This window comes from Scyliorhinus torazame, chromosome 2 (genome assembly GCF_047496885.1).
Source record: "Scyliorhinus torazame isolate Kashiwa2021f chromosome 2, sScyTor2.1, whole genome shotgun sequence".
Taxonomy (NCBI): Eukaryota; Metazoa; Chordata; class Chondrichthyes; order Carcharhiniformes; family Scyliorhinidae; genus Scyliorhinus; species Scyliorhinus torazame.
The window spans coordinates 330,362,099-330,650,456 of record NC_092708.1 but is presented as its reverse complement, the minus strand read 5'-3'; the positions used below and the strand labels follow the sequence as shown (position 1 = coordinate 330,650,456).

The 288,358-nt window shown below is 49.3% G+C and overlaps 2 protein-coding genes and 1 long non-coding RNA gene across 7 annotated transcripts; 1 reads left to right on the top strand and 2 right to left on the bottom strand.

Annotated features, from left to right (window-relative positions):
• Window positions 1-64,116: 64,116 nt before the first annotated feature.
• Window positions 64,117-211,917, bottom strand: LOC140401751 (SERTA domain-containing protein 2-like). Of its 4 annotated transcripts, none has more exons than XM_072489818.1 (3): window positions 211,878-211,917; window positions 208,289-208,504; window positions 64,117-66,569 (listed from the first exon to the last, which is right to left on the bottom strand). In XM_072489818.1, exon 3 carries the CDS (start codon window positions 66,563-66,565, stop codon window positions 65,723-65,725), a length of 843 nt encoding a protein of 280 aa, XP_072345919.1. In that variant the 5' UTR covers window positions 66,566-66,569; window positions 208,289-208,504; window positions 211,878-211,917; the 3' UTR covers window positions 64,117-65,722. The 4 variants fall into 4 exon arrangements, with proteins under 4 accessions (XP_072345919.1, XP_072345918.1, XP_072345917.1 ...); XM_072489817.1 differs by lacking the exons at window positions 208,289-208,504; window positions 211,878-211,917 and adding exons at window positions 126,354-126,460; window positions 188,826-189,102; XM_072489816.1 differs by lacking the exons at window positions 208,289-208,504; window positions 211,878-211,917 and adding an exon at window positions 188,826-189,102.
• On the top strand, window positions 189,763-216,806 carry LOC140401797 (uncharacterized). Its single transcript, XR_011938104.1, has 3 exons — window positions 189,763-189,972; window positions 193,208-193,509; window positions 215,505-216,806. It is a non-coding gene; the product is annotated as an uncharacterized lncRNA (long non-coding RNA).
• A 24,759-nt stretch (window positions 216,807-241,565) lies between these two features.
• Window positions 241,566-248,593, bottom strand: cdca4 (cell division cycle associated 4). Of its 2 annotated transcripts, XR_011938103.1 has the most exons (3): window positions 248,439-248,593; window positions 242,415-243,741; window positions 241,566-242,305 (listed from the first exon to the last, which is right to left on the bottom strand). XR_011938103.1 is itself a non-coding variant. In XM_072489814.1 (2 exons), the coding sequence occupies exons 1-2, from the start codon at window positions 248,454-248,456 to the stop codon at window positions 242,902-242,904; spliced, it is 858 nt and encodes a 285-aa protein (XP_072345915.1). In that variant the 5' UTR covers window positions 248,457-248,593; the 3' UTR covers window positions 241,566-242,901. The 2 variants fall into 2 exon arrangements, 1 of the variants encoding a protein (XP_072345915.1); XM_072489814.1 differs by having other exon boundaries at window positions 241,566-243,741.
• Window positions 248,594-288,358: the final 39,765 nt, after the last annotated feature.

The window sequence follows — 288,358 nt, the reverse complement described above, 5'->3', positions numbered from 1 at the left end:
GCGGGATAAGGACCCGGAGCTATGCGGATCCTATAGACCGATTACCCTACTAAATGTAGATGCCAAACTGTTGGCCAAAATCTTGTCCTCAAGGATTGAAGACTGCGTTCCGGACGTGATTGGGGAGGACCAGACGGATTTATTAAGGGGAGGCAGTTGACAGCCAACACAAGGAGGCTGCTGAATGTAATTATGATGCCCCCAGAGGATAGGGACGTGGAGGTAGTGGTCGCAATGGACGCAGAGAAGGCATTTGATCGAGTGGAATGGGATTATCTGTGGGAGATACTGGGGTGGTTTGGATTTGGACGGGGCTTCGTCGACTGGGTTAAACTGCTGCATCAGGTGCCTGTGGCAAGTGTTCGGACGAACAGGTTGACATCGGGCTATTTTAGGCTGCACCGGGTGACGAGGCAGGGATGCCCCCTCTCCCCGCTGTTGTTCACACTGGCCATAGAGCCGCTGGCAATTGTGTTGAGAGCCTCTAGGGGCTGGAAGGGGCTTGTCCGGGAGGTGGTGGAACACAGAGTCTCGCTATACGCAGACGACCTGCTCTTATATGTTTCGGACCCACTAGAAGGGTTGGAGGAAATTATGAGGATTCTGGGGGATTTTGGCCGGTTTTCGGTTTATAAATTGAACATGGGGAAAAGCGAAATGTTCGTGATCCAGGCAAGGGGGCAGGAGGGGCGATTGGGGGAGCTGCCGTTTAGAGTGTTAGGGGGAAGCTTTTGGTACCTAGGCATCCGGGTGGCACGGGATTGGGAACGGCTACACAAGCACAATCTTGCCTGACTAGTAGACCAAATGAAGGAAGACTTCCGAAGGGGAGACACGCTCCCGCTATCACTGGCTGGGAGGGTACTGACAGTGAAAATGACGGTCCTCCCGAGATTCCTGTTTGTGTTTCAGTGTCTCCCCATCTTTACTCCACGGTCCTTCTTTAAACGGGTCAATAAGGTGACCTCTGGTTTTGTATGGACGGGTAAAGCCCCACGAGTCAAAAAAGGGATGCTGGAGCGCAGCCGGGGGGAGGGCAGGCTTGCGCTGCCAAACTTTAGTAATTATTATTGGGCGGCGAATATAGCCACGATTAGGAAATGGATAGTTGGGGCGGCGGGGGGGGTCGATGTGGGAGCGAGTAGAGGCGGCATCATGTAAGGGCACTAGTTTGGGGGCGTTGATAACAGCACCTCTGCCGTTCCCGTCGGCACAGTACTCCACCAGCCCCGTGGTGGTAGCAGCCCTGAGAGTTTGGGGGCAATGGAGGAGACATGTGGGAGCAGAGGGAGCATCGGTCTGGTCTCCAATTTGCAATAATCACCGGTTTGCCCCGGGGAGGCTGGATGGGGGGTTCCGGGGATGGCAAAGAGCAGGGATTGAGAGGATGGGAGATATGTTTATAGAGGGGAGCTTTCCCAGCCTGAGGGAGTTGGAGGAGAAATTTGAATTGACGGGAGGGAACGAGTTTAGGTACCTGCAGGCGCGGGACTTCCTACGCAGGCAGATCTCAACCTTCCCACTCCTACCACCAAGGGGGATACAGGACAGGGTAGTTTCCAGAATGTGGTTGGGAGAAGGGAGGGTTTCAAACATTTATAAAGAACTCATGGGGTCAGAGGAAACGCAGACCGAGGAGCTGAAACACAAATGGGAAAAGGTGTTAGGAGGAGAGATAGAGGATGGTCTCTGGGCTGACGCATTAAGCAGAGTCAACGCGTCCACAACGTGTGCCAGGCTCAGCCTGATACAATTTAAAGTTATTCACCGGGCCCACATGACAGTGGCCCGGATGAGCAGGTTCTTTGGGGTAGAAAATAGGTGCGCAAGGTGTGCGGGAAGATCAGCGAACCATGTCCATATGTTCTGGGCATGTCCGAAGCTTAGGGGAGTCTGGCAGGGGTTTGCGGATGTCATGTCCAAGGTGTTGAAAACAAGGGTGGCACCGAGTCCAGAGGTGGCGATTTCCGGAGCGTGGGAAGACCCGGGAATCCAGGAGGAGAAAGAGGCAGATGTTTTGGCCTTTGCCTCTCTGGTAACCCAGAGACGGATACTGCTAGCTTGGAGGGACTCAAAGCCCCCGAAGTCGGAGACCTAGCTAACTGACATGGCGAGCTTTCTCTGTCTGGAGAAAATCAAGTTCGCCTTGAGAGGGTCAATGTTAGGGTTCGTCCGGAGGCGGCAGCCATTCGTCGACTTCTTCGGGGAAAATTAACAGTCAGCAGAATGGGGGGGGTTTGGGGTTTAGTTCAGTTTCGAGTAGGGTGTTAGAAAAGGTGGGACCTGTGAGGGAGGAAGACGGCTTTTGCACTATGTTTATATTTGTATGTACACTGTTTCTTCTGTTGTTATAAAACCATAAGTACCTCAATAAAATGTTTATTTTAAAAAAAGGCTAATGGAATACTATCCTTTATTACAAGGTGAATTGAACATAAAAATAACGATGTTATGCTTCACGTACACAGAGCATTGCTGAGACTACATTTCAAATACTGTGTGCAGTTTTGGTCTCTCTTTAAGGAAGGATGTAAATGCATTGGAAGCAGTTCAGAGGAGTGTGGTAGGCTATATTAGGGGTATCGCGGTACCTTGGTGGGATGTACCTTATACTGTAGTATGAGTGGTAGAACCTGCCTGCTGGTTCCGCCCAGCAGGCGGAGCATAAGAGTCTGTGTTTCACCCACAGCAGTCATTCTGTACCAGAGCTGCTGGGGTAACTACTTGTTCATTAAAGCCTTCAATTGGACTACAATCTCGCTTCAGTAGTGATTGATCGTGCATCAATTTACTGAACAAGATTGAAGAATGGCAGCTCTCCATTAGGAAATGGATAGTTGGGGGAGGGGGTCGATGTGGGAGCGAGTAGAGGCGGCATCATGTAAGGGCACTAGTTTGGGGGCGTTGATAACGGCGCCTCTGCCGTTCCCGCCGGCATCAAGCCAGAGTGTCTACAAATCAACCCCCACGCGGCAAATGCAGCAGCAACGTTTAAACATTGGCTGGCATGTTTCAACGGGTACACCAGGACGGCCCCGACTACCCCCACAGAGGAACAGAAAATGCAAGTCCTCCACTCAAGGGTGAGCCCAGAAATCTACATGCTTATCGAAGACGCGGACGGTTTCGATGACGCAATGACTTTGTTAAAAAAGCACTACTGTGCACTACTACCAACGAAACACCTCATGAACATCTCCTTGCGTTCCCAAGGAAGTCCTCCTCGGGGACCTCGCTCCCAACATGGCTGGCAGTCCCTGGACCTGTCCTACTCCGCAAACACGTATGGGCCCACAAGTCAGACCCACTGGTCGAGAGGGTACATCTCCTCCATGCTAACCCCCAGTATGCCTATGTGGTGCACCCTGACGGCTGACAAGACACGGTCTCCCTCCGGGATCCGGCCCCCGCTGGATCCCCACCACCAACCCCAACCATCTTTTCACCGGCGCACACCACCGCAGCCCCCTTCCCAGGAGGATCCGTCCTCCCACTGGCCCCATCCGGATGCGATGAAGCTGAAGACGACACACTCCCAGAGCAACAGATGCCCGAGCCAACGCCAGCATCACCGCCGGGACTGCGACGATCGCAGAGGACGACCAGGGCCCGCGACCGGCTGATAGCTTCATTGTAAAATGAACTTGTAAATAATTGTCTGTAAATCTGTGTATTGCATGTAAAGGCACCAAAGGGTACCGCTATAACCTCTACCACTGCAAAAGCAAGGCCACCACCCCCGTCGGACTCTTTTTTAAACAAGGGGTGAATGTGGTAGGCTATATTAGGGGTATCACGGTACCTAGGTGGGATGTACCTTATACTGTAGTATGACTGGTAGAACATGTCTGCTGGTTCCGCCCAGTAAGCGGAGCATAAGAGTCTGTGTTTCACCCACAGCAGTCATTCTGTACCGGAGCTACTTGTTCATTAAAGCCTTCAATTGGACTACAATCTTGCTTCAGTAGTGATTGATCATGCATTAAGGAGGTTTACTGGATTGGTACCTGGAATGAGCAGGTTGTCTTAGGAGGAAAAGTTGTACCTGTTTCCACTAGAGTTTAAAAGAGTGAGAGATGACTTGATTGAAATATACAAGATCCTGGATGGTATTGGCATAATGAACATTGAAAGAATGTTTCCTCTAGTCCAGAACTAAAGAGCATGGTTTTAAAATTGGGAATCGGCCTAATAGGACACAGATGAGGGGAAATTCCTCCGAGGGGTGTACAACTCTGGAACTCTGCCTCAGAAGGCTGTGGAAGAGGGATCGCTGAATATTTTTAGGGCAGAGATAGATCGATTCCTGTTGGGCAACTGATTCAAAGATTATTGGGGTAGATGGGGAACGAGGAACTCAACGCAAACATATCAGCCATGATCTTATTGAATGGCGGAGCAGTGTCGAGGAACTGAATGACCTATTTCCTATTTTTATGATCGAAAGTATGTAAATGTTACTTGCCAACTATGAATCAAAACCTGAATATTGCCCAGTCTTGCTGCACATGTACATGGATTGCTTCAGTATCTGAAGTTGAAAATGGTACTGAACTCTGTGCAATCATCAGTGAACATCCCCAATTTTGACCCTATGATGGAAAAGAGGTCATTTAAAGTAATTGATGACGAAGCTGAAGATGGTTGGGTCTCGAACACTAGCCAGAGGAACTCCTGCAGTGGTCCTGGAACTGGGATGATTGACCTCCAACAACCAGAACCATCTTCCTTTGCATTAGGCATGACTCCAACCAGTGGCGGGTTCTCCCTCTGATTCCCATTGACTTCAATAGAACAGCGCCAGGGTCCCAGGTTTGATTCCCAGCTTCGGTCACTGTGCGGAATCTGCACGTTCTCCCCGTGTCTGAGTAGGTTTCCTCCGGGTGCTCCGGTTTCCTCCCACAAGTCCCGAAAGACGTGCTTGTCAGGTGAACTGGACATTCTGAATTCTCCCTCTGTGCACCCGAACAGGCGCTGGAGGGTGGCGACTAGGGGCTTTTCACAGTAACTTCATTGCAGTGTTAATGTAAGCCTACATGTGGCAATAATAAAGATTATTATCAATTTTGCTGGGCTCTTTGATTCCACAATCAGTCAAATGCAGCCTTGATGTCAAGGGCAGTCACTCTCACCTCCCCTCTTGCTTTCAACTCTTTTGTCTGTGTTTGGACCAAGGCAGTAATGAAGTCAGGAACCAGGTGGGCCTGGTGGAACCCAAACTGAGTAGTGAGTAGCTTATTGCTGTGACAATGCTGCTTGATGGCACCATCAACTGCTGACGATCGAGAGAAAGCTGATGGGGGCTGAAATTGGTCAGACTGGATTTGTCCTGCTCTTTCTGGACAGGACACAGCTGGACAATGTTCCAAATTGTTGGGTAGATGTCAGTGTTTCATTTGTACTGCAACAGCTTGGCTAAGGGCACGGCTAGCTCTGGAGCACAAGTCTTCAATACTACTGCCAGAATATTGTCAGGGTCCTTAGTCTTTGCAGTATCCAGTTCCTTCAGCTGTTTCTTAATATCACATGGAGTGAATCGAGTTGTCTGATGATTGGCATCTGTGATTCTGGGGATCTCAAGATGAGGTTGTGATCCACACTGCACTTCTGGCTGAAGATGTTTACCAATGCTTCAGCATTGTATTTTGAACGAACGTGCCGGGCTCCTCTATCATTGAGGATGGAGATAGTTGTGGAGCTTCCTCCTCCAGTTAGCTGTTTAATTGTCCAACAACATTCACAACTGAATGTGGCAGGACTGCAGTGCTTAGGTCCAATCATATCACATGATGCTTCCACAGGTTTGCAAATGACTAGGCGGCTTACACATCAAGAAAAACACAAGATCTTATCAAGTCACTGCATGATGATCTTGCGGAACTGTGCGAATGGCATGATCAATGTGAGATGGCGTTCAATGCCACATGATACACATCACCAACAAAAAAACCAACAGATAAGTTCTGTAATCAAATTCTCCAACAGGTAGATACACAACCAAACCTGGAGTTCATGTTAAAACGATCTTCCACATTCAGCAACTAACATTCAAAGCAAACTGGGTTCTTGGATTTCTGAGGAAGAATCTTTGGTATTGGAACAAACTATCAGAATTATCGTTTACCAAGGCATTTGTTCATCCAATCCGGAAGTATCCAGTTGCATGCTGGATCCTTATCTGCTGAGAAATATAAAAGAGATTGAAAAGATCCGTGGATGTGATCGATTTTGCTCGAATCAGTATGGGAAATACGCCATTGGCACATCCTTCATCAAAGATTTGGAATGGGAATCGCTATTGCAAAGGAGGGAGAAAAACAGACAGACCATGTTCTATAAAATATCAAACCGACTGGTGAGAATGAACAGAAATAGAAACCTTATCCCCTCAGGCAATGACAAAACACGAGGTGGTCATCCACACAAACCACAAAAGACCAATTATCCCCGAGAGAGTCTATCAACTATCTTCCTTCCCATTGACAATCCCACACTGGAACAAGCTGCCAAAGGAAACAGTCACAGGCCCATCACCAGAAATCTTCAGGACCCATCTTTCAATTATTTCCATTTATTGGCTTTCAGTATCAGGATGACCACCTCAGCAGGTCCTGCCTGGTTTAGTTAGCAGCACCCATATATATGCTGATGGATATGGATATTCGCCGGTGAAGACGACACAACTAAAACAGAAGAATATGGTGCTGTTAAAGCTTCACTAGGTCGATTCTTCATTTGTAGTTGTTCCTGGTGCTGCTCCTGGCATGCCCTCCTGCACTCTGCATTAACCAGGGTTAGTCCCTTAGCTTGATGTTGTGAGGGTGTTGAGCCATTATCATTTAGCAACTGTTGGCTAACTAGATGTTGTAACATTTAAGGTACAGAGTGTATCAAGTTTAGGGCAGAGGCTGAACCCTGCTGAAAGATTTAACAGGACACAGGTGAATCCAAGCTGAAGTTGTTGACAGCAGCTCAGCTGAGACCGTGTCTGTGTATAAAGGCTGCAGTGCAGCCTGGACATCGCATTGTCACGCAGTCTTGAAGAAGGTCAACTCAGATGGAAAAGACCAAGGGAGCTGTATCTGGTAGCAGAGCCGAGAGGGGTCTGGAATAGTGTGCCTTGTGGTGAGGATCGTACCTGTGGAACTCGTGTTAATTAGAGCCAGTGTCAGCTAGAGGTACAACTGCCTCTTTGAAGGAAAGAAGCTGAAATCCCTCACGAGGAAGAGTTTGAAGGGCTTTGTGACTCACTGATCCCTAAAATCTGAGTGGACTATGAAGTAACTTTGTAAAGTTGGTCGTAGTTTTATCTACCATTTATTGTGCAATCATGGTTCATATTCAACCAGTTGCCAGTTAATGTATGTTTATTCAAGATATTAGACTAGAAGATAGATCGAATTTAGTGTTGGCTTTGTTGACTCTTCTATAGTAAAAAAAAGAAAATCTGTTTGTTTAAAACCATGGAACCTTGTGGCTTTATTCTTTTAGTTAAGGAACTGAGATTTCAAATTTAGTCTATTTTAAACAACTGTCATTGGGCCCAGGCCGGATCTTAAGAGTGGTAATGTTGAGTGAGGGAAATGCCAGGCCATGAGGTCACAGATTGTGGTTGAATACAGCTCTGCTCTGACCCACATTGCCTCATGGTTGCCCAGTTTCGAGCTGCTGGAGCACAGTGGTGGTGCTACATAATACAATGGTGAAGTTCAGTGTGAAGTTGAGACTGTCTTCACAAAAACTGTGTGGCAATCACTCCTACTAATACCGTCAAGGACAGCTGCATCTGTGACAGATAGATTAGTCAGGAGATAAAGTCGGTTTTTCCCCACTGTTGGTTGCCTTACCACTTGCTATAGGCCCAATCAGGCAGATATGTCCTTTAAGGTTTGGTCTGCTTGGTCATAGTGGTGCTGCTCGGCCACTATTAGTGACGGACATCGCAGCCCCACAACCAGAGTACATTCAGTACCCTCGCACCCTCAGTACGTCCTCCCGCACCCAGAGTACATTCAGTACCCTCGCTACCCTCAGTACGTCCTCCCGCACCCAGAGTACATTCAGCACCCTCGCTACCCTCAGCACGTCCTCCCGCACCCAGAGTACATTCAGTACCCTCGCTACCCTCAGTACGTCCTCCCGCACCCAGAGTGCATTCAGTACCCTCGCTACCCTCAGTACGTCCTCCCGCACCCAGAGTACATTCAGTACCCTCGCTACCCTCAGTACGTCCTACCGCACCCAGAGTACATTCAGTACCCTCGCTACCCTCAGTACTTCCTCCCGCACCCAGAGTACATTCAGTACCCTCGCTACCCTCAGTACTTCCTCCCGCACCCAGAGTACATTCAGTACCCTCGCTACCCTCAGTACGTCCTCCCGCACCCAGAGTACATTCAGTACCCTCGCACCCACAGTGCGTCCTCCCGCACCCAGAGTACATTCAGTACCCTCGCTACCCTCAGTACGTCCTCCCGCACCCAGAGTACATTCAGTACCCTCGCTACCCTCAGCACGTCCTCCCGCACCCAGAGTACATTCAGTACCCTCGCTACCCTCAGTACGTCCTCCCGCACCCAGAGTACATTCAGTACCCTCGCTACCCTCAGTACGTCCTCCCGCACCCAGAGTACATTCAGTACCCTCGCTACCCTCAGTACGTCCTACCGCACCCAGAGTACATTCAGTACCCTCGCTACCCTCAGTACTTCCTCCCGCACCCAGAGTACATTCAGTACCCTCGCTACCCTCAGTACTTCCTCCCGCACCCAGAGTACATTCAGTACCCTCGCTACCCTCAGTACGTCCTCCCGCACCCAGAGTACATTCAGTACCCTCGCACCCACAGTGCGTCCTACCGCACCCAGAGTACATTCAGTACCCTCGCTACCCTCAGTACTTCCTACCGCACCCAGAGTACATTCAGTACCCTCGCTACCCTCAGTACTTCCTCCGGCACCCAGAGTACATTCAGTACCCTCGCTACCCTCAGTACGTCCTCCCGCACCCAGAATACATTCTGTACCCTCGCTACCCACAGTATGTCCTCCCGCACCCAGAGTACATTCAGTACCCTCGCACCCTCAGTACTTCCTACCGCACCCAGAGTACATTCAGTACCCTCGCTACCCTCAGTACGTCCTCCCGCACCCAGAGTACATTTAGTACCCTCGCTACCCTCAGTACGTCCTCCCGCACCCAGAGTACATTCAGTAACCTCGCCACCCTCAGTACGTCCTCCCGCACCCAGAGTACATTCTGTACCCTCGCCATCCTCAGTACTTCCTCCCGCACCCAGAGTACATTCAGTACCCTCGCCACCCTCAGTACGTCCTCCCACACCCAGAGTACATTCTGTACCCTCGCCACCCTCAGTACTTCCTACCGCACCCAGAGTACATTCAGTACCCTCGCTACCCTCAGTACGTCCTCCCGCACCCAGAGTACATTCAGTACCCTCGCACCCTCAGTACTTCCTACCACACCCAGAGTACATTCTGTACCCTCGCACCCTCAGTACTTCCTACCACACCCAGAGTACATTCAGTACCCTCGCTACCCTCAGTACTTCCTACCGCACCCACAGTACATTCAGTACCCTCGCTACCCTCAGTACTTCCTACCGCACCCAGAGTACATTCAGTACCCTCGCACCCTCAGTACGTCCTCCCGCACCCAGAGTACATTCAGTACCCTCGCACCCTCAGTACGTCCTCCCGCACCCAGAGTACATTCAGTACCCTCGCACCCTCAGTACTTCCTACCCCACCCAGAGTACATTCAGTACCCTCGCTACCCTCAGTACTTCCTACCCCACCCAGAGTACATTCAGTACCCTCGCTACCCTCAGTACGTCCCACCGCACCCAGAGTACATTCAGTACCCTCGCACCCTCAGTACTTCCTCCCGCACCCAGAGTACATTCTGTACCCTCGCACCCTCAGTACTTCCTCCCGCACCCAGTGTACATTCTGTACCCTCGCTACCCTCAGTACGTCCTCCCACACCCAGAGTACATTCTGTACCCTTGCCATCCTCAGTGCTTCCTCCCGCACCCAGAGTACATTCTGAACCCTCGCACCCTCAGTACTTCCTCCTGCACCCAGAGTACATTCTGTACCCTCGCCACCCTCAGTACTTCCTCCTGCACCCAGAGTACATTCTGTACCCTCGCCACCCTCAGTACTACCTCCTGCACCCAGAGTACATTCTGCACCCTCGCCATCCTCAGTGCTTCCTCCCGCACCGAGAGTACATTCTGCACCCTCGCCATCCTCAGTACTTCATCCTGCACCAAGAGTACATTCTGCACCCTCGCCATCCTCAGTACTTCCTCCCGCACCCAGAGTACATTCTGCACCCTCGCCATCCTCAGTACTTCCTCCCACACCCAGAGTACATTCTGTACCCTCGCCATCCTCAGTACTTCCTCCCGCACCCAGAGTACATTCTGCACCCTCGCCACCCTCAGTACTGCCTCCCGCACCCAGAGTACATTCTGTACCCTCGCACCCTCAGTACTTCCTACCGCACCCAGAGTACATTCTGCACCCTCGCCATCCTCAGTACTTCCTCCCGCACCCAGAGTACATTCTGTACCCTCGCCATCCTCATTACTTCCTCCCGCACCCAGAGTACATTCTGTACCTTCGCTACCCTCAGTACGTCCTACCGCACCCAGAGTACATTCTGTACCCTCGCCACCCTCAGTACTTCCGCCCGCACCCAGTGTACATTCTGCACCCTCGACATCCTCAGGACTTCCTCCCGCACCCAGAGTACATTCTGCACCCTCGCCATCCTCAGTACTTCCTCCTGCACCCAGTGTACATTCTGCACCCTCGCCATCCTTAGTACTTACTCCCGCACCCAGAGTACATTCTGCACCCTCGCTACCCTCAGTAGGTCCCACCGCACCCAGTGTACATTCTGCACCCTCACCATCCTCAGTACTTCCTCCTGCACCCAGAGTACATTCAGTACCCTCGTCATCCTCAGTACTTCCTCCTGCACCCAGAGTACATTCAGTACCCTCGCACCCTCAGTACTTCCTACCCCACCCAGAGTACATTCAGTACCCTCGCTACCCTCAGTACTTCCTACCCCACCCAGAGTACATTCAGTACCCTCGCTACCCTCAGTACGTCCCACCGCACCCAGAGTACATTCAGTACCCTCGCACCCTCAGTACTTCCTCCCGCACCCAGAGTACATTCTGTACCCTCGCACCCTCAGTACTTCCTCCCGCACCCAGTGTACATTCTGTACCCTCGCTACCCTCAGTACGTCCTCCCACACCCAGAGTACATTCTGTACCCTTGCCATCCTCAGTGCTTCCTCCCGCACCCAGAGTACATTCTGTACCCTCGCACCCTCAGTACTTCCTCCTGCACCCAGAGTACATTCTGTACCCTCGCCACCCTCAGTACTTCCTCCTGCACCCAGAGTACATTCTGTACCCTCGCCACCCTCAGTACTTCCTCCTGCACCCAGAGAACATTCTGCACCCTCGCCATCCTCAGTGCTTCCTCCCGCACCGAGAGTACATTCTGCACCCTTGCCATCCTCAGTACTTCATCCTGCACCAAGAGTACATTCTGCACCCTCGCCATCCTCAGTACTTCCTCCCGCACCCAGAGTACATTCTGCACCCTCGCCATCCTCAGTACTTCCTCCCACACCCAGAGTACATTCTGTACCCTCGCCATCCTCAGTACTTCCTCCCGCACCCAGAGTACATTCTGCACCCTCGCCACCCTCAGTACTGCCTCCCGCACCCAGAGTACATTCTGTACCCTCGCACCCTCAGTACTTCCTACCGCACCCAGAGTACATTCTGCACCCTCGCCATCCTCAGTACTTCCTCCCGCACCCAGAGTACATTCTGTACCCTCGCCATCCTCATTACTTCCTCCCGCACCCAGAGTACATTCTGTACCTTCGCTACCCTAAGTACGTCCTACCGCACCCAGAGTACATTCTGTACCCTCGCCACCCTCAGTACTTCCGCCCGCACCCAGTGTACATTCTGCACCCTCGACATCCTCAGGACTTCCTCCCGCACCCAGAGTACATTCTGCACCCTCGCCATCCTCAGTACTTCCTCCTGCACCCAGTGTACATTCTGCACCCTCGCCATCCTTAGTACTTACTCCCGCACCCAGAGTACATTCTGCACCCTCGCTACCCTCAGTAGGTCCCACCGCACCCAGTGTACATTCTGCACCCTCACCATCCTCAGTACTTCCTCCTGCACCCAGAGTACATTCAGGACCCTCGTCATCCTCAGTACTTCCTCCTGCACCCAGAGTACATTCAGTACCCTCGCACCCTCAGTACGTCCTCCCGCACCCAGAGTACATTCAGTACCCTCGCACCCTCAGTACGTCCTCCCGCACCCAGAGTACATTCAGTACCCTCGCACCCTCAGTACTTCCTCCCGCACCCAGAGTACATTCAGTACCCTCGCCACCCTCAGTACTTCCTACCACACCCAGAGTACATTCAGTACCCTCGCTACCCTCAGTACTTCCTACCCCACCCAGAGTACATTCAGTACCCTCGCTACCCTCAGTACTTCCTACCCCACCCAGAGTACATTCAGTACCCTCGCTACCCTCAGTACGTCCCACCGCACCCAGAGTACATTCAGTACCCTCGCACCCTCAGTACTTCCTCCCGCACCCAGAGTACATTCTGTACCCTCGCACCCTCAGTACTTCCTCCCGCACCCAGTGTACATTCTGTACCCTCGCTACCCTCAGTACGTCCTCCCACACCCAGAGTACATTCTGTACCCTTGCCATCCTCAGTGCTTCCTCCCGCACCCAGAGTACATTCTGTACCCTCGCCACCCTCAGTACTTCCTCCCGCACCCAGAGTACATTCTGCATCCTCGCCATCCTCAGTACTTCCTCCCACACCCAGAGTACATTCTGTACCCTCGCACCCTCAGTACTTCCTCCCACACCCAGAGTACATTCTGTACCCTCGCCACCCTCAGTACTTCCTCCCGCACCCAGAGTACATTCTGCACCCTCGCCATCCTCAGTACTTCCTCCCACACCCAGAGTACATTCTGTACCCTCGCCACCCTCAGTACTTCCTCCCGCACCCAGAGTACATTCTGCACCCTCGCCATCCTCAGTACTTCCTCCCGCACCCAGAGTACATTCTGCACCCTCGCCATCCTCAGTACTTCCTCCCGCACCCAGAGTATATTCTGCACCCTCGCCATCCTCAGTACTTCCTCCCACACCGAGAGTGCGTTCTGCACCCTCGCCATCCTCAGTACTTCCTCCCGCACCCAGAGTACATTCTGTACCCTCGCTACCCTCAGTACGTCCTACCGCACCCAGAGTACATTCTGTACCCTCGCCACCCTCAGTACTTCCGCCCGCACCCAGTGTACATTCTGCACCCTCGCCATCCTCAGTACTTCCTCCTGCACCCAGTGTACATTCTGCACCCTCGCCACCCTCAGTACTTCCTCCCGGTACCCAGAGTACATTCTGCACCCTCGCCACCCTCAGTACGTCCTCCCGCACCCAGAGTACATTCTGTACCCTCGCCATCCTCAGTACTTCCTCCTGCACCCAGAGTACATTCTGCACCCTCGCCACCCTCAGTACTTCCTCCCGGTACCCAGAGTACATTCTGCACCCTCGCCACCCTCAGTACTTCCTCCCGCACCTAGTGTACATTCTGAACCCTCGCCACCCTCAGTACTTCCTCCTGCACCCAGAGTACATTCTGTACCCTCGCCACCCTCAGTACTTCCTCCTGCACCCAGAGTACATGCTGCACCCTCGCCACCCTCAGTACTTCCTCCCGCACCCAGAGTACATTCTGCACCCTCGCCATCCTCAGTACTTCCTCCCGCACCCAGAGTACATTCTGCACCCTCGCCACCATCAGTACCTCCTCCCGCACCCAGAGTACATTCTGCACCCTCGCCATCCTCAGTAATTCCTCCCGCACCCAGAGTACATTCTTCCCCCTCGCCATCCTTAGTAACTCCTCCCGCACCTAGTGTACATTCTGAACCCTCGCCACTCGCAGTACTTCCTCCTGCACCCAGAGTACATTCTGTACCCTCGCCACCCTCAGTACTTCCTCCTGCACCCAGAGTACATTCTGTACACTCGCCACTCGCAGCACTTCCTCCTGCACCCAGAGTACATTCTGCACCCTCGCCATCCTTAGTAACTCCTCCCGCACCCAGAGTACATTCTGTACCCTCGCCATCCTCAGTACTTCCTCCCGCACCCAGAGTACATTCTGTACCCTCGCCATCCTCAGTACTTCCTCCCGCACCCAGAGTACATTCTGCACCCTCACCATCCTCAGTACTTCCTCCCGCACCCAGAGTACATTCTGCACCCTCGCCATCCTCAGTACTTCCTCCCGCACCCAGAGTACATTCTGCACCCTCATCATCCTCAGTACTCCCTCCCCATCCAGAGTACATTCTGTACCCTCGCCACCCTCAGTACTGCCTCCCGCACCCAGAGTACATTCTGCACCCTCGCCATCCTCAGTAATTCCTCACACACCCAGAGTACATTCTGCACCCTCGCCATCCTCAGTACTTCCTCCCGCACCCAGAGTACATTCAGTACCCTCGCTACCCTCAGTACGTCCTCCCGCACCCAGAGTACATTCAGTACCCTCGCCACCCTCAGTACGTCCTCCCGCACCCAGAGTACATTCAGTACCCTCGCACCCTCAGTACTTCCTACCGCACCCAGAGTACATTCAGTACCCTCGCACCCTCAGTACTTCCTCCCGCACCCAGAATACATTCTGTACCCTCGCACCCTCAGTACTTCCTCCCGCACCCAGAGTACATTCTGTACCCTCGCCACCCTCAGCACTTCCTCCCGCACCCAGAGATCATTCTGTACCCTCGCCATCCTCAGTACTTCCTCCCGCACCCAGAGTACATTCTGCACCCTCGCCACCCTCAGTACTTCCTCCTTGACCCAGAGTACATTCTGTACCCTCGCCATCCTAAGTACTTCCTCCCGCACCCAGAGTACATTCTGTATCCTCGCCACCCTCAGTACTTCCTCTTGCACCCAGAGTACATTCTGCACCCTCGCCACCCTCAGTACTTCCTCTTGCACCCAGAGTACATGCTGTACCCTCGCCATCCTCAGTACTTCCTCCCGCACCCAGAGTACATGCTGTACCCTCGCCATCCTCAGTACTTCCTCTTGCACCCAGAGTACATTCTGTACCCTCGCCATCCTCAGTACTTCCTCCCGCACCCAGAGTACATTCTGTACCCTCGCCATCCTCAGTATATCCTCCCGCACCCAGAGAACATTCTGTACCCTCGCCATCCTCAGTACATCCTCCCGCACCCAGAGTACATTCTGTACCCTCGCCATCCTCAGTACTTCCTCCCGCACCCAGAGTACATTCAGTACCCTCGCCACCCTCAGTACGTCCTCCCACACCCAGAGTACATTCTGTACCCTCGCCACCCTCAGTACTTCCTACCGCACCCAGAGTACATTCAGTACCCTCGCTACCCTCAGTACGTCCTCCCGCACCCAGAGTACATTCAGTACCCTCGCACCCTCAGTACTTCCTACCACACCCAGAGTACATTCTGTACCCTCGCACCCTCAGTACTTCCTACCACACCCAGAGTACATTCAGTACCCTCGCTACCCTCAGTACTTCCTACCGCACCCACAATACATTCAGTACCCTCGCTACCCTCAGTACTTCCTACCGCACCCAGAGTACATTCAGTACCCTCGCACCCTCAGTACGTCCTCCCGCACCCAGAGTACATTCAGTACCCTCGCACCCTCAGTACGTCCTCCCGCACCCAGAGTACATTCAGTACCCTCGCACCCTCAGTACTTCCTACCCCACCCAGAGTACATTCAGTACCCTCGCTACCCTCAGTACTTCCTACCCCACCCAGAGTACATTCAGTACCCTCGCTACCCTCAGTACGTCCCACCGCACCCAGAGTACATTCAGTACCCTCGCACCCTCAGTACTTCCTCCCGCACCCAGAGTACATTCTGTACCCTCGCACCCTCAGTACTTCCTCCCGCACCCAGTGTACATTCTGTACCCTCGCTACCCTCAGTACGTCCTCCCACACCCAGAGTACATTCTGTACCCTTGCCATCCTCAGTGCTTCCTCCCGCACCCAGAGTACATTCTGTACCCTCGCACCCTCAGTACTTCCTCCTGCACCCAGAGTACATTCTGTACCCTCGCCACCCTCAGTACTTCCTCCTGCACCCAGAGTACATTCTGTACCCTCGCCACCCTCAGTACTACCTCCTGCACCCAGAGTACATTCTGCACCCTCGCCATCCTCAGTGCTTCCTCCCGCACCGAGAGTACATTCTGCACCCTCGCCATCCTCAGTACTTCATCCTGCACCAAGAGTACATTCTGCACCCTCGCCATCCTCAGTACTTCCTCCCGCACCCAGAGTACATTCTGCACCCTCGCCATCCTCAGTACTTCCTCCCACACCCAGAGTACATTCTGTACCCTCGCCATCCTCAGTACTTCCTCCCGCACCCAGAGTACATTCTGCACCCTCGCCACCCTCAGTACTGCCTCCCGCACCCAGAGTACATTCTGTACCCTCGCACCCTCAGTACTTCCTACCGCACCCAGAGTACATTCTGCACCCTCGCCATCCTCAGTACTTCCTCCCGCACCCAGAGTACATTCTGTACCCTCGCCATCCTCATTACTTCCTCCCGCACCCAGAGTACATTCTGTACCTTCGCTACCCTCAGTACGTCCTACCGCACCCAGAGTACATTCTGTACCCTCGCCACCCTCAGTACTTCCGCCCGCACCCAGTGTACATTCTGCACCCTCGACATCCTCAGGACTTCCTCCCGCACCCAGAGTACATTCTGCACCCTCGCCATCCTCAGTACTTCCTCCTGCACCCAGTGTACATTCTGCACCCTCGCCATCCTTAGTACTTACTCCCGCACCCAGAGTACATTCTGCACCCTCGCTACCCTCAGTAGGTCCCACCGCACCCAGTGTACATTCTGCACCCTCACCATCCTCAGTACTTCCTCCTGCACCCAGAGTACATTCAGTACCCTCGTCATCCTCAGTACTTCCTCCTGCACCCAGAGTACATTCAGTACCCTCGCACCCTCAGTACTTCCTACCCCACCCAGAGTACATTCAGTACCCTCGCTACCCTCAGTACTTCCTACCCCACCCAGAGTACATTCAGTACCCTCGCTACCCTCAGTACGTCCCACCGCACCCAGAGTACATTCAGTACCCTCGCACCCTCAGTACTTCCTCCCGCACCCAGAGTACATTCTGTACCCTCGCACCCTCAGTACTTCCTCCCGCACCCAGTGTACATTCTGTACCCTCGCTACCCTCAGTACGTCCTCCCACACCCAGAGTACATTCTGTACCCTTGCCATCCTCAGTGCTTCCTCCCGCACCCAGAGTACATTCTGTACCCTCGCACCCTCAGTACTTCCTCCTGCACCCAGAGTACATTCTGTACCCTCGCCACCCTCAGTACTTCCTCCTGCACCCAGAGTACATTCTGCACCCTCGCCATCCTCAGTACTTCCTCCCGCACCCAGAGTACATTCTGCACCCTCGCCATCCTCAGTACTTCCTCCCACACCCAGAGTACATTCTGTACCCTCGCCATCCTCAGTACTTCCTCCCGCACCCAGAGTACATTCTGCACCCTCGCCACCCTCAGTACTGCCTCCCGCACCCAGAGTACATTCTGTACCCTCGCACCCTCAGTACTTCCTACCGCACCCAGAGTACATTCTGCACCCTCGCCATCCTCAGTACTTCCTCCCGCACCCAGAGTACATTCTGTACCCTCGCCATCCTCATTACTTCCTCCCGCACCCAGAGTACATTCTGTACCTTCGCTACCCTCAGTACGTCCTACCGCACCCAGAGTACATTCTGTACCCTCGCCACCCTCAGTACTTCCGCCCGCACCCAGTGTACATTCTGCACCCTCGACATCCTCAGGACTTCCTCCCGCACCCAGAGTACATTCTGCACCCTCGCCATCCTCAGTACTTCCTCCTGCACCCAGTGTACATTCTGCACCCTCGCCATCCTTAGTACTTACTCCCGCACCCAGAGTACATTCTGCACCCTCGCTACCCTCAGTAGGTCCCACCGCACCCAGTGTACATTCTGCACCCTCACCATCCTCAGTACTTCCTCCTGCACCCAGAGTACATTCAGTACCCTCGTCATCCTCAGTACTTCCTCCTGCACCCAGAGTACATTCAGTACCCTCGCACCCTCAGTACGTCCTCCCGCACCCAGAGTACATTCAGTACCCTCGCACCCTCAGTACGTCCTCCCGCACCCAGAGTACATTCAGTACCCTCGCACCCTCAGTACTTCCTCCCGCACCCAGAGTACATTCAGTACCCTCGCCACCCTCAGTACTTCCTACCACACCCAGAGTACATTCAGTACCCTCGCTACCCTCAGTACTTCCTACCCCACCCAGAGTACATTCAGTACCCTCGCTACCCTCAGTACTTCCTACCCCACCCAGAGTACATTCAGTACCCTCGCTACCCTCAGTACGTCCCACCGCACCCAGAGTACATTCAGTACCCTCGCACCCTCAGTACTTCCTCCCGCACCCAGAGTACATTCTGTACCCTCGCACCCTCAGTACTTCCTCCCGCACCCAGTGTACATTCTGTACCCTCGCTACCCTCAGTACGTCCTCCCACACCCAGAGTACATTCTGTACCCTTGCCATCCTCAGTGCTTCCTCCCGCACCCAGAGAACATTCTGTACCCTCGCCACCCTCAGTACTTCCTCCCGCACCCAGAGTACATTCTGCACCCTCGCCATCCTCAGTACTTCCTCCCACACCCAGAGTACATTCTGTACCCTCGCACCCTCAGTACTTCCTCCCACACCCAGAGTACATTCTGTACCCTCGCCACCCTCAGTACTTCCTCCCGCACCCAGAGTACATTCTGCACCCTCGCCATCCTCAGTACTTCCTCCCACACCCAGAGTACATTCTGTACCCTCGCCACCCTCAGTACTTCCTCCCGCACCCAGAGTACATTCTGCACCCTCGCCATCCTCAGTACTTCCTCCCGCACCCAGAGTACATTCTGCACCCTCGCCATCCTCAGTACTTCCTCCCGCACCCAGAGTATATTCTGCACCCTCGCCATCCTCAGTACTTCCTCCCACACCGAGAGTGCGTTCTGCACCCTCGCCATCCTCAGTACTTCCTCCCGCACCCAGAGTACATTCTGTACCCTCGCTACCCTCAGTACGTCCTACCGCACCCAGAGTACATTCTGTACCCTCGCCACCCTCAGTACTTCCGCCCGCACCCAGTGTACATTCTGCACCCTCGCCATCCTCAGTACTTCCTCCTGCACCCAGTGTACATTCTGCACCCTCGCCACCCTCAGTACTTCCTCCCGGTACCCAGAGTACATTCTGCACCCTCGCCACCCTCAGTACGTCCTCCCGCACCCAGAGTACATTCTGTACCCTCGCCATCCTCAGTACTTCCTCCTGCACCCAGAGTACATTCTGCACCCTCGCCACCCTCAGTACTTCCTCCCGGTACCCAGAGTACATTCTGCACCCTCGCCACCCTCAGTACTTCCTCCCGCACCTAGTGTACATTCTGAACCCTCGCCACCCTCAGTACTTCCTCCTGCACCCAGAGTACATTCTGTACCCTCGCCACCCTCAGTACTTCCTCCTGCACCCAGAGTACATGCTGCACCCTCGCCACCCTCAGTACTTCCTCCCGCACCCAGAGTACATTCTGCACCCTCGCCATCCTCAGTACTTCCTCCCGCACCCAGAGTACATTCTGCACCCTCGCCACCATCAGTACCTCCTCCCGCACCCAGAGTACATTCTGCACCCTCGCCATCCTCAGTAATTCCTCCCGCACCCAGAGTACATTCTTCCCCCTCGCCATCCTTAGTAACTCCTCCCGCACCTAGTGTACATTCTGAACCCTCGCCACTCGCAGTACTTCCTCCTGCACCCAGAGTACATTCTGTACCCTCGCCACCCTCAGTACTTCCTCCTGCACCCAGAGTACATTCTGTACACTCGCCACTCGCAGTACTTCCTCCTGCACCCAGAGTACATTCTGCACCCTCGCCATCCTTAGTAACTCCTCCCGCACCCAGAGTACATTCTGTACCCTCGCCATCCTCAGTACTTCCTCCCGCACCCAGAGTACATTCTGTACCCTCGCCATCCTCAGTACTTCCTCCCGCACCCAGAGTACATTCTGCACCCTCACCATCCTCAGTACTTCCTCCCGCACCCAGAGTACATTCTGCACCCTCGCCATCCTCAGTACTTCCTCCCTCACCCAGAGTACATTCTGCACCCTCATCATCCTCAGTACTCCCTCCCCATCCAGAGTACATTCTGTACCCTCGCCACCCTCAGTACTGCCTCCCGCACCCAGAGTACATTCTGCACCCTCGCCATCCTCAGTAATTCCTCCCACACCCAGAGTACATTCTGCACCCTCGCCATCCTCAGTACTTCCTCCCGCACCCAGAGTACATTCAGTACCCTCGCTACCCTCAGTACGTCCTCCCGCACCCAGAGTACATTCAGTACCCTCGCCACCCTCAGTACGTCCTCCCGCACCCAGAGTACATTCAGTACCCTCGCACCCTCAGTACTTCCTACCGCACCCAGAGTACATTCAGTACCCTCGCACCCTCAGTACTTCCTCCCGCACCCAGAATACATTCTGTACCCTCGCACCCTCAGTACTTCCTCCCGCACCCAGAGTACATTCTGTACCCTCGCCACCCTCAGCACTTCCTCCCGCACCCAGAGATCATTCTGTACCCTCGCCATCCTCAGTACTTCCTCCCGCACCCAGAGTACATTCTGCACCCTCGCCACCCTCAGTACTTCCTCCTTGACCCAGAGTACATTCTGTACCCTCGCCATCCTAAGTACTTCCTCCCGCACCCAGAGTACATTCTGTATCCTCGCCACCCTCAGTACTTCCTCTTGCACCCAGAGTACATTCTGCACCCTCGCCACCCTCAGTACTTCCTCTTGCACCCAGAGTACATGCTGTACCCTCGCCATCCTCAGTACTTCCTCCCGCACCCAGAGTACATGCTGTACCCTCGCCATCCTCAGTACTTCCTCTTGCACCCAGAGTACATTCTGTACCCTCGCCATCCTCAGTACTTCCTCCCGCACCCAGAGTACATTCTGTACCCTCGCCATCCTCAGTACATCCTCCCGCACCCAGAGAACATTCTGTACCCTCGCCATCCTCAGTACATCCTCCCGCACCCAGAGTACATTCTGTACCCTCGCCATCCTCAGTACATCCTCCCGCACCAGAGTACATTCTGTACCCTCGCCATCCTCAGTACTTCCTACTGCACCCAGAGTACATTCTGCACCCTCGCCATTCTCAGTACTTCCTCCCGGTACCCAGAGTACATTCTGCACCCTCGCCATCCTCAGTACATCCTCCCGCACCCAGAGAACATTCTGTACCCTCGCCATCCTCAGTACATCCTCCCGCACCAGAGTACATTCTGTACCCTCGCCATCCTCAGTACTTCCTCCTGCACCCAGAGTACATTCTGCACCCTCGCCATTCTCAGTACTTCCTCCCGGTACCCAGAGTACATTCTGCACCCTCGCCACCCTCAGTACTTCCTCCCGCACCTAGTGTACATTCTGAAGCCTCGCCACCCTCAGTACTTCCTCCTGCACCCAGAGTACATTCTGTACCCTCGCCACCCTCAGTACTTCCTCCTGCACCCAGAATACATTCTGCACCCTCGCCACCCTCAGTACTTCCTCCCGCACCCAGAGTACATTCTGCACCCTCGCCATCCTCAGTACTTCCTCCCGCACCCAGAGTACATTCTGCACCCTCGCCACCCTCAGTACTTCCTCCCGCACCCAGAGTACATTCTGCACCCTCGCCATCCTCAGTAATTCCTCCCGCACCCAGAGTACATTCTTCCCCCTCGCCACCCTCAGTACTGCCTCCCGCACCCAGAGTACATTCTGCACCCTCGCCATCCTCAGTAATTCCTCCCACACCCAGAGTACATTCTGCACCCTCGCCATCCTCAGTACTTCCTCCCGCACCCAGAGTACATTCAGTACCCTCGCTACCCTCAGTACGTCCTCCCGCACCCAGAGTACATTCAGTACCCTCGCCACCCTCAGTACGTCCTCCCGCACCCAGAGTACATTCAGTACCCTCGCACCCTCAGTACTTCCTACCGCACCCAGAGTACATTCAGTACCCTCGCACCCTCAGTACTTCCTCCCGCACCCAGAGTATATTCTGCACCCTCACCATCCTCAGTACTCCCTCCCCATCCAGAGTACATTCTGCACCCTCGCCATCCTCAGTACTTCCTCCCGCACCCAGAGTTCATTCTGCACCCTCGCCATCCTCAGTAATTCCTCCCGCACCCAGAGTACATTCTTCCCCCTCGCCATCCTTAGTAACTCCTCCCGCACCTAGTGTACATTCTGAACCCTCGCCACTCGCAGTACTTCCTCCTGCACCCAGAGTACATTCTGTACCCTCGCCACCCTCAGTACTTCCTCCTGCACCCAGAGTACATTCTGTACACTCGCCACTCGCAGTACTTCCTCCTGCACCCAGAGTACATTCTGCACCCTCGCCATCCTTAGTAACTCCACCCGCACCCAGAGTACATTCAGTACCCTCGCCACCCTCAGTACTTCCTCTTGCACCCAGAGTACATTCTGTACCCTCGCCATCCTCAGTACTTCCTCCCGCACCCAGAGTACATTCTGTACCCTCGCCATCCTCAGTACATCCTCCCGCACCCAGAGAACATTCTGTACCCTCGCCATCCTCAGTACATCCTCCCGCACCCAGAGTACATTCTGTACCCTCGCCATCCTCAGTACATCCTCCCGCACCAGAGTACATTCTGTACCCTCGCCATCCTCAGTACTTCCTACTGCACCCAGAGTACATTCTGCACCCTCGCCATTCTCAGTACTTCCTCCCGGTACCCAGAGTACATTCTGCACCCTCGCCATCCTCAGTACATCCTCCCGCACCCAGAGAACATTCTGTACCCTCGCCACCCTCAGTACTTCCTCCCGCACCCAGAGTACATTCTGCACCCTCGCCATCCTCAGTAATTCCTCCCGCACCCAGAGTACATTCTGCACCCTCGCCATCCTCAGTACTTCCTCCCAGTACCCAGAGTACATTCTGCACCCTCGCCACCCTCAGTACTTCCTCCCGCACTTAGTGTACATACTGAACCCTCGCTACCCTCAGTACTTCCTCCTGCACCCAGAGTACATTCTGTACCCTCGCCACCCTCAGTACTTCCTCCTGCACCCAGAATACATTCTGCACCCTCGCCACCCTCAGTACTTCCTCCCGCACCCAGAGTACATTCTGCACCCTCGCCATCCTCAGTACTTCCTCCCGCACCCAGAGTACATTCTGCACCCTCGCCACCCTCAGTACTTCCTCCCGCACCCAGAGTACATTCTGCACCCTCGCCATCCTCAGTAATTCCTCCCGCACCCAGAGTACATTCTTCCCCCTCGCCATCCTTAGTAACTCCTCCCGCACCTAGTGTACATTCTGAACCCTCGCCACTCGCAGTACTTCCTCCTGCACCCAGAGTACATTCTGTACCCTCGCCACCCTCAGTACTTCCTCCTGCACCCAGAGTACATTCTGTACACTCGCCACTCGCAGTACTTCCTCCTGCACCCAGAGTACATTCTGCACCCTCGCCATCCTTAGTAACTCCTCCCGCACCCAGAGTACATTCTGCACCCTCGCCATCCTCAGTACTTCCTCCCGCACCCAGAGTACATTCTGCAACCTCACCATCCTCAGTACTGCCTCCCGCACCCAGAGTTCATTCTGTACCCTCGCCATCCTCAATACTTCCTCCCGCACCCAGAGTACATTCTGCACCCTCGCCATCCTCAGTAATTCCTCCCACACCCAGAGTACATTCTGCACCCTCGCCACCCTCAGTACTTCCTCCCGCACCCAGAGTACATTCTGCACCCTCGCCATCCTCAGTAATTCCTCCCGCACCCAGAGTACATTCTGTACCCTCGCCATCCTCAGTACTTCCTCCCAGTACCCAGAGTACATTCTGAACCCTCGCCATCCTCAGTACTTCCTCCCGCACCTAGTGTACATTCTGAACCCTCGCCACCCTCAGTACTTCCTCCTGCACCCAGAGTACATTCTGTACCCTCGCCACCCTCAGTACTTCCTCCTGCACCCAGAGTACATTCTGCACCCTCGCCACCCTCAGTACTTCCTCCCGCACCCAGAGTACATTCTGCACACTCGCCATCCTCAGTACTTCCTCCCGCACCCAGAGTACATTCTGCACCCTCGCCACCCTCAGTACTTCCTCCCGCACCCAGAGTACATTCTGCACCCTCGCCATCTTCAGCAATTCCTCCCGCACCCAGAGTACATTCTTCCCCCTCGCCATCCTTAGTAACCCCTCCCGCACCTAGTGTACATTCTGAACCCTCGCCACTCGCAGTACTTCCTCCTGCACCCAGAGTACATTCTGTACCCTCGCCACTCGCAGTACTTCCTCCTGCACCCAGAGTACATTCTGCACCCTCGCCATCCTAAGTACTTCCTCCCGCACCCAGAGTACATTCTGCACCCTCGCCATCCTCAGTACTTCCTCCCGCACCCAGAGTATATTCTGCACCCTCACCATCCTCAGTACTCCCCCCCATCCAGAGTACATTCTGTACCCTCGCCACCCTCAGTACTGCCTCCCGCACCCAGAGTACATTCTGCACCCTCGCCATCCTCAGTAATTCCTCCCACACCCAGAGTACATTCTGCACCCTCGCCATCCTCAGTACTTCCTCCCGCACCCAGAGTACATTCTGTACCCTCGCCATCCTCAATATTTCCTCCCGCACCCAGAGTATATTCTGCACCCTCACCATCCTCAGTACTCCCTCCCCATCCAGAGTACATTCTGCACCCTCGCCATCCTCAGTACTTCCTCCCGCACCCAGAGTTCATTCTGCACCCTCGCCATCCTCAGTAATTCCTCCCGCACCCAGAGTACATTCTTCCCCCTCGCCATCCTTAGTAACTCCTCCCGCACCTAGTGTACATTCTGAACCCTCGCCACTCGCAGTACTTCCTCCTGCACCCAGAGTACATTCTGTACCCTCGCCACCCTCAGTACTTCCTCCTGCACCCAGAGTACATTCTGTACACTCGCCACTCGCAGTACTTCCTCCTGCACCCAGAGTACATTCTGCACCCTCGCCATCCTTAGTAACTCCACCCGCACCCAGAGTACATTCAGTACCCTCGCCACCCTCAGTACTTCCTCCCGCACCCAGAGTACATTCTGCACCCTCACCATCCTCAGTACTCCCTCCCCATCCAGAGTACATTCTGTACCCTCGCCACCCTCAGTACTGCCTCCCGCACCCAGAGTACATTCTGCACCCTCGCCATCCTCAGTAATTCCTCCCACACCCAGAGTACATTCTGCACCCTCGCCATCCTCAGTACTTCCTCCCGCACCCAGAGTACATTCTGCCCCCTTGCCACCCTCAGTACTGCCTCCCGCACCCAGGGTTCATTCTGTACCCTCGCCATCCTCAATACTTTCTCCCGCACCCAGAGTACATTCTGCACCCTCGCCATCCTCAGTAATTCCTCCCACACCCAGAGTACATTCTGCACCCTCGCCACCCTCAGTACTTCCTCCCGCACCCAGAGTACATTCTGCACCCTCGCCATCCTCAGTAATTCCTCCCGCACCCAGAGTACATTCTGCACCCTCGCCATCCTCAGTACTTCCTCCCAGTACCCAGAGTACATTCTGCACCCTCGCCACCCTCAGTACTTCCTCCCGCACTTAGTGTACATACTGAACCCTCGCTACCCTCAGTACTTCCTCCTGCACCCAGAGTACATTCTGTACCCTCGCCACCCTCAGTACTTCCTCCTGCACCCAGAGTACATTCTGCACCCTCGCCACCCTCAGTACTTCCTCCCGCACCCAGAGTATATTCAGTACCCTCGCCACCCTCAGTACTTCCTCCTGCACCCAGAGTACATTCTGCACACTCGCCATCCTCAGTACTTCCTCCCGCACCCAGAGTACATTCTGCACCCTCGCCACCCTCAGTACTTCCTCCCGCACCCAGAGTACATTCTGCACCCTCGCCATCTTCAGTCATTCCTCCCGCACCCAGAGTACATTCTTCCCCCTCGCCATCCTTAGTAACCCCTCCCGCACCCAGAGTACATTCTGCACCCTCGCCATCTTCAGTCATTCCTCCCGCACCCAGAGTACATTCTTCCCCCTCGCCATCCTTAGTAACTCCTCCCGCACCTAGTGTACATTCTGAACCCTCGCCACTCGCAGTACTTCCTCCTGCACCCAGAGTACATTCTGTATCCTCGCCACCCTCAGTACTTCCTCCTGCACCCAGAGTACATTCTGTACCCTCGCCACTCGCAGTACTTCCTCCTGCACCCAGAGTACATTCTGCACCCTCGCCATCCTTAGTAACTCCTCCCGCACCTAGTGTACATTCTGAACCCTCGCCACTCGCAGTACTTCCTCCTGCACCCAGAGTACATTCTGTACCCTCGCCACCCTCAGTACTTCCTCCTGCACCCAGAGTACATTCTGTACCCTCGCCACCCTCAGTACTTCCTCCCGCACCCAGAGTACATTCTGCACCCTCGCCATCCTCAGTACTTCCTCCCGCATCCAGAGTACATTCTGTACCCTCGCCACCCTCAGTACTGCCTCCCGCACCCAGAGTTCATTCTGTTCCCTCGCCATCCTCAATACTTCCTCCCGCACCCAGAGTACATTCTGCACCCTCGCCATCCTCAGTAATTCCTCCCACACCCAGAGTACATTCTGCACCCTCGCCACCCTCAGTACTTCCTCCCGCACCCAGAGTACATTCTGCACCCTCGCCATCCTCAGTAATTCCTCCCGCACCCAGAGTACATTCTGTACCCTCGCCATCCTCAGTACTTCCTCCCAGTACCCAGAGTACATTCTGAACCCTCGCCATCCTCAGTACTTCCTCCCGCACCTAGTGTACATTCTGAACCCTCGCCACCCTCAGTACTTCCTCCTGCACCCAGAGTACATTCTGTACCCTCGCCACCCTCAGTACTTCCTCCTGCACCCAGAGTACATTCTGCACCCTCGCCACCCTCAGTACTTCCTCCCGCACCCAGAGTACATTCTGCACACTCGCCATCCTCAGTACTTCCTCCTGCACCCAGAGTACATTCTGTACCCTCGCCACCCTCAGTACTTCCTCCTGCACCCAGAGTACATTCTGCACCCTCGCCATCTTCAGTAATTCCTCCCGCACCCAGAGTACATTCTTCCCCCTCGCCATCCTTAGTAACCCCTCCCGCACCTAGTGTACATTCTGAACCCTCGCCACTCGCAGTACTTCCTCCTGCACCCAGAGTACATTCTGTACCCTCGCCACTCGCAGTACTTCCTCCTGCACCCAGAGTACATTCTGCACCCTCGCCATCCTAAGTACTTCCTCCCGCACCCAGAGTACATTCTGCACCCTCGCCATCCTCAGTACTTCCTCCCGCACCCAGAGTATATTCTGCACCCTCACCATCCTCAGTACTCCCCCCCCCATCCAGAGTACATTCTGTACCCTCGCCACCCTCAGTACTGCCTCCCGCACCCAGAGTACATTCTGCACCCTCGCCATCCTCAGTAATTCCTCCCACACCCAGAGTACATTCTGCACCCTCGCCATCCTCAGTACTTCCTCCCGCACCCAGAGTACATTCTGCCCCCTTGCCTCCCTCAGTACTGCCTCCCGCACCCAGAGTTCATTCTGTACCCTCGCCATCCTCAATATTTCCTCCCGCACCCAGAGTATATTCTGCACCCTCACCATCCTCAGTACTCCCTCCCCATCCAGAGTACATTCTGCACCCTCGCCATCCTCAGTACTTCCTCCCGCACCCAGAGTTCATTCTGCACCCTCGCCATCCTCAGTAATTCCTCCCGCACCCAGAGTACATTCTTCCCCCTCGCCATCCTTAGTAACTCCTCCCGCACCTAGTGTACATTCTGAACCCTCGCCACTCGCAGTACTTCCTCCTGCACCCAGAGTACATTCTGTACCCTCGCCACCCTCAGTACTTCCTCCTGCACCCAGAGTACATTCTGTACACTCGCCACTCGCAGTACTTCCTCCTGCACCCAGAGTACATTCTGCACCCTCGCCATCCTTAGTAACTCCACCCGCACCCAGAGTACATTCAGTACCCTCGCCACTCTCAGTACTTCCTCCCGCACCCAGAGTACATTCTGCACCCTCACCATCCTCAGTACTCCCTCCCCATCCAGAGTACATTCTGTACCCTCGCCACCCTCAGTACTGCCTCCCGCACCCAGAGTACATTCTGCACCCTCGCCATCCTCAGTAATTCCTCCCACACCCAGAGTACATTCTGCACCCTCGCCATCCTCAGTACTTCCTCCCGCACCCAGAGTACATTCTGCCCCCTTGCCACCCTCAGTACTGCCTCCCGCACCCAGGGTTCATTCTGTACCCTCGCCATCCTCAATACTTTCTCCCGCACCCAGAGTACATTCTGCACCCTCGCCATCCTCAGTAATTCCTCCCACACCCAGAGTACATTCTGCACCCTCGCCACCCTCAGTACTTCCTCCCGCACCCAGAGTACATTCTGCACCCTCGCCATCCTCAGTAATTCCTCCCGCACCCAGAGTACATTCTGCACCCTCGCCATCCTCAGTACTTCCTCCCAGTACCCAGAGTACATTCTGCACCCTCGCCACCCTCAGTACTTCCTCCCGAACTTAGTGTACATTCTGAACCCTCGCTACCCTCAGTACTTCCTCCTGCACCCAGAGTACATTCTGTACCCTCGCCACCCTCAGTACTTCCTCCTGCACCCAGAGTACATTCTGCACCCTCGCCACCCTCAGTACTTCCTCCCGCACCCAGAGTATATTCAGTACCCTCGCCACCCTCAGTACTTCCTCCTGCACCCAGAGTACATTCTGCACACTCGCCATCCTCAGTACTTCCTCCCGCACCCAGAGTACATTCTGCACCCTCGCCACCCTCAGTACTTCCTCCCGCACCCAGAGTACATTCTGCACCCTCGCCATCTTCAGTCATTCCTCCCGCACCCAGAGTACATTCTTCCCCCTCGCCATCCTTAGTAACCCCTCCCGCACCCAGAGTACATTCTGCACCCTCGCCATCTTCAGTCATTCCTCCCGCACCCAGAGTACATTCTTCCCCCTCGCCATCCTTAGTAACTCCTCCCGCACCTAGTGTACATTCTGAACCCTCGCCACTCGCAGTACTTCCTCCTGCACCCAGAGTACATTCTGTACCCTCGCCACCCTCAGTACTTCCTCCTGCACCCAGAGTACATTCTGTACCCTCGCCACTCGCAGTACTTCCTCCTGCACCCAGAGTACATTCTGCACCCTCGCCATCCTTAGTAACTCCTCCCGCACCTAGTGTACATTCTGAACCCTCGCCACTCGCAGTACTTCCTCCTGCACCCAGAGTACATTCTGTACCCTCGCCACCCTCAGTACTTCCTCCTGCACCCAGAGTACATTCTGTACCCTCGCCACCCTCAGTACTTCCTCCCGCACCCAGAGTACATTCTGTACCCTCGCCATCCTCAGTACTTCCTCCCGCACCCAGAGTACATTCTGCACCCTCGCCATCCTCAGTACTTCCTCCCGCACCCAGAGTATATTCTGCACCCTCATCATCCGCAGTACTCCCTCCCCATCCAGAGTACATTCTGTACCCTCGCCACCCTCAGTACTGCCTCCCGCACCCAGAGTACATGCTGCACCCTCGCCATCCTCAGTAATTCCTCCCACACCCAGAGTACATTCTGCACCCTCGCCATCCTCAGTACTTCCTCCCGCACCGAGAGTACATTCTGCCCCCTTGCCTCCCTCAGTACTGCCTCCCGCACCCAGAGTTCATTCTGTACCCTCGCCATCCTCAATATTTCCTCCCGCACCCAGAGTTCATTCTGTACCCTCGCCATCCTCAATATTTCCTCCCACACCCAGAGTACATTCTGCACCCTCGCCATCCTCAGTACTTCCTTCTGCACCCAGAGTACATTCTGCACCCTCGCCACTCTCAGTACTTCCTTCAAGTGTTGCTCAATAGGGAGGAGCAGTGATTCATCAGCTGAGGGAGGGTAGTAGGTGGTAATTAGTAGGTTTGCTTTTCCTGCCAGTGGAACAAGACATTCACAGGGACAGAGAAGGTGGTGACTGGGACATTGTAAGGTACGATATGACGAGTATGACAATGTCACGTTGTTGCTTGATTAGTCTGCGAGGCAACTTTCCCAATTTTGGCACAAGCCCCTAAGTGTTAGTGGGGACTTTGCAGGGGCAACTGGGCAGGGTTGGCCATTGTAATTTCCACTGCTTAAGCCAATGCCAGATGGTCCGTCCTGTTTTCTTTTTACTTTTCTGTACAACTGAGGGGGCATTTAAGAGTCAATATCAGTACTGTGGGTGTAGAGTCACATCAAGACCAGACCAGGTTAGGACAGCAGATTTCCTTACCTACAGGACATTCATGAACCAGATTGTTCCAGCAATTGACAATGGCTTCATGGTCACCATTACGGAGACTAGCTTTTACTTCCAGATATTATTAATGGGATTTAAGATTCCACCAGTTGCCAATGTGGTATTTGAAGTTGTGTCCCCAGACCATTAGCCTGGGCCTCTGCATTGCTAATCAGTGTCATTATCATAATTCCAGCGTTGCTCCACTGCAGGCACTTCTCTGGCGATGATTGGATGGATAAAAATGGAAGAAGACGGGTGTACTCTCACTGAGCTGGACAATGGAGCGGAGGCAGTGTACTCGGGGAGGATGGTACCATCGAGCATGTCAAAAGCTGCAGGCGCAGTGAGAAGGATGAAGAGGAACAGCTTACTGTGGTAACTTGAGACCACAAAGCAAGCCATTGAAAGCATTCTTTAAAAGAACAAACTTCTTTATATAAATGAATAACAAAGTTTAACAATGACACTAAGTCAGCAGAACAGTAGGAACAGCAATAACGATGAAAACAGGAGCTATAGTAAAACAGATCTTGCTTACAGGTCACCCTCTTGCAGACAGAAAGCCTGCCTTGCCTGTACATGCAACAGACGCCAGCAAAATCACATTGGGGAAAGGCTCTGTACTCACAATGACACTCCATTAAACTTCTCCCCCCTTAAATCTCAATCCTCACATCAGGAAAGAAATACAACAAAAGTTATGTCTCCGTTATTACTAAAGTCTGTCAGGAGCTTTGCAATTGCATTGCAACCTACGCAATACCACTGGTGAATCGTGTAACGGTTGATCTCGAATCATAGGTGAGAATCATAGGTGAAGAGGTAGATTGAGAATCTGAACCTGAACATTCCTCTTCCACTCCTGCAGCAGAGTCAACTGGCAAATCTGGAAACACAGGAACCACCTCGTGGTGAACACCCACAGTAGCATTACCTTCTCCCATGTTATCTGTATTAGTTGCTGATTCTGAAAGTTTTCTTCACACAGAGTCATAACGTAAACGAATATGGTCTTGATGTCTGTGAACAACTTTCCGCTTTGCAGTCTCACGACCCAAGATACTGGGGTTTTTTTTTTGTTTTAAATTATTCCCGGTAACCACCTCCCATTACTACCAAAGTTCCCAACATAAACTTGATCTGCCCCTCTTTGGCATGGCAGTCGTGTCCCTCCTTCTGCTTCTCTTGTCTCCGGCTCCCTTTTGCTCGGAGATCTGGATTAACCAGATGCAGATGGGACTTTGGCCTTCGACTCAACGACAATTCCGCTGGAGGCAGATTGTGGATTGCTGCATGATGCGATACTGCAATAAAAATCTCGAAAGCTTTTCACTCAAAGAATCCCCTGCCATTCTCTTCATTCATAACCTTTATTGTGACAAGTAGGCTTACATTAACACTGCAGTGAAGTTACTGTGAAAAGCTGCTAGTCGCCACATTCCGGCGCCTGTTTGTTTAAGGGGCATCTTGACAAATACATGAATAAGATGGGAATAGAGGGATACGGAACCCGGAAGTGTAGAAGATTTTAGTTTAGTCGGGCAGCATGGTCGGTTCAGGCTTGGAGGGCCGAAGGGCCTGTTCCTGTGCTGTACATTTCTTTGTTCTTTGTACACAGAGGGAGAATTCAGAATGCCAAATTACCTAGCAGCACGTCTTTCGGGACTTGTGGGAGGAAACCGGAGCACCCGGAGGAAACCCATGTAGACACGGGGAGAACGTGCAGACTCCACACAGATAGTGACCCAGCCAGGAATCGAACCTGGGACCCTGGCGCTGTGAAGCAACAGTGCTAACCACTGTACTACCGTGCCGCCCCTTCAATCCCTCCTTCAGAGTTTGATCAAATCTCTCCACCAAATCATTCAAAGTCGGATGGAGCAGCGCAGTACGGGCATGGCGTATACCATTATTTTGCATGAGTTCTTGAAATAATTCACTTGTAAAGTGCTGTAATCCAATACGAACAAATCTGTTAGGCAATGAGTTGCCAAGGTTAGACGTAGCTTCTCAATTGTCACAGGAGCTGTATGCGCTTCGTACCATTTTGAATGAGTATTTACAACAACCAAAAACATGTGGTTTATGGAAGGTTCAGCAGTGTCCACATGCAATCTGGACCACGGCCTATCAGGCCACTCCCAAGGATGAAGCGATGCTAGTGGCACCATCTTCTGGTTTATCTGACATGCCGAACAAGAGATATTAGACCACCAAACATATGGGGCTGAATTGTCCGATTTTAAGACTATGTCCCCACGCTGGCGTGGGAACAGTGGCGTTATACGACAGAATAAATGGCGTAAAACGGCCACCGATTCTCCATTTGGCTGGGGGCTAGCATCAAGGCAGCGTAGAGCATCCGGCTCTAGCTGCCAATACAGCCCGGAGAATTGCCGGGTCCGTGGTCGCACATGTCCACAGCGGCGGCCTTCAGCTGCCGCACCGTGCAACTTGGCGCCGGCCACTCACGGACCCGGCCTGTGAAATAGTGGCCCCCCCCTTTGGCTGGCTAGTGCGCCCACTAACAGCCCCTGGCAAAGTCCCCCCTGCCCACAGATCGGCCCTCCCCCAACTGTAGCGGCGCCGGATTGAGTCTGCAGCCGCTACAGTCGGGTTCCCGACGGATGAGACCACACTCTGCCGACGCCGTGGGAAACTCGGCTGGTCGGGGGTGGAGAATCAGGGGGTGGGCCTCAGGCAATGTCCTGAGGCCGTCGATACGGCGCAGTCTCCGAGTGCGGCGCTTTGGGGAGGTGGAGCATCGCGAAAGCGGCGCCACCCCCAATTCGGTTTCGAACGGGGATTCTCCGGCCAATTGCCGAACACGATTTCACCGTCGGCGACCAGAGAATCCTGCCTATGACCTAATTAGACTCTTCATTCTAGAAAAACCTGGATGAGCCTGGATAAACCGGAATTTAATCCATGAGTTGCAAATGACTAGGAGGCGGAACAACCACTCTTAGCCCCCAGTATGCATCCCTATGCTTCACATAAGATTTCAGCTCATCATCTTCCATGATAGTTGGCCTTCCTTGCATCAGAAAACTTTTAATTTGTGACAGAATAAGATCTCTGTCCATCCACTACTTAATCTGGTTCGCACTTACTGGTGGCACGGTGGCACAGTGGTTAGCACTGCTGCCTCACAGCTCCAGGGTCCCGGGTTCAATTCCAGCCTTGGGTGACTGTGTGTGTGGAGTTTGCACGTTCTCCCAGTGTCTGCGTGGGTTTCCTCCGGGTGCTCTGGTTTCCTCCCACCATCCAAAGATGTGCTGGTTAGGTGGATTGGCTATGCTAAATTGTCCCTTCGTATCCAAAAAGTTAGGTCGGGCTATTGAGTTATGGGTGTAGGGTGGAGATGTGGCGTTAAGCAGGATGTTCTTTCGAAGGGCCAGTGCAGACTCGATGGGCTGAATGGCCTCCTGCTGCACTCTTAAGCTCTATGATTCTATGAAATCTCCCCAAGTAAGAAATTTGTCTCGGGAGGACACAATACCTTGCGATAGCAAATCCAGTAACAGGAGGTGACTCGACGCGTCTTCCTCTGCTCTGTACCCAATATTGCATTGATGAGGTGACAATATAAGCGCCCAACACTGTATTCTTGCTGAGGCCATGGGTTGGAATACATTTCGACTCATTGAAAAGATTAATCAACAGCTTGTGGTCGGTACAAATGTTGAACAACAACCATAGGAGGTACTGATGGAATCTTTTCACCACAGAAACAATAGCTGGACCCTCCTTGTCCAACTGTGAATATCCCTTTTCAGCCTTTGCCAGCATACTAGATTCAAAACCACATGTTTTTTCAGCCCCGTCCACCATTAACTGAGAAAGTACCGCCCCTACATCATAGGGTGAGACATCGCACAACAGAATGCGTTCCCTGTCTGGATCAAAATGGGTTAGTAGATTAGCTGATTGCAGCAACACTTTCACGTCTTTGAAGGCCTTCTTCGGTGCAGACTCCCACTTTCATTTGGTTTTGTTGGGCAGAAGTAGGTAGAGTGGAGACAACACTGTTGATAATAGTTTACCAAGCCCAAACTTTCCTTATTGGTTTACCAAGCCCCAAAAGTTTCTGAGCTCTGACACATTCTTTGGTTCTGGAGCTTCCTAAATAGCTCGATTTTTCCCTTCTACAACCTTGTGCAACAATTCTGTGGCCCAGATACTCCACACTTTGTGTCTGGAAAATGCACTTACTCCTCTTCAGATGCAGTTAGAAGATCCTCATAGGTACTCCGGGTACTCCTCACTTTCTAAGACCAGGACAGTGCCCTATGCCTTGATCCAGATGGCGAAGATGCTCTTCCTTAATCGTCCCTATAATCAGAATGTCCTCCAAGTAACTGTACCCTGAAGAATGTTTTGCAACAAGCTGACTATTGTCCTTAGAAAGATCCTTGACTGGAAACGATTGTTCTTGGACAACTCTTTATGTGTGTTGATGGTCACATACTCCTTCGAATCTTCCTCTAGCAAGAGTTGTTAATATGCCTGGATCATGTCCAGTTTTGAAAACGTCTCATCTCCCGCTGAATTGCAAACAAAACATCCACACTAGGTAATGGATAAGCATCTAACTCGGAAATCTAGTTAATGGTGAGTTTGTAGTTACCACATACATGCACTGTACCATTATGCACTGTATCATTATGTTTAAGGACAGGAACAACTGGAGCTGCCCACCGAGGAAAGTGAATAGGCTCAATGATTGCAGCCATTCCAACTCCTCCTACACTTTTCTTCTCATGTCAGAGGGCATTGTCCTGGTCTTGAAAAAGTGAGGAGTACCCTGAGGATCTATGTACAACTTCACAGCAGTACCAATGTATGTAGTTCATCCCTCAACACTTCCAGATACTTCTTAACAACATCCTCAGTCCCCCTCAGGTGCTTGATCTCACCCCATTTCAATGGAATTTTGCTGAGCCAGTCACAGCCTAGAAAACTCAGCCCCTTTCCTTTGCCCACAAGGAGGCATGCCCTTGCATCTTGACTATTATACACAATATGGACTTCCAACAACTCAAGCAAAGGTATGGACTCTCCGGTGTATGTCCGAAGATTAATCTCTGCCAGAGGAAGGGCTGGCGGTCAGTGAGATTCCCATGTCGGCTTGTAGGTCTTTTCACTAATTACAAACTCGAAGGCTTCTGTGTCCACCTCCATCTTGATTTGCTTGCCATCAACCGCCAATGTAATAAAAATAAATTCTGCTCGTGCCTCATTCACATTAAGCATGCTGTAATCTTGCTCCGCTGCCTGCTCGGAGCTGTATGAATGATGCATAGCCAATTGAAGATTCTTCAAATTTAAATTTTCTTTCTCAAGCTTCGCCTTGCTCTCTGCAGCCCTGCATTTCTTCGCTAAATTCTCCTTCTTGATGCACCGGTGACAAACATCATCCATAAATTTGCAATGATTCACATGGTGTGGTCCTTCACACCTAAAACACCTCACTGCTTTCACATTTTTGCTTGCAACTTCTTGCTTCATTTGCTGCAATGCCCTTGCCTGGGCATCAACATTAACCTTCTGAATATCTTTAGCATATCTGGCAGCCATTTCCATGCCGTGCAAAATGTCCAGAGCTTTCTTAAAAGTCAACGTGGCTTCAGCCAACAACCAACCCTGAATGCCCATCTCTGAGCATTTCTTCTAAAGCTGCTCCAGTGTTCAAAAAGGTAGTATAAAACTACCACAAAGTTAGCTAGCGATTGGCCTGCTTTTTGAAAATGGCTAGGAAATTTGAATCTTTGAACAATCATGAGGGCTTTGGGTTATGGCGATTCTGGACCAGAGCAACTAAATCTGAAAATGAAATCTCCCCTGGCTTCCATGGCATGGCCAGATTCCTCATCAACATACAAGTCTTCACCACACACACACACTCCGGAGAACCGAGCACAGTTTTGCTTCATCTTCTATTCCATTTGCCAAGAAGAAATGCAGCAATCTCTCCATATATTCAGCCCAGTCCTTGCTTCACTCAGCGAACTCACCACCTGCCCCGAACATAACCATAAGCCCACAATAAAAACTAGGTGGTCACTGAATGCAACCTTGTGTTGCCATGCAAAACATTAAAAACCTTTGTTGTATTTCCTTGCCGTTTTCTCCTCTTTGCTAAAAAGGTAACTTGAGACCACAAAGTAGGTAGTCGAATGCATTGCTTACGAGAAGGAACTTCTTTGTATAAATAAATAACAAAGTTTAATAATGACAGTAACTCAGTAGAACAATAGGGATAGTAATAACTATGAAAACAGGAGCTCCAGTAAAACTGGCCTACAGGTCAACTTCTTGCAGATGGAAAAGCCCCCCCCCTGCCTGCACATGCTCAGAACCTTCAACAAATGCCAGTAAAACAATTACATAGGAGAAAGGATTATAAGAACACTCTATAACATTTAGCATTGATGTATTTTGTGATTTTGATAAAGGCTATTTCAGTACTACGCACAGATGGTGAAGGAAGTGAATGTTCATTCTGGTAATATGGACATCAATCAAGCAAACCGCAATGCCTTGGATGGTTTTGAGTATTCTTGCAGCTGCACTTGTTCAGCCAAGTAGTAAATTTTCCACCACCACATTTCTGACGATCCTCACACATGGAGATATGAGTTTGGGAATTGAGCCAGTCAACACAGGGAATCCATTTTCTGCTCTGATTTTACGGCTTGGTGTTGATATTGCTGGGCCAGTTAAGTCATTGATCAATGGTGGCTGCCAGGATGCTAATTGCAGGCCCTTGGAAATGCTGATGCCTTTGGAATTTGGAAGAGTTGCTGGACCTCCCTTATTACCTGGTAGTTATGTATCATCAATATTACCAGCCACTTGTCAATCCAAGTCTGAATGGTGTCCGAACCAGCCAGAGGTAGAAATGTACAGTTGCAATACAAAAGGAGTTATGAATGGAGCTAAGCTACATGAACAGCCTTATTCGTGAAGCATGGTAGAGAGAAAATCTTTGATGACGGAGCAGAGATATCTGGACCAAAGATAATTCTCTGAAGAAATCCTACAATCTTCTAGGGCTGCATTGATTGAACCCCAACAACCTCAACTCTTTGTCTTAGGTGTAACTTCATTCACTGAAAAAATGTCCTATTGACTTATAGCACTACCTTTACCTCATCGCCCCCACTGCCCTCAGTTTTACTAGAGCCCCTTCATCGGTTGAATGCTACTTTAATTAAAGGGCATTCAGCTCTTGTGTCCACAACCTGGGATCAAGACTGGCGAGATCTGGAGCTGAGCAGCTCGCTGGTGAGTATGTGTTGCTTCATGGGGACCATCAGTAGGAGGAGGCTGTTAGTGGAGTCATTGACTGGGTTAGACATCTACTGTTTTTGTGGGTAAGATATATCTGTTGGATAATGCTAGTAGTATACTGGAACAGCTTAGCTAGGGGCTGGGGAGAAATTCAGCCCATTGTTCAAAAATAGGGCAGTGTTGGCATACTGCTTTCCCCAAAGAACATCAGTGAACCAATGGGCTATTATGACACTGCTACAATTACCACACTAGTGAAGACTATCATTGTTCAATTTATGATGCCAGCCTGAAAATTGCAAGATTAAATGTAATATTTCACAATTGTGGGGTTTGTGTGCAAGACTAAATTGGACAGCCATCACGCCAGATGGACTGCAGCAGTTCAAGAAGTCAGCACATTCCATGAAAGAATTAAAATAAACAAAATGGCCTCATGTATGTTGTAATTTATGATGGTAGGACTTGAACTCTTGTGTTGCTAGTCCAACATCATAACCGTTACATTATTGTGTCCTAGTCTGGTCCATCTACTTAACTGTATATGCAATAGCATAGAGTGTAAAGGTGAACTTAAAAGAACATTCCTTATGCTTCACTCAGTTAGTGGTTGTCCTGGAGGGATTAGGTAACATGAGACAAGCAGGACTAGGGGAATACTTCTATTTCACATGGGGAACAATATGGACTACTAACCTCGAGCTTGGATAAAATTAAGTCATCTGTCAATTGAACGATGCTCAGCCCAACAGGATCAATGTTCAACATCATATCCTCGCTTTGTGATAAGATACCTGCATCTTTCATGCTTCCTGATTAAGGGAATGGCAGGCAAAAGTAAGACCATAAGACATAGGAGCGGAAGTAAGGCCATTCGGCCCATCGAGTCCACTCCACCATTCAATCATGGCTGATTTCAACTCCATTTACCCGCTCTCTCTCCATAGCCCTTAATTCCTCGAGAAATCAAGAATTTATCAACTTCTGTCTTAAAGACGCTCAACGTCCCGGCCCCCACCGCCCTCTGTGGCAATGAATTCCACAGACCCACCACTCTCTGGCTGAAGACATTTCTCCTCATCTCTGTTCTAAAGTGACTCCCTTTTATTCTAAGGCTTTTATTCTAAGTAATGTTATTAATGGGGAACAGAGTTCATTTCTTGTGCAGCACAAGTTTATCATCTAGGCAATGGTCAAATAGGCAGAGACAACTGGCTACAGAATGGAGCTTCATCTGGCTTTCAACCACTGTTACTGAACACAGCCAGCCCGGCAAAGCATACAGTCTAAAGAATAAGCATCGATAAATCTAATTCCATGACTTGGTGCATGAGGCTGCAGCAAAAACGGAGCTGGAGGCAGTGTGTGCACGGGAATCATGTCATTTAGCAGGATTCCACATGTCCTGGACGAGGTGTCTCAAACAACTCAACTGAGCAAAACAGGCTGCAACTATAGCTCTTGATTGTACAGTGATTGGACAAATAAGTACTGAATTACAACTATGATAAAGTTAGGGGTGGGGGAGATGTATTAAATGTGCCAGTCAAGATGATACAGTGCTACCGGCATTATTTTCAGTGCACAGCTCGTTGTTCATCCTACCTCCTGCAATCCTGGTTTATATTGCACATAATGTTACATTTCATAGCAAGTGTAGACTTGTTTGTGGATGTTTATAATAAAAATTTTAAGTGGTGGCAAAAAATTTAAAGTGGTGGAAAAACTCAGCAGGTCTGGCAGCATCTGTGGAGAGAGAAACAAGAGGTAAGACTTCCAAGTTCAATAGGACTCTTCTTTGGAACTTCTCTTTGTGGATGTTTGCATTGGGCTGAAGGAAATGTATCTGAAATGACATCAATTTAATCACAAAGAGGCACTCATTTTGTATCTTTTTCAACAAAGTGCTTAAAATGTGGAAACCAATTATGTCAGATGTTAGTTGATAGAATTTACACAATTCTACTCATTTAGAAAATTACTTTCAATGAGTATATTATGAGTATGGCAGCCTTCTATCGCATAAGATTATGGTTACATGTTAAGAATCACTTAGTGTGGCTCAGGAGCCCCAATCTGGCATGGTTGTGTCGGCCACATTTCTCCGGTGCTTAGAAGGTACACGATTCATTGGCCTCTTTCGCTGGGCCCTTTTCTCAGCCAGTTAAGTTTTGGGATTCTGTTCACCATTTCCAATGCTCCTCCAAACAGTCAGCCTCCAAAGGTCATGGTTGTCAACGACTGTCTCCCAGTTGTCAGTGTCAATGTCCACCATCTTCATATCTCACTTGCAGGTGTCCTTATGGCAGAGATATGGGCATCCATTGGCCAAGTCGCTGTGCAGAAGGTCTTTGGTTATACAGCTGTCATCCATCTGACTAGCCTGGCCAAGCCATCACGGATATCGTTGATTTAGCAATCAGTGTAATCTGATGAAATTACCACACTCCAGGACCTCCGAATTGGTAACCCTGTTCTGCCAAGAGATCCCAAAGATACAGCTGAGACAAGGAAGGTGGAAATTGTTCGGACTTTTCTCCTGCCTGCAGATACTATCCAGGTGTCACCAACGTAGAGGATCGTGCTGAGGACTCAGGCTTGGTAGACTCACTGTATGGTGTTCTGCGTCAGGTAGCTGTTCCACACTCTCTTACTCAACTTGGACATAACAGCTGCAACTTTAACAATGCATACATTGGTTTCAGCATCTAGTGACAGATTGCTGGTGATTGTGGAGCCTATATATGTGAAGTTATCAACAACCTCCAGAATCACATTGTCGATCCTGATGGATGACGGTATGGCAACATTCTAAACCAGGAAATGGAAGGGAGGGAAGAACTCATTCCCAGGGAGGTGCTACTGAACAAATTCCTGGAGCTACTCGCTAACAATTCCCTGGGTCTTGATGCACTTCATCCATCTTAAAAGAAGTAGCTCGTGAGATAACTGATGTATTGGTTTTAATCTTCCAAAACTCCCTGGAGGCGGGTAAGATCCCATTAGATTGGAAAATTTTAATTGCAACATTTTTATTCAAAAAGGTAGACAGAAAGCAGGAAAATCAAGGCCAGTTAGCTTAACATCTGTATGAACGAAAATGTTAAACGCTATTAAGGACATTATAACAGGAGACTTGGAAAGATTCAAGGTAATCAGGCAGAGTCAACATGGTTTTGTGAAAAGGAAACTATGTTTAACTAATTTATTGGAGTTCTTTGAAGAAGTCACATGTGCTGTGGATAAAGGGGAACTGGTGGATGTACTGTACTTAGATTTCCAAAAGGCATTTAATAATGTGCTGCATGAAAGGTTATTGTGGAAAATAATAGCTCATGGTGTAGGGGATATGATATTGGCACGGATAGAAAATTGGCTACCTAACAGGAAACAGAGACTAGGCATAAATGGGTCATTTTCTGTTTGGCAAGATGCATTGCGTGGTGTACCACAGGGATCAGTGCTGAGGCCTCAACATTTTACTATTTATATAAGTTTCTCGGATGAAGAGTTTGAAAGTATGGTTGCAAAATTTGCTGATGACTCAAAGGTGGGAAATTAAGTTGTGAAGAGGACACAAGAAGACTACAAAGGTATGAGCAGACAAAGATCTGGCAAATGAAGTATAGTATGGGAAAATGGGAAATTGTCCATTTTGTCAGGAAGAATAACAAAGACAATTATCGGAATTATAGAAACCCTACAGTGCAGAAGAAAACCATTCACCCATTGAGTCTGCACTGACCCTTCAAAAGTACACCCTACCTAAGCCCAATCCCCCATGCTATCCCCATAACACCTTTGGACATTAACAGGCAATTTTTTTAAATTAAAAAAATATATATTTTGTTATTCACCTGCTTTTTCACATTTTCTCCCAAATTTACACCCAACAATAAACAATAATCAGTAACGAATGTAATGTCAATCCTCATATCAATAACAACGATCCCATCCTCTCACCAAACCCCCAAACATTAGCCTGCATGTTAACATAAAAAAATGACAAAGAGGAATCAGGAATCACCCATAGTCACCATTAACACACAGTCCCCCTCCTCCCAACCCTCATGTTTGATGTGATCCAATTATCAAAAGTGCATAATGAATGATACCCATTAATTGTAGAATCCCTCAATCCTCCCCCCAGTTCAAATTTGACCTTTTCAAGCGTCAAGAATTCCAGCAGGTCCCCCTGCCACGCCAGGGCACAGGGTGGAGAGGTTGATCTCCACCCTAACAGGATCCGCCTTTGGGCGATCAACAAGGCGAAGGCTACAACATCTGCCTCCGCGCCCGTTTCCAATCCCGGCTGGTCCGGCACCCCGAATATGGTCTCCCGAGGGCCCAGGTCCAGTTTCACGTGCACCACTTTAGAGATTACCCTAAACACCTCCTTCCAGTAATCCTCCAGCTTTGGACAGGACCAAAACATATGAACGTGGTTTGCCCCCCCCCCCCCCCCCCCGCAACGTTCACATACATCTTCTACCCCCTCAAAGAGCCGGCTCATCCTCACCCTTGTAAGGTGCACTCTATACACCACCTTCAACTGTATCAACCGCAACCCCACACACGAGGTGGAGGCGTTCATCCTCCAGAACACTTCACACCAGAATCCCTCCTCCATATCCTCTCCTAACTCTTCCTCCCACTTTGCTTTGATCCCTTCCAGTGGCGCCTTCTCCTCTTCCAAAATAGCCCCGTAAACCACCGATACTAGCCCCTTCTCCAGTCCCCCTGTCGTCAGCACCTCCTCCAGCAATGTGGAAGCCGACTCTACTGGGAAGCTCTGTATCTCCTTTCTGGCAAAGTCTCGAACCTGCATGTATCTAAATATTTCCCCCTGCTCCAGCTAATACTTCGCTCCCAGCTCCTTCAATCCAGCAAAACGACCCCCAAGAAACAAATCTTTTAGTGTCCTAATTCCTTTCTCCTCCCATCTCTGAAAATTTCCATCCCACTGCCCTGGCTCAAATCTATGGTTTCCCCAAATTGGCATTTCCCTTGACCCTGCCCCCAACCCGAAGTGTTGGCGAAACTGCCTCCAAATTCTCAACTAAGCTATTATTACCGGACTCCCTGAGTATCACCCCGGGGCCGTCGGGAGCGGCACTGTCACTACCGCCTTCAATCCCGACCCAGCTCCGTACCTTCTCCACATTCGCTGCCCAGCAATAATATATCAGGTTTGGAAGACCCAATCCCCCTGCCTGCCTTCCTCTCTGTATTAGCACATTTTTAATTCTGGCCATCTTCCCTCCCCATATGAACGAGGTAATCATCCCTTCAATCTCTCTAAAAAATGCCTTTGGCAGGAAAATCGGCAGGCATTGAAAAATAAACAGGAATCGCGGCAGCACATTCATTTTAACAGGCAATTTAACATGACCAATCCACCTAATCTGTGTGGTAATATGCCTGTGAATAATATTGCATACACTCAGTAATGTGACCTCCCACCAGCAAGTGGTGGCAGACGTCAGTCATGTGACATCCAGCTATCGGGAGAAGGTTGTAAGGTGTACAACAGGACAGTTGCACATAAGGGTGGTCCCAGGAGAGTCTATGTAACTAAATCAGTAACTTAGTCTGTATAGCATTCTATTTGTTACCTTATCTTGTGTATATCAATAAATCATCATTCTAGTTAAGTCACCAACAGTTCTGAATGAATCATTGCAAAGACAAGGCTACAGAACACAACATGGTACCAGGTGGATGAACATTTGAGGAAACAGCAGAAAAGACAAAGGAAAGTCGGCTGAAGAGCGAAACAGGAAAAAACTATATTCTTCAACCGACCTGGTAAACTACGGCCTGTGATGACTCAACGCAATAAAAGATGGTGAAGCTCGAGATGGAGAGTTTAAAGCACCCCACCAGCTTCAAGTATCGGGTAACATAGACAAAAAGTGACGCATTTTCAAACAACAGCTTAAGCTATATGTTTCAGCCCTTGGCCTGCAGGCACAGCCTGATGAGAGGCGCATTGAGCTGCTAACAGTGGCAGGTCCACAAGCTATCGAAATCTACAACACATTTGCTTTTGATAGCGAAGAGGAAAACAAGAGATGTGATCAAGTGATAAGAGTACTTTGATTGATTGGATTGGATTGGTTTGTCACATGTGCCAAGGTACAGTGAAAAGTATTTTTCTGCGAGCAGCTCAACAGATCATTAAGTACAGGAAAAGAAAAGGAAATAAAAGAAAATACATAATAGGGCAACACAGGTACACAATGTAACCATAACACCGGTGTCGAGTGAAGCATACTCTTACAATTGACATTGCTCTCCCAAAAAGAATGAGACATTTGAAAGATGCTCTCCCAAAAAGAATGAGACATTTGAAAGAAATATTTTTTGTATGCATACCCAGAAACCTGGTCAATCTTTTGACAGTTTGGTCACTGACTTGAGTCTGAAGGCCCAGTCCTGCAATTTCAGTATTCTGAAACCTTCAATGATCCGCGACAAAATAGTATTTGCATCTCAAATGAGAGATTGCTGCGGAAAGAAGATTTGATATTGGAAAAAGCAATTAAGATTTGTCATGTGAGTGAGTTAGCTGCACAGCAAATCAGTACACACAGCTCAAAACATTTTGGTGCCAACATGGATGAAGACACCAGTGCCATCAGCACTGTGACACAGGTCAATAAGAAACGTGGTCTCCGTGCGGGTGGCCATTTTAAGCAGCTGACAGGAGCCACCATTTTGTGCTAGAAATGCAGCAACTGACATTGCCCACGGCAATTTCCAGGCTTTGGAAAAGTATGTTCGTGTGTCCGGGTTAATCATTTTGCGAAACAATGTTTTTTGCATCCTACAGTGGACCAACTAGGGTCGATCAATGCAGTTGATGAGATAATCCTTGAGTTATTTTTGGTTGATCTAATCTCGACCAATGGTCCGAAGACAAAAGAGGGAGATGTTTTAATGACCAGTTGGAACAACAGTGCTAATCCAGCTGATACCGTCGAAAACAGATGGACCATTCCAGTGATACTAAACGACACACTGATAAAATGCAAACTCAACACAGGAGTGAAGGCAAACCTCCTCCGTTTGGGTGATCTGCACGATCAAGTGATAAGAGTACTTCGATTGATTGGATTGGATTTGTTTATTGTCACATGTGCCAAGGTTCAGTGAAAAGTATTTTTCTGCGAGTACCACTGAAAATTGTAACCCTACCAAGATTGCTGATCGACTACAGTGGGAATGAGTTTGAGACGTTGGAGGAATATGACCTAGAAGCATGGGTACACAACAGAAGACATATCGTACCATTCTCCATTGTGGACACAAAGTGAGAGTCCATCCTAGAGGCGGATGCGTGCGAGGCCGTGAACCTAGTGGAGTGTCTTCACGTCCCAGTCAGCAAACCAACAAAAAGTTAAAGCAATTCGCAACTCGATAGTGGTGCAATTATCCGATGAGATACAAGCGAGTGAAAGTGGAGGAAGATCAACCAGAGAGAGATGGAGAATCCGAAGGACACTGCAGAGTTCTGGTTAGCGATCTTTGAAAATGAAGATACGCTCAGCCACTTGATACAGCAACATGATGAGCCCATTTTACAGTATCGACAAGACATTGCCATAAATTTCTCCGATCCCGGACAGCCAATGAGCTTCACTCTGGAGTTCAAGTTTGAATCGATTGAGTACTTCACGAATGAGGTGCTCGTAAAAACATACCAGATGGAGTCGCTGCCTGATGGGGCAGGCCTCTTCATATTTATAATTACGGGGTGCGGTGCACAGGCTGCCATATCGACTGGAAGGAAGAAACAAATATCGCTATATAGCTCTACGACGACGGATGACATACATAATGGTGCAAGACCAGGATGACCCATCACCTGGATCATCAGGACCAGAGACCATCTGTATAGTGACCTTGAGTGATGAGGAGCCGTCAATAGGTGCTCCAACAATCGAGGAAGGGACGGCACTCGATGTTATAGATGTGGTTTCAACCCAGGCACCAGAGTGCGAGGCTCTGTACCACCCATTAAAGGCACGGGCTTGGTCGTGACCCAACAGTCACTCAGAAGCACGCTGGCACGAGAAATCCCAACCGATGATCTGCACACATCTGCTCCTGTGGTGCAGACCAGTAGCAAGACGGGGGTTGCCAAATCCAAACGCAAAAAGAGAAGCACTCACAAAATGATAATCAAAGCAGAAAAGAGGAAGAGTAGGAGAGTGAGAGAAGCAGTGAAAACCACTGATGACACCAAGAGAGAAGACGTCGATGTTCTGGCCGACAAGCCAGAGCCAGAGAATACTCAACGATGCAGCAGCAGCAAAGAGCGTTGTGTAAGGACACGAAAGAAGAAAATGTTGGTGACCGCAGGTGAGGCCAACAAGGATACATGCCTTCAAAAAGCATTGCGTGTGACTTCCGGGTGCGGCGATGACCAGCTAAGTCGCACGTTTCGGCAGCTCTCGGTGGAAAGGACTTTTGGGCTCTTAATAGGAGCCCCAACGGCAATTTTAACGGCTAAAAACACTGTGCGGTAAACCAGAAGGGATTCCCCCCTAGACACGGATGGAAAAAGGAGAGGAAAGTGGCCGGATTGCAGTGGATCCTCTAGAGCAGCGGCCAGGAAGGCAAGCACAAAGCAAGATGGCGTCGGAAGGAGGCAGTTTAATATGGGGCCCTGACCAACAAGAGTTCCTGCGGCGTTGCGTGGAAGAACTTAAAAAGGAGAAGAAGAAGGAGCTGTTGGCCCCGATATTACAGGCGATTGAAGGGCTAAAGGAGGAGCAAAAGACCCAGGAGCAGGAGCTTCGGGTCGTGAAGGCAAAGGCTGCTGAGAATGAGGACGACATACAGAGCCTGGTGGTGAAGACAGAGATGCACGAGGCACAACACAAAAGGTGTGTGGAAAGGCTGGAGGTGCTGGAGAATAACGCGAGGAGGAAGAATTTAAGGATTCTTGGTCTTCCCGAAGGTGCAGAAGGGGCGGACGTCGGGGCATGTGAGCACGATGCTGCACTCGTTAATGGGATCGGAGGCCCCGACGGGCCCGTTGGAGGTGGAGGGAGCCTATCGAGTTATGGCGTGAAGACCGAGGGCTGGAGAAATTCCTCGAGCCATAGTGGTGAGATTTCTCCAATATAAGGACAGAGAGATGGTCCTCAGATGGGCAAAGAAAACTCGGAGCAGTAGTTGGGAGAACGCGGTGATCCGCGTATATCAAGATTGGAGTGCGGAGGTGGCGAGAAGGAGGGCAAGCTTTAATCAGGCCAAGGCGGTGCTGCACAAAAGGAAGGTTAAATTTGGAATGCTGCAGCCGGCAAGACTGTGGGTCACACATCAAGGGTAACACCACTACTTTGAAACGGCAGAAGAGGTGTTGACATTTATTGTCGAGGAGAAACTGGAATAAGCGGGCTAGAAAAAGTACGTTTGGGACAAAGTGGTGGGGCGAATATGTGGGGTGAAGAGGGGGAAAAGGGGGAAGAGATGATTTCCCAAGTTGTTAATCCTGCGACCCTGTAACTTTTCTCTCTTCCCCATGTCGTGGGGAAGGGGGGGGAGGGAGGATGAGGAGCTGGGGGCGCCGGCCATTGGGGGCGGGGCCAAATGGGAAGAGCGGGCTTTGTTCCCGCGCTATGGTAACCATGGCGGGAACAGGGAAGCAGGAAGGAGGGGGCCTCGCACAGTGGGAGCCGAGGTCACGGGGGAAGCCGAGGTCGGCCAGAGTTTGCTGACTTCTGGGAGCAACATGGGGGGTGCAATTACGCTAGTGAGGGATCTAGCGGGGGGGGGGGGGTTAACTGGGTTGCTGCTGCTGGGGAGAAGGGGGAGCTGGTATGGGGTGGGGTGGTCGGGGCATGAGGGCGCCGTTGGGGGGAGATACGGGTACGTGGGAACCGGGTGAGGAGCTGGATTGAAAAAGGAGATGGCTAGTCGACAAGGTGGGGGGGGGGGGGGTAAAGAGCCCCCCAACCCGGCTGATCACGTGGAATGTGAGAGGGCTGAACGGGCCGATAAAGAGGGCACGGGTACTCGCACACCTAAAGAAACTTAAGGCAGATGTGGTTATGCTGCAGGAAACGCATCTGAAACTGATAGACCAGGTCAGACTACGCAAAGGATGGGTGGGGCAGGTGTTTCATTCGGGCTAGACGCAAAAAACAGGGGGGTGGCTATACTAGTGGGGAAGCGGGTAATGTTTGAGGCAAAGACGATAGTGGCGGATAGTGGGGGCAGATACGTGATGGTGAGTGGCAAATTGCAAGGGGAGGGGGTGGTCTTAGTGAACGTATATGCCCCGAACTGGGATGATGCCAACTTTATGAGGCGTATGTTAGGACGTATCCCGGACCTAGAGGTGGGGAAGTTGGTAATGGTGGAGATTTTAATACGGTGCTGGACCCAGGGCTGGACAGATCGAGGTCCAGGACCGGAAGGAGGCCGGCTGCAGCTAGGGTGCTTAAGGACTTTATGGAGCAGATGGGAGGAGTAGACCCCTGGAGATTTAGTAGACCTAGGTGTAAGGAGTTTTCGTTTTTCTCCTATGTCCACAAAGTTTATTCACGGATAGACTTTTTTGTTTTGGGAAGGGCACTGATCCCGAAGGTGACGGGGACGGAGTACACGGCTATAGCTATTTCAGATCACGCTCCACATTGGGTGGACCTGGAGATAGGGGAGGAAAAAGAACAGCGTCCACCCTGGAGAATGGACATGGGATTATTGGCAGATGAGGGTGTGTGTTTAAGGGTGAGGGGGTGTATTGAAAGGTACTTGGAACTCAATGATAATGGGGAGGTTCAGGTGGGAGTGGTCTGGGAGGCGCTGAAGGCAGTGGTTAGAGGGGAGCTGATATCTATTAGGGCACATAAAGGAAAGCAGGAGGGTAGGGAAAGGGAGCGGTTGTTGAAAGAACTTCTGAGGGTGGACAGACAATATGCGGAGGCACTGGAGGAGGGACTGTACAGGGAAAGGCAAAGGCTACATGTAGAATTTGACTTGTTGACTACGGGTAATGCAGAGGCACAATGGAGGAAGGCACAGGGTGTACAGTACGAATATGGGGAGAAGGCGAGCAGGTTGCTGGCCCACCAACTGAGGAAAAGGGGAGCAGCGAGGGAGATAGGGCGTGTGAGAGATGAGGAGGGGGAGATGGAGCGGGGAGCGGAGAGAGTGAATGGAGTGTTCAAGGCATTTTATGAAAGATTATATGAAGCTCAGCCCCCGGATGGGAAGGAGAGAATGATGTGCTTTCTGGATCAGCTGGAATTTCCTAAGGTGGAGGAGCAGGAGAGGGCGGGACTGGGAGCACAGATTGAGACGGAGGAAGTAGTGAAAGGGATTGGGAGCATGCAGGCGGGGAAGGCCCCGGGACCAGACGGGTTCCCAGTTGAATTCTATAGGAAATAGATGGACTTGTTGGCCCCGCTACTGATGAGAACCTTTAATGAGGCGAGGGAAAGGGGGCAGCTGCCCCCGACTATGTCAGAGGCAACGATATCGCTCCTCCTAAAGAAGGAAAAAGACCCGCTGCAATGCGGGTCCTATAGGCCCATTTCCCTCCTGAATGTGGACGCTAAGATTCTGGCCAAGGTAATGGCAACGAGGATAGAGGATTGTGTCCCGGGGGTTTGTGAAGGGGAGACAGCTGAATACAAATATACGGAGGCTGCTAGGGGTAATGATGATGCCCCCACCAGAGGGGGAAGCGGAGATAGTGGTGGCGATGGATGCCGAGAAAGCATTTGATAGAGTGGAGTGGGATTATTTGTGGGAGGTGTTGAGGAGATTTGGCTTTGGAGATGGGTATATCAGATGGGTACAGTTACTGTATAGGGCCCCGTGGCGAGCGTGGTCACGAATGGACGGGGGTCTGATTATTTTCAGCTCCATAGAGGGACGAGGCAGGGATGTCCTCTGTCCCCGTTATTGTTTGCACTGGCGATTGAGCCCCTGGCCATAGCATTGAGGGGTTCCAGGAAGTGGAGGGGTGTACTCAGGGGAGGAGAAGAACACCTGGTATCTCTGTATGCGGATGATTTGTTGCTATATGTGGCGGACCCGGCAGAGGGGATGCCAGAGATAATGCGGATACTTGGGGAGTTTGGGGATTTTTCAGGGTGTAAATTGAACATGGGGAAAAGTGAGTTGTTTGTGGTGCATCCAGGGGAGCAGAGCAGAGAAATAGAGGATTTACCGTTGAGGAAGGTAACAAGGGACTTTCGGTACTTGGGGATCCAGATAGCCAAGAATTGGGGTACATTACATAGGCTTAATTTCACGCGGTTGGTGGAACAGATGGAGGAGGACTTTAAGAGATGGGACATGGTGTCCCTGTCACTGGCAGGTAGGGTGCAGGCGGTTAAAATGGTGGTCCTCCCGAGATTCCTTTTTGTGTTTCAGTGCCTCCCGGTGGTGGTCACGAAGGTTTTTTTCAAAAGAATCGAGAAGAGTATTATGAGTTTTGTGTGGGCCGGGAAGACCCCGAGAGTGAGGAGGGGATTTTTTGCAGCGTAGTAGGGATAGGGGGGGCTGGCACTACTGAGCCTAAGTGAGTACTACTGGGCCGCCAATATTTCAATGGTGGTGTAAGTGGATGGGAGAAGAGGAGGGAGCAGCGTGGAAGAGATTGGAGAGGGCGTCCTGCAGGGGGACTAGCCTACAAGCAATGGTGACGGCACCGTTGCCGTTCTCACCGAAGAAATACACCACAAGCCCGGTGGTGGTGGCTACATTGAAAATTTGGGGGCAGTGGAGACGGCATAGGGGAAAGACGGGAGCCTCGGTGCGGTCCCCGATAAGAAATAACCATAGGTTTGTTCCGGGGAGAATGGATGGGGGATTTGGAGCATGGCAAAGAGCAGGGGTAGCACAATTGAGAGATCTGTTCGTAGATGGGACGTTCGCGAGTCTGGGAGCGCTGACGGAAAAATATGGGTTGCCCCAAGGGAATGCATTTCGGTATATGCAACTGAGGGCTTTTGCGAGGCAACAGGTGAGGGAATTCCCGCAGCTTCCGACGCAGGAGGTGCAGGATAGAGTGATCTCAGAGACATGGGTGGGGGATGGTAAGGTGTCGGACATATATAGGGAAATGAGGGACGAGGGGGCGATCATGGTAGATGAGCTGAAAGGGAAATGGGAAGAAGAGCTGGGGGAGGAGATTGAGGAGGGGCTGTGGGCTGCTGCCCTACGTAGGGTAAACTCATCGTCCTCGTTACACAGGGCGCATATGACTGGAGCAAGGCTCAGTAAATTTTGGGGGGTAGAGGATAGGTGTGCTAGGTGCTCGAGAAGCTCAGTGAATCAAACCCACATGTTCTGGTCATGTCCGGCACTACAGGGGTTTTGGGTGGGGGTGGCAAAGGTGCTTTCGAAGGTGGTGGGGGTCTGGGTCGAACCAAGCTGGGGGTTGGCTATATTTGGGGCTGCAGAAGAGCCGGGAGTGCAGGAGGCGAGAGAGGCTGATGTTTTGGCCTTTGCGCCCCTAGTAGCCCGACGCAGGATATTGTTAATGTGGAAAGAAGCCAAACCCCCGGGTGTGGAGATCTGGATAAACGACATGGTAGGGTTTATAAAGTTAGAACGGATTAAGTTCGTACAGAGGGGTTCGGCTCAAGGGTTCACCAGGCGGTGGCAACCGTTCGTCGACTACCTTACAGAAAGATAGAGGGAATGGAAAAGAAGAAGACAACAGCAGCAACCCAGGGGGGAGGGGGGGAGGAATCGGACGGACTCTCAGGGATGTTATTGTATATGTATAGGCACTTGTTTTAGGTAATGTATATTGGACTGTTGGATTGTATCTTTGGAGAGTATTTATTTTTGACAAGGCAGTTGCCATTTAGTTTTGTTTTTGCTTCTGTTCATATATTATTTATTTATTTGTTTAAAACTGGCCACTGTTATTTATATTGCTTTATTGTTGTTTAAAAGAAACACTACGTACGGTTATGTTTGGCCAAAAAATCTTGAATAAAATATATATTTTTTTAAAAAGCATTGCGTCAAAAGGATAAGGAGCAAGAGACTGGCAAGGAAACCAGTTTTCAAAAAAGCTGACAAGAGCCCAGACGACCAGCCGGGTGATCCAGTGAGGGAGGCACAATGAGCTGTGCACAAGGGACACACACACAGCAGGCATATCAGGTCTTTGGATGCATTAGTTAAATCTGTTTATACATAAACCACATGGGTAAAGTAAAGATATTAATCATGTTTGTGTATAAAGATCAACATCTCCAAAGGAAGGGGGATGTGGTGATATGCCGGAGAATAATATTTCATACACTCAGCAATGTGACCTCAAACCAACAGGCGGCATCAGATATCAGTCATGTGACATCCGGCTATCGGGAGAAGGTTGTAAGGTGTACACCAGGACAGTCACACACAAGGGTGATTCCAGGAGAGTGATTCCAGGAGAGTCTGTGTAATTCAATCAGTAACTTAGACTGTATAGCATTCTGATTGTTACCTTACCATTGTTACCTTTAATTCTTTGAGGAGGTGACCAAGCATGTGGATGAAGGTAAAGCAGTGGATGTAGTGTACATGGATTTTAGTAAGGCATTTGATAAGGTTCCCCATGGTAGGCTTCTGCAGAAAGCAAGGAGGCATGGGATAGTGGGAAATTTGGCCAGTTGGATAACGAACTGGATAACCGATAGAAGTCAGAGAGTGGTGGTGGATGGCAAATATTCAGCCTGGATCCCAGTTACCAGTGGCGTACCGCAGGGATCAGTTCTGGGTCCTCTGCTGTTTGTGATTTTCATTAATGACTTGGATGAGGGAGTTGAAGGGTGGGTCAGTAAATTTGCAGACGGTACGAACATTGATGGAGTTGTGGATAGTAAGGAGGGCTGTTGTCGGCTGCAAAGAGACATAGACAGGATGCAGAGCTGGGCTGAGAAGTGGCAGATGGAGTTTAACCCTGAAAAGTGTGAGGTTGTCCATTTTGGAAGGACAAATATGAATGCGGAATACAGGGTTAACGGTAGAGTTCTTGGCAATGTGGAGGAGCAGAGAGATCTTGGGGTCTATGTTCATACATCTTTGAAAGTTGCCACTCAGTGGATAGAGCTGTGAAGAAGGCCTATGGTGTGCTCGCGTTCATTAACAGAGGGATTAAATTTAAGAGCCGTGAGGTGATGATACAGCTGTACAAAACTTTGGTAAGGCCACATTTGGAGTACTGTGTACAGTTCTGGTCACCTCATTTTAGGAAGGATGTGGAAGCTTTGGAAAAGGTGCAAAGAAGATTTACCAGGATGTTACCTGGAATGGAGTAGGTCTTACGAGGAAAGGTTGAGGGTGCTAGGCCTTTTCTCATTAGAACGGAGAAGGATGAGGGGCGACTTGATAGAGGTTTATAAGATGATCAGGGGAATAGATAGAGTAGACAGTCAGAGACTTTTTCCCCGGGTGGAACAAACCATTACAAGGGGACATAAATTTAAGGTGGAAGATATAGGAGGGATATCAGAGGTAGGTTCTTTACCCAGAGAGTAGTGGGGGAATGGAATGCACTGCCTGTGGAAGTAGTTGAGTCGGAAACATTAGGGACCTTCAAGCAGCTATTGGATAGGTACATGGATTACGGTAAAATGATATAGTGTAGATTTATTTGTTCTTAAGAACAGCACGGTAGCATTGTGGATAGCACAATTGCTTCACAGCTCCAGGGTCCCAGGTTCGATTCCGGCTTGGGTCACTGTCTGTGCGGAGTCTGCACGTCCTCCCCGTGTCTGCGTGGGTTTCCTCCGGGTGCTCCGGTTTCCTCCCACAGTCCAAAGATGTGCAGGGTAGGTGGATTGGCCATGATAAATTGCCCTTAGTGTCCAAAATTGCCCTTAGTGTTCAGGGTGGAGGTGTTGAGTTTGGGTGGGGTGCTCTTTCCAAGAGCCGGTGCAGACTCAGGGGGCCGAATGGCCTCCTTCTGCACTGTAAATTCAATGATAATCTATGATTAATCTAGGACAAAGGTTCGGCACAACATCGTGTGCCGAAGGGCCTGTTCTGTGCTGTATTTTCTATGTTCTATGTGTACATCAATAAATCATCATTCTAGTTAAGTAGTTAAGTCACCAGCAGTTCTGTATGAATCATTGCAAAGACAAGGCTACAGAACATAACAACCTGCACATCTTTTTCTTCGATCTTAAGCTAACAGGGGTAAATCGCTTTCTGTCAGTTCTGGTATGCAAGTAGATTGCCTCAAGGGATATGACAGCAGCAAAGTGAAGAAAATGCAGGGGAGTGTCAGCACCAGAACACAATGATGTTTGACCCCATTGCAGATCTCAAAGATGTTCCCATGTTGCCCAGTCCTAGCTGACATTGCTCATCATGTTGACATGGAAAAAGATCACACTGAGTAGCTTCTGCAAGCTTCTCCAGCAGCAAACAGACCGCCTCTATTCACATGGTCAAAGCCTTGGTGAAATTGATTAGGGCAATATATAATAGTCTCCATTCTTCTCGGCATTTCTCTTGCAGTTGCCGGACTGAGAAGACCATGTCAGTTATAGATCTTCTAGTTCGAAACCAGACTGGAATTGGAGATAGATGGGTTCAGCAAAGATCTGCACTCTGACAAGGGAAGCATGGGCAAATGCTTTTTCCATGATGCTCAGCAGGGTGTTGCCTCGTTAGTTGCTGCATTTACTGCAGTCGCCCTTGTTCTTGTACAGGATCACACGTCTTTCCATTACATATATCTTTGAGCACTACTCCATCCCTCCAGCAGAGACAGAAATGCTTGTGCAAATGCTGCAGGAATGCCGGTTTCCTGTGAATGGTGAGTTCAGATGGTTACAGCATCAGCATCTGGAACTGTGCAGGCAAGTCAATCATCTGCCTTTGTTTTCAATGGAACAATTTTCTTTGCCGATGGACCGGTTGCCTTTTGATCCCTTCATACATGCCCCTAGCATTCCCGATGCTGAGAAACAATGGGCTGGATTCATCGTTTGACAGGCTAAGTGCTGACGCCTGCTCCTGGGAACTGTGGCATTTTACAATGCCAAAATCGGCACTGAACTCTCACCGATCCTACGGCCGGTGAGGGGCGAGCAGCTGCGGCGAGTAAAACTCCCGGCTCTTACGATATAAATGGCTGGAGAATGGCCGGGTCCGCGGCCGTGCATGCGCACAGCGACGACCTGCAGCGGTCGAGCCGTAAAACATGGCGCTGGCTGTGCACGGACCCGACCTGCCAAATAGTGCCCCCCTGGCCACCCCCCACAGTACCCCAGCCCTAGTTCCCCCCCCCCCCCCCAGCCAGCAGGACGGCTCCCGGCTGACTGTGGCAGCGCTGGTCACAGCCCGCAACCACCGCGCCGGATTACCAGCCGCTGAGACCACACATGCCCTGCGCAGTCAGGAACTCGGCCCATTGGGTGTGGAGCATTGGGGGAGGGGGGGGGGGGAGCCTTCAGGTGATGCGTCAATGCCGTTCCAATGGCATGCGGCGCCTTGACGCCATTTAGGAGAGGGCAGAGGATAGAAAACTGGCGTCAAACCGGCTCCGCCCCCAATTTGGGCGTCAGAAGGGATTCTCCACCCAATCACCGGTTATGATATCGGCGTTGGGAGGGGAACAGTGAATCCCGCCAAATGGATATTCTGGCAGAGTTGTAACCAGCAGTCATTGGCACCTAGCAATTGGTTGGACTTTATTCTGAGTGACTCAGTGTATTCAGTTTCCTCTCTCAGATCTCTTGTAATTAATGAGAGCAGGTTCAGTAACAGGTTCCATCACAGTGATGTTAGCCTCGAACCAGTCAGCAATTTTCCCACTTGTACTTTCCATTTGTTGAAAATGTGGCATTGTAGATGGTGGGCGTGATCTTCCAGCCACGATGCGCCGGAAAAGGATCTCACCGCGGCGCAGCATGGCCGGTGAAAACCAGGAGACCCCGTTCCCAGGGTCCATCCAAATCGCAACACCTCGCGAGATTCAACACAATCTTGCTAGACGTTGAAAGGAGAATCCCGCCCACAATGGGCGGGACCAGTTTTTAGCAAATAATAATCTTTATTAGTGTCACAAGTAGGCTTACATCAACACTACAATAAAGCTACTGTGAAATGCCTCTAGTCGCCACAGTCCGGCGCCTGTTCGCGCACACGGAGGGAGAATTCAGAATATCCAATTCACCTAACAAGCACATCTTTCAGGACTTTTGTGGTTGGAAACCGGAGCACCCGGAAGAAACCCACGCAGACACGGTGAGAATATGCAGACTCCGCACAGTGACCCAAGCCTGCCGCTGTGAAGCAACAGTGCAAACCACTGTGCTACTGTGCTGCCCAAATCTCTGCATATTGGAATGAGGCAGTAAACCTTACTCTAATGTGCGGTTTCCCGAGGAACCTGAGGCTTTGGGATTCAATCCCTTAGCCTCGGGACCTTGAGCCTGCGCCGTTTGTTACTGGTCCCCACAAACGGGGACTGGGCAGAACGCCACTCTTGGGAGTCTCCAAGGTGATCGGCAGCCCCTGGCTGCATGCCCTTTGGGTGCCAGGGTGCCCAGGTGGTACTGCCAACTGGCAGGGACACTGCCACAGTGCCAAGGTGGCATTTTTTACATGCGCGCAATTGGGCTGGGGTTGCCCACCATTGGTGTTGGGGGGTGCGGGGGACCTACCCATATTGCGTTCAGGCTGAGGGGAGGTCGGGAATATTTTTGTGCGCCTCGAAGATCTCTCGCGACAACGGGGAGTTCTGGCGAGTGGAGCTCCCTATTGTAAAAAGTTGGGCTACGTGCGGCCTCTGGTTCCTAGTTTAGGCCCCTTATTCAATGTAAGAAGTGTTCAATAGCCACGTGTTTCTCAGCACAGAGTGTCAGGAAACATGCAGCTAAACGTGCTCGCTAGGGGATTTTCTTCCTTTTGGGAAGATTGCGCCCGGTGTCTTGAAATATTCCATTTTATTCTACGCTCTGTGGGAATGCCCGAATGCCTGTTCAATCGAGTCACAGAACTGTTGTTTGTTTTGCCTGGATAGGCAGTATGGCGAATGCTGATACAGGGATGGCATTTCTGCTTTGAATGAAGCACTCTTAAAGGTTGAATCTTCAACTTGGTGCACACTTGGGAGAGATCAGCATCGCAGTCAGTGCTGCAGTAGCTGCACGAGTTGAGAATGCTGCTCAGAGAGTCATGATCAGATTCAGATGGTGCCAATACCTTGATCTTGGGCGTCTCCAGGACAACTTGTGGCATGGTCTGTTTTGAAAAGAAGTATTAGTCACACCAAGCTCATGGTAGCAGCAAAGCTCAAGTTGTCTCTGTTCTCATTTATCTTTCCCAGACCATGACGTCCAAGACTGGAGGGCCATGCCTCATGATCCGCACCCATTCCTGCGTTGAAATCCCCCCAGTCGGTAAAGATGGGATGCAGTAGCGTAGTGGCATTGTCACTAGACTAGTAATAATTTGAATTCAATTAAAAAAATATCAGAATTAAAAGTCTAATGGGACCATGCGACCATTGCCGATTGTTGTAGAAACCCAGCTGGTTCACTAATGTCTTTCAGGGAAGGTAATCTGCCGTCCTTACCCGGTCTGGCCTACATGTGACTCCAGAGCCACACAGCGATGAGATTGTTCTTAACTGCCCCCGCTCTGAAAATGGCCTAGCAAACCACTCCGATCAAGGACAATTAGGGATGGGCAACAAATGTTGGCCCAGCCAGCGACACCCACATCAAGAGTAAATTTTTTTAAATTTAAAAACGTGACAAACATTTTCAATCACAAATTAGTGATTTACCTAAACTTTATTTTCAACAAAAGTTTTGAAAAAAATGCAAGTTTTTCAGTAGAACTGACCTGTTACAACAGTATTGCAAGAGGAGAAAATGAAGACAAAATGACTGAAATTTCTGCAGTTTTCATTCAAAATTACTCATTTAAAAATAGAACAGTTCGTGCAATAAGGACTATAGTCACACCACACATCTCCAGCAAATTATCATTTCCATGGCACCATAGTATCATGATTTACAGCATACTTAAATCTCAACTGTGCTGGAATAAGGGGGAAATCAACTAAAACAGAACATCGTTAATGCAAACATGCTGATAATTCTCTGTGTAAACTGCAGCATGAAAACGGAATCGGTCTTGCCCTTCGAAGTCCTGTTTTTCAGATTTCATTATCAAATGTAAAACCCTTCACAGCGAAACTACGAAAAGCAAATTTATCCCCTTCATGTAAGTAATGACAGGTGGTTTTCATTCAATCACAATGTGTTTGATTTGTAGCAGGCGCAAAATGATTTAAACTTTTTAAAAATCTGGAAACCTAAAGGTGAAAGGATGTACACAAAATGGGACTGGGATAGAATTTTAAATGGTCAGTTGCAAGTACTATTTTATGTACCCCCGGAAACTCAAAAGTTGTCACTTCTCGCGACGCATCGTCATAACTGCCACAGACTTCCTCTTAGCACTGGTTATTTTTATAATTATGCATAAACTGAACTCCACACTGAAGGTTACAGTTGGAACATTTGAGTCTTCATTCCAATCGTTAGAATTATTTTTGTTTCTTTCTCCAATATTTTGAAATTGTAAATTTTAATTTCAAAAGACTGGTCATGTTACAGGAGGATCGTGATCATTTCTAACGATTAATTACTAAGACGTCCTGCTTTCTCCACCAGCCATCATAAAGCACAAACATCGATTTAAATATTTCAGAGTAGCTTCCTGTTAAATACCACAACTCAATAAAATCTGATAAACTATTAAGTTACAATATATTATCATTAATGTTCCAATTCATATTGTGCTGCCCCCAGTTTTACTGAAGCAATCATAATATATCCAACCAGGTACATGAGTTTCAACAAAACCTGCAATTTAAATATCTAACCTAAAAGTGTTTAAAGCAATTGTAGGATAAGTAACTAATGAAAACTAACAATTCTAAGAAACTCAAATGACACTGAATACCATCTGTTATAAATTATAAGCTACCTTAGTTTAATACCGCAAAATGTATTTGTTTCTCTGAGATACTTGTAAGCAAATTACGAAATCAAACATGGCTTTTAATACTTGACAGAAAGGAACAAACATGCATCCAAGTAAACTGAAAAAATGATACAGGTGTTTATGGTGGTCAGGTGTGCTATTTAATTGTGTGTGTGTGTGTGTGTGTGTGTGGGGGGGGGGGGGGGGGGGAAGAGAGACAGTTATGGTTCCAACATGATAGAGATCTATTTAAACAAAAAAGGCCGCAATTTGACCGTTAAAATGTAAAACAATACATTTTCTAAATAAGAGATGTCGATCGCCCACTTTTAAGGGTTACAGCTGAATCGTAATTCACACCTCAGTCTAATGTGCTAGAATAAGGTGCCAATTGGCTTCACACTAAATATCCTTGCTCAGAAAGCTAATTATCCAAATGTCATGGACTGTCCATCATGCATTGCACTGCAACATAAAAATGAATAGCAATACGCCAAATAATTCATTTGGGACTTTTGCTGAGAAAGTCTGTAATATGCAACTGGGTGATGAATGGGTCAACTGTATCCAAGATTCACTGCTGCTCCTACCAGTCCAACAGAAATCAAGAAAGGATTATCCAGAATTCAACCAAAATGGTTTGGTTAATGCAATAATCCCATTAGTACTAACATTATACTTTCACTTACACCATTGAGGTTAGGATAACACCACCTTCAATTAGAGTATTGGATGCGCTCGTTGAGTATAGAAGCTGTGCTAAATCCTGAGAGCTTTGTTACTAAGGAAGAACTTGCATTTAAAGAATACCTTTCTCACAATCTTTGGCTGTGAAGTGCTTTGGGGCATCCTATTCCATACGTTTGAACTGTAGTTAATTCTGTAATGGAGGGAAAAGTGGAAACTAATTGGTGTACAGCAAGGTCCAGTCAATGATCATCTCCAGCAAGAGGAAATCTAACCATCGCCCTTGATATTCAAGGGCATTAACATTGTTGAATTCCCCACCACCAACATCCTGAAACGGAACTGGACAAGCCACATAAATGCAGTAGCTACAAGAGCAGGACAGAGGATGGGAATTCTGTGGCAAGTAACTCACCCCCTAACTCCCCAAAGCTTGTTCATCATCTATAAGGCACAAGGCAGGAATGTAATGGAATGCCCTCCGCTTGCATTAGTAAGAGCAGCTCCAACACTCAAACTCAACACCAAAGAGGACAAAGCAAAAAGCTTTATTGACACTCCATCCACACCTTGAACACTCACTCTGTTCACCGCCAACATTAAGCTGCAATGTGTCCGTTCAAAACGATCCACTGTAGCAACTCGCCAAACCTCCTGCAAAACACCTTCCAAACACAGATATCTACAACCCAGAAGAATAAGGGTAGCAGGCACGTAGAAACACCACCGCCTGCAAATTCCTCTACAAACCACATGCTGGCTTGGAAATAGATCGCTGTTATTTACTGCCACTGGGTCAAAATCCTGAAACGCCCTCCGTGAAAGCACTTTGGGTGCACTTGCACCACATGGACTGCAGTGCTTCAGGAAGTTGGTTCACTACCACATTCTCAAGGGCAAATAGGGATGGGTAATAAATTATGGCTTTGCCAGCAATGCCACTATTCTATTAAAGAAAAGACAAATTAAACAGTGTTTTTAGCTATATATAAAAATGGCAGATGTCAGGTTAATAATGCAAGTGAGAACCAGGCTGAACATGGAAAGTTCAGGTGGGAATCATAGAATCCCTACAGTGCAGATGGAGGCCATTTGGCCAAGCGAGTCTGCACCGACCCTCCGAAAGACCACACCCCCTCTCTATCGCTGTAACCCCATCTAACCTTTTGGCCACTGAGGGGCAATTTAGCACGGCCAATCCACCTAACCTGCACATCTTTGGACTTCGGAGAAAACCGGAGCACCCGGAGGAAGCTCACGCAAGACAGAGTGAGAATGTGCATACTCCACACAGCCACCCAAGGTTGGAATTGAATTCGGGTCCCTGGCACTGTGAGGCAGCAGTGCTAACCACCATTCAGGAGGTGAAAACATAATAAGAGAAGCTAAGAAAGTGTAAGAGAAGAACCTGGCAGCTAGTATAAAAGGCAATCAAAGACTCTTCGATCGACACATTAAAAAGTAAAAACGATAGTAAAAGGTGGGTTGGGGCCAATTATGGAACTAAAAGGGAACCTATGCATGGTGAAAGAGGACATGACTGAAATACTAATGAATATACCCCATCTGTCTTTACCAAGGAATAAAATGTTGCCAAAATTATAGTGAAAGAGGAAATAGCTTTGACACTTGACTGGCTGAAAATTGGTTCTCAAAAAAAAAATAATTGGTTCACAAAAATAAAGAGAGGTATTAGAAAAGCTGGCCATACTTAAAACTCCCCAGGACCGGGTGGGATGCATGCAAGGATACCAAATGAAGTAAGGATGGAAATTGGAAAGACACTGGCCATAATGTTCCAATGTTCCTACAATACAGGGCTGGCGCCAGAGTATTGGAGAATTTAAAATCTTGTTCAAAGAAGACAACAAGGACAAGCTTAACAATTACAGACCAGTCAGTTTAGCCTTGACGGTAGGAAAGCTTTTAGAAACGATAATCTGGAACAAAGTCAATAGCGACTGGGACAAATGTGGATTAATTAGAGAAAGCAGCATGAATTTGTTAAAGGAACATTTTGCTTAATTAATTGGCTGGAGTTGTTTTACTGAGATGAAACAGAGGCTGGATGAGGGTAATGCAATTGATGTGGTGTACATGGACTTCCAAAAGGCATCAGGTTTGTCAGCAAGTTAAAGCCAAGGAATAAAAAGGGACAGTGGCAGCATGGATATAAATTTTGCTGAGTGACAGGAAACAGATTAATGATGTATGGTTCTTTTTCAAACCAGGTGTAGGCATGGAATGGGGTTCCCAGGGGTTAGTACTAGAATCACTGTTTTTCTTGATCTATATTAATGATCTAGGCTTACATATAGAGGGTGCATTTCAAAATTTGCAAACAATAAAAAGTACTGTGAACTGTGAAGAGAAGTGATGGACATCAAGAACACATAGGCTGGTGGAATGGATAGACAATTAACAGCTGAGTTTAATGCAAAGAAGTGTGAAGTGATAAATTTTGGTAGGAAGAATGAGGATAGCAATATAAAATAAAGGAAACAATTCTAAATGGGGCACAGGACCTGAGACACCTGGGGGTATATGGGCACAAATCACAGAAGATGACAGGAAAAGTTGAGAAAATGGTTAATTAGCACCCTGGGGTTTATAAGTAATAATAATCATCTTTATAAGTGTCACAATTAGGTTTACATTAACACTGCAATGAAGTTACGGTGAAAAATCCCTAGTCGCCACATTCCGTTGCCTGTTCAGGTACACTGAGGAAGAATTCAGAATGTCCAATTCACCTAACAAACACATCTTTTGGGACTAGTGGGAGGAAACTGGAGCACCTGGAGGAACACGCAGACACTGGGAGAACATGCAGACTCTGCACAGACAGTGACCCAAGCCGGTAATTGAACCCAGGTCCCTGGCGCTGTGAATCAACAGTGCTAACCACTGTGTTAAATAGGCAGAGAGAACAAAAGCAAGGCAGTTATGACAATTTTTTTTAAAACACCGGTTCAGTCTCAACTAGAGTATTCTGGAGACCATACGCGGTAGCACAGTGGTTAGCTCTATTGCTTCACAGCTCCAGGGTCCCAGGTTCGATTCCCCGCTGGCTCACTGTCTGTGCGGAGTCTGCACGTTCTCCCAGTGTCTGCGTGGGTTTCCTCCGGGCGCTCCATTTTCCTCCCACAAGTCCTGAAAGACATGCTGTTAGGTGAATTGGACATACTAAATTCTCCCTCTGTGTACCCGAACAGGCACTGGAGTGTGGCAACTAGGGGATTTTCATGGTAATTTCATTGCAGTGTTAATGTAAGCCTACTTGTGACAATAAAAAAAGGTTATATAATACTGTAAGAACGGTGTAAAGTCATCAGTGATGGCCCAGAAAAAGTTAGGAAAACAAGTTCCGGGGACCCAGGTATGGACTTCAGTTACGTGGCTAGATTGGAAAAGCTAGGGCTGTTCTTCTTGGAGAATGTCGAGAACAAATTTGACAGAGATAATTAAAATCATGAGACGCTAGTAGATAGAAACTGTTCTGAAAGGTGAAAGAATCAAGGGCCAGGGGACACCAAGTTAAGGTGATTGGCAAAAGAACAAATATGCAACTTAAGGAAAAACGTTTTTTTAAACCCAGCACGTGGTTAGGTTCTGGAATGCAATGCCTGTGGGCAAGATGGAAGGAGATTCTGCCTTGGCTATTGGAAGGAAATTGGATAATTATCTGAAGAGAAAATACTGTAGGACTTTAGGGGAAGGGTAACGAACTGGGGTTAGCTGAGTTGCTCTTGCAGTGAGTCAGCAGAGACACAAAGGGCCAAATGGCCTCCTACAGCTGTGACCATATGATTCTCTGCTATGGATTGAAGGATAAATGCTAGTCGGGAAATCAGGAGAATTCTCTTGCTCTTCTTTGAAGAACAACATAGAAGTTTTTACATGCTAAAAAGCTACGCTAGTTAATGAACGGAGCAGAAGGCCAGAGAGTGAGAAAGAAAGAACAAATTTACATTTATATAGCTTGATATCCCAAAGTGCTTTGCAATGAATTACTTTATGAAGTGCAGCCACTGTTATATAAGCAAATGTAACAGCCAATTAAGCATAGTAGGCCTCACAATTGCTAAATTACTAGATAATCCACTTTCGTTGGTACTGGTCGATAGGGGAATGTTGGCCAGACCAGAACGCTCTGATCTTACTCAATCTGCAATATCCCAGAGAAGGCAGAAGTTTAGTATCTTACCTGAAAATTTGGCAACTCCCAAGAATTCAGCTCTCTCTCCGTATTGGAGTGAACTGTCAGATTAGATTATGTGGTTAAATCTGTAGGGTTTTTGTGGTGCTAGGAGCTAGGTAGAATATTGAAAAATATGCTCACAATACAGGTTTTTATAATGACCGGGGAGCTCCTCCATGTTGCTGGTGTCATTTCTAAACGCAACGCAACGTATCAGTGTAATGGAGGAAAGAGACAACATTTGCAGAACATACTGATATCAGCATAAATCTTATGATGTAATTCAATGTTGTTTTTACACAATCATGAAACATAATCTCTCCGCTCACCATGAGTTCCAGAATTCAACAATAAGACCACTCATGAGTTTATCAGTTCACATTATTATTTCAGAACATAAAGAGCTATAAATTCAAGCAAGAAAGATGCAACATTGAAGTTAAAAATTTTCATCTCATCATTCAATTCTCGTGATAGTTGCTGGTCTCACACTACATTGGAGTGTCTATCTCAGTGTACAAATTGCAAAAACTGGTCCACCCAAATAATTACAATTGCCACATGTTGTTAAAGAGCTCCCAAACCAAATGATATCTGTGTTAGGCTTTCATGTGCATTTCCTCAGTCCCACCATCATATGCATTCCCTTGTAGTAGTCTTTCATCAACAGAATGGTTTAGGGCAGTTGGACAGATAATCTCACAGGAAATAAGTTGAAATAAAAAGGCAATACATTTGTTTACAGGTCAGATGTCAGAATATCTACAGTCACAGTACTAAATAGCTAAACAAGAAATCTTCTGACACAGCTGAATTATGTAGTTCTTGAATGTGCATAATTTTGTCTAACATAAATACTCATTTCAAAATAAACCCCAAAATAAACAAGTCAATGATGAGTCAATACGTTGTCAGATGACTGAGGAGTTACAAAACAGAATTGGAATAAAACTAGTCTACGTTATAAATATTTAAATCTATCTCAACAGCTTCACATTTAACAAGAAAAAAAATACTCTCTTTGCTCTGGATAAATTAAATTCCACTCCCCCATGAACGTTTTTCCTAAATTAAAAAAACAGAAGCTGGATCTTCTCACGTACAGCACATTCTTTTAAAAAAAACAATGCTTTATTGTTAGATCTTGGGAGAGGTAGTGTAAGTCAAATCCAACAGCAAAGTGTCAGACTGGAACTAAAAGACCAAACGAGACAAACAACAAACATAGAGATTTAGAGTATAAAATTCTAAAAAAATAAATAGTTTAAATGTAATATAAAACATTGTAACCTTTTGATAAAGGTGCCTTTGTTGGTACAAGAATACCATATAAAAACATTCTGCAAGGAAATAAAACACACCATGTGCTTCAGTCAATAGAATAAAACCACTCATCGAAGTGTCCTCCGGAAAATTAGTTCCTCCCACACGGATGCTGAAACAAACCGTAACTATCAAAAGATGAACAGAAGCACAAGATACCGTTTAGTCTCTATGAATGTTTTAGTTGATTAAGTTAATGTTCAGTGTTCGGCAGCAGTCCTTTACTTTCTTAAAAGCAAGCTTATCCCATTAAAAAAAATAACTTTAGTGGTTAAGGTCACATTTCGGGATCTCAAGCCAGAAGTTGTCATTACTAGCAAAGAGTTCCCTTGCCATGATTCACGTGGTAATTATCTGCTTGCTTTCTGTAGTCTTTTGTTTATAACCTTTAAAAAGTTGAAAATTACACTGTTTAAATTCTTCCAAGATTTATAAGATGCTATACAGTGGCGGTTCCAATCATTAACGGTACAGATAAAGTGGTTTCAAATAAACAGGAAGACAAGCATCCAAAATGCTGGAGCACCCAGTGCTGAATTAGGAGCCGACAAGAATCTCCATGATATGGTCCAGGTCACTCAAATCTACTCTGCAGATCTGAATGGCATTCACAGATGTAGAGTTGCATAACTGAAAGGGCTTTGAAACTTCATCCACAATAGCTGGTGCTGATCTAGCAGGTGTCAATGGAAGTAAGCACAGATCGGAGTCATACATGGATGTGTCAATGTCTTCAAATATGTCATCAAAAGCAAGGTCTGTTAGGTAACTCGTTGAATTTGTGATTTCAAACGATCCAAACACAGTTTCTGCAGGCTTAATTTCGTGTGGCCTGTCTCCCAAAGATATGTCTGTACTAATGTCACCCTCGCCTGCAGATATTGGACAAGGAGATGGGCTAATATCCTCCATAAAATCCAAGTCCTTGAGGATTGATGAAATGGCAGATGACATGTCGTCATCTGAAACCACCACTAAAGAATTCTCAATCTGACTTTCTGAAAATTCTGAAGAACTATTCAGATCGAGAGAGTTATTTTGAACAGATGATGGTGTTCCAGTTAATTCAATACCTGCCTGAGATGCTGCGAATGTGTCTGGAATTGGACTTGTTCCATTGCAAATATTAGATCCTTCATGGCTGCTTTCTTGTCTCATTTCCTCTTGGATCTGCCGCACAGTATTCGCTATGAGAACAGAACGATGCAAGTTTGGTTCTACCAGCATCCTACAGCTTTGCAATTTGATGAGGCACATATTGAGTACTAACTGTCTCTGCAAAGTATACGGCAGCCCTGGGTTGGAATCAAAGGCACCAGGAACACCAGCCATATTTTCTTCGTAATCACTAAGCTTGCGCTTCAGTCCTTTAGCCAACATGAATCTGGGAGAAGAGAAAAGGGAAAAAGAAATGAGTAACTGCTGCCATTATATTTTAGTTAAAGTGGTCTCTAAATAAGCGTGCAATTATTCTGGTTCTTTTTATAGAATTATGAAGAAATTACGCTCGACAATGAATAGTAAACTGTTATTTCAATTAACATTGCAGGTGTTTAATGACATTTAGGGCAATTTTCAGGTCACAAACCTGAAATATTAACTCTTTCTATCTCCACAGGTGCTGCCAGACCTGCTGAGTATTTTCAGCATTTTTTGTTTTTTTTATTTGAGAAAATAACTTCCTCTGTTAACGAAGCACTAGGAGTAATCACTTTGCAAGTTTGTACTCCCACCAATGAGCATCTCACAACAGGAGCTGATGCAAAACATTCAGAGACATATTTGCAGTTAATCTTCTGTCCGTTGAAGTTAATTGATAACTGTCCGAAATGCACAAAGCTCAAACAGCCAGTATAACTCGAAGATGACTGCCTTTTAAAGAAATTCAGTTGATTTATCATTTTCTTATGTCAGATTCAGTGCCGCCAAGAGTTTACTGTACTGGGAAATCACTCCTGGGAACGCATGCTCGGACTTTCGCAGGACCACCAGTTTCTTAAAAGGATATCGGTGTTCTCATTGGTAAACAACAACAAAACGAACATGCTAGTACGTCAGAAAGTACAGAAATAGGATCACACAGCAGAAATTTGATGACCTTGCGTCCGTAAGAGCCAGACACTCTGGATTGAAAACCTCTACTCTAGTCTTTTGCAGTTTTATCATGAAAGTTGAACTAGTTTGTAATGCACGTTAACTGATTCAATGCACTCCTTTAGAAGATCCTTCATTGAGTCCCTTTAGTGAATGTGGGAAAGATTTCAATCCAAAGACAACTAGCAGTCTAGCTGTATGCAGTATCTGGGTACATTCCTGCTGTCACATGCAATATTCCTTTAGTTATAATCATCAGACCACAATAGGAACTAGTTCTGACTTGTATAATGTTACCGTATACAATTTGTCTTTTTAACCCTTTCCTAGGAGCAGATTACAAGAATTGATCATAGTGAAGTGGTACTATTATGATCCAGAAACCATAATGTGCCACTTTATTTGAAATGAAATTTATCATTACAGGAAACATAAGAGAGAGCACTTGAGTTTGTTTGTGGCACTTCCATTTTAGCACCAGCAGAAAAAGTGACCAACATACAAAATTGATGGCCAGATAAAGACCAACTCGTCCAAACAACCTGCTCTACACATCCTAACTAGACGGTTCTTACCCCTCCACATGTAATGCCCTGGGAGAAAACAAATAACAGAAAACACCGGGGCCAATAAAGGGGAAAATAATCCGGGAAATTTCTCTCCTACTTCCTCAGGCAATCAAAACTGGTCCAGGAGATCATTTGGATGGGCAGCACGGTGGCACAATGGTTAGCACTGCTTCCTCACAGTGTCAGGGACCAGAGTTCGGTTCTGGCCTTGTGTGACTGTTTGTGCACAGACGTTCTCCCTGTGCCTGCGTGGGTTTCCTCTGGGTGCTCCGGTTTCCTCCCACGGCCCAAAGACGTGCAGATTAGCCGGATTGGCCACGATCAATACGCGGGATTACGGGGATAGGGTGGGGAAGTGGGTCCATGTAGAGTGCACTTTTGGAGGGTTGGTGTGGATCCGATAGCCTCCTTTTGCACTGTAGGGATTCTACGAACCATCTGTTCTCCAGAAGGCATTTACCCATGATTTGAAGCGATCATTACCCCAGTCAAGAGTTGATCCATCTGACTCTTGAAGGTGTACAGGGAGTCAGCAACCACCACATCCACCAGCAATGCATTCCAGAGGCTCACTACTCTCTAGGAAAAGAAGAACTCCCTAATATCCAGTCTATTCCTACCTTTATGTTGTTTACACTCATGTCCACTGCTGCTCCTCGATCTGTTAAAGGGGATTAATGGGGCAACATGTTTACTTACCTGGCCTGCAGGCAGAAGATTGACCAGAAAGTCGTGGAGAGTCTGTAGTTCAGGATTGGGAGGCAGGTGGGGGATTCAGTTCACGCTGGTGGGAAGATGGTGGCAAGTGGATCAGGTAGGATGCAGACCCCAGCTGGAGACGGAGGGGGACATTGAGTGTCTGAGGAGGAGGAAGGCTGGAAGCCTCATAGTGGGGGATCAAAAGGCCAGAAACCTTTTGATTGGATGAGCTTAAGAGGCGAGCAGGGTGATTTGAGGTCTGATGTGAGACGGTGGAGGTGAGAATGGCACAGAGGCTTGATGTTTGGATCAAAGGTCTGAGCGAAAGCTGTTCCAGGGTGGGTGCCCGATCATGGAGGCATCTGGATCTAGGAGGTATGTGCAAAAGCATTCACTTCCTGGATCTAACAAATCAACGCTTCAATGAAAGCATCAGCCGGACATTCAGGAAACCCAGACAACAGCAGTCAAATTCCAAAAGTAGAATGACTATGAGACTTGCAGCTTCATTTTCCTGTCTCCTTATAGAGGGTTGGTCAACGGCCAGCTTTTCAACCTCAGAAAGACAGATATGGGTGGGATGGAGTCAGCTAAAAGAATTCTCAGACTTTAACTGCCCCACCAGCTAAACCATACTTGTCCATTTTTGGGGGGTAAGAATCTCCCTAATCTATTAAATAGAGAGTCATCTCATCTTTTCATAATATTAACGTCTCATTTAGATTGCCTCAAAATCTACACTGCTGAAAAAGTAAATAAACTCAGCCCCTTAAGCCTATCAGAGTAGAAAAAATCTTTAAGGTAGGAATCATTCTTGTAGACGTCTTCCAAGGCTTTTCCATAGCACGTCTAGTTTCTGACAGTGATGTATATTTTTATGTAGTGCATAAATTCATTTGCAGTATGCAGGCATGGTGAGCATATTATGGCCAATCCCTAATAGCCCTCGAATTCAACTGAGTGGCTTATTTGACCATTTCAGAAGGCAGTTAAGTGTACCATGTTTTGGATGGTCCCTGTGATCTTTGGAGTCTTGGTGTGGTTATTGGTTACTGATATGTACCTCGTAGACAGATTGTGGTCATACTCTGGCACTTGCTTGAATCAGGTTTATTAGTACTACATCAAAACAGATTACAGAGCAGGCATATTAACTCCAGGCATGGTGTGTTCCAATCTCTCACTCTTGCTCTCTAAAGAGTCTAATACATGGATGATTGACGTCAGTGATACATCACCATCTACATCATTCTAGTTAAGCTTTTAAAAAAAAATCCAATTAAGGGGCAATTTAGCGTAGCCAAACCATCTACCCTACACATCTTTGAGTTGTGGGGGTGAGACCCACTCAGACACGGGGAGAATGTGCAAACTCCACTTGGACAGTGACCCGGGACCGGGATCGAACCTGGGTCCTCAGGGTCGTGATTTAGCAGTGCCATACCACTTATGTTAACCCTTACAGTACAAACCATATTGTGAGATCAGGGCATCAGTAAACCAGGTGGGTTTGTGCGACAACCCAATAGTTCTATGGTCATCATTATGGATATTAGTTTCTAGTCCAGATTTATTTTAATTAAGTGAATTTAAACTCCTCTGCTGTCATTGTGAGATTTGAACTCATGTTTCCAGATAATTAGCCCAGATTTCTCCATTACTAGTCCAGTAATCAAACTGCAATGCTACCACAATGGCAAGTGTATAAATAAATAGTCCACGACAATAATAAAACTTAATGTTAATCAACAAAACATAGACAATCTGGTCATTACCAAGACTGTCACGATGCAATATTTATGCAACAATATATGATTGAATGAAAAACTGAATCTAATGCTGTTTAGTTTCTGAAATGATGTGGCAGCAGAACACTACTGAGGCTATGAGGCATGGAAATTGAATCATTCTTCATTTTATAAACCTCGAGTACAGGCCACACTCTCTATTTCTTCCATTTTCTGTGTAGGCTAAAGAGCTCTGGAGGTTACCTCAAGCAACCTCTTCAAAGGAGTTTTGACCAATCAAATGTATCAATTGTGAATTTAGTTTCTTCGTTTCCCGTTTAAAATATTAGAGAATCGTTAAGCCACTATTTTTCATCCCCATTGCATTAATCAAACAATTGGAATTAAGGTTTCATCCATGCATGAACTACATTGGAAGCATTGTTTTTTTTCACTGTGCACAGCCCGTTATACTGCCTAATCCCTTTAAGATCGCCGCACAGCCGGGAATGTGCACATCTCATAGGAATATCTGCCCGAGTGTGGCCTGTTTGTCCCTTGGATGGTACATTTCAGATTGTTGCACAGTTGCACATCCACGCAGCTTAGAAGCCTTGAATGATCTATCTTTTATCCATCATTCTTAATCAGGTAAGTGACTAAAGCAATTCAGGTGACCCTTTAAATAAGAAAGTGCTCTGACCAAGGCATATCCTAAATAGCTGTGGCAGCAGTTTAAAAGTTGCAAAATGCAAACAATGAAACTGATAACTATATTGCTAGTTCGCACCTCGCACAAATTGTGCTCAAAATTGTGGTAATTTTCTGAACCAAACCTTTTGCTTAAACCCATTTGTACATCGTAAAATTTTCCTTAAAGCATTGCAATTGTGCTACATTTTAGGATGGAAATCTTTAATGTTAATAAATGTCCTTGATACACTAAGGTGCAGTTTTATTGATACAGCTGAAAATAGCTTCATCACAAAAAAATAAACACTCTTAATCAGAGTATCCAATCCAGCACCCAATTTTAACTGACTGAAATTTGACAGAACCATTTACTAGTTTCATTGGTATACTGCAATCAGCCCCTTAGCAAGTTAAGAAAAATATTTACAAAGCTTTTAAAAAGATGCCCCTTGGTGCCTCGAGTCTTCAAAGAAAAGTTTGATTTTTTTTAAACCACTGAACTCCTGCAAACAGGTAGGTTCAATTAACAGGAACTCACCATTGAGATTAATTCAATGAGGGGGTATGGTCAATTTTATAGGCAGGGCTGGCTTCCAGCGCCATATTTTTAAACTAATGCAGAAAATTGCAGAAACTCACACAGGCTTTTGTGCAGATTTGGCCAATTAGCAGTGAATTGCACTGTAAATTTCAGCACAATCTAGTGGAAACTCTACCACTACATACACACACTTCACTGAGAGCGCATGAAAGACGCAGATTAAAGGAACTGTTCTTTAAGAGTGATTGATAGCCAATAGTTTGACATCGACTTGATACAGCTTCTCAATCATAAGCTTTCAAACATAAGATATGTTGTGCACAATTTATGATTTTTCCAGCAATATTCAGACACATTTCTGGAGTTTCATGGCTTTTTTTTCTGAATTTGTCCACCGATTTCTATATCAGAGAGGAAATTTGTACCTTTTCTCCAGAGTAAAATAGGTATTTCCAGCATCTGATTCTTCTTGCAATGCTGTATCTATACACTACTATTAAAGATTTTAAAAATATATTTAGAGTACCCAAATACTTTTTTCCAATTAAGGGGCAATTTAGCATGGCCAAGCCACCTAACCTGCACATCTTTGGGTTGTGGGGGTGAAACTCACGCGGACACGGGGAGAATGTGCAAACTCCACACGGACAGTGACCCGAGGCCGGGATTCGTGCCCAGGTCCTAGGCGCTAGCCACTGCACCACCATGCTGCCCCTGGACTCACTTTTTGCTGAAAATTTTTAAGCGGAAGCTTTACAAACATCTTTCCTGCAACAGAAAAAACTCAACCCTTTTTCATAGAATCATAGAATCCCTACAGTGCAGAAGGAGAACATTCAGCACATTGAGTCTGCACCGACCCTTCAAATGAGCACTCTGCCCATTTACAAGTGTCCACCACTACCTATCCCTGTAATCCCATAATCCAACCACATCTCTGGACACTAAGGGACAATTTAGCATTGGCCATCCACCTAACCCACACATCTTTGGACTGTGGGAGGAAACCGGAGCACCTGGAGGAAACCCATGCAGACACTAGGAGAATGAACAAACTCGACACATATGACCCGAGGCCGGAATTGAACCTGGATTCCTGGTGCTGTGAGGCAGCAACGCTAACCACTGTGCCACCATGCCGCCCTGTAATTTAAAAAAAAATTTAGAGTACCCAATTAATTTTTTTCCAATTAAGGGGCAATTTAGCGGGACCAATCCACCTACCCTGCACATCTTTGGGTTGTGGGGGCGAAACCCACGCAAACATGGAAAGAATGTGCAAACTCCACACGGACAATGACCCAGAGCCGGGATTGAACCTGGGACCTCGGCGCCGTGAGGCAGCAGGGCTAACCCACGCCCTGCAATTTAATCAATAAACTATCTATAATAATAATCACTTATTGTCACAAGTAGGCTTCAATGAAGGTACTGCGAAAAGCCCCTCGTTGCCACATTCCGGCGCCTGTTCGGGGAGGCCGGTACAGGAATTGAACCCACGCTGCTGCCTTGTTCTGCATTACAAGCCAGCTGTTTAGCCCACTGTGCCAAACCAGCCCCTATCTAGCAAATCTGTAGACATCAAACATACTACATGTTCTCCACCAATCAGTATAGCAAAAATGATTTGACAAACACCTTAATATGTTTTGGCACAAGATGACAGAAACTTGCGTGTTATAGCTTTATTAACAAGTTCTAGGTAAGTTGCAATGCCTCATCTCCAGTGATAACAGACAACTGCGTTGAATGAAAAGGATCAAACTGCATGTTGAAATTCAGATTCCAGACCAATAAATAAAGTAGTCTTAAAAAGGATGCATAATTTGGAGAAATGCAAATTTAGATCCTCAACAAATCCCCTGCGCTAATCATATCACTAGCCAAATTCTGAAAAGTTGATAAGTTGACTGTGTGCCACATGACGACTGTATCAGAAACCTGGAAAAAGTGAACACAGGAAGCAAGGCGAGAGTTTACCAAATCCCTGGTTTATTTAATTCCCCACGTTTTCACCACTGCAGTGATGAAGCTACATTGCTTACTATAATTTCCTAACTTAAATATTTTAAAATATGCTTTTTAAAGGGGAGGGGCGGGGGGGGAGAAGAAAGAGACATTTTGTAGACCAGGTTAGGTGGAATCTCAAAAAGCCCATTTAATTATGTCTGTTACAAATGTTGGAATTCAAAGCACTTAAAGACTGGGTAATGGACTTGCTGAAAAGAGCCTCAGAATACTTTCACAGATTTTCTACACATTTTCCAAATTAATCACAAAACAAGATTCAGTAACACTGAACTTTACGTGGTAATAACGGTACAAATAATTTCCCCAGTACATAGCAATCAGGACAAACACTAATTAGGTCATCTATACTACTTGATCTTTTTTTATGACTGATACTTAGAGCTTACTCTTTACTGCCTATATGCATATTTACTAAAATCAGAGTGTTTAAATCAATACTGCTGCTTCCTACAAAAGCACCACCTTTCTTTTTTGTAATTATCAATTGTTTATAATGTCCAGACAGAACAATTTCTACCTAGATTACTGTATGCCTTCACATTCATGGGGTGTACAGTAAACAAAGAAGTCTGTCTGACTGAATCTTTTTGAAGCCATAACACAATTTGCACTAACCCTTGCTTGGACTACTGTCTCTTTTGAGGTCTCCCCATGATGTTATTGCAAGTAAAGTAACAACCTAACAAAGAAAGAGATATTTTTGACAATTAGTGCAAATGCTACACAATAAGATCTTACCTTGTTCCAAAGTGCCACAGTTTTTATTTCCAAATCTTTGAAGTTAGTGTGACAGTACATTTTGAACATTTCAAATAAAAATGAATTAGTCCTCGGTTGGTTTTTCAAACCAGCTTGTGTGTGTGCAGGCTAGAATTCTCACTTGCACAAACTGCCATGCAGCTGTCTTGCTTTTTTTTTCAGACAGCTGACAAACAGCAACTGCACAAGCACAATGACGCAGAAGACTAAGCTGCCGTGGAAAGGAGTGGGCTTGAAAAAAGTAGGTGGAGCTTTGTGGCTTGCAGTAGTGTCCATCTCCAGCTTGGTGAACAGTCAGAGAACTGCCCAACAAACACACAGGGCCCCAACTGTGCTATTCCAGAAATGCTGACAAGTCGCTCTCGTATGTCCGCTAACAGCAGTTTGTTGAAGCATTATGTGCACTGCAATCCACTTGGATACTACTCAAATATTACTGAAATAAAAGAGCCCACGAAAAAGATGCAGGATATCTAAAAACTTATTTCACAACTGGCTCCCAGTTCGGTTGCTTCTGTTTTTAAATGAGAATTACAAAGAAACGTTCTTGGTTTTTTTGCTGTCTTAATCATGTATATCGCCATTAAACAGTAAACGTTTTTTTTTAAAAACATTGTTGAGGGGGGTACTGGGTTAAATGAATTAGCTACAGTATCCAAACAGGTGAGTTGAATCAACAAGCAGGGTCAGATACAATGATTCAAGAGTAACTCCACATATTAGTTGAAAAATTAATATATGGGTAATTACAGTCAGTCAGACACAGCAGCCATTCCAAGCCAGTACCTTCATTAAATTGTTAACACCTGAAACTTATGCAAAAATATGTTTATAAAACAATAAATGGAGAAATGAATTGAACAAATGCATTGAAAGGCCATGTACACTCAGCTAGAAATTATTTTTGCTGGCCACATGGAAGAGTTTTGAACAGATAATGGAATCTTTGCGTTTCTATATATTTATTTTTAAAGGGATTGTGGTTAAATTCAGACAGTTGAACACATTTTAATGCAATTAGAATGAAGAATGTTTAATGAGTGGCTCACCAGCCGTTGTAAAACATGCCCTACTTTCATTTATTTCCAGGTTACTTCCTTGATGGCAAAGTTGAAAATTACACCTCGTCAGATACACATTAAGGAACCAAGTTCAATTTTAAATAATTAATTAGTACAATATTTAAAAAAATTAAAATGCAAGTTTACAATTATTGAGTACATAAAGATTCGCTATCAGTTCTTAACAAAGGCGAAAGTAAGATGCATTTACTAAAAACGTGCCTACAACAACGGTTCCACTTATATGCCAGTACCATCTTAGAAAGAGAATAAATGCTAAGCGTTGGAGATCACAGAGGTCATACAAACTAATAGGGGTCTGAGCTTTGTTTCGGCTTTCTACTGAGTTGGACAAGGTGGCAATGGGGATGCGACAATTGGCTTCAGTATCCCAGATATTCATAGAATCCCTACAGTGTGGAAGGAGGCCATTCAGCCCATCGAGTGTACACCAACCCTCTGAAAGAACACCCTACCTTGGCCCAGTCCCCCACCCTATCCCCGTAACCCCATAACACACCTAACCATTTGGAGACTTAGGAACAATTTTAAATGGCCAATTCACCTAACATACAAATCTTTGGACTGTGGGAGGAAACCAGAGCACCCAGAGGAAACCCATGCAGACACGGGGGAGAACATGCAAACTCCACACAGTCACAGACAGTCACCCATGGTCGGAATCGAACCTGGGTCCCTGGCGCTGTGAGGCAACAGTGCTAACCACTGCGCCACTGTGACGCCCTTTTGTTAGAATTCTTCCCCCAATTGATGTCCAGTGACCCTTCCTGCATATGCGTAAATGCCAAGAGGAGGACTCCAAGTCCACTGCAATACAGTTGAATACATGTGCATTTGCAAGCTATTCGACTCGACTCTCTTCACCAAAAGGTTCAAACAGATTTCATCAGAAGTCACCGAACAACTGAGTTGAATCCTGATTTTCTCCAATTCCCGAATTTCCCTCTTTCTCGCTGTCTCTTTCTCTCTCTCACACACACACACACACTCACTCACTCACTCACTCACTCACTCACTCTCCAGTCACATGCAATCAAACCAAATGTAATCTGATATTACCACATAAACTGAGATCAACAAATGGGTCACAGAACTTCGGACCTTGCTGGCATAAAATCACAAAACATTTCAGAAAAAGGTGGTACCCGGCTTTCCCAGCATGGTTGCATTAGGTCCACATTGCAGTTATCTAATTGAATTCCCTTTTCCTTAATTTTTTTAATTTTTAAGAGTTTATCGATTTCTCCCTTCATACGTTCCCCCTCAATACTCTTTTACTCCCCTGAATATAGTCCGGGTTTTGCAATTCTATTAAACATGCCATCCCCGGGGTCATCCAACTGAATCTATAATTTGCCATGTTTTCCATGGTTCCAAATTGGTCAACAAACAAGCAAGACTCCTGCAAAAAGCATTAAGTAGAAACCATATAGTTTGGGGCTGGAGTCACACACAGATCAGATTGAGCAGGTTTCCAGTTCCTGAAGGGCATTAGGAGGCGAGTTTGGCTTTCACAACAATCTAGAAGCATTATCATATAAGCCTTGGTGAGTTGTTTGTTAATTGAGATTGGGCAAGTAAATAGTGACATGATCCCTTGCATCAGGTGCAATTTCACAGCAGGCAGTTAAAAGAAAATTAAAACTATACAAGGCATTAGTTAGACCACACCTGGAATACGGTGAACAGGGACTTCCGGTGGCGGCATGTAGGTGGAGGTCGCACGTTAAGTGGCTCCTGTTCGAGGCTCTGGTTTTTGGACTTTAATGCCGGTTTCTGGGGCGGTTTTTGAATGAGCTGGTGCAGGAAGCTACAAGGAAGCTGGGAGATGTCGAAGACCCAGAAGAAAGGCCACTGGAAAGTAAGGGGTAAGCGAACATCCGTCACGGAGTGTGTTGATGAGTCCGGCGGGAAGAAAGATGGCTGAGGCTGGATGGCTGAGGCTGGATCACTGGGTGGGGTTGCTCCCCTCACGGTGGAAACTCTGACTGAGGTGACGGCCGGGTAATTTGAGAGGCAGTTCACCAAGCATACGGAGGTGCTGCGAAGGGAGATGTTGGCTGTGATGAAGGAGTGGGTGGAGGAGGCGATTGCTCCGGTAAAGGTGGCAGTGTCGAAGACATGGGCCGAGGGATGGGAGGAAGGAGAGAAGTTGAAGGGGATGGAGCAGTGTCTGTCACAGCAAAGTGACCAGTTCACCTCGATGGGCGAGAAGCTGCGGAGGGTGGCAGAGGCGAATAAAGGGCTCAGGGCCAAGGTGGGGACCTGGAGAATAGGTCAAGGTGACAACATTTATGGATCATGGGCCTGCCTGAGGGGTGGAGGGACCAGGGGCTTTGCGAAGATGCTGATAGAGCTGTTGGAGGGGGGGGGGGGGGGAAGAACCCTCCCGAATCGAACTAGACAGGGCACATCGGTCACTCAGTCGACGATATAATTTGCTTCCGTAAGTTTCATGTGAAGGAGGTGGTCCTAAATTAGATGAAGCAAAGGCGAGATGTGAAGTGGGAAGGCATTGGGATCCAAATATACCAAGACTTGACGGTGGAACTGGCGAGAAGGCGGGTGGCCTTCGGACGGGTGAAGGCGGCACTGCACAGCAACAGTGAGAGGTTTGGCGTGGTCTGCCCCGTGAAGCTGAGAGTGGCGTACAACTCAAGCGATTTCTACTTCGAGACGGTGGAGGCGTTCGTGAAGACCGAAGGTTTGGGACTGAAATGATAGATGGAACTGGAATTGGGACTTGGATTAAGAGGACGGGGACTTTGTCTTGATCTCTCTTTTTCGTTATTTCTCGTTTTGTATTTGATGGTGGGAACGTATGGGTTTTGGGTTGGTGGAACAGGGGAGGGTAGTTTACCTTTGTTTAAAAAAATATTATTTGTTTTTATAAATTTAGAGTACCCAAGTTTTTTTTTCCAATTAAGGGGCAATTGACTGAGGCAAATCCACCTATCCTGCACATCTTTGGGTTGGGGGGGGGGTTAGACCCACACAGACACTGGGAGACGCGCAAACTCCACACAGATAGTGACCCGGGGCTGGGATCGAACCCAGGTCCGACGCATTGTGAGGCAGCTGTGCTAACCACTGCACCAACCTGCTGCCCCAGTTTACCTTTGTTTATAGTTGGTTACATGTATATTGGGCTTTGGGTTTATGTCTGTTTTCTGGGGGCATGGATGGTTTTGTTTGTTTTTCTGGGACTGGGTTATGGAGGAGGAGATTGGAAGGAAGGGGTTTGGGCAGGGGTCTCCGCACTAGACAACGTAGGTTGGCTAGAGAACGGGAGTGTGGTGGGAGGGGAGGGGCTGCAGTTGTTGAAACCTGGTCGATCAGGTTTTGATGGGCCTGGGATGTGTGAAAGGTGGGGGGATAGGATCGATACTGGGAGGGATGCTTCAAAGAGGAAGTGGATGGGGGGTGGAGGATTCTGGAGAGAGGGGGAGAGGTTTGACTAAGAAAAGGATTGGGTGGGTCAGGCCTGATGGGCATGACCCGGGGTTATGATGGTGGCGGATAGGGGGGGCGGGGAAGGGTGAGACACCCCAGTCAGAACAGTTACCTGGAATGTGAGGGGGTTAGGGGGACCAGTGAAGAGATTGAGGGCTTTTACACATTTGAAGAGCTTAAAGGCCGACATGGTGATGCTGCAGAAGACCCATCGGAGGGTGGAAGGATCAGGTGAGGCTTAGGCAGGGTTGGGTGAGCCGGGTGTTTCACTCAGGGTTTGATAGTAGGGCTCAGGGAGGTAGCCGTATTGGTGGGCAAGAGAGTGAGGTTTTAGATGGAGAAGGTGGTGGCAGATCAGGGGACCAAGCACATGATAGTGATGAGGGAGCCACGGTTGGGGGGGGGGGGGTTGGTGGCACTGGAAAGCGTATATGGCCCCAAATGGGATGATGTGGGGTTTGTGAAGAGGGTGCTGGGTGCCATCCCGGATTTGGACACCCACAAGTTGATCGTAGAGGGCGGATTGGAACATGGCGTTGGAACTGAAATTGTACAGGTCCCAGCTGCGCTCGCTGGCCCAGCCGGTGAGGAGGGGGGGGGGGGGGGGGGGGGGGGGGGGGCTGAAGGCATTGGCTGGGCTCATGAGGGAGATGGGAGGAGTGGACCCGTGGTAGTTCTTACATCCAAGGCAATGGAAGTATTTGTTTTTCTCTCCGGTACACAAGGTGCACTTGAGGATTGACTTTTTCATGGTGGTAAAGGCGCTTTTGGCTGGGGTTAGGAGGTTGGAATACTCAGCAATCGTGATTTGGGATTGCGCTCCACATTGGATGGATGTGGGTAGCCCAGAGGCCGGGATGGAGAATGGACGTGGGGTTGTTAACGGACCGGAGCTTCTGTGACAAGACTGGGAAGGTAATCAAGGAGTATGTGAGGTTTAATTGCATGGGGGAGGTTTCACAGTCGGTGGTCTGGGAGGCTCTGAAGGCGGTAGTGAGGAGGGAGGTGACCTTGTTCAAGGCTAAGGTGGATAAGGAGGAGAGGGAGGTATGTCAAAGACCGATAGAGGAGATTTGGAGGTGGATGGGATGTATGCTGGGGACCCGGACCCGTGTCTCCTGGCCAAGAGGAAGGAGTTGCAGGCGAGGTTCAACCAATTGTTCACGGGGAAAGCAGTGCGCCAGTTGAGAAAGGCAAGGGGGGCTGTCTATGAAGAGAAGCATGCTGGCCGGCCAGCTCCAGAGGGAGATAGCATGAGGGAGATAGTTTTGGTACGGGACAGTATGGGGAAGTCGGTAGTGGCTCCGGAGCAGATTAATAAAGTATTTGAGGAATTTTATGGGGACCTGTATAGGTCGGAGCCACCGAAGGAGGTGCGACGGATGGGGGAATTTCTGGAGTGGCTGGAGTATCCAGTATCCGAGGGTGGGAGAGGAAGATAGGGCAGGTTTGGAGGAGCCGGTAGGGGAGCAGGAGATGAAGGAGCCGATTGGGAGGATGCAGGCAGAGAAGATGCCGAGGCCCGATGGGTTCCCGGTTAAATTTTATAAGAAATTTAAGGACAAGCTGGTGTCGTTGATGGTGGGAATGTTTGAGGATGTGACAGGTAGAGGTGTCTTGCCATAAACATTGTGGCAGGTTTCCACCTTGTTACCACTAAAGAAGGATAAGGACCCGGTGGAGTGTGGGCTGTACAGGTCCATATCTCTGCTGAATATAGACGCCAAGATACTGTCAAAGGTGTTGGCTTATGGTTGGAAAAGTGCCTCCCGAAGGTGATTGGCGAGGACCAGACGGGGTTTGTGAAGGGAAGACAGTTGTTCTCGAAGGTGAGGAGGTTGCTGAATGTGGCCTTTCTCCGGCAGCGGGAAGGGAGACAGTGGTGGTGTTGGCACTGGTCGCAGAGTTTGACCGGGTAGACCCGGTCAAACGCCATCTCTGCATCCAGCGCCAACATCACCACCGTCTCCCTTATTTGATGGCGGTACTGGAGAGATTTGGAATTGGGCTGAAGTTTGTGGCATGGGTGCGGCTGCTGTATAAGGAACCGATGGCAAGTGTGCGAATTAACTGCATGAATTCAGGGTATTTCGCACTGCACCATGGTACGAGGCAGGGATGTCCTGTTTGTATTGGCTATAGAGCCCTTGGCCATTGCGCTGAGCAGCTCAGGGTTGTGAAAGGGGATTGCGAGGGGGTGTGGATTTGGAGGCAGTTTTTAGGCAGCATTTTAAGCTGGGAGCTGGGGCAGTGGGATGCTGATGATGCCAATTAGGGGAAATCATGGGTTCGAGCCGGGGAGGATGGACGCGAGGTTTCGGGGATCGGATGAGAGGGGGATTAAGGAAATGAAGGATTTGTTCCTTGGGGGGTGATTTATGAGCTTAGAGGGAGAGAAGTATGGGTTGGCTCAAGGGGAAGGATTTAAGTACATGCAGGTGCGAGACTTTGCAAGGAAGGTTTTCCCGACCTTCCTGATAGCGCCGGCCTCCTTGTTGCGTGCTGTCAACGAGGGGTTAGAGAGGGGGGTCGTCTCGGCGATCTACAGGAGGATCCTGGGGGAGGATAGGGTGTCTATGTAGGGGATTAAGGAAACATGTGAGGAAGAGCTGAGGGTGGCGCTGGAAGAGAGACTGTGGTGCGAGGTGTTGCGGAGGGCGAATGCCTCGACTTCATGTGTGAGGTTGTGGTTGATACAGCTGAAGGTAGTGTACAGCGCGCACTTCACAAAATCAAGTGTGAGCCTGCTGTTGGAGGGGGTGAAGGATGTCTGTGAACGATGGGGAGGAGCCCCACCAATCATGTTCATATATTTTGGTCCTGCCCAAAGCTGGAAAGGTTTTGGAGGATGGTGTTCAGTACAATCTCGGGGGGTCTTGCATGTGGATGTAGAGCCCAGACCCCTAGAAGCCATATGCAGGGTGTCGGACTGGCCCGAGCTGCAGGTAGGTGCGGTGGCAGACGTTTTACACTTCACCTCGCTGATTACTCGCAAACGGGTCTTGTTAGGTGGAGGTCAGCTTCACCACCCTGTGCCTCAGTGTGGCGGGGGGACCTGCTAGAGTTTTTGACCCTGGAGAAGCTGAAGTTCGAGATGAGAAGGGGAGCTGAAGGAGGGGTTTTACCGTTGTTGGCGTTTGTTCATCATGTACTTTCGGGAGTTGGTTACCGTGTAACTGTTGAAGGGGGGGGGTTTGGAGGCTTTTGTTTGTTTGGGATTGTTTTTGCATCGTGAAAATGTTGAAAATCTAATGAATAAAAATACTTTTTTTTAAAAAGGAATGCTGTGAACAATTTTGGTGGTTCCCTTAGTTAAGGAAAGATATTCTGGCATTGGAAGCAATCCAGAGACTGTTTACGGTATGACGAGAGGTTGAGTAGATTGAGCCTGTACTCATTGGAGTTTAGAAGAATGAGAGGCAACCTTATTGAGTCAGGGGTTTGACAGGGTAGATGGTGAGAAGTTGTTTCCCCTTGTGGAAGAGTCTAGGAACAGAGGGCATAATTGGGGCATCATTTCAGAAGAACAGGTCGCCCATTTAAGATGGAGATTTGGAGGAATTTCTTCTCTCAGGGGACATGACTGTGTGGAATTCCTTACCACAGAGGGCTGTAGAGACTGGGTTGGTAAGTATGTTCAAGGCAGAGATAGACAGATTTTTAATCAGTAAGGGTTATGGGGATGACGAGAAAGTGGAGTTTAGGATTACCACATCAGATTAATCATGGTCTACTTCTTCTCCTACATCTTATGATCATGTCCAAGACCCTTCTCTGTTCTAGCAATTAATCAGACTGCGCCTCATAATTTACAATTGAAACACTTGAGATCCCTGTTCCTATCCCGGGTCAATTACTGCAGTAGGCGGGATGATATTTTAGAAGGTTCTCATATGGATAGAATTTAGATACAAAAAAATGGACAATCACAATGCTGTAGGCCCCCAAACAGTCAGGGAGAAATGGAAGGGCAGATATGTATAAATAATAGGATAATAATAGTAGGGGATTTCAATTTTCACAATATTAACTATGATAGAACATGGAACATACAGTGCAGAAGGTGGCCATTCGGCCCATCGAGTCTGCACTGACCCGCTTAAGCCCTCACCTCCACCATAACCCTGTAATCCAATAACACCTCCTAACCTTTTTGGTCACTAAGGGTAATTTATCATGGCCAATCCACCTAACCTGCACGTCTTTGGACTGTGGGAGGAAACCGGAGCACCCGGAGGAAACCCACGCAGACACGGGGAGAATGTGCAGATTCTGCACGGACAGTGACTGTGGTGAACCACTGTAATAGGAGATGTAAGGTAGGAGCTGCACTACAGGTTCGCCGGTAGCTCCTGCCGGCTGGCTCCGCCGACGGAGAACTGTATCAATATGCATGACCTCCAGTGCCCTGCCATTTCGCCAGCTGCAGCAGGAGGCCACGCATCTGACTGTAATAAAGCCACAGTTGTATCCAACTTTAGTCTTTGTGCAATTGATCGTGCATCAATTTCTTACAGTCAGATTTTCCACAGAATGAATATCCGAATTAAGCCCGATCGCCTGCAGTTGGATCTGCACTCGCCCGGCGCCAGGAAAGACTTTACTCACTGGCTAGCATGTTTCGAGGCTTACATCAACGCGGCGGACCCCGCGCCAACGGAGGCTCAGAAGACAAACGTCCTGTACTCCAGACTGAGCTCCAGCGTGTTCCCGTTGATCCAAGGTGCCATGAACTATACAAAAGCAATGGAACTCCTTGAGGAACACTATGCGCAGAAGGCGAACACGCTCTTCGCCAGGCATGTACTCGCTACGAGCTCGCAACTACCTGGTGAGTCCATCGAAGACTTCTGGCGGGCCCTAATTCCACTCGTCCGGGACTGTGACTGTCAGGCCTTTACTGCCGCCGAACATGTGAATCTCCTCATGCGCGATGCCTCCGTGACGGGGATTGCGTCGGGCCGCATCCGAGAACGATTACTGGAAGGGGCCACGCTCGAACTGGCGGAGACAAAAAACCTTGGCACTCTCCATGATGGTCGCATCCCGTAACGTACAATCGTACCTCTCCCGCCGCGCTGCCCACCCTTCTACCCCTTCCTACCCCTCCTGGACCCCGCCGACGACATCCTCCTCAGCCGGGGCCCTGCCTTCCCAATATGATTGCGCCGCACGCCAATCCGCGCACCCCGGGGGTCCCCGCTGCTACTTCTGCGGTCAGCAGAAGCACCCCCTCCAAAATTGCACGGCCCGCAATGCAGTTTGTAATGCCTGCAGTAAAAAAGGCCACTTCGCGGCTGTGTGCCAGGCCCGGGCAGTCACTGCGATCGTGCCCGCTATCGCCCCCTCCCCCAGGCCAGACACACAATGGGAGCCGCCATCTTCTCCTCCCGGGTCCCTGTGCGTCCAACGGGCGCCACCATCTTGTCCCGACCCAGCAATGTGCGCACCATGGGCGCCGCCATCTTGTCCCCCACATGGTCTCCGGACAGCCCAACATCGGAACCGCACACGCTCACCACCCGAATGACGATGACGCTGGACCAATCTCACCCGCACAACCTGGCCACTGCTTCGACGACGGTTAAAATCAACGGCCACGCGACCTCGTGCCTGCTGGACTCCGAGAGCACCGAAAGCTTCGTTCATCCAGATACGGTAAGGTGCTGCTCCCTCGCGGTCCATCCTGCCAATCAAAGGATCTCAATCGCCTCCGGATCCCACTCTTTCCCGATCCGAGGCTTTTGTGTAGTCACCCTCATGGTCCAGGGCGTAGAATTTAGTAACTCCCGCCTCTATGTCCTTCCTAATTTCTGCGCGGCACTCCAGTGCAACCTCCAGAGCCTCACCCTCAAATTCGGCGGGCCCTTACCCCCCCTTACCGTTTGCAGCCTCGCGACCCTCAAGGTCGATCCCTCCTCCCTTTTTGCCAATCTAACTGCGGATTGCAAGCCAGTTGCCACTAGGAGCAGACGGTACACCACACAGGACAAGACTTTCATCAGGTCCGAAGTCCAGCAGCTCCTTAAGGAGGGTATTATCGAGGCCAGCAACAGCCCCTGGAGAGCCCAAGTGGTAGTGGTTAAAACTGGGGAGAAACACAGGATGGTCGTGGACTACAGCCAGACCATCAATCGGTACACGCAGCTCGACGCGTACCCCCTCCCACGCATATCTGAGATGGTCAATCAGATTGCGCAGTACCGGGTCTTCTCAGCAATTGACCTGAAATCCGCCTACCACCAGCTCCCCATCCGGAAGTCGGACCGGCCATACACAGCCTTCGAGGTGGACGGTCACCTCTACCACTTCCTTAGGGTCCCTTTCGGTGTCACAAATGGGGTCTCGGTCTTCCCAAGAGAGGTGGACCGAATGGTCGACCAGTACGGTTTGCGGGCCACCTTTCCGTACTTAGATAATGTCACCATCTGCGGCCATGACCAGCAGGACCACAAAGCCAACCTCGATAAATTCCTCCGCACTGCCACTCTTCTCAACCTGACCTATAACAAAGAGAAGTATGTGTTCAGCACGACCCGGTTAGCCATTCTCGGCTATATAGTCCAAAACGGACTTCTCGGGCCCGACCCCAACCGCATGCGCCTCCTCATGGAACTTCCCCTCCCCCACTGCCCCAAGGCCCTCAAACGCTGCCTGGGGTTCTTTTCCTACTACGCTCAGTGGGTCCCAAACTATGCGGACAAGGCCCGCCCACTCATTCAGACCACCCAATTCCCTCTCGCGGCCAAGGCACAACATGCTTTCGCCCGCATCAGAGCAGACATCGACAAGGCCGGGATGCGCGCAGTGGACGAGTCTCTGCCTTTCCAAGTAGAAAGCGACGCTTCAGACGTCGTCCTTGCCACCACTCTAAACCAGGCAGGCAGACCCGTGGCATTCTTTTCCCGCACCCTTCATGCCTCTGAAATTCGACACTCATCTGTCGAAAAGGAGGCCCAAGCTATCGTTGAAGCTGTGCGGCATTGGAGGCATTACCTGGCTGGTAAGAGATTCACTCTCCTTACGGACCAACGGTCGGTAGCCTTCATGTTCAATAACACAGAGGGACAAGATCAATAATGATAAAATCTTGCGGCGGAGAATCGAGCTCTCCACCTATAATTACGAGATCTTGTATCTCCCCGGTAAACTCAACGAGCCCCCAGACGCCCTCTCCCAAGGTACATGTGCCAGCGCACAAGTGGACCAACTCCGGGCCCTACACGACAGCCTTTGTCACCCGGGGGTCACTCGATTGTACCTTCTGGTCAAAGCTCGCAATCTGCCCTACGCCGTCAAGGAAGTAAGGACAGTCACCAGGGACTGCCAGGTCTGTGCGGAGTGCAAGCCGCACTTCTACCGGCCGGACCGTGCGTGTCTGATGAAGGCTTCCCGCCTCTTTGAACGCCTCAGTGTGGATTTCAAAGGGCCCCTCCCCTCCACCGACCGTAACACGTACATTCTCATGTGGTCGAGGAGTACTCCAGATTCCCCTTCGCCATCCCATGCCCCAATATGACGTCTGCCACCGTCATCAAGGCTCTCAGCACCATCTTCGCCTTGTTCAGTTTCACCGCCTACATCCACAGTGACAGGGAATCCTCATTCATGAGCGATAAGCTGCATCAGTTCCTGCTCAGCAGGGGTATAGTCTCCAGCAGGACGACCAGCTACAACCCCCGGGGAAACGGGCAAGTAGAACGGGAGAATGGGACGGTTTGGAGGGCCGTCCAGCTGGCCCTACGGTCCAGGAACCTCCCAGCCTATCGCTGGCAGGTGGTTTTCCCTGACGCTCTACGCCCCATCCGGTCACTATTGTGCACCGCCACTAATACCACACCCCATGAACGTGTCTTTACCTGCCCCAGGAAGTCCACATCCGGGGTGTCGCTCCCGACTTGGCTCGCAGCTCCAGGACCAGTCCTTCTCCGTAGGACCAGTCCTTCTCCCTCGGCACGTCCGACTCCACAAGGCGAACCCTTGGTGGAACGGGGTTCACCTGCTCCATTCCAACCCTCAATATGCCTATGTTGAGTTCCCCGACGGCCGCCAAGCTACTGTCTCACTCAGGGACCTGGCACCATCAGGTTCCACCCCAACCCCCCCCCCCCCCACTGCGTCGCCAATATTGACCCCACCAGACCACCCCACCCCCTCCCCTTTTTCGCACAAGAGGACTTCGGCACGCTCCCGGGGTTCCCTGATGACTGGCCAGCATCAGCACTACCACCACCGCCATCGGTGCCACTTCCATCACCGCCACCACCGACTTCGCCGCCACCGTTACGCCGCTCCCAACAAAGCACCAAGGCACCGGACCGGCTGAACCTTTGACGGACTTCGGACCGTCAACATGGACTTTTCTCACTTCCGGTGACGGTGGGCGGGAGGCAGCCGCACATTGGAGGGCTCCCGTTTGGGAACAGCATTTTCGGGGAGTAACGCCCGGTCCTAGGGCCAGCGACGGCAGTAAAAGTCGGGAGATTAGCGCAAGGAGAAGAAGGATGTCGAAAAACACCAAAACAACTGCCGGGAAAAAAGCGGCTGAAAGTCCGTTGGAGGGGGAAAGGTCACCGCGGGGTCAACAAAGAAGATGGAGGCTGGAGCACCAGGGGAAGCCGCAGTGCTTACGGCTGAAGAACTAACTAAGGTGATGGCTGCGGAATTCCAAAAGCAGTTGGCGCGGATTGCGAAATGCATGGAGACGAGGGAGGTTTTGAATGTGCTGGTGGAGGAGGCGGTTTCCTTGGTGATGACGGTGGTGGCGAGCGCAGTGGCGGAGGTGCGAGAGCAAGGGGAGGCGCTGAAGGAAGTGGAGGAGACGGTATTACAGCACGGTGATCAACTTGCCTCGATGGGGAAGGAGATGCGGAAGGTGATGGACACGAACAAGAATCTGCGAGGAAAAATGGAAGAGGTATTTTACGATACTGGACATTAGCAATGGCTTCTGCTCCATTAGAAAAGAATTGTCAATATAAATTCGCCTTCACGTTCCAAGGACAGCAATATACGTGGACATACCTTCTGCAAGGTTACCACAACTCCCCCTCCATTTTCCACCGGCAATTGGCAAATGGATTATCTAAATTTTCCCGACCTGAATGCCTCATTCAGTATGTGGACGACTTGCTCCTACAAACTGATACCAAGGAAGAGCACATTTTGCTTCTTTCCGAACTATTTGGTCTCCTACACTCAATTGGATGTAAAGTCAACCCAAAAAAGGCCCAAATCCTAAAAGAAAAGGTCTTTTATTTAGTCATCACGCATGGAAAAAGAGAGATAGAGCAAAAACGGATTGATTCGATTGTTAAATTGCCCTTGCCCCATAATGTCACTGCACTCCGGTCATTTTTAGGACTGGTTCGTTACTGTAGGAACCATATAGACGGTTTCGCCACCAAGGCAGGCCCACTTTCCGAGCTCCTAAAAAGGGACGCCCCTTGGGAATGGCTTCTACAGCACACGGATGCCATTGATGCATTAAAACGCGCTCTAGGTACAGCCCCCGCTTTGCAGGTACCAGACCCACACTCCCCATACGCCATAGAAGTAGCGACCACCGACTGAACCCTATCGGCAGTACTACTCCAAGAAAGGCACGATCGTTTAGGACCCGTATCCTATGCTTCACAAGCTTTGGACCCAGTGGAGCAAGGATTTTCAGCCTGCGAAAGGCACTTTGCGCAGTTTTTTGGGCTGTTCAGTACTTCGCATACATCACAGGCCTCAACCCCGTAACGATTTTAACCGAGCACACCCCAACATAACTACTGTCAGATGGTAGGTTAAAGGACGGTTCAGTTAGCCAGATTAGAGCAGCGCGCTGGACTCTACTCTTACAAGGAAGAGACATCACAGTAAAAAGGACAAAGACACACACATTTTTAGCAGATAATTTGCAGTATAAAGGAACCCCACATGAGAGGGGCGATATTGTTGGAGAGGACAGTGTGAAACAGATTGGTAAGCTTGAGGAAATACTTGTTAGGAAGGAAGATGTGTTGGGCATTTTGAAAAACTTGAGGACAGACAAGTCCTCTGGGCCTGACTGGATATATCCAAGGATTCTATGGGAAGCAAGAGATGAAATAGCAGAGCCGTTGGCAATGATCTTTTCGTCCTCACTGTCAACAGGGGTGGTACTAGGGGATTGGAGAGTGGCGAATGTCGTGCCCCTGTTCAAAAAAGGGACTAGGGATAACCCTGGGAATTACAGGCCAGTTAGTCTTACTTCGGTGGTAGGCAAAATAATGGAAAGGGGACTGAAGGATAGGATTTCTGAGCATCTGGAAAGACACTGCTTGATTAGGGATAGTCAGCACGGATTTGTGAGGGGTAGGTCTTGCCTTACAAATCGTATTGAATTCTTTGAGGAGGTGACCAAGCATGTGGATGAAGGTAAAGCAGTGGATGTAGTGTACATGGATTTTAGTAAGGCATTTGATAAGGTTCCCCATTGTAGACTTATGCAGAAAGTAAGGAGGCATGGGATAGTGAGAAATTTGGCCAGTTGGATAACGAACTGGCTAACCGATAGAAGTCAGAGAGTGGTGGTGGATGGCAAATATTCAGCCTGGAGCCCAGTTACCAGTGGTGTACCGCAGGGGTCAGTTCTGGGTCCTCTGCTGTTTGTGATTTTCATTAATGACTTGGATGAGGGAGTTGAAGGGTGGGTCAGTAAATTTGCAGATGATACGAAGATTGGTGGAGTTGTGGATAGTGAGGAGGGCTGTTGTCGGCTGCAAAGAGACATAGATAGGATGCAGAGCTGGGCTGAGAAGTGGCAGATGGAGTTTAATGCTAAAAAGTGTGAGGTCCATTTTGGAAGGACAAATATGAATGTGGAATACAGGGTTAACGGTAGGGTTCTTGGCAATATGCAGGAGCAGAGAGATCTTGGGGTCTATGTTCATACATCTTTGAAAGTTGCCACTCAAGTGGATAGAGCTGTGACGAAGGCCTATGGTGTGCTAGCGTTCATTAGCAGAGGGATTGAATTTAAGAGCCGTGAGGTGATGATGCAGCTGTACAAAACCTTTGTAAGGCCACATTTGGAGTACTGTGTGCAGTTCTGGTCACCTTATTTTAGAAAGGATGTGGAAGCTTTGGAAAAGGTGCAAAGGAGATTTACCAGGATGTTGCCTGGAATGGAGAGTAGGTCTTACGAGGAAAGGTTGAGGATGCTAGGCCTTTTCTCATTAGAATGGAGAAGGATGAGGGGCGACTTGATAGAGGTTCATAAGATGATCAGGGGAATAGATAGAGTAGACAGTCAGAGACTTTTTCCCCAGGTGGAACAAACCATTACAAGGGGACATAAATTTAAGGTGAATGGTGGAAGATATAGGGGGGATGTCAGAGGTAGGTTCTTTACCCAGAGAGTAGTGGGGGAATGGAATGCACTACCTGTGGAAGTAGTTGAGTCGGAAACATTAGGACCTTCAAGCAGCTATTGGATAGGTACATGGATTACGGTAGAATGATATAGTGTAGATTAATTTGTTCTTAAGGGCAGCACGGTAGCATTGTGGATAGCACAATTGCTTCACAGCTCCAGGGTCCCAGGTTCGATTCCGGCTTGGGTCACTGTCTGTGCGGAGTCTGCACATCCTCCCCGTGTGTGCGTGGGTTTCCTCCGGGTGCTCCGGTTTCCTCCCACTGTCCAAAGATGTGCAGGTTAGGTGGATTGGCCATGATAAATTGCCCTTAGTGTCCAAAATTGCCCTTAGTGTTGGATGGAGGTGTTGACCTTGGGTGGGGTGCTCTTTCCGGGGGCCGGTGCGGACTCGGTGGGCCGGGTGGCCTCCTTCTGCACTGTAAATTCAATGATAATCTATAATTAATCTAGGACAAAGGTTCGGCACAACATCGTGGGCCGAAGGGCCTGTTCTGTGCTGTATTTTTCTATGTTCTATGTTCTATCTGGAAAACAGATCCAGGCGACAGAATTTGAGGGTCGTGGGGCTGCCCGAAGGAGTTGAAGGACCGAAGCCGACTGAGTATTTTGCCGCGATGCTGGCAAAACTACTGGGGGAGGGGGAGGACCCCTCCCGACATGAAGTGGATTGGGCTCATCGGTCGTGGAGGCCTGTACCGAAGGCGAGTGAGCCGCCAAGGGCAGTGACTCTGTGCTTCTGTAGGTACAGGGTGAAGGAGAAGGTCCTGAGCTGGACCAAGCAGAAGCGGGTGGTGCAATGGGCTGGAGCTGGTACACGTGTATACCAGGACTTTACGGTGGAGCTGGCGAGGAGGCGGGCTGCCTTCAACCGGGTGAAGAGGGCACTGTACATTGGCAAGGTGCAGTGCGGCATTGTATATCCAGCGAAGCTGAGGGTGACTTACAAGCTCAGGGACTTTTATTTTCGAGCGGCGGAAGCAGCGGAGGAGTTTGCGAAGGCAGAAGGACTGTGGCAGAACTGACAAATTGAGGAATGGCCATGTGCCGATGTAACCTCATGACTGTATTTTCTTCTTTTATTTTGTATCACTGCATGCGGGTGTTGAGGCTAAAGGAGCCAATGTTGCATATATTTGGACAAGGGAAGGGACGGGACTTTCATTCGAAAGGCGGGCTCTTTGGGGAGTAGGTGGATATGCAGGGTTTGTGTGCTTAAAGGGGATCTTTGGGCTTTCCTAGGGCCGGGCAAGGGGGAAAGGGACCCGGGAGGGGGCATCCACGCTGGCCGGTTTAAGCCGGCCAGTGAACGGGAGTGAGGTGGGGGGAGGGGCTGCGGCCATCGGAGCCTGACAGAACAGGGTCCGAGTGGTCTAGCCGGGGTGGAAAGTTGGGGGGAGGGAACCGAGGTTGGGGGGAGGGAACCAAGGTTGGGAGGAGGAGTTTTACAAGAGACAGTGGACGGGAGGAGCTGGAGGCTTGGGAGGGAGGGGGGGGGGAAAGAGAGGGGGGGCGGTGGTACAACTGTGGGGTGTCATGCACGGTACTCTCTTAGAGGCTGGATGGCGTTGGTTGGGGGGGGGTGGGTGGGGGGGTGGAGAGCCGTGTAGATTAAGGGTGACTACGGGTAATCCCCGATTCCTTTTTGTCATTGGTTTATATAAACATGCGGGTTGAGGTTTGGGGGTTGGTGGGCGGATGGGATTGTTGTTATTATGGGGATTGACATATCTTGTTGATTATTGTTTATTGTTGATGGGTGTAAATGTGGGAGAAAACGTGAAAAAGGAGAATTAAAAAATGTTTTTAACAAAACATGGACTTTTCTTTCCCTACCACTGTACATAATTGTACTAATTGTATATAGTTTCATGTCACCCCCGCCGGACTCATTTTTAACAGGGAGTGAATGTGGTGAACCACTGTAATAGGAGATGTAAGGTAGGACCTGCACTACAGGTTCGCCGGTAGCTCCTGCCGACTGGCTCCGCCCACAGAGAACTGTATAAATATGCATGACCTCCAGTGCCCTGCCATTTCACCAGCTGCAGCAGGAGGCCACGCATCTGACTGTAATAAAGCTACAGTTGTATCCAATTTTAGTCTTTGTGCAATTGATCATGCATCAGTGACCCAGCCGGGAATCGAACCTGGGATCCTGGTGCTGTGAAGCCACAGTGCTATCCACTTGTGCTACCGTGCTGCAGGATAATCAAAGTTTGAACGGCTTACAGGGGCGGAATCTTAAAATGCATCCAGGAGAGCTTTTTATGTCAGTACTAGTGGAGGACCAACAGAAGGTAATCCTCCTGACCTGCCTTCAGCCCAATTAAAAGCCTCATATACCTATGAGCCTCGGATTCGAAGCCCTTATATGAACCAGTGGCGTAGTGGTGAATCATTACCACCCCAAACTGTCCATGATAATGCAAAGGTATCAGTTTAACACAAATGTGCAGACTCCGGGGGAGTCGCTAACGGACTTTCTGACACGTCTCCGAAAGTTGGTAGAACATCGAGTTCCGTCCATCTCTCTCAGAGATGTTAAGGGACCGTTTGGTGCGTGGGATTAACAATTCGCAAATCAGAGCAAGTTATTGGCAGAACCTGCATTGGACCTGGAAAGAGCCATCAAGCTAGCTCTGTCACATGAGTCTGCTGAGAAGGGGGTTCAGGAGCTCCATGATTCCGTAACCACAGGGTCCATAGAGTTGAACGACCCCAAACAGGAGTGCAACACCCTCCCAGGGCAGTATTCACATGACCCAATCACCACCAAAGCAGCAACCAAGTACACGTCACATCCGGATTCAATGGCCAAGGACCACTGCAGACCAGCGTGACACTTCCCAGGAGGATAATGGGGAGTACCAGCAACATTTGCAGGCCTGCGGTCACAAAGAGCGCAGCAATCAAGGCCGCCAGAATCAACAAAGAACACGCCACCCTGGGCAGATGACACGGTCACCCCAAGCCAGGGCCTTGCACGTGGCCCAGCCCGAGGAAGATGACCCTGATGCAACTGAATTGCATCACAACCCCTTAAGTGGCACCAATTTGGATTAGACTTCAGGTCAACGGACACCCCCTGGTAATGGAAATCAATATGGTGATTGCCTTCTTCATTATCGGTCAACAAACCTGTCGCCGGCTTCACATCCTGCCCTTGAGCTTGCAAGGTACCAAGGTCTGGCTAGCCACATATACTGGGGAACATTATAGGGACCACCATAACCTAGGCCACCCACAGACAACACAGTCAGGTTTTCACTAATAGTGGTACAGGGGCCCGGACCCAACCTGTTGGGCCGCGATTGGCTGCGAGCACTTCGCCTGGACTGGCAACAAATCTTCCGGATGGGCACCAGCAGCCTGTATGAAGTCCTCGGGAAATATTGGGAGGTTTTCCAAGAGGGCCTGGGTAAAATAATAGAGGGGGCAGGGCAAGAATTGTCGACACGGATGCCCCGCCCAAATACTTCAGAGCACCCCCAGTCCCCTACGTCTTGCTCGCAAAGGAAGATACCAAATTACGGCACTTGGAAAGTTTGGGTACCATTTGTCCGGTTCGATTTGCAGAGCAGGCTGCATCAGTGGTCCTGGTGTTGGAACCGAAAAAGTTGGTTCAGCTCTGCAGTGATTATAAATTGACAGTGAACAGGTCGCCCTGCCTGGACCGATATCCCATGCCAAATGCAGAGGATCGGAACGTGAAGCTAGCAGGAGCCACTCGTTCACGAAACTGGACGAGAGCCACGCATATCTCCAACTAAAGCTAGACGCAGAATCATGGAAGTACGTGACCATCAATACCCACAGGGGCCTGTAAGGGAATACTCGGCTCCCCTTTAAGGTCTCATCCGCATGTGCGATATTCCAAAGGGTAATGGAAGGCATCCTCCAGGGTCTGCCCAAAGTGACAGAATACCTTGATAGCGTGCTCATATCAAGGGCCACCGAGAAGGGACACTCGAACCATTTGGAAGTGGTCCTCCCAAGTGGGCATCGACCTTCGGAGAGGCAAGTGTGCATTTCAGGCGAAGGCGATCACATACCTGGGATATCACGTAGACAACGATGGCTTGCACCCAGTAAAAGAAAAGGACCAGGTCATAAAGGAAGCTTCAACATCAGAAAATACAATCAAACTGAGGTCATTTTGGGGGCAAGCGAGGGCAGCACGGTGGCACAGTGGTTAGCATTGCTGCCTACAGCGCTGAGGACCCGGGTTCGAATCCCGGCCCTGGGTCACTGTCCGTGTGGAGTTTGCACATTCTCCCCGTGTCTGCGTGGGTTTCACCCCCACAACCCAAAGATGTGCAGGTTAGGTGGATTGGCCACACTAAATTGCCCCTTAATTGGAAAAAAAATGAATTGGGTACTCTAAATTTTAAGAGAAAAAAAAAAATTGGAGGGCAAGTGATTTATCCTGAATTTAGCCTCTCTGGTGGCATCCTTTCATGTGATGCTGAAGAAGAACCAAAGATGGCCATGGGGAGCACCACAGGACAAAGTGTTTGCAAGTGTAAAGAGGCATCTACTGCCTTCCCAGCTTTTGACACATTGGGCTGGATTCTCCGCCCCGCCCGCCGCAAGAACTCCTTGGGCGAGCTGCGTACAATGGAGAACACCAACTGACTTCAGGCGGGATTCTCCAGTCGCCGGGCGGACACAGCCAGAGAATCCCACCCATTATGACCCTTCAAGCCATGGACGCGTTAGCACTTGTGGATGATGCCACAACCGGGACCGAGCCTCCAGCAGAGACCCTCCATCGTTCGCCATGAAAAAGGTGATTGGCGACTCAATACCCACCCACCGATCCGGCCCCACAGCTGGCAGAGGCACAGCCACGTACGAAGAAGGCCCATCTCAGCTGGCCATTGAACCTTTGGGCTTGGCGGGGGGGCGGTGTAATAACCCTCGCAAGATCCACGGGGATACCCTAATCGATCACCCATCAGACGTGTGGAATACGAGCTTCCCCTCCTAGTGAGTGTGGGTGGGCTATATTAGATAAAAGCTGGCCAGAACAGGGACAGGCATTCTGGTAGTCCTGACGGGGACTTATTGTGTATATGCTGCTGTGGCAGCCATTTTCTATGACTTTAATAAACTCGCATTTACTCACTTACAAAGGAAATCCTGGGTCTTCATACCATGATTCCCTTGTTGATCAAAAATCTGTCTAATTCAGCCTAGCAAATACTCAATGATTCAGCCTCCACTGCTCTCTGGGAAGGGAATAGATTTCTCCTCATCTCAGTCTTAGATGAGACCCCCCAACTTTTAAACCATGCCCCCTAGCTCGAGACTCCCTCATGAGAAACATCCGCTCAGCATCCACCCTGTCTAGTTCCCTCAGGACTTTATATGTTTCAATAGAATCATTTCTCAATCTTCTAAATTCCAGTGGATAAAGGCCCAACCTGCTGAACCTTTCGTCATAAGAGAACTCCTACATCTGAGGAATCAGCCAAGAGAACTTTAAACATTGCAATTATATCCTTTATTTAAGTAAGGTAACCAAAACTGTACACACTACTCAGATGTGGTCTCAATAAGGCCCCTGAACAATTGTAGCAACACTTTCCTACTGTAATTGAAAATATGGAAAGATATGTCATTTGAAACATGGAAGTCTGGTAATACCTGATTTAAGAAACATGAGAGAATGTAGGGGAAAATCCCACGAAGGGTTAACAGCAGCTGCCAGGAGAGGATTGCAAAATGCAGATAGCCTTGGTCAGGCAGGCTTAGCAAACAAAACAAGCAGGTCTCTCAAGACACAATCAGTGAATGTTAGTATACAGCTAAAAGCAATGTTTTGCACCTCCTTTTGAAGTTAGGGAAGCAGATAGAAAAGAATGGAGGTTCAGCAGAATTAGGTGACAAATGTTTAAATGTGAGGCAAGTCTTTTAAACTCACCACCAATTGAATATTTAGTATAAAGCTAAAAGCAATATTTCACACCTTCATTGAAGTTAAGTAAGCAGCTGGAACAGAATGGATGAGGTTTTCAGTTGAATTAGGTGACAAAGGTGTGAAGTTCTGCTCATATCAGGTAAATTAAAGAAAGCTGGAGACAACGTGTCTACGAGAACACAAATTAGACCCAAATCAAAGTCAAAATTATGAGCTGGGGTCACAATTTGATAATAATAAAACTATAGAAATGACAGGAATCAAAAGTAACGCCCCTTTTGAAATCAAAGCATTTTTGAACATCACAAAGGATACAATGGTAATCAGAGATCTATGAGCTGAGGTCATGCTCAAAATGAATACTTAGTCGTGTTAGAAAATTTAGATTAAAGGTACTTTTTACAGTCCAAGTGAAATAAAAGTAACTTTACAATAAAGTCATAAAAACTTAATAACTGTTAGAAAGATATATAAACCCTGAGAAGGAACAAGAGAAGCTCAGAGACAGCACAGTCAGCTCAGTCATGGGAAAGGGACAGAGCAAAGCAGCCGAGCTAAAACAGCTAATGCATCTAAGGAAGACCAGAATTTAAAGAGGAGGCAGAGTCAGCTGAGAGTCAGCTCAGAGCCAGCTCTCACAGCTTGGTTCATGGGAAAGATAGAGCATAGCAACCGAGCAGAACAGCGAATACATCTGAGGAAGACCACAAGCTAAAGAAAAGTGATTGTCAAGGTGGACCTGAAGGTCTCTTCAACCAACCAGGAGAATCCAGAAGCAGGATCTTTTTATTTTTCTGTCAATACAGTGATTGCATCTTTTTTAAAAAAATATAATAATCAAATAACTTAAAAGTTTTAACCTGAAACAGTGGTTATTACAAAGCCTACTTTACTTACTTAGCAACGCAGGACCAAGAATATCAATGCTACTAAGTGGTAAGTAGGTAAAATTCTTCTGTGAAGGTATGGGTTATACTGGGGGATAACCTGAAAACATAGTTTGACCTGAATAGCACCCACCTAAGCCTGCATAGGAGTCGGGGAGTGAGAATCCCTGTTCACCATTTAGAATATCGACCCTTTTTGTATAGGGGGAATTCTAAGAATAGTGGTGAGTTTTTAAACTTCACTACACAGATACTCAATTCCCCTTTCAATAAATGCTGTTGTGCCCAGTGAAGGCATGGCTTAGTCATCACTTTAAACATGGACTGTGCTTGTATCGAAACTTCTGGAAATTTCTTTAAATTTTTTTTTAATATGGGCACGAACCAGGTGGCTAAGAAGGCTGCCAAGGGTCAGGTGACTTTAGCAAATTCAACATTGACCAAAGCAAGCTTCTGGAAAGTTCCTAATTGAATCACCCTGGGTAGGGGAATCCCCTATGAATGGACATATCCAGACAGCATTCCTCTGTGGAATTCACAACTGCCGTTGAGAGTTTTGAGTAAAATATGAACAATCAATGGCCTTCTAAACACCATGGCCTGAATTTTTCATATGGCAGAAGCTTGGCCGGAAGAGGCACTACAGCGCCATGCCTGGGCCTGGGCCTATGCAAGTGCAGGGAGCTGTGTGACGTAATTGGCAGGGGTTCCGAGGAGGGGACGGTAGGGGATACTCTGTGGGATCGCGCGCGCGCGCGGGGGGGGGGGGGGGGGGGGGGGGGGGGGGGGGGGTGGACATCCAGAGGTGTCTGGCCCATGAGGGGAGTATGCGCCTAGTCAGAAGGGGGCTTCCGATACAGGCACCCCTCCCTTCCCGCCTGAGAACGAGGTTCTGCACACTTTCTGTTTCCCACCCGGTGATATCCGTATCCCGCCAGCCTAAAAATTGAGGCCATGTGGGAAAAGGCCCATAAGTGGCCACTAAATTGTGAAACTAATAAAGATTATTATTATTTAAGGCCTTGATAAGGGCAAAGGCAATCTCCCCATCCGAGGCTCTGCCCACCCCACATTAAATCACATCTGGGTCAGGGCAGGGAATCTAATCTATGCAATTTCACACTTCCCCACCTCAAAATCTGCAGGACAGGGCAGGGTGGGAGGGGGGTAAATGTCTCCAAGCCGACAAAAGGAGACCTGCAGAAAGCGTGTTATCCACAAGTCGGTGTGAAGAGGCATCAACTCCATTGTATACATCTCTCAGATTTAAGCCACCCTGAGAGGGAAAATGTATTTAATTGTGTGACTGAAACTGGTTTCTGACACCAAAATCCTTTATTATCTGAAAACCCAAAGGACCTGCAGGATCACACCGCAAGAATAAGCGGTGCAATAAAAGGCTGGCAACTTTGCTTTTAAGAAACTGGAGACTATAAAATCTTTAAAAGTCTTCAGGCCTGATTCTTAAATCCAAGTCCATCTGTAAAGAAACTGGACATCCGAATAAGAAAACCCACAATGACCAGCTTTGTGACCTGCTGAACATTCATGTGCTTAAGAGAATCCTGCAATAATCCTGATGTCCGGCTTCAGCTATTTGAACTATAATTCAAAAGTGAGAAGTCTCCAGGGCCCTCGATGGCTGCTCTCATACAACTAGCCAGATATGCAAATGAACTATTCTTTTGTTTACAACTTGTAAAAGCACACTATTCTCTCTAACGGCGGTTGCGATTTAATGGAAATGGAGTCCATTAAATTTAATGGAGTCCCATGTTGGGTGCTATTAGCTGGGTATTTCCCAGCGTTGCAGCACCAAGAACGACCTCCCTATTAAATGGGACTCTGCTTCATTTCTGGACCTCGGCGACTTCCGGGACTTTCGGAACTTCCCTTGCCGAGGCCGCACTTAGTCCCAGTGTAGGAAGAGATCTCGCCAGTGCAGGAAGAGATCGGGGTGCCATTTTTATATGGTGATCTGGGGCAGGATTCTCAAATCCCGCAGTAGAGTGTCCACGCCGTCGTAAACACCGTCCCCAGGTCTAATTCTGGCCCCTACAAGGGGCCAGCACGGTTCGTGCCGTTCCAGCTGCCGATCCCAGCGCAAATTGTGCGCCGCAGGGTCCGCGCTTGCGCAGTTGCACCAGCGCCAACGAGGACATGCGCAGTGGCCTCTTTCAACGCGCCGGCCCCTACGCAACATGGCGCAGGAGTACAGGGGCCTGCGCATAGGAAAGGAGGCCCCCAGCCACAGAGGCCAGCCCGGCGATCGGTGGGCCCCGATCGCCGGCCAGGCCACATCGAAGCCCCCCCCCCCCCCGGGGTCGGAACCCCCTCTACCCCCACCACAGGCTGCCACCCCGAACCTTCAACGCCGAGGTCCCGCTGGCCCAGAGCAGGTTAGAAAGGCGCCGGCAGGACTCGGCTCTTTTCTTACCAGCCCATTCGGGCCGGAGAATCCGCGCAGAGCAGCCCACTACCGATGCCGCGCCAGTGGCGCCAATTCTCTGCTCTGCGGAGAATCGAGTGCCGGGGACGGGGCGACGGGGCCATTCATGGGGACTCTCCGACCCGGCCCAGGGCTGGGAGAATCCCGCCCCTGATCGCTGAACCGCCCCAGAGTGGCCTCCGGATCCCCCCACCCCTTCCCTCCTCACCTTACCAACGAGGGGGTTCTCGAGCCCCCGCATCCCACCTCATGTGGGCAGGGCACCCCTGGGCCCGATCCCTGGGTACCTTGGCATTGCCAGCCTGGCAGTGCCACCTGTGTTTTTCAGGCAGTGTCAGGGTGTAAGTCTGGCAATGCCATGGTGCCCAGGTGGCGTCAGGGGTGCCACGGTATCACTCTTTCCAAAGCCCAAACATCCAGGGGCACCCAATCACCTGGGAGACTCACCATGTGTCAGTACAACTGGTCCACATTGGTGGAGACGTTTCGGGGATTAGATTCCACGCATTGGATAACTCCGGCGAGAGCATATTCAAGTGAGCCTGCCTGCACAGTTGAATATCGAAATCTGGACCCTGATCTCAATGGTCTCGCTACACTCGGGAGTTCCGACGACCGGGGCTATGTGCGGCCTCGGCCGTACGTTCCCTGCTGAGGCTCTTTATCAACGCATGCAGCAGCCCGGGATGACCCATTGGGTGGCTTGCCATGCCAGCTCGGGCTTCCCGGTTCGTCCTGAACGCCCTCCTCGTCAGACGATGGCTGCCGTTCTTCCTCCTCCTCCAGTATGACCCCCCTCACTGCTCTGCGATGTTATGAGCGATGCAGCAGGCCACTACGATGTTGGAGACCCTCCTGGGGCTATATTGGAGAGCCCCACTGGAGCGGTCGGTTCAGGCACCAGAACTGTAACTTTAGGATGCCGATGCACTGCTTGATGACGCTCCGGGTCGCACAATAATAACAATCTTTATTGTCACAAGTCCGTTTACATGAACACTGTAATGAAAAGCCCCTATTCGCCACTTTCCAGCGCATGTTCGGGTACACAGAAGGAGAATTCAGAATGTCCACATTACGTAACAGCGCGTCTTTCGGGACTTGTGGGAGGAAACCGGAGCGCCCGGAGGAAACCCACGCAGATACGGGGAGAATGTGCAAACTCCACACAGACAGTGACCCAAGCCGGGCATCGAACCTGGGACCCTGAAGTTGTGAAGCAACAGTGCTACCTACTGTGCTACCGTGCTGCCCATGGGTGTCATTGTAGAATTCTCCACCTCGGTCTGGAACCTCCGGACAGGCATCCTTAGCCATGACCTCACCAGGTAACCCTTGTCACACAGGAGGCAACCCCTCATCCGAGGCAGCGCCTCAATGATAGCGGAAACCGACAAGTGTGCCAGGATGCACGAGTCGTGCACGCTGCCCGGGTATCAGACGTGCATTATGTGCAGCTGGTAGTCATTCACCCACATTCCAGCCACACCATGAGTGATTCTCGAGGGAACAATGTCTTTGGCAGGGTCTTTCGCAGCCTCGTGCAAGCATTCACTGCACGTGCAGATCCTCCAACCATCAGACTCATCTAACTGCCCCAAGCTTTTGCAATGTGCCTGCTGGGATTCTCTTTCAGTTGTCCATCTGCACTGACCAGTATCTCCTGTCACCCACTCCCATGCAGCACCTGTGTCTGCCCAATACTGGCTGCGATTACTTTAAACTTTGGAAAGGTGATTGTTAGATCTTTGTTCAACTCTCCTCCCCCCCCCCCCCCCCCCCCCCCTCCCCCCCCCCCCCCCCTCCCAACCACCAATCACCTTTCCACCCTACCCTTCTTAAGGGCAGCACGGTAGCATGGTGGTTAGCACAATTGCTTCACAGCTCCAGGGTCCCAGGTTCGATTCCCGGCTTGGTTCACTGTCTGTGCGGAGTCTGCCCGTTCTCCCCGTGTGTGCATGGGTTTCCTCCGGGTGCTCCGGTTTCCTCCCACAGTCCAAAAATGTGCAGGTTAGTTGGATTGGCCGTGCTAAATTGCCCTTAAGTGTTCAAAATTGCCCTTCGTATTGGGTGGGGTTTCTGGGTTATGGGGAAAGGGTGGAGATGTGGGCTTGGATCAGGTGCTCTTTCAAAGAGCCGGTGCAGAGTCGATGGGCCAAATGGCCTGCTTCTGCACTGCAAATTCTATGATTTTATGATTCTATGATTCTTCAACGGTGAATGCGCACATGCCCCATCTCCCTGAACACCTCACATCCATCCACATTGACCTCCCTGGCTGCCTCCTTCCCACTCCCAGCATCCATGCCGGCCTCCAAGTCCCCACCAACCATCCTCTCTGCCTTTTCTATCGCCACCAATGCATGTTCACTCTCGCACCCTGCCGTCTCTCTCTGTCCCCTCTCATACTCCCCATTTCTTCCCTGCATACTGTTGCTCTTTTTAACCTTAGTCTATTTGCTCTGATTACGTCACCTTTGCTCATGAGTCGCCAGGTATCTTTATGATACCGCCACGTGGTTCAAGTTCAGGTTATGATTAATAATACAGCACACCGCTTAGTAAGGATTAAAACAACGGCCATTTATATACAACAAGCAATATTAATACCCTAATACTACTTTCTATATAATAAACCTATCACTACTGGCCAATACTTAACTTAGGAAGAGCCCACCAGGTCAGGGAAACGAATGGCTTGTCCAATCAGATCTGGCCCGCGGGATTCAAAAGGCTGCTACAGGTCGGTGGCTAGGTGTCTCTACCGGATAGCGATCGCTGGATTCAAACTTACTGTTGCCGGTTGCTGTTCTTGCGAAGGTCTCGAGCAGGCGAAGAGGAGAGAGAGAGAGAGATCTGGGGCGAAATTCTCCACCAACGGCGCGATGTCCGCCGACTGGCGCCAATCAGAATGGGCATCGCGCCGGCCCAAAGGTGCGGAATGCTCCGCATCTTTGGGGGCCGAGCCCCAACATTGAGGAGCTAGGCCGACGCCGGAGGGATTTCCGCCCCGCCAGCTGGCGGAAATGGCGTTTGTTGCCCCGACAGCTGGCACGGAAATGCGGCGCATGCGTGGGAGCGTCAGCGGCCGCTGACAGTTTCCCGGCGCATGCGCGGGAGCGTCAGCGGGCGCCGACAGTTTCCCGCGGATGCGCAGTGGGGAGAGTCACTTCCTCCTCCGCCATGGTGGAGGCCGTGGCGGAGACGGAAGGGAAAGAGTGCCCCGACGGCACAGGCCCGCCCGCGGATCGGTGGGCCCCGATCGCGGGCCAGGCCACCGTGGGGGCACCCCCCGGGGTCAGATCGCCCCGCGCCCCTCCCAGGACCCCGGAGCCCGCCAACGCCGCCTGGTCCCGCCGGTAAATACCAGGTTTAATTTACGCCGGCGGGACAGGCAATTTCTGGGCGGGACTTCAGCCCATCCGGGCCGGAGAATTGAGCGGGGGTTCCCGCCAACTGGCGCGGCCCAATTCCCGCCCCCGCCCAATCTCCGGTACCGGAGACTTCGGCGGGGGGCGGGATTCACGGTGGCCAACGGCCATTCTCCGACCCGGCGGGGGGTCGGAGAATGACGCCCCTGAACTTGGCCCCTCACTTTCATAGGGCCCAGGGGCTTCCCGCCTCCCGGGGCGGCCTTTGACCCTGAGTCCCTAGTGATTGGATCTGTCCCCAATCTCTGGGGTCGATGTGTCCAATGGTGAGGCGATTCCTCGATCGGGGGGTGGTCGCTCACCTGTCTTTGTTTCGGCCACTGCAGGCGCCGACAGGTCTGGCCCAGTATTCAATTGCTAATATGTTGCAATAGTTCCCGGGGATAGCCGATTTAATTGTGGATGTCTGAATAGATGGGCTGCAAACAGTCCTGAATGCAACTGCAAATACCTGGGTTGATGGGCTGTTGATAGCCCTGAGTATCGATCTGGGCCAACTTCCCAGAGCCGAATATGCAATACTGTCTGCAGCTGCCTGCTTGTGTCTTGTTAGCTGCTTTTCCCAGCAGTCTTTCGGGTTAGTCATTTCAAACTGGGTTTTGGCCCGATTAATCGGAACGCAGCCATTTTACATGGCTACAATACCATCCCCCAGTTCACTCCCCAAGAGGCAGACATTGGGAGGAATTTTCGCATTTTCTGATAGAGTGGTACAGCAGGCCGGAAAAATCATAGAATTTACAGTGTAGAAGCAGGCCATTTGGCCTTTTGAGTCCGCACCGGCTCTTGGAAAGAGCACCCAAGCCCACGCCTCCACCCTATCCCCATAACCCCACCTACCCTTTTTGAAAACTAAGGGACAATTTATCATGGCCAATTCACCTAACCTGCACATCTTTGGACTGTGGGAAGAAACCGGAGCACGCAGGGAGAACGTGTAGACTCCACACAGACAGTGACCCAAACCGAGAATCGAACCTGGGATCCTGGAGCTGTGAAGCAGCTGTGCTAACCACTGTGCCACCGTGCTGCCCCCAAGGGCAGCTTCCTCCGTCATATTTTAGGCCCTCAGAAAAACAAAAGAGAAGGTGTGGGCCCCACGGTGTTGCGTTTGCTCCAACTGAGCCAGTCCACCTGCAGTTCAGGGGCAGGATTCTCCATTAGCCAACGCCAAAATCGGGCAGAGAATAGCTTCCGATGCCAAAATCGTGGCGGCTCTGGCTTGACACCAAATCGCAATTCTCCATCAGCTCAAAAACGGTGTCATTGCGTTTCACTCCGCGCGTACTCCGAACACCGTTTGCATATCATTAGTTGGCCCAACCGCGGTTCTCTGCCTCCGTTGGGCCGTGTTCCGATGGTGTGGTTCACTTGTTCTTTCATAAATCGTGACGTGGCCTGGTGGCTGCTGAGGGAGAGAGAGGGTGGACGGACACTGTCCAACATCGTCATAGTTTGCTGACAGTCGTGCCACTGGTTGGGGTGCTTCTGCCATGGCCGGGGGGAGTAGTGGGGGTTGGCCAGGAGGTGGGCTGTGAGATCGGGGTGGACGGACACGGAGCACCATTGCCGCGGGCTGCAAGGCAGCCATGCAGCTGCGCACACTGCTAACAGCCCACATTAAACCTAGTGCCAGGGGTCATATAGGTGTGTCCCTCTGGGTGCCCTCTGGCCCCAGCTGACCCATCAGCTATATGGACACGCTCCAGCAAAATCAGTGCCATCTTTTTGGCTTCGGTGTGTGTGTGTGTGTGTGTGTGTGTGTGTATATGGGGGAGTCTGTGGCTGCAGCTTGTCAGCCTCCCAAGTGTCAATCACAGACCCGGCCAATCCCGCACTGTTTTTCATGGGAATTGACTGTGTTCCATGCGGCGCCGGTGCTGGCCCCTCAATGGTAGCGGAATTGGTCCAGGTGCGACGCCGATTTTTCGGTTGTAAAAGTCCACAGATTCTCCGATGGCGTCAGCACTTATTCTCAGAAACGGAGAATCCCGCCCCAAGTTTTCGAAAGATCAGGGCGCAATTTTAATGTTGCACCGATACAAAGAATCAAAAATTGAAAATAAAAGCAAACTACCCGGATGCTGGAATCTGAAACAAAAACAGAAAATACTGGACAATCTCAGCAGGTCAGACAGCATCTGTGGAGAGAGAAGGGAGCTAACGCCCCCTCCCACCACCACGGAATCTCTCAAAGGAGTTCTTTCTTACATCGAGTATGACACTGGATGGAGTGCCAAGTCAAACCTAATCATTTTGGATGGCCTGGACAGCTGAAGCTGGGAGCTGCGGAGAGTTACCGTTGGAACTGCAATTATCAGTCTCGGGCATCACCAATACTCTTCAAAATAGCTTGTGTGAAAAATAATTAGTACAGAATAAATGCGGAAATTCTTGAGCATTTCCACAGTTTAATGGATACATTTTCAATTTGTATAAATTGAAATAGCAAAGTACATTGTGATATTTCATTACACAAAGCATCGGAAATGTCAATGTCATGTTCCGTCCATAGCAAGCTGGAATAAAAATAGGAAGCAACAAGCTTGAGTTTACATGGCAATTTTCATGAAGACCTTACTTTACATTTACACCGCCATATTTTTGTCATATTTCTGCAGCAGCTTCTTTCATTTATAATGGAAACTGCCTGCTTAAATTTGCCATACTGTAATTACACTCTCGCTAACAGTAGTATCATTCCGTTTTGCATAACCCATGTCCTCGCTCTGTACACTACAAAATATTTTAGATTTCAATGCTTCCAGATTGTTGCGTTTTACTCTTTAACCATAAAACTATATAATATTAAATCATTCTATAAAAATAAGGATGGAATGTATCAGAAAGAAGCAAATTTCACTGTAAAAAGAAAAATGAGTTAAGTATTACTGGATGTGCCTCTGCTAGTTATTTTAAACCTTCTAATCCATTTTACCAGAAGATGGCACTTGGGGTGGAGTTTTACAGAGGCCCGGGAACAAGGAGGCAGGCCAGGAGGCCAGGATGGGGCGTGGAGGAGGAATAAAATTGAGCGCCAAGTGGTTACGTACCTGCTGCCTGCCCGCCCCAGCTGCGATTTGAACCAGGTTTCCCGGTTGACTGTGGGCCAATGGAAGCGCTTAAGTAGTCATTCATAGAATTTACAGTGCAGGGGGCCATTTGGCCCATCGAGTCTGCACCGGCCCTTTGGAAAGAGCACCCTACTTAAGCTCATGGTCTCCACCCTATCCCCATAACCCAGTAACCCCACCTAACCTTTTGGAAACTAAGGAACAATTTAGCATGGCCAATCCACCCAACCTGCACATCTTTGGACTGTGGAAGGAAACCGGAGCACCTAGAGGAAACCCACGCAGATACAGGGAGAACATGCAAACTCCGCACACTGTCACCCAAAGCCAGAATTGAACCTGGGACCGTGGAGCTCTGAGGCAGCAGTGCTAACCACTGTTAATTGGAAGATAGTGCAAAGGATTCAATCCAGCAGGTGAGACCTCCACCTGCAAAGTGATGCTTACCCAAGTGGGGTCACGAGATGAGATTTTACAGTTGTGAACTCCAAGGCAGCAATAGTTGCCAAGGAGCTCGGACTGAATGTTGGCCAGTTGTTGAGGCTCTATTAAATCCCCTTTCTTTTCTAATGGCTTGACCTAATTCAGTGCTTTCTGAGGCCTGTTTGCCTAACAGGTAGGGGTTTGTTTTTCTATTAATATTTTGATTTTAAAGCTTATAGTTCTGTTCAAATTTTGCACTTTCCATCCTACAATCTCCATTTACTTCAGTGCACAAACGAACCCAGAAAAAAGTGATTACCTCAGACTATGGAGGCTTTGTCCTTTTGTCCAAAGAACTTCCTCTGAAATGTCATTTTGGAATTTGATAGTTTTAGATTGATTGAACATTGATTGAACAGAAGGTTATTAAATAAGAGAGGATTACTATCAATGACATTTTAGGTCTGAAGTTTATGGCCACAGAATTAGGCCACTCGAAAACTATTTAAACATTATTATTCTGCCGAGTGAGGTTATGTAGAGAAAGAATCCGATTCGGAACACAAATGAATGGGGTTTGAAAGGTCTGTTTGGTTCTAGTTAATCTAATGATTCCCTTATATTCGATGCCTTCATAAATCCGGTCTACTCCCTTTGCAGCGATTCAAATTAGTACCACTGTCAAACATGAATAAAGTCACCATAGTCCCAAATGAGCCAAGGCTGATTTCCCCTTTGAGGAGGAGAACGGACTGGTGGTGATTTAACCTGAGGATCACCACACCTCAAGTGAGCGGCAAGGTTGATAAGGCGGGGCCTTCTTGAATAACCTCAGCCGGTATGGGAATTGAACCAATGCTGTTGGTGGGATTTGAACTCATGTCCCCAGAGCATTAGTCAGAGCCTTTGGATTACCAGTCCAATGACGATGCTAATATGCCATCAATTTCCCACAACACAAATAGTCCACAGCTGAACCCTAAACCAAGGGTCCAAGGTTCAAACCAGAAAGAGGCAAATTTAGGAGTGATATCAGGATTTTTTTTAAAAGAAAAAGATCAATATGTAATGGGCTTCAGGTGGAGCAGCAGAGGCAAAAACACTGGAATAATTTAAGAAACAACTAGGTGCTAAAATGTGGGGAATTTGGGGTCATTCAGTGGGAAAGAGACACAATGCAAAAATGACCTTCCTTATCAATATACACCTCGTCAAAAGCCTCCCCACCGACTTCCGGGTGCGGCGATGACCAGCTGAGTCGCACGTTTCGGCAGCTCCGGTGGAACGGACTTTTGGGCTCTTGATAGGAGCCCCAACGGCAATTTTAACGGCTGAAAACACCGTGCGGTAAACCAGAAGGGTGTTCCCCCTGGACACGGATGGAAAAAGGAGAGGAAAGTGGCCGGATTGCAGCGGATCCTTTGGAACAACGGCAAGGAAGGCAAGCAGAAACCAAGATGGCGTCGGAAGGTGGCAGTTTCATATGGGGCCCTGAACAACAAGAGTTTTTGAAACGCTGCGTGGAGGAGATAAAAAAGGAATGAAGAAAGAGTTGTTGGCCCCGATATTAAAGGCGATTGAAGGGCTGAAAGAGGAACAAAAGACCCAGGAGCAGGAGCTTCGGGTCGTGAAGGCGAAAGCAGCAGAGAATGAAAACGATATACAGGGCCTGGTGGTGAAGTCGGAGATGCAGGAGGCACACCAGAAACGATCTGTGGAGAGGTTGGAGGCACTGGAAAACAACGCAAGGAGGAACAACTTGAGGATTCTTGGCCTTCCTGAAGGTGTGGAGGGGGCGGACGTCGGGGCATATGTGAGCACGATGCTGCACTCGTTAATGGGAGTGGAGGCCCCGACGGGTCCGTTGGAGGTGGAGGGAGCATACCGAGTTATGGTGCGAGGATCGAGAGCAGGAGAAGCTCCCAGAGCCATAGTGGTGAGATTTCTCCGTTTTAAGGATAGAGAAATGGTCCTTAGATGGGCGAAGAAAACTCGGTGTAGTAAATGGGAGAACGCGGTGATCCGCGTCTATCAAGATTGGAGTGCGGAGGTGGCGAGAAGGAGGGCGAGCTTTAATCGGGCCAAAGCGGTACTTCACAAAAAAAAGATAAAATTTGGAATGCTGCAACCGGCAAGACTGTGGGTCACATATCAAGGGAGGCACCACTACTTTGAGACGGCGGATGAAGCGTGGACTTTTATTGTAGAAGAAAAATTGGAATGATTGGACTACGAAAATGAACGTTTGGACAAAGTGGTGGGACGAGTGTGGGGGGGGGGGGGGGGGGGGGCGAAGAGGGATTGTATGATTAATCCTGCGGTATGGTACCTTTTCTTGTGTTCCAGGTGGTGATGGGGGGAGGTGGGAGGGAGAGGAGATGGGGCGTTGGCCATGGGAGGCGGGGCCGAGGGAGAGGCACGGGCTTGGTTCCCGCACTATGATAATTATGGCGGGAATAGAGAAGCAGGAAGGAGGGGGCGCCGCACGGGGCGAGCCGTGATCACGGGGGGAAGCAGAGGTCAGCCAGAGTTTGCTGACTTCTGGGAGCAACATGGGGGGAGTAATTACGCTAGCAGGGGGTCTAGCGGGGGGGGGGGGGGGGGGGGAGGGGGGAATTACTGGGCTGCTGCTGCTGGGGAAAGGGGGGAGTGGGTACGGGAAAGGATGGGCGGGCGGGGCACCGTCTGGGAGAAATACAGCTGCGTGGGAACTGGGCGAGAAGCTGGAAAAAGATGATGGCTAACCGGCAAGGGGGGGGGGTGGGAAGCCCCCCAACTCGGCTGATCACGTGGAACGTGAGGGGGCTTAACGGGCCGATAAAGAGGGCACGAGTACTCGCACACCTTAAGAAACTTAAAGCAGATGTGGTCATGTTACAGGAAACGCACCTGAAACTGATAGATCAGGTTAGGTTGCGCAAAGGATGGGTAGGGCAGGTGTTCCATTCGGGGCTGGATGCGAAAAACAGGGGGGTGGCTATATTAGTGGGGAAGCGGGTAATGTTCGAGGCAAAGACTATAGTGGCGGATAACGGGGGCAGATACGTGATGGTGAGTGGCAAATTACAGGGAGAGATGGTGGTGTTGGTAAACGTGTATGCCCCGAATTGGGACGATGCCAATTTTATGAGGCGAATGCTAGGACGCATCCCAGACCTAGAGACCGGAAAGCTGATAATGGGGGGAGACTTCAACACGGTGTTGGAACCAAGGCTGGATAGGTCGAAGTCCAGGACTGGTAGGAGGCCGGCAGCAGCCAAGGTGCTTCAGGATTTTATGGAGCAGATGGGAGGGGTGGACCCGTGGAGATTCAGTAGACCTAGGAGTAAGGAGTTCTCGTTTTTCTCCTATGTCCATAAAGTCTATTCACGCATAGACTTTTTTGTGTTGGGTAGGGCATTGATCCCAAGGGTGAGGGGAACGGAATATACGGCTATAGCCATTTCGGATCATGCCCCACACTGGGTAGACTTGGAGATAGGGGAGGAAACAAGAGGGCGTCCACCCTGGAGAATGGACATGGGACTAATGGCGGATGAGGGGGTGTGCTTAAGGGTGAGGGGATGCATTGAAAAGTACTTGGAACTCAATGACAATGGGGAGGTTCAGGTGGGAGTGGTCTGGGAGGCGTTGAAGGCGGTGGTTAGGGGGGAGCTGATATCAATAAGGACACATAAAGGGAAGCAGGAGAGTAAGGAACGGGAGCGGTTGCTGCAAGAACTTTTGAGGGTGGACAGACAGTATGCGGAAGCACCGGAGGAGGGACTGTATAGGGAAAGGCAAAGGCTGCATGTGGAATTTGACTTGCTGACTACAGGCACTGCAGAGGCACAATGGAGGAAGGCGCAGGGTGTACAGTATGAATATGGAGAGAAGGCGAGCAGATTGCTGGCACACCAATTGAGGAAAAGGGGAGCAGCGAGGGAAATAGGGGGGGTGAGAGACGAAGATGGAGAGACGGAGCGGGGAGCGGAGAGAGTGAATGAAGTGTTCAAGACTTTTTATAAAAAATTGTATGAAGCTCAACCCCCGGATGGGAGGGAGAGAATGATGGAGTTTTTGGATCGGCTGGAAATTCCCAAGGTGGAAGAGCAGGAAAGGATGGGATTGGGAGCACAGATCACGGTAGAAGAAGTGGTGAAAGGAATTAGGAACACGCAGACGGGAAAGACCCCGGGACCGGACGGATTCCCAGTTGAATTTTACAGAAAATATTCGGACTTGCTCGCCCCGCTACTGACGAGGACCTTTAACGAGGCAAAGGAAAGGGGACAACTGCCCCCGACTATGTCAGAAGCAACGATATCGCTTCTTTTAAAGAAGGAAAAGGATCCGCTACAATGCGGGTCCTACAGACCAATCTCCCTCCTCAATGTAGATGCCAAGGTCCTGGCCAAGGTAATGGCAATGAGAATAGAGGAATGTGTCCCGGGGGTGGTTCATGAGGACCAAACTGGGTTTGTGAAGGGGAGACAGCTGAACACGAACATACGGAGGTTGTTAGGGGTAATGATGATGGCCCCACCAGAGGGTGAAACGGAGATAGTAGTGGCAATGGATGCCGAGAAAGCATTTGATAGAGTGGAGTGGGATTATCTGTGGGAGGTGTTGAGGAGATTTGGGTTCGGAGAGGGGTATGTTAGATGGGTGCAGCTGTTGTATAGGGCCCCAGTGGCGAGTGTGGTCACGAATGGACGGGGATCGGCATATTTTCGGCTCCATAGAGGGACAAGGCAGGGATGTCCTCTGTCCCCATTACTGTTTGCACTGGCGATTGAGCCCCTGGCGATAGCGCTGAGAGGTTCCAAGAGATGGAGGGGAATACTTAGGGGAGGAGAAGAACACCGGGTATCTTTATATGCGGATGATCTGCTACTATATGTGGCGGATCCAGCGGAGGGGATGCCAGAAATAATGTGGATACTTGGGGAGTTTGGGGATTTTTCAGGGTATAAATTGAACATGGGGAAGAGTGAGCTGTTTGTGGTGCATCCAGGGGAGCAGAGTAGAGAAATAGAAGACCTACCGTTGAGGAAGGTAACAAGAGACTTTCGTTACCTGGGGATCCAGATAGCTAAGAATTGGGGCACATTGCACAGGCTAAATTTGACACGATTGTTGGAACAGATGGAGGAAGATTTCAAGAGATGGGATATGGTAGCACTGTCAATGGCAGGGAGGGTGCAGGCGGTTAAGATGGTGGTCCTCCCGAGATTCCTCTTTGTGTTTCAGTGTCTCCCGGTGGTGATCACGAAGGCTTTTTTTAAAAGGATAGAAAAGAGTATCATGGGTTTTGTTTGGGCCGGGAAGACTCCGAGAGTGAGGAAGGGATTCTTACAGCGTAGTAGGGATAGAGGGGGCTGGCACTACCGAGCCTAAGTGAGTATTATTGGGCCGCTAATATTTCAATGGTGAGTAAGTGGATGGGAGAGGAGGAAGGAGCGGCGTGGAAGAGATTAGAGAGGGCGTCCTGTAGGGGGACCAGCCTGCAGGCTATGGTGACAGCCCCATTGCCGTTCTCACCAAGGAACTATACCACGAGTCCGGTGGTGGTAGCTACACTGAAGATTTGGGGACAGTGGAGACGACATAGGGGAAAGACCGGAGCACTGGGGGGGTCCCCGATAAGAAACAACCATAGGTTTGCCCCGGGGGAATGGATGGGGGATATGGAATGTGGCAAAGAGCAGGTATAACGCAATTGAAAGATCTATTTGTGGATGGGAAGTTTGCGAGTCTGGGAGCGCTGACCGAGAAATATGGGTTGCCCCAAGGGAATGCATTCAGGTACATGCAATTGAGGGCTTTTGCGAGGCAACAGGTGAGGGAATTCCCGCAGCTCCCGACACAAGAGGTGCAGGACAGAGTCATCTCAAAGAAATGGGTGGGGGACGGTAAGGTGTCGGATATATATAGGGAAATGAGAGACGAAGGGGAGACTATGATGGACGAACTAAAAGGGAAATGGGAAGAAGAGCTAGGGGAGGAGATTGAGGAGGGGATGTGGGCAGATGCCCTAAACAGGGTAAACTCGTCGTCCTCGTGCGCCAGGCTAAGCCTGATTCAGTTTAAGGTATTACACAGGGCACATATGACTGGAACACGGCTCAGTAAATTTTTTGGGGTGGAGGATAGGTGTGCGAGGTGCTCGAGAAGCCCAGCGAATCATACCCATATGTTTTGGTCATGCCCGGCACTACAGGGGTTTTGGATGGGGGTGACAAAGGTGCTTTCGAAAGTAGTAGGAGTCCGGGTCGAACCAAGCTGGGGGTTGGCTATATTTGGGGTTGCACAAGAGCCGGGAGTGCAGGAGGCGAAAGAGGCCGATGTTTTGGCCTTTGCGTCCCTAGTAGCCCGGCGCAGAATATTACTAATGTGGAAAGAAGCCAAGCCCCCGGGGGTGGAGACCTGGATAAATGATATGGCGGGGTTCATAAAGTTAGAGCGGATTAAGTTCGTCCTAAGGGGGTCGGCTCAAGGGTTTACTAGGCGGTGGCAACCGTTCGTCGAATATCTTGCGGAAAGATAGATGGGGGAGAACAAAGAAGGCAGCAGCAGCGGCCCAGGACTTTGGGGGGGGGTGGGGGGGGTGGCCTGAGACAAGGCAGTTGCCAATTAGGGCTAGTTTTTATTTTTTGTTATTTAATATTTATTTATTTGTTGTTGTTTTTGTTTAAATTAAAAAAGGTCATTATTATCTGTATTGTTACAATGTTGTGTAAAGGATGCACAATGTACTGTGTTGGTTGACCAAAAATTTTCAATAAAATATTATTTAAAAAAAAAAAAGCCTCCCCACCCCCACTCAACAACTGAATCTAATGCCACAATGCCCCCCCGCCCCCCGCCCCTCCCCGCTCAACAGCTCCGGTATCCTCCAAATTTTCATTCCGGGATCACATGAAGTTTGAGGCATTAAAATGGGATAACGTCAGGGAAAAGCTTGGGAAGCACTGTCTTAGGACATAATAGCAATAATCGTTATTATCATATTATCATAAGTAGGCTTACATTAACACGGCAATGAAGTTACTGTGAAAAGCCCCAGTCGCCACATTACAGCGCCTGTTCGGGTACACAGCGGGAGAATTCAGAATGTCCAAATTACCTAGCATCATATCTTTCGGGACTGGAGAGAGGAAACTTGAACACCCGGAGTAAACCCACGCAGACATGGGGAGAACATGCAGACTCCGCACAGACAGTGACCCAAGCCGGGAATCGAACCTGGGACCCTGGAGCTGTGAAACAACAGTGCTAACAATGTGCTACCAGATGTGTAATAACATGCACAAAATAGTAAAATATAAATTGATGGTACTAAAAGGTTTGAAAAGTTCAAATATTGCATCACTATTAAAAGATAATTACTTAACTATTGCACAATTATGTAATAATTGACAATTGCCACACTTACATAGAACATAGAAAATACAGCACAGAACAGGCCCTTCGGCCCACGATGTTGTGCCGAACCTTTGTCCTAGATTAATCATAGATTATCATTGAATTTACAGTGCAGAAGGAGGCCATTCGGCCCTTTGAGTCTGCACCAGCTATTGGAAAGAGCATCCTACCCAAACTCAACACCTCCACCCAACACCAAGGGCAATTTTGGACACTAAGAGCAATTTATCATGGCCAATCCACCTAACCTGCACATCTTTGGACTGTGGGAGGAAACCGGAGCACCCGGAGGAAACCCACGCAGACACGGGGAGGATGTGCAGACTCCGCACAGACAGTGATCCAAGCCGGAATCGAACCTGGGACCCTGGAGCTGTGAAGCAATTGTGCTATTCACAATGCTACCGTGCTGCCCTTAAGAACAAATAAATCTACGCTATATCATTTTACCGTAATCCATGTACCTATCCAATAGCTGCTTGAAGGTCCCTAATGTTTCCGACTCAACTACTTCCACAGGCAGTGCATTCCATGCCCCCACTACTCTCTGGGTAAAGAACCTACCTCTGATATCCCTCCTATATCTTCCACCTTAAATTTATGTCCCCTTGTAATGGTTTGTTCCACCCGGGGAAAAAGTCTCTGACTGTCTACTCTATCTATTCCCCTGATCATCTTATAAACCTCTATCAAGTCGCCCCTCATCCTTCTCCATTCTAATGAGAAAAGGCCTAGCATCCTCAACCTTTCCTCGTAAGACCTACTCTCCATTCCAGGCAACATCCTGGTAAATCTCCTTTGCACCTTTTCCAAAGCTTCCACATCCTTCCTAAAATGAGGCGACCAGAACTGTACACAGTACTCCAAATGTGGCCTTACCAAAGTTTTGTACAGCTGCATCATCACCTCACTGCTCTTAAATTCAATCCCTCTGTTTTTTTTTTACAAATATATTTTATTCAAGATTTTTTGGCCAAACATATAAGTGCGTAGTGTTTCTTTTAAACAACAATAAAGCAATATAAATAACAGTGGCCAGTTTTAAACAAATAAATAAATAATATATGAACAGAAACAAAAACAAAACTAAATGGCAACTGCCTTGTCAAAAATAGATACTCTCCAAAGATACAATCCAACAGTCCAATATACATTACCTATAACAAATGCCTATACATATACAATAACATCCCTGAGAGTCCGTCCGATTCCTCTCTCCCCCCCCCCCCCCCCCCCCCCCGCCCCCCCGGTTGCCGCTGTTGTCTTCTTCTTTTCCATTCCCTCTATCTTTCTGTGAGGTAGTCGACGAACGGTTGCCACCGCCTGGTGAACCCTTGAGCCGAACCCCTTAATACGAACTTAATCCGTTCTAACTTTATAAACCTTGCCATGTCGTTTATCCAGGTCTCCACACCCGGGAGTGTGGCTTCCTTTCACATGAACAATATCCTGCGCCAGGCTACTAGGGACGCAAAGGCCAAAACATCAGCCTCTCTCGCCTCCTGCACTCCCGGCTCTTCTGCAACCCCAAATATAGCCAACCCCCAGCTTGGTTCGACCTGGACCCCCACCACCTTCGAAAGCACCTTTGCCACCCCCACCCAGAACCCCTGTAGTGCCGGGGTATGACCAGAACATGTGGGTGTGATTCGCTGGGCTTCTCGAGCATCTCGCACACCTATCCTCTACCCCCAAAAATTTACTGAGCCGTGCTCCAGTCATATGCGCCCTGTGTAACACCTTAAATTGTATCAGGCTTAGCCTGGCACACGAGGACGATGAGTTTACCCTGCGTATGGCATCAGCCCACAGCCCCTCCTCAATCTCCTCCCCCAGCTCTTCTTCCCATTTCCCTTTCAGCTCATCTACCATGATCTCCCCCTCGTCCCTCATTTCCCTATATATGTCCGACACCTTACCATCCCCCACCCATGTCTCGGAGATCACTCTATCCTGCACCTCCTGCGTCGGGAGCTGCGGGAATTCCCTCACCTGTTGCCTTGCAAAAGCCCTCAGTTGCATACACCGAAATGCGTTCCCTTGGAGCAACCCATATTTTTCAGTCAGCACTCCCAGACTCGCAAACGTCCCATCTACGAACAGATCTCGCAATTGTGCTACCCCTGCTCTTTGCCATGCTCCAAATCCCCCATCCATTCTCCCCGGAACAAACCCATGGTTATTTCTTATCGGGGACCGCACCGAGGCACCCGTCTTTCCCCTATGTCGTCTCCACTGCCCCCAAATTTTCAATGTAGCCACCACCACCGGGCTTGTGGTGTATTTCTTCGGTGAGAACGGCAACGGTGCCGTCACCATAGCTTGTAGGCTAGTCCCCCTGCAGGACGCCCTCTCCAATCTCTTCCACGCCGCTCCCTCCCCTTCTCCCATCCACTTACACACCATTAAAATATTGGCGGCCCAGTAGTACTCACTTAGGCTCGGTAATGCCAGCACCCCCCTGTCCCTACTACGCTGCAAAAATCCCCTCCTCACTCTCGGGGTCTTCCCGGCCCACACAAAACTCATAATACTCTTCTCGATTCTTTTGAAAAAGCCTTCGTGACCACCACCGGGAGGCACTGAAACACAAAAAGGAATCTCGGGAGGACCACCATTTTAACCGCCTGCACCCTACCTGCCAGTGACAGGGACACCATGTCCAATCTCTTAAAGTTCTCCTCCATCTGTTCCACCAACCGCGTTAAATTAAGCCTATGTAATGTACCCCAATTCTTGGCTATCTGGATCCCCAAGTACCGGAAGTCCCTTGTTACCTTCCTCAACGGTATATCGTCTATTTCTCTGCTCTGCTCCCCTGGATGCACCACAAACAACTCACTTTTCCCCATGATCAATTTATACCCTGAAAAATCCCCAAACTCCCCAAGTATCCGCATTATCTCTGGCATCCCCTCCGCCGGGTCCGCCACATATAGCAACAAATCATCCGCATACAGAGATACCCGGTGTTCTTCTCCTCCCCTGAGTACTCCCCTCCACTTCCTGGAACCCCTCAATGCTATGGCCAGGTGCTCAATCGCCAGTGCAAACAATAACGGGGACAGAGGACATCCCTGCCTCGTCCCTCTATGGAGCCGAAAATAATCAGACCCCCGTCCATTCGTGACCATGCTCGCCATCGGGGCCCTATACAGCAACTGTACCCATCTGATATACCCATCCCCAAAGCGAAATCTCCTCAGCACCTCCCACAAATAATCCCACTCCACTCTATCAAATGTTTTCTCGGTATCCATCGCCACCACTATCTCCGCTTCCCCCTCTGGTGGGGGCATCATCATTACCCCTAGCAGCCTCCGTATATTTGTATTCAGCTGTCTCCCCTTCACAAACCCAGTTTGGTCCTCATGAACCACCCCCGGGACACAATCCTCTATCCTCGTTGCCATTACCTTGGCCAGAATCTTAGCGTCCACATTCAGGAGGGAAATGGGCCTATAGGACCCGCATTGCAGCGGGTCTTTTTCCTTCTTTAGGAGGAGCGATATCGTTGCCTCTGACATAGTCGGGGGCAGCTGCCCCCTTTCCCTCGCCTCATTAAAGGTTCTCATCAGTAGCGGGGCCAGCAAGTCCATATATTTCCTATAGAATTCAACTGGGAATCCGTCTGGTCCAGGGGCCTTCCCCGCCTGCATGCTCCCAATCCCTTTCACTACTTCCTCCGTCTCAATCTGTGCTCCCAGTCCCGCCCTCTCCTGCTCCTCCACCTTAGGAAATTCCAGCTGATCCAGAAAGCACATCATTCTCTCCTTCCCACCCGGGGGCTGAGCTTCATATAATCTTTCATAAAATGCCTTGAACACTCCATTCACTCTCTCCGCTCCCCGCTCCATCTCTCCCTCCTCATCTCTCACCCCCCCTATCTCCCTCGCTGCTCCCCTTTTCCTCAGTTGGTGGGCCAGCAACCTGCTCGCCTTCTCCCCATATTCATACTGTACACCCTGTGCCTTCCTCCATTGTGCCTCTGCATTACCCGTAGTCAACAAGTCAAATTCTACACGTAGCCTTTGCCTTTCCCTGTACAGTCCCTCCTCCGGTGCCTCCGCATATTGTCTGTCCACCCTCAGAAGTTCTTTCAACAACCGCTCCCTTTCCCTACTCTCCTGCTTTCCTTTATGTGCCCTAATAGATATCAGCTCCCCTCTAACCACTGCCTTCAGCGCCTCCCAGACCACTCCCACCTGAACCTCCCCATTATCATTGAGTTCCAAGTACCTTTCAATACACCCCCTCACCCTTAAACACACCCCCATTCAATCACTCTGTTAATGAACGCGAGCACACCATAGGCCTTCTTCACAGCTCTATCCACTTGAGTGGCAACTTTCAAAGATGTATGAACATAGACCCCAAGATCTCTCTGCTCCTCCACATTGCCAAGAACTCTACCGTTAACCCTGTATTCCGCATTCATATTTGTCCTTCCAAAATGGACAAACTCACACCTTTCAGGGTTAAACTCCATCTGCCACTTCTCAGCCCAGCTCTGCATCCTATCTATGTCTCTTTGCTGCCGACAACAGCCCTCCTTACTATCCACAACTCCACCAATCTTCGTATCGTCTGCAAATTTACTGACCCACCCTTCAACTCCCTCATCCAAGTCATTAATGAAAATCACAAACAGCAGAGAACCCAGAACTGAACCCTGCGGTACACCACTGGTAACTGGGATCCAAGCTGAATCTTTGCCATCCATCACCACTCTCTGACTTCTATCGGTTAGCCAGTTCGTTATCCAACTGGCCAAATTTCCCACTATCCCATGCCTCCTTACTTTCTGCAGAAGCCGATCATGGGGAACCTTATCAAATGCCTTACTAAAATCCATGTACACGACATCCACTGCTTTACCTTCATCCACATGCTTGGTCATCTCCTCAAAGAATTCAATAAGACTTGTAAGACAAGACCTACCCCTCACAAATCCGTGCTGACTATCCCTAATCAAGCAGTGTCTTTCCAGATGCTCAGAAATCCTATCCTTCAGTACCCTTTCCATTACTTTGCCTACCACCGAAGTAAGACTAACTGGCCTGTAATTCCCAGGGTTATCCCTAGTCCCTTTTTTGAACAGGGGCAAATTTGCCACTCTCCAATCCCCTGGTACCACCCCTGTTGACAGTGAGGACGAAAAGATCATTGCCAACGGCTCTGCAATTTCATCTCTTGCTTCCCATAGAATCCTTGGATATATCCCGTCAGGCCCGGGGGACTTGTCTATCCTCAAGTTTTTCAAAATGCCCAACACATCCTCCTTCCTAACAAGTATTTCCTTGAGCTTACCAATCTGTTTCACACTGTCCTCTCCAACAATATCGCCCCTCTCATTTGTAAATACAGAAGAAAAGTACTCGTTCAAGACCTCTCCTATCTCTTCAGACTCAATACACAATCTCCCGCTACTGTCCTTGATCGGACCTACCCTCGCTCTAGTCATTCTCATATTTCTCACATATGTGTAAAAGGCCTTGGGGTTTTCCTTGATCCTACCCGCCAAAGATTGTTCATGCCCTCTCTTAGCTCTCCTAATCCCTTTCTTCAGTTCCCTCCTGGCTATCTTGTATCCCTCCAATGCCCTGTCTGAACCTTGTTTCCTCAGCCTTACGTAAGTCTCCTTTTTCCTCTTAACAAGACATTCAACCACTCTTGTCAACCATGGTTCCCTCACTCGACCATCTCTTCCCTGCCTGACAGGGACATACATATCAAGGACATGTAGTACCTGTTCCTTGAAAAAGTTCCACATTTCACTTGTGTCCTTCCCTGCCAGCCTATGTTCCCAACTTATGCACTTCAATTCTTGTCTGACAACATAGTATTTACCCTTCCCCCAATTGTAAACCTTGCCCTGTTGCACGCACCTATCCCTCTCCATTACTAAAGTAAAAGTCACAGAATTGTGGTCACTATCTCCAAAATGCTCCCCCACTAACAAATCTATCACTTGCCCTGGTTCATTACCAAGTACTAAATCCAATATTGCCCCTCCTCTGGTGGGACAATCTACATACTGTGTTAGAAAAGCCTCCTGGACACACTGCACAAACACCACCCCATCCAAGCTATTTGATCTAAAGAGTTTCCACTCAATATTTGGGAAGTTAAAGTCACCCATGACTACTACCCTGCGACTTCTGCACCTTTCCAAAATCTGTTTCCCAATCTGTTCCTCCACATCTCTGCTACTATTGGGGGGCCTATAGAAAAATCCTAACAAGGTGACTGCTCCTTTCCTATTTCTGACTTCAACCCATACTACCTCAGTAGGGTGATACTCCTCAAACTGCCTTTCTGCAGCTGTTATACTATCTCTAAACAATGCCACCCCCCCCCCCCCCCACGCCTCTTTTACCAGCCTCCCTAATCTTATTGAAACATCTATAACCAGGGACCTCCAACAACCATTTCTGCCCCTCTTCTATCCACGTTTCCGTGATGGCCACCACATCGTAGTCCCAAGTACCGATCCATGCCTTAAGTTCACCCACCTTATTCCTGATGCTTCTTGCGTTGAAGTATACACACTTCAGCCCATCTCCGTGCCTGCAAGTACTCTCCTTTGTCAGTGTTCCCTTCTCCACTGCCTCATTACACACTTTGGCGCCCTGAATATCGGCTACCTTAGTTGCTGGACTACAAATCCGGTTCCCATTCCCCTGCCAAATTAGTTTAAACCCACCCGAAGAGTACTAGAAAACCTCCCTCCCAGGATATTGGTGCCCCTCTGGTTCAGATGCAACCCGTCCTGATTGTACAGGTCCCACCTTCCCCAGAATGCGCTCCAATTATCCAAATACCTGAAGCCCTCCCTCCTACACCATTCCTGCAGCCACGTGTTCAGCTGCACTCTCTCCATATTCCTAGCCTCGCTATCACGTGGCACCGGCAACAAACCAGAGATGACAACTCTGTCTGTCCTGGCTTTTAACTTCCAGCCTAACTCCCTAAACTTGTTTATTACCTCCACACCCCTTTTCCTACCTAGGTCGTTGGTACCTATGTGCACCACGATTTCTGGCTGCTCCCCCTCCCCCTTAAGGATCCTGAAGGCACGATCCGAGACATCCCTGGCCCTGGCACCCGGGAGGCAACATACCTTCCGGGAGTCTCGCTCGCGACCACAGAATCTCCTATCTATTCCCCTAACCATTGAATCTCCTACAACTATTGCTTTTCTATTCTTCCCCCCTTCCCTTCTGAGCCCCAGAGCCAGACTCAGTGCCAGAGACCTGGCCGCTAGGGCCTTCCCCCGGTAGGTCACCCCCCCCCCAACAGCATCCAAAACGGTATACTTGTTTTGAAGGGGAACGGCCACGAGGGATCCCTGCACTGTCTGCCTGTTTGTTTTTTTCCCCGACTGTAACCCAGCTATTCTTGTCCTGTACCTTGGGTGTGGTTACCTCCCTGTAACTCTTCTCAATCACCCCCTCTGCCTCCCGGATGATCCGAAGTTCATCCAGCTTCAGCTCCAGTTCCCTAACACGGTCTTTGAGGAGCTGAAGTTGGGTGCACTTCCCGCAGGTAGAGTCAGCGGGGACACCGGTGGTATCCCTCACCACCCACATCCTACAGGAGGAGCATGCAACTGGCCTAACCTCCATCCCCTCTTACCCGACAGAATATAGCTGCCCTGTGGACTAACTAGATCGCCGCCCTCCGACTCTGCTCCTCCCAGTCAGCTACACTTTCTGTAAACTCCTGGCTCTCTTCTTGCTCTTTGCGGAAATGTCAGAAACAAAATGAAAGGAGCACCTTACTCCCTCCTCACCTAACTCCGTCGGTCACCAAACTCTTACTATAGCACTCAAATGCACCAAATTCAGCACTCAGTATCCCTCAGTCACCAAACTTTCACTATAGCACTCAAATGCACCAAATTCAGCACTCAGTGCAAACAAAGTCTGCACTGACGGGGATCACTTTTATACTGTGAATCTAGCCTCTGAAAACTGGCCTAATCCAATTAACTAATTAACAAGCTCCAGCTGCAAGTGCCTACAAGTAGAAGCTTTGTTTAAAGCTGATTGAAAATTCACCTTCTTCTAAACCAAACAGCAACTTTTAAGTTAATTAACTAAATAAAAGAAAGACTAAACTTTAGATAAAAATGAAGCCTTATACTCCCTCGGTCACCTTAACCAGCTTAGCTGCTTTTGGTACCCAGTTACAATTCTGTTGCATGCAAACACACAACAAATATATCAAGTTTGCCGAGTATCAACCCATGTTGAGGAAAGTTCTAGAAGAACAATTCTACAAATAGGTTTCTGACTTCATCTCTACTCCTAAATTTGACATTACAAAAACGTAAAGCTCATCTGCCTGTCTTTTTTAAAAAAAAATCAATATTTATTAAGCCAAAGATTATCAACCTGTGGACCAAACAATTATTGTAGTCCAAAAGGTACTGCTGTGAACACAGACACAAATGGCACAAATCAATTTGAGCACACAATATTAACATGCATCTTCTTCTCACCAATTTTTTCATCTTTCATAGAATTTACAGTGCAGAAGGAGGCCATTCGGCCCATCGAGTCTGCACCGGCTCTTGGAAAGAGCACCCTACCCAAGGTCAACACCTCCACCCTATCCCCATAACCCAGTAACCCCACCCACCACTAAGGGAAATTTTGGACACTAAGGGCAATTTATCATGGCCAATCCACCTAACCTGCACGTCTTTGGACTGTGGGAGGAAACCGGAGCACCCGGAGGAAACCCACGTACACACGGGGAGGATGTGCAGACTCCACACAGACAGTGACCCAAGCCGAAATCGAACCTGGGACCCTGGAGCTGTGAAGCAATTGGGCTATCCACAATGCTACCGTGCTGCTTTCCTCGAAGCACTGATTTTTGCAAGGCCGGAGTTTCATGTACATCAGGTGGCCTTTGCCATTATGTCTGTTATTGTGCGAGTCTGAAATGAAAGTTGAGGCTGACCATTTTATCATGGGGACATCAGAGCCAAGCCTGTCACTGTCCTCAACAGACACCAGAACACACAACCCGCTTCCAGAGAGACATACGACCTTGATCAGAAGGAGGAACACTGGACAATTTTTCTCCCCTTAATCCAGAGCGCAGAAGTCAATCTGAACACTCCTACATCCACCTCAGTAGAGGTCTTTGATTGGACCGATGTCACTGCAGATCATTTATTACAGGCTAAACTCGTTGAGCCAGAGGGAACTTGAAGAATCGTTACTCTTGTAAAATTGTTACAAGCACAAACTGCACAACACTAAAGTCAAATTAATCGGTGTTGCTTTGCATGGGATTCAAATAACAATCAACCATTGAAAAATCAAATGAATTCCCATTCCAAAGGAATACCCATCTTTCCCCTTTAAAAGAAAAGTTATACATCAGTGGTTTCCCAGATGTTCCCATAGTTCTCAAACCACTAGAACGAACACACAGCCTCACCTCGCCAGACAGCAGTGAGAATTTGAGCATAAATGATCCACAATGTTAAGGGCAGCAGGATGAATTATGAACTATTTACATGCAGTATTTCACCCTCATGATTTTAACATATAGCTTTGAATGCCACATTTTAAAGGCTTAATTTTCTTCAGCTAAAATTTTCAGTTAAATTTAGACACCGTATAAAGACTTCACACTGTGCATAACATTAAAGTACTTTTATTTTAACATTTTGTTGGTACAATTCAGTCACCTCGCACAAAATATTGCTAAGCGTGACTCAGTGATGCAGTGGCAAGCAGTAGGCGTTTGGCAGTCTGACTCCCCCGGATTACACACTTAGGGCAGGAACCTCAGCCAGCCTCTCACTGACTACAGCTTGACAAAGAAGCAAGCCAACGACAGGAAATAAGTGATAGCTTCAGCCACGTAGGAAGCTGCATTTGAGTGGGCTGCACTTTAGCTTGGGACAGGCCAATCACCAGCCAACCTTCTCATTAGGACTATTTTACCATTAAAGGAGAGTTACAAGCTGAAAGACTTTGCTGTCTATATCAGTAAGTGAAACAGCTGCCTATTATGACTCATCTACAAGTATCATTATGTTAGTCACCAAGTTACAAATTCTTCTGTGGCTGTTTAAATAAAAAAGTTTAAACTAGATTCAATGACTGATGCAGCACATATTTTGTAGAATACGCTGGTTTAGCACAGGGCTAAATAGCTGGCTTTGAAAGCAGACCAAGGCAGGCCAGCAGCACGGTCCAATTCCCGTACCAGCCTCCCCGAACAGGTGCCGGAATGTGGCGACTAGGGGCTTTTCACAGTAACTTCATTTGAAGCCTACTTGTGACAATAAGCGATTTTCATTTCATTTCAATACGCAAACAATATTTTCATATTTCTTTGGCCATTCAAAGAGACGATTATGTCAAAAAGCCACTTCCAAAAGGGATACTTTGCTAGTGTTTTCTTGTTAACTGTATTGCACAGAATTACGATACAGACACACCTTTGGTCTAACTGTTCTTTGTCGATGTTCAACCTTCATGAATGGTAGTTTTAATCCTAGGTGGATGTTCTCATATCCCTTTTCTTCCCACCTGTACTTCAACCAACTAAATAACCTAATCATAAAAGTTGACATTAATCTCTGATCCAATCACCAATTCCATAGTTTCATAACCCTTTATGTAAAAACCCGTTCTCCTGCTTTTTGTTCTGAATCTCTTACATCTAATCTTACATCTACGACCCTTCGTTCTAGAACTTTCAACCACTGGAGACAGTCTATCGACCGTGTCATTTTCACTGCACTCCCAATACCTCTGCTATTGTTTAATGATGCCCCTTCTTTCTCTTAAACAGGTAAATAAATAAACATCTCCTTCAGTAATATACCATTTGCAATAATACTTCCCAAAGATTGGGGGTGTCAACAAAGTTGAAACCACAGATGAAAAATGCATAGCGCTGAAACAGAAAAAGGTCGGAGTATACAATTGAGTAGTGTTATAAGATTCTAATGTGGGTTTTTTTACCCCAAGATGTTTCAACGTTCATCTCCAAAGAATTGCTGATAAAATTCTTGAACTTGAATATCAGTTTAATAGTGAAACCCTGATCCCTACCCCACACATCACTCAGCGAGAATTCAGGGAACAAGATAACTAAATTGTCACAGTGCAACTTAATTACTGAGAATTTAAATGCTAGATAGCTGGCAAAATGAAAAGGAAGTGTAAACTCGAAGATTTCTAAGACTTATTTTTCATCTGGTTTGTCATTCAAACACACCTTTTTGAAAATACACACAATAGGTGCATCGCTCATCAGTTTTATTTTTTAATCTTAGTTCATCAAATCATGTCTTGTCTGAAAGAATGCAGATCCATAGTATTTAGCATTTTATGAGAATTCCTTGTGTCAGACCTGCAGGAGCAGATTCATTCAGAATCTGATGAACCAAAGTTTGACGCACACGAGTAGAAATCATTTACTCCTCCAGTCCTTTCTAACTCAACGCCCAGTACATTTGTAGAAAAAAAGGTTCATTCAATGCACATTTCATTTGATACTGTATTCAATTATACTTTTTAGATCAGATAGATCAAATGTTTAACTATAACATTTGAAATTAAAGTTCTATGGCCGCTGAAAGTTCCTCACTTCACCACGGCAGGATCATATCAACCCCCGGTGCTTTGTCGCTCTTTAGCTTAACCAATTCTTTTTCTTCCTGTTGCATATAATAACATCACCAACCTCGCTCTCAACCACTTCAGGATTCATGGCCTCGCCGACATGCTTCTCTGTTAAAAACTGGCGTGAAGTATTTATTAAATACCTGCACCAGTTTTTAATAATCATTTACACAGAGACAATACCCTCCTCTCAGGAATCCCATATCAGCTAGCAATTCTCTTTCTACTGATAAACATATGTCAGTCTGGTTCTTTTGATGTTTCTTGAACATTTTGCTCATAATCCCTCTTAGGTTTTCATATCCCACTCTTGATCACGTATTTGCTCATGTTCTCCTTTAGGTTTTTAATTACTATTCTTTCATCCCCATAAACCCTTTTTTCAATTATAATTTTGTGTTCTAAGTTTCTATGGATATTTTCCCCTTACAGTCAGATCTTAAAGCTCATCATATTGTAGTCACTATTCTAAAGATGTTAACCTACATTTATCTCCTTGATCGATTTCTTTATTCATAAACTAATCTAGCAGTGCCACACACCCTTGTAGGCCTAAGAGAAAGATTTTTATGGAAGGAGTTATGTATACATTCTGTACACAGATAGCAAGATGAGGCAAAAGAAAAGGTGCATGTGACAGATGTCAGGAGGATATTACAATTAAAAATCAGTTTCAATATAGAGCATTCAAAGGGGAAATCAAAAACACAAATAAGAGAAGCAAAGAGAGTATGAGAAGAGACTGGCAGCCAACATGAAAGGGAATTCAAAAGTCTTCTATATATACACACATAAGTAGTAGAATGGTTTTAAAAGGAGGAGTAGGACCAATTAGGGACCTAAAAGGGGATTTACTCACGGAGGCAGAGGTCACGGCTGAGCTATTAAATGAGTACTTTGCATCTATCTTTACCAAGTAAGATTATGCTGCCCAACTCTTGGCGAAACAGTTGATTGTTATGACACCTGACAAGATAAAAGTTCATAAAGAGGTATTAGATTGGCTCGTGATACATAAAGTTGATTAGTCATGAGGACATGCATCCAATGTTACGGAGGAAGCAAGGGTGGAAATTGTAGAGGCAATGGCCATAATTTTCTAAACCTCCTTAGATACTAGTGGTGGTGCCCGAAGCCTGGAGAATTGCCAACATTGCGTCACTGTTCAAAGAAGGGTGTAAGGATAAGCACCGCAAACACAGGCAGGTCGGTTCAACCAGAGTGGTGGGGAAGCTTTTAACAATGATAATTCAGGACAAAAGTACAGTCACCTGGGCAAATTATTTAAGAGAAACTAATTTGTTTGAGTTTTTTGATGAAGGAACAGACAGAGTCAGTCAATGAGGTTAATGTGGTATACAGGACTTCCAAAAGGCATTTGCTAAAGTGCCACTCAACAGATTTGTAAGTGTATACAAAATTGGTTGAGTGACAGGAAACAGTAGTTCTAAATTGTTATTTTCCAGACTGGGGTACAGCTCCTCGGTGTTAGGACCACTGCTCTTCCTGTGATACATTAATGACCTAGACCTTTGTGTACAGGGCACAATTGCAAAATTTGTGGATGACACAAAACTTGGAAGTATTGAGAACTATGAGGAGAGTTTTGAGAACTGAGGAGGATAGTGAGAAACTTCAAAAAGGTCGTAGACAAGTTTGTGGAACGAGCAGACAAGTGGCAAATGTAATGCAGAGAATTGTGAAGTGTTTCATTTGATAGGAAGAAATGGGAGAGGTGATATAAAATAAAGGGTACCATTCTAGAGGGGGTGCAGGAGCAGAGGGACCCGAGAGTATATGTGCACGAATCACTGAAGGTAACAGGGCAGGTTGAGGGAGCAGTTAATAAACCATGTAGCATCGTAGGCTTTATAAATAGGGGCACAAAGGTACAAAAGCAAGAAAGTTATGATAAACCTGCATAAAACTCTCGTTCAGCCTCAACTGAAGTATTGTGTGCAGTTCTGGCAGCACACTAAAGAAAGGATGTGAAGGCATTAGCGAGGTTGTAAAAAAGATTCAGCAAAATGGTGAAACTTCTTTACAAAATAAGTAATTAGAATCTGTGTGTACTGCCTGAGAGTGTCATGAAGTCAGTTTTAATTGTGGCTTTCAAAAAAAGTCTTGAATCATTATCTGAAATGGAATAATTTGTAGAGCTACGGGGAAAAGGCAGGGGAGTGGCAGTAGATGCATTACTCATGCAGACATCCGGCACAGACATGATGGACCGAATGGCCTCCGTCTGTGCTATAACATTCTATGATTCTACTACATTTTAGAAAGTTGAACTATCATTTTGACAGCCACACTATCCCAATATGCCATGCTGCATAACAATGCTATCTCTTATACTTCCCTCATGGGACAAATCTGACTGGATCAACAGACAACAATCTAACATGCAATATGTACTGGGCAGAGTTTATTGGCCAAACACAATGAATGCTTCAGCTATCTTTTTTTAGGAGTACCACAGTTATTGTCGTCTCCATACTTATACTGTGCTTCTCCACAGATTATAGGAGTCAAGTCACCAAGCAGGTGTATGTAAACGGCTGGCACGTGGAAATATACTAAGCAGAGTTAGAAGGTGTATAAGTTTCACTTTGCAACCATGTGGTCAAATATTGGTGTGCACCACACATTGGCCACACATCACAAAACTTCACTTCCTGCCTGCTATTTTCGATTTATTAGATTTGTCGTTGTTCCTGTGCTGGTGGCAAAAGATGGAGGGATTATCTCCAGTGGAAAACAGCAAACCGGGGTCTAATAATGCAGATGAATACGTATTTAACACTTGTGTGATTATTTTTGAGAATCATGCAGTGTTTGTGCTGGACATTGAGTTGATAACATATATTGTGCATAGTCATTGGACAGAGGAGTCCCAAAGTCCTTTTTTTGGTTTGGTTCTCTGTGATGCTCTTATTTTAGAATGCACTTATGGCGGGGAGTAGATTAGCACATTGTATTAAATCAAGGTTTCTTCTGTTCAGTAACCGTTGCATTTCAGAATCTCACTGGTACTTTAAATAATACTTGATCCCAGAGTTATTTTGCAATCTGAAGGTACCAAGTAGATAAATGGCTGACTGCAGAGTTGTCATTTAACAAGCTAAACTGAATTATTATATTTTCCCAGCACATTTATAGTTTTTTGATAAATAAAGTAGATCAGTTCAGATTTAATCGCTTACTGAAAATCTGACTTTAATAAAGTTGCCCAAAAATACTGTCTGAATGTGGAGGAACAAACACAAGATACTAAACTGAAAGCCATTTACAAGAGATACTAGTGTGCGATCTTATGTAATTTAAGCAGGTAAGCATGGTTCTATCTGCAACCCATGTGAGTAATGGGGTGAAGGGGTGACCTGTTGCATGCAATAGTTATTTGAATTGATTTGCTTCCTTGCAGGGCAATGATATCTTCATACATTTGATTAGAAATGTTCTGTAAATACTAGAATTTATCTTTGGACATTATAATAATAATTTTTATTGTCACAAGTCAGCTTCCGTGAACACTGCAATGAAGTTACTGTGAGAAGCCCCTGGTCGCCACATTCCAGCACCTGTTCGGGTAAGGACCGGACATTAAGGACTGGAAATATATTTTAATCGCTATTTTGTAATAAACATTTTAAAGCTAATAACTTCAGTGTACAGTTCTGCCATCAGTTTCATGTCATTGCACAATTTGCTTTTGTTTTAAATATTGGGCTGGATTCTCCACCGCCGATAGCAGGGTTCCCAATGCAGCGGAGAATCGAGCACCGTGAAGAAAACAGGATAGGTGCGTAGCCGGTTAAAATGGCTAACTCCCGATTAGAATGGCCAAACCCCGATTTAAAATGGCAAACGGAAGAGGCTGATGGGAAAATCAGCCAACACGACTCAAACAGGCAGCTGCAGGCAAAACTGTGTATTCGCCTCTGGGGAGGCCAGACAGAATCGATACCTGCAGCCATCAACACAACAACACACCAGCCATCTGAATACTAATTAGCAATCCCCGGGAACAATACGCTACAAATTAGACACACAAAGCCAACCCAGACTTTTCGGCGCCAGCGGAGCTTACACAAAGAGAGGTGAATGACCACCTCGAAACCGCCCATCGATCAAGGAATCGCTCCAGCATTGGAGAATATCGAACCAAGTGATTGGGACCAAATCCAATCACTTGGAACCAGGTACAAGGTCCGCCCCGAGAGGCGGGAAGCCCCTGGGGACTATAATAGGGGCCAAGTTCAAATCGACCCTTCTTCTTCTCTCCGCACCCTTCGAGACCCTTCTGCTGACCCTCTACAACAGCCGCAAGAAACGCAAGTCTTACTCCAACGCTCGCTACGAGATAGACACTCCTGACTATCGACCTGTACCAGCTTTGAATCCCGCAGGCTCAGAACCCATACGAAAGGCCATTCGTTTCCCTAACCTGGTGGGCCATTTCCAAAGTTAAGTATTGGCCTGTTAATTGAAGTAGCTTAGAAGTAGAATTAATGTATCAGTATTGATTGCTGTATATAATAAATGTGCGTTGATTTAACTCTTACTAAGCGGTGTGTTGGATTATTGATCATTACGCGGACTTGAACCACGTGGTGGTATCAGAAAGATACCTGGCGACTCAAGAGCAAAGGTGAAAGAACAAGAGCAATTAAACTAAGGCTAAAAGAAGCAACATTTTGGCAACATCCTGACGGGACCTGATCTAGAAGTGGAAAACCACTCCGGGAGAACCCAAGAAATTTGAATTAGAAACCCAATTGGAAACAGAAAACCACAAGTGTTCAAGCAGTTCTGATCAATACCCATAATTCGGAAGTGTGTGTATGCATGCGCAACTAACAGGGCTATAAGGTAAAACTGATAGATTTTTGTTGCGTCAAAACTGTCGGAAGTCTGTATTTTCGGAAAGTAGCAAAAGCCGTACCCGCATTTACAACACCGCCTTAGCCCCCTGTTCCAAATTTAGAAGAAGCAGTCGGATCGGAAAGATGGCAATGCAGGCAATGCAGCACCTCATGAACCCTGAGGAATTTGCGGTCGCAGCGACCAGCAGCAGTAGAGTGGGACAGTGTCCCATTTGGGAGGAGGAAATCCGGAAATATCTCAAGGGGAAAGGATGCCCCCTGTGGAATGATTTCTGCGATAACGAGGAATCAGGTCCCGGGAGTATAGGACATACTTGGTGGGAGAACCTGAGCGAGATACACAAAAAGAGCTTGGGAAAAGCTCGCAAGCCGATGGCAATCGTGTCCTGTTTGGCACAATTGCGAGGCACAGAGGAGGTTGTCAAGACGCTCCGCAAAGAAGTTGAGGGCATACATCGGATGAGTAAAGTCGATGTAAGCGAAGTTGAAAAAGAGAATTTAGAATTAAGGAAGAAATTGGCAGCACAAGATGGAGAGGTGGCTGACGGCAAACGGGCTCACCAGTCTTGACTGGCGCATTTAAGCAGTTTCCAGTCGCAATATGAAAAGGCCTATCAGGACACGCAATGTGCAGTCCTGGTAAGAGAAGAAACAGAAAAACAGATAGAAGCGTTACAGAGACAATGTAGCGATCTAAAAGCAGCATTAAGAGCACTCCATGCTGCCACCACAGAACAAAGACAGAGCACCATAGATCACGCAAAGTGCCGGAGGCAGATTGCAGAGCTGCAATCACTGCTTTCTGTTCAGAAAGGTTTTCAGGAAACCTTTGGGGAAAAGTTAGACCAGGAAGACGGCCCTGATTGGGAAGAGTTACACGAAACAGCGCAGAGATATGTTCAGGGAACATGTGTGCAGGGAAAGCCCCAAATGAGAAAAGCACCCCAACCCCCCACACAGCAGATAGTTCAGGCTCCAATGAATCCTGTAACCACCCACCGCACAGCCACATCGGACGATGCGGAATATCTATATTCCACCCCCTTAACAGTGACCCAATTTCGGGACGCGTGCGAGAGGATCACACCATTCCTCCCCGCCTCAGACCCCCACCATTTCTTTGCCACAGTTAGACATCAGGTGAACATGTACGGCCTGGACGAGAGAGAGCATGTAAAGCTCATGGTTTTAAGTTTAGATCCGTCGGTAGCAGCAGCCCTTCCCAACCCACAGAACGTAGGAGGAGGCACCCTTGCAGAAATGCATACCGCGATCCTGGATGCGATCGGGTATAACCGGGGTGACCCCGTAGACGGCCTCAATAAATGTAGGCAGAAGAAATCTGAGCACCCCACAACGTTCGCTGGACGCCTGTGGATTCACTTCGCAGCAGTCTTTCGAGATGTAGACCTTGCCCATTTGTCCCCAGACAACATGGCCAAATGGACCCGCACCCTTATCTCCCATGCCACAGATACAGGACAGAAAGCCTGTACGAGTTATGATCCCTCAGAGGAGGCCCATAACGAGAAGTGGGTGGTGAAAAGATTGTCCCACGTTTGGGAGCAATCTGTTCAGAGCAAACCCACCGTTAAAAATAGCGAGTAAAAGCAGGCCGCCGCAGATATGCAGGCAGTAAAAACAACACACCAGAACCCCGCATGGGTAAATGAGGGAAAGAACAGCCCCCCACCCAAGTCACAAGAGTGTTACAACTGCGGACAGTTGGGACATTTTGCCAAAGAATGCAAGGCCCCTAAAAAAACCACAGAGGGCCCAACAGACAGGCACTCTGAATAAGAAAAAGACAGAGCCCATCCATAGCGTTAGCGCCCATTCGGATCAGACGGACTTGACCGGAACGGACTGACGGTGTACGGGCTCCCCCAGTTGGGTCTGCGACACCCTTTGGGATAGGTCAGGACGACCCGTAGTTGCAGCGAGAATTCGGGGACAGCCTATCGAATTTCTTTGGGACACAGAAGGTCCCGCACCACCATAAATTCCTCCACCCTATTTCAAAAGGACACGTGGCCCACTACAGCCACTATCACCATCAGCGGCTTTACAGGCCACTCACAACAAGGACACATCACAGCCCCTGTACCCATTCAAATTGGTAACATTACCACCAAGCACCCCGTGGTTTTAGTTGACCTGCCCCACACAGCAGAACACATTGTGGGAATTGATTTCATGAATTCCCACAACCTATCATTCGATCCAGTCAACCAGTGTGCCTGGAAGATGGCGAAATCCGCAAGAGCCCCCGCAACGCTCAACATAGGCGAATATATGAACAAAATTAGCGCCGTAGGCGAATTTTGGTTCAACCCGACCACGCTTAGCACGGACAAGCAGGTTAGGGCAGACCTGCAAAAGAACAGGGCAGCATCCGCGACCCACAAGCACGACTGTGGACGGATGATTGGCTCCGTACAAGTAACAGGACCTGACCCTAGACCCGCAAAACAGTACGGGTTTCCCCTAGAGGCAGAGGGAGAAATCTCAAAAGTAATAGAGACCTTATTAGAGCAGGGCGTCCACTAATAATGCCCCGATTTGGCCAGTGAGAAAGCCCGATGGATCATGGCGACTGACCATTGATTATCGGGAACTCAACAAAGTCACCCCCACAGCAGCCCCCACCGTAGCAACAAGTCCCGAGACCAGGCTCAAGCAGGGACTCAATTCCCGTTACTTCACGGTTTTGGACATCAGTAATGGATTCTGGTCCATTCCATTGGCAAAGGGGTGGCAGTACAAATTTGCCTTCACCTTTAAAGCACAGCAGTACACGTGGACATGCCTGCCACAAGGATTCCACAACTCCCCCTCCATTAGGGGGGTGTATCGAAAGGTACTTGGAGGCCAACGGCAACGGAGAGGTGCGGGTGGGGGTGGTATGGGAGACATTGAAGGCGGTGATCAGGGGAGAGCTAATCTCCATTAGGGCTCATAGGGAGAAGACAGAGGGTATGGAAAGGGAGAGGTTAGTGGGGGGGGATTTTGAGAGTGGACAGGAGATACGCAGAGGCCCCAGAGGAAAGATTACTTGGGGAAAGACGGCGGCTCCAGACGGAGTTTGACCTGTTGACCACAGGGAAGGCGGAGGCACAGTGGCGGAAAGCGCAGGGGGCGACCTACGAGTATGGGGAAAAGGCTAGTCGGATGCTGGCATACCAGCTCCGTAAGAGGATGGCAGCGAGGGAAATAGGGGGAGTCAAAGATGGAAGGGGAGCCACGGTTCGTAGTGCGACGAAAATAAACGAGGTATTTAAGGCCTTTTATGAAGAGCTGTACAGATCCCAGCCCCCAGCGGGGGAAGAGAGGATGAGACGATTCCTAGATCGACTGAGATTCCTGAGGGTGGAGGAGCAAGAGGTGGCTGGTTTGGGGGCACCAATTGGGTTGGAGGAGCAGAGCAAGGGTTTGGGGAGTATGCAGGCGGGGAAGGCCCCTGGACCGGACGGATTCCCGGTGGAGTTCTACAGGAAGTACGTAGACCTGTTGGCCCCGCTACTGGTGAGGACCTTTAATGAGGCAAGAGAGGAGGGGACCCTGCCCCCGACAATGTCGGAAGCGACAATTTCTTTGATCCTAAAGCGTGACAAGGACCCACTGCAAAGTGGATCATACAGGCCAATCTCGCTCCTCAATGTGGCTGCAAAGTTGCTGGCAAAAGTGCTGGCCACGAGGATCGAGGACCGTGTCCCGGGGGTGATCCATGAGGACCAGACGGGATTCGTAAAGGGCAGGCAATTAAACAATAACGTGCGGCAGCTCTTAAACGTGATGATGATGCCATCGGAGGAGGGAGAGGCGGAGATAGTGGCAGCTATGGACGCGGAGAAGGCCTTTGACCGAGTAGAGTGGGGAGTAGCTCTGGGAGGTGCTGGGTAGGTTTGGGTTCGGGGGAGGGTTTATCAGTTGGGTTAAGCTCCTTTACAGAGCCCCGATGGGTAGTGTAGTGATGAACTGGCGGAGGTCGGAGTACTTTCGACTGTACCAAGGGACGAGGCAGGGGTGCCCCCTGTCCTCCCTGTTGTTCGCATTGGCGATCGAACCATTGGCCATGTCATTGAGAGAGTCTAATAAATGGAGGGGGGTGGTCCGAGGGGGAGAAGAGCATCGGGTGTCGCTATATGCGGATGACCTGGTGCTGTACGTGGCGGATCCAATGGAGGGGATGGTGGAGGTCATGCAGACTCTAAGGGAGTTTTCGGGCTATAAGCTCAATGTAGGGAAGAGTGAGCTCTTTGTATTACAGGTGGGGGACCAAGAAAGAGGGATAGGGGACCTACCGCTGAGGAGGGCGGAGGGGAGCTTTCGGTATCTGGGGATCCAGATAGCCAGGAGTTGGGAGACCCTACATAAACTGAATCTGACGAGGTTGGTGGAGCAAATGGAGGAGGATTTCAAAAGATGGGACATGTTACCGCTCTCGCTGGCGGGTAGAGTGCAGTCGGTCAAAATGGTGGTCCTTCCGAGGTTTCTGTTTGTGTTTCAGTGCATTCCCATCGTGATCACGAAGGCCTTTTTTAAGAGAGTAGGCAGGAGTATTATGGGGTTTGTGTGGGCGAATAAGACCCCGAGAGTAAGGAGAGGGTTCCTGGAACGCAGTAGGGACCGAGGAGGGTTGGCGCTGCCAAACCTAGAGAGTTACTACTGGGCAGCAAATGTAGCGATGATCCGCAAGTGGGTTATGGAGGGAGAGGGGGCGGCATGGAAGAGGATGGAGATGGCGTCCTGTAAAGGAACGAGCCTGGGGGCGTTGGTGACGGCACCGCTGCCGCTCTCGCCGACAAAGTATACCACGAGCCCGGTGGTGGCGGCAACGCTAAGGATCTGGGGCCAGTGGAGACGGCACCGGGGTACAATGGGAGCATCGGTGTGGTCCCCGATCAGGGGTAACCACCGGTTTGTCCCGGGGAAGATGGACGGGGGGTTCCAGAGCTTCGGGCGGGGATTGGAAGAATGGGGGACCTGTTCATCGACGGGACGTTTGCGAGCCTAAGGGCACTGGAGGAGAGGTTTGAGTTACCCCCGGGAAATGCCTTTAGATATATGCAGGTGAGGGCTTTGGTGAGGCGACAGGTGAGGGAATTCCCATTGCTCCCGGCACAAGAAATTCAAGATAGGGTGATCTCGGGGGTATGGGTCGGGGAGGGCAAGGTGTCGGAAATATACCAGGAGATGAAAGAAGAGGGGGAAGCACTAGCAGAAGAGTTCAAGGGTAAAAGGGAGGAGGAGCTGGGGGAGGAGATCGAGGAAGGGCTGTGGGCTGATGCCCTGGGTAGGGTTAATTCCTCCTCCTCGTGTGCCAGGCTCAGCCTAATACAATTTAAGGTGGTTCACAGAGCACACTTGATGGGGGCGAGGTTGAGTAGGTTCTTTGGGGTAGAGGACAGATGTGGAAGGTGCTCAGGGAGCCTGGCGAACCAGGTCCATATGTTTTGGTCATGCCCGGCACTGGAGGGGTTCTGGAGAGGAGTGGCGGGAGCAATATCTCGGGTCAAGCCAGGCTGGGGGCTAGCAATATTTGGAGAAGTGGACAAACCGGGAGTGCAGGAGGCGAAAGAGGCCGGCATTCTGGCCTTTGCGTCCCTAGTAGCCCAGCGAAGGATCTTGCTAATGTGGAAGGAGGCGAAGCCCCCCAGCCTGGAGGCCTGGATAAATGATATGGCTGGGTTCATAAAGTTGGAGAGGATTAAGTTCGCCTTGAGAGGGTCTGCGCAGGGGTTCTACAGGCGGTGGCAACCGTTCCTAGACTATCTCGCGGAGCGTTCGAGGAAGGTCGGTCAGCAGCAGCAGCAACCTTGGTGGGGGGGGGGGGGGGGGACTGCCTGGGAGGATGGATGAGCAAGAGATAACATGAAGGGTTGGGGGAACTGGGGAACTGGCACGTACGGGAGAGAGCCAGTGTACAAAGCTGTGTAAATATATAATTTTGCCATGTATATTTCTTGCTCTGCGCGTTTTCGTTACGGGGGGGGGGGGGGGGGGGGGGGGGGGGTGGTGGTGGTGGTGGTATTGTTTGTAAGGGAGAAAAATTGTGTTAAAGAACTTTAATTAATATATATTTTTTTTTAAAAACTCCCCCTCCATTTTCCACCGACAGCTGGCAAATGGCTTAGCAAAATCTTCTCGCCCCGAATGTCTGGTACAGTACGTAGACGACCTACTACTGCAGACAGACACCAAGGAAGAGCACATTGAGCTTCTGTCCGAACTCCTGGAACTATTTCATTCAATTGGTTGTAAAGTCAACCCCAAAAAGGCCCAGATTTTGGAAGAAAAAGTGATATATTTGGGAACAATTAGCACGCACGGTAAACGCAAGATCGAGCATAAAAGGATTGACTCGATTGCTAAACTGCCCCTTCCCCAGAACGTTTCAGCCCTCCGGTCGTTTTTAGGACTGGTTGGCTAATGCCGAAACCACAGTGACGGTTTCGCCAGCAAGGCAGCGCCCCTCTCAGACCTCCTAAAGAAGGGAGCCCCCGGGGAATGGCTTCCGCAGCATACGGATGCTGTGGACTCTTTAAAACAGGCACTCATAGCAGGCCCCGCACTACAAGTTCCAGACCCGCTTTCCCCTTACGCCATAGAGGTACCGACCACAGACCCCTTCAGCCGTGCTCCTCCAGGAACGGCACGACCAGTTAAGACCCGTAGCTTACGCCTCCCGACTTTTAGATGCTGTGGAGCAGGGATTTTCAGCCTCTGAGAGGCACCTGCTCGCAGTTTTCTGGGCAGCCCAGTACTTTTCATATATTACCGGACTGAACCCCATCACAATTCTGACCGAACACACCCCCACCCAACTTTTACTGGACTGTCGACTCAAGGGTGGTACAGTAAGCCAAATAAGAGCAGCCAGATGGACCCTTCTCTTGCAGGGACGGGACATCACTGTGAAAAGGACAAAGACACACACCTACTTAGCCAACAATTTATAGTACCCGGGAACCCCCCATGAATGTGAGATTATCTCTCCACACCACATCACAGGCCCCTTTAATCGCTAAAACACCCCCCAGAAAGATAGATAATTCAACTCAGAGCTCCCCGCACACGGACACGTGTGAGCCCATTAAGATTTATGTGGATGGATCTTCCACAGTCTTGGATGGGAAGCGCATAACAGGTTGCGGGATCTATGTCGAGGACGCGCAGGGACGCGCCCTTGAGGAAATAGCGTGAAAACTACCCGGACACTTAGGCGCGCAGAGCTTGCGGCCATTGCATATATAGTTGAGCCCCCAGATTCCTTCCCCAGCCCAGCAAACATATACTCGGACAGCCTCTATGTCTGTAACAGCCTTATGGAATTTCTGCCCGTGGGAAGCAAGAGGATTTGTTTCCGCAGACGGAACACCCCTCCCCTCAGCCCCATTGCTCCGTCATATTTTAGAAAAAGCCCAGAACAGGACTTTTGGCATCATCAAAGTCCGTAGCCACCATCGTTCCTCCCCCCTTGGAAATGTAAAAGCCGACGCACTGGCTAAGGCAGGTTCCAGACATGGGCATTTTTGGAAACCCCCCGAAAGCACGCCACTGAGTGCGCCAGTGAGTGCAGTTCAGGTCACGCAGACTACAATCGAGGATCTAGTAGAGGCCCAGAAGCAGGACAACAATCTCTCGGAGATTGTAAAAGGGAAGTTTCCAGCCTCCTACGAAAGGTTCAGAAATACACTAACCACACATGACGGTGTGGTGTTAAAGGACACCCTTATGTGGTTCCTGAGCAGGACAGGAACCAATTGATTTGTTTGTTCCATGACGGTCATGGACATCAGGGAATCGATCCCACTACAGCCCATCTCAAACAGCTTTGTTGGTGGCCACATTTAAAGGGAGATGTAAGCCATTACATAGAAAATTGTCTTATCTGTGCGCAGAATAACCCCGACAGATATGCCAAAAAGGCCCAACTCAGCCACACCCGACCAGTTAATGGCCCCTGGACTAACCTCCAGATTGATTTTATAGGTCCATTGCCCCCTTGCAGGAATGGCTATAAATATGTACTTGTGGTCATAGACACATTTACAAAATGGGTGGAAGCATTTCCAACCCGCACCAACACTGCAAAAACCAAAGCCAAGATTCTAACCCACCACATCTTTACAAGATGGGGACTCCCCCGCAGCATTGAATCGGACCAAGGCTCCCATTTTACGGGACATGTCATGCAAAACGTCCTCACGATATTTGGCATCACCCAAAAATTCCACATTGCACACCACCCACAATCGAGTGGTATCGTGGAGCGCATGAATCGGACCCTAAAAACCACCCTCAGAAAAATGGTCCAGCAGAACACCACCACTTGGGACTCAGTCCTCCCTTTTGCGCTGATGTTTTTGCGTAACACTATTTCTACATCCACAGGTTACACCCCACACACCCTCATGACCGGACGTCCCATGAAAGGCACAGAATAAGTGTTAGGTTTAGACCTGACCAGCCCCGATGTAACGGCCCTCACACACGTGAAAGCCGTGGAGCAATTAGTTGCAAATGTTAAAACGGCTCAGTTAGCAGCCGCAGTAAAATTGGGCACCAGAAAGAAACAGAGCAAGGCTTGTTTCGACAAGACAGTGCATGCGACTGAGTACAATATCGGACAGCAAGTGATGCTTTATGTATATAACCCCAGCACATTCCTGTCACCTAAATACTCGGGTCCGTATTCCATTGCGGATAAAGTAAGCCCTTCCGTTTACAAAATAAAGTACCCCAATGCAAGACTGCCTGGTATCATATAAACCAGCTGAAGGTGTATGGAACACAGTCGAACCACGCACACCACGTCATGCTTGACGCAGCAGACCACACCCCGCCCACAGCCAGCATAACCCTACCAACCCCCACCACGTCCAGCCCAGCCACGGACTCGACCTCGACTCCACCCCCGAAATATACACTCCGCCCCGGAACGCCCACAGACTGCAGCAGCAGAGACAGCGACTGTGACTCGGACGATAGCCACAGCACGCCTCCCTACTATCCCCATACAACCAGACCCACACACAGCGACTCAGACTACGATCCAAGAGATCCCTTTCTGATCACTTTTCTGAACAAACCCCACCACCAACCCACACTGACGACCCCGATTTTGTCCCCACATAACTAGACACGAATTAATGGCACCGTGACAACTCATACCGACTCGTCCGCAACGATGAGAGCAACCCCATGCAGCCCTTTCCGCCCTGATCCACGTCAGAGTTTGGCACCCGGGAGAAGGTGACGACCTTGGGTCTGACTCCCAAACCGCCAACCCCTTTGCGACCCTGTTCACAACCGAGAACTGAGGTGTCCAGATGATGTTTTAAAGGATCCGCTTGGGAGAAGTGTTGTCCTTTCTGATGGAACCTGCAGAATGTTTTATGTTGTTTGTAAGTTTGTTAAATGTTGTATGTCCGACAGGAGAATTTTTCTCACTGCCACACGCCCATTCGGCGGAAACCTCTGAGGACTTGCCCTCAGAGACCCACCGTTGCCACACGCTTGTTCAGAGGAACTAGCTTTTCAGCTGATACTTGTTCGGATATCAGACGCCCGCTCGTAACTACCCTTCTGGTTCGAAGGATAGAACCACTACGGCAGCCCCACCACGATGACTACATTTTTGCCCGTTCTTGTCGGTTGCTCAGGCAGTGGAGAAACGGCTTGAGACCCGCCCTGCCTGGGAACTGCTGGTCAACTACGCTCGGGTAGGGGAGATACGGCATTGGTAGCCATCCTACCCGGGGACTCCATCCACCTCTTACCCGTCGCGGCCCGTACGCACCTCATTTGACATTTTTCATTTTAAAAAGTTGTGTTTGTTTAGGTAACCCTTAGGTTGCCGACCATCTGCTATTTACATCCTGGAACATTTGGATGGTAAATCAGCACTGGTTCATGATTGGGAAGTGTGCCGTGTCCTAAAATTTGTTTTTTTGAAAAAAAATGAGGGAGTCACAACACATAGTGACCAATTATTAAGGGAATAATTGGCACCAAAGGACAGACACACTAGCATACCAGATATTAAACAAAGATAGTTACAGATACTATGCTTGTTTCTACAGAACTCCAGAAGCTCCAGGACCGGAGAACACAAAGAAAGAAAAGGAACGAGAACAGCCATGAGGACTTCCTTCATAGGGATCAACATACTGTTACTGAACTTTTGGTTGCGCGTGAATGCGAACCTCATGACTTCAAACTCCCCAGCCATTAATGTTTCACTGCCCTGCAGTACCCAGAGCACAGTCACCAGCGACGCTACATCTTCTTGGTGTGCCAGGTTCATAACCTGGTACTCCTTGTCCTATGTGATCGAAACACTGTTAGCGTTGGCGATACTCTGCTGTGTAGTGCAGACTATGCGCCTACCTAAATGGAGGAGAGCCTACCGTGCTCGAACCCCGGTACATAGGATCAGATCCCCTATGTTCGGTTACGACCAGACCCCCGACCCCCGCGATCTATTATAAAATAATAAAGTGCATTCACTTGCGTTTATTGTTGTTGTAAATAAAGAGATGTAAAAAAAAAAAAAACCTTTTCATGAACAAAAAAAAAAATTGTATGATCCTGAGCTTGACTGCCAAGTCAGGAAAGACTGTATGAAATGCTGTGATTTTGTTGTATAATTGAGGAAGGTAGGATAATGGAATGTTTAGCGAGGGTAGTATACTAAGGATAAGTTAGAGGTTCCAAGTTTGTTGTTTTGTATTGCATGTCCCTGTCTGACATAGCGCCCTTAGAATTGTTAGTTAACATTTTTTGTGCATAGCTATGGTCAGTGCAGAGGCCATGTAGGAGGTGTCCCCCCCCCCGGGTCAGGGAATGGAAAGTAACAATAATGATGTGATTCTTCACGCTTCGCGTTAGGATCACAAGGAGGGAATGCAGCCAGTTAAAATGGCTAACTCCCGATTAGAATGGCCAAACCCCGATTTAAAATGGCAAATGGAAGAGGCTGATGGGAAAATCAGCCAACAGGGCTCAAACAGGCAGCTGCAGGCAAAACTGTATATTCGCCTCTGGGGAGGCCAGACAGAATCGATACCTGCAGCCATCAACACAACAACACACCAGCCATCTGAATACTAATTAGCAATCCCCGGGAACAATACGCTACAAATTAGACACACAAAGCCAACCCAGACTTTTCGGCGCCAGCGGAGCTTACACAAAGAGAGGTGAATGACCACCTCGAAACCGCCCATCGATCAAGGAATCGCTCCAGCATTGGAGAATATCGAACCAAGTGATTGGGACCAAATCCAATCACTTGGAACCAGGTACAAGGTCCGCCCCGAGAGGCGGGAAGCCCCTGGGGACTATAATAGGGGCCAAGTTCAAATCGACCCTTCTTCTCCTCTCCGCACCCTTCGAGACCCTTCTGCTGACCCTCTACAACAGCCGCAAGAAACGCAAGTCTTACTCCAACGCTCGCTACGAGATAGACACTCCTGACTATTGACCTGTACCAGCTTTGAATCCCGCAGGCTCAGAACCCATACGAAAGGCCATTCGTTTCCGACCTGGTGGGCCATTTCCAAAGTTAAGTATTGGCCTGTTAATTGTAGGAAGTAGCTTAGAAGTAGAATTAATGTATAAGTATTGATTGCTGTATATAATAAATGTGCATTGATTTAACTCTTACTAAGCAGTGTGTTGGATTATTGATCATTACTCAGACTTGAACCACGTGGCGGTATCAGAAAGATACCTGGCGACTCAAGAGCAAAGGTGAAAGAACAAGAGCAATTAAACGAAGGCTAAAACGAGCAACAGGTGCCTAATGCTCCGGCCCCTCGCTGATATGTAGGCAAATTTCAGAGAAGTGTAGAAGTAATATGGTAGTGATAGTGGGGGATTTCAACTTCCCAAATATTAACTGGGGAAGCCAAAATGTGAAAGGTTTAGAGGGAGCAGAATTCGTAAAATGCATCCAGGAGAATCTTTTAACATACAGAAGGATCTTAGAAGAACGGGCAGCACAGTGGCGCAGTGGTTAGCACTGCTGCCTCACGCCATCGAGGAATCGGGTTTGATCCTGGCCCCGGGTCACTGTCCGTGTGGAGTTTACACATTCTCCCCATGTCTGCGTGGGTCTCACACCCAAAGATGTGCAGAGTAGGTGGATTGGCCACGCTAAATTGCCCCTTAATTGGAAAAAAATGAATTCAGTACTTCAAATTTTAAAAAGGAAAAAAAAGGACCGGGACTTAATTTTCAGAAACAAAGCTGGGTAGGTGGTGGGGAAACATTTTGCAGTCAGTGATCATAACTCCATTAGATTCATGATTGTTATGGAAAAGGACATTGATGGGCCTGAGATCAAAGTTCTAAACTGGGGTAAGATCAGATATGATTTGGCCAGTGAACATGGGGCCAACATGTTCTATTCAAGAAAAAGGGTGAAATCAACAAATCCAGTGAACCCTGGATATCAAGGGATACGCAGCATTAGACAAGGAGAAAAAGGGAGACCTATGGCAGATATGGAGGGCTCAATATTGGCTGAGTGGTAGGAAGCAGAGGGTGAGGGACAAGGGGTCTTTTTCTGACTCGAGGCCCCTGTCCAGTGTGGTCCTGCAGGGTTCAGTGTTGGGGTCCTTGCTGTTTGTGTTTTATATAAATGATTTAAATATGAATGTAGGAGGGTTGATCAGTATGTTTGTGGATGATACAAAAATTGGTACGGTAGTAAATAGTGAAGAGAATAGCCTTCAATTACAGAAGGCTATAGACAGGCTGGTCAGATGGACTGATCAGTGGCAAATGAAATTCAGTCTGGTTAAGTGTGAGGTGATGCACTTGGGCAGGACAAACAAGGCAAGGGAATACATGATAAATGGCAGGATCTTGGGAAGCACCGAGGAGCAGAGGGATCGCTTAAGGTAGCAGAGCAGGTGGATACAGTGGTTAAGAAGGCATATGGTATACTTGCCTTTATTAGCCGATGCATAGAGTTCAGGAGCAAGGAGGTTATTCTGGAATTGAATAAGACGTTGATTAGACACAGCTAGAGTATTGTGTGCAGTTCTGAAATCCACATTACAGAAGGGATGTGATAGCACTGGAAAGGATGCAGAGGGGATTTACCCCTTGCCTGGGTTGGAGAGTGTTGGTTATGAAGAGAGATTGGATAGACTTCAATTGTTTTATTTGGAGCAGAGGAGACTGAGGGGGGGACATGATAGAGATGTATAAAATTATGAGGGTCACAGATGGAGTAGACAGGAATAAACCTTTCCACTTGGTGGAGGGGGTCAATGACCAGGGGGCATAGTTTTTAGTAAGGGGCAGGAGGATTAGAGGGGATGGGAGGAAAAACCTTTTTAGCCAGAGGGTGGTGGGAGTTTTGAATTCGCTGCCTGAAAGGGTGGTGGAGGAAGAGACCCTCATAACATTTAAGGAATATTTAGATGTGCACTTGCAATCCCAGGGCATACAAGTCTATGGGCCAAGTGCTGGAAAATGGGATTGGAGTGGTTAGGTGGCTGTTTTTGACTGGTGCAGACGTGATGGGCCAAAGGGTCTTGTCTGTGCTGTATGGTTCTATGACTCTAAAGTGCAGTGGCTAAGCCTCTGCTTGGGCTGGAGGAAATTGAGGGGCATTGGCTCCAGGCCTGGATGGATTCCCAGTGGAATTTTATTTAAAGTTTGCGACGGTGCTAGGGGCTAATCTACTTGGGATTCGTTAGCCATCTCTCTAATCCTGAAGAAGGATGAGGTTCCAGAGGAATGTGGGTCGGATCAGCCCATATCTCTGTTGAACGCCAATGCAACGTTACTGGCCAAGGTGCTGCCAACTTGCTTTGAGGAATGCCTGCCGGGGTTAGTTGCTAAGGACCAGATGGGGGTTTGTGAAGGGCCGACAATTGTCAGCCAATATAAGGAAACTTTTGAATGTGGTGATGTTGCCACCGTTGGGTTCGGAGCCAAAGGTAATAATTTCCATGGACGCAGAGAAACCATTCAACCGGGTAGAATGGAGTATCTCTAAACTGGGGTGGTTTGGTTTGGATCTAGGTTCATCTCTTGGGTAGATGCATTAAGCTTGGGGTACTTTCAACTGTAGGGGAACAAGGTAGAGGTGTCCCCTTTTCCAGTTACTTTTGGTGTTGGCAAATGAAAATGGCTACTGCAGAGAAGTCATCAACAGAGTGGAAGGGTATAGAGAGGGGAGGTATGGAGCATCGTGTGTACATGGACGACTTGCTGTTGTCTGTTGTATGTAACAGACTCTCTCTCCAGTGTAGGAAAGATTATGAGGTGTTTTTGTCTCCTTTTTGGGTTATAAACTCAACGTGGGGAAGAGTGGGGTGTTTGCAGTGAGCCCTCGGGGACAGGGAGTGGGTTTGGAGAAATTGTCTTTTTGGCTGGCTTGGTCGAGTTTCGGATATTTGGAAATACAGGTGGCTCACGACTGGGCCTTGTTGCACAAGCTGAACTTGGCAGGACTGATAGAAGGGGTGAAGGGGCATTTGAAAAGGTGGGATGCTCTCCTATTATCATTAGCAGGGAGGGAGAGCGTTCAAACAGTGAAAATGACGGTCCTTCCAAAATTGTTATTTATATTCCATGGATTGTGGAGGAAGGGTTGGTTTGGGGGCGGATGGAGGAAGCTTCCTGTACAGGGTCGTGTTTGAGGGTATTGGCGACGGCTCCTCTTCCATTCTCACCAGCCAGGTACTCTATGAGCCTGGTGGTAGTAGTATCCTTAAGAGTCTGGAACCAGTTTAGGCAATATTTTAAGCTGGAGTTGATGTCATTAAGTACACTGATATGTGGGAACCAAAGATTTATCCCGGCACGGTTGGACTCATCACACAAGGTCTGGGAAGAGCAACAGGTAGAAAGGTTTAGGGATTTATTTGTGAAGGGTAGGTGAAGGGAGCAAGTCTGGAGGAAGCGGTGGAAAAGTTTCAGCTTCCAGGGGGGAATGGATTCAGATATTTACAGGCGAGAAACGTTGTTCGGAAGGGGTTTTCTATGTTTCCTCGGTTGCCAGCTCTCTCCTTGATGGAGAAGATAGTGGACGGGATTCTCCGGTCGCCAGCACCGAAATCGCGTTCGGCAATTGGCCGGAGAATACCTGTTTCTCCAAATCAGGGGCGGAGCATCGAGAAAGCGGCGCCGCCTCCCTCCAAAGCGGCGGACTTGCCCAACCCCCAATGCTCACCCCCCTGACTGGCCGATTTCCCGATGGCGTATGTCTCTCATGAACTCACCCATCGGAAACTTGGAGTCTAGCGCCACCACAGTGTGGGAAGGGCCGATCCATAGGCAGGGGTGACTATGGGGGGTGGTCCAGGGCTCGCCAGCTGGCCAAAGAGGGGGCACTATTTCACAGGCCGGGTCCGCGCGCGGCTGGCGCCATGTTGCACGCGCGACTTCTGCAGGCCGCCACCATGCACATGCGCAGCCACGGACCCAGCAATTCTCCGGGCCGTATCGGCAGCTAGAGTCGGGTGCTCGACGCTGCTCGGGTGCTCGCTCCCAGCCAAACGGAGGATCGGGGGCCGTTTTGCAACGAATATTCGGGAGTAAAACACTACCATTCGCACGCCGGCGTGAGGACATAGTCTGACAATCGGAGAATCCAGCCCAGTGCCTTTTGGATGGGATTTGGGGGAAGGGAAGATCTCTGCTATTTATGGGCAGTTGATGGAGAGCGAGAGGCTTCGCTGGAGGAGATAAAGAGAAAATGGGAGGAAGAGCTGGGGTGTGCATTTGAGGGGGGGTGGAGTGAGGCTCGATAGAGAGTAAACTCTACCTCCTCATGTGCTAAACTGAGCCTAATACAGTTTAAAGTGGTGCACAGAGAGCACATGACTAAAACACGCACAAGTGGGTTATTTCCGGAGGTGGAGGACAGATGCGAGTATTGTTACAGGGTGCCGGTGAACCACTCGAACATGTTTTGATCCTGCTCGAAATTGAGGAAGCTCTGGAGTCTTTCTTTGAGACCATGTCATAGGTACACTATGTCGGAGATTTGGGGGGGTAAAGGTGGCGCCGTGTCAGTGCGTGCCTATATTTGGGATATCGGATGAACCGGAGCTGCAGGAGGGGAAATGGGCTGATGTATTTTGTGTGTGTGTGTGTGTGGGGGGGGGGGGTCGATCAGAACTTTTACATCTGGAGAAAGTTAAATACGCCATGGTGGGGCAGTCAGTGAAAGGGTTTCTATTCAAGGTGGAGACGGTTTATCTCCTTCTTCAAGAATTGGTAGCCATCAGCAAATGGGAGGGGGGGGGGGGTCGATCAGAACTTTTACATCTGGAGAAAGTTAAATACGCCATGGGCAGGGTGGGGCAGTCAGTGAAAGGGTTTCTATTCAAGGTGGAGACGGTTTATCTCCTTCTTCAAGAATTGGTAGCCATCAGCAAATGGGAGGGGGGGGTGGGGGGGGGGGGTGAGGGTTTCACAAAAAAAGAGGCATATGGGGTGGGGTGGGTTGTTAGTTTATGATGAAAATTGTATAAAGTTGATTGAGTGTTGTGTATATAGTAAAATGGAAAATGTCCTGAACAAAAATAAATTTTATAAAAGGAAATACAAATTATTTTAAAAATATGTATCCATTGATAAAATAGACGAGAAACTAGGAATATAGGCACTTAATAATTATGCAACCTTCTTAGTCTCTATGCTGTCAGATTGCATTCACAACTTACAATCACGAATGAGTTGTAATTTCTTCCAACCATCAGCTTGAATACATGGCACATATACTAACCACTGACCCCAACTCTCTCCCTCGAGGTTGCTGGCAACCATGGCATCATCTTTGACCAGAAACTGAGATTTGGCAGCCATATTGAGAAGTGCCAATTACTTCTGCCTCCAGAATAGCCACCCTACCATTATCCCTGCCTCAGTCTGTTCTGCTACACAAAGTCCCTTCCACATCTTTGACAACTTCAGGGGCTGGATTTTATGGCATGGAGGGAGAAGGGGTGCAGACTGCTTGCCCCCCAGAAAGTCAGGTTGGCTGGCAGTCAACACACTGGAAGGAAACCCACCCCACAGCCATAACACACTCAGGGTGGGCTAAGATAAGAGTGGGACTTCTGCCCCTCAGCGAGAGGAAATACAGCTCTCCAATCTGAAAGCTGGTACCATTAGCAGTCCCAGCAGTGAGTGCCAGAGCTCAGTATTGTGCACTGCCAGTATGCAAAAAGGAGCATGCTACCAAAATCAGATGGGTCCAGGCCCCCCCACATATACACCCCCACGCCCCCCCCACACACAAACACACCCACAAAACGTCCCCCAACACACACCCACAAAATGCCCCCCCAAACCACACCCACAAAACGCCCCCCCAACACACCCCCACAAAACGCCCCCCCAACACACCCCCACAAAACGCCCCCCCAACACACCCCCACAAAACGCCCCCCCCAACACACCCCCACAAAACGCCCCCCCAACACACCCCCACAAAACGCCCCCCCAACACACACCCACAAAACGCCCCCCAACACACACCCACAAAACGCCCCCCCCAACACACACCCACAAAACGCCCCCCCCATCACACACCCACAAAATGCCCCCAACACACACCCACAAAATGCCCCCAATACACACCCACAAAACGCCCCCAACACACACCCACAAAACACCCCCCCAAACACACACCCACAAAACACCCCCCCCAAACACACCCACAAAACGCCCCCCCAAACACACACCCACAAAACGCCCCCCCAAACACACACCCACAAAACGCCCCCCCCCAAACACACCCACAAAACGCCCCCCCCAAACACACACCCACAAAACGCCCCCCCCAAACACACACCCACAAAACGCCCCCCCCAAACACACACCCACAAAACGCCCCCCCCAAACACACACCCACAAAACGCCCCCCAAACACACCCACAAAACGCCCCCCCCAACACACCCACAAAACGCCCCCCCCAACACACCCACAAAACGCCCCCCCCAACACACACCCACAAAACGCCACCCCCAACACACACACAAAACGCCCCCCCCAATTCACACCCACAAAACACCCCCCAACACACCCACAAAACACCCCCCAACACACCCACAAAACACCCCCCAACACACCCACAAAACACCCCCCAACACACCCACAAAACACCCCCCAACACACCCACAAAACGCCCCCCAACACACCCACAAAACGCCCCCAACACACCCACAAAACGCCCCCCAACACACCCACAAAACGCCCCCCAACACACCCACAAAACACCCCCCAACACACCCACAAAACACCCCCCAACACACCCACAAAACACCCCCCAACACACCCACAAAACACCCCCCAACACACCCACAAAACGCCCCCAACACACCCACAAAACGCCCCCAACACACACCCACAAAACGCCCCCAACACACACCCACAAAACGCACCCAACACACACCCACAAAACACCCCCCCAACACACACCCACAAAACGCCCCCCCCAACACACACCCACAAAACGCCACCCCCAACACACACCCACAAAACGCCACCCCCAACACACACACAAAACGCCCCCCCCCCAATTCACACCCACAAGCGCCCCCGCCAACACACACCCACAAGAGGGTTGCTGAGTGAGTGCTTGTTGAGAAGGGGAGTGAATAACAGGTAAGCTCTTTCTTTCTTTTTCTTTTTTTTAATCTAGAGGGGATGGCAGGGAAGGTAGTGCAATGTTCCTCCTGCAGAATGTTTGAGGTGAGGGACGCCGACAGTGTCCCTGCTGATTTCATCTGTGGGAAGTGCACCCATCTCCAGCTCCTCAGAAACCACATTAGGGAACTGGAGCTGGAGCTGGATGAACTTCGGATCATTCGGGAGGCAGAGGTGGTCAAAGATAGAAGCTTCAGGGATGTAGTTACTCTGAAGAATAAAGATAGATGGGTGACGGTGAGAGGGGCTGGGAGGAAGCAGTCAGTACAGGGATCCCCTGTGGTGGCTCCCCTTAGTAACAAGTACACCGCTTTGGATACTGTAGGGGGACGACTTAACAGGGGTAAGCCATGGGGTGCAGGTCTCTGGCACAGAGTCTGTCCCTGTTGCTCAGAAGGGAAGGGGGGGGGGGGAGGGAAGAGGAGTAGAGCATTAGTCATTGGAGACTCCATAGTTAGGGGGATAGATAGGAGATTCTGTGGGAACGAGAGAGACTCGCGGTTGGTGTGTTGCCTCCCAGGTGCCAGGGTGCGTGATGTCTCGGATCGTGTTTTCGGGATCCTTAAGGGGGAGGGGGAGCAGCCCCCAGTCGTGGTCCACATAGGTACCAACGACATAGGTAGGAAAAGGGATAGGGATGCAAGGCAGGAATTCAGGGAGCTAGGGTGGAAACTTAGATCTAGGACAGAGTTATTATCTCTGGGTTGTTACCCGTGCCACGTGATAGTGAGACGAGGAATAGGGAAAGAGAGGAGTTGAACGCGTGGCTACAGGGATGGTGCAGGAGGGAGGGTTTCAGATTTCTGGATAATTGGGGCTCATTCTGGAGTCGGTGGGACCTCTACAAACGGGATGGTCTACACCTGGACCAGAGGGGTACCAATATCCTGGGGGGGAAATTTGCTATTGCTCTTCGGGAGGGTTTAAACTAGTTCAGCAGGGGCTTGGGAACCTGAATTGTAGTTCCAGTATACAGGAGGTTGAGAGTAGTGAGGTCATGAGTAATGTTTTAAAGTTGGAGGAGTGTACTGGCAGGCAGGAAGGTGTTTTTTTTTTTAAATAATATTTTATTGAAAATTTTTGGTCAACCAACACAGTACATTGTGCATCCTTTACACAACATTGTAACAATACAGATAATAATGACCTTTTTTAAATTTAAACAAAAACAACAACAAATAAATAAATATTAAATAACAAAAAATAAAAACTAGCCCTAATTGGCAACTGCCTTGTCTCAGGCCACCCCCCCCCCCCCCCCCATCCCCCCCCCCCCCCCCCCCCCCCAAGTCCTGGGCCGCTGCTGCTGCCTTCTTTGTTCTCCCCTATCTATCTTTCCGCAAGATATTCGACGAACGGTTGCCACCGCCTAGTAAACCCTTGAGCCGACCCCCTTAGGACGAACTTAATCCGCTCTAACTTTATGAACCCCGCCATATCATTTATCCAGGTCTCCACCCCCGGGGGCTTGGCTTCTTTCCACATTAGCAATATTCTGCGCCGGGCTACTAGGGACGCAAAGGCCAAAACATCGGCCTCTTTCGCCTCCTGCACTCCCGGCTCTTGTGCAACCCCAAATATAGCCAACCCCCAGCTTGGTTCGACCCGGACTCCTACTACTTTCGAAAGCACCTTTGTCACCCCCATCCAAAACCCCTGTAGTGCCGGGCATGACCAAAACATATGGGTATGATTCGCTGGGCTTCTCGAGCACCTCGCACACCTATCCTCCACCCCAAAAAATTTACTGAGCCGTGTTCCAGTCATATGTGCCCTGTGTAATACCTTAAACTGAATCAGGCTTAGCCTGGCGCACGAGGACGACGAGTTTACCCTGTTTAGGGCATCTGCCCACATCCCCTCCTCAATCTCCTCCCCTAGCTCTTCTTCCCATTTCCCTTTTAGTTCATCCATCATAGTCTCCCCTTCGTTTCTCATTTCCCTATATATATCCGACACCTTACCGTCCCCCACCCATTTCTTTGAGATGACTCTGTCCTGCACCTCTTGTGTCGGGAGCTGCGGGAATTCCCTCACCTGCTGCCTCGCAAAAGCCCTCAATTGCATGTACCTGAATGCATTCCCTTGGGGCAACCCATATTTCTCGGTCAGCGCTCCCAGACTCGCAAACTTCCCATCCACAAATAGATCTTTCAATTGCGTTATACCTGCTCTTTGCCACATTCCATATCCCCCATCCATTCCCCCCGGGGCAAACCTATGGTTGTTTCTTATCGGGGACCCCCCCAGTGCTCCGGTCTTTCCCCTATGTCGTCTCCACTGTCCCCAAATCTTCAGTGTAGCTACCACCACCGGACTCGTGGTATAGTTCCTTGGTGAGAACGGCAATGGGGCTGTCACCATAGCCTGCAGGCTGGTCCCCCACAGGACGCCCTCTCTAATCTCTTCCACGCCGCTCCTTCCTCCTCTCCCATCCACTTACTCACCATTGAAATATTAGCGGCCCAATAATACTCACTTAGGCTCGGTAGTGCCAGCCCCCCCCTATCCCTACTACGCTGTAAGAATCCCTTCCTCACTCTCGGAGTCTTCCCGGCCCAAACAAAACCCATGATACTCTTTTCTATCCTTTTGAAAAAAGCCTTCGTGATCACCACCGGGAGACACTGAAACACAAAAAGGAATCTCGGGAGGACCACCATCTTAACCGCCTGCACCCTCCCTGCCATTGACAATGCTACCATATCCCATCTCTTGAAATCTTCCTCCATCTGTTCCACCAACCGCGTCAAATTTGGCCTGTGCAATGTGCCCCAATTCTTAGCTATCTGGATCCCCAGGTAACGAAAGTCTCTTGTTACCTTCCTCAACGGTAGGTCTTCTATTTCTCTACTCTGCTCCCCTGGATGCACCACAAACAGCTCACTCTTTCCCATGTTCAATTTATACCCTGAAAAATCCCCAAACTCCCCAAGTATCCGCATTATTTCTGGCATCCCCTCCGCTGGATCCGCCACATATAGTAGCAGATCATCCGCATATAAAGATACCCGGTGTTCTTCTCCTCCCCTAAGTATTCCCCTCCATCCCTTGGAACCTCTCAGCGCTATCGCCAGGGGCTCAATCGCCAGTGCAAACAGTAATGGGGACAGAGGACATCCCTGCCTCGTCCCTCTATGGAGCCGAAAATATGCCGATCCCCGTCCATTCGTGACCACACTCGCCACTGGGGCCCTATACAACAGCTGCACCCATCTAACATACCCCTCTCCGAACCCAAATCTCCTCAACACCTCCCACAGATAATCCCACTCCACTCTATCAAATGCTTTCTCGGCATCCATCGCCACTACTATCTCCGTTTCACCCTCTGGTGGGGCCATCATCATTACCCCTAACAACCTCCGTATGTTCGTGTTCAGCTGTCTCCCCTTCACAAACCCAGTTTGGTCCTCATGAACCACCCCCGGGACACATTCCTCTATTTTCATTGCCATTACCTTGGCCAAGACCTTGGCATCTACATTGAGGAGGGAGATTGGTCTGTAGGACCCGCATTGTAGCGGATCCTTTTCCTTCTTTAAAAGAAGCGATATCGTTGCTTCTGACATAGTCGGGGGCAGTTGTCCCCTTTCCTTTGCCTCGTTGAAGGTCCTCGTCAGTAGGGGGGCGAGCAAGTCCAAATATTTTCTGTAAAATTCAACTGGGAATCCGTCCGGTCCCGGGGCCTTTCCCGTCTGCATGTTCCTAATTCCTTTCACCACTTCTTCTACCGTGATCTGTGCTCCCAATCCCATCCTTTCCTGCTCTTCCACCTTGGGAATTTCCAGCCGATCCAAAAACTCCATCATTCTCTCCCTCCCATCCGGGGGTTGAGCTTCATACAATTTTTTATAAAATGTCTTAAACACTTCATTCACTCTCTCCGCTCCCCGCTCCGTCTCTCCATCTTCGTCTCTCACCCCCCCTATTTCCCTCGCTGCTCCCCTTTTCCTCAATTGGTGTGCCAGCAATCTGCTCGCCTTCTCTCCATATTCATACTGTACACCCTGCGCCTTCCTCCATTGTGCCTCTGCAGTGCCTGTGGTCAGCAAGTCAAATTCCACATGCAGCCTTTGCCTTTCCCTATACAGTCCCTCCTCCGGTGCTTCCGCATACTGTCTGTCCACCCTCAAAAGTTCTTGCAACAACCGCTCCCGTTCCTCACTCTCCTGCTTCCCTTTATGTGTCCTTATTGATATCAGCTCCCCCCTAACCACCGCCTTCAACGCCTCCCAGACCACTCCCACCTGAACCTCCCCATTGTCATTGAGTTCCAAGTACTTTTCAATGCATCCCCTCACCCTTAAGCACACCCCCTCATCCGCCATTAGTCCCATATCCATTCTCCAGGGTGGACGCCCTCTTGTTTCCTCCCCTATCTCCAAGTCTACCCAGTGTGGGGCATGATCCGAAATGGCTATAGCCGTATATTCCGTTCCCCTCACCCTCGGGATCAATGCCCTACCCAACACAAAAAAGTCTATGCGTGAATAGACTTTATGGACATAGGAGAAAAACGAGAACTCCTTACTCCTGGGTCTACTGAATCTCCACGGGTCCACCCCTCCCATCTGCTCCATAAAATCCTTAAGCACCTTGGCTGCTGCCGGCCTCCTACCAGTCCTGGACTTCGACCTATCCAGCCTTGGTTCCAACACCGTGTTAAAGTCTCCCCCCATTATCAGCTTTCCGGTCTCTAGGTCTGGGATGCGTCCTAGCATTCGCCTCATAAAATTGGCATCGTCCCAATTCGGGGCATACACGTTTACCAACACCACCATCTCTCCCTGTAATTTGCCACTCACCATCACGTATCTGCCCCCGTTATCCGCCACTATAGTCTTTGCCTCGAACATTACCCGCTTCCCCACTAATATAGCCACCCCCCTGTTTTTCGCATCCAGCCCCGAATGGAACACCTGCCCTACCCATCCTTTGCGCAACCTAACCTGATCTATCAGTTTCAGGTGCGTTTCCTGTAACATGACCACATCTGCTTTAAGTTTCTTAAGGTGTGCGAGTACTCGTGCCCTCTTTATCGGCCCGTTAAGCCCCCTCACGTTCCACGTGATCAGCCGAGTTGGGGGGCTTCCCACCCCCCCGGGGCTTCCCACCCCCCCCCCTTGCCGGTTAGCCATCATCTTTTTCCAGCTTCTCGCCCAGTTCCCACGCGGCTGTATTTCTCCCAGACGGTGCCCCCCCGCCCATCCTTTCCCGCACCCACTCCCCCCTTTCCCCAGCAGCAGCAACCCAGTAATTCCCCCCTCCCCCCCCCCCCCCCCGCTAGCGTAATTACTCCCCCCATGTTGCTCCCAGAAGTCAGCAAACTCTGGCTGACCTCGGCTTCCCCCCGTGATCACGGCTCGCCCCGTGCGGCGCCCCCTCCTTCCTGCTTCTCTATTCCCGCCATAATTATCATAGCGCGGGAACCAAGCCCGCGCCTCTCCCTCGGCCCCGCCTCCCATGGCCAACGCCCCATCTCCTCTCCCTCCCCACCTCCCCCCATCACCACCTGTGGGAGAAAGAAAAGTTACCATACCGCAGGATTAATCATACAATCCCTCTTCGCCCCCCCCCCCCCCCACTCGTCCCACCACTTTGTCCAAACGTTCATTTTCGTAGTCCAATCATTCCAATTTTTCTTCTACAATAAAAGTCCACGCTTCATCCGCCGTCTCAAAGTAGTGGTGCCTCCCTTGATATGTGACCCACAGTCTTGCCGGTTGCAGCATTCCAAACTTTATCTTTTTTTTGTGAAGTACCGCTTTGGCCCGATTAAAGCTCGCCCTCCTTCTCGCCACCTCCGCACTCCAATCTTGATAGACGCGGATCACCGCGTTCTCCCATTTACTACACCGAGTTTTCTTCGCCCATCTAAGGACCATTTCTCTATCCTTAAAACGGAGAAATCTCACCACTATGGCTCTGGGAGCTTCTCCTGCTCTCGATCCTCGCACCATAACTCGGTATGCTCCCTCCACCTCCAACGGACCCGTCGGGGCCTCCACTCCCATTAACGAGTGCAGCATCGTGCTCACATATGCCCCGACGTCCGCCCCCTCCACACCTTCAGGAAGGCCAAGAATCCTCAAGTTGTTCCTCCTTGCGTTATTTTCCAGTGCCTCCAACCTCTCCACAGATCGTTTCTGGTGTGCCTCCTGTATCTCCGACTTCACCACCAGGCCCTGTATGTCGTTTTCATTCTCTGCTGCTTTCGCCTTCACGACCCGAAGCTCCTGCTCCTGGGTCTTTTGTTCCTCTTTCAGCCCTTCAATCGCCTGTAATATCGGGGCCAACAACTCTTTCTTCATTTCCTTTTTTATCTCCTCCACGCAGCGTTTCAAAAACTCTTGTTGTTCAGGGCCCCATATGAAACTGCCACCTTCCGACGCCATCTTGGTTTCTGCTTGCCTTCCTTGCCGTTGTTCCAAAGGATCCGCTGCAATCCGGCCACTTTCCTCTCCTTTTTCCATCCGTGTCCAGGGGGAACACCCTTCTGGTTTACCGCACGGTGTTTTCAGCCGTTAAAATTGCCGTTGGGGCTCCTATCAAGAGCCCAAAAGTCCGTTTCACAGGGAGCTGCCGAAACGTGCGACTCAGCTGGTCATCGCCGCACCCGGAAGTCCAGGAAGGTGGTTTAAAGTGCGTCTTCTTCAATGCCAGGAGCATCCGGAATAAGGTGGGTGAACTTGCGGCATGGGTTGGTACCTGGGACTTCGATGTTGTGGCCATTGCGGAGACATGGATAGAGCAGGGACAGGAATGTTTGTTGCAGGTGCCGGGATTTAGATATTTCAGTAAGCTCAGGGAAGGTGGTAAAAGAGGGGGGAGGGGTGGCATTGTTAGTCAAGGACAATATTACGTTGGCAGAAAGGACGTTTGATGAGGACTCGTCGATTCAGGTAGTATGGGCTGAGGTTAGAAACAGGGAAGGAGAGGTCACCCTGTTAGGGGTTTTCTATAGGCCTCCGAAAAGTTCCAGAGATGTAGAGGAAAGGATTGCAAAGATGATTCTGGATAGGAGCGAAAGCAACAGGGTAGTTGTTATGGGGGACTTTAACTTTCCAAATATTGACTGGAAACGCTATAGTTCGAGTACTTTAGATGGGTCAGTTTTTGTCCAAAGTGTGCAGGAGGGTTTCCTGACACAGTATGTAGATAGGCTAACGAGAGGAGAGGCCGTACTGGATTTGGTACTGGGTAATGAACCAGGGCAGGTGTTAGATTTGGAGGTAGGTGAGCACTTTGGTGATAGTGACCACAATTCGATTAAGTTTACTTTAGTGATGGAAAGGGATAGGTATATACCGCAGGGCAAGAGTTATATCTGGGGGAAAGGCAATTATGATGCGATGAGGCAAGACTTAGGATGCATCAGATGGAGAGGAAAACTGCAGGGGCAGGGCCCAATGGAAATGTGGAGCTTGTTCAAGGAACAGCTGCTGCGTGTCCTTGATAAGTATGTACCTGTCAGGCAGGGAGGAAGTGGTCGAGCAAGGGAACCGTAGTTTACTAAGGCAGTCGAAACACTTGTCAAGAGGAAGAAGGAGGCTTATGTAAAGATGAGACATGAAGGTTCAGTTAGGGTGCTCGAGAGTTACAAGTTAGCTACGAAGGACCTAAAGAGAGAGCTAAGAAGAGCCAGGAGGGGACATGAGAAGTCTTTGGCAGGTAGGATCAAGGATAACCCTAAAGCTTTCTACAGATATGTCAGGAATAAAAGAATGACTAGGGTAAGAGTAGGGCCAGTCAAGGACAGTAGTGGGAAGTTGTGCTTGGAGTCTGAGGAGATAGGAGAGATGCTAAATTAATATTTTGCGTCAGTATTCACACAGGAAAAAGACAATGTTGTCGAGGAGAATACTGAGATTCAGTCTACTAGACTAGAAGGGCTCGAGGTTCATAAGGAGGAGGTGTTAACAATTCTGGAAAGGGTGAAAATAGATAAGTCCCCTGGGCCGGATGGGATTTATCCTAGGATTCTCTGGGAAGCTAGGGAGGAGATTGCTGAGCCTTTGGCTTTGATCTTTAAGTCATCTTTGTCTACAGGAATAGTGCCAGAAGACTGGAGGATAGCAAATGTTGTCCCCTTGTTCAAGAAGGGGAGTAGAGACAACCCCGGTAACTATAGACCAGTGAGCCTTACTTCTGTTGTGGGCAAAATCTTGGAAAGGTTTATAAGAGATAGGGTGTATAATCATCTGGAAAGGAATAATTTGATTAGGCATAGTCAACACTGTTTTGTGAAGGGTAGGTCATGCCTCACAAACCTTATTGAGTTCTTTGAGAAGGTGACCAAACAGGTGGATGAGGGTAAAGCAGTTGATGTGGTGTATATGAATTTCAGTAAAGCGTTTGATAAGGTTCCCCATGGTAGGCTACTGCAGAAAATACGGAAGCATGGGATTCAGGGAGATTTAGCAGTTTGGATCAGAAATTGGCTAGCTGGAAGAAGACAAAGGGTGGTGGTTGATGGGAAGTGTTCAGACTGGAGTCCAGTTACTAGTGGTGTACCACAAGGATCTGTTTTGGGGCCACTGCTGTTTGTCATTTTTATAAATGACCTGGAGGAGGGCATAGAAGGATGGGTGAGTAAATTTGCAGATGACACGAAAGTCGGTGGAGTTGTGGACAGTGCGGAAGGATGTTACAAGTTACAGAGGGACATAGATAAGCTGCAGCGCTGGGCTGAGAGGTGGCAAATGGAGTTTAATGCAGAAAAGTGTGAGGTGATTCATTTTGGAAGGAATAACAGAAAGACAGAGTACTGGGCTAATGGTAAGATTCTTGGCAGTGTGGATGAGCAGAGCGATCTCGGTGTCCATGTACATAGATCCCTGAAAGTTGCCACTCGGGTTGAGAGGGTTGTTAAGAAGGCGTGCGGTGTGTTAGCTTTTATTGGTAGAGGGATTGAGTTTCGGAGCCATGAGGTCATGTTGCAGCTGTACAAAACTCTGGTGCGGCTGCATTTGGAGTATTGCGTGCAATTCTGGTCGCCGCATTATAGGAAGGAAAGGGTGCAGAGGAGATTTACCAGAATGTTGCCTGGTATGGAGGGAAGATCTTATGAGGAAAGGCTGAGGGACTTTGGGGCAGTGGGGCCGTGGGGCAGCACGGTAGCATTGTGGATAGCACAATTGCTTCACAGCTCCAGGGTTCCAGGTTCGATTCCGGCTTGCGTCACTGTCTGTGCGGAGTCTGCACATCCTCCCAGTGTGTGCGTGGATTTCCTCCGGGTGCTCCGGTTTCCTCCCACAGTCCAAAGATGTGCAGGTTAGGTGGATTGGCCATGATAAATTGCCCTTAGTGTCCAAAATTGCCCTTAGTGTTGGGTGGGGTTACTGGGTTATGGGGATAGGGTGGAGGTGTGGACCTTGGGTAGGGTGCTCTTTCCAAGAGCCGGTGCAGACTCGATGGGCCGAATGGCCTCCTTCTGCACTGTAAATTCTATGATGATCTATGACTTGAGGCTGTTTTCGTTAGAGAGAAGAAGGTTAAGAGGTGACTTAATTGAGGCATACAAGATGATCAGAGGATTGGATAGGGTGGACAGTGAGAGCCTTTTTCCTCGGATGGTGATGTCTAGCACGAGGGGACATAGCTTTAAATTGAGGGGAGATAGATACAAGACAGATGTCAGAGGTAGGTTCTTTACTCAGAGAGTAGTAAGGGCATGGAATGCCCTGCCTGCAACAGTAGTGGACTCACCAACACTAAGGGCATTCAAATGGTCATTGGATAGACATATGGACAATAAGGGAATAGTGTAGATGGGCTTTAGAGTGGTTTCACTGGTCGGCGCAACATCAAGGGCCGAAGGGCCTGTACTGCGCTGTAATGTTCTATGTTCTAAACGCCCCCCCAACACACACAGACAAAACGCCCCCCCCCAACACATACACACACACAAAATGCCCCCCCCAACACACACGCACACACAAAACACCCACCCCAACACATACACCCACGCATACAAAATGCCCACCCACACACACACACTTTCTTGTGTAATTCTCTTGTGGCCTCCGCCTCCTCTTTTCTAATTAGCTCTGTGCATATGGTAGGCTGGTGGTTGTGGTACTGAATCAGCAACCCAGAATGTTCTGAATTATTTTTTTCTCTGAGGGTTGTGCAACTTTGGAACTCTCAGTCTCAATTGTCCCTGCAGGTTTTTTCGAACATTTTTAAGGCAGCAGTAAATAGATTCTTGCTGGGCAAGGGAATTAAAGGTTATCGGTGGTAGATGGAGATTTGGGGCATGATTTAACAGAAACATTTTGGGAGTCTCATTTGTGGTGGGTTTTGCTGGGAGCTTCCTGCCAGCTCTGCCGGCGATATTCCCACCGCTATCTAACCACACTTTTAGTTACTTTCTTGGCCCTGGGGAGTTTCTCACTGGTTTAGCCCACGCTTAGGGCGAATTCTCCGGCTTCGTTGCACTTTTGCTTGAGCAAAACGATTTTGATGAATAGCAGGAGAGGCCGAAAAAGAGAACCGCGCCAGGCGCCAAACAGTTTGCTTTGCAACCGGCCTGCTCCCACAGGCGAAATAAGGATCTTGCCGGAGCGTGGTGAGAAACCAACTATCACCACTTAAGCCCTATTGCCATACAATTAACAGGAGCAACTCAATATCCCTTCATTCATCGGCCTCCCCAGCAAGGGGTGCCGATTAGTACTCCTTTTGAAAGAAGTGAACCTGGCGGAAGGGCTTCTGTGGGGCACCGAGGAGGTGAGTAGCCATCTTTTCTCACAGGCCGAGCCCGGAGCGCTAGGTTTGCCACCCCAGTGCTCGGCAGGAGTGTGGGAGACCCTCAGCTGGGGGTGGGGGACTGACCGCAGGATTGGGCCGCTATGAGAGAGTGGGGGAGGGGTGATGCTGGGGGGGGGGGGGGGCAACCACACACGGCACTACCATGCCAACCCCTGGATCGTGTACCTGTACCGGGGGCAACCCTTGTCCCTGCCCATCTACCCCACCGACTACTCATAACCCCCACTGACTGCTGAGGCCTCTGGCCATGCTGCAGAAGGCTATTGCTAATAGGGAAATGGTAACCGTGGTTAAATGAGCACTTCACACAACCCAAGTGGATTCCCATGGGTGGGCAGGGCCATGTAGCATGTGGGAGTCATTGCCTGGCATCCCAATCAAACCATGATGCCTGAACACCGAGCCGGAACACTGCGGGGGGCAACACAAAACACGCAGCTGCCAACATTCGAACACTGAGGGATGGGACACAGCTCTGGGGACATGTCCACAGCCGGAGGATGGGTGAGTGCTGTGGGGAAGTGGGTGGAATGCCTGGAGAGATGGGCCCAAGGGTTTGGAGGTGGGCACGCATAGTGGAAGAAAGTGACAGAGACGTCATACTGGTTGTGCACAAGGGTGTTTATTGTATTTAACAATTCCCTGCTCTCCCGATGGTGCAACCACCCCCCCTTCACCTCCTACCTATCCCCCCCACCCCCCCAACCCTGGTGCCCTCAGTGATCCTCGATGTGCTTTGTCTTCCTAGTTGTACCGCTACATCTAGGTGCGCCCGCAGGATGCACATCTGTGGTGGAGGCAGCCAGCTGCTTCCCTCGTCCCATGGCCTTTGATGCTCCTGGTGGCCGTTCTCTGGGGGCCATGGGCCAGACGGCCCCATCGTAATTGTCAGCGGTGCATGCACTGCTGTGCCACCCTGTACCGGGTGCTGACTGTGAGTCACAGCCTCATCAGAGGGGAGGAACTCGGGGGGGGGCACATCGGCTGGCTCTGCCAGCCCTGGTGTTTCCCCATGGTCTGCACCATCATGTTGATACCCTCGGCGATGCTCCTCAGTGACTGGGACATGCTCTGTAGCGCCTCGGCAATGCCCACCTGCGACTGGGACAAGATCCTCAGTGCCTCGGCCATTCCCATCTGAAAGTGGGACATGTCCCACAACACCTCATCAAGGTCAGCCTGGTAGTGGGTCTCATCCCCCAGCGAGGCAGACATTCTGTTAATACCCTCAGCCTTGGCCGTCACTGACTGCGCGACATCTCCACTCATGGTGCCGGCATCATGCACCAGGCTCTTCACTGCGGTCACCACCCTAGCAGTGTTGGCCTTGGTGCCACGCATTGCCAGTGACATCTCTTGTGCCCGTAGCCTCTGGAACTCCTCCAATAGACCATGGATCTGCTGGAGTGTTGCTGACATCTCCCTCCAAATGTCTTGAGCGCTCCCTATCATCTCTCATCAGTTCCAGGAAAACCTCTTCCGTAGGCTCAGCTTCAGGCTGGGAGCCAACGGGGTCCTGGGATCCAGCAGACCACTGACTGCTGTCTCACCTAGGGGTTCCTGCCTCCACCTGGAAGAGGGGGGGCGGGGGGGGTTGGTGTCTACTCATCGTGCTGCCCGGCAGGTCGTTGACCGTTTTCCAGCACTGGAGGCCAGTCGCCCTGGTCACACTCCCGGCGCTCACAGCCGCTTTCACCTCATCCTGTGCAGCACTGGCTGCTCTGTGGCTGATCCTCCGAGGAACAGGACATCTCTCCTGGCCTCCACGGCATCTAGAAGCCTCCCCAGATCTACATCCCCGAATATTGGGGCCAGTCTTCTGAGCCCCATTGTTACAAGCTGGATGGGGTTGGCTGAGCAAGTGCTGCTCATCCTTGTTGGTCGGGGGCTGACGAGTGCAGTGCCAGTGAATCAGCTGGCGAGTCTTCATTTGTGGCGAGAAGCCTGTAGGGCTTCGTTAAGTGGACCAATTAACGTTGAATAGCATTGCTGTCCTCACCGGGCAGAATGCCGGGGGGCTCGCGGCGGTTCCCGCTCGCTACCACATTTCAAGATCATTTTGGAGTTGGGCGGCACAGTGGTTAGCACTGCTGCCTCACAGCGCTAAGGATCTGGGCTCGATCCCGGCCCAAGGTCACTGTCCATATGGAGTTTGCACATTCATCCCAGTCTGCGTGGGTCTCATCTCCACAATCCAAAGATGTGCAGAGTCGGTGGATTGGTTACGTTAAATTGCCAATTAATTGGAACAAAAGAATTGGGCATTGTAAATTTTTTTTTTTTTTTTATAAAAGGAAATCTTTTATCACTGGGGAGCTGGACTTAGATCAGGCCGCTGTTTAAGTGAGCTTTTGGGTGCCCCCCACCCATGGATGGCAATGTCACCCCACACACATGGGCAATAACCCCTCCCCACTTCCCCAAGTGAGGACACCCCACTATTGGCCCCCCTCTTTAGGCCTCCCCCACATCCCTTCACAAGCACCCCCCCCTTCAGCCCCCCCCTTACATGGTCCCCACCTGTCAACCCCCCAACCTCCTCGAAGCCCTTCTTACCTGCCCTGCAAACCCCAACCTTCATACCCCCTCCTCCCTCCTTTCTTGGGCATGTCCCCCCTTCGGGCCCTGTCACTTGGCAGTGTCACCTGGCCACCTTTGCACTGCCACCCCGGCAGTGCTCCTGCTGGCTTTACAGTGCCACCTGGGCAGTACCAGGGCCAAGATGCAAATGTTCCAAAGGGAGGGCCGGGGGCCACACTGCACTATCCCTGGCCACCCAGGGCCTCGGATAGCCTGGGAGACTCCACGGGTGCTGTTCCGCCTGGTCCACATTTGTGTGGATCAGTATTGAATGCCACCTGGCTGCAGCCGCCATGTAGGCCGTAAGTAGGTTTAAGGTCTACTTACGTGAACGCATCTTTGCCCTGCCCATTGTGGACGGATTGTTGATCCCGCGAGGTGCTGTGGCTGTTAGGAGGCCTGTGGGAGGCTTCATCCGGCATCTACTGGCCACGTGGCACTCCCATTGGGACGTGACATGGCCGGTAGATCATGCCCATGGAATTTGAAACAGATCAGCCATAGTCTTATTGAATGGTGCAGTAGGCAAGGGAAGAATAGCCTACTCCTGCTCATATTTCAATTGTCTGTAAAATCCTACCATGTCTTGTTGTGATAGTGGATTGTCATAAGAATCCACTTTGTTTATGAATGAGGGAAGGAAAGTTGCAGCCCCGTTGTGGCTTGCATGTGATTTCAATCCAACAGCAAGAGCTGAATTTAATAGCTAGAGAGATGACTCCGATGGCAGACCAAGAAGCTGGGGGAAACCCCTCCGTGGCGATTTCCTGAAGTCTTTTACAATTCTACGCACTTCAGGAAGTCCCTTTAAGGATCAAGATCCCTCTGCCGGGCCTTGCCAGGCTTTCAGATGGCTGGCAGCCCTTCAGTCCCAGCAGTGTCATCAGAAGCAATGACCACTGCTGCTACTGTAGCTTGCCCACAGCAAAAAGAGGCTCTGGAAGAGAGGCAATATGTAGGGCTCACCACTGCCAATCAGGCAGGACTACAGCGAGGGTGGGCAGTTCGTCGTTGTTGAGGGAAATGGGGTGGTTTCTGAGGGGAGGGGGGGGGTGCCTTAGCAGCAACAGTGAATTATAAGGGCCCTCCGTGGGTCACAGTGATGGATTAGGAGGACCACCCCACCAAAGCTTGCAAGGACGCCCCCAGCTATTACCAGGAGTCACTTTTACATGGAGTCACGAAGGGACAGGCACTCCACCCCTCCATCTTCCTTCTCGATTCTGCTGCCCCACTCACCTACCAACCTGCCCGAGGGAGGGTTAAATCACACCACGTATGGTTGACTCAATACTCAATTGAGATAGGGGGCAGAAATTTAATTCACCCGAGCCACCAGGACCAAAGATAGACGGACCCCCAAAGATAAGGGGCGGGGGAATGGTACGGATATCTATCCGTTGCGTAAGCCAGACACTGACAATGCAGAAACTCTGCCGGGGTGCTCCTCCGCAGTGACAATTCAGCTTTTTAAAATGTAATTTTGTTTTTCCAGTTAAGCGCCAACCAATCCACCTATCTGCACATCTTGGGTTGTGGGGGCGAAACCCACACAGACACAGGGAAAATGTACAAACTACACATGGACAGTGACCCGGGATCAAACCCGGGTCCTCGGCGCTGTGGTGCAGCAGTGCTAACCACTGCGCCATCGTGCCGCCCAACTTTAAATATAAACTCTATACAAGCTTTTCAGAGGATGCCACCATCCTGAGCCACACTCTCTCTCATCTACATTGGCAGCACCTGCCTTTGATGGTCGGGCTTCTGATCGGTTAGTGCTGGTGAATCTCCAGCTGGCCCTTGACCTGGGAGCCTGCCTCTGTCCCTGATTAAATGGTGAGCGTGCACCCAAGCCACTGATTGGTCTGTTCTTTAAAAAATCATGTTGGGCATTAGGCAGGGTGAGGACCCTGACATCAGGGGTGCAGACCCCAGAACTCAAATTTAACCCATGCTTTCTTTTCAATGTCATTGATATCTCAAGAATTTTTTTTTAAATGCTTAAAATCACCAATACATTTCCTAAATTGGGGGTACAACTGGATTTGACTGTGATTCGTCCTTGAAAATTAGTTTTCCGAGATATCCTGTCCAGGCCCATGCAAGCCATGACCATTTTGACAACAAGATGGATAAATAAACCAGTGAGGTGACAATGCTTTAAGGGAGACAAAACATATGAAAGAAAAAAAAAATTGGCAGAACAAAACCTCCTCCCCATTTTACCAGCAATAAAATACACCAGTCAAGAGACCTATATAAAGCAGCAACTGGTTACATAGGTGATTTTTCTTTTCCTCCACCTAATTCTCTTCACCTCGAAGGCTTTTGGCATGGCTCCACAGCTGCAGCTGCCCAAAGATCTCTCAGTGGAGTGGCCAGGGCAATCAGCAACAGGGTATTGTGCTTATAGATCTCCTTCAAGGCTCGGTTGTAAATAGCTGCACCTCCTCTACAGTACCCGAGACCAGATAACATAACACCAACCCTTGAAATTGAACATGGGATCCTCCTCAGCACGATAATTTAATATTACGCGATAATGTAATATTACAATCAAGCGATGCAGTTACCAGCTTGATCTGGGTCAGCCAAATATTTTTGAAGTAGTTCATCTCTTCTTCACAATCACAGAATCTTTAAGAATAGTGGTGGCGGTGGAGGAAAGTTCAGAAGTTTCCCCTTCCTAAAATTTAAGAATGTACACAACTGGAATCAACAAAAATCATTGGTGTGTTGTACGTTATTATAATGGCAATACAATCTATACACTACGATGGGGTTAGCTGATGCCCCCGGGAGGCCAGACTTTAAACCAAGATCTCGTTTGCCCCATCGAGTGGTTGTAAAATATCACATGGCGCTATTTTCAAGAAGAACAGGAAAGTTGACCATGATGTCCTTTATCCCCCCCCAATTAATAACACTAAAGCAGATTATCTGGGTCATTAGCACATTGCTGTATGTGGCAGCTTGTTCACTGCAAGTTGGTTGCGGTGTTTCCTACATTTCAACTGTGAGTACCCGTCAAAAGTACTTCAGTGGCTGTAGAGCAATTTGGGACGTCCTGAAGTCATGAAAAAACACAATGGCCGAAGTTTTCCGGTCCTTCCTGCTGTTCGGGCCTTCAGTCCCGCAGATGGCGACCGCCTGTGGCACCTTCCCCAGCGGCAGAGGGTGTGGGGCACGCAAAACATCATAGGCATCGGTGGGATCAGAAGATCCCACCACTGACCAGCACCGGGCCAGAAAATTCCACCTTCTTTAAATGCAAGCCCTTCTATTTCTTTCAATCTTGGAATATTGATTTTTAGGAAGATTTGACTGAAAACCAACCCTCAAATGTACATGATGTTAAATTCCAATATGCTCTTGAGCATGCTTTCATTCATTTTTGAATTTTGCCCAAGCATTGCTCTAAAGTCTAAATAATTTTTACAATTGCTCAGTGAACATAAACCTGACGCACAATGTGTGATGATAAACATGCTGACTTTAAAATTAATTTTTGTCCAATTATAGATTGGCATGATGAGAAAAGCCTCAGTCAAGTTAAGCACCACCAAAAGTAAAGGAAAGGAAGGACTGGAGGGCAACAGTAGCCATGCTTTTTTCACTATTAAAGACAAACATCCTTCCCTTAATCAGGAAGCCATTTGCACAACAAACAGGGCCGCCTCACGAGAAGAATATGGCGCTGCTGAACGCTTTGACTATTGCCAATTTCATGTCTCAAGGATAAATGTGGTAAACACACGAGACCTGGGAAAAGCAAAACTGAGGACTTAGTGACAGGTTTCTCTTGTAATAAAGCTACAGTGCACCCGCAATATAACACATACTGTGCAGACATTTTAAATCAAAAAGGTTGCATGTTCCACAGTCCTTACAAACAAAATGGAGTTTATTAATTCAAATGAATTGCTTTGTGAGGAAAATTAAAATTCTTGTGATAATATCAAAGAGGCTTAACCAACTGGATATTGAAATGTTTATATTAAAATAGAAAAACGTCAGGACAGCACTGTGGTGCAGTGGTTAGCACAGCTGCCTCACGGCACTGAGGTCCCAGGTTCGATCCCTGCCCTGGGTCACTGTCCGTGTGGAGTTTGCACATTCTCCCTATGTTTGCATGGGTTTCGCCCCCACAACCCAAAGATATGCAGGGTAGGTGGGTTGGAAATGCTAAGTTGTCCCTTAATTGGAAAATATGAATTGGGTACTCCCAAAATTATTAATTTTTTTTTTTTAAATAGAAAAGGGTCTTGGTGAGCCAAACTTCACATAAAAAGGCACTTATTTCACTGCACTAATGCTATAATGGCATGACATTCAATTTCTTCGCTCCCTCTACCAGCTTATTCCCATGCAACCGCAGCTACAATGCAGCAGGTATAAGGGGCGGGATTCTCCGGGAATCGGCGGGGTGGACAGAAACGGCACAGTGGAGTGGCAGGAACCACTCCGGCGTCGTGCCGCCCCAGAAGGTGCGGAATCCTCCGCACCTTCAGGGGCTAGGACGGCGCCGGAGTGGATGCGCCCCGACGGCCGGCGTGGAAGGCCTTTGGCGCCGTGCCAGCCGAGGCCGAAGGGATTCCGCCGGCCGGCGCCGGTCCGCGCACGCACGGGAGCGTCAGCGTCTGCTGACGTCATCCCCGCGAATGCGCAGGAGGGTTCACCTTCGCGCCGGCCATTGCGCAGGCCTACACTGCCAGCGTGTAGGAATAGAGTGCCCCCACTGCACAGGCCCGCCCGCGGATCGGTGGGCCCCGACCTCGGGCCAAGCCACCGTGGGGGCACCCCCCGGGGCCAGATCGCCCCCCCACCCCGAGGACCCTGGAGGCCGCCCACGGAGCTGGGTCCCGCCAGTAGGGACCTTGATTTACGCCGGCAGGACCCAGCAGAAACAGGCGGGAAGTCGGCCCATCGCAGGCCAGAGAGATTGGGCGGCCCCGAGTCGTGCCAGTCCCCGCCATTCTTCGAGGCGGGCGGCGCGATTCACGCCGCGGCGACTTTTGGGGGGTGGGAGAATTCGGAGGCCGGCGGGGGCGCGCGATTCACGCCGACATCCAGCGATTCTCTGACCCAGCGGGGGGTCGGAGAATCCCGCCCCAGATCTCCCCAATCATCTGCTCCCCTATTAGTTGAGTTTGCAAGTGCATCCAAGCTGAACTGATGGAAGCTGGGTCTTTGGGTTGTTTCAACTACAGCACTGCAACTTTGTATGCCTCACGTATACATACATAATTTCAGCACGCACTTTGGGTCAGGGATTCAGCTCATTCAGGCTCAATCTACCAAAAATAAAACACCGCACAGAACCCTTTAGATCAGGCCAGGTCAGCTTGAATCTTTGCTGGACCTTTAACTACAAGGCTGATACTTCACATCAGACTGGAATTTTGGATGGAGACTGAAGGTATTGCACATCACTTCAGTGATCCGTGGGAGGGAATGCTTCATTATAGCACACATTAAACATTTGTTATAAATTACCAATGCTGAAGTGCTTAAGGAAAAGGTTACCCAATGGAAGATTTTAAAAGATTATAAAATATTTAATCTTTCAACAACATAAACAACTTATTAATAATATCCAAGCTGTAGAATTAATATTCAGCACTTTTGCAAATGTTTTGCATAAAAAGAATAAGAGGTTACAATTATAATAATAACAATTATGGAGAGAGACTTAAGAAGTTATGGCTTCTTTCACCAACAACTTGCATTTACACAAATAATTTAACATTGCAAAACATTCCAGACTACTTCATGAAGACCTAAGCAAAAAATGGTTCCCGCATGAAAACGTTAACAGGAGAGACAACCCAAAGCATGATCAAAGAGGAGGGCTTTAATAAGGGAAGGAGGACAGAGTTTTAGGGTGGGAATTTTGCAGCATAGAACCAAAACAGCATAACAGAGATATCGATGTTGGGGAAAGGTGTTAGCTGAAGAGGGTGGGGTATGACAAGTGCAGACCTTTGGCAGGGCTGAAGTTTACAGAGCATGGAAGCCATACGAGCAGTGGAATAGCTAAATCTGTGTGTGACAAAAGCACGAATGAGAGTTTAAGCAAGGCTGAAATGAGCTACATTGTGGAAGTGGAAATAGACAATTTCTCTTATGGACCGACAAGAGGGTCAAAAGCCCTACTCAGTGAGCGCGAGACGACAACGGCAACGAAATCCATCCGCGAGAAGCAAGTGACAACACCAGCACCAGACCCACTTGTGTATTGCTCCCTGTAATCGTTTCTCCGTCACCTAATGTATATCTACCTCCCCAGTTTTGGGCACCCCCCCCCCCCGCCCCGCCCCAAACAGATGCCTACTTGTGTGTTAAAAATAATATTGCCAATTGTACAGAGTTGCTGCTGTTGAGCTGGTGCTTAATACCCTACCAGTTATTTTATTTTATGTTTGTTCTTTTTGTGGTATGTTTGTGTGTGCTCACAACATAGAGACGGAGAATGGTTAACGATAGAATGGTGATGTAGAGGTGTGTATCATCAGCGTACATTTGGAACCCGAGCCCATAATCGGCAGATGTAGCAAATAGATGAAGAAAGCATAGATCCATGGGGGATTCCAGTCGCAACGCTGCAGGGACAGGAAAACAAGCTATTGTTGAAGATGCTGCAGCTATGACTACAGAGGCAAGAATTATGTCAATGAAGGGCAGGAGGGGTATCGGAGGTGGCTGGTGTGGCTGAAAATTGGAGAAGGGGTCATGCAATACAGTCCCAATCACTGAGAATGCTGTTGATGACATTGGTTTGAACAGTTTTGCTGCTATGGCTGGGGCAGTGCAGATATTTAAACGGGGATTTACTTTACAGATAGAGTCCAGAATTTTCCATTCTGGGCCCCAAGTCCTGTGACATGTTGGAGGCAGCTCATGCAGTCACTCACTCTCAGGATACCAGCAGGAAGAGGGGTCAGAAGAAGAAGCCCTAAAGAGCTGTACTTCCAGCACACAGAAAACTTTGGGAAGGAGGAAGAAAGTTCACCTGTGGAACTTACACAGAAATCACCTGCATCCTCCACCAGCCCAGAGATACTCACCTCGGTGGGTACTAGATCTAGTTTAGGCAGGGTCTCACATGCTGGTGATCATCGCATGGACAATGAGATCAGCCAAGCTCACTGGCACCTAGACGACTGCTGGGGAAACAGGCACCTGTAACATCCAAGTCGGATGATGAGCCTCTGGGATCAGTCCTGCACGAGATGCTGAAGAGGCAGCGACAGAACATCAGGCAAAGGCTGCAGAGGCCCTCAACAGAGTGAGACAAGGTGGAGGAACCTGTCCATTTGCTCATTGATGAGGTGGTTCCAACTAGTGTGTGCGTGGAGGTCGCCACTGAGAGGAATGGCTAACGCAATGTAGTTCTGTCAAAGATGCGTGCAGACTGTACGCTGTAACCAGGGGTGAGGTTTTGCTGTGGCAACGTGAAAGGGGACAGGGCACCTCGACCTCTCTCCACATGCCCCTTCTCCTCAAGGAGTCAGACATTCACCCAAAGGAGGAGGGTGTTGTACATTCCTGGGTCCTCCAATCAGGACACTCTAAGGTCGCCCAGCCCTTTGGGATTACCCTTGACAGTGACCCCTTCAACCTTGTCCTCTGTGACTGCAGAGGGAACAGCTGCCCCACAGCAGGAGAGCAAAAGTAAGCCAAGGCCCCCCCAGTGCTCGGGTCTCCAGAGGGTGCTCACTAAGGTCATCCAAGACAACTGGGAAAACTGGTCAGCAGGCTGATGTCAGGGGAGCTTAGAAGAAGCGGTAGGGAACAAAATATTAAGAAGTTATGATTTCATGTGGTTGCACGGGTCACTGTAATTGCTAACGTTCTTACAATTTTGTAAACAGACTTCAATGAGGTCGTTTATGTGGTTTAATTGCGATTCACTAGCACAACCCCACTGCACTCAGAGTCTTTGCACTTCATGCGCTTATCTGTTGAAACGCTTAGCATCATCAGTACTACATGCTGCAGTTCGCCTCTAGTTGAGCTGACCTGCCATTCTGAGGGCCCACATCCCGGAATCTCCGACAGGGTGAAGGTCCACGTCCCGGAATCTCCGACAGGGTGAAGAACAACATCCTGGAATCGCCTGCAGTGTGAGGATTCAAATCCTGCAAGTTCCTACAGTGTGAGGATCCATTGGTAGATGCTCCACCCACCCACTGCTGCACATGGTGTTGTAGGGTCCACCGTCACTGATGGTCTCCATCTTCCACTCTCCACAAGCTGCCCAGAGTCATCTTCCAGTTAAGTCCAAACATCTCCACACCATGTTGGTCTGGACTGGCATGATATCGCGCTGGCGATGTGCACAATTGGACAGGTGGGAGTGTGTGTGGGGGGGGGGGGGGGGGGGGGGGGGGGGGGTTATACCACTGCTGCTGGAACAGGAAAATCCAGCCAGAACTTGATTTGGGAGAGAACAAGTTATTCAATTATTTGAAAGAAAAATAAAGTTGGAAATGGAAGAGTCGTTTGTAAAGACAGTGGGTTTAAGAATTCTGTTTGAGCGGTAATGAAAGGAAGGGGGATAGTACCTGATAACCTGAATAAGAAGGAACTATTTACAACCTGAATAAGGAGGAACTATTTACAATGTCAGCTATCATGGGCTACGAGAAGTGCAGGAAGTCTTATGCTTCAGTGGGTAGAGGCAATACCTTGGAGCCAGAAATTCTGGTGAGGCCCATCCCAGAACTTGATTGTCACAGAAGGTGTGCGTCGTGGCTTGGCCAAATAGGTCGATTGTCGACCTTTAAATCCTTCCTAAAGCAGGTGGTAAGAGTGGGAGTGTTTCCTGGTCAGCCGGAAACCATGTGGTAGCTGCAGTGCAACAGCCTCCCCATGCAGGTTGTTGCCATGGATTTTGTGACAAGTGTCTTCCTCACTTTGAGAGACAGCAAGTGCGCGTGCTGCAGGAGAGCGTGCGCGTGAGCGAGAGCGATCGCACGAGAGAGCGATCGCACGAGAGCGAGAGCGCACAAGAGAGAGAGAGAGAGAGAGAGCGCACAAGGGAGAGAGAGAGAGAGAGAGAGCGCACGAGAGAGAGAGAGCGCACGAGAGAGAGAGAGCGCACGAGAGAGAGAGAGCGCACGAGAGAGAGAGAGCGCACGAGAGAGAGAGAGCGCACGAGAGAGAGAGAGCGCACGAGTGAGAGAGAGCGCACGAGAGAGAGAGAGAGCGCACGAGAGAGAGAGCGCACGAGAGAGAGAGCGCACGAGAGAGCGCACGAGAGAGAGCGCACGAGAGAGAGAGAGAGAGCGCACGAGAGAGAGAGAGAGCGCACGAGAGAGAGAGAGAGAGGAGAGAGCGCACGAGAGAGAGAGAGAGAGAGAGCGCACGAGAGAGAGAGAGAGCGCACGAGAGAGAGAGAGAGCGCACGAGAGAGAGAGAGAGAGAGCGCACGAGAGAGAGAGAGAGAGCGCACGAGAGAGAGAGAGAGAGCGCACGAGAGAGAGAGAGAGAGCGCACGAGAGAGAGAGAGAGAGCGCACGAGAGAGCGCACGAGAGAGAGCGCACGAGAGAGAGCGCACGAGAGAGAGCGCACGAGAGAGAGAGAGAGAGAGAGCACACGAGAGAGAGAGAGAGAGCGCACGAGAGAGAGAGAGAGAGCGCACGAGAGAGAGCGCACGAGAGAGAGAGAGAGAGCGCACGAGAGAGAGAGAGAGAGCGCACGAGAGAGAGAGAGAGAGCGCACGAGAGAGAGAGAGAGAGCGCACGAGAGAGAGAGAGAGAGCGCACGAGAGAGAGAGAGAGAGCGCACGAGAGAGAGAGAGCGCACGAGAGAGAGAGAGAGCGCACGAGAGAGAGAGAGAGAGAGCACACGAGAGAGAGAGAGAGAGCGCACGAGAGAGAGAGAGAGAGAGGAGAGCGCACGAGAGAGAGAGAGAGAGAGAGAGCGCACGAGAGAGAGAGAGAGAGCGCACGAGAGCGAGGAGAGAGAGCGCACGAGAGAGAGAGAGAGCGCACGAGAGAGAGAGAGAGCGCACGAGAGAGAGAGAGAGCGCACGAGAGAGAGCGCACGAGAGAGAGAGCGCACGAGAGAGAGAGCGCACGAGAGAGAGAGCGCACGAGAGAGAGAGAGCGCACGAGAGAGAGAGAGCGCACGAGAGAGAGAGAGCGCACGAGAGAGAGGAGAGCGCACGAGAGAGAGAGAGCGCACGAGAGAGAGAGAGCGCACGAGAGAGAGAGAGCGCACGAGAGAGAGAGAGCGCACGAGAGAGAGAGAGCGCACGAGAGAGAGAGAGCGCACGAGAGAGAGAGAGCGCACGAGAGAGAGAGAGCGCACGAGAGAGAGAGAGCGCACGAGAGAGAGAGAGCGCACGAGAGAGAGAGCGCACGAGAGAGAGAGAGCGCACGAGAGAGAGAGCGCACGAGAGAGAGAGAGCGCACGAGAGAGAGAGAGCGCACGAGAGAGAGAGAGCGCACGAGAGAGAGAGAGCGCACGAGAGAGAGAGAGCGCACGAGAGAGAGAGAGCGCACGAGAGAGAGAGAGCGCACGAGAGAGAGAGAGCGCACGAGAGAGAGAGAGCGCACGAGAGAGAGAGAGCGCACGAGAGAGAGAGAGCGCACGAGAGAGAGAGAGCGCACGAGAGAGAGAGAGCGCACGAGAGAGAGAGAGCGCACGAGAGAGAGAGCGCACGAGAGAGAGAGAGCGCACGAGAGAGAGAGCGCACGAGAGAGAGAGAGCGCACGAGAGAGAGAGAGCGCACGAGAGAGAGAGAGCGCACGAGAGAGAGAGAGCGCACGAGAGAGAGAGAGCGCACGAGAGAGAGAGAGCGCACGAGAGAGAGCGCACGAGAGAGAGAGAGCGCACGAGAGAGAGAGAGCGCACGAGAGAGAGAGAGCGCACGAGAGAGAGAGAGAGCGCACGAGAGAGAGAGAGAGCGCACGAGAGAGAGAGAGAGCGCACGAGAGAGAGAGAGCGCACGAGAGAGAGAGAGCGCACGAGAGAGAGGGAGAGCGCACGAGAGAGAGAGAGCGCACGAGAGAGAGAGAGCGCACGAGAGAGAGCGGCACGAGAGAGAGAGAGCGCACGAGAGAGAGAGAGCGCACGAGAGAGAGAGAGCGCACGAGAGAGAGAGAGCGCACGAGAGAGAGAGAGCGCACGAGAGAGAGAGAGCGCACGAGAGAGAGAGAGCGCACGAGAGAGAGCGCACGAGAGAGAGAGAGCGCACGAGAGAGAGAGAGCGCACGAGAGAGAGAGAGCGCACGAGAGAGAGCGCACGAGAGAGAGAGAGAGCGCACGAGAGAGAGAGAGAGAGCGCACGAGAGAGAGAGAGAGCGCACGAGAGAGAGAGCGCGCACGAGAGAGAGAGCGCGCACGAGAGAGAGAGCGCGCACGAGAGAGAGCGCACGAGAGAGAGCGCACGAGAGAGAGAGAGAGCGCACGAGAGAGAGAGAGAGAGAGCGCACGAGAGAGAGAGAGAGAGCGCACGAGAGAGAGAGAGCGCACGAGAGAGAGAGAGCGCACGAGAGAGAGAGAGCGCACGGGGAGAGGAGAGAGAGAGAGCGCACGAGAGAGAGAGAGCGCACGAGAGAGAGAGAGCGCACGAGAGAGAGAGAGCGCACGAGAGAGAGAGAGCGCACGAGAGAGAGAGAGCGCACGAGAGAGAGAGAGCGCACGAGAGAGAGAGAGCGCACGAGAGAGAGAGAGCGCACGAGAGAGAGAGAGCGCACGAGAGAGAGAGAGCGCACGAGAGAGAGAGAGCGCACGAGAGAGAGAGGAGCGCACGAGAGAGAGAGAGAGAGCGCACGAGAGAGAGAGAGAGAGCGCACGAGAGAGAGAGAGAGCGCACGAGAGAGAGAGAGAGCGCACGAGAGAGAGAGCGCGCACGAGAGGAGAGCGCGCACGAGAGAGAGCGCACGAGAGAGAGAGAGAGAGCGCAAGAGAGAGAGAGAGAGCGCACGAGAGAGAGAGAGCGCACGAGAGAGAGAGAGCGCACGAGAGAGAGCGCACGAGAGAGAGAGAGAGCGCACGAGTGAGAGAGAGAGAGCGCACGAGAGAGAGAGAGAGCGCACGAGAGAGAGAGCGCGCACGAGAGAGAGAGCGCGCACGAGAGAGAGAGAGAGAGCGCACGAGAGAGAGAGTGAGAGCGCACGAGAGAGAGAGAGAGAGCGCACGAGAGAGAGAGAGAGCGCACGAGAGAGAGAGAGCGCACGAGAGAGAGAGAGCGCACGAGAGAGAGAGAGCGCACGAGAGAGAGAGAGCGCACGAGAGAGAGAGAGCGCACGAGAGAGAGAGAGCGCACGAGAGAGAGAGAGCGCACGAGAGAGAGAGAGCGCACGAGAGAGAGAGAGCGCACGAGAGAGAGAGAGCGCACGAGAGAGAGAGAGCGCACGAGAGAGAGAGAGCGCACGAGAGAGAGAGAGCGCACGAGAGAGAGAGAGCGCACGAGAGAGAGCGCACGAGAGAGAGAGAGAGCGCACGAGAGAGAGAGAGAGAGCGCACGAGAGAGAGAGAGAGCGCACGAGAGAGAGAGCGCGCACGAGAGAGAGCGCACGAGAGAGAGAGAGAGAGCGCAGAGAGAGAGAGAGAGAGCGCACGAGAGAGAGAGCGCACGAGAGAGAGAGAGCGCACGAGAGAGAGAGAGAGAGAGCGCACGAGAGAGAGAGAGCGAGCGCGCACGAGAGAGAGAGAGAGAGCGCACGGAGAGAGAGAGAGAGCGCACGAGAGAGAGAGAGCGCACGAGAGAGAGAGAGAGCGCACGAGAGAGAGAGAGCGCACGAGAGAGAGAGAGAGCGCACGAGAGAGAGAGAGCGCACGAGAGAGAGAGAGAGCGCACGAGAGAGAGAGAGAGCGCACGAGAGAGAGAGAGAGAGCGCACGAGAGAGAGCGCACGAGAGAGAGCGCACGAGAGAGAGAGAGAGCGCACGAGAGAGAGAGAGAGAGCGCACGAGAGAGAGAGAGCGCACGAGAGAGCGCGCACGAGAGAGAGAGCGCGCACGAGAGAGAGAGCGCGCACGAGAGAGAGAGCGCGCACGAGAGAGAGAGCGCGCACGAGAGAGAGCGCGCACGAGAGAGAGAGAGAGAGAGAGAGAGCGCACGAGAGAGAGAGAGAGCGCACGAGAGAGAGAGCGCACGAGAGAGAGAGAGAGAGAGAGCGCACGAGAGAGAGAGAGAGAGAGAGACCGCACGAGAGAGAGAGAGAGTGAGAGCGCACGAGAGAGAGAGAGAGAGAGAGCGCACAAGAGAGAGAGAGCGCGCACGAGAGAGAGAGCGCGCACGAGAGAGAGAGCGCGCACGAGAGAGAGAGCGCGCACGAGAGAGAGAGCGCGCACGAGAGAGAGAGCGCGCACGAGGAGAGAGAGCGCGCACGAGAGAGAGAGAGAGAGAGAGCGCACGAGAGAGAGAGAGAGAGAGAGAGCGCACGAGAGAGAGAGCGCACGAGAGAGAGAGCGCACGAGAGAGAGAGCGCACGAGAGAGAGAGCGCACGAGAGAGAGAGCGCACGAGAGAGAGAGCGCACGAGAGAGAGAGCGCACGAGAGAGAGAGAGAGAGCGCACGAGAGAGAGAGAGAGCGCACGAGAGAGAGAGCGAGCGCACGAGAGAGAGAGAGAGCGCACGAGAGAGAGAGAGAGAGCGCACGAGAGAGAGAGCGCACGAGAGAGAGAGAGAGAGAGCGCACGAGAGAGAGAGAGAGCGCACGAGAGAGAGAGAGAGAGCGCACGAGAGAGAGAGAGAGCGCAACGAGAGAGAGCGCACGAGAAGAGAGAGAGAGAGCGCACGGAGAGAGAGAGCGCACGAGAGAGAGAGCGCGCACGAGAGAGAGAGAGAGAGAGCGCACGAGAGAGAGAGAGAGAGAGCACACGAGAGAGAGAGAGAGAGCACACGAGAGAGAGAGATGAGAGCGCAGACGAGAGAGAGAGAGAGAGCGCACGAGAGAGAGAGAGAGAGCGCACGAGAGAGAGAGAGAGAGCGCACGAGAGAGAGAGAGAGAGCGCACGAGCGAGAGAGAGAGAGAGCGCAGGAGAGAGAGAGAGAGAGAGAGCGCGGGAGAGAGAGAGAGAGAGAGAGCGCGGGAGAGAGAGAGAGCGCGGGAGAGAGAGAGAGAGAGAGAGAGAGAGCGCGCGCGGGAGAGAGAGAGAGAGAGAGAGAGAGAGAGAGGGAGAGAGAGAGGCGGGAGAGAGAGAGCGGGAGAGAGAGAGAGCGGGAAGAGAGAGAGCGGGGAGAGAGAGAGAGCGGGGAGAGAGAGAGAGGCGGGAGAGAGAGAGCGGGAGAGAGAGGGAGAGAGAGAGAGAGAGAGGAGAGAGAGAGAGAGAGAGAGAGAGGAGAGAGAGAGAGAGAGAGAGGAGAGAGAGAGAGAGAGCGCGCGCGCGCGGGATGAGAGAGAGAGAGCGCGCGGAGAGAGAGAGAGAGAGCGCGGGAGAGAGAGAGAGAGCGCGCGGGGAGAGAGAGAGAGAGCGCGCGGAGAGAGAGAGAGAGAGCGCGGGGAGAGAGAGAGAGAGAGCGCGGGAGAGAGAGAGAGAGAGCGCGGGAGAGAGAGAGAGAGAGCGCGGGAGAGAGAGAGAGAGCGCGGGAGAGAGAGAGAGAGCGCGGGGAGAGAGAGAGAGAGCGCGGGAGAGAGAGGAGAGAGCGCGGGAGAGAGAGAGAGAGCGCGGGAGAGAGAGAGAGCGCGCGGGAGAGAGAGAGAGCGCGCGGGAGAGAGAGAGAGCGCGCGGGAGAGAGAGAGAGCGCGCGGGGAGAGAGAGAGAGCGCGCGGGAGAGAGAGAGAGAGAGCGCGGGAGAGAGAGAGAGAGAGAGCGCGGGAGAGAGAGAGAGCGGGAGAGAGAGAGAGAGAGCGGGGGAGAGAGAGAGAGAGAGCGAGCGAGCAAGGGAGAGAGAGGGAGGGAGAGAGAGACAGGGAGGGAGAGAGAGCGAGGGGAGGGAGAGAGAGCGAGGGAGGGAGAGCGAGGGAGGGAGAGAGAGAGCGAGGGAGGGAGAGAGAGAGCGAGGGAGAGAGAGAGCGAGGGAGAGAGAGAGCGAGGGAGGGAGAGAGGGAGGAGAGAGAGCGAGGGAGGGAGAGAGAGCGAGGGAGGGAGAGAGAGCGAGGGAGGGAGAGAGAGCGAGGGAGGGAGAGAGAGCGAGGGAGGAGAGAGAGCGAGGGAGGGGAGAGAGAGCGAGGGAGGGAGAGAGAGCGAGGGAGGGAGAGAGAGCGAGGGAGGGAGAGAGAGCGAGGATGGAGAGAGAAAACGAGGGAGGGAGAGAGAGAACGAGAGCGATCAGAGGATAGAAGGTTGCGAGTTCAAGTCCAAATCCAGAGATAATAATAATCTTTATTGTCACAAGTAGGCTTACATTAACACTGCAATGAAGTTACCGTGAAAAGCCCCCAGTCGCTACATTCTGGTGCCTGTTCGGGTATATGAGGGCGAATTCAGAATGTCCAAATTACCGAACAGGCACGTCTTTCAGAACTTGTGGGAGGAAACTGGAGCACCCGGAGGAAACCCACACAGACAGGGGGGAGAACGTGCAGACTCCGCACAGACAGTGACCCAAGCCGGAAATCGCACCTGGGACACTGTTCGCAGTGCTAACATATGTGCTACTGTGCTGCCCCTTTGAGCATATCATACAACTGACACTTCGGTGTGGTGCTGAGGGACTGTTGTGCTGTTTTTCAGATGTGCCATTCAATGGAGGCCCTGTCAGCTCTCTCAAGTGGATTTAAAAGGTCCCATGGCAATGTGCAAAGAAGAACAGAGATGTTTTCTCCAGTGCTAACGTTTATCCTTCAATCAAAGCCACTAAAACAAATTTATTTGGTCAGTAACATTTTTCTGTTTGTGGGACTTTTGTGTATAAATTAGAAGCCACATTTCCTATATTACAACAGAAGCTCCACCACAAAAATATTTCACTAGCTTTAAAGCACTTCAAGAAGCCATGTGGGTGTGAAAGGTGCAAACTGAATGCAAGTCTTTATTGCTTTATCTTGGCAAAGATCGAGCAAAGAGAACGGGAGTTAGTTCTTGTAGACCAGATTAACTCGGTAAAAGCATGAAAAGGTTAAGGGTTTACCTGATAAAGTTGCTCAAGATTATGATAAATGGTGAGATTATTTTCCCACTGGTCAGCAGGATTGTAATATGAATGCAGAAATTTAAGATCACCACAAGAAGGAGAAATGGTTAGGAAAAAATGTCTTTAAACAGGGTGACAAGAATGTGGAATTCTCCACCTTAAACTGTTGTTCAAGCAGAGTCCATTCTTTAAGAGGATTAAACAGTTGTCTTTACAAAAGAAGACCATTAAAGGATATGGGGATTGAGGAGAGTGGAATTATAGATTATGCAGTTCCTACAAAGAAAAATTGATGAGATAAATGTGATACAGTCACAAAACATATTATAGTACTGTGACACTCTTATGATTCTAAAGATCTGCCGTATATTTATTAGTTTCAGAACACAGAATCATAAAATTGCAACAGCAAAGAAGGCCATTCAGCCCATCATGGCTGTACTGGCTCTGCTAAGGAGCAACTCACATACTGCCACTACCCCACCCTCTCCTCACATCCCTGCACATGCATCCTTTTCAGATAATCAGAAAATTTAGGAAAATGTAGGTCACTCGGCCCAGTGTCTGCACCAGCCAAACACCCCCCCAGCCTAATCCCATTCTCCAGCATTTGGTCTGTAGCATTGGTGCTGAGGAGTTGAGGATTTCTGCCCCAACTACCCTTTCAGGCAGAGAGTTTCAGACACCTATCATCCTCTGGGTGAAAGGGTTTTTCCTCATCTCCTCTCTGATCCTCCTACCAATCACTTTAAATCTATGCCGCCTAGTCACTGACCTCTCTGCTATTGGATTTGTTTATTGTCACGTGTACCAGGGTCAGTGAAAAGTATTGTTCTGCGTAAAGTCCAGACAGATCATTCTATATATGAAAAGCAAAACATAGGGCAAACATAAATGTACAATGTAAACACATAGACAAAGGCATCGGGTGAAACATACAGGAGTGTAGTACTATTCAGTTGAGGTGGTGTATGAAGAGATCAGATCAGTCCATAAGAGAGTATTTTAAGAGTCTGGTAACAGCGGGGAAGCTGTTTTTGAATCTGTTCGTGTGTGTTCTCAGACTTTTGTATCTCCTGCCCAATAGAAGAAGTTGGAAGAGTGAATAAGCCGGGTGGGTGGGGTCTTTGATTACGCTGTCCGCTTTCCCAAGGCAGCGGGAGGTGTAAACAGAGTTAATGAATGGGAGGCGGGTTCGCGTGATGGACTGGGCTGAGTTCACGACTCTCTGTAGTTTCTTACGATCTTGGGCCAAGCAGTTGCCATACCAGGCTGTGATGCAGCCAGATAGGATGCTTTCTATGGTGCATCTGTAAACATTGTGGACATGCCGAATTTCCTTAGTTTGCTGAGGAAGTATAGACGCTGTTGTGCTTTCTTGGTCGTAGCGTCGACGTGGGTGGACCAGGACAGATTTGGTGATGTGCACACCTGGAAATTTTAAGCTGTCAACTATCTCTACCTCGGCACCATTGATGTACGATACTTTGCTTCCTGAAGTCAATGATCAGCTCTTTAGTTTTGCTGACTATAGTACTCTTCCAGTAGCGTTACTGCCTCTTTTTTGTTCCTTAGTGAAATCTGTGTGGCCTCATTTGAGAATCCGTCTAACATATCATCGGCCAAAATTGCCACCCCTCCATCGTTTCTATTCCCCTTTATCTTTTCTGTAAATCCTGTAACCAGGATTGAGCCGTCATTCCTGTCCCTCTTCAAGCCATGTTTCTGTAATAGTTATATCATAATGCCACATTCCTATCTGTGCCCTCAGTTCATCTACTTTATTTGCTATACTCTTTGCATTGAAGTAGATAGATTTTTTTTTTTTAATTTAGAGCACCCAATTAATTTTTTCCAATTAAGCGGCAATTTAGAGTGGCCAATCCACCTACCCATGCACATCCTTGGGTTGTGGGGGCGAAACCCACGCAAACACGGGGAGAATGTGCAAACTCCACATGGACAGTGACCCAGAGCCGGGATCGAACCTGGGACCTCGGTGCAGTGAGGCTGCAATGCTAACCACTGTGCCACCGTGCTGCCCGTAGATAGATACCCTTGAGCACTGACAAACTCTTTAAAAATTTTCCAACTTTTGTTTCACTAAACTCGGTCTTCCATTTCCACTTCTGATTTTGTCCCATCTGAATTCACTCTGTTTTAATAATAATCTTTATTGTCACAATTAACACTGCAATGAAGTTACTGTGAAAAGTCCCTAGTCGCTACATTCCGGCGCCTGTTCGGGTAACTCAGGTTCCCATTCCCCTGTCAAACTACTTTAAATCCTACCCAACAGCACTAGCAAACATCCACAATACGATATTTGTCCCGTTCCTGTTGAGGAGGGCTTGTACATATTCCGCCTCCCCCAGAGCCAGTCCCAATGCCCCAGGATTTTGAAGCCCTTCTTCCTGCCATCCCTCCAGCTACACATTTATTTGCTTTAACCTCCTATTTCTATGCTCACCAGCACATGGTACTGGGAGTACTACTACCTTTGAGGTCCTGCTTTTTGGTGTCTTTCCTAGCTCCCTGAACTTTGCCCGCAGGCCCTAATCCCTTATCCTACCCAAGTCGCATACTGGGCTAAATCGCTGGCTTTGAAAGCCGACCAAGGCAGGCCAGCAGCACAGTTCGATTCCCGTACCAGCCTCCCAGAACAGGCGCCGGAATGTGGCGACTAGGGGCTTTTCACAGTAACTTCATTCAAAACCTACTTGTGACAATAAGCGATTTTCATTTCATTTTCATTGGTGCAGATATACATCGCAACCTCTCTCCCTCCACAATGTTCTCCAGCCACTCAGTGGCATCCATGACCCTGGAAAGAGGAAGACAATATAGCATACGACAAAACCACGCGTATGCTACTCTAATTATTGAATCACCTATCGTTATTTGAGCAAGAAAACACATGAATGATCCGGAAACTGACATGTTCAGGAAGAATCCAATGTACAACGTTTTGTATCTTATTGACTTGACAAGTTAATGTCTTGCCACGCAAGTTCCGGGGGGGGGGGGGTGTTTGTAAGGTGGAAAATATTGTTATTGAAAAATTCTTAATAAAAACATTTTAAAAAAATTTAAAAAAAGAATCACCTATCGTTATGGCTCTTCCAGTCTTCTTTGCCGACCCCCCCTCCCCGCCCCACCCTGTACAGTTGAGCCACCTGTGATGCTATGGACTTGGCTCTTGCTGCACCCTCCAGATGAACCATCACCCTCACCAGTATTCAGAACAGAATACGGATTGGAGTGGGATGCAGTCAGAGCATTCCTTCGCTGCCTGTTTCTTTTTGACTATCTAGTGGTCACTCATTCCCCGTTTCCCTGTATACCCTAAAGCCCCAGGGCAACCATGTGATCCACTTAACTCTCAACCTCATGGATTGCACCAGATGCCAGCTGCTATTCAAGTTCCGAAACTCAGGACTCAAGCTACTACAACCGAATACACTTCCTGCACAAATGGCTATCCAGGACACGGGAAGCATCTTGCAATTCCCACATTGCAAAGGATGTGCATTTGAGGTTGGAATAGCCCTGCCATTACCTTATTTATTAACTAATAACCTTGTCACTGCTGATAAACCTCATCAATACTACTGAAGCTTTGCCAATACTAATAAATCTTACTACTACTGATAATTTGGGCAGCAGGGTGGCACAGTGTTAGCACTTCTGCATCACAGCTCCAGGGACCAAGGTTCAATTCCGGCCTCAGGTGACAGTCTGTGTGGAGTTTGCACTTTCTCCTCGTGTCTGTGTGGATTTCCCCCCCGGGTGCTCCGGTTTCCTCCCACTGTCCAAAGATCTGCAGGTTAGGTGATTTGTCCATGCTAAATTGCTCTTTAGTGTCCAAAGGGTTAGGTGGGGTTACTGGGATAGGATGGAGGCGTGGGCTTAAATAGGGTGGTCTTTCCAAGGGACGGCGCAGACTCAATGGGCCATAAATTCTACGATTCTAATCCCTACTAATACTCTTGCCCGCTGTTTCGGAGTCTGCTGTCCTGGCTTTCCCCACTCTCTCTTCTATTTCTGCTCTGTTTAATCCTCCAAAGACTCACTACTCACTCACCCCTTATAGCTCAAAAGTCTGACCACTTGCTCTGCCCTTCTCATGCTCTTTGACCCTCCAAAATGTCACTGTGCTCTTCCCCCCCCATCTGATGCTCTTTAACCCTCCGAAGTGTCACTGCGCTCTCTCCCCATCTCACACGGTTTAACGCTCCGAAGTCACGCCCTAATATATTGAAGCACATTGAAGAACCATTTTCTGATGATTTTTATTTCACCATTCAGGTAAGGGTTAAAAAATAGAAAGCATTTAATTAAGCTCATACAAGAACTTACAAAAATAAGGGACAGCACATGTAAAGATTGTATTTCAACACTTTTGAAGTACCAATTTGCATTTATCTATCTGCAAGGTACATTCCATTACTAAACATCAGTAGATTAGTACAATGTTTCACAATAAAATAATCAGTTATGGGAACTGCTGAGGGTGTTTGAATTTTCTCATAGGTTTATGATTCGTACTATATTATCAGGATTCCACTGTATCTGTATGTCATTGTGTCACTTTGCTAACTGCAAATTATTCTCCTAATTCCTACAATCAGTGCAGTGCGTAATTCAGTGCAGTGCGTAATTCAGTGCAGTGCGTAATTCAGTGCAGTGCGTAATTCAGTGCAGTGCGTAATTCAGTGCAGTGCGTAATTCAGTGCAGTGCGTAATTCAGTGCAGTGCGTAATTCAGTGCAGTGCGTAATTCAGTGCAGTGCGTAATTCAGTGCAGTGCGTAATTCAGTGCAGTGCGTAATTCAGTGCAGTGCGTAATTCAGTGCAGTGCGTAATTCAGATGAAAGGTATGTTACTTGTTCAGTCAAAAGAACAATATTTTGTTAAACATGGCAATTAAAGAAAAGACTGGATTCATATAGCACCTTTTGCAATCTGAGGACATTCCAAAGAATGTCATGGCCAATTAAGTATTTTTGAAGTTTAGCCACTGTTGCCAAGACTCTGGTACCACTATTAATCTTGTATTGGTACTCTATAGATAGATAGAATTTACAGTGCTGAAGGAGGCCATTCGGCCCATCGCGTCTGCACCGGCTCTTGGAAAGAGCACCCTACCCAAACCTCCACCCTATCCCCATTACCCAGGAACCCCACCCAACACTAAGGGCAATTTTGAACACGAAGGACAATTTAGCATGGCCAATATACCTAACCTGCACATCTTTGGTCTGTGGGAGGAAACCGGAGCACCCGGAGGAAACCCACGCACACACGGGGAGAACGTGCAGACTCCGCACAGACAGTGACCGAAGCCAGGAATCGAACCTGGGACCCTGGAGCTGTGAAGCAATTGTGCTAAGCACAATCCTACCATGCTATAAAAGGAGCTCAGTCTCAATTAGATATCAATACATTAGTTAGGAGGAAAGAACGGCTCAGTATTAGAAACTATTTGTTGCAATTTTGTTGCAAATGTTCAGGTCATTCTGGAAAACATGATTTAAACCATTGAATGGCAAAATCTATTTTTAAAAAAATATTTTTGTTTATATGTACATTAAAGGAAATAAATAGAATCTGTAACTCAAGACAATTGTGGGATTTATGATTGAGAAAAACAATACACGATAGCACAACTATAACCCTACATAAACATAGAAGCACCACACAGGAGCAATACAAACTTCTATACTATAATATTACAGCTTCCTTAGATAATATTCAAAACTTGTGATTGTAATAGCAGATATGTAACATCACAGACACTCTTCATGATATCTGCATGTAAGAATTATGAAGTGTTCTTTTCTAGGCCTTAATTTTATACAGCAAAGTATAGATTTTGTGCTGCTCATATCCTAACATGCACAATGGCCTCGGCACTCATCATTAAACATTTAGAGTACCCAATTCATTTTTTCCAATGAAGGGGCAATTTAGCATGGCCAATCCACCTAGCCTACACATCTTTTTGGGTTGTGGGGGGGTCAAACCCACGCAGACACGGGGAGAATGTGCAAACTCCACACGGACAGTGACCCAGGGCCAGAATTCGAACCCAGGTCCTCAGCGGCGTAGACAGCAGTGCAAACCACTGTGCCACCGTGCTGCCCCTGGCACTCATTATACCTGTGCACAATGGCCTACATTGGCTTCCTGTCCAACAGTGCCTCATCCTGGTTTTCAAATTCCTTCAAGGCCTCACCTCTCATCATCTCTGTAACCTCCTCCAACTCTAAAATCTTCTGAGATCCCGGCACTTCCCCCAAATTCTGCCTCTTGTGAATCCCCAGTTTTAATAATTGTGATATTGCTGCTGTGCTTTCAATGTCTAGGCACTAAGCTGTGGAATTTTTTCCCCTAAACCTCTCTACCTATCTCTTCTTCTTTATAATGCTCCTTAAAAACTACCTCTTTGATCAATCTGTCAGTTATCTGCCTTAATATCTCCTTATGTGGCTCAGTGTCAAATGTTGCTCACTAATGCTTCTGTGAAGTGCCCTTGAGTGTTTTATTATGTTAACGGTGTTATATAAATATAAGTTGTTGCTGTTGTTTCTGTTCAAATACCAAGAGGACGATCAAATCAGCTAATGGAAATAAAATTAAAAAGGAAATATCTCATCTTAAAGTGCTTCAGGTTCTGTCTGTGTGGAGTTTGCACATTCTCCCAGTGTTTGTGTGGGTTTCGCCCCAACAACCCAAAGATGTGCAGGTTAGGTGGATTGGGCACTCTAAATTGCCCCTTAATTGGAAAAAAAAATGAATTGGGTACTCTAAATTTTTTTTTTTAAGTGCTTCAGGTTAAAAGCAGTACTTCTGAACTGTTTTCATTGTTATTACATAAGTGTCTAGTGCTATATAATTAGCGGTTGTGCTTTCAGCTACCAAGGCTTTACTCTGAAATTCTCTTCTTAAACCTCTTGGACTCATTCTGCTTCTTTAAAATACTTTTTAAAACCTACCTCTTTAACCAAGCTTTTAGTCACCCACTGAAACCTCCGCCTTTCATTCAGTGTTAATTTCATTCTGATTACACACCCAAAGCATCTCAGTGCATTTTAGTGCATTAAAAAATAATTATTTATGCAAGTGGTAGTTGCTGTTACCTAGCTTTGCTTATATTGTAAACTACTTGATCATACAGTGTTAATTGTAAAAGTTAAAATTAGGTGTATATAGTGGGGCATTGGGGCATTCGTTGGATAATTACATGTCAACATCTAAAGAGACACTTTTTGATACTGGTGGTTGGCTAACAGGGCCAGGAGTTATACATTGTGAATAAATCTAAAACTGAGTAAGGATTGACTTCTGCTCTCCTCCTTCACCAACTGATGGAGGTTTATGACATTTACAGAACAGTATGGTCCAACTTAATTTATCTCCCCAGAATTCTAAATAGTACAGGAGATCTTGTGTGTGTTTTATAAAAATAAATTTAGTGTACCCAACTCTTTTTTTCCAATTAAGGGGCAATTTAGCATGGCCAATCCACCTATCCTGCACATCTTTGAATTGTGGGGGTGAGATCAACGCAGACATGGGGAGAATGTGCAAACTCCACATGGACAGTGACCCAGGGCCGGACTCGAACCCGGGTCCTCGGCGCCATGAGACAGCAGTGCTAACCACTGTGCTACCATGCTGCCCCACTCGTGTATGTTTGTTTTGTTGCACATAAAGGTAATGCCAAACAGATCAAGGACAATAACAGATTATAAGTAGCCTGACAAATAATTAATTCACAAAAGTGGTTGTGAGCAATTGAGTTGCTTAAATGGAATAGAACACAAGCACCCATCTGGTATTCTATTTCTGAACCCAATGCTAAATTGATGTTTCAGCCAAAAAAATTAATGGAGTACCAATTCTGTATTCTTGCACATTACAGTACAGGTGCACACCATTTAAATAACTCTTTGGAGAGACTACAGAAGGTTATAGTCTAAAACCTAGGCTTGCATGTTGGCAGTGGCAGCAGTAGTCTTAAAAAAATGTTTCTTGCAGCTTTATAGCTTTGGAGAAATTATCTGTAGTGAGCTTCATAAAGGGATTTCTATTCCACTTTTCGTGATTGGCCCACTACCACAATGTCGCTTTAGTGTATTTTATCATTATGCTTACGATTATAAGAACGTCTTATCGCGAAGATTGAATACAGAAGGAAAACATTAACATAATACTTGGTTACAAAGTACAACTGCATCAAGCAAAAAGCCCAATGAAAAGGTTGTAGAACTCTTGATTTATCATATTGTTCCTGAAGCAACTTCCATTTTAATGAAAGCATATAATGATAATCTAACATGTTATCTTACACAAGTAATTTTAGCAGTCCCTACTGAAACAATACCTGTCACACTAAATCCCACCACCAGTGGATACATTCTTGATTTCTCAGACATGCACAATTTATTTAGATTCTCACCTTCAAATCAATGTGGAGCAATGTGGGTAGATGCCAACACAAAAATGGCATTGCAAATTGCAAAGAATGAGCCCCCTTCATGAGTCCATCTCATACCAAGTTAAAGTTGCATTGCATGTCTGAATCGTACGCACTTTTTGGCAGGTTTAACGTAGACTGTATAGAATCAGACTACCACCATCTGAAACTGTCCAGTCAGTAATCATTGCCCCCTCCTAATCTCTAGCAGCAATCCTATAACATCTCTCCCGAAAGGTTATTGATTATGCCAGAGCCTGGACGGACAGAGAGACATTTCAGCAGCAGTTAGATGATCAACAGTCAGGATCCAAGTTAATGTTTACACTTCCTAACCAAATACAGTGACAAATCGACTGTAGTTAGCATCAGTTGCTCTTTTGAGAAGTTCTGATTTTTTTTTAAACCTCATATCCACCTGTAGGATAGCAAAATCTGAGAAGAGGGGAAGGAAACTTTGGTGTAACCAAGCAAACCATATTAAAAGGCTAACCTTGGCCTCTAAAGTGGATATCTAAATGTAAATTCGTTTTCAGATAAAAAAGGACCCTGCAATCCGGACCAACTTGTGCTGCTTTATTTTTTGAACCGCACTAAAGTTAGGCCAAATTTTGATTAAGTGAGTCAAGATTCATATGAAATTTGCTGCTTTATTCCACCGTAAAGTGAAGATAAACTGTTATAATCAGTTTTACTTATTACCATTAATACAACTTGTTGTTGCATCATAAAGAAAATACATGTTATTCAGAGATGTCTTTCTTTATTTAAAGCTCATTTTATAACTCCGCCTCCTGTGACCCATCCTCCTCACAGCCCTTTGCTGTTCCAATGGCCCTGTTTTTTTAAAGCTCAACTCTAGTGTCAGCTTTAAGTCTCCACCCCGCGCCCCACCCCCAATCCAGCCAAGACGAATCCACCAACCTAACTTGAAAATATCGAAAGAAATAGTCCTCCCAACCGCAATAAGTGTGAACAATCACTACGAGAAAGTCAAAGGATTTTTTTCATTGTCTCCAGTGAACAGGCCCAATACACTCCATCTGAAAACCAATTTATATTTAGTGATCCCCTGAAGAGGACAAGATTGGCCTTTTTTTCCTTAAACTTGTTTTACATCAAAGTTTTCTTTTCCCAGGACACAGGTCTGAAAGTCCAAAGTATTATCAACTTTGAGAGTTCTGCCGTTACTCTGGTTGAGATCAATTTACTCAAAAGACAGGCCAGGATCAAACAGGTACCTTCCTGGATTATGTTTATACCATAAAATACAGGGACATTAGTTATTAACCTTTTCGATTAATCTTCATAATCAGCCGGGAAAATATCGACTATGATCCCACCTCTTCCCGGTCCCCATTCTGCCCCTTATTCTTTCTTGCATCGGGACAGTAAAGATCAGCTCCTTCATCCGCCAAACCCAGTACACCAAATCAAGCAGAACAACCACTTCTCCCAAACCTGGGAAAGCAACACAGCGTTAGGGAAGCTGCCAGAATTTAACTAAAGAAGCTTCACGATTCGAAAGAGAATATGAGTGTGAAACATTAGCCAGTTAGGAATTGTAAAACGAAGCGATTGCACACTGTTAAGTGGACGCTCAGAAGCAGTTATCCCCCCCCCCCCCCGGATTTTAAACACCTCGGTACACTTTGCAAGCAATCGTTCAGCACAGGAGGTTCGACAAATTCGCCTTTTGAAATGAATGCTTCGCATTAACCTTGGTGCTGGAACCTCCAAAAAAAACTGTCACGATGATTTTGTGAGTTGTGTAATGTTACAAACATGGTGTTTAGAAGAAGCCTCGCATTCTGCCCATATCTCCAGCACTGTAGGAACGCTCGCACACCAGAAAAATAAAGCCACAGTTCCAACACCCACCTTAATACAGAGAGGAGACTTTTGCAACTTCCTTCTGTCGACCAGCCGGGTACAGTACAGGGAGACAGATCTTTTTTTGAGAGAGAGATTTTCTTTTATTTTTACGGAAAAGTAGTCTCTCGGAGACATTCGCCCGGATACATTGTGGACCTACATGGCAGGTTGCTTCCAAAAGCCTCCGTTATGTGTCCACACAAACTGCAGCTCTCCAATCACCCCTCCTCTCCCTCCCCCCTTGAGCTTCCAGTCTCGTCGCTCCGGGGGCTCGAGAGCGTCGAAACTACGGGAAAAGATACTGGGTGATTGACAGCTCGTCAGGTGCGCGCCCCTTGATTGGAGGGAAACGTCGCCCGGGCAACAAGGGCCGATCGGTCATTGGCTGGTAACTTGTATGGGTGGCCCGCCCTCCCCGGCCTGCACCAATCAGAATGTGGGAGAGTGTGCGGCAGGGCAGCGCGTGCCCGCCCGGGCCCGGCCAGTGGAAGCGTGGGCAGCTTCTGAACCCACACAGAGGGAGAGGGAGAGAGGCTCAGTCACACACCTCCATACAGAAACAATCTGCTCTCCGCCTGTGCGATCGCCCCGCTGTACTTGGGTCGAGTGTCAGTGGTGCTTTTCCCGGCTTTATCAAAGTGGCCAAACACACACATACCAGAAGCCGAAAGAGTTACAACCCGTCAGTCGCGCGGCAGGAGTTGCGAAGTGCCCCGGAAAGGAGCCTTCCCACCCGGGGAGAGCTGCCTGGCGACGCCTGAGGTCCCCGGCTTCTCTTGTTGGGCAATCGCTGAGCTAATCTTTGACAGACCCATCCATCCTTGCTTGAGCGTGAACACTTCCACACGCACTCGCCGGGGGGGGGGGGGTCAGCGTCAGCATTCCTCGCCAATTCGTGCTTGCTTTTGGAAGCAAAACTAAGTTTACCTCTGCGGGGAATTTCATCCACTTGGCTGGTTTATTTGTCGACGTTTGTTATGCGGTCGCTAGAGATCCGCGTTTTTATGTTCGTTCTATATTTACGTTCCTGGTAAATGTTAGGGGAGCAACCATTGTAACGGTGCCCTGTCGACCCTTTCGTGAGAGACAGGTTTTGTGGGCGCGAAGAGTCCTTGCCAAACTGGAGGGAAATTAAGAGTTGATTACAGGCGAAGTAAGAAATGGGTGTAAATTAAATTGTCTAATTATGTTACCGCATGTTGAGCTACGATTTGGGGGGTGTCATTATAATCATGCTGGTCAACAATTTGCAGTTGCATTCAAAGTTTTAAAAAAATACTTAGGTGCTTGATAGAAGTGCGAGGGGCAACGGAAATTGAGCTCAAACTTGAATACTTAGGAGGGTTGAGTAAACGCCTAAAAGAAGGTCTTATAAGAGGTTTAGGGAAAGTATTCCAGAGAGTAGGGCCCGTCAAATAAACCGTTTAAGGGTTGGAGGTATGTACTTCTAGAGCTGGAAGAGGTTACAAAGATAGGAAGATGAACAAAGAACAATATAGCATAGAAACAGGCCCTTCGGCCCTCCAAACCTGTGCCGCTTATAATGCCTGTCTAAACTAAATGCTTCTGCACTTCAGAGGTCCCTATCCCTCCTATCCATGTAGTCAAGATGACTCTTAAACGCCTCTATCTTATCTGCTTCCACCACCTCCCCCGGCAGCACATTCCAGGCACTTACCACCCGCTGTGTAAAAAAACTTGCCTCTCTCGTCTCTAAATATTCCCCCTCACATTTTGTCCCCTAGAATTGACTTTTCCACCCTCGGAAAAAGCATCCGACTATCCACTCTGCCCATGCCACTCACAATTTTGTAAACCTCTAATCAGGTCATTCCTCAGACTCCTTCATTCCAGTGAAAACAATCCGAGTTTATCCAACCTCTCATAGCAGATACCCTCCAGGTCAGGCAACATCCTGGTAACCCTCTTCCGTACTCTCTCCAAAACATCCACATCCTTCGGATAGTGTGGTGATCAGAATTATATTCAATATTCCAAATGTGGCCTAACTAAGGTTCTGTACAGCTGTAGCATGACCCACCAATGTTTCTTCTCAATGCCCTGACCGATGAAGGCAAGCATGCCGTATGCCTTCTGGACTACCTTATCGATTTGTGTTGCCACTTTCAGTGCTCTGTGGACTTGTACGGTCAGGTCTCTCTGCCTGTCAATATTCCTAAGGGTTCTGCCATTTGCTATAAAATTCCCACCTGTATTAGACCTTCCAAAATGCATTACCTCACATTTGTCCAGATTAAACTCAATCTACCATTTCGCTGCTCAAGTCTCCAACCAATCTATATCTTGCTGTATCCTCTGACAATCCTCACTATCCGCAACTCCACCAATCTTTGTCATCCCCAAACTTACTAATCAGACCAGCTACATTTTCTTCCAAATCACTTGTATATACTACAAACAACAAAGGTCCCACCACTGATCCCTGCGGAACACCACTAGTCACAGCCTTCCACCGAAAAGCACCCTTCCACTGCTACCCTCTGTCTTCTATAACTGAGCCAGTTCTGTATCCATCTTGCCAGCTCACCTCTGATCCCATGTGACTTCACCTTTTGTACCAGTCTGCCATGAGGGACCTTGTCAAAGGCTTTACTGAGGTCCATGGAGACAACATCCACTGCCCTTCCTTCATCAATCATCTTCGTCATTTCCTCAAAAAACTCGATCAAGTTAGTGACACAACCTCTCTTCACAAGAATATATAATTTGAGGTATTAAGATGTAGGCCATTGAAAATGAAAATGAAAATTGCTTATTGTCACAAGTAGGCTTCAATGAAGTTACTGTGAAAAGCCCATAGTCGCCACATTCCAGCGCCTGTTCGGGGAGGCTGGTACGGGAATTGAACCGTGCTGCTGGCCTGCCTTCGTCTGCTTTAAAAGCCAGCAATTTAACCCAGTGTGCTAAACCAGCCCCTAGATGAGGATGAGAGTGATGGGCAAGTGGACAAATAGGAAACAACAGTGTTTTGATTTGAGTTGCAATTCACAGAAGGGGGAAGATGGGAGAATAGCTAGCAGAGCATTGAAATAATTGACAATGTACTGGGGGCGGGATTCTGTGATCCTGAGGCCAAGTGCTGACGCCGTCGGAAACACCATCGCGTTTCTCGACGGCATCAACACGGCCTCAGGATCAGCAATTCTGGCCCACTTCAGGGAGCCAGCATGGCACTGGAGCGATCCACGCTGCTCCAGCTGCTGATTCTGGCATGAACTGGGCACCGCGGGATACGCACATGTGCAGTGGCACCAGCGCCAACGCGCACATACGCAGTAGCACCGGCACCAACACGCGCATGCACAGTGACTCCCTTCTCCGCAGCAGGCCCGACGCAACATGGCGCAGGGCTACAGGGGCCGGCGCGGAAGAAAGGAGGCCCCCAGCCAGAGAGGCCGGCCCGCTGATAGGTGGGCCCCAATCGCGGGCCAGGCCACATCGGAGGGCCCCCCCGGGGTCGGACCCCCCACCCCACAGGCCGCCCCCATACCCTACCACGCCGAGGTCTGCCGGCTGAGAGCAGGTGTGAACGGCGCCGGTGGGACTCGGGTATTTTACGACGGCCGCTCGGCCCATCCGGCGGGGCGCTCGGCTGAGAGCAGGTGTGAACAGCGCCAGCAGGCCTCGGGTTTTTTACGACGGCTGCTCGGCCCATCTGGCGTAGAGCAGCCCCCGACCGGCGCTGCGCCAACCACGCCGGCGCCAATGGTGCCGATTCTTCGCTCTGCAGAGAATCGCGTCGGGGCGACATGGCACGATTCGCACCGGTCGCAGGGATTGTCTGGCCCAGTCCCGGGCTGAGAGAATCCTGCCCTGGATGTGAGAGTGAAGTCTTTTTTTGAATGTATTTTATTACAAACATGTATCAAAACAGGTTACAACAAATAAAAATCCCGTGAACAGTCTTTGTGATAGGGTGGGAAGCTCAGTTCTGGGTTGAACTGAACACTTATGATGTGAAAATTCTATTTAGTTCAACACCTGGGAAAGTGGCTGGGGAGAGGTATGAGGTTGTTGATGAGGGAATGGGTTTTTGCTTGGATGGCAGGTGATGGCTACAGTCTTCTCAAACTTAGCTCAATGAAATTGAAGTTTATCCAACATGGGATGTCAGATCAGCATTTTGGTAGCACAGAGACATGGTGCAAGAGAGGTAGAGCTGGATGGCTTTGTTGTAAAAGCATAATCCACATGTAAAGGAGATTGCCAAGGATACATCCTTGGGGTACTCCTTAAGTGACGGTGTGGAAGTGGGAACAGAACCTGTTGCTGGGGTTGTTCTGGTTACTATTGGGTAAGGAAGAGTGAAGCAAGCAAAGGAAGTCAGCTAAGGTGTACAAAGTTTTCTTATTTTTATTTGTTATTAGGTTGCGGGTGTCACTGGCGAGACCAGCATTTATGCCCTTCCCTAATTACCTTTGGTGGTAGTGAGAGGCCTTCTTGAACCGCTACCATCCATATGTTGAAGATACATCGCCAGTGCTGTTAGGAAGGGAGCTCCAGGATTTTGACCCAGTGACAGTGAAGGAATGGCGATAGAGTTCCAAGTCAGGATGGCATGTGTTTTTGAAGAGAAGCTGAAGGCGGTGGTGTCCCCAAGCATCTGCTTCCCTTGTCCTTCAGGGTGGTAGAGGTCACAGGTTTGGAAGATGCTGTACAAGAAGCCTTGGTGAGTTTCTGCATTGCATCTTGCACATGGTACACTCTGCTGCTACTGTTTCGGCAGTGGAGAGAGTAAATGTTGAAGATGGCGCCTATTGAATGGTGCCCAGCTTTGTATTCGTTGAGCTGCACTTATCCAGGCAAGTGGTGAGTACTCCATAACGCCTTAGACTTTGTGCCTTGAAAATGTGGACAAGCCTTTGGGAATCAGAATTACCCACTGCCAATTCCCAGCCTCAGGCGTGTTCTTGTAGCCACAATATTTATATGGCTGGTCACCCCCCCCCCCCCTCCCCCTCCCCCCCCTCAATGGTCCCCCCCGCCTCAGGATGTTCCCCTGGGGAATCAGCAATGACAATGCCATTGAATGTCATGGGGAGATGGTATTAGATTCTCTCTTGTTGGAGAGGACCATTGCCTGGCACTTCTGTGGTATAAATGTTACTTGCCATTTATCAGCCCAAGCCGGAACATTGCCCATGTCTTATATGGACACAGACTGCTTCAGTAGCTGAGGAGTCATGAATGGTGCTGAACATTGTGTAATTATCCGCGAACAACCCCACTTCTGACCTGAAGGAAGGTCAATGATGGAGCATCTGAAAATGGTTGAGCCTAGGATGCTACCTTGAGGAACTCCTGCAGTGATGTCATGGGGCTGAGATGATTGATCTCCAACAACTTTAACCCTTTTCCTTTGTGCTCGGTATGACTCCAGCTGGTAGAGAGCTATCCCCTTGATTTCCATTGACTTCCGTTTTGCTTGAGCTCCTTGATGCCACACTCAGTCATTGACGATGGGGATATTTGTGGAGTCGCCATCTCCTGTTAGTTCTTTGATTGTTCACCAAATTAATGGCTGGAGTAGCAGGATTCCAGAGCTTAGATGTGATTTGTTGGTTGTAGGATTGCTTAGCTTTCTCTATCGCATGCTGCTTCTGCTATTTGCCACGCAAATCGTCCTGTGTTGTGGCGTCACCAGGCTGACACCTTATTTTAGGTATGAATGGTGTTGCTCCTGGCATGCCCTGGCATGTTGAATAAGTATTAAAGAAGGATAGTGTAATTGACTGTGTCAGAGTAGAGAGGATGGTTGTGGAAAATGTTGATTGTGACTTTTTTCAGAGCAATGATAGAGTCAGGAATCTGATTTGAGCGGTTCAGACCAAATCCGGGGAGAATTGAGCATGGGTCTACAAGATAACAATGTGCTTACAGACCCTGGAGAGGAAGAAGAGATTGGAAATAGAGACAGAGGAGTCAAGGGTGTTTTTTGAACAAGGGGGTGAAGGTGGTTTTGAAAGGAGAAATCATTGTAGTAGCGGGAACCATTCACAATACCAGCAATCATAGAATTATAGAATTTACAGTGCAGAAGGAAGCTATTTGGCCCATCAAGTCTGCACCAGCCTTTGAAAAGTGTACCCTACTTAAACCCACACCTCTACCCTATCCCCGTAATCCAGTAACCCCACCTACCTTTTCGGACACTCAGGGCAATTTAGCATGGCCAATCTACCAAACCAGCACATCTCTGGACTGTGGGAGGAAACCCATGCAGACACAGGGAGAATGTGCAGACTCCGCAAGGATCGGGGGTTAATTTGGATCTGTGGACAAGGAAGAGGGAGCAACAATGGCAGCTGAGTGGCAGTCTATCTTTGTAACCAAGAATTTTGCAAGATTATTGCATCAGTTCTTACACCTGAGGATGGAATAGGCGGGAAAGTGACCAGCACTAAACCACTGAAGGAATGGCTGTAAACATTAAATGAGAGTTCATGACTTGTCATGACTTATACAGAAGGACTCTCAAAAATGTCATTGTGGCTCCTATTTTTGTTAATCTGGTAACCAGCCAAGCATCAACAGATATTTAAATAGCAATGCATGGACTCTGAAGAGAACCTGCCAGGACATGACTTTCAAACGAGACTCAATTCTGTGAAAATCTACACACACATAAAATGTCAAAAATAGTAAGCTCAGGCCACATGGATGGAATAAAATTAACAGAGCATATTTCTCACCTCTCCTGTAATATTTATGGAACAATACTAAATGTAATTGCTCATCAGATGCAAATATAATGTACCACTCCCAGTACAAAATCCTGTACCTGTTACTTCCTTTTGTTTTCTAAATATTTCATAACTGATTATGCATGCGTACAGTGCAGATGCCTTTTAATATTATACACCTTCCTTCTTAACTATGGTGGTTTCTTTTATAATCAACATAAATGTATTACTTTTTATTTATTATTCTTCAAAGAGTGTTCACTTTTGCTTTTGATTGTAAGTTGAGGTCACTGATATGTGTGATGCATTTAAAAACTTGCTAAACAAGGTACCTTATTCTCTTCGATATGCAATTTATCGATTTGGAAAATCTGCATTGTTTGGTGCATTTCTTACTTGTGGAACAAATTCTGTATTTGATGGCTTACCACATGAGGTCCTTGTTTTCTGTTTGAATTGATTTTAAAAACAAAAGATCAAAATATTCTGAAATCAGTATTCAGTCCACTAAATGATTTGAAGATATATCTTCCTTATTGTTTTCATTCTAGTGTGAAAGGTGAGCAGATAAAAGTTAAATACTCAATTTAGAAATGAAATTCAAGCTACAATTCTCGATTCTCCTGCTTTCATTGCCCTCTCTGACTCTGATTCAATGTTTGCTGCCTCTTAAGCAGGGAATAATGTAAAGCTGATACCCAGGATTTCTGTTTTTTTAATGATTATTGTCATATAATTACTGCTCTGAATTTCATTTTTTAACAATCCAATAATAAAAGCTTTGCATTTGGTGCAAATAAATGTATATTGTTGATCTGGCCAGACCCCAACGTGCAGTATTGGAATGCACTATTGGGCCCAGCTGTTTTCTACCAAAATGTGCTCATCTTGCATTTCCATGTTTGAATACATACACTGTCCCCTAACAACATTAACTGAAGACATGATATCAGACTCCACACTATGGGGACAACACTCAGCTCCCCTTCACCATCACATCTCTCAACCCATTTCCAGTTTTGTATGGTCAGATTACATATCTAACGTCCCAGTCTTAGATTAACCAAAATATTTGTCTCGTTAAACATTAGGAATCGTAGAATCCCTACAGTGCAGAAGGAGGCCATTCGGCCCATCGAGTCTACACCGACCATCTAAAAGAACACTAACTAGGCCTCCTCTCCACCCTATCCCTGCAACCCCATAACTCACCTAACCTTTGGACACAAAGGTATATTTTATCGTGGCTAATCCACCTAAACCGCACATCTTTGGACTGTGGGAGAAGATCAGAGCACCCGGAGGAAATGCACGCAGACACGGGGAAAGTGTGTAACCTCGACACAGGCAGTCACCCAAGGTTGGACTTGACCCGGCTCCCTTGTGCTGTGAGGCAGCAGTGCTAACCACTGTGCCACCCTAAGGAAGGCTAAACCATTGTCTTTTACCCCCGCCACCGGCACCATTCCCTCAGCTCCAAATCCATTCTTCTCTCTAATCACTGTTTTTAAGTTATACCATACAGTTCATAATCTTGGCATCCTCCTTGACCCTGAGCTGAGTTTCCAACCCCACGTTTTCTCCAACACAAAGACTGTGGAGTGTCACCACCTTTGTGCTTGGTGTTCTGCATTAGTTCCAGGTTCACCAATGCCCTAACCATAACATTCCTAACCTTTATTAAAATTGCTCCCCGCCATTAACAACCACCACTCCTCAACAGTGCACAGGCCCGGAGCCCAATAGGGCAGACTGCTGCCTTCTGATGTCAGCGCACTGACCCGGAGCAGATTATTTTTAAATCAATTAAGTTTTCCTGCCGGAAGTCGCGGCAGAGAGCAGGTCACGCGCCCCGTACACTGACATCACAGACCCTGCTCTAAAGAGAGAATCCTCCATTTCGTTAGCTGCAAGCAAGCAACAGGACTGAAGAATTTAAAATGGATCGTTTTATAATAAGGAAGAGAGGGCCAGAGACACAAGCAGGCCAGGATCTCACAATTAAATCTGCTGGAAAGAGCTGCTCAGGAGAATCCACAGCAGGACAAAGCAGTTGCTGGTGTGAGCTCCAGGGCCTCTGGTGAAAACCCATTAAGAAGAAGCTGAAATCGGAAACAAAGTAGTATAAAGATGATTTATTGAGGTTTGACTTTATTAATTGTGCCAATGCAAATCAGGATGCAAAGCCCATGTGTGTTATATGCAGGGAAGTACTGGCAAATGAAAGTTATAAACCCGCAAAACTTCAAAGGCTTTTGAAAGCTAAACATGGCAAGTTCCAGGACAAACCTCGTGATTTTTTTCAACGGTTGCAGTGAGAACTTAAATCATCAGCTGAAGTCCTTAGCAGAAATGTAACATTGAATGACAAAACAAGTGAAATCGTGAGGACCAAGCAGGCTCACCTGCCACATTAAAGGTAAGCGAGAATGGTGGGTCGCGATGTTCGGGCGGCGTGGGTCGCGAAGGTTGGCCGGTGTGGGTCGCGAAGGTCAGCCAGCATGGTCCCAAAGGATGGCCGGCTGAAATCCTTGGCCCGTTATGGGCACTATATTGGGCACCTTGAATAGGTTTGGCTCCTTTTTAGGATATAAACTGAACACTGCGAAGAGCAAATATTTTATGGTTAGCCTTACAAGGGGAGGAGCTAGGCAGGTGGAGCTGTCGTTCCGTCTGACGGGGACTAGTTTTCGCTATTTGGGAATCCAGGTGATCCGAGACTGGGCGTGACTTCGCAAGTTAAATTTTACAAGCCTGGTGAGTAAGGCTAGGGCAGATTACAAAGGTGGGACAGTCTCCAATTGTCATTCATGGGCCAAGTTCAATCTACTAAAATTAATATTTTGCCACCCTTCATGCTCCTGTTTCAAGGTCTCTGGGCTTTTCTACCAAAGTCGTTTTATTCTGGGAAATGGGGTGGCTCATAGCAGGTTTCATTTGGGTGGGGTGAACTCCTCGGATTCGCAGGAGGTCCTACACCGGGAGAGGCAGGTGGTGCGGGAGGGTGGGGGGGAGGTTGTCACTGCAGAACCTCGTGTATTATTATTGGGTGGCTAATGCAGATAAGGTGTTCGGATGGTTTGGGGATCAGGAAGTTATTTGGGTGAGGATGGAGCTGGGGTCCTATAAAGGGACGGGCTTGGAGGCGCTGACGACGGCATCTCTGCTGTTTGCTTCAGCAAAATATTCTTTGAATCCCATGGTCTCCACATTAAAAATATGATGGCAACTCCATCAGCATTTTCAGTTGAGGGCAGTGTCAAGGTGGGCCCTTACCTGTAGGAACCACTTGTTTGATCAGGTGAAATTGGACGCTACATTTGGGGGGTGGAGAGGTAAAGGGCTGGAGAGGGTGAGCGACTTGTTTCTGGAGGGGCAGTTTGCCAGTTGGGAAGAGTTGAAGGAGGAATCAGGACTTGGCGGGGGGGGGGGGGGCGGTCGGATGCATTCAGGTATTTTCGGGAGCAGGATTTTGTTTGGTGGGCATTCCTGGAGGAATTGCCGTCTACCTTGATGGAGAGGATACTTTCCTGTCGGGGGTCGGAGGAGGGCAGCACATCTGGGATATATGGACGGATCTTGCGGGAAGAGCAGGTTTCGATGGAAGAAGTGAAGGCCAGATGGGAGGAGGAGCTGGGACCCATTTTGGAGAAGGAGGTGTGGAGTGAGACCCTTCGCAGTAAGAATGCGACGTCGTCATGTGTGAGGGTGAGCCTGATTCAGCTAAAGATGGTGTTTAGGGCACACCTTACCAAGGCCAGGATGAGTTGGGAATAGGTGTGAGCGGTGCTCGAGAGAGCCTGCTCACCATACACATGTTTTATCCTGCCCTAAGCTAGTGGTTTTTTGAGGGCCATTATTTAGCACCATATTGACTATCCTGAATATGGATCGAGAGCCATGCCCATAGAGTAGTTGTATTTGGGGTGTCAGACTAGCTGGAGCTGAGGACGGGGGTGGGGGATGGATGCTTTGGCATTTGCCTCTTCGCTGGCCCGGAGACGGATTCTGTTGAGTTGGAGGCAGGCGACATTGCTTAGCTCCACACCATGGCTGGGTGATTTGATGGACTTTTTGTACCTTGAGAAGGTCAGTTTCACGGTGAAGGAGTCAATCGATGGGTTCTATCGTCAATGGCAGCCGATTTTACTGCACATTAAGGAGCTGGTCACTGTTCGTGGTGGGGGGGGAGGGGTAGTTCTGGGTTGAGGGTGCTTTTCTATTTTTATGTTGTTATTGTTGTATGTGTTATTGGGGTTGTAATTTATATAAAATGACAAAAGTGCAATAAGAATATTAATTTAAAAAAAGGGATGGGATGGTCTCACCTTCCACGCTCTGGGAAGCCATGAAGGTAGTTATTAGTGGGGGGACATAATCTCTTATAAAGCGCATAAATAAATCTGGGAAGGTGGAGAGCAGAGGCTGGTGGGCCGCCAATACTCAATCGCCCCGACACCGGAGTTATTGACGGAAAGAAAGAAATTGCAAATGGATTTGAGTTGTCAACGGATAAGGTGGTGACGCTCCAGGGGACTTTTTTTGAGTAAGGGGATAAGGCCAGTCGTCTGTTGGCTCGAGACGGCAGGCTGCCTCCCGGGAGATCGTGCAGGTTAGGGACTCGAGTGGCCAGTTAGTTTCTGCTCCAGAAAAGGTTCATGAGGTGTTGACCTTTCTGGAGGTGGAGCAGGAGAGAAGGCAGGAGTTGGAGACACCAATAGAGCTGGAGGAGATCATGAGCTGTATTCGGTTAATGCAGACGGGCAAAGCACCGGGTCCGGATGGGTTCCCCATTGAATTTGACGAACAGTTTGCTGGTCAGCTGGTCCCACTTCTGCTGGATATGTTCGATGATTCCGTGTCCTGGGAGTGTTGTCAGTCACCCTGGCGCAAGCCTCGATTTCCTTAATTCTGAAGGACAAGGATTCCATGCAACGTGGGTTGTATCGCCTACTTTGTTATTAAACGCTGATGCTACATTTTTGGCTAAGGTGTTGGCAATGCGTTTGGAGCCCTGCCTATCTGGGGAGATTTTGGAGGAGCAGATTGGATTTGTTAAGGGTCAGCAATTGTTGGCCTATATTAAGAGTTTGTTAAATGTTGTGTTGTCGCCCTCCTTAGATACCAAGCCAGAGGTGATTATTTTGAAGGACGCGGAGAAGGTGTTCGATCGGGTTGATGAGTGGGGGTACATCTTTGAGATCCTGGGGCAGTTTGGCTTCGGGCAAAAACATATTTCATGGATTCGGCTTTTCTACAGGGCCCCCACCGCAGTGTACGTACTAATGCCCTGAGCTCGGATTATTTCCAACAGAAAGGCAGGGGTGCCTTTTGTCTCTGCTTTTGTTTGCCTTAGCAATCAAGCCGCTGGCCATTGCGTTGAGGTCGTTTAACAGATGGAAGGGAATAGACCCTGGGGGGAGGGAGCACAGAGTGTCCTTATATGCTACCATGTACCCTACCAATGTCCTCTGGCTCCACCCACAGATTTCCCCCTTGGTCCCGAATGGGCCCTACTCTTTCCCTGGTTACCGTCTTCCCATTGATATGCTTAGAGAATATCCTGGGATTTTCTCTACTTTTACCAGCCAGAGCTTTCTCATATGCCCTCCTTGCTACTCCAATTGGCGACTAGGGTTTTTTCACAGAAACTGCATTGCAGTGTTAATGTAAGCCTACTTGTGATACTAATAAAGGTTATTGAGCTTCATCCTGCACTTTCTGTACTCTATTAATGTTCCCCTTGTACTTGCTAAAAGCCTCTCTTTTCCTTTTCATCATATTCTGAATATCTCTGGTCATCCATGATTCTCTGGGCTTGTTCATCCTTCCTATCACCCTGGAGGGAACATGTTTGGCCTGTACCCCCCGATTTCCTTTTTGAACCATCCCCTCCCCACTGCTCTCCAGTAGATTTCCCCACAAGAAGCTGTTCCCAATCTACCTTGGCCAGATCCTGCCTTATTTTACTACAGCTGCTCCCCCCCCCCCCCCCCAATCCCAAACTATATTTTGCAACATATCTATTTCTTTGCCCATAACAAGCTTAAATTGTGCCATGTGGTCGCTATCTCTAAAATGCTCCTCCACCAGGGGCTGGTTTATCACAGAGCTAAATCGCTGGCTTTGAAAGCAGACCAAGGCAGGCCAGCAGCACGGTTCAATTCCCGTACCAGCCTCCCCAAACAGGCGCCGGAATGTGGCGACTAGGGGCTTTTCACAGTAACTTCATTTGAAGCCTACTTGTGACAATAAGCGATTTTCATTTCATTTCATTTCACCAGCACCTCAACCACCTGTCCAGTTTCATTCCCCAGAATTAGGTCTAGCACTGCACCGTCCCTTGTTGGACCCTCTACATACTTACCTAAAAGATTCTCCTGTATACATTTTAATAAATGCACTCCATCTAAGCCCTTAACACTAGGACTATCCCAATTAATGTTGAGAAAGTTGAAATCACCTAATAAACACCTAGCAATGTGGCTGTCCCTTTTTTTATTCTTAAGCTCTACCCACAAAGATTCATTCGATGCCGGACTTCTGGTGGCAGCCATGGAGTGATTGGTCGCACACAAGGCAGCTCTGTCTCAAAGGTGTTGGTTTGGGTATTTTATACCTGTTATTGGGGTAGCTCCAGCAGGAAAGTGGTGCAGGTGTAGAGGGAGAGGTTCTCCCCAGGATTGACATGTCTACTGGCTACCAGACCCGGCAAAAAACAGTTAAAGACCTGGCTAAGGAATTGAAGGGGAATTATGGTGCAGCAACAATTGTGAGAATAGCGGAGGGGGAAGGGTTGTCACCAGTGGAAAAGCCCCAGATGGAGTTGATCGCCTTCATCAAAGACGAATTTCACCAGCAAAGGAAGGAGATGCATGGCGACTGGTCGAAGGCCATTGAGGGAACAGTAGCACCTCTGTGAGAATCGATGGACCGGGTAGAGAAGTGTCTTGAGGCATAAGGGGGGGGAACGATACGCAAGGTGGAGAAGGTGGTGTGCAACCAGAGCGATCGGATCGTGTCGCTGGAGGAAGAGGTGGGGATCCTGAGGGATCTATGCAAGTCACTGTGAGTTAAGGTTGAAGAGCAGGAGAACAGGTCCAGGCAGCAGAATTTGCGAATTGTGGGTCTGCCAGAGGGTGTGGAAGGAACGAGCACCATAAAATACGTTCAGAGGATGCTGGCCGGGTTGTTAGAGGAAAGAGTGCTGGACATGGCCCCAGAGATGGACCGGGCCCACAGGTCCTTAAGGCAGAAGCAGAGAGAGGGGAGCTGGCGCAGGCAGTGGTTATGCAGTTGTACAAGTCCGTGGAGGAGGAGAAGATCCTACAGTGGGCCAGAGAGAAGCGAGACTGTGAATGGGAGGGGAATCGTGTCCGAATATACCAGGACATTGGTGCGGAGCTGGCGAAGAGGTGTGCTGTGTCCAACAGGGCCAGGCGGTGTTGTACCGAAGGAAGATTCGGTTTGGGGTTTTGTACCCAGCAAAACTGTGGGTCACATTTGAAGGCTGCGAGTACTATTTTAAGATGCCAGAAGAGGTCAATGACTTTATAAGGGACCATAAACTGAGGGAGAACTTAGAGATAGTGTGAGATGGAGGAGCTAAACCCGCAAAGGTTGTTTATGAATGTTATGGCTATTTTGTGTGTTGCTGGAGGATGCCCCCCTCCCCAGCCATTTGTAGTGATTTTCCTTTTGGAAGGTGCGATTTGCGATGTTTTTTCTTTACAGGTAATGGGTGTGGATGGTGGGGCCCGCTGGGTGGGGTTGCTGGATCTGTGTTATTCAGGTACGTAGGGGGACTGTTTTCACAGGCTATGGAGGGACTGGTGGGGGGAGGGGCAGAGCGGTGTGCGGGGGGGGGAGGGGCCTTCGAGCAGGAGTGCCACGCTGGCAGGTAATGCTGGTGAATGGAGGTGAGGTGGGGATGGAGGCTGCGAGAGGTGGACAGGTTAGGGGGAGAGGGGGATTGTGACATGGCAGAGTTGGAGACTGAGCATGGTCATGGGCGGAGACGGGGGGCACCTTGGATGGGCCCGATTTAGGGTGGTATTAAAGGAGGTAGAGCCAGAGGGGGATGACAGCGGAAGGTAAAGGGGAGTGGGGGCCTAAGCCTCTGGTAAGAGTTGTAACATGGAACACCCGAGAGTTAAACAGGCTGATTAAGAGGTCCCAGTTTTTTGCGCACCTGAGGAGTTTGAAGACGGAGGTGATCTTTTTACAGGAGACGCACCTCCGGGTGGTTAGGTTGAGGAAGAGATGAGTGGGACAAGTATTTCACTCGGCGTTTGATTCAAAGCCGCGGGGGGTGGCCATTTTGTTGAACAAAGGATGGGGCTTGTGGGGGCCAGGGAAGTACAGGACCTGGGGTAAATATGTGATGGTGAGTGAGGATTTGGAGGGGACGCATGTGGCGCTAGTCAACGTATATACGCCGAATTGGGATGCTGCGGAGTTTGTAAATGGTTTACTGGGAACGATCCCGGACTTAGACACGCACCAGCTGATTAGGGGTTGAGATTTTAACTGTGTGATGGAACTGAAGGTGGACAGGTTGAGCCCCAAGTCGATAAGAAGGTCAAGGATGGCGAAGGTGTTGGGAGGGTTTATGGAACGGATGGGAATGGTTGATCCGTGGAGGTTTAGAAACCTTGGAGGGGGGGGGGTACTCCTTCTCACACGTGTATTTTTTTTTGATAAACAATTTTATTAAGACATTTTGGCACAATAAGCAACAATAATGTAAAACTGTGTGCAAAAAACAATCATTATAGTGCAAGAAAACCAGCTCCCCTCCCCCAAGGACCAGCCTAACTACCCCCCTAACCTACATTACCCTAACCCCCCCCCCTCCCACCCACCTGCTGATGATTAATTTTCCATGAAGAAGTCGATAAATGGTTGCCACCTCCGGGCGAACCCATACAGTGATCCTCTCAAAGCGAACTTAATTTTCTCCAGACCGAGAAAGCTCGCCATACGTGATAGCCAGGCCTCCGACTTTGGAGGTTTTGGGTCCCTCCGTGCCAGCAGAATTCGTTGCCGGGCTACCAGGGAAGCAAAGGCCAAAACGTCAGCCTCTCTCTCCTCCTGGACTCCCGGGTCCTCCGAAACTTCCGAAACCCCTAAAATAGCCACCTCTGGACTCATCACCACCCCTATTTTCAGTACCTGAGACATAACATCCGTGAACCCCTGCCAGTACCCCCTGAGTGTTGGACGTGCCCAAAACATATGGACATGGTTCGCCGGCCCTCCCGAACATCTGGCGCACCTGACCTCCAATCCGAAAAATGTACTCATCCGGGCCACTGTCATGTGGGCCCGGTGGACGACCTTGAATTGAATCAGGCTGAGCCTGGCGCATGTTGCGGTCGCATTTACCCTGCTCAACGCCTCTGCCCATAAGCCCTCTTCTATCTCACCTCCGAGCTCCTCTTCCCACTTAAGCTTCAGCTCCTCGGTCTGTGACTCCTCCGCTCCCATAAGTTCTTTATATATATCAGAGACCCTCCCCTCCCCCACCCATCCACTGGACACTACCCTGTCTTGGATCCCCCTGAGTGGCAGGTGTGGGAAGGACGGAATCTGTCTGCGTAGAAAGTCCCGCCTCTCACACGTGTATTAGGTGTACTTGAGAACTGATTTCTTTGTGGTGAGTCGAGCGGTGTTGATGGGAGTGGTGGGGGCGGAGTATGCGCGAATCGTAATTTCAGATCATGTGTCGCATTGGCTGGAGGTGAGGCTTAGTTGTGGCAGGTGCAAAGGCTGGGATGGAGGCTGGATTCGGGTGTTTTGGCAAATAAGGGGTTTTACGAAAAGGCAATTGGGGATTACGTGGAGATTAATCAGAATGGGGAGGTGGCGTATGCTACATTCTGGGAGGCGTTGAAGGCAGTGGTTGAAGGGGAGATTATCTCGTTCAAGACGCACAGGGATAGGAGGAGGAAGGAGAAGCATGGATGTTTGCTGGACGAGATAGTCGAGGTGGACAGGAGATACTGTGAATGACAGCATTAGGGGGATGAAGCCGGGGAAGGCTCCAGGACTGGATGGCTTGTTGGCGGAGTTTTATAAGGCATTTGTAGCAGTGTTGGCACCGCATTTGTTGGGGTTGTTTAGCGAGATGTTGGAGGGAGGGAGTTGCCAGAGAAGCCGACATAGGCATTGATCACGTTAATCACGAAGAAGGGGAAGGATTTGTTAGAATGTGCGTCGTATAGGCCCATTTTGTTGCTGAATACAGACATGAAAGTGCTGGCTAAATTGAGGTGGGGGGGGGGGGCGGGGGGGGGGGAGGTGGAGGTATGTGTGCCGGGGTGATCGCTGAGGATCAAATGGGTTTTGTAAAGGGTAGGCAGCTCTCCAGTAACATCAGGAGGCTGTTAAATGTGGTTATGACTCTGTCAAGGGGATTGGGTGCCGGAAGTTATTGTTTCTATGGATGCGGAAAAGGTCAATCGGGTGGAGTGGAGATATTTATTTGAAATTGTGGAACGGTTTGGGTTTGGCTTGATGTTTGTGGCGTGGGTGCGTCTGTTGTATGTAGCTCTGGTGGCAAGTACCTGGTGGTATGTTGAAAATGAGTTCACTGAAGAGCGTGATAGGGATGGAAATGTTTTATGTATTATGTTTATGTTGCTGTTATTGTTATTGTTATAAAATCTACAAATACCCTAATAAAATGTTTTCTTTAAAAAGAGTTTTGGACTGCATAGGGAAACGAGACAGGGGTGTCCACTGTTGCCAGCATTGTTCGCATTGGTACTTGAGCCCTTGGTGATGGCCTTGAGGGGATCTGTGGAGTGGCAGGTGATTGTGAGGGGGAGCAAGGAGCACCAGGTGTCATTATACGCGGACAATCTGTTGTTGTTTGTGTCAGACCCGCTGGAGAGTATGGGTACAATCATGGGAATATTGGAGAGGTTTGGGCCTTCTCTGTATACAAGTTAAATGTTGGGAAGAGTAAGGTGTTTCCGATGAACGCGGCAGGGTGGGGGGCCAATTTGAAGGTATTGCCGTTCAAGGTAGCTAGGGAAAGGTTCAGGTATTTGGGGATTCTGGTGACGAGGGAATGGGTTACAATGCACAGATGGAAGATGCCGAGGGTAAAGAGGGCTCTCTTACAGAGGCAGAGACAGAATGGAGGGTTGGCGCTCCGGATTCTGCTGCACTATTATTGGGCCGAATGTGGCGAAGGTGAGGCGATGGTTTGGGGGGGGGGGGGGGGGGGGGGGGGGTGTAAATGGGAAAAATTGTACAAACTATGGACTGTGAGTTTGTGGAGTGAGTTTGTATATGTTGCTGTTTTTTTACACATTTTTGGAATAAAGTACATTTTTTTAAAAGATTCATTCGATGACCCCTCTGAGATAGCATCTCTCCTTAGTTCAGTGGCTGACTCTTTGACTAATAATGCAATGTCTCCTCCTCTTTTACCCCCTCCTCTGTCTTGCCTGAAGATTCTATATCCCGCAATGTTGAGCTGCCAATCTTGCCCCTCCCTCAACCACGTCTCTGTGATGGCTACTATATCACAATTCTATGAGTCAATCCTCGCCCTTAATTCATCCGTTTTACCTGTAATACTCCTGGCATTAAAGTAGAGACCATACAGACTTTCCTTTCTCCCTTGAAACTTAATGCAGCTGTACTCGCCCTAGCTTGATTCCTTTACCGTATTACGCTGTGTCCCTATTCCGCTAACAGTCAGTGCCCCCTCCCCCGCCGTATCAATTTAAACTATTCCCAACAGCACTTGCAAACACGCCCGCAAGGATGTTAGTCCCACTCTGGTTCAGATGTAGACCATCCCTCTTGTACAGGTCTCACTTTACCCAGAAACGATCCCAGTGATCCAGGAATCTAAAACCCTCCCTCCTGCACCAACTCTTAAGCCATGCATTCATCTGATCTATTCTCCTATTTCTGTGCTCACTAACACGTGGCACTAGGAGTAATCCAGAGATTACAATCCAAGGAGTCCTACTTTTTGGTCTACCGCCTAGCTCCCTGAATTCTTGATGCAAGACCTCATCCCTCTTTCTACATATGTCATCAGTACCAGCATTAACCATGACCTCTGCCTTATCACCATCCCCCTTCAGGATGCCCTGCAGCCATTCAGTGACATCCCGGACCCTGACACCACGGAGTCAACACACCATCCTGGAGTCACATTGACGGCCACAGTAGTGTCTATCTGTTCCGCTAACTATAGAATCCCCTATTACTATTGCTCCTCCTCTCTTCACCCCCTCCTGTACAGACAGGCTGCTTGTGGTGCCAAAAGCTTGGCTCTGTCTGCACTCCCTGGAGGAACCAGCACCCTCATCAGCCTCCAAAATTGAATACCGATTTGTGAACGGGACCCCAGTGGACTCCTGAATTACATGCTTGGTATTCTTGGACTGCCTGGTGGTCACCCATTCCCTTCCTTCTTCGGGTCCCTTCAGCTGCAGTGTGACCACCTCTCTAAACGTGCTATCCACCATGCTCTGAAACCCGAGCTTCCAGGAGCTGCAGCTGGACACACCTTCTGCACACATGTCAGTCCCGGGGACTGGAAATGTGTCCAGCTACCCACATAGAGCAGGAGGAGTATACCACGACTTTAAGCTCTCCTGCCATGAGTAAACCCTTTAAATTCAAAACTTTAGGGGATTTTAAAAAAATAAAATAAATCAAATAAGTCCCTACCCTTTCTAAAACAATGACTAACAATTTAATACAATTTGAAAATACCCTCCAGGACTTACTCACCAATCAGCTGCTCCCGTTGGTTCCATGTCACTCTCTAAACTGTGACGTCATCTCTGAAAGCCGCTCCAGGGTCCCAGGTTCAATTCCAGCCTTGGGTCCTGTCTGTGTGGAGTCTGCACGTTCTCCTCGTGTCTGCGTGGGTTTCCTCCGGGTGCTCCGGTTTCCTCCCACAGTCCAAAGATGTGCAGGTTAGGTGGTTGGCCATGGTAAATTGCCCTTAGTGTCCAAAAATGTTGGATAGGGTTACTGGGTTACAGGGATAGGGTGGAGGCTTGAGTAGGGTGCTCTTTCAGGGGCCATGCAGACTCAATGGGCTGAATGGCAGCCTCCTGCACTGTAAATTCTATGAAAAATATACTGTCTAAATCTAGCCTCTGAAAACCGGTTTACACCAGTTACCTAATTAACTAGTTGCAGCTGCAAGCAAGGCCTGAATTAACCCTGCCTTAAAGCTAGCCTAAAACTCAACTTCTTCCAACCCAAACAGCAACTTTTAGTTAATTACTAAATTAAAGAAAGACTACATTTTAGATAGAAATTAACCCTTAATTTCCCTCTGTCACAAAACTCTAATGTACTGCAGCCCAAAGTAGCACTCAGGGCACTGGAGAGGTACCATCAACGCACTCTTAGACGGTTCTCCACATCAGCGGGGAGGACAGGTGTACTAACATCAGTGTCCTTGAAGGAGCCAAGAGCACCAGCATCGAGGCCATGATCAACTGAAACCAACTCCGCTGGGCCGGCCATGTGCATAGGATGTCAGAGTCCCGACTGACAAAGCAAATCTTCTTCGCCCAGCTCAAGGAAGGCCCCCGAACAAGAGGAGGACAAAGGAAGCACTTCAAAGACACCCTGTAGGATTACCTCAAGAAATGCAACATAGATTTCAAGGTCTGGGAGACCCTTGCTCAGGAGACCTACATGGAGGAGCCTCCTGATTGAAGGGACTCAATTCTTTGAGGATAGCTGACGGGAAGAGGAGGCCCGGAAAAGGAGCCTGAGAAAAGATTACCAATGAGCTAGAGTCCAAGGTCCGATCCCACCTCCCCGAAACAGCTGCCAAGTGTGCGATCAAAGAGGCGGCTCTAGGATTGGGCTCATCAGCCATGCAAGAACCCACAGAGCCCAGGACAAGTAGGAGTTTCTTAGGTGGGCAATCATACTCGTGAATAAGTGATCGTCGAAGAATATTACTTCAGGTGTTTGGCACTGAGAGAGTCGAGGAAGTGGAGGGGGATGGTGCAGGGTGGGGAGGAGCACAGGGTGTCGCTTTATGCGGACAACCTGCTGCTGTATGTGGTGGACCCAGTGGGAGGAATGCCAGAGGTAATGAGGATCCTTAGGGAATTCGGGGACTTTTTGGGGTACAAGCTCAATATGGGGAAGAGCGAGCTGTTCGTAGTTCAGCTAGGGGACCAGGAGAGGGGGATTGGCGAGCTCCCACTAAAAAGGGCGGAGAGGAGCTTCAGATATTTGGGGGTCCAGGTGGCCAGGAGCTGCGGGGGCCCTGCATAGGCTTAACTTTACAAGGCTGGTGGAGCAAATGGAGGAGGAGTTCAAGAGGTGGGACGCGTTGTCGCTGTCCTTGGCGGGTAGGGTGCAGTCAAACTAAATGACGGTGCTCCCAAGGTTTTTATTCCTGTTCCAGTGCCTCCCCGTGTTTATCCCGAAGGTTTTTTTCAGGCGGATTAACAGGAGTATAATGGGGTTTGTGTGGACACGAGGGACTCCGAGGGTGAGAAAGGTGTTCCTGGAGCGGAGTAGAGATAGGGGGGGGCTGGCGCTGCCCAACCTCTGTGGGTACTACTGGGCCGCCAATGCGACGATGGTGCGCAAGTGGGTGATGGAGGGGGAGGGGGCTGCATGGAAGAGGCTGGAGAAGGCGTCCTGTGTGGGTACGAGTCTGGGGGCGCTGGCAACGGCGCCACTGCCACTCCCTCCAAGGAGGTATACCACAAGTCTGGTGGTGGTGGCGGCCCTCAAAATTTGGGGGAAGTGGAGGCGGCATAGGGGGGGAAGTTGGGGCCTCGGCATGGACCCCATTACAGGGGAACCACCGGTTCACCCCAGGAAGAACAGGTGGAGGGTTTTCGGGGTGGCACATGGCAGGGATACGAAGGTTAGGGGACCTGTTTGTGGACGGGAAGTTCGCAAGCTTGGGTGAGCTGGAGGAGAAGTACGGGCTCCCCCCGGGGAACACCTTCAGGTACTTACAGGTAAGGGCGTTTGCCAGACGGCAGGCGGTGGAATTCCCGCGGCTACTGCCACACACAGTACAGGACAGGTGCTCTCGGTGGGGGGGAGGGGGGGGGGGGGGGAATCTCGGAAACTTACCAGGTGATGCAGGAGGAGGAGGAGGCCTCGGTGGTGGAGCTGAAAGGTAAGTGGGAGGAGGAGTTGGGAGAGGAGATGAAAGAAGGGATGTGGGCAGATGCCCGAGGGAGGGTGAACTCTTCCTCTTCGTGCGCGAGGCTCAGCCTCATACAATTTAGGGTGCTGCACAGGGCACCCATGACCGGGACAAGGATGAGCCGGTTCTTTGGGGGTGAGGACAGGTGTGTTAGGTGCTCAGGGAGCCCAGCAAATCACATCCATATGTTCTGGGCATGCCCAGCGCTGGAGGAATTTTGGAAGGGCGTAGCGAGGACGGGGTCGAGGGTGGTAGGATCCAGGGTCAAACCGGGCTGGGGGCTCGCAATATTTGGGGTGGCAGAGGAGCCGGGAGTGCAGGAGGTGAAAGAGGCCGGAATTCTGGCCTTTGCGTCCCTGGTAGCCCGGCGAATGATTCTCCTTCAGTGGAAAGATGCGAGGCCCCCAAGCGTGGAATCCTGGATCAGTGATATGGCAGGGTTCATTAAATTGGAGAGGGTTAAATTCGCCTTGAGAGTGTCGGTACAAGGGTTCTTTAGGCGGTGGCAACCGTTCTTAGACTTTCTGGCAGAACGATAGACATTGGTCAATGGCAGCAGCAGCTCGGGGGGGGGGGGGGGGGGGGGGGGGGTTTACTTTATTTTTGTTTATGTTATTTACACTGGAGGGTCTGAGGGGGTAACTGCGGAATCTTTCGATAATTGCCCAAAATGGCTCGCCCTCCTGTGCGAGGCTTCTGATGGAGCGACTACTCGGCCTGATCCAGGGAGGGGACAACACATCCTCCCAGCGTTATTCAAAAGTGGAGTTCGGTTTGGGGTGGTTTAGCCTGCACCCCTCCGAGTGACTTATAACTCAAAAGACTATTATTTTCAGGCATCGGAGGAGGCTGATGCTTTCGTGAGGAAGCATGGACTGGGCGAGCTAATTGTGCTAAGTTGTGTTAAGTCGGGGTGTTAATGTTAATTTATTATTTATGTACAGGGGGGGGGGGAGGAGTTTAGGGGGTTGCTTTTTTTAGATTGTGTTTTGTACTTAACCCTGTTGGCTTCTTTTTTCTTTCTCATTTTGTTATTGATATTTTATGAAAACCATTAATAAAAATTATTTTAAAAAATAAATACATATTACTTCAGGTGTTCTCCTTGGGTTTAGCATTACCAGTGATATATGCAAGCAGATCTCACATCCTCCACAAAACATAATGTGTCTTTACCTCTTCAATGTGCAGTTCTATACGTCCAATAAGCAAGTCATATCCAGCTAAAGGAAAGAAAGGAAAGATGATGAAATTTTGAAAAAAATTGGACTTAATTTTGCATCCTATATTAAATTGGGAATGAATCATAGACTGTCATTATTGATGCCAAATCATCACCATCATTTAGATCAATGATACGGAGATTGAAAGATTGTGTATGGAGCCCCTAACACCGTACTAAGCACCATGGGATTTCTCGTCTTTGGTAAATGGATTGAATACACATGATATTAAAACACAGCTCAGGCTGTAAACCAATTCATTTCACATAATGATAAACAAACAGCAATCAGTGCAGTCATTCACAAACTTTGCTAACCTTACGGCTATATCAAAACAACAAAGATCTTTCTCCTGAGTTATCTATCATTCAACAAAATGAGATTGCTGGAATGATTGCTCATCCGTTTGCCAAATCTCTGCCATGGAATCTAGTGCATCAGACAGCGATCTGAGCACCTACACCTAAAGACGCGCTTGCATTAGAATTTTCTAGCCATAGTGCTGTTGTTGAAGATTATAGCTATTCAATTATCTTGTTCAATCCCACATATCTAAAACACACTGCTGCCAATCAGAATTATGGGCTGGTTTGAATCTTTGATCCATAACAGGGTCAATATCTTTTGATGACATTTAAAAGCAAAAATCGACTTCTTCCGGTGGCGGCATGTAGAAAGCAGCCACACACGAGGCAGCTCCCGCCCAAGCACTTCCTTTTTTTAACCTTTTCCACCCGGTTTCATAAGGGCTTGGAGGTTGATGGCATGAGGTTCCGTATTGTGGAAATGCCAGGGAAATCAAGGTAGAAGAAGCCAGCCAGCAAAGAATCTTCATGTAATTCAGAAACCTCTTGAGGCTCGCCGGTTGATAAAGTGGCGGGGGCTGCTGCCGAAGCTAAAGTTACCTCGTTGACGATCGCGATGCTTATGGGCATCTTTGCTGAGGAATTCAAAAAGCAACAGCAGGCTGTCTCCGAGGACCTCCATAGTTCAATTGACGAGGCCCTAGCTCCTATTCGATCGGTGCTGGCAAAGACAAATGAAACTATAAAGGCGCATGGCACAGTGTTGCAAGGTGTAAAGGCGGCTTTTTTGGACGCAGAGCGATCGGATTGTCTCCTTGGAGGCTGAGAGTAACAAATCTCTGCGTGCCAAGATGGACAATTTGGAGAATCGCTCCAGGAGGCAAAACGTCAGAATCGTGGAGCTGGAGGGAGTGGAGGGCCTGAACCTGACTGAATTTATGTCGAAGATGTTTGGGAAGGGGGAGGATGTGTTGTCCCCTCCCTGGATCAGGCCGAGTAGTCGCTCCATCAGAAGCCTCGCGGCGGGGGGGGGGGGGGGGGGGGGGGGGGGAGCGCAGGCGCCCCAATTCACTGGTCACTGTAAGGGGATTGAACAGCCCAGTGAAGAGATCGAGGCTAGTCACTCATCTGAAGAGTACTGTCCATGCTTTCGCCTCATTGATAGCCCGGAAGCACATTCTGCGTGATTGGAGTTCTCCCACTCCACCTTGCTCCTCGATGTAGCTGGGTGATCTAATGGATTTCCTAGACATTGAAACGGTTAAGTACACTATGAGAGAGTCGGTAGATGGGTTCTACCCGAGACAACAACCATTAATTTCCTTTTTCAGAGGATTAGTCACCGTCAGCTGTTATGGGGGATTATTAGGTATTAGTTGGGGTTTTCTTTGTTAGGAGTTATAGGGTTAGGATAGTAGTTGAAAAGTGTTACATCTTTATGTATTTGATTTGATTTATTGTCACATGTACCGAAGTACAGTGAAAAGTATTTTTCTGCGGTATAGGGAATGTACACAGTACGTACATAGTAGACAAAAGAATAATCAACAGAGAACAATCAACAGAGAATTACTATTGTGGTATTATTTAGTAATATTGAAAAACCCTTTTTTGTTATAAAAATATTTTTTTAAAAACAAAAATCATTAGCAGCTAGTCACTTTTAGTTACATAGATTGTCTAATATTTCACAGTATTCAAACATAAGCTGCGGGATTCTCTGTTGACGGGATCCTCCGCTTCGCCGGCAGCGCACCCATGCGCACGGGTTTCCCGACGGTGTGGGATGAGAAACCCCTTTGGCCGGCTGCAGGAACGGAGGATCCCGCTGCCGATGGCGCCGCGCTGAAAGACGGGGCTGGCAGGATGGAGAATCCCGCCCAATATCTGTGGTACAAGACTAGATTGGTCTGTGGTTCCCATTCAAGCAGTTAACATATTAAAACTATATTCTCCACGAGAGACACTTATACAATTACTAATCACATGTATATCAACCCATTCATACCCATTCAGATGACTATCTGGATTTTGAGCTATGGCCCAGATTTTACAAACATAGACAATCATACAAATTGTAATGACTTAGACCAGGCCTTTGAGATTGGCCAATTGGAATAAGAGTTCCCTGATTAGTGGGCCAATCAGGGAACCCCTTCATTGTATATAACAGGGAGTGTCAGATCCTCTGCACTTCCAGTGTAGATAGCAAGCTGAATACACCTGGTTGTACTGCTGTTGGTTTTGTTAATAAAAGGGATTCTGGTGAAGGGAACACTACCTCTGTGGACTTATTACACAAATTAGGGGCAGGAGTAGGACATTCAGCCCCCTTAGCCTGCTCCACCATTCAATAAGATCATGGCTGATGTGATTGTAGCCTTACCTCCACATTCCCACCTACTCCCGATGATCTTTGACACCAAGGTTAGTCAAGAATCTATCTACTGCTACATTAAGAATATTTAATGACCCTATCTCCACTGTTGTCTAGGTAAGAGAGATATGAACATATGAGTAACAGTGAGTTATCACAGCTCACCATTATGCAGGAGTAAATGGACAAACAGCTTGGAGCCTCCCCAAGCAGTACGACTAGGTTCATTCAGCTTGCTATCTACACTGGGAGTGCAGAGGATCTGACACTCCCTGTTATATACAAAGAAGAGGTTCCCTGATTGGCCCACTACTCAGGGAACTTGTATTCCAATTGGCCAATCTCAAAGGCCTGGTCTAAGTCATTACAATTTGTATGATTGTCTATGTTTGTAAAATCTGGGCCATAGCTCAATTAAATGTGGAAATCAGGAAGTTGCTGATGGGGTTGTGGGACTTACCCACAAGATACCCACTGCACATGCCAGAAAAAGTTAGGGTTTAAGCATTTTTTTAATGGCATGGTAAGCCTTAATAACGAAAAACACCTTTCTGAAAATATACTTTTACAAATGTAGAGTCTTAATTCATTCAATTAATTATTGTTGGAATTCAAGAAAAAATAAATTAAAAAACATTTTATTTCTGTCTCTTTTCCCTCTCTTCATCCCATCTTTTTCTTCCTCTATTTTTATTGTAAGACATCTTATAACACCAGGTTAAAGTCCAACAGGTTGGTTTGAATCACTAGCTTTCGGAGCACTGCTCCTTCCTCAGGTTTTATTTACATTGGATCAAATATTCTAACTTACACTTCCTGGTTCAGACTTTGCATGCCTCATAGGGGATTCTTTAATCTGATTGGTTGAATAAACACTGTGCTTTCTTTATTCACACAGATCCCAGATCTCCTGCAGAGAACCTCGCACTACATCAAACTCTTCATGATCATAAATTCTCTCAAAAAACCATGAAAATCTGCAGGCAGCTGAACAGATGTTCACTAGCCACTGACTGCAAAATCCTGGCAGCTATTCAAAAGGTCATTTTCTGAATGAACCAAAGATTTTAACCCTTTGTGCTGTTACTAATGATAAAACAACTAAATCAATAATCTAGTACATACAATAATCCATAATTTTTGTCACACTGCCTTAAGTTTCCTTAAAAAAAGCTTTTGTATTCCTGCCTACAAATGTTGCTTTCTTTTTATAGATAGAACATATATGAAAATTCCTCTGCTGTGGTTTTTTTGTAACATTTATTTTTGATTTTTATAGTTATTTTTGAACATAGTTGTGCTCTTTAAACTAATAGTATAAGTAGCGACAAAAGTTGCTGAATGATTTGAGGTATAAATACGAGAGTGACATTTCAGCATCATGTCAATGAGTGTACAATGGACAAAAAAGTGGGAGAGTGACTGAGCGATTGGAGGGATAGGTGAGTAATTTACCGCTGACTCAAATATCAAATAAGGCATGCATTAAATATGAGGGTGGATGTAAAGTAGAACTTTAATTCTGACATTTATCTTTGGGATTTGTTCATTTACATTCCAATTCAAACAATTATGTTTCTTTTAGGAGAAAAGTAACTTCTGTTACCGAAGCAGTTCAGAACAGTCAGGAATAAAGCAGAATATCAGACACCTGCGCAATAGTCCAGTTTATGCAATGTAAACTGCAGCCTGGGTTTAAAGAAAGCCCCTGAAAAAGGAGACTCAAAAAGTCAGAGTGCATTTACCAACATCAAAAAAATATATATTCACTTCCGGTGACTTCCTGCTGAGCAGATGCACATCAGGTGAGTCTCCTCCAGAACACAAGCAAATAGGCATCTTTAGTCGAAATTAGCCGCCTGGAAGTTCATACTTATCTTACCACAATTAAGAAAGGGAAAGGATAACGTTGCGGGCGGGGCCCCGCAAACCATGTGTCATAATATACACCAGTATATCATGGTGCAGACACACAATGATGGACACACAGTGGGACCAATCAACATACACAACACCGCAGCCAATCACCAGTGAGAGCACACGCACTATAAAGACAGGGGACATCAGAGTTCCCGCTCATTCGAGTAGCAGCTAGCTAGGAGCACAGAGCTCACAGCTTGCAACACAGACATTCACCATGTGCTGAGTGGGACAAGGTAAAGGTCTTTAGTTAAAGCTGGTATCGTATTTACCCACAGTTAAAGTATGTTTAAATAGTTAACCTTTTAATAAAATAATGTTGCACTACTTCAAGTGTTGGTGACCTGTATGTGATCCAGAACACCCAACACATCACCATGTTCATATGTTTTGGTCCTGTCCAAAGCTGAAGGATTACTGGAAGGTTTCTTTGAGGGTAATCTCTAAAGTGGTGCACGTGAAACTGGACCCGGGCCCTTGGGAGGCCTTATTCGGGGTGTCGGACCAGCCAGGGTTGGAAATAGGTGAGGAGGTAGATGTTGTAGCCTTCGCCTCGTTGATCGCCCGAATGCGGATCCTGTTAGGGTGGAGATCAACCTCTCCATCCTGTGCCCTGGTGTGGCGGGGGGAACTGGTGGAATTCTTGACTCTTGAGAAGGTCAAATTTGAATTAAGGGGAAGGATGGAGGGGTTCTACAACTCATGGGGGTTATTCATTATGCACTTTCGAGAATTGGATTACAGCGAACATTAGGGAGGGGGTGCTGTGAGGGTTGGGGGAGGGGGACTGTGTGATAATGGTGACTATGGGTGATTCCTGATTCCTTTTTGCCATTTGTTTATGTTAACATGCGGGCTGCTGTTTGGGGGTTTGTTGGGAGGATGGGATCGTTGTTATTGATATGGGGATTGACATTATATTTGTTACTGATTATTGTTTATTATCGGGTGTAAATTTGGGTGAAAATGTGAAAAGGGGGGAGAATAAAAATATTTTTTTTAAAAGGAAAGGGAAAGGATAGAAACAACATTCCAGCAAATGGGAGTTCAAGAGGCAGCAGAGACAGCAGGAGCGGAGGGAAAGGCCACAAGCAGCGGGTGGACGAGTCGGCGGACCCACGAGGTGAGGGGTCACCGGAGACCCTGGAGCGAGGGAGACCGATGACACGAACAATGGCCTCCTCCTCCCCACCCGGAGTTGGATGGAAGACGTTCCTGAAGAAGGAATTGTTGGCGATGAGGGAGGCGATAAAAGTGGAAATCCAGGTGGCGGTTAAGGTGGCAATGATGGAGGCATTGGTCTCCATGCAGACGGCGATCGATGGAACGGGGACTAAGTTGGAGGTTCAGGGGAAGACGATCCTTGAGCTGGAAAAAGCAGCGACGGACCAGAGCGACAGGCTCACAAAGGCAGGGATGGGGAATGTAAGGGGGGGTGGAGTGGGTAGCAGGGGGGACAGAGGGAGGAAGGGGGAACACAAGGGGAATACAAGAACAAGAGGAGACCCCGGGGTGCAGGGGCACACCCATGTGGCGTACACACAGTTGGCGGCCATATTGGGTGCCTCCTGACAAAGGGAAACCCAGAGTGCAGGGGCCTGGCCTTATGGTGAGAACGGTGAATGTGGCCATTTTTGACGGCCTCTACCAAAGGGAAACCTGGAGTTCAGGCGCGTATCCACCAGGTAAGTATGGTTGATTCCGCAGGAAGGGAGGGACAAAAACCCCCACCAGGATTATCACCTGGAACATTAGGGGACTTAATGGCCCAGTGAAAACATCCAGACTCCGGCCATTTAAAAAGTTTGAAATCTGAAATAGTTTTCCTTCAAGAGACGCACCTGAGGGAGAAGGACCGACTGCTAAAAAGGAAGGACTGGGTGGGACAGGCGTACCATTCATGTTACGGGAACAAGGCTAGGGGGGCAGCTGTACTGATTTGCAAGAGGACGGTGTTTACAGCGACAAGGACGGTCTCGGACCCAGGGGGACGGTGTCCTGGATGGGGCGCCGGTCGTCCTGGTAAACATGTACCCGCTCAACTGGGATGATTTTATAAAGATTTTATAAAGAAGACCATGGCAGAAATCCCTGCCATCGACACACACTGACTGATCACGGGGTGAACTTTAACTGTGTACAGGACCCATTGCCAGACTGACCAAACTCCAGAACGAGGAAAAAGACAGGCATGGCAAGGGAATTGGGAGCATTCATGGAGCAGATGGGGGCTGTGGACCCTTGGCGGTTCCTATACCCTGGTGAGAAGGAATTCTCATTCTTTTCACTGGTGCACAACGCATACACCCATATAGACTTCTTTGCAGTGGAGAAATCAGTGCTTCCAGACATAGTAAGAGCTGAATACTCCGCGATAATCATCACCGACCATGCTCCATATTACACGGATGTGTTGGAGATGGGCCGTGCCTAACACCCCACATGGAGCTTAGACTCGGATCTCTTGGCTGACAAGGTCTTCTGTCAGAAACCATCACAGGCCATAGGCGAGTTCATCACTAACAACCTGAATGGGGAAGTCTCACCTTCGACAATCTAGGATGTAGTGAAGGCAGTGACTAGGGGTGAGATTATAGCCTACAAGGCACGTAGGGGTAGGGAAGAGAGGGCGACCAGGCAACAACTGATCGACTCCATCCTGGAAGCCCCGACCATAGAGCTCCTACCGGAGTGCAAAAAGCTACAAATGGACTTTAACCTATCCACCATGAAGGCAGTGCGCCAACTCCGCCAGACACGGGGGACCTTTTATGAACATGGAGAAAAGGCCAGCCACCTGCTGGCTCACCAGCTGGGAAAGCAGGCAACCATGAGGGAGATAGCGCAGGTAAAGGATAGCAGAGGCGGACTGGTAGCTGAACCAAAAAAGGTCAACCAAGCATTTGAGGCCTTCTACCGGGGACTGTACACCTCTGAACCCCCCAACGGGGTCTCAGGGATGAAACGGTTCCTCGATGGAGTGGACATGCCGGTCGCGGGGGACGATAGACAGAGGGAGGTGGAAGCACCGGTAGTACTGGGAGAGGTCATGGACAGCATCAACTCCATGCAGGCGGGGAAGGCGCCAGGAGTTTGCACCAGCTCTGGCCACTGTGGGAGATGTTTGCAGACTTGCTAGCGAGGGGCTCCCTGCCTCCAATGCTAACACAGGCCACCATATCGCTGATACCCAAGAAAGACAAAGACCTGATGGAATGTAGATCACATCGACCCATTTCGCTGTTTAATGTAGATGCGAAAATACTCGTGAAAGTCCTGGCTAAGAGACTGGAAGACTGTGTACCACAAGTGGTCCCAGTGGACCAGACGGGCTTTGTCAAGGTTAGACAGCTAACTGCGAACATCAGGCGGCTGCTGAATATGATACTAACATCATATGGGGACAGAACACCAGAGGCGAGCATTCGGACCAACACTACCAGCTCTGAATACTTCCAGTTGCACAGAGAGGCCTGCTGTCCCCGCTCCTGTTCGCCCTGGCAATTAAACCCCTGGTGATCGATATGCTAGACGCAAAAGGCTGGAAGGACATCTGAAAAGGAGGCAGAGAGCACAGAGTCTCACTTTATGCGGATGACCTGCTCCTCTACATCTCGGACCTGTGGAACAGCTTGAAGGAAATCATGAAGCGCCTGGAAGAGTTCGGGCCTTCTCGGACTACAAACTCAACCTAGGCAAGAACGAGGTATTCCCAGTGAACCCGAACTGTAGAGGGACGGAACTGAAGGGTCTAACATTCAAACTACCCCAAAAGAAAATTCCGCTTTCTGGGGATCCAGATAGCCCAAGACTGGACACGGATCCACAAATGGAATCTGACCAGCCTGGTGAAGGAAGTTAAAAAGGACCGACAGAGATAGGATGCGCTCCCGCTCTCCCTGGCGAGGACGATGCAGGCGATCAAGATAGATGTACTACCCATGGATGAACTAGGGATGGAGGTAGGGTGGGGATTCTGGAGCAAAACACTGAGCAGGGCCAACTCCACCTCCTCTTGTGCAAGACTAAGCCTCATTCAATTCAAAGTGGTGCACAGAGCGCACCTAACCAGAACACGAATGAGCAGGTTCTTCCCGGAGGTGGAAGACAAGTGTGAACAGTGCTAGGGAGGCCCGACCAACCAAGCCCACAAGTTCTGGGCCTGCCCAAGACTTGTCGGGTTCTGGACAACCTTCTTTGAGGCGCTGTCCAAGGTTGTGGGGGTGAGGGTGAAGCCGTGCCTGAGAGTGGCAGTCTTCGGGATATCAGACCAGCCAAAACTACATATGGTGAAGAGGGGCGATGCCCTTGTTTTTGCATCCCTAATCGCATGCCGGAGGATTCTGCTTGGCTGGCATCCACAGCTGTGTACTGGCTGGCAGACCTGTCAGAATTTCTCCATCTGGAGAAGATCAAATATACCACCCGAGGATGGGACGAAGGCTTCCACACAGCACGGGGGCTATTCATCAGCCTGTTCCAAGACATGTTCTATGGCAATAGCAGATAGGAAGGGAGGGGGGGGCAGACAGGACTACCCAGAGCAGATAGGAACAAAGGGAGGGTGAGGGTAGGGGGTAGCAAGGAAGGAGCCCAGGGAAACATCAGGAGGGGACACTGAAGACTGAGGAGTGATCAGAGGGCCCCCCCAACAAAGCCATAGGGGCAACTGCAACAAATACTAAATGAAAGAGAGCCTCCAGCATCTATGACGGAAGAAAGGGCCCAAGATGGAGCCCAGGTGGGGGGGGGAGTCGATGAAAGGGGAGCATGTAAATTGTACATACAAACCATATTGCTCGCCTGTTGTATAGTGTACAGATGTAAAAATTCAATAAAAATATATTTTTAAAATGTATTCATATGGCTCCTTTAACATAATAAAATGTCAGAAGACACCTCACAGGACAATTATAAAGCAAAATTTGACACTGAGCCACATAAGGCAATATTAGGAGGCTGCTAAAAACTTGGTCAAAGAGGTAGACTTTAAGGAGTGTCTTGAAGGAGGAATGAGAGGTGGAGAGACAAAGAGGTTTAGAGAGGGAATTCCAGGGGGGGCTAGGGTAGAGTAGAATAGAGTAGGGGGATATTGAGGCAGGTCCTTGCGTGAACAGAGCCGTAGTTTGCACTATGTTTGATTTGTGTCTTGACTTCTTTTTTTTTGTACTGTACAATGTCACTTGTTCTATATGCCTAAAATACCTCAATAAAATTGTTTGTTAAAAAAGAGAGAGGGGATTCCAGAGCTTAGGACCTCGGCAACTCAAGGCATGGACATTAACGTTGCAACAATTAAAATCAGGATGCTCAAGAGGTCAATTTTAGATGAACACATATCTCCGATTTTTGTGGAGCTGGAGATGACAGATTTAGAGAGAATCAAAACCAGAGAAGGATTGGAAAACGAGGATAATAATTTTAAAATTGAGGCATTGCTTAACTGGGAGCCAATGTAGGCCAGCAAGCACATAGAAGATGGTTAATGGAATTTTGTGCAAGTAAGGACACAGGCAGCCGAGTTTTGGATGATGTCAAGTTTATGGAGCGTATAATGTGGAATGCCGGCTGGAGTGTATTGGGATAGCCAAGTCTAGAGGTGGCCAAAGCATAGATGAGGGTTTCAACAGCAGGTGAGCTGAGGCAAGGACAGAGGGCCCTGTGATAGATGTAGAAATAGCCAGTATTAGTGATGGCCAAGATATTTGGTCAGAAGCTCACCACAGGGTCAACTTTGACTAATGTTATGAACATTCTGGTTCAGCCGTAGACATTTGCCACAGAAAGGGATAAAGTAGGGAACTGTCTGTAGCACAATAACGGCTTCAGTCTATCCAATATTTAATTGCAAGAAATCTCTGCTTATCCAGTACTGGATATTAGAGGAGCGGTCTGATAATTTAGCGACAGTAGGTAGAGCTGGGTATCCTCAGCATATATGTGAAAACTAACGATTTGTTTTCAAATACTGCCAGTAGCATATAGGTGAGAGATAGGAGGGGACCAAGGATATATCCTTGGGGGCAACAGAGGTAATGGTGCGAGTGGGAAGAGAAGCCATTGGCGATGGGTAGATTGATAAGAATGAAACAAAATGAACACAGTCCCACCTAGCTGGATGGCAGTGGAGAGGCACTGGAGGATGGCCTAGTCAACTATGCCAAAGGTTGCAGACTGGTCACGAGAAAGAATAGTTTCCCTTGGTCACAGTCACATAGGATGCCATTGTGACTTTGATCAGAGCCACTTCATTTCAATGGCAGGGGTGAAAACCTGATTGGAGGGATTCAAATATGGATAATTAAGTCAGTTCACTGATGTGTTCTACCAGAACATAATCGTGTTAATATCCAGACATAAGTACTATTGATTAAAATATGTGAAGCGTGCGCTGTACATTCAATTACTGTGAAATAAAGCAACTTGATGATTTGGATCAACCTACATCACACTTGAGTGTTTACATTCTTTGCCCTTGAAGACATTGATGGAATATGAATGAAAGAAACATAGCTATCCAGCTCAGGTTACATGAAAGTTCCAATGTTACACCTCTGGGTCCTGTAATCATTCAATAGGGCAGAGTGAATGAACTCCTTTAGAAGCAAGATGCTCAAACATCTTCCTTGAGAGACTGATGCCACAAACCCCAGATGGGATCTTTGGCAGTTCTGAATTTCTTCTTTATTTTAAAAAATATTTTATTGAAAATTTTTGGTCAACCAACACAGTACATTGTGCATCCTTTACACAATATTATAACAACACAAATAACAATGACCTATTTTATAAACAGAAAATGAATAAATAATAAATAACAAAAATGAAAACTAACCCTAATTGGCAACTGCCTTATCACAAGTAACACTCCAAAAATATAATTTAACAGTCCAATATATAATTATCTGTAGCAACGACCTATACATATTATACAGTATATATTAACAACCCTGAGAGTCCTTCTGGTTCCTCCTCCCCCCCCCCTCCCCCGATCCTGGGCTGCTGCTGCTGCCTTCTTTTTTCCATTCCATCTATCTTTCTGCGAGGTATTCGACGAACGGTTGCCACCGCCTGGTGAACCCTTGAGCCGACGCCCTTAGGACGAACTTAATCCGCTCTAGCGTTATAAACCCTGCCATGTCATTTATCCAGGTCTCCACCCCCGGGGGCTTGGCTTCTTTCCACATTAGCAATATCCTACGCCGGGCTACTAGGGACGCAAAGGCCAAAACATCGGCCTCTCTCGCCTCCTGCACTCCCGGCTCTTGTGCAACCCCAAATATAGCCAACCCCCAGCTTGGTTCGACCCGGACCCCTACTACTTTTGAAAGCACCTTTGTCACCCCCATCGAAAACCCCTGTAGTGCCGGGCATGACCAAAACATATGGGTATGATTCGCTGGGCTTCTCGAGCACCTCGCACACCTATCCTCCACCCCAAAAAATTTACTGAGCCGTGCTCCAGTCATATGCGCCCTGTGTAATACCTTAAACTGAATCAGGCTTAGCCTGGCACACGAGGACGACGAGTTTACCCTGCTTAGGGCATCTGCCCACAGCCCCTCCTCGATCTCCTCCCCCAGCTCTTCTTCCCATTTCCTTTTTAGTTCATCTACCATAGTCTCCCCTTCGTCCCTCATTTCCCTATATATATCTGACACCTTACCATCCCCCACCCATGTCTTTGAGATCACTCTGTCCTGCACCTCTTGTGTCGGGAGCTGCGGGAATTCCCTCACCTGTTGCCTCGCAAAAGCCCTCAGTTGCATATACCTGAATGCATTCCCTTGGGGCAACCCATATTTCTCAGTCAGCGCTCCCAGACTCGCGAACTTCCCATCCACAAACAGATCTTTCAGTTGCGTTATTCCTGCTCTTTGCCACAATTCATATCCCCCATCCATTCCCCCCGGGGCAAACCTATGGTTGTTTCTTATCAGGGACCCCCCCAAGGCTCCAGTCTTTCCCCTATGCCGTCTCCACTGTCCCCAAATCTTCAGTGTAGCCTCCACCACCGGGCTTGTGGTGTAGTTCCTCGGTGAGAACGGCAATGGGGCTGTCACCATAGCCTGTAGGCTAGTCCCCCTACAGGACGCCCTCTCTAATCTCTTCCACGCCGCTCCCTCCTCCTCTCCCATCCACTTACTCACCATTGAAATATTAGCGGCCCAATAATACTCACTTAGGCTCGGTAGTGCCAGCGCTCCCTATCCCTGCTACGCTGTAAGAATCCCTTCCTCACTCTCGGGGTCTTCCCGGCCCACACAAAACCCATGATGCTCTTTTCGATCCTTTTTAAAAAAGCCTTCGTGATCACCACCGGGAGGCACTGAAACACAAAGAGGAATCTCGGGAGGACCACCATCTTAACCGCCTGCACCCTCCCTGCCAGTGACAGGGATACCATATCCCATCTCTTGAAATCCTCCTCCATTTGTTCCACCAACTGTGTTAAATTTAACCTATGCAATGTGCCCCAATTCTTGGCTATCTGGATCCTCAGGTAACGAAAGTCCCTTGTTACCTTCCTCAACGGTAGGTCCTCTATTTCTCTACTCTGCTCCCCTGGATGCACCACAAACAACTCACTTTTCCCCATGTTCAATTTATACCCTGAAAAATCCCCAAACTCCCCAAGTATCCGCATTATTTCTGGCATCCCCTCCGCCGGGTCTGCCACATATAGTAACAAATCGTCCACATACAAAGATACCCGGTGTTCTTCTCCTCCTCTAAGTACTCCCCTCCACTTCTTGGAACCCCTCAACGCTATCGCCAGGGGCTCAATCGCCAGTGCAAACAATAATGGGGACAGAGGGCATCCCAGCCTTGTCCCTCTATGGAGCCGAAAATATGCAGATCCCCGTCCATTCGTGACCAGGCTCGCCATCGGGGCCCTATACAACAGCTGCACCCATCTAACATACCCCTCTCCAAAACCAAATCTCCTCAACACCTCCCACAAATAATCCCACTCCACTCTATCAAATGCTTTCTCGGCATCCATCGCCACTACTATCTCCGTTTCCCCCTCTGGTGGGGGCATCATCATTACCCCTAACAGCCTCCATATATTCGTGTTCAGCTGTCTCCCCTTCACAAACCCAGTTTGGTCCTCGTGGACCACCCCCGGGACATATTCCTCTATTCTCATTGCCATTACCTTGGCCAGGATCTTGGCATCTACATTTAGGAGGGAAATAGGTCTATAGGACCCGCATTGTAGCGGGTCCTTTTCCTTCTTTAAGAGAAGCGATATCGTTGCTTCAGACATAGTCGGGGGCAGTTGTCCCCTTTCCTTTGCCTCATTAAAGGTCCTCGTCAATACCGGGGCGAGCAAGTCCACATATTTTCTATAGAATTCGACTGGGAATCCATCCGGTCCCGGGGCCTTTCCCGCCTGCATGCTCCTAATTCCTTTCACCATTTCTTCTACCTCGATCTGTGCTCCCAGTCCCACCCTTTCCTGCTCTTCCACCTTGGGAAATTCCAGCCGATCCAAAAAGCCCATCATTCTCTCCCTCCCATCCGGGGGTTGAGCTTCATATAATTTTTTATAAAATGTCTTGAACACTCCATTCACTCTCTCCGCTCCCCGTTCCATCTCTCCTTCCTCATCCCTCACTCCCCCTATTTCCCTCGCTGCTCCCCTTTTCCTCAATTGGTGTGCCAGCAACCTGCTCGCCTTCTCCCCATATTCGTACTGTACACCCTGTGCCTTCCTCCATTGTGCCTCTGCAGTGCCCGTAGTCAGCAAGTCAAATTCTACATGTAGCCTTTGCCTTTCCCTGTACAGTCCCTCCTCCGGTGCTTCCGCATATTGTCTGTCCACCCTCAAAAGTTCTTGCAGCAACCGCTCCCGTTCCTTAATCTCCTGCTTCCCTTTATGTGCCCTTATTGATATCAGCTCCCCTCTAACCACCGCCTTCAGCGCCTCCCAGACCACTCCCACCTGGACCTCCCCATTATCATTGAGTTCCAAGTACTTTTCAATGCACCCCCTCACCCTTAGACACACCCCCTCATCTGCCATTAGTCCCATGTCCATTCTCCAGGGTGGGCGCCCTCCTGTTTCCTCCCCTATCTCCAAGTCTACCCAGTGTGGAGCATGATCCGAAATGGCTATAGCCGTATACTCCGTTCCCCTCACCTTCGGGATCAACGCCCTTCCCAGCACAAAAAAGTCTATTCGCGAGTAGACTTTATGGACATAGGAGAAAAACGAGAACTCCTTACTCCTAGGTCTGCTAAATCTCCACGGGTCTACACCTCCCATCTGCTCCATAAAATCTTTAAGTACCTTGGCTGCTGCCGGCCTCCTTCCAGTCCTGGACTTCGACCTATCCAGCCCTGGTTCCAACACCGTATTAAAATCTCCCCCCATTATCAGCTTTCCCATCTCTAGGTCCGGAATGCGTCCTAGCATCCGCCTCATAAAATTGGCATCATCCCAGTTCGGGGCATATACGTTTCCCAAAACCACCATCTCCCCCTGTAGTTTGCCACTCACCATCACGTATCTGCCCCCGTTATCCGCCACTATAGTCTTTGCCTCGAACATTACCCGCTTCCCCACTAATATAGCCACCCCTCTGTTTTTCGCATCTAGCCCCGAATGGAACACCTGCCCCACCCATCCTTTGCATAGCCTAACCTGGTCTATCAGTTTCAGGTGCGTTTCCTGTAACATAACCACATCTGCCTTAAGTTTCTTAAGGTGTGCGAGTACCCGTGCCCTCTTTATCGGCCGTTCAGCCCTCTCACGTTCCACGTGATCAGCCGGGTTGGGGGGCTTCCTACCCCCCCCCCCTTGTCGATTAGCCATCCCCTTTTTCCAGCTCCTCGCCCGGTTCCCACGCAGCTGTATCTCCCCCAGGCGGTGCCCCCCCGCCCATCCCCTCCCATACCAGCTCCCCCCTCTCCCCAGCAGCAGCAACCCAGTAATTCCCCCCTCCCACCCCCCCCCCCCGCTAGATCCCCCGCTAGCGTAATTACTCCCCCCATGTTGCTCCCAGAAGTCAGCAAACTCTGGCCGATCTCGGCTTCCCCCCGTGACCTCGGCTCGCACCGTGCGACGCCCCCTCCTTCCTGCTTCTCTATTCCCGCCATGATTATCATAGCGCGGGAACCAAGCCCGCGCTTCTCCCTTGGCCCCGCCCCCAATGGCCAACGCCCCATCTCCTCCACCTCCCCTCCATCACCACCTGTGGAAGAGAGAAAAGTTACCACATCGCAGGATTAGTACATAAAACTCCTCTTTCCCCCCTTTTTAACCCCCCTCTTCGCCCCCCACATTCGCCCCACCACTTTGTTCAAACGTTCTTTTTAATAACCCGCTCATTCCAGTTTTTCTTCCACAATAAAAGTCCACGCTTCATCCGCCGTCTCAAAGTAGTGGTGCCTTCCTCAATATGTGACCCACAGTCTTGCCGGTTGCAGCATTCCAAATTTTATCTTCTTTTTATGAAGCACCGCCTTGGCCCGGTTAAAGCTCGCCCTCCTTCTCGCCACCTCCGCACTCCAGTCTTGATAAACGCGGATCACCGCGTTCTCCCATTTACTGCTCCGAGTTTTCTTTGCCCATCTAAGGACCATTTCTTTATCCTTAAAACGGAGGAATCTCACCACTATGGCTCTGGGAATTTCTCCTGCTCTCGGTCCTCGCGCCATCACTCGGTATGCTCCCTCCACCTCCAACGGACCCGCCAGGGCCTCCGCTCCCATTAACGAGTGCAGCATCGTGCTCACATATGCCCCGACGTCCGCTCCCTCCACACCTTCAGGAAGACCAAGAATCCTCAGGTTGTTCCTCCTTGCGTTGTTTTCCAGTGCCTCCAACCTTTCCACACATCGTTTCTGATGTGCCTCATGCATCTCCGTCTTCACCACCAGGCCCTGTATATCGTCCTCATTCTCGGCTGCCTTCGCCTTCACGACCCGAAGCTCCCGCTCCTGGGTCTTTTGTTCCTCCTTTAGCCCTTCGATCGCCTGTAGTATCGGGGCCAACAGCTCTTTCTTCATTTCCTTTTTGAGCTCTTCCACACAGCATTTCAAGAACTCTTGTTGTTCAGGGCCCCATGTTAAACTGCCACCTTCCGACGCCATCTTGGTTTTTGCTTGTCTTCCTTGCCGCTGTTCTAAAGGATCCACTGCAATCCGGCCACTTTCTCCTCCTTTTTTCATCCATATCCAGGGGGGGATTCCCTTCTGGTTTACCGCACAGTGTTTTTAGCCGTCAAAATTGCCGTTGGGGCTCCTATCAAGAGCCCAAAAGTCCGTTTCACCGGGAGCTGCCGAAACGTGCGACTCAGCTGGTCATCGCCGCACCCGGAAGTCGGCAGTTCTGAATTTCTAACAAGCCTTCACTTATGTACCGCCAAATTCATAACCATCATCTCAGTACATCTCAGACTCAACCTATCATGGTATTAAGGGTACCTTTAGAAAACTACAAGTGAGGTGACTGTTGGTGCTATTTGTCAAATCCCAGAAAGAGCAAACTTTAAAACTTTTTTTAGCTAACAGGTACTAGTTTTTCTGCTAGCGTTTAACTTCTATTCTACCCGTATTGAATCTCAGCTACTCTTCTCAAACATTCTCTTGCCTCGAACACAGCACCTCACACTCACCCCTCTGCTGCCACTATCAGTTCGGTTTGGTATCTTTTTTGTGTTTAAAATTGATGCCTGAGGAGAACAAACCACCACCCAAGAAAGCATCAAGAGTACGGAGAGTAAAGTCACAGCAAAGGGCAGCAAGAGGCAGAAAAGATTGAGGGAGGACAGCAACTCAACATATGTCTAAAAAAATGAAGTAGGTTCACCCTGACTCTGACATCTTCTCCAAGGTCATCAGCAATGTGAACTCCTTTGTGAATAATTTTCGGTGCTTTAGGGATGAAGCTTCCTATCTGCTCAATTACACTTTATGTTGACAAGCTTCCAGCTACGAGGACATGCAAAAAAGAATCCATTTAGGTACGGTGTCTTCATTTGATTCACCGTTGCTGATGGCTGAAAGGGCAATCCTTGAGAGGCAGGTTTTGCCACAAGCGCCACACATGAAGTTACCAACTAATATTGCAGGCTGTTGGTTTTGGCTAAGGCACCTACTGCCAAGCTGCTCTAGCCACTGGTTGTCATGGTAGTGCCAACCCAGACATATCACCAGTTCTCTTTTTCACCAGTTGTGATTCACAGATGCAACAGTCGACCCTTAGGGTCTTCATGTTATGCTTAGAAGCATCCTTGAAGCACAGCCATCACACCATGATACCAGTCAACAGTTCGCTCCAGGGAGATCCACACCACGTATGCCTGCTGTTGCACAGGACCTGGCTAAGCATGATGTTTCATGAGGGGTAATACTAGCTCCAAGTAAAATTCTACCATATTCTGAAAAATACCCCACTTTGTTCACATTCACACATCACTGCAGGCATACTGAAGATCCCAGGTCATTATTTTTCCAATTTATCACCTTTCTCTTCCCACTCTTGCCAGTGAAAGATAATTTCAGTTTTGCCAAACAAAAATGTTACGTGTTTTTAAAATAAAGTTTGATCAACCATTAATTCACTTAGACTGGACTTGCGGTGGCGGCATGTAGAGGGGAAGTCGCACGTTGGGTGGCTCCCCCTTGACGTATATTTTTAGGAGGTTTAAATCCGGTCCCGGGGGTAATTTTTGGAGGATTGAAGGAAGGGAGATCAAAAGTCGCTAAAAGATGCCAAAAGGACTGCAAAAAGCAGATGTGAAGAAGGGCTCGCCGTCGAGTGAGAGGGCCAGCAAAAGGGCTGGCAAGATGGCAAAGGCTGGACCGCAAGGTGGGGCCGCACTGCTTACGGTGGAGACGATGACTGAGGCGATGGCTGAGGAGCTGGAGAAGCGGTTTGCAAGACACATGGAGGCGCTGAGGAAGGAGATGGCAGTCGCACTGAAATCGTTGGTGGAGGAGGCAATTGCCTCGGTGAGGGTAGCTGTGGCAAAGGTATCGGCCGAGGTGAGAGAGCAGGGCGAGAAGATGAAGGAAATGGAGGAGGCCATGTTGCAGCACAGATACCGGCTCACCTCGATGGGGGACGAGCTGCAGAGGGTGGTGGAGGCTAACAAAGGGATTCGAGCAAAGCTCAAAGATTTGGAGAATCGCTTGAGGCGGCACAATTTAAGGATTGTGGACTTGCCCGAAGGGGCAGAGGGCCCGAGGCCAACGGAGTACTTCGCCAAGATGTTGGCGGAGCTGATGGGGGGGGGGGGGGGGGGGGAGGACCACACCCGGTATGAACTGGACCGTTAAGGCTGAAGCCAAAATTAAATGAGCCATCAAGAGCAGTAATTATATGCTTCCATAGATGCCACACAAAGGAGGTGTTAAGCTGGGCGAAGGAGAAGCAGGAGGTGCAGTGGCTGGTGCTGGAGTTCGGATATACCAGGACTTGACGGTGGAGTTGGCAAAGAGGCGAGCGGCGTTCGGCCGAGTGAAGACGGCACTGTACAACAGCGGGGTGCGATTTGGTGTGAAAGCACCAAGAATACGGAGAGTAAAGTCACAGCTGAAGGTGACGTACAACACCAAAGATTTTTATTTTGAGACGGTGGAGGGGGCTGAGGCGTTCGTGAAGGCAGAAGGCTTGGGACAGAAGTGAGGAGCGGAACTGGAGAGAGGTCGTGGACTGTGATTGGGGAGCTGGAGAATGTATAAATGTTATAACTTTCTGTTCATTAACCTGTATTGTAACTTATTGACTTCACATTGTTATAGAGTTTAAGTTTTTTTTTGTTTGGTTTGATTCGCATTCCTTGTTGCAATGGTTATATGTTATTTTATTGAGTTGTATGGGTTGGATTGTTTTTTTCTGGGACTGGGTGAGAGGGGAGGGGATGGAATGCCTTGGGGGGGCCCCCGCACAAGCTAACTAAAGTCAGCTAGTGAACGGAGGAGGGGCTGCGGACATAGGAGCCTAGTGAGCAGGTTTTGATGGGCCTAAGAGGTGTGAAAGAGAGAGGGAAGGGATCAATACTGGGTGAGGTTTTTTCGAGAGGATATATGGGGAGGATTCTGGGGGGCGAGGGTTTCGATGTTAATAATGGATAGGGGCGGATCAGGCTCATGGGGCAGGGCCCAATGGTATGATGGTGGTGGATAAGAAAGGGGAGGGGGGCGGTGAGAGACCCCCGGTTAGGATAGTCACGTGGAACGTGAGGGGGTTGGGAGGTCCAGTCAAGAGATCAAAGGTGCTGTCTGATCTTAATAGCTTGAAGGCCAATGTAGCAATGCTGCAGGAGACTCACTTGAGGGTGAAGGACCAGTGAGACTTAAAAAGGGCTGCGTAAGTCAGGTGTTTCATTCTGGATTTGACGGAAGGGCTCGAGGGGTAGCGTTATCAGCAAAAGGGTACGGTTCCAGATGGAGAAGGTGGTTGCAGATCAGTGGGGTAGGTATGTGATTGTGACGGGGCGCTGGAGGGGAGGTTAGAGGCGCTGGTAAGTGTATATGGTCCCAATTGGGACGATGTAGGATTCGTTAAGGTGTGTAGGGTCATCCCCGACTTGGATACACACAAACTGATAGTGGGGGGGGGGAACTGGAACTTGTTGTAGGAGCCATGGTTGGACAGGTCATGGCCGCGCTCGCTGGTCCCGACAGGGGGGGGCGAAGGTGCTGGCTGGGCTAATGGTGGAAATGGGAGGGGTGGACCTTGGAGGTTTCTGCATCCGAGGGAGCGGGAGTACTCGTTTTTCTCTGCGATCCATAAAGTATAGTCGCGGATCGATGTTTTGTGGTGGGGAAGGTTTTGCTGACTGGAGTTAAGGGGTCAGAGTACTCGGCAATTGCAATATCAGATCATGCTCCATATTGGGTGGATATGCTACTGGAGAAGGGGGTAGTACAGAGGCTGGGGTGGAAATTAGATGTGGGACTGTTGGGGGATCGAGGGTTCTGTGATAAAATAGAGAAAGTAATTGAGGAATATGTAGGTTTTAACTGCATGGGGGAGGTGTCGAAGGCAGTTGTCTGGGAGGCTCTAAAGGTGTTGATGAGGGTTGAAGAGATCTTGTTGAAGGCTAGGGTGAACAAAGAGGAGAGGTTGGAGTGTCAGAAGGTAATAGATGCGATGTTGGAGGTAGATAGAAGTTATGCAGAAGATGGGGATCCAGCGAAGTTGGAAAAGAGGAAGGGGCACCAATATCCTGGGTGAGAGGTTTGCTAGAGCTTTTCGGGAGGGTTTAAACTAGTTTGGCAGGGGGATGGGAACCAGAGCTATGGATTAGAGAATAGGGTAGCTGTTGAACAGGCAGAAATAGGATGCAGCGAGTCTGTGAGGAAGAATAGACAGTTGATAGGGCAAAGTTGCACTCAGTGGAATGGGTTAAAGTGTGTCTGTTTCAATGCAAGGAGTGTCAGGAATAAGGGAGATGAACTTAGAGATGGCATTGTCAAACTCAGGGGCGTGACCCGCTGGTGGGTCACGGGCGGGTGTCGGGAGGGTCGCGGAGCAGTCCGTCGTGGCGCTCCCGATCGCGCAACAGCCGGCTTTTAATAATGCCGGCTGCAAGCAGCCTTCAAAATGGTCAGGAACAGATTTAAAAATTTGCCCGCACTGCGCATGCATAGTTTAAGGTGATTGACGTTCATCGATGATCAGGCATACATGCACATTGCGGCCGCATTTTTTTTTAATATGGGCGCATTTTTTTTTCTAGTTTGGGGGGTCAGAGGGACCAAAGGGACAAAGGGACCATTGGGGCCAAAGGGACCCAAAACCATTTCCTCTATTTTTGTCAGCAACAAACAAGGTAAGAGAAAATGGTGGTCGAGCAGGTTGGCCGGCGTGGGCTGCGAAGGTCGGCCAGGTTGTGTCCCGAAGGTTGGCCGGTCGGTAAAAATGGGTCCCCGGAAAAAGTTTGAAAAACACTGACTTAGAGCATGGATCAGTACTTCGAACTAAGATGTTGTGGCCATTACGGAGAATGGATTTCACAGGGGCAGGAATGGTTGTCAGATGTTCCGGGGTTTAGGTGTTTTAAGAAGAATAGGGAGGGAGGTAAAAGAGAAGGGAGGGTGGCACTGTTAATTAGGGAGTGCATCACAGCTGCAGAAAAGAAGGTAGTCGAGGATGGTTTGTCTACTGAGTCAGTATGGGTGGAAGTCAGAAACAAGAAAGGAGCAGTCATTTTATTGGGAGTTTTCTATAGTTCCCCCCAATAGCAGCAGAGAGATTGAGGTACAGATTGGGCGGCAGGTCTTGGAAAGGTGCAGAAGTAACAGAGTTGTTGGCATGGATGACTTCAACTTCCCTAATATTGACTGGAACCTTACTGCAAATGGTTTGGATTGAGCAAGTTGTGTCAGGTGTGGACAGGAAGGATTTCTGACTCAATATGTAGATAGGCCATAGACTAGAGGGGAGGCCATATTGGATTTGGTGCTTGGCAACGAACCAGGCCAGGTTTCAGATGTCTCGCATGGAGAGCATTTCGTTGACAGTGACCGCAACTCCTTGACCTTTACCATAGTCATGGAGAGGGCTAGGAACAGACAGTATGTGAAGGTATTTAATTGGGGGAGGGGAAATTATACTGCTATTAGACAGGAGCTGAGGAGCATAATGTGGGAATAGTTGTTCTGGGGGAAATGCACAACAGTATTGCTTAAGGAACACTTGCTGCGAGTGCTGGATAGTTTTGTTCCACCGGGATGAGGAAGGAATGGTAAGGTGAAGGAGCCTTGGATGACAAGAGAAGTGGAGCTTCTAATCAAGAGGAAGAAGGAAGCTTATGTGAGCTTAAGGAAGCAAGGATTTGGCACGGCTCTAGAGGGTTACAAGGTAGCCAAGAAGGAACTCAAAAATGGACTTAGGAGAGCTAGAAGGGGGCACGAAAAAGCCCTGGTGGGAAAGACTAGGGAAAACTCCAAGGCGTTCTACACATGTGCAAAATAAGAGGATGATCAGAGTGAGAGTAGGGCCGATCAGAGATAGTGAAGGGAACTTGTGCCTAGAGTTTGAGGAGATAGGGGATGCCCTAAATGAATATTTTTCTTCAGTATTCACCAGAGGGACCTTGTTGCTCATGAGAACAGCGTGAACCAGGTTAATAGACTCAAACAGGTTGATATTAAGGAGGGTGTGCTGGAAATTTTGAAAAGCATCAGGATAGATAAGTCCCCTGGGCCAGACAGGCTATACCCAAGGTTACTATGGGAAGCGAGGGAGGGGATTGCTGAGCCGTTGGCGATGATCTTTGCGTCCTCACTCTCCACTGGAGTAGTACCGAATGATTGGAGGGAGGCGAATGTTGTTCCCCTGTTCAAGAAAGGGAATAGGGAAATCCCTGGGAATTACAGACCAGTCAGTCTTACGTCTGTGGTGAGTAAAATATTGGAAAGGATTCTGAGAGATAGGATTTATGATTATTTAGAAAAACATAGTTTGATTAAAGATAGTCAGCATGGCTTTGTGAGGGGCCGGTCATGCCTCACAAGCCTCATTGAATTCTTTGAGGATGTGACGAGACACATTGATGAAGGTCGTTCAGTAAGGCATTAGATAAGGTTCCCAATGGTAGACTTATTCAGAAAGTTAGGGGGCATGGGATACAGGGAAATTTGGCTGTCTGGATACAGAATTGGCTGGCCGAAAGAAGACAGCAAGTGGTAGTGGATGGAAAGTATTCCGCCTGGAGGTCGGTGACCAGTGGTGTCCCGCAGGGATCTGTTCTGGGACCTCTGCTCTTTGTGGTTTTTATAAATGACTTGGATGAGGAAGTGGAAGGGTGGATTAGTAAGTTTGCCGATGAGGAGCTGAGGTTGGTGGAGTTGTAGATAGTGTTGAGGGCTGTTGCAGGTTACAACAGGTCATTGACAAGATGCAGAGCTGGACTGAGAAGTGGCAGATGGAGTTCAACCTAGATAAGTGTGGTGATTCATTTTGGAAGGTCGAATTTGAATACTGAATACAGGGTTAAAGGCAGGATTCTTGGAAGTGTGGAGGAACAGAGGGATCTTGGGGTCCACGTACATAGAGCTCTCAAAGTTGCCACCCAGGTTGATAGGGTTGTTAAGAAGGCGTATGGTGTGTTGGCCTTCATTAACAGGGGGATTGAGTTTAAGAACCGTGTGGTTTTGCTTCAGCTTTATCAAACCCTGGTTAGACCACACTTGGAATATTGTGTCCAGTTCTGGTCGCCTCATTATAGGAAGGATGTGGATGCTTTGGAGAGGGTACAGAGATTTACCAGGACACTGCCTGGACTGGAGGGCATGTCTTGTGAAGAAAGGTTGAAGGAGCTAGGGCTTCTCTCACTGGAGCGAAGAAGGAAGAGAGGTGACTTGATAGAGGTGTACAAGGTGATGAGAGGCATGGATAGAGTGGATAGCCAGAGACTTTTCCCCAGGGTGGAAATGGTTGTCACGAGGGAACATAATTTTAAGGTGATTGGAGGAAGGTAGGTTCTTTAGACAGAGAGTGGTGGATGCATGGAATGCACTGCCAGCAGAGGTGGAGGAGTCAGAGTCATTAGGGACATTTAAGCGACTCTTGGACAAGCACATGGACAGCAGTAAATCGAAGCGGTGTAGGTTAGGTTGATCTTAGATTAGGATAAATGGTCGGCACAACATCATGAGCCAAAGGGCCTGTACTGTTCTATGTTCTATAACTGCAGGCGAGCTTTGACCGACTATCTACCAGGAAGGCGGCACGCCAATTGAGGTGAGCAAGGGGTGCAGTTTACGAGAAGTATGTTAGCGGGCCAGCTTCGGAGGGAGGCGGCGGCATGGGAAATTGTTCCGGTGCGGGACAGGGCAGGGAAGTTGGTGGTAGCTCCAGATCAGATTAATAAGGTCTTTGAGGAATTTTAAGAGAGGTTGTATAGGTCGGAGCCACTTGGGGAAGAACGGGAGATACAGGAATTTCTAGATGGGTTGGAGTACCCGAGGTTAGGGGAGGGGGACAGAGCTACATTGGAAGGGGCGATAGTGGAGGAGATAAAAGATGCGATTAGGAGGATGCAGTCGAGGAAGATGGCAGGGCTGGATAGGTTTCCGGTGGAATATTATAAAAAATTCAAGGATAAGCTGGTACCGCTGATGGTGGGGATGTTTGAGGAGGCGATAGGGAAAGGGGTGTTACCACAAACTTTGGGGCAGGCATCGATTTCCCTGTATGCTTAAGGGCAAGGATCTGATGGAATGTGCCTCATACAAGCCCATATCACTTTTAAATGTGGATGCAAAGGTATTGCCGAAGGTACTAGCAGGTAGGCTGGAGGAGTCCTCCCAAAAGTGATAGGTGAAGATCAGACGGGGTTTGTGAGAGGGAGGCAGCTTTTTTCGAACATTAGGAGGATATTGAACGTGGTTATGGCGCCGGCAGAGGGGAGAGAAACAGAGATGGTTGTGGCATTGGACACCGAGAAAGCATTTGACCGGGTAGAATTGGGGTACTTGATGGCAGTTCTGGAGCGGTTTGGGATCGGACCACGATTTGTGGACTGGGTAAAACTACTGTATAAGGAGCCGAGGGCGAGTGTCCGCACAAATAATGTCAGCTCGGGATATTTTTCTCTCCACCATGGGACTCGGCAGGGATGTCCTATGTGCCCCGTTTGCACTCACGATTGAGTCGTTGGCCATCGCGTTAAGAAGTTTGGGGGTATGGAAAGGGATAGTGCGGGCGGGGGTGGGTAGAGCACAGAGTGTCCTTATATGTGGATGATTTGCTATTATACGTGTCGGGACCAAGTGTGTCAATAGGGGGAATATTGGAGTTCCTGTGGGTGTTTGGGTCTTTCTCGGGTACAAGATTAAATCTCGACAAGAACAAGTATTTTGTGGTGTCGCGGCCAGGGGTGGGGGGCCTGCCCTTCCGTAGGGCAGGGACTCACTTTAGATATCTGGGGGGCAAGGTTGCTCGGGATTGGTGGGGGGGGGGCTCCGTAGGTACATTTCTAGTTTGGTGGGGAGGGTGAAAGCTCATCTGGCAAGGTGGGATGGTCTCCCTCTGTCACTGACGGGTCAGGTGCAGGCGATTAAAATGGACGTGTTGCCTCAATCTTTGTTTATTTTTCAATGCCTGCCGATCTTCCTGCCATGAGCATTTTTTAGAGATTGAAGGAATGATTACCTCACTCATATGGGGAGGGAAGGTGGCTAGAGTTAGAAAGGTGCTGCTACAGAGGGGAAGGCAGTCAGGGGGGTTGGGTCTTCCGAACCTGATGTATTTTTCTGGGTGGCGAACATGGAGAAGGTGCGAAGCTGGGCCAGAGGGGTGGATTCCCAGTGGGTCAGAATGGAGGAGAGTTTGTGTAGGGGGTTGAGATTGAATGCCCCAGCAACAGCGCCGCCTCCGATGGCCCCCGGGAAAATACTCGGAGTCCAGTAGTAATAGCATCGTTGAGAATTTGGAGGCAGTTTCACCAGCACTTCAGGTTGGGGCAGGGTCAAGGGAAATGCCGATTTGGGGGAATCACAGATTTGAGCCAGGGAAATGGGATGGGAATTTTCAGAGATGGGAGAAGGGAGTTGGGGCACAAATGGATGTTTCTAAGGGGTCGGTTTGCAGGATTGAAGGAGTGGGAGCGAAGTATGGGCTGGAGCAGGGGGAAATGTTTAGATACATGCAGGTTTGAGACTTTGCCAAGAAGGAGATATGGAGCTTTCCGGTGGAGCCGACCTCCACATTGCTGGAGGTGTTGACGACAGGGGGACTGGAGAAGGGGTTAGTGTCAGCAGTCTACGGGGTTATTTTGGAAGAGAAGGCACCGCTGGAAGGGATCAAAGCAAAGCGAGAGGAAGAGTTGGAAGAGGGTATGGAGGAGGGGTTCTGTTGTGAGGTGCTCCGGAGAGTGAATGCCTCCACCTCGAGCGTGAGGTTGGGGCTGATACAGCTGAAGGTGGTATATAGAGCACACCTCACAAAGGTGAGCATGAGGGGCTCTTTGAGGGGATAAATATGCGTGCGAACGTTGTGGGGGGGCCCTCGCAAACTACATTCATATGTGATGGTCCTGTCCAAAGCTGGAGGGTTACTGGAGGGAGATTTTTAGGGTAATCTCCAAGGTGGTGCACATGAAACTTGACCCGGGCCCTCTGGAGGTCATATTCGGGGTGTCGGATCAGTCTCGATTCCTTTTTTTTTTATGCTTGTGTTGACACGTGGGTTGTTGTTTGGGGGTTGGTGGGAGGATGGGATTGTTGGTGTTGATAAGGGGATTTACATTGTATTTGTTACCGTTGTTTGTTTGTTGGTGGGTGTAAATTTAGAAGAAAAATGTGAAAAAGAATAAAAATATATTTTTTTAAAACTCAGACTTGCTTGAAAATTCCAATTTCAAATGATTCTTTTGATTGCTTATTGACAAAGTGGGAATGAGATGTCCACCATCATCACAAAGAAAGGCTGGTTGGAGTTGGCAAAGTGAGAAGCAGAAGCATCACACCAAAGACCTAGGTCCAGTGCTATGAAAGGTTGATTTGCTTCACCGCATCAGGAAAGGAAAATAAATGCAGCTCCTTCTTTCCCCATCTCTTACATGGCACCTGCCCAAAGTCCCACTCCACCTCCTTCCAGAATTCAGGCCAATCACCATCATTTCAAATAACTATCTTATGCACATTCCTGACACACACATCCTACTTGTCTTCACTGCTTCCACTTATAACATGATCTGCCATTATTTACTGAACTTGCACCTCTTCTCATCACGCATTGATCTACTTACACTCACTTCACACTTAAGATAAAAGCAAATTACTGCGGATGCTGGAATCTGAAACCAAAAAGAAAATCCTGGAAAATCTCAGGTCTGGCAGCAACTGTAGGGAGAGAAAAGAGCTAACGTTTCAAGTCCAGATGACCCTTTGTCAAAGCTCTCCCTACAGATGCTGCCAGAACTGCTGGGATTTTCCAACATTTTCTTTTCACACTTAGATATTCCTATACTCCTAGCACCTCACTTATATCTCCCTCAACCTATGTACTACATGCAGAGGCCCTGGATATGTATATACCTTCTCAATAGCCTCACATAACTAAAAAGCAAGCATGAGAATTATGACTGATGATGGTCAGGCTGACATTTTGACTAACCCAGGAGGATGCGAAAGCACTAGAAATCAGTGGTGCACCCAGTGCAATGAGCACTGGAGATGGAAAGGTTGGTGGAGTTCTCGGAGTAGGATGACTAGATATCATTTATACCATTTCATATACCACCAGCAATTGCTGACATCAAAGCCTCCAAAAACATGACCAAGCCTCTCAAATGTAAAGTAAGTCATTACCATCTTAACTATTGTTATTTTTTCCTTTGCTCCAACTCAACAGTAAGAACAGTCTTAACAAGTTCCTGCAATAGACATCTCAAAAGGACAGAGAAACCACAGTCAAGTGCTACACCCTTCTTAAGTTTCAGCACAGAGATTGGCACCCTTCGATGGGATAACAAATTTAGTACGAATTACACTTGGTGAAACATATACTGGTGGCAAGGTGACCAGAAGGTGGCTCATCGCAGTTAGCCATCCTCTTCTGGCTCTGATTGAGTTGCAGACCTTCCAAATTTGACCAAAGAAAAATGGTCAAGACATATCAGAGATTGTGAGATTTATTGGCAGACCTGCTAATCATGGAGCGCTGCATCTTAAAAGTACAGGGGAGAATAATTCCAGCATTTTACCTCGCATGGCGTTTCTACTGTGCAATTTACCCTGGACTGTAGCCACCTCCAGGAATACTGCAACCACGCAGGTCTTCATCATAAGAGCCATGACACCACACTTTGCAGCGTTGATAGATCAGATGGTTGCCAGACGTCTTCAACGTCTGCTACCGCTGGCTGAGACTGATGCAACCAAATTGATAAACTGGTAAACTGCACCTTTCAATGGTCCTGAAATCTATTCATTCTCAGGTCAGTGGGAGCTACAGTGGAGCTTCAGGATAAGCAAGCACTCTTCTATCTCATGATCTTAGTATGCTTGTCTTTATTTCCAAAATTATCTGCAAACTGTGGCTCTAATTATTTTATGCAAAAAGTAGATTTCAGAAATATTCAAGATGTATTATCTATTACCTTCAAATTGAAAGAAATTTGAATGGAAAGTTAATTTAGGAATTTTGATATTATGGTCTATAATTGGTGGAACCTGAAGCATCAGACGTGTACAAAACTTTGAATTTTAAATCTCAGGTTAAAGTATACATTTATTCTAATAGTCCTATTATTTAACTTTACTTGTGGAAAGTTACCATCCTAAATTTGTAAAGATCAGGAGGTCATTCTTAATTATTCTTATACCTACCAATACTGAAATTCTTCCACCTCTTCTCTGCAATATACAGGTTTAAATCCCTCACTTCTGCGCGTGCATTAAATTAAATCCCAAAGAACTTTGAAGTCTTTATTACAATGGCTGCAATGTCTACAGTACAGGCAGCATACATCAGTGCACTCTCATACATAATTTATGGCCCAGTAATATACTTATAGTTCAATAGAGGAATGGTATCCAATGTGTTCATACTATCAAAGGGATTAAGGATGATTTGATCACAGTTTTTGAGATATTAAAGGAAAATTGTAGATGTCTATCTCTTGGTCTTTCTGGGTGGGAAGTGTAGGCCTGCGGGAAGAGAAATTAAGACACTTCAACACAGTGTAGTAGAGATTTAGAATGCTCTCTACAAATGGCAACGGATGCTAGATTAATTATTAATTTTAAATCTGAAATTGTTGAATTTTTGTTAAACAAATGTACTAGGGGATATAGGGCAAAGGGCTATGGAGTTTGCAGAGCAGCCAGTTGCATTGAATTGTGAAATGGGCTCAAAAGGCGAAATGGCCCACTCCCCTCCTATTTATAACGTGGTTAAGCAAGCTTTGCAAGTAAAAATTAAATGGCCACACTGATTTTCTTTCAAAAAAAGGCAAATAGTTTTGTTCATAAGGGCAAGGAAGGAGAGGAAAAGAAAAGCTTTAAAAATAAGCTTGCATTCGTATATGTAACTCTTCATGCTAATACAAGTAGCAACACAGTAATTATCCAAAAATGCATGTGTATATTTTTATTTAACAGACATCCAATTTCTCAGTAAAAACAGCAATTACAAATATCTAATGTACATGTTAATGTTTCAGGCTTTATATTATTGCTTAAAAAGAATAAAATGTGCTTTGTTAATGAATAATACAAAATAGATTAGTTTTAACATGTTTAACATAACTGCAAAAGTTTTTTTCCTGGGACTTACAAGTCGATATTACTGCTACTAATATACTGCATTTTTCTAATGCTTTTAACTAAAAATAGCAATTCTATAGAATACTGCTCGAAAATAATTCTGACCTCTTTTAATAGCTCTTAAGACGTTTACAAACTGAACTAGACATCTGCCATCCAAATCAGCATTCATAATTCTAATCAGTTGCTTGGTACAACCCAAAATTTCACAAATTGTATGATATTCACTTAAATAAATAAATAACGCTTGTAATAACTTAGATCAACTGTCCCAATTAGAATTCAGCTTGTGCTAACTATCCAACCATCAGAAATTATGGCTTTTTATAAACGTAAAAAGTGACTTAATTTGAAATAAAATATGCATCTCAAAGCGTAAATTATAAACGCTGCAATCCTTTTAAAATTAGGAATGAACCTTTAAACTTTCACAATTTTCAATCTTTAGCCAGCGTTGTCTTCTGTGCCCAGATTCACAGTACTGTTGCGATTACACAGAACAAAGTGGAACATTTTCATGTCAAGTCCACAGAGAATCTAGCAAGGAAACAATTCAATACCATTATAGCATGCATAAACATTTTATCCAATGAATTTAAAGATTATAACTAAGAACTTTGTGCTTGTAAGACAATAATGCAAGTACATTGTCATAGTGATAATTCCCTTTCTAATATTTTCTTCAACTGCCATGGAGACTGAAAGGGTTCCATTTATGTGGCAATTCTGAAATGCAAGAGGTCCATTTAGACAACGCAAGAATTGATCTCTACTTGGCACAGCTAAGGAAGACATTTTATAGATCCTCTCTGAATCACATTTTTAGATACATAACAAAATATTTCAAAACTACCTGTTCAAGTAAAAATTATAAACAGGAAACTTTTGAAACTGTAAAAAAATCTAATTGGTATTAAAATATATATGTATGAAAATATGTACCATTTTAGTTTTAACCACAAGTAGAAGAACAAACGCAATGAAAGCACTGCGTGCAAAAGGCATTATCCGAACAATATTCTGAAAAAGGAAAACTGGACAGAAAACTTTACAAGAGAGATATAACTGAAAATAAAAACAAGGTGGATATGTATTGTACAAATATCTTCAAGAGAATGAAAAAGCTCTTAAGTTTAGGACCCAACAATAATTTCCATGATGTGATCAAGCTCATTTAAGTCTGTTTTGCAGTTTTGGGTAGAATTTATGGGTGTTGGCAAACCGTTTAGTAATTCAAATATGACTGGTGTCGTTTTTGGACTAGTCATCAACCCAGACATCACTGAGTCAAGCTCATGCCAAGAAGTGTCAATATCAGCAAACAGATCATCTATTGTCATATCTGTGAGAGAACTGGAGTAATTTGCAATCTCAAAACTCCCGAATACTTGATCCAAGGGCTTTGGACACTGCTTCAGATCCACTTGCTGCTCCTCAGATTCCAACATATTCAGATCATTTTCAAAATGTGCTTGGACCAGATCTTGGTCTGATGTTATAGTACTGGTGTCTTTAGCAGAAGCAGCAGCTGAAGAACTAGTAATATTCTCACAAGATAAGCAGTTTACCTTGCTTTTAGTAAGAGTGCTTGTATTACTGGTGGAGGCGGTGGAACTTTCTACATGTAGCTCTTTGGTTGGCGTACATAAGAAATCTGTGGCAATTAGACTATCTGAGGAAGTGTGACCTATGTACAGATCGCTTCCTGTGAAAGCCGCCTGTCCCTGCCAGCTGCAGTCTTGTATCATTTCCTCCTGAATCTGTCGCACGGTGTTGGCTATAAGCACTGAGCGACAAAGGTTTGGTTCCACCACCATCTTGCAGAGCTGAAGTTTGAATAATGAGATATTTAGAAGTGACTGGCGTTGCAAGTTATATGGCAAACTAAGATTGCTACCAACAGAATCAAGGCAGGCATCCACAACTTGTTCTTCAGGAAATTTACGCTTTGTGCCTTTTCCCAACATGTTGACCTACAAAACAAAGTAATCACAATGAAAGACTCATTCTTCAAATTCAAAACATTAAAATAGTTTGGAACTAACCACGTCAGAAAAACTAACTACACTGCCATATATTTTGTTCAATACGAGACTAGATTTTGCATGTGTTAATTCATATTCAGGCTATGTTGCACTTTTTTTGTTCCAACCATTAATACCAAAGCAAGCAGATTTTGTTTGTAGCATAAATAGTCTTCATTCCACCAATTAATTTTTACCTCATCTGTTTCATTCCTCCTTCCAGACTTGTTAAAATAAACCATCGTTACAGGAAAGAAAGAGAACTGTTAATTGAGGTTAGATGGAGGATTGGTTAGCAAATAGGAAGCAGAGAGTAGGGATAAATGGGTCTTTTTCAGGCTGCCAAGATCTGGTGAGTGGGGTGCCACCAGGATAAGGAAACAGTAATAAGGAAATAGAAATAGTTGGCGCCTCAACTATTTACAATTTTTTTTTAAATCAACGACAGGACCAAATGTATGGTTGCCAAATTTTCAGAGGACACAAAGACAGTAGAAAAATTAATGATGAAGATGAAATAAGGAGGCCTCAAAGGGACATAGAACAGTTAAGTGAGTAATCAAAGATTTGGCAGATGGAGTATAATGTGGAAAAATGAAAACTTTTTCACTTTGGCATGAAGAATAGAAAAGCTGTATATTATTTGAATGTGGAGAGACCAGAATTGAGGTATAGAGGAATCTGGTTGTCCTGGTACATGAATCAGGAAAAGTTAGTATGCAGGTACAGCAAACGATTAGGAAGACAAACAGAATGTTGTTATTTATTGCAAGGGGAATATACAAGTAGGGATGTTTTGCTACAGTTGTACAGAGCATTGGTGAGACCACATCTAGAATACTATGTACAGTTTTGGTCTCCTTATTTAAGACATTTTATGTGTGTGAGCAGTTCAGGGAAGGTTCACTTGGCTGATACCCGAGTGTGTGTTGGGGGGGGGGGGGGGGGTAACGAAGCGATCTTACTAAAACATGCAAGAGACCCTTGGGTGGCTTGACAGGGTGGATGCTGACAGTGGGGGAGACTAGAACTAGGGGACACTGTTTTAAAATAAGGGGTCTCCCATTTAAGATGGAGATAAGAATAATATTTTTTTTCTCAATCATGAATCTTTGGAACTCTTCCCAGGAAGCGGTGGAGGTCAATGAATATTTTTCAGACAGCAGTATATAGATTCCTGACCAACAAGGGTGTCAAATCGGGAGTAGGTGGAATGTGGAGTTGAGGCCACAATCAGATCAGCCATGATCTTATTGAATGGCAGGCTTGAGGGGCCAAGTGGCCTAAACTTGCTGCTCCTAATTATTATGTTAGTATGTAGGTGGGATTTCCGAGAAGAAAGGATGCTCATCTAATATGGGATGATCAAAGATAGCAAAAGTATTTAACAAGTGCTTTGCATTGGCCTCTACAAAGGGAATATCGAAGAAGAGATGAATCCTGAAATGGTTGGGAGTGAGATTAACAACATTATGACTGATAAGAGGAAAAATTTAGATAAATTAGTTCAGTCGATTACTACAACTTTTTTTGTGACTATACATTTAAGTTACAACATGAAAACAGACAGTTAGTTGAAATACTCTGTGCCCCTTCATACAAGCAAACAGTTGTAACTACGTTTACTTCCATTGTTCCCAAATTCCTCAGCCCCTTTCTTTCATCCACCTATCCAATCTAATCTTCAATATTGACGTAGTTTCAGTCTCAACCACTAACCCAGGAAGTGAATTCTCACCTAACTACATAACCTTATTGTGGATCCTGCAACTACTAGAAATAGTCTGCTTCTATCCCATGAATTTAAACGCTTGAGTTATGTTGCCTCTTAGGCTGTGTGCTACTGAGTACAAACTACTGGTTTTTGTAAGCCATAATGCATAACCTTATACTGAATTTCAGCTGCCACTCAATCTATTCCTCTTCTTACCAATATCATATTGCAGTTTCCTTTGCCATTTTGGAAACTTGAATATTACTGCTCTTTTGGTATCTCAAGCAAATATGACTACCACTTCCTTTAGGTCTACATCCAAATCATCAATATACACAATTCATAGAAGTGACTTCGGAACTGAAACTTGAGGGACATTATTATCCACTTTGAAAAAAGTGCCCGTAATTCCTCTTTTGCAACCTCCCCTCCAGAACTGAATCACAATAGAGCCCAAAAATCTAAATTCCAGACTTCTATGGTTTCCACCCCCAAAACCAAGATTGGATGAAACAAAAGGGGTTGGTGGGATTTGGGAGTAGGGTAATAAAATGAGCTTACTAGCTTGTATGGAGGCTGCACACTGACAGATTAATTAAAGCAAATCCCTCTCTTTCTCTTTGGCCCTGTCACCAACTCCACCTGGATCACTTCCCACAGTCCCTTCCCCCGACTCCTCTCAAATCCTTGCCCTTTCCAGCTTACTCTCAGACACCATCGATAATCCCTTCTTTGCACTATGTCTTCCTTGTCCCCTCTGCCAACGCACTTCCCTACTTCAGCATACCACTCCTCTCCCAGACCCTGCTCCCCATACTCTCAGTTCCCTTTCCCCACACAATCATCCCCCCCCACCCCCAAGTTACTTCATAGCGCCCACCCTCAAGTTCCACACCCCTCAAAGGTGTGACTACCCCCCCCAACCTCCCCCAGTCCTCATTCCCTCCCCAATCCAGCCCCCCCCCCCCCCAAGACACCTTCCCCACTGCCCCTCCTAAACCGGTTTCCTTCCCTCATTTCAGCATCCTACCCCCCACATGGACCCTTTTCCTAACCCCCTCAGTGCTCTGCCCCTCGACCCCCGTCAACCTACCCTCAGTCGCTGCCCCCCTTACACCAGGCTCCCCCTTTCACAGTGCCCTTCTTCACCGCTCATCTCCTCCCAGCACTTCTTGTTCGCGCCCCCACCCGGATCCTCTCCTCCCGGCTCGCCCTCCCAGCCCGGTTCCTTTCTCCCACCCATCCCCTCTTAAACGCCTCCCCTCTCACGTATCCCCTCATCTCCCCTGCCCCAGCTTCTCAACTCTCTCTGGCCCCACCCTTCTCTGAACCACTCCCCCAGCCCCCCCCCCCCCCCCCCGACCTCTCCACCCCACACCTCCCCTCTCTCGAAGCCCCCCCCACAACCCAGGTCTCTCGCTCCCCCCCACACCCCGTCCCTTCCCATCGTTCATCCCCTCTCTCGGGTCCCACACCCAAAGCTAGTCTCCCCCACTCCTCCCTCACCCGGTGCCCCTTCCTCTCTTCCGGGCACCGCAACCAGCTCTTCACTCTCCCTCCCACGGTCCCCCCACCTGATCTCTTTCCCCTCTCCCGTTGCCTTTCCCCTTCCCCCATCTTGTGATCCACACCCATTGTCCCCTCCCCTAACAGTTGTCCTCCTCCGCCGCCGCCCACCCCCTCATCCTCCACCGTCGTCCAGCCTCTCGCTCACCCACCCTCATCCATGCCCTTCGCTCACCCTCCTCGCCCACCCCTCACCCATCCTCCTCGCGCACCCCTCACCCATCCTCCTCCTCGCCCACCCCCCTCCTCGCCCACCCCTCCTCCTCGCCCACCCCCCTCCTCGCCCACCCCTCCTCCTTGCCCACCCCCCTCCTCGCCCACCCCCCACCCCTCCTCCTCGCCCACCCCCCACCCCTCCTCCTCGCCCACCCCCCACCCCTCCTCCTCGCCCACCCCCCCCTCCTCGCCCACCCCCCACCCCTCCTCCTCGCCCACCCCCCATCCCTCCTCCTCGCCCACCCCCCACCCCTCCTCCTCGCCCACCCCTCACCCCTCCTCCTCGCCCACCCCTCACCCCTCCTCCTCGCCCACCCCTCACCCCTCCTCCTCGCCCACCCCTCACCCTCGCCCATCCCTCACCCTCGCCCATCCCTCACCCTCGCCCATCCCTCACCCTCGCCCATCCCTCACCCATCCTTCTCACCCACCCCTCAACCATCGTCCTCCCCACCCCATCCACCTCTCACCCACCATCCTCGCCCACCCTCCTCACCCATCGTCCTCACCCACCGTCCTCGCCCACCGTCCTCGTCCACCCTCTCCCCAATCCCTCTCTGACCCAAGGTACACCCCTCTCCCCTGACTACTTCCCTAGTCCCCTCCTCTTCACTGCGTCAGCCCCCTCTCAAAGTTCTCAATTAATTTATAATGGAATAAACACGACTGTAAGATAGAACTGTCAACCAGTTTTACTCAAGTTTGTAAAACATAACAATCAGCAGTGAGGGGAGACCCAAGCCCCCATTCTGTGGGGCTCTACACCATCTGGGTGTCGGTTGCCGCTTTAAGAGCCTGACCCCCCCCCCCCCCCCGGACTCGGTGTGTGACGCCACCATTGGTCCCCGGGGCAGCTACGTGAGGCCGGGCCTAGGCGGACAGGCTTCAGAATCACCGAGCCAGCGGGATTCCAACTCAGCGGGAGGCAGGAAAGACGCTCAAACCAGCGGCAGGGGGGAGACCGCTAACTGCTTAAAGAGGCGTTGCACTTCCTCTCCCCAAACTGCCGGACGAAAGTGAAAAGAACCCTTGCCCAGCGGCAGCGCCGCCATTTTAGGTGCGCTAACTCATTCCTACCCGAATAGACCGCCCAAACTTCAGCGGCGCCTGGCCAAAATAAAAACAACAAACATCCCACCGCTTTACTCACCTGCATTAAACAATACATTAAACTGCGGGCATAAAGGGAATGCGGAGGGGACGCAAGGAGGGCAGGGTCTCCACTCAGTGAATTGCGCGCACGGACACAATCGCAGCCGTGGCGGCAGGAAGCGCTGCCTTATGATTGACAGCTGGCAAGTGCGGTTGCTATGGTTTCACCGGCCGGCAGGTGTGATTGGCAGGCGCGTTGCGCGCTGGCCCCACCCTTTCGGACCCGCCCCTCCTTTCGCCCCGTCCCGTTGGCGACGTCGGCGGGGAATGTGGGCGGCTCTCCCAGTGAGGGGATTGTCCCATGATGTCGTCCTTTGAGGCGGGTACATGCTTGGTTCCTAAGTGCAATACCACTAGAATAATTGGTTCCTAACAAACTAAAAATGTCTCACGTGAAGTGCGAAAACGATATAACAGTTATAATTATCTGAATATAGACTGGCGGCACAGTAACACAGTGGTTAGCACTGTTGCTATACAGAGCCATGGTTCCATTCCCGAGAATCTGCACGGCTTTCATAGAACATACAGTACAGAAGGAGGCCATTCGGCCCATCGCGTCTGCACTGACCCACTTATCAATCCTATCCCAATAACCCCTAACCTTTTTGGTCACTAAGGGCAATTTATCATGGCCAATCCACCTAACCTGCACGTCTTTGGACTGTGGGAGGAAACCGGAGCACCCAGAGGAAACCCACGCAGACACGGGGAGAACGTGCAGACTCTGCACAGACAGTGAGCCAGCAGGGAATCAAACCTGGGACCCTGGTGCTGTGAAGCCACAGTGCTAATCACTTGTGCTACCGTGCCGCCCTTTCCTCCGGGGGCTCCGGTTTCCACCCGCAGTCCAATGATGTACAGGTTAGGTGGATTGGCCATGCTAAATTGTCCCTTAGTATCCAAAAGGTTATGTGGTGTTACAGGGTTAGGGCGGGTGGCTTGGGCCTAGGTAGGGTGCTCCTTTGGAGGGTTGGTGCAGACTCGATGGGCTAAATGGCCTCCTGCACTCCAGGGATTCTATGATTTTATTACACAGCTGCTAGACTGGGACTGCAGCAGGTGGTGAGGGAACCAACTAGAGGGAAAAAACATACTTGACCTCGTCCTCACCAATCTACCTGTCACAGATATATCTGTCCATGAGCATATTTGTTGGAGACAAAGTCACATTGAGGATACACTCTATTGTGCCATGTGACAGGACAATCGTGCTAAATAGGAAAGATTTTGAACCGATCTAGCAACCCAAAACTGGGCATTAATGACGCACTATGGGCCATCAGCAACAGAATAGTACTCAACGACAATCCGTAACCTCATGGCCTGTGGGGCATATCCCCTACTTTACCGTTACCATCAAGCCAAGGGATCAAACCTCGTTCAATAAAGAGTGCAGGAGGGCATGCCAGGAGTAGCATCAAGCATACCTAAAAATGAGTTCTCAACATGGTGAAGCTACAACACAGGTCTATTTGCAGGCCAAACAGCAAAAGCAGCATGTGATCGAGCTAAGCGATCCCACATTGAATCATATCTGAGCTCTGCAGTCCTGACACATCCAGTCATGAATGGTGGTGGACAATTAAACGCCAAACTGGAGGAGGAGGTGCCACAAATATCCCCATGCTCAATGATGGGGGAACCCAGCATATCAGTGCAAAAGACAAGACTGAAGTATTCACAACAATCTTCAGCCAGAAGTGCGGCCTCCTCCTGAGGTCCCCAGTATCACAGATGACAGTCTGCACCCAATTCGATTCATGCCACATGATATCATGAAATGGCTGAAGATACCCGATACAACATTCCAGCAATAGGACTGAAGACATGTCTTCCAGAATTAGCCGCACCCCTAGCCAAACTGTTCCAGTGCAGTTACAGCACTGGCATCAAGCCGACAATGTGGAAAATTACCCAGGTACGTCCTGGACACAAAAATCCAATTCAGCTAATTTGTGCCCCAGCAAGCTACTCTTCATCATCAGTAAAGTGAGGGAAGGTGTTGTTGGCAGTGCTATCAAGCGGCACTTATTCACCAATGACCTGCTTATATGATGCGTAATTTGGATTCCGCCAGGGTCATTCAGCTCTTGACCTCATTACAGCCTTAGTTCAAACATGGACAAAAGAACAGAATTCCACAGGTGAGGCGAGAGTGTCTGCCCTTGACATAATTTGAACGAGTATGGCATCAAGGAGCCCTAGCAAAACTGGAGTCAATGAAAATCGGGAGAAAATTCTCCACTGGTTGGAGTCATACCTCGCACAAAGGAGGATAGTTGTGGCTGTTGGAGGTCAGTCATTTCAGTCCCAGGACATTAGGTGAAATGACCAAAAGCATAGGTTTTAAAGTGTGACTTAAAGAAGGAAAGTGAAGTAGAGAGGTAAAGAGGTGAAGGGAGGGAATTTCAGAACTTGGGGCCTAGGCAATTAAAAGCAGGGCCACCAACGGTGGAACAATTATTATTGGGAATACTCAAGAGGCCAGAATTGGAGGAGCACAGGTAACTCAGTGCAGGAGGAGATCACAGAGATTTGGAAGGGCAAAGCCATGGAGGAATTTGAAAACAAGGAAGAGAGTTTTAAAGTCACGATGTTGTTCGACCGAGAACCAATGTAGATTAACCTGTACAGGGGTGATAGGGGAACGGGACTTGCTGCAAGTTAAGATACAGGCAGCAGAGTTTTGGATGACCGCATGTTTATGGAGAGTAGGACATAGGAGTCAGGCCAGGAGTGCATTGGAACAGTCGAGTCTAGAGGTAATAAAGGCATGAATTAGGATGTTAGCCATATGAGCTGAGATGGGCAAAATCAATTGATGTTAAAGAGACGGAAGTAGGCCGTCTTATTGATGTTATGTGTATGAGACTGGAAGCTCATCCCGGGATCAAATGTGACACTAAGGGCGGGATTCTTGTAGCGCACAAAGACTCCGAGAGACGAATAGAGTGAAGTCGATGAGGCTTTATTAAGCGTGACTGTTTCCCCCGCAGTTCAGTAGTAGACTACCTGCGGGGGAGGGCTCCAGGTACTAATAGTCCGCCTTCAGGGCGGAGCTAGAGGTCAACGTCCAACCAGGACCCGGGATCTGTCAGCCAATGACATCATGGCTTCACAGTCCCACATGACCCCTAATGCATACTACCACATTCACCCCTTGTTAAAAATGAACCCGGCGGGGTGATGCTTCGCATGGTGGTAAGGGTTTACAAGGCTGGTCCTGGGAGAAAAACTTTCAATATAACAGTATGTACAAGGTTTTTTTTTGTTTCAACTATTTACAGTAATCGTCAGGAAAAGACAAAATGTTCTCGTTAAAGTCCACATTGTACTGTTAGATCGACGCCACGAGTCGGTCGGGCGGTCTGGTCGTCCGTGTCGATCGCCTCGGCCCCGGTGGTGGTGGTGCTTGTTCTGGTGTTGTCCTCTCCGGGAGCCTTACGGTTTCAGCTTGGGCTTTATTCCTGGTCGGGCCTGGGAGGAGGACTGATCCTCCTGGGAAGGGGGCGGTCGCGGGGTGCGGCGGTGGCAGGAAGGGGTGGGGTTGGGTGATTGGTGTCGGGGTAGTGTGTGTGTTGCCGGCGGGCGCCAGATCTCGCAGAGAGACCGTGTCCTGTCGGCCGTCGGGGTACTCCACGTAGGCGTACTGCGGGTTCGCGTGAAGGAGGTGAACCCTTTCGACCAACGGGTCCGACTTGTGCGCCCGCACGTGCTTTCGGAGCAGGATGGGTCCTGGGGCCGCCAGCCAGGTCGGCAGCGACGTTCCAGAGGAGGACTTCCTGGGGAAGACAAGGAGGCGCTCATGAGGCGTTTGATTAGTGCCTGTACACAGTAGTGACCGGATGGAGTGGAGGGCGTCCGGAAGGACCTCCTGCCACCGGGAAACTGGGAGGTCCCTGGACCGTAGGGCCAGTAGGACGGTCTTCCAGACCGTGCCGTTCTCCCTCTCTACTTGCCCGTTCCCCCGGGGGTTGTAGCTGGTCGTCCTGCTCGAGGCTATCCCGTTGCTGAGCAGGAACTGGCGCAGCTCGTCACTCATGAAAGAGGACCCCCTGTCGCTGTGGACGTATGCGGGGCAACCGAACAGTGTGAATATGGTGTTCAGGGCTTTAATGACTGTGGCCGCGGTCATGTCAGAACAGGGGATGGCGAATGGGAAGCGGGAGTACTCGTCCACCACATTAAGGAAGTATATGTTGCGGTCGGTGGAGGGGAGGGGTCCTTTGAAATCCAGACTAAGGCGTTCAAAGAGGCGGGAGGCCTTAATCAGGTGCGCACCATCCGGCCTGAAAAAATGCGGTTTGCACTCTGCGCAGATGTGGCAGTTCCTTGTGACTGTACGGACCTCCTCTAAGGAGTATGGGAGGTTGCGGGACTTGATAAAGTGGAAAAACCGAGTGACCCCCGGGTGGCAGAGGTCCTCGTGGAGGGTTTGGAGACGGTTAATTTGTGCGTTGGCACATGTGCCGCGGGATAGGGCATCGGACGGCTCGTTCAGCTTTCCGGGACGATACAAGATCTCGTAGTTGAAGGTGGAGAGCTCGATCCTCCACCTTAAGATCTTGTCGTTTTTGATTTTGCCCCGCTGTGCATTATCGAACATGAAGGCTACCGACCGTTGGTCGGTGAGGAGAGTGAATCTCCTGCCGGCCAGGTAATGCCTCCAATGTCGCACAGCTTCCACTATGGCTTGGGCTTCCTTTTCCACTGAGGAGTGGCGGATTTCTGAAGCGTGGAGGGTTCGGGAGAAAAAGGCCACGGGTCTGCCCGCTTGGTTAAGGGTGGCCGCTAGAGCTACGTCGGAGGCATCGCTCTCGACCTGGAAGGGGAGGGACTCGTCGATGGCGCGCATCGTGGCCTTTGCGATATCCGCTTTGATGCGGCTGAAGGCCTGGCAAGCCTCTGTCGACAGAGGGAAGGTCGTGGTCTGTATTAGAGGGCGGGCCTTGTCTGCGTACAGTCACGCTTAATAAATTGTAGCGCACAAATACTCCGAGAGACGAATAGAGTGAAGTCGATGAGGCTTTATTAAGCGTGACTGTTTCCCCCGCAGTTCAGTAGTAGACTACCTGCGGGGGAGGGCTCCAGGTACTTATACTCCGCCCTGAAGGCTAGAGGTCAACGTCCAACCAGGACCCGGGATCTGTCAGCCAATGACATCATGCCTTCACAGTCCCACATGACCCCTAATGCATACTACCACAATTCTTTGGCCACACCCACCCAATGACTGGAAATTCCAGCCCGAGGTCATTGGCCCGCATCCCGTTCGTGGCGATCTTGTGGCGGGCGCAGCCGAACAATCCAGTCCTAAGGTGAACAAACAGGCTTAATCTCAGACTGTTTCCAGAGAATGGGTTGGAGTCGATAGGAATCAAAGTTTGCAGTGGAATTCAAAAACAATGGCTGAAATTCTCCCTACATTTAGTTGGAGGAACCCAATAATTTTTTCTCCAATTAAGGGGCAATTTAGCGGGGCCAATCAACCTAACCTGCACATCTTTGGGTTGTGGGGGTGAAACCCACGCAGACATGGAGAGAATTAGAGGAAATTTCTGCTCATCCAATATTGGATGTTGAAAAAAACGGTCCAATAATTTAGCAATAGTGGAGAAGTTGAGAGAAGTGATGGTGAGCTGTCATCAGTGTACATGTGAAAACTAATGCTGTGCCATTGAATATACCGCCAAGGAGCAGCAAGTAGATGAGAAATAGGAGGTGGTGATATGTGTCACAAAGCATGCTGATGTTATCTGCGATAGAATCCCAACATGGAACACAGGTTCATGGGGGTGGATAGTTTTGATTTGTTTTGGTGTGAAGAGACAAGCAAAACCCCAGAGAGAATAAATAGCCCAGTCGTCATGTAACAATTATTAAAGACTATTGATTAAAGTAAAGAAAAGTCAAATACACAAACACAGGACTATTCTACTTTCATGCAATTAAGATGTATGAATTACTAAACACACAGTTTCTATAGAGCGTACTCCTTGTTACAAAATATATCTACGTTGCCTGAACTCTGTAAGACTTCCACTGTTCCCCAGACAACATCTAAATTTAATAACCAGCTATTGTTACCGCACAATAGAGGGATGGTACTAAAATCTGGGGACTGTCTTTTTTCAACTCCAGCGAAGATTTTTAAAACTGTTATTACGAAGGTTTTCGGCACTGCTTTAGCTCTAAGACTTAGAAGCTTGTTTGCTGTAAATTTGGCCTTCAGGCTTGGTGGCTGGAAACTGGCCTGTCTGCTTTCTGAGACTGCTGGATGGGAATTGCCTCTCTTGCTTCTCAGGATCTAGGCAATTATACCTTTGTTGTTCTTTGATTATACATTCTGTGTATTCGGCGGTCATTCCCCTTCAACTTCCTTGACTATATATTAACATATGTATATCTCAGGGACCTTTCCAATCGTCTACAATCTGTTTCTCCATAAGCTATTCACACTTGATTATTAACTAAACTGCTATTCTAAATCCCACCTGCTTCTCCAGCCTTTAATTTCATATATTTTTTAAATATTGTATTCAGGCATTTTCAGAAAAACAAATCAAAGCAGAAGGAAAATTGTATATTATAAATAACCAACACCCACTCCCCTCCCCCACTCCCACCATCACCCCCTTCTCCCATCCTGTCTCCCCCATTTTAATTTTACCCCCCTTATCCCCCCCTTCCCTCCCCCCTTGCTGACTCTTCAGTCCTTAAAGAAGTCAATGAACGGCTTCCACCTCTGAGCAAACCCATCAACCGACCCCCTCAGGACAAACTTGACCTTCTCCAGCCTCAGGAAATCCACCAGGTCACTCACCCACACCCCCGCTTTCGGCGGCTCCGAGCCCCTCCATCCAAGTAAGATCCGTCTCCGGGCTATCAGGGAGGTAAAGGTGAAGACATCAGACACTCTCACCCCCTAGACTCCCGGGTCTTCCGACACCCTGAATATCGCTCCCTCTGGACTCGGGGCCCCTTTACCCCTAACACCTCAGACAGTACATCCGCAAACCCCTGCCAAAACCTCTTTAGCTTCAGACATGCCCAAAACATGTGGACATGATTCGCAGGCCTCCCCGCGCACCACCCACACCTATCCCCGACCCACTCAAAAAACTTACTCATGTGCTCTATGAATTACCTTAAACTGAATCAGGCTTAGCCTCGCACACTACGAGGATGCATTCACCCTCTGCCCACGTACCAGGCTCCACCTCCCCTCCCAGCTTCTCCTCCCACTTACGCTTTATGTCCCAGGGCCCCCTCCTGATAGATACATCAGCTCCTTGTAGACCTCGGACACCTTCCCCTCCCCTATCTCCTCCTTCGACTGCACCTTGTCCTGCAACCCCAGGGGCGGCAGCCGAGGAAAGGACGGCACCTCTCTCCTCTCGAAATCCCGGACCTGCAGGTACCTAAAACAGTCACTCCCTGGGCAACTCCTACTCTTCCTCCAGGTCCTCCAACATCGCAAATCTGACCACTATAAACACCGAATCGCTCAGTCTCTGCCTGCCATCACCCCCGGACCTTGCATCCAGTGTAAGTGTAAACCTATGGTTGTCACAAATCGGTGCCCACACCAAGGCACCCTCCAGTCCCAAATGCTGCCTCTACTGCCCCACACCATCAAGGCAAACACCATCACTGGGCTCATAGATTGTCTGGCCGGTGAGAATGGTAGAGGAGCTGTTAACAACACCTTTTAAGCCCGTTCCCCTACAAGAAGCCGCCTCCATCCGCCCCCACACCGACCCCTCCCCACTACCCATTTCCTAAACATGGCGCTGTCCGCTGTCCAGTAGTAGTTTATTATATTTGGTAGTGCCAGCATCCCCCCACTCCAAAAAAGCCCTCATGACCCATGGGGTCTTCGCCACCCACACAAACCCAGAAATCAACGCACTGACCTTTTTAAAGAACGCCTTCGGGACAAATGGGCGGCACAGTAGCACGGTGGTTAGCACTGTTACTTCACCGCGCCAGGGTCCCAGGTTCAATTCCCGGCTTGGGTCACTGTCTGTGCAGAGTCTGCATGTTCTCCCCATGTCTGCATGGGTTTCCTCCCACAAGTCCCGAACGATGTATACCCGAACAGACTAGGGGCTTTTCACAGTAACTTAATTGCAGTGTTAATGTAAGCCTACTTGTGACAATAAAAATTATTTAAAAAAGATTGGGTGGCTCTGAAACACGAACAGAAACCTTAGCAGCACCGTCATTATTACTGTCTGCACTTCTTCTGTCAGCGGCAATGGTAGCACATACCACCTCTTAAAGTCCCCCTTCAACTGCTGCACCAACTGGGTCAAATTGTGCAACTGTGCCCAGCCTCGCGTCACCTGAATGCCCAGGTATCTAAAACTCGCCCCCACTACCCTTAAGCGGCAGCTCTCCATAATCTCCTCTCCTGCCCTCGAGCCTCAATCGGGAACACCTCGCGCTTTCCCATGTTCAACTTATACCCAGAGGCGGCACTCCCATCCCCACCCAAGAAACACTCCAGCAGCCCAGTGGTGATAGCCACCCTTCAGACTTGGAACCAACTACGGCAGCAATTCAGACTGACCAAAATGTCCAACAAAGCCCCCATCTGCAATAGCCACAGGTTCACGCCAGCACTCATCGACGCCACCTTCAAAAGGTGGCGACAAGACGGGGGAACATTGACAGTCAGGGACCTATACACTGACGGTAGGGTCACAACACTGGATGAACTGACGGAGAGATTCCAGCTAGCTAAAGGCAACAAACTCAGATACCTGCAGCTTTAAAAGTTCCTGCAGAAGGAGACAAGAAAATACCTGCGACCACCCCGACATACATTATTAGAAGAGCTACTGGACGCAGCCATCCTAGGCAGAGGGAACTGTAGTGACATGTACGAATAACTGTTAGAGAGGGCCGACACCGAACTGGACGTGACAAGGAGGAAATGGGAGGAAGACTTGGGGTTCAAAATAGAGTGGGGTTTCTGGAGCGAAGCACTGCACAGGGTCAACTCCACCTCTACATGCGCGATGCTCACCTTAACGCAGCTAAAAGTAGATAAATGTGAAAGGTGCCAAGGAGGCCCGGCCAACCATGCCCACATGTTCTGGTCTTGCCCCAGACTTGCTGGGTATTGGACAGCCTTCTTCGAGGCATTGTCCAAAATGGTGGGGATGAAGGTGGAGCCTTGCCCAAAGGTGGCAATCTTCAGAGTATTAGACCAGCCAGATCTCTTCATGGGGAGGAGGACAGACACCCTTGGCTTTGTCTCCCTGATCGCCCGCCGTAGAATCCTGTTCGGCTGGCGGTCAGCAGCACCACCCAAAGCTGCAGATTGGCTGTCCGACCTATCGGAATTTCTCCAAATGGAGAAAATCAAATTTGCCATCCATGGGTCGGAAGACAGCTTCCACAAAAGATGGGAGCCATTCACCCGACTGTTCTGGATCTTTTTGTGGTCAACACATAAATAAATAAGTAGCCAAGAGCCAGGGAGAAATAGCCAGGACACGATAGAAAGAGGAAAGCGAGGGAGGACCCGGGGGCAAGGTGAGGTAGCAAAACCCTGCAAGAAAGAATGGGGGGCAGAAGTGAAGAAGGGGGATTGGGGGAGGGGGGACAAAAAAGGGGAGCCAGAAGGGGGAAAAGGTGAGAACGAAAACGAGGAGGGGGGGAGAACACAAGGGAAGACAACAGTAGCAGCAACCACAGCACGGCGAGAGAACACAAATAAAAACGGGAAGGAGAAACGAGCAATGGTTGATGCCGAGGCAACTGCCCAAAAGAATGTAAAAAACATTATGGGGTACCACCCAGGGGCCCCCTCCAATCTAGTTAGATGATCTGTAAAAAGAGCGAATAGAAGAAAGGGGAGGAAAGACCGCCCCCCCCCCCCCCCCCCCCCGTCCTGTTACATTTTCTAGATCCTATGTGTTTTGAGTTGCAATGTATATATCTGTATTTATAACTTGTACAAAACCCAATAAAAAACATTTTTTTTAAACCCCAGAGACCCAACCAAAATCCTCCAAAATTCCCATAATGCCCCCAATACCACCCAATGGGTGTGAAATGTATAACAGCGAGACCCTCTGCTCGGCGTCCGCCAGCACAATCCCTCTCCGGTTCCTCAACGTCCTAAGCGCCATTGCCAGCGGCTCTATTGCGAAGGCAAAGAACATAGAACATACAGTGCAGAAGGAGGCCATTCAGCCCATCGCGTCTGCACCGACCCACTTAAGCCCTCGCTTCTACCGTATCCCCGTAACCCAGTAACCCCTCCTAACCTTTTTGGACACTAAGGGAAATTTAGCATGGCCAATCCACCTAACCTGCACATCTTTGGACTGTGGGAGGAAACCGGAGCACCCGGAGGAAACCCACGCAGACATGGGAGAACGTGCAGACTCCGCACAGTCAGTGACCCAGCGGGGAATCGAACCTGCGACCCTGGCGCTGTGAAGCCATAGTGCTATCCACTTGTGCTACCGTGCTGCCCTTTGAGCAGTGGGGAGAGCAGGCACCCCTGCCTTGTCCCCCGATGCAGCCCAAATATCCCAAACTCACTTGGTTTGTCCGCATACCTGCGACCGGTGTCTTGTACAGCAGCTGGACCCAGTCCACAAACCCCTGCCCGAACCCGAACCGCCCCAGCACCTCCCACAGGTTTTCCCAATCCACTCGGTCATACCATCGTTCCTACCACCTCCTGCCCCTCCAAAGGCATCATAATTACATTGAGTAGCCTCCTCACATTCGCTGACAGCTGCCTCCCTTTCACGAAACCCGTTTGGTCCTCGCCCATCACCCCCAGGACGCAGTCCTCCATTCGCAAGGCCAACACCTTCACCAACAACTTGGTGTCTACGTTCAATAACGATATCGGGCGGTACGGCCCTCACTGATCTGGATCCTTGTCCTTTTTAAAGCCTGTGATAGTGTAGGAGGGAGTTCCCCTCTCTCCCTACCTCATTGTATGCCCTCACCAGCCGTGGCCTCAGGTCCCCCCAAAACTTTTTATAAAACTCAACTGGAAACCAATCCCTGCCTGCATCACGGCCTTCCTGCCTGCACCACCCCCATAGTCCCCATCACCTCCCTCAGCCCAATTGGGGCCTCCAATCCCTGTACGAACTCTTCGTCCACCCTGGAAAACTCCAGCCCATCCAGAAACTGTCGCATTCCCTCCCCCCCGGCCAGGGGCTACGACTCATATAATCTCCTATAAAACACCCCAAACACACTGTTCACCCCCTCCGGGTCCAACACCACCCTTCTCATCTCATCCTTTACTCTACCAATCACCCTCGCCGCCTCTTGCTTCTTCACCTGGTGGGCCAGCATCCTGCTCGCCTTCTCACCATATTCACATACTGCCCCTCTGGTCCACCACCTTCCCCGTCGACACTAATTCGATCTCTGCCAGGAGCCTCTGCCTCTCCTTTAAGAGCCCTGCCTCGGGGATCTCCGAATACCTTCTATCGACCCTCAGGATCTCATCTACCTGTCTTGGCATCTCTGCCTGTTCTGCCTTCTCCCTAGGCGCCCAAAATGAGAAAAGCTCTCCCCTGACCACCGCCTTGAGCGCCTCCCACAGTGTGGCGGCCATGACCTCTCCCGTATCATTTAGCTCTACGTATCCCCGGATGGCTGCCTTCACCCGCTCGCACACCACCTCACCCGCCAGCAATCCCACATCCAGCCCCCCCCCCCCCACCGCCTCCTGGTCCACTCGTAAATCCACCCAGCGCAGTGCATGGTCGGAAACTACAATTGCCGAATACTTGGAGCCAACCAACCCCGCCAGCAACGCCTTATCCAACACAAAATAGTCGATCGGAGAGAATACCCAATGCACATGGGAGAAGTATGAGAATTCCTTTGCCCTCGGCCTCACAAACCTCCATGGGTCCATTCCCCCACGTGCTTCATAAACCCCTTCAGCTCCGTCGCCACTGGCGACTCCTTTATCGACCTCGGGCTCGACCGGTCCAAACTCGGTTCCATAACCATATTAAAATCCCCCCACCCCCCCCGATCAACCGGTCCGAGTCCAGGCCAAGGATCTTCCCCAGCACCTTCCTCATGAAATCAACTTCCCAGTTTGGGGCATAAACGGTTACCAGGACCATCCCCTCCAGCGTTCCACACACCATTACGAACCTCCCCACTGAATCTGCTACAATGTTCCCCACTTCGAACGCCACCCTGTTATTCACCAGCACCGTCACCCCCCCTCGTCTTCATATCCAGTCCAGAATGGCACATCTGCCCCACCATCCTTTCTTCAACCTTGTCTGGTCCCCTATTTTAAGTGCATTTCCTGCAAAAAGTCCATGTCCGCCTTCAGACTCCTCAGGTGAGTAAACACAGGTAACCGTTTGACCGGCCCATTCAGCCCACTCACGTTCCACGTGACCAGCCTGGTCTGGGGGTTCCCTGCCTCCCTCCCCTGTCGATCAAGCACATCCCTTTTTGGGCTAGCCTCCGGCCCGTGTCACACAACCCCTCAGGCCCACCCTCGGATGTCCATCATCATCAATCCTTTTCCAACTGCGCCACATCAACCACACCCTTGTCAGCAACTCTCCCCCCTCTCCCCCCTCCCCCTCACTCCCAAACAAAACATCAACACCCTCCCCTGCGCCTACCTCCTGACATCCCCCCAGTGCAATCCCGTTAAATAGCCCGCCCAGCTAGCATGGTGGCCCCCTACCCAAGGCCTCCAACCTCCCTACCCCCCCCGATTTCCCTCCCCCATCCACACTCCCCCAAAAAGCAGCAAAAGGTGCATTCACCGTTGATGTTCTCCCCTGAAGTGCCAGCCCTCCAAAAACAAAACAACACTTCAAAAGGAAAAGTTTTCAGAGAACAAACAAAGAAACATTCGCACAAACTCCTCCAAAGTTCAATGTCCTCACTCTCCTGCCAGTTCATTGTCCCTCATGAACTCCACCTCCTCTTCTGGCATGCCAAAATAATACTTACGCTTCTGGAAAGTCAACCAGAGGTGGGCAGGGTGTGGTACCCCAAACTTCACCCCCTTCTTAAAGTGGGCAGCCTTGATCTGGTTAAACCCAGCCCTCCTCTTCGCCAGTTCTGCACCCAAGTCCTGATACATACACAGCTCGTTCCTTTCTCAAGTGCACTTCCTCGTTTGCCTCGCCCATCCAGAAAGCGGTACAACCGCACCACCATCGCCCTTGACGGCTTGTCCACTTGCAGCCTCCTCATCAGCCCCCTGTGCGCTTGGTCAACCTCCAGGGGACGGTCAAAGGCCCCCTCCTCCATCAACTGCTCCAACATTTTGGCCACGTACGTGCCGGCCTCCGCACCTTCGATGCCTTCATGCATCCCCACGACCCTCAGATTTTGTCTTCTGGGATGAATCTCCAGATCCTCCACCTTCTCCTTCAACCTCTGCTGGCTCTCCCGCATCACCCCCAGCTCGGACACCGATGAGGCCAACTGCTCCTCATGCTCTCCCACTTTCTGGATCGCCTCGATCCCTGCTTTGATTGGCTCCACCACTTTGGCCAGGTCTTCCAGGGCCTCCCTCCTCTGCTGGCTGAACTTTGCGTTCAAAAACTCCACTAGCTGCTCCGTTGACCGCTGAGCGGGCAGAGCAGCTCCCTTGCTCTATGCCGTCTTATCCTGTGGTGCACCACAAAGACTCTCCTGCTCCAGCAGCTCTTCTTCTTGCCCCACTCCTAGTCCGTAAATCCATCCACCAGCCACATCAGAGGAGTAACACCTTCTGCAGGCACTCGTGCACCTCTTGCCATCAGAAACTTCGCCCTCCTCACTTTGAGGGAAGTCACCAAATGTGCGACAGCTCACTCCATGGCCGTCACCGAAAGTCCTATATTTCCAATTTTAAGATTTGTAAAACCCCGTGGCCGACCGTTTAACCTCCAGCATAGTGATTTGGTGCGGCCCAGTTTATTGCAGTGAAAACATCTGACCTTTTTAATATCTTTCACCCCTTCAACAGACTCTGCTGTAATTTGAGGTGAAACCTACTTAGAGTTTCCGACCACTCCTTCTCTGCTGACCTGTCCTCTCTCGCACCGTCCCAATTTCTAACTTCGAATTTAAATTGGGTCTAAAGAAAAGCTTTGGTCTATGAACCAGCTCATCGTGGCCCACAAGCTTCACGGCTTGTCAGAAAATTCTAACTTACTGCTCCTGAACTGAAGTTCTAATCATGACAGGTAACACATCTTTAAATTGCTCCAACAGAGCTAGGGCCTAATAAGTTTCTTCTGTTTTCTTCTTTTTTTAATAAATTTAGTGTACTCAATTAATTTTTTCCAATTAAGTGGCAATTTAGAGTGGCCAATCCACCTAACCTACACATCTTTGGATTGTGGGGGCGAAACCCTCGTAAACATGGGGAGAATGTGCAAACTCCACATGGACAGTGATCCAGAGCAGGGATCGAACCTGGGACTTCGGCGCCGTGAGGCAGCAGGGCTAACCCACTGCGCCATCGTGCTGCCCGGTTTCTTCTATTTTCAAGGCCACCTATCAAAAACACTTCGCTTAACCCTTTCGAATTCAAGGTAAGTCTGTTCAGCCAGTTTTCTTACAGCTCTAAGTTTTTGTCAGTACTCCTCCGATACTAGCTCATAATAGAGCTTTTTCACTGTCTCATAATCTTTGCTTTGATAAGGATGCATAGACTTCACTATCCCCACCTACAAGTTTAGCATGTAAGAGTAAGGTCCAACAATTGTGTGGCAATCTCATCTGTTTAGCTATTTTCTCAAAAGCTATTTTCTCAAAAGCTCAGAAAATGTTTCGACATCTCTCTCATCAAATTTTGGTAGAGCTTGTACATATCTGACCATCTCCCCACCAGGTTCCCGTCTAGAACCATCTTCCTCCGCCATCTACTCAAACCTTTCGGGAACTTCTTCGTGTGTACGAAGTTGGAAGCCTCTCTCTCTCTCTTTGTCTCTTTCTTCCCGTGCAACTTTCTCCATTTCCCTTTTAAACTCGCTCTCTTCTCCTTCCTGTTGAAACGCTCTCTCCCTCTCTTTTTCCTGCATCTCTAACTTGTTCATTTCTATGTCTCCTTGTAATTGAGGCTTCGCTAATTCAAAATCCTCACTTCTTGAAATTTTGCGTCCGGCTAACCCCTCTCGTATATTTAAATGCATTGCTAGGCTTTCAATTATTTCAGCTTTCTTAGCTCCTGTAGATAAGACTACTTCCAATTTATCTGCCAATTCCCTCAATTTGGTTCTAGACACAGTTTTCAAACTTGCTACGGTTACATTGTTTACTTCCAGATAAGATTGAGCTAGATCAAGAGCCATTTTCTGCAGCCTTCTTACTGAATATAACACGTTCTTACTTAGTTCCATTTGTTTCTCACTCATTACGTTCAAAAGTCATGATTTCCCTACACTCAAGGAATTAAATCTTTTTAAGATCCTGGACACAAGCCACTAATTTTCTGTCACAAAGCTATTACAAAGGTTTTCTACAGTGCCTAGGCTCTAAGACTTAGAAGATTGTTTGCTGTAAACTGGCCTTCAGGCTTGGTGGCCGGAACCTGCTGTCTCCTTTCTGAGACTGCGAGATAGTAATTGCCTCTCTTGCTTCTCAGGGTCTGGGCAATTATACCTTTGTTGTTCTTTGATTATGTCTTCTATGTAATAGGCTGTTTGCCCCCATCAACTTCCTTCACTATATATTAATTTATGTATATCTCAGGGACCTTTCCAATCATCTAAACCGATTATTATCTAAACCGCCATCCTAACTCATTACCGGGAGAGTCACCTACCAATTGAGGCCCTTTGAATACTATCTACTGCTGTCTCCAAGTAGATTCAAGACACGTGGGTTGATCCTTAGGGAGATAACAGAGTAGCGGTGTGGGAGCAGGAAGAGAAACAATTAAAAGTGTTTCTTTGGCTATGATTTAACAGGAAAGGAACCACATGGTGGTGCAGTGGTTAGTGCTGCTGCCTCACGGCGCCGAGGTCCCAGGTTCAATTCTGGGTCACTGGCCGTGTGGAGTTTGCACATTCTTCCCGTATTTGCGTGGGTTTTGCCCCCACAACCTAAAAGATGTGCAGGCTAGGTGGATTGGCCACGCTAAATTGCCCCTTAATTGGAAAAAATGAATTGGGTACTCTAAATTTAAAGAGAATAAAACCACATAAAGGAAGTTGGGTCCGGTGCGCTAGTGAAAGGGAGAGTGACGGCAGAGGCAGCTGATTGGTTTGTCTCAATCTTAGTGACAAAGAAGTCCATAAACTCCTTGCACTTGTTGTTGGAGGGAACAGGGGAAAAGAACGTAAGAAGGTGATTTGCAGAGCGAAGAAGCTAGCAGGGATTATCTTTGCATTCCAGGAACTTCTGGAGTAGCAAGCAGTTTTAACAGATGAGCGGGCCCTGATAGTGAGGTCTGGCGATGGGTGGCTGAACGAATCGTCTGCCCTATCCTTTCATGTCTGTGAACCTTGGGCTTAAAGGAGCGGAGATGCTGAATGGGGGGTGGGGGGTTTAATGTTCAAGGTGTGTGAGAGTAATGGTTTTATTATGGATTAGGACATAGAAGATAGAGGTGAGGGTGCACTTGAGTAAATCAGAACTGCAGCAATGTTGTGGAGAAAAGAGTGCCAAATGTTAAACAGTGGAGATTTTGAAAGTGCAATTGCAAGTGAATTGGAGGATAGTTTTCCCAGGGATGGATATTGGAGGAGGTAGGGTTAAGGTGTGGAAGGGGGATGTGGGTGAACAGTCATACAAGGTAATGTTCAGGGGTGGCCTTTTTTGCAATGGATATAATAGGACTAGCAAGAACACGAGATGGCTTAGTTAAGGGATTTGTCATAAATATGGGTTGGGGACTTTGCATGGGTTGAGAAGTTTAGTGGTGAGTTGAGATGGAGGTTGAAATCAAGGATGAGAAGTTGTTCAGTGAAAAGGCTAAGGGAGGAAAGTGAAGAAATCGTGGTAATAACATTTTTATTGTACCTGGCCATACAAAATGATGATCTTGAAAGAAAGGTGAGAGGAGTGCAACTAAGTGAAATGCTGAAAGGAGGAGTAAATACAGTAAGAAGTCTGACAACACCAGGTTAAAGTCCAACAGGTTTGTTTCAAACACTAGCTTTCGGAGCGCTGCTCCTTCCTCAGGAGGAGTAAGTACCAGAGGAGTAGGGACCAGGTCAGGGTGTGATCTGGTAATAAACGTTACATAGAACATAGAACATAGAAAATACAGCACAGAACAGGCCCTTTGGCCCACGATGTTGTGCCGAACCTTTGTCCTAGATTAATCATAGAATATCATTGAATTTACAGTGCAGAAGGAGGCCATTCGGCCCTTTGAGTCTGCACCGGCTCTTGGAAAGAGCACCCTACCCAAACTCAACACTTCCACCCAACACCAGGGGCAATTTGGACATTAAGGGCAATTTATCATTGGCCAATTCACCTAACCCGCACATCTTTGGACTGTGGGAGGAAACCGGAGCACCCGGAGGAAACCCACGCAGACACGGGGAGGATGTGCAGACTCCGCACAGACAATGACCCAAGCCGGAATCGAACCTGGGACCATGGAGCTGTGAAGCAATTGTGCTATCCACAATGCTACCGTTACATCGCACCAGGCAGGGAGGCTTCATTAGGGGGAAGGAGCTAACACCCCTCAGCCTGTTCTGTTTAAGGCCATGATGTTGATGCAATCATCCACAATAAGTTAATGGATAGCAAGGAGCTTGTTCACAAATGAACAGATATTCTGGACGAAGTAGCTTAGAGGAATGGTGAGAGCTGCTCTGGCAGAGTCCATAGGGTCAGTAGTTAGAGGGGTCAGTTGGGCAAGAAGATTAGCAAGATTATCCCCCAGCAGGTACAATGGATGGGAAGATTGATAAGAGAGTGAGATGGGGGAATTACAATTGTTGCTTATAATGACCCAACACTTTACGAGCCAGTTGAAGGGTGTCAAGAAAGGCACAGAGGGAAGTTGTAGGCTTAGCTAGAAGGAGTCAAGCTTAGGATGATTGCAAGAGAGCATGAACGTCGAGGAATACTGAAGGATTGGGACTGGCAATTGGGAGGGCAGAGTGCCTGAGGGTGGAGAAGTGAAAGGAGGAACGACAATAGAAGAGAATCTGGGGCCAGGATTTTTCACTCTCGTTCGCGTTAGGCGGGTGAGTCGGCAAGAGTGGAAAATATCACGAGAAGGCTTAAGTTGCGTTTCACATCGATGTAAATACAGGATTCGTTCGTCCCATTCCCCTGTCAGTGGTGGGCCGCATTTCCCACCTTTGAGGAAACGCATTGTAATACATTATCATACTCCCACCGGAATCATACCCCCATGTCAAATAATAATGCATCCACGGTGGCATGATGTCAGAACAGTGCAATCTACAACTGGTTTCAAAAGGAATACAGCTTGTGAGCAGAACCCCAAAGGGAGCTCGGAGAGAGTACACTGAAGCTGACGCAGTGCAGAGTGCCTCCAAGTCACCGGGGAAGAGGGGGGGCAGGAGTTGAGTTGGGGGAAGCAGGAGTTGAGTTGGGGGAAGCAGGGGCTGAGTGGGGAGGGCAGGGATTCAGTGAGGGGGAAAGGCTGGGGGTGGGTGGGGGGGGGGGGGTTGACAGGGATGAATTTGGGTTCAGAACATTTCCTGGGTCTAGCTGCCATTACTTCCCATCAAACTCCAAAGTGTGCTAGCTGTGTACAGGTACAGCCTTCAAATATGACGCCCAGATTGTGGTAGTATGTATTAGGGGTCATGTGGGACTGTGAAGCCGTGATGCTATTGGCTGACAGATCCCGGGTCCTGGTTGGCTGTTGACCCCTAGCTCCGCCCTGAAGGCGGAGTATAAGAACCCGGGCTTCTCCCCGCCGCTCCAGTCTGTTGCTGAACTGCGGGGAACAAGTCACGCTTAATAAAGCCTCATCGACTTCATCTCTATTCGTCTCTCTCGTAAGTCATTGTGCGCTACAATTTATTAAGCGTGACTTGTTCCCCGCAGTTCAGCAACAGACTTGGTGTCACACCGATGCCACGAGTCGAGCGGGCGGTCTGGACTTCCTCATCGATCGCCTCAGCCCCGGTGGTGGTGCAGGTGCTTGTTCCAGCGTTGTCGTCTCCGGGAGCGTTTCGGTGTCTGTTTCTGTTTCACTCCTGGTCGGACACGGGAGGAGGACCGATCCTCCCGGGAAGGGGGCGGTCGCGGGGTGCGCTGGTGGCAGGGAGGGGGTGATCGGTGTCGGGGGGGCCTAACGTTTCAATTCGGCGGCCCAATACCCCCACTCACTATCTGCGGCCTCGCAACTCTCAAAGTTGAACCGCCATCCTTTTTTGCAAACCTCACCCCGGATTGCAAACCCGTCGCCACTAGGAGCAGACGGTACAGCGCCCAGGACCGGATATTTATTCGGTCTGAAGTCCAGCGGTTGCTGAAGGAAGGCATAATCCAGGCCAGCAATAGTCCCTGGAGAGCACAGGTGGTAGGAGTAAAGACCGGGGAGAAGCAAAGGATGGTCATAGACTATAGCCAGACCATCAACAGGTACACACAGCTAGATGCGTACCCTCGCCCCCGCATATCCGACATGGTAAATCGGATTGCCCAATATAAGGTTTTCTCCACCGTGGACCTCAAGTCCGCCTACCACCAGCTCCCCATCCGCCCAGGTGACCGCAAGTACACAGCCTTCGAGGCAGACGGGCGTCTATACCACTTCCTAAGGGTCCCATTTGGTGTCACGAACGGGGTCTCGGTCTTCCAACGGGAGATGGACCGAATGGTTGACCAACACGGGTTGCAGGCCACGTTCCCGTATCTCGACAACGTAACCACCTGCGGCCACGATCAGCAGGACCACGACGCCAACCTCCAAAAATTCCTCCAGACCGCTAACGCCTTGAACCTCACATACAACGAGGAAAAGTGCGTCTTTAGCACAAACCGGCTGGCCATCCTGGGATACGTAGTGCGCAATGGGATAATAGGCCCCGAACCCGAACGCATGCGCCCCCTCATGGAATTTCCCCTCCCCCACTGCTCCAAAGCCCTGAAACGCTGCCTGGGGTTCTTTTCATATTACGCCCAGTGGGTCCCCGCCCGCTAATACAGACCACTACCTTCCCCCTGTCGACAGAGGCTCGCCAGGCCTTCAGCCGCATCAAAGCGGATATCGCAAAGGCCACGATGCGCGCCATCGACGAGTCCCTCCCCTTCCAGGTCGAGAGCGACGCCTCCGACGTAGCTCTAGCGGCCACCCTTAACCAAGCGGGCAGACCCGTGGCCTTCTTCTCCCGAACCCTCCACGCCTCAGATATCCGCCACTCCTCAGTGGAAAAGGAAGCCCAAGCCACAGTGGAAGCTGTGCGACATTGGAGGCATTATCTGGCCGGCAGGAGATTCACTCTCCTCACTGACCAACGGTCGGTAGCCTTCATGTTCGATAATGCACAGCGGGGCAAAATTAAAAATGACAAGATCTTAAGGTGGAGGATCGAGCTCTCCACCTTCAACTACGAGATCTTGTACCGTCCTGGAAAGCTGAACGAGCCGTCCGATGCCCTATCCCGCGGCACATGTGCCAACGCACAAATAGACCGTCTTCAAGCCCTCCACGAGGACCTCTGCCACCCGGGGGTCACTCGGTTCTACCATTTTATAAAGTCCCGCAACCTCCCCTACTCTGTGGAGGAGGTCCGTACAGTCACCAGGAACTGCCACATCTGCGCAGAGTGCAAACCGCACTTTTTCAGGCCAGATAGAGCGCACCTGATCAAGGCTTCCCGCCCCTTTGAACGCCTCAGTCTGGATTTCAAAGGGCCCCTCCCCTCCACCGACCGCAACACATACTTCCTGAACGTGGTGGACAAGTACTCCCGTTTCCCCTTCGCCATCCTCTGCCCCGACATGACAGCGGCCACAGTCATTCAAGCCCTTAGCACCATATTCACACTGTTCGGTTGCCCCGCATATATCCATAGTGACAGGGGGTCCTCCTTCATGAGTGACAAGCTGCGCCAGTTCCTGCTCAGCAAGGATATAGCCTCGAGCAGGACGACCAGCTACAACCCCCGGGGGAACGGGCAAGTAGAGAGGGAGAACGGCACGGTCTGGAAGACCGTCCTACTGGCCCTACGGTCCAGGGATCTCCCAGTTTCACGGTGGCAGGAGGTCCTCCCGGACGCTATCCACTCCATCCGGTTGCTACTGTGTACCACCACTAATCAAACGCCTCATGAGCGCCTCCTTGTCTTCCCCAGGAAGTCCTCCTCCGGAACGTCGCTGCCGACCTGGCTGACGGCCCCAGGACCCATCCTGCTCCGGAAACATGTGCGGGCGCACAAGTCGGACCCGTTGGTCGAGAGGGTTCACCTCCTCCACGCGAACCCGCAGTACGCCTACGTGGCCGACAGGACACGGTCTCCATGCGAGACCTGGCGCCCGCCGGCAACACGCACACCCCCCCGACACCGATCACCCCCTCCCTGCGACCGGCGCACCCCGCGACCGCCCCCTTCCCGGGAGGATAGGTCCTCCTCCCGTGTCCGACCAGGAGTGAAACAGAAACAGACACTGAAACGCTCCCGGAGACGACAACGCTGGAACAAGCACTTGCACCACCACCAGGGCTGAGGCGATCGACGAGGAAGACCAGACCGCCCGCTCGACTCGTGGCATCGGTGTGACACCAAGAATGTTGTTGGACTGTAACGAAAATGTTCTTTTTCTCTTACGAATATTGTAAATAGTTCACAAACCTTGTACATAGCCCAGTGTAGGGCTAAGATTGTAATGACATGCCCAAAATTTTTTCCTCCCAGGACCAGCCTTGTAAACCCCTACCACCATGCGAACCACCACCCCGCCGGGTTCATTTTTAACAAGGGGTGAATGTGGTAGTATGTATTAGGGGTCATGTGGGACTGTGAAGCCGTGATGCTATTGGCTGACAGATCCCGGGTCCTGGTTGACTGTTGACCCCTAGCTCCGCCCTGAAGGCGGAGTATAAGAACCTGGGCTTCTCCCCGCCGCTCCAGTCTGTTGCTGAACTGCGGAGAACAAGTCACGCTTAATAAAGCCTCATCGACTTCATCTCTATTTGTCTCTCTCGTAAGTCATTGTGCGCTACACAGATCAATGAAGCGCTGAGGTGATGGTGAAGCTGGCAAATCAGAAGCCGCCCGCCAACGATATGGCACAGGGCCCATGCCTGCCAATCTTCTAAGTGCTGCACAATATGGTGGGAAAAGCCACCATTGCCGTTGGCTCAATGCCACTTTTCCCGCCTGCCATCAGACTTTGCTGCTTTCTGACACAATTCCGCTCCAGGAGGGGTAAAGAAAAAAGTTAAATAGCGAAAGTGGAAATAGACCGAGGGGCTAGGGTCAGAGTAGCAGCCAAAATGTGCATGTGAATGGATACATGGAGAGTGCAAGTTTCTAGGTCTTGTTGCAAAGAAGTTAGAATACATAAAACATGATAAAAATAGGCAATAGGAAATAGATGTTGATAATATGAAGGAATCCAGCGGTAAATTCAGAGGGGCGAGGAATCCAAGAAATTGCCAATTTTATATTTTGTGCTTTTCGCAGAAATGTTATTAAAACCTAGGTTAGAGAGTATACATACAGTATGTTTGGTAGAGCTGTCATTAAAGGTCATCAGTGATTTTGCAGGGGAAGTGTTTTGCTAATAGATATTAAACGCCATTTTACCTATTTGCAGATGGATCGCTAATGAAATGTTGTAACAGTTTGAGCCCAGCTAAACAAATCAAGGCTCATCTTGTAACAAGAGACAAAAGAGTGCGGTGTGCTTTGAGTGCAGTTGGTGTAGCTAATGGGAGGGGCCAGGTGTGTCTAGAAAGAGGAGTTGCTTCCAGGGCTCTAAGCTGGGCAGCTGGTTTTCAACTTGGTCCTAAAAAAGGTTTCTCCCTCCAAGGACTCTGCATCAAGATAAACAAGTAAAACCTGGTTGTTAACTTTACACAAAAGTGGTATTTGAAATATAGGGGTTGCTTGATTGGAATGTAGAAGCAGGTTTCAGGAAGCAAGTTAAGTTGTTATAACTGGGTTTTTTTAATAACCAATTTTAATGAGGTATTTTTGGCATTACAAACAGAAACTGTATAAAAACAATGTACAAAGAACAATAAACGTAGTGCAAACACCGACTCCCATCCCGCCAAGACCCGCCTATTTAACCCCCTATTCTACGCTACCCTAGCCCCCCCCCCCCCCCACTCCCCCCGCTGACGATCAATTCTCCGCGAAGAAGTCGATGAATGGTTGCCACCTCCGGGCGAACCCTAACAGTGACCCTCTCAAGGCAAACTTAATCTTCTCTAGGCCGAGGAAGCTCGCCATGTCAGTTAGCCAGGTCTCCGACTTCAGGGGCTTTGAGTCCATCCAAGCTAATAATATCCGTCTCTGGGCTACCAGGGAGTCAAAGGCCAGAACATCTGCCTCTTTCTCCCCCTGGACTCCCGGATCTTCCGACACCCCAAAAATCGCCACCTCTGGACTCATTGCCACCCTGGTTTTCAATACTCTGGACATGACGTCCGCAAACCCCTGCCAACATCCCCTAAGTTTTGGACATGCCCAGAAAATGTGGACATGGTTCGCTGGTCCGCCCGCACATTTTACACACCTGCCCTGCACCCCAAAGAATCTACTCATCCGGGCCACTGTCATGTGACCCCGGTGGACCACCTTGAATTGGATCAAGCTGAGCCTGGCGCATGTAGCGGTCGTGTTGACTCTGCTCAATGCGTCCGACCATAAGCCATCCTCCATCTGACCCCCAAGCTCCTCCTCCCACTTACGCTTCAGCTCCTCGGTCTGCGTCTCCTCCGCCCCCATAAGTTCTTTGTCAATGTCCAAGACACTCCCCTCTCCCGCCCATCCCCTAGACACTACCCTACCCTGGATCCCCCTTAGTGGCAGGAGTGGGAAGGATGATACCGCAAAGGTGCCATTATCAGCGCCACCAAGCTGGTGCCCCTACATGAAGCTGCCTCCATCCGCTCCCAAACCGACCCTGCCACCACCACCCATTTCCTAATCATAGCAATGTTGGCCTTCCAGTAGTAATTACTGAAATTTGGCAGGGCAACTTTAAAAAAAAAAATTTTTTTTCACCCTGACAAGCAAACCCCCCTCGCCCCCCCCCCCCCCCCCTCCCAACCCCCCGGAACAAAAAAAAAGGAAGGAAGGAAGGAAGGGAAGGGAAGGGAGGAAGGGAAGGGAGGAAGGAAGGAAAGGAGGTCGTCGTCCTCCTCCTCCTCCTCAATATTGCTAGCCCCCAGCTTGGCTTGACCCGGACTTTCACCACCTTAGATACTGTACCTGCCACTCCCCTCCAGAACCCCTCCAGTGCCGGGCATGACCAAAACATATGGACATGGTTTGCCGGACTTCCTGAGCACCTTCCACATCTGTCCTCCACCCCAAAGAACTTACTCAGCCTCGCCCCCGTCATGTGCGCTCTATGAACCACCTTAAATTGTATCAGGCTAAGCCTTGCACACAAAGAAGAGGAATTAACCCTACTTAGGGCATCAGCCCATAGCTCCTCCTCAATCTCCTCCCCCAGCTCCTCCTCAATCTCCTCCCCCAGCTCCTCCTCCCATTTTCCCTTCAGCTCCTCTACCAAAGCCTCCCCCTCTTCTTTCATCACCTGGTATATCGCTGACACCTTGTCCTCTCCGACCCATACACCAGAGATCACCCTGTCTTGAATCCCCTGTGCCGGGAGCAACGGGAATTCCCTCACCTGTCGCCTCACAAACGCCCCCACCTCCATGTACCTGAAAGCATTTCCCGGGGGTAGCCCAAACCTCTCCTCCAGTGCCCCTAGGCTCGCAAACGTCCCATCAATGAACAGGTCCCCCATTCTTCTAATCCCTGCTCGATGCCAGCTCTGAAACCCTCCGTCCATCCTCCCCGGGACAAACCGATGGTTACCCCTGATCGGGGACCACACCGAGGCTCCCATTGCACCCCTGTGCCGTTTCCACTTGCCCCAGGTCTTTAGCGTTGCCGCCACCACCGGATTCGTGGTGTACCTTGTCGGCGAGAGCGGCAGAGGTGCCATCACCAGCGCCCCCAGGCTCGTTTCCTTGCAGGACGCCATCTCCAACCTCTTCCATGCCGCCCCCTCTCCCTCCATCACCCTTTACGGATCATCGCCACATTTGCTGCCCAGTAGTAGCCACCCAGATCCGGCAGCGTCAACCCTCCTCGGTCCCTACTGCACTCCTTAAACCCTCTCCTTACCCTCGGGGTCTTATTCGCCCACACAAAACCCATCATACTCCTGCCTACCCTCTTAAAAAAGGCCTTGGTGATTACAATTGGAAGGCACTGGAACACAAAAAGAAACCTCGGGAGGACCACCATTTTGACCGACTGCACTCTACCCGCTAGCGAGAGCGGCATCATGTCCCATCGTTTGAAGTCCTCCTCCATCTGCTCCACCAGCCTCGTCAGATTCAGTTTATGTATGGCCCCCCCAACTCCAAGCTATTTGGATCCCCAGGTACCGAAAGCTCCTTTCCGCCCTCCTCAGCGGTAGATTTTCTATCCCCCTTTCCTGGTTTCCTGACTGTACTACAAAAAGCTCACTCTTCCCTACGTTAAGCTTATAGCCCGAAAAATCCCCAAACTCCCTTAGAGTCTGCATGACCTCCACCATCCCCTCCACTGGATCCGCCACATACAGCAACAGGTCGTCTGCATAAAGCGACACTCGATGCTCCTCTCCCCCTCGGACCACCCCCCTCCATTTCCTAGACTCTCTCAATGACATGGCCAAGGGTTCAATTGCTAATGCAAACAACAGGGGGACAGGGGGCACCCCTGCCTCGTCCCACGATATAGCCGAAAATACTCCGACCTCCGCCGATTTGTAACCACACTCGCCACCGGGGCTCTGTATAGGAGCTTAACCCAACTAATAAACCCTCCCCCGAACCCAAACCTCCGCAGCACTTCCCAGAGGTACTCCCACTCTACTCGGTCAAAGGCCTTCTCCGCGTCCATAGCTGCCACTATCTCCGCCTCTCCCTCCACCGATGGCATCATTATCACGTTTAGGAGCCGTCGCACATTGGTGTTTAGCTGCCTGCACTTTACAAATCCCGTCTGGTACTCGTGAATCACCCCCGGGACACAGTTCTCAATCCTCGTAGCCAGCACTTTTGCCAGCAACTTAGCATCCACGTTGAGGAGCGAGATCGGCCTGTACGCCCACATTGCAGTGGGTCCTTGTCCCGCTTCAGGATCAAAGAGATTGTCGCCTCCGACATTGTCGGGGGCAGGGTCCCTCCCTCCCTTGCCTCATTAAAAGTCCTCACAAGCAATGGGGCCAACAGGTCTACGTACTTCCTGTAGAACTCACCCGGGAACCCGTCCGGTCCCGGGGCTTTCCCTGCCTGCATACTCCCCAGACCTTTGCTCAGCTCCTCCAACCCAATCGGTGCCCCCAAGCCAGCCACCTCCTGCTCCTCCACCCTCGGGACTTCAGTTGGTCCAAGAATCGTCTCATACCCTCTTCCCCCGCTGGGGGCTGGGATCTGTACAGCTCCTCATAGAAGGCCTTGAATGCCTCATTTACTTTCGTCGCACTCCGCACCGTAGCTCCCCATTCCATCCTTGGCTCCACCTATTTCCCTCGCTGCCATCCTCTTACGGAGCTGGTGTGCCAGCATCCGACTCGCCTTCTCCCCATACTCATACGTCGCCTCCCCGCGCTTTCCTCCACTGTGCCTCTGCCTTCCCTGTGGTCAACAGGTCAAACTCCGTCTGGAGACGTCGCCTTTCCCTAAGTAATCCCTCTTCAGGGGCCTCTGCGTATCTCCTGTCCACTCTTAAAATCTCCCCCACGAACCTCTCCCTTTCCACGCCCTCTATCTTCTCCCTATGAGCCCTGATGGAGATTAGCTCTCCCCTGATCACCGCCTTCAGCGCCTCCCATACCACCCCCACTCGCACCTCCCCGTTGTCGTTGGCCTCCAAGTACCTTTCAATACACCCCCTCACCCTCCCACACACCACCTCATCTGCCAGCAGTCCCACATCCAACCGCCACAACGGGCATTGGTCCCTCTCCTCTCCCAGCTCCAGTTCCACCCAGTGCGGGTCGTGATCTGAAATGGCTATGGCCAAATACTCTGTTCCCTCCACTTTTGGGATCAGCGCCCTGCCCAGAACAAAAAAATCTATCCAGGAGTAGGCTTTGTGCACGTGGGAGAAAAAAGAAAATTCCCTGGCCTGCGGCCTGGCAAACCTCCACGGGTCCTCTCCTCCCATCTGATCCATAAACCCCCTTAGCACCTTGGCCGCAGCCGGCCTCTTTCCGGTCCTAGATCTGGAGCGATCCAGTGCTGGGTCCAACACCGTATTAAAATCCCCGCCCATTATCAAGCTTCCTACCTCCAGGTCCGAAATGCGCCCCAACATGCGCTTCATGAATCCGGCATCGTCCCAGTTCGGGGCGTATACATTTACCAATACCACCCACGTCCCCTGCAACTTACCGCTCACCATCACGTATCGACCTCCATTGTCCACTACGATATTCTTGGCCTCAAACGACACCCGCTTCCCCACCAATATTGCCACACCTCTGTTCTTCGCATCCAGCCCCGAATGGAATACCTGTCCTACCAATCCCTTTCTTAACCTGACCTGATCCACCACCTTCAAATGTGTCTCCTGGAGCATGACCACGTCTGCCTTCAGTCCCTTTAAGTGCGCGAACACTCGGGTCCTCTTTACCGGCCCATTCAGGCCCCTCACATTCCACGTTATCAGCCGGATTGGGTGGTCTCCCCCCCCGCCGACTAGCCATCTCCTTTTCTAGGCCAGTCCCGTGCCCACGCCGCCCTCACCCTCCAGTCCCCCAGACGAGAGACCCCCGCCCCGACAACCTCTTCTGTGTCCCCTTCCCCTTCGGCCAGTGCAGCAGCAACCCTATTTCCCCCCCCCTCCCCCCCCCCCGCCCCCCGCTAGACCCGTGTCTAGCTCTTTTGCTCCCCCCATAGCACTCCCGTAAGTCAGCTGACTCCTGCTGACCCCGGCTTCCCCTGCCGTCCCCTTGACCACCCCCCCCACCCCCCCCCCCCCCCCGTGTGGGAATCTCCCAATCAGTGTTTTAACCGTCATCTTAACCAGCCTACCCCAGCCAGCGACAGCGGTAGCACATCCCATCTCCAAAACTCGCCCCTCATCTGCTCAACCAACTGGGACAAGTTCAACTTGTGTAACCGGCCCCAGTTGCGCACCACTTGTATCCCGAAGTACCTAAAACTGTCCCCCACTAACCTAAACGGTTACTCCCCCAGCCGACCCTCCTGTCCCCTTGCCTGGACTACAGACATCTTGCTCTTTGTCATATTCAGTTTATATCCCGAAAAACAGCCAAATTCCCCCAAAGTTGCCATGATTTCACCCATCCCTGCCCCTGGATCTGCTACATACAAGAGCAGGTCGTCCGCGTACAGCGAGACCCTATGTTCCACCGCACCCCCCCCCCCCTCCCCTCCCCCCGAACCAGCCCTTTCCAGCCCCTTGAAGCTCTCAGAGCAATCGCCAGCGGCTCTATAGCTGACGCAAACAGCAGTGGGGAGAGGGGCATCCCTGTCTTGTTCCCCGGTACAGTCTAAAATAGTCCGAGGTCATCCTATTCGTCCTTACACTAGCCTCCGGGGCCTGGTACAACAGCCTAACCCAATCGATAAAGCCCCTACCGAATCCAAATCGTCCCAACACCTCCCATAGATTGTCCCACTCCACCCAGTCGAACATCTTCTCTGCATCCATGGCCACAACTACCTCAACCCCCCTACTCTCGGGGGCATCATAATCACGTTGAGCAGCCTTCTTATATTGGCCACCGACTGCCTGCCCTTGACAAACCCGGTTTGATCCTCCATAATCACCTCCGGCACACAATCTTCAATCCTGGAGGCCAAAACTTTGGCCAGCAGCTTGGGGTCCACATTAAGCAGTGAGATCGTCCCATATGACCCGCATAGCTCCAGGTTCTTGTCCCGCTTCAATATTAACGAAATAACGGCCTGTGACATCATCGGAGGCAACATCCCTCTATCCCTCGCCTCATTAAAACCCTTGACCAGCAACGTCCCTCATATCCCAGAGAATTTCTTGTAGAATTCCACCGGATACCCGTCCGGCCTCGGGGCCTTACCTGACTGCATTGCCTTCAAGCCCTCCCCTATTTCTTTGGCCCTAATCGGGGCCCTCAGCCCATTCACCAGCTCCCTGCCCACCCTTGGGAAGATCAGTCCATCTAAAAAGCATATCATCCCCTTGGGCCCCGTGGGGGGTTCAGAGCGATAGAGTCTACTGTAAAAGTCCCTGAACGCCCTGTTTAGCCCCGCCGACTCCCCTACCAAATTCCAATCCCCATCAATCACCCTCTCTATTTCCCTGGCCGCCTCCCTCTTCCTAAGCTGCTGTGCCAGCATTCTGCTGGCCTTCTCCCCATGTTCGTAAAACGCACCCCTCGCCTTTCTAAGCTGCTCCACTGCCTTACCTGTGGACAACACCCTGAACTCAGCCTGCAGCCTCCAACGTTCTCTTAAAAGCTCTACCCCCGGGGTCGCCGCATGCCTCCTACCTATCTGTAGGATCTCCTTAACCAGTCGGTCCGTTTCTGCCCTATCCGTCCTGTCCCTATGAACCCGGATCAAAATCAGCTCCCCTCTCACCACTGCCTTCAGCGTCTTCCAGACCACCGCTGCTGAGGCTTCCCCCTCGTCATTAACCTGCAGGTAATTCTGCAGGCCCTTCCTCAGCCTCTCGCACACCGCCTCGTCCGCCAACAAGCCCACGTCCAATCTCCATTGCGGGCGCTGGAAGCTCTCCTCACAACCTGCAGTTCCACCCAGTGTGGGGCATGATCCGAAACAGTGATGGCCGAATAACCCATGTCCACCACCCCGACCAGCAAATCCCTGCTCAAAATGAAAAAAAATCAATCCGGGAATAAACCTTATGCACATGAGAATAAAAAGAAAACTCCTTCCCCGTCGACTGCCTAAACCTCCATGGGTCGTCTCCCCCCCCCATCTGCTCCATGAACCCTAACAGATCCTTTGCCATTGCTGGCACCCTCCCCGTTTTTGAACACGACAGGCGCAGGCCGGGGTCAATGACCGATTAAATCCCCTCCCATCACCAGCTTGTGCGAGTCCAGGTCAGGTATCTTCCCCAGTACCCTCTTTATGAATTCTACATCATCCCAGTTTGGCGTGTACACGTTAACCAAGACTATCTTCCTCCCCTCCAGCTTGCCGCTCACCATGACATAACGCCCCCCCCCCCCGTCCGAGACTATACTGCCCACCTGAAATTGCACCCGCTTATTGATTAAAATCGGCACCCCTCTAGTCTTGGTGTCCAGCCCCGAATGAAAGACCTGACTGACCCAGCCCTTCCTAAGCCTAACCTGATCCCCCACTTTCAGGTGTGTCTTCTGCAACATCACCATGTCCACCTTCAGAGTCCTCAGATGCGCGAACACCCGTGCCCTCTTGACCGGCCCATTCAACCCTCTAACATTCCAGGTGATCAGCCTAGTTGGGGGGCACCACGCCCCCCCCCCCACTCTGCCGATCAGCCATCCCCTTTCCTGGGTCCGCTTCCAGCCCATGCGCCGCGCCTCCATTGGCCTGCCTCCTGGCAGCCCCCACCCCCGACCTCCTCTCTGTCCCGAAACCTAAGTCCCTCCCAAGTAAGCAGAATAACTCCCCCCCCCCCCCCCCACTCCCCGCCCTAGCAACACCACTTTGTAACCTAACCCCTGCCATATATTAAACATATACACATCCCCCACTGTGCTTCTGTAGACTAGCTCCCACCTATTGTTCCCTACTCCCCCCCCCGCCCATCAAAACCACTTCCCTCATCAAACCAACCCCAGACAATCTCCCAATTACCATAGGAGACAACCCAAAACGAAAAACCCACAAAGAACCCCCCCAATAGTGCAAATCAAAGTAATAAAAGGTAAAAAGCCCCCACCAGCCACCCCCACCAAAACATCAAAAACCCATAGAACCGAATAACTTTTACAACCCCGGACTCCCGGATGCGGCGAAGACCAGATAAGACGCACATTTCGGCACCTCCCATTTTAACGGACTTTTGGGCTCTTATCGGGAGCCCCAACGGCAATTTTCGAAGGCTAAACACACTGTGAGGCGACATAGAAGGGAGTCCCCCCGGATGTGAATGGATAGAAGAGATAATAGTGGCCAGATTGCGGAGGATCCTCTGGAGCAGCGGCAAAGGAGGGAAGTGAGAAGCAAGATGGCGGCGGAGGGAGGCCGGTTGGTATAGGGCCTGGAACAGCAGGAGTTCCTCCGGTGATGTGTGGAGGAGCTCAAGAAGGAGGTGCTGGCGATTGAGGGGTTAAAGGAGGCGCAGAAGACCCAAGAGATGGAACTCCGTGGAGTGAAGGCAAAAGCTGCCGAAAATGAGGACGAGATACAGGGCTTGGTGGTGAAGACGGAGACGCACGAGGCACTGCATAAGAGGTATATGGAGAGACTGGAAGCCCTGGAAAATAGCTTGAGGAGGAAGAACTTAAGAATCTTGGGTCTTCCCGAAGGGGCAGAGGGAGCGGACGTTGGGGCGTATGTGAGCACGATGCTCCATACCTTAATGGGAGCTGAGGCCCCGACGGGCCCCCTGGAAGTGGAGGGAGCGTATCGAGTCCTCGTGAGAAGACCAAAGGCAGGAGAAATACCTCGAGCAATAGTGGTGAGGTTCCACCGCTACAAGGACAGGGAGATGGTCCTGAGATGGGCGAAAAAGACACGGAGCCGCAGGTGGGAGAACGCGGTGATCCGCGTGTATCAGGATTGGAGTGCGGAGGTGGAGAGAAGGAGGGCGAGTTTCAATCGGGCCAAGGCGGTGCTCCACAAGAGGAAAGTGAAATTTGGAATGTTGCAGCCGGCAAGACTGTGGGTTACACACCAGGGTAAACACCACTACTTCGAGACGGCAGAGGAGGCTTGGACATTTATTGAAGAGGAGAAGTTGGACTAGATTTGAGAAAGAGTGTTTGAAATGAAGTAGCGAGGTGATGGCAAGAGACTGTGAATCAGATGGGGGAAAATTTTCTTTCCCCTCGAAGGGGGGACACGAAGAAATGTGGGCGCCGGTGGGGAAGGGGAGGGGGAAGGAGAGAGGGAGCTGCGCCATCAGGGGCGGGGCCGAGAGGGAAGCGCGGGCTTTGTTCCCGCGCTATGGAAATTGTGGCGGGAAAGGGGGCGCAGGATGGAGGGGGCCTCACATAATGGGAGGCTAAGGATAAACGGGGGAAGCCGAGGTCAGCCAAAGTTTGCTGACTTTTGGAAGCAATATGGGGGGAGCAACTAAGCTAGAGAGGGATCTAGTGTGGTGGGGGGGGGGTTAACTGGGTTGCTGCTGCTAAGGGGGAGCTGTTACGTGATGGGATGGTCGGGACGGGAGGGCACCGTCCAGGGGATAAGCGGGTGCATGGGAGGAGCTGGTCTAAAAAAGGGGATGGCTAGTCGACGAGGGGGGGGGGGGGGGTAAAGAGCCCCCCAACCCGGTTGATCACGTGGAACGTGAGAGGGTTGAATGGGCCGATTAAGAGGGCAAGGGTACTTGCGCACCTAAAGAAGCTAAAGGCAGACGTGGTCATGCTTCAGGAGACGCACCTGAAACTGGCGGATCAGGTCAGATTAAGAAAAGGATGGGTGGGACAGGTATTCCACTCGGGCTTGGATGCGAAAAATAGAGGGGTGGCAATACTGGTGGGGAAACGGGCATTGTTTGAGGCGAAGACCATAGTGGTGGACAGTGGGGGTAGATACGTGATGGTGAGTGGCAGATTGCAAGGTGAGGCGGTGGTGCTGGTGAACGTATATGCCCCAAACTGGGATGACGCAAACTTTATGAAGCGTATGTTGGGGCGCATCCCGGACCTGGAGATGGGAAAGTTGGTAAGGGGGGGGGGACTTCAACACGGTGCTGGACCCAGGGCTGGACCGGTCCAGATCTAGGTGGAGGAGGCCGGCAGCGGCCAAGGTGCTTAAGGGCTTTATGGAGCAGATGGGAGGAGTGGATCCCTGGAGATTTATTAGACCAAGGAGTAAAGAGTTTTCCTTCTTCTCCCATGTCCACAAAGTGTACTCCCGGATAGACTTCTTTGTCCTGGGAAGGGCGCTGATCCCGAAGGTGGCAGGAACGGAGTATTCGGCGATAGCCATTTCAGATCATGCCCCACATTGGGTAGATCTGGAAGTAGGAGAGGAAAAGGAGCAGCGCCCACTCTGGAGATTAGATATGGGACTGTTGGCGGACGAGGGGGTATGTGTAAGGGTGAGGGGATGTATTGAAAGGTACCTAAAGATCAATGATGACGGAGAGGTCCAGGTGGGAGTGGTCTGGGAGGCGCTGAAGGCGGTGGTTAGAGGGGAACTGATCTCCATAAGGGCCCATAAGGGGAAACAAGAGGGTAAAGAAAGGGAGAGATTGTTGGGGGAGATTTTGAGGGTGGATAGGCAATATGCGGAGGCTCCAGACGAAGGGCTATACAGGGAAAGATGGAGATTGCACACGGACTTTGACTTGTTGACCACGGGTAAGGCGGAGGCACAATGGAGGAAGGCACAGGGAGTGCAGTATGAATATGGAGAGAAGGCGAGCCGGCTGCTGGCTCAACAACTTAGGAAGAGGGGAGCGGCGAGAGAGATCGGAGGGGTTAGAGACGAGGAGGGAAAGATGGAACGAGGAGCGGAGAGGGTGAACGGGGTGTTTAAGATATTTTACGAGAGGCTATACAAGGCTCAACCCCCGGAAGGGAAAGAGGGAATGATGCGTTTCCTAGACCAGCTGGAGTTCCCGAAGGTTGAGGAACAGGAGATGACAGGACTGGGAGCGCAGATTGAGGTGGAGGAGGTGGTAAAAGGAATTGGGAACATGCAAGCAGGGAAGGCCCCGGGACGGGATGGGTTCCCGGTGGAGTTCTATAGGAAATACGTGGATCGGCTGGCCCCACTTCTGACGAGAACCTTTAATGAGGCTAGGGAAAGGGGGACATTACCCCCGACGATGTCGCTGATCCTGAAAAGAGACAAAGACCCGCTGCAGTGCGGGTTATACAGGCCTATTTCCCTCTTGAACGTAGATGCCAAGCTTTTGGCCAAGGTGATGGCGACAAGGATAGAGGACTGTGTCCCTGGGGTGGTGCATGATGATCAAACGGGGTTTGTTAAAGGGAGGCAATTGAATGCTAACAAACGGAGACTGTTGGGGGTGATTATGATGCCCCCACCGGAGGGGGAGGTGGAGATCGTGGTGGCGATGGATGCAGAGAAAGCATTTGATAGAGTGGAGTGGGACTACCTGTGGGAAGTACTGAGGAGATTTGGATTTGGAGAGGGGTTCATTAGATGGGTTCAGCTCCTGTACAGGGCCCCGGTGGCAAGTGTGGTGACAAATAGGCAACGATCTGACCACTTCCGACTATATAGGGGTACAAGACAGGGATGTCCACTGTCCCCGTTACTGTTTGCGTTGGCAATTGAGCCATTGGCCATAGCGCTGAGGGGCTCTAGGAAGTGGAGGGGGGTACTTAGAGGAGGAGAAGAGCATCGGGTGTCATTATACGCGGATGATTTGTTGTTGTATGTCGCAGACCCAGTGGAGGGGATGCCTGAGATAATGCAGACACTCAGGGAGTTTGGAGAATTTTCAGGATATAAATTGAATATGGGGAAGAGTGAACTGTTTGTGATGCACCCTGGGGAACAGGGCAGGGGAATAGACGATTTACCGTTGAGGAGGGTAATAAGAGATTTCCGGTATTTAGGGATCCAGGTGGCCAGGAACTGGGGAACCTTGCATAAGCTTAACTTGACACGACTGGTAGAGCAGATGGAAGAGGACTTTAGGAGGCCCCTGTCATTGGCGGGCAGGGTGCAGGCGGTTAAAATGGTGGTCCTTCTGAGGTTTCTTTTTGTGTTCCAGTGCCTCCCTGTACTGATTACAAAGGCCTTTTTTAAGAAGGTGGACAAGAGTATTATGAGCTTTGTGTGGGCTGGAAAGACCCCAAGAGTAAAGAGGGGGTTCCTGCAGCGCAGTAGGAACAGAGGGGGACTGGCACTGCCGAGTCTAAGTGATTATTATTGGGCCGCCAACGTGTCAATGATATGTAAGTGGATGAGGGAAGGGGAAGGAGCGGCGTGGAAAAGACTGGAGATGGCGTCCTGTAGGGGAACTAGCTTAAAAGCACTGGCGATGGCGCCGTTGCCGTTCTCCCCGAAAAAATACACCACAATCCCAGTGGTGGTGGAAACTCTGAAAATTTGGGGGCAGTGGAGACGACATAAGGGAGTGACAGGTGCCTCAGTGTGGTCCCCGATAAGGAACAACCTTAGGTTCGTCCCGGGAAGGAAAGATGGGGGATTTAAATCTTGGCAGCGAGCAGGAATTGCGAAATTGAAGGACTTGTTCTTAGACGGGACGTTCGCGAGTCTGGGAGCACTGACAGAAAAATATAGGTTGCCATCTGGGAATGCATTTCACTATATGCAAGTGAGGGCATTTGTGAGGCAACAGGTGAGGGAATTTCCACAGCTCCCGGCGCAAGAGATCCAGGACAGAGTGATTTCGGGGGCATGGGTGGGTGATGGTAGGGTGTCAGATATATATAGGGAAATGAGAGACGAGGGGAGACGATGGTAGAGGAGCTCAAGGGAAAATGGGAGGATGAGCTGGGGGAAGAGATTGAGGAGGGGCTGTGGGCAGATGCCCTAAGTAGGGTAAACTTTTCGTCCTCGTGTGCCAGGCTCAGCCTGATACAATTCAAGGTTCTACACAGGGCGCATATGACGGGAGCAAGGCTGAGTAGATTTTTTGGAGTGGAGGATAGGCGCGGGGAAGCCCGGCGAACCACACCCACATGTTTTGGTCATGTCCGGTATTGCATGGGTTCTGGGTGGGTGTGGCAAAAGTGATCTCGAAGGTGGTGGGGGTCCGGGTCAAACCAAGCTGGGGGTTGGCTATATTTGGGGTTGCAGATGAGCCGGGAGCGCAGGAGGCGAGAGAGGCCGATGTGTTGGCCTTTGCGTCCCTAGTAGCCCGGCGAAGGATTCTACTTATTTGGAAAGAAGCTAAGCCCCCGGGTGTGGAGGCCTGGATCAACGACATGGCAGGGTTTATAAAACTGGAGCGGATAAAATATGCATTAAGAGGTTCGGCTCAGGGGTTCACCGGGCGGTGGCAACCGTTCCTCGACTATCTCGCAGAGCGATAAGGGAAAATAGGAAAGGTAGCAGCAGCAACCCAGGGGGGAGGGGGGGGGGGGCTCATTTGGGTCCTCAGGGGTTTTGTGTGTGTGTTTATATATTAGTTATTTATATTTGATTTTACAAAGTTACTATTTTAGTTATTATTTCTGTTGTTTCTTATTTTGTTGTTGGCAGTTGCCGTTAGTTAGCATATTATTTATTTAAAAAACGATCAATGTATATATTATTACAAAGTTGTAAAATGGGAAATTTTTGTTTGATCGAAAAACTTTAATAAAATATATATTTTTTTAAAAAAACTTTTACTTCCCCCATCTTCACTCAAACTTAAAAGCAGAAGAAAAACGACAGTCAAGACATATAAACATCACTCAGAAAAGTTACAACTTAAAACCAAAAAATCCTCAGTTCAGCACCAGCCCTTTCTTCTTGGCAAAGTCCATCACATCTTCGGGCGACTCAAAATAATAGTGCTGGTCCTCGTGCGTAACCCAGAGACGTGCCGGGTATAGCAGCCCAAATGTCACCTTCTTCTTGAACAGGATCGCCTTAACCTGATTAAAGCCTGCCCTCCTTCTGGCCACCTCCCACGCTCAGATCCTGGAAAATACGCAAAATGCTGTTGTCCCATTTGCAGCTCTGCGTCCGCTTGGCCCACTGGAGAACACAGTCCTTGTCCAAAACCTGTGGAACCGAACCACCATAGCCCTTGGGGGTTCCCCCGGCCGCGGCTTCCTCGCCAGTGCTCTGTACACCCTGTCCACCTCCGGAACGGTCGGGGAAAAGCCCCCTCCCCCAGAAGCTTCTGAAACATACTCGCCACAAACGCGCCAGCATCAGCCCTCTCAGCCCCTTTAGGGAGACCAACAATTCTCAAGTTCTGCCGGCGAGCTCTGTTCTCCAGATCTTCCACCTTCTCCAGCAGCCTCTGTTGCTGATTCTTCAGCATCCCCACCTCTAGCTCGACCACCGTTTGGTGCTCCTCCTGGTCTGCCAGCGCCTTCTCCAGCTTCTGAATCGTCTGATCCTGGGCATCCAGCCGATCGATTGACTCCTTTATCAGGTCAAGACAGTCCCGTTTCTGTCTGGCAGAGCCCTCTTGGATGACCTGCATCAGCTCCTCCGTCGATGGCTGGGCCGTCGTAGCAGGGGTCCGGACATCAGCCATGTTGTCTTCAGCCACAGCCTCCACCCAGCCCTTGCTTATCTTTTTATTTTATTTCTTCCTTTTTGATCCCTTGGGGTTCTCCGTTCCATCCACCAATGTGTGGATCCAGAGCCAAATTATCTGCGCCTTCAAAGTCAAAACTCAAAACCACAAAAAAGTCGGGGAAAAGGTCCAAAAGTCCGGCCAGAGTGGGAGCCACCAAATGTGCGACTTACTCCTTCATAGCCGCCACCGGAAAGCCAAGTTGTTATAACGCTATCTTTTTGTTGCTAATGTGCTTAATTCTGTGTTCAAATAAAAGTTTGTTTTAATATAAAAGCTGTCTGCTGGCCAGTGTTATCACTCCTGTGGTGCAGTAACATTTCCTCACAGTTTTGCCAAATGCAAATAGTTGGGTTCTAATTCCAAAATTAATTTAACCAAAATTGGGGTTCTGGTCTTGAACCATAACAGAGGTCCCATGGTGGAATTAAAGATGACTTAGTAAGCCCCCGGGAAATGCCTTTAGATATATGCAGGTGAGGGCTTTTGTGAGGAGACAGGTGAGGGAATTCCCGTTGCTCTCGGCACAAGAAGTTCAAGATAGGGTGATCTCGGGTGTATGGGTCGGGGAGGGCAAGGTGTCGGAAATACACCAGGAGTTGAAAGAAGAGGGGGAAGCGCTGGTAGAAGAGTTGAAGGGTAAATGGGAGGAGGAGCTGGGGGAAGAGATCGAGGAAGGTCTGTGGGCTGATGCCCTAGGTAGGGTTAATTCCTCCTCCTCGTGTGCCAGGCTCAGCCTGATACAATTTAAGGTGGTCCACAGAGCGCACTTGACGGGAGCGAGGTTGAGTAGGTTCTTTGGGGTAGAGGACAGATGTGGAAGGTGCTCAGGGAGCCCGGCAAACCATGTCCATATGTTTTGGTCATGCCCGGCACTGGAGGGGTTCTGGAGAGGAGTGGCGGGAGCAATATCTCAGGTGGTGAAAGTCCGGGTCAAGCCAAGCTGGGGGCTAGCAATATTTGGAGTAGTGGACGAACCGGGAGTGCAGAAGGCGAAAGAGGCCGGCATTCTGGCCTTTGCGTCCCTCGTAGCCCGGCGAAGGATCTTGCTAATGTGGAAGGAGGCGACGCCCCCCAGCCTGGAGGCCTGGATAAATGATATGGCTGGGTTCATAAAGTTGGAGAGGATTAAGTTTGCCTTGAGTAGGTCTGTGCAGGGGTTCTACAGGTGGTGGCAACAGTTCCTAGACTATCTCACGGAGCGTTAGAGGAAGGTCGGTCAGCAGCAGCAGCAACCTTGGGGGGAGTGGGGGGGGGGGGGGGGGGGGGGGGGGACTGCCTGGGAGGGTGGATGAGCAAGGGATAACATGAAGGGTTGGGGAAACTGGCACGTACGGGTGAGGGCCAGTGTACAAAGCGGTGTAAATATATCATTTTGCCATGTATATATCTTGCTCTGCGCGATTTCTCGGGTTTTTTTTGTTACGGGGGGGGTTATTGTTTGTAAGGGAGAAAAATTGTGTTAAAAAACTTTAATAAATATATATATTTTTTAAAAGATGACTCAGTAAGGGTGGAATCAGCATGAGTATCAACAAGCTTTTGTCCAAGTTTGGAGGCTGATGAAATGTGTGAAGTCCAGAAACAGTTTGAGGATAGAGTATCGGTGGACTCATTAATGGAGGTATTTTCATCGTAATTAAAATCCACGAGGTGGACAGAGAGAGTTGCAGCCCAGAAAGATGATGATGAAGTCGGAGGACTTTGTAAAATCTTACTTTTTCTTTCTGTCGCTTTTATTCTTCTTTTCTCTGTTTTAATTTATTTTTCCATACCTGATTTGGCATGATTTCACCATTCTAATTTACCCTCCTTCTCCATTGTTCCTCTGTTTCTTTCACAATTCTTAAATCCTATCAGTTAGGAAGATAGACTGTTTCTTCCAACATTCCCCACGGTCCCAGGTGCCCTGTCCGCCTCACCAGCTTGCACTTTCAGCATCTTACAGTGCAAAGAATGAGAGCTGAACAGTGAGAGGAAAACTCTCAGGGACACACCGCAACATGTTCCACTCGAGCAAATTCATAAAATCGCTAGTGTAGAAGGAGGCCATTTGGCCCATCGAGTCTGCACCCTGTAGCCACCTAAAATGGCTGATTCCCTATTAATTTGGCCAAAACCCGATATAAAATGGCTAACCGAAAAGGCTGATGGGAAAAGCAGCCAACAGGACACAAACGGACAGCTGCAGATAGAATAGCATATTCGGCTCTGGGGAAGTCGGCCCAGATCGATACGTACGACTATTAGCAGCACATCAACACAGACATCTGCAGTTTAATCGGCTATCCCCGGGAACAATTGCAACATATTAGCAATTGAATGCCGGGCCAGACCTCTCGGCGCCAGCAGTGGCCGAAACAAAGACAGGTGAACGACC

Coding starts and splice junctions, on each gene's coding strand:
- LOC140401751 (XM_072489818.1), bottom strand. CDS start 66,565: ATGTTGGCTAAAGGACTGAAGCGCAAGCTTAGTGATTACGAAGAAAAT.